General features: G+C 44.0%; 4 protein-coding genes and 1 long non-coding RNA gene across 25 annotated transcripts; 2 read left to right on the top strand and 3 right to left on the bottom strand.

Annotated features, from left to right (window-relative positions):
- Window positions 1-53,422: 53,422 nt before the first annotated feature.
- On the bottom strand, window positions 53,423-83,438 carry GATA3 (GATA binding protein 3). Of its 6 annotated transcripts, none has more exons than XM_086334840.1 (7): window positions 83,189-83,437; window positions 74,235-74,540; window positions 72,792-73,418; window positions 69,922-70,458; window positions 64,737-64,882; window positions 60,320-60,445; window positions 53,423-55,580 (listed from the first exon to the last, which is right to left on the bottom strand). In XM_086334840.1, the coding sequence occupies exons 3-7, from the start codon at window positions 73,030-73,032 to the stop codon at window positions 55,296-55,298; spliced, it is 1,335 nt and encodes a 444-aa protein (XP_086190966.1). In that variant the 5' UTR covers window positions 73,033-73,418; window positions 74,235-74,540; window positions 83,189-83,437; the 3' UTR covers window positions 53,423-55,295. The 6 variants fall into 6 exon arrangements, with proteins under 6 accessions (XP_086190966.1, XP_086190967.1, XP_086190970.1 ...); XM_086334841.1 differs by having other exon boundaries at window positions 74,409-74,540; XM_086334844.1 differs by lacking the exon at window positions 74,235-74,540 and having other exon boundaries at window positions 64,737-64,879; window positions 83,189-83,438.
- Window positions 83,439-112,180: 28,742 nt separating this feature from the next.
- TAF3 (TATA-box binding protein associated factor 3) lies at window positions 112,181-234,898 on the bottom strand. 12 transcript variants are annotated; one of them, XM_086334824.1, is made up of 8 exons: window positions 234,526-234,898; window positions 228,790-229,032; window positions 181,143-181,256; window positions 145,628-147,456; window positions 138,017-138,099; window positions 118,102-118,357; window positions 115,043-115,149; window positions 112,181-114,109 (listed from the first exon to the last, which is right to left on the bottom strand). In XM_086334824.1, the coding sequence occupies exons 4-8, from the start codon at window positions 147,404-147,406 to the stop codon at window positions 113,995-113,997; spliced, it is 2,340 nt and encodes a 779-aa protein (XP_086190950.1). In that variant the 5' UTR covers window positions 147,407-147,456; window positions 181,143-181,256; window positions 228,790-229,032; window positions 234,526-234,898; the 3' UTR covers window positions 112,181-113,994. The 12 variants fall into 12 exon arrangements, with proteins under 12 accessions (XP_086190950.1, XP_086190944.1, XP_086190945.1 ...); XM_086334818.1 differs by lacking the exon at window positions 181,143-181,256; XM_086334819.1 differs by lacking the exon at window positions 181,143-181,256 and having other exon boundaries at window positions 145,628-147,453.
- Window positions 234,899-234,972: 74 nt separating this feature from the next.
- Window positions 234,973-249,858, top strand: LOC147361179 (uncharacterized). The gene is made up of 2 exons (XR_015139862.1): window positions 234,973-235,039; window positions 248,214-249,858. It is a non-coding gene; the product is annotated as an uncharacterized LOC147361179 (long non-coding RNA).
- On the bottom strand, window positions 241,933-258,206 carry ATP5F1C (ATP synthase F1 subunit gamma). Of its 3 annotated transcripts, XM_086334835.1 has the most exons (10): window positions 258,122-258,206; window positions 251,460-251,494; window positions 250,830-250,961; window positions 247,595-247,799; window positions 246,873-247,016; window positions 246,688-246,752; window positions 245,531-245,686; window positions 245,039-245,135; window positions 242,700-242,736; window positions 241,933-242,072 (listed from the first exon to the last, which is right to left on the bottom strand). In XM_086334835.1, the coding sequence occupies exons 1-9, from the start codon at window positions 258,175-258,177 to the stop codon at window positions 242,730-242,732; spliced, it is 897 nt and encodes a 298-aa protein (XP_086190961.1). In that variant the 5' UTR covers window positions 258,178-258,206; the 3' UTR covers window positions 241,933-242,072; window positions 242,700-242,729. The 3 variants fall into 3 exon arrangements, with proteins under 3 accessions (XP_086190961.1, XP_086190962.1, XP_086190963.1); XM_086334836.1 differs by lacking the exon at window positions 242,700-242,736; XM_086334837.1 differs by lacking the exons at window positions 241,933-242,072; window positions 242,700-242,736 and having other exon boundaries at window positions 244,954-245,135.
- Window positions 258,207-258,393: 187 nt separating this feature from the next.
- KIN (Kin17 DNA and RNA binding protein) lies at window positions 258,394-285,426 on the top strand. 3 transcript variants are annotated; one of them, XM_086334831.1, is made up of 13 exons: window positions 258,394-258,562; window positions 262,641-262,735; window positions 264,504-264,547; window positions 264,632-264,754; window positions 265,642-265,823; window positions 267,192-267,240; window positions 268,170-268,227; window positions 271,285-271,414; window positions 273,289-273,339; window positions 274,162-274,230; window positions 277,418-277,517; window positions 278,991-279,091; window positions 284,148-285,426. In XM_086334831.1, exons 1-13 carry the CDS (start codon window positions 258,449-258,451, stop codon window positions 284,460-284,462), a joined length of 1,431 nt encoding a protein of 476 aa, XP_086190957.1. In that variant the 5' UTR covers window positions 258,394-258,448; the 3' UTR covers window positions 284,463-285,426. The 3 variants fall into 3 exon arrangements, with proteins under 3 accessions (XP_086190957.1, XP_086190960.1, XP_086190958.1); XM_086334834.1 differs by having other exon boundaries at window positions 283,242-285,426; XM_086334832.1 differs by having other exon boundaries at window positions 281,861-285,426.
- Window positions 285,427-288,358: the final 2,932 nt, after the last annotated feature.

Raw genomic sequence — 288,358 nt, 5'->3', positions numbered from 1 at the left:
CCCCTATGAATAACTCATGTGAGATCACCTTGCCTGATCCTACCTGGACCATGAAGCCTCTTTGATGCTGACTCCAGCCTTCGTAAGCTAGCCATATATTGACAAGCAGCAAGCCATCTATCACACCTCCCATTTGTTGTTGACCTGAGGCCTCAGCAAGAGAAGGGTGGAGTCCCCAGTCCCTCGCTCCGGTGAGACAAGCCCCCAGTGTGTGAAGAGCACCACGTGCTGAACCCCGGGGCTGCCGTCATCTCTGTTAGGACAAGAGCAGTAAGACATGAGCCGGTTCGTTCAGGATGGGAGGGCTATTTCATTGTCATGTTTTTGTGGGACAGTTCATTTGGTTCATTTTGATTAAACCAAAGAGCAGTTGGTGCGTCAAATCAGTGAATTCAAAGAGGTCATTCTTACAGACTCAGCCCAGGAGAAACTGCTTTGCAACAAGGCATCAGGATGAAAGAGAGTAATGGGAATGGAGTGTAGTGATCTCTGCTACTCAGAACTCCAAGCTGGCATCATCTATCCTCCTGGAAAGGAGGAGACCTTGCCTGAAGATGCTATGTGATGAAAATGGAAAGAAGTGGCAGAGACCCAAATATGCCCAAAAGGAAAAACAGGTTTAGAGGTTTAGAGTGTAGTTTTGCCCGGTGGACAAATATTTGAAAATACATGAAAAGAGACCTAATTCATTCGTGGCACCCTGGTAGAGTACATATAGCTCTCTATTTTGTAAATAGATCTTCTGTGGCACAAAGTTCTGAGCCTCTGTGGCTGACATAGAAGGCAACCAGCCCGAATACCCCCAGTTAGAAACACAGTCAGCCCTCAACAGCCACAGCTTCCACATCTGAGAATTCAACCAAAAACGTCACAAATGCTTGGGGTAAAATAAAAATTCCAGAAATTTCCAAATATCAAACCTTGAATTTGCCAAGCCAGCAATAATTTTCACAGAATTTACACAGTATTAGGTATTATAGATCATCTGGAGAGGATTCAACGTATACAAGAGGACACGCCTAGATTCTATGCAAATACGATGCCGTGTTAGATGGGGATTTAAACATCGGAGGATGTTCTGGCCGGTCCTAGAACCAGGTTCCCGTGGATACCAAGGAACGACTGTGCTTGATTACTTCTGAAATCATTTTAAAAGGCTGAATTGTGGGGAGACTTGGTTTAAGAGAGGCAGGAGAGGTACTTGATGAAAGATATTTTATGTGTGTGTGTTTGTGTGTGTCTTTAAAAGGTAGGTGCTATTTCAGACTCTCTCACATAGAAATATAACAAAAGAGCATGAAGCTTGGAGCCACAGCATGCCCATCTGTCGACAGGCTGTTCAATTAACTTATTGTTACCAGTGAAACACCAGCTCGGTGTGTCTGCAGAAAGAGGAAGTCCCAGGTGCTAGATTGACAGCCATTAAGCTGTTGTCAGAGCTGAGTAAGCGAGTTGTCCCTTCAGAGGCAGGCTGCGCTCTCTCCCTCCTCTAGCTCCTTCCTTTCCTCTCTTTCTCACTTCCTCATCATGCCTCCTCCAGGCTCTCGCCTCTTTCCTTTTCTTCCCTGTGTTCCTTCTCTCATCTGGGAAGAGAAAAGGTCACCTCCTCCCCTTCAGTCTAGCACGTCTTCTTCAGTGAGAAGCCCTGATGGGAGAGAAATGGGCTGGATTCTGAGAATTTGCTGGAGCTTCTATATAATTAAGCAGAGCCAAAGAAGGGCGAGGGTGGGGGAGACCCTGTTTGCCACCTCAAATGAACATCAAACCATTCCCCACCCTTCTCTCCCATTGTGAGGTCTGATTTTCCACCCTCCACCCTCTCGCTGACTCTGCCACTCTCGAAGTTATTTCTTGATTTCACTCTCAAGGGGCAGAGAAACCAGCAAGGTGGGGCCACTGAGCCCTGGTTCAAACCCTGGAGTGTACATACCACAGGGGCTCTCTCACCTGTTCCAATCTTGGGGGGATGTCCATTTTCTGCAAGCATGTCTTGACTCGTGGCCATGGGGGTTGCAAATTTAGGGTTGACCTTATCATCATATTTTCATGATGGAAGTTCACTGGCAACTGCTCAGAGGGGAAAATAATAGCCCTCAAAGGAGAAATGTGAATGCAATAGACATGGATATATTCTAAGCATTATATCTAATTATAGAGAATGAATCACAAATTTAAACATCTTAGATATAGGCATAAAAAAAAAATTAATTAACCCTCAAACAGGAAGCTGCTGAACTGTCAGATTGCATCGTTTGAGAATCAAGAAAAGCAAGTCAGCACCCTGAAAGCATGAGAAAAGCAGAGGCTAATCCTCTGCTGGGGTTTCAATATTCTGTTCGTTCCATAAATGTGCTAAGGAAGGTCCTTATAGGGGAGGGCAGGTCTGTTCATGGGACTGTGAAACCGTCAGGGCAGAAACAACTTCTGCTCTTTAGAAAGTGACTGTCTTCAGAAGATACACGCAGGCTGAATCTCCCAATGGGAGTGATTCAGCATTCACCATCATAAGGATGTTGCAGCCAAAAGCAGACAAATTCCACATTTCCATCAGGCAATTTCATTCCTGTTTCTGTTGCCCTCTGCTCAGTTCGAAAAGCTAAGAATTTGTCACGGGTCCTTCTCTGCATAATCACAACATCTATTTGTCTGGGATTAGAAGCTCCTGGAAATAAGAACTTGTGGTCTCAAGCAACTGTGCCCTGTTGTTCCCCACTAGGGGTCAAACCTAATCATCCAGACCCATGTGACAGTCCAAGAGGAGGATGAAAATGGGTCTAATGGGGCCAGATGAAGGAAGCGACTCCAGGAAACGTTCTAGGTTCAGCTGGCAGCATGCCAACGGTCAAGCACAGGGCATTAGGAGGAGCAGCCAAAGCACCTCTACTCGCTGCATCTAGGTGTCAGAGCCGTGGAGGAAACACACTGGCCATCTAGCACAGGTTGGAGCCAGCTTCCCTCGTGGCAAGAGAGACAGAGTCAAGGTCAGGAGTGCAGTCAGCAGTCCATGACCACACGTCCCCCGTTTCTCGTGCTGCTGCCAAAGGACCTCATCCCCTCCTCCCAGGGGAACGACGTAGCAGCAGGGTTGTGATGCCCTTGCAGTAGCATAACAAGGAGCCCACATGGAATCGGAAACAGGAAAAATGTTCCCACACAAGGTGGCAAGTCCAGCGCCAGCGGTGAGGACCCTACATCTCTCGGTGAGTAAGTGTGCAGACCCAAGACCCCTTCTCACATGGCCTAGCTGGGAGTGGGAGGGGTGTGCGGAGGAGGATACTCCATACTCCAGATCACCTTCTCAACAACTGGGACCTTGGTCCTAGAACCCCTTCATCTCACCAATCTCAGTCTCCTGGTCTACACAGTACAGAGGACAATAACAACCCGATGAGAACCCTGCTCCTTACAGGGGTCTCATGAGAAGAGACCATTTACGGAAAGGAGCTTTGGAAAATCATATCCCCCCATGAGGCATGGACATGGAATAAATATAGTAAATAAAGTTCTCAAAAAACCCGCACAACTTTTAACCCCATTTGAAGCAAATTGTTAATATCCCAGAGTCCATTTTGGGTCCAGCCTGAATGAAAATCAATTTCTTGGCACTTCTTGACACTTCCAGGTTCTTCTACCCCAAATTTTGATGATAAGAGTTCTTTCTTTCACACCAATGACCATCCCAAATGTTCATTTTCCCAATACATCTCCACTTCATTGTACTTTCTTCCTCTTTAGACCTCTCTTATGTTTTTCCAAAATCCCTGGCTCTACGATGATTGCTGCTGTCTTTCACAGTCAAAGCTTCATTTCTCCACTTATCAAATTGCTTTTCCAAAGTGCTTAAACTCAGACTTCCCTGGTGTAAGTAAATAGATAAATAAATTAAAGTCCTTAAGTTGAATGCAGTTCTGCCATTTTAATAGTATTTTACGAAACTAGTTAATAAACCCATATCTGGCTATGTTTATTTGAAAAGGCCCAGTTACAAAGTTATACATGGTAACAATCCCATTTAACACATACTCACACATCCTATACACTTTACACACTTATCCTAAAAATTGTAAATATATATACATCAAAATATTGAGTAGTTATCTCTAGGTGACGAGGGCAAATTTCAACTTATTGTACTTTGTGCTTATCTGTATTCTCTATGGTTTATAAAATAAGCATGCATTTTATATTTGCAGGGCAGCAATAGAGATGCAGACATAGAGAACAGACTTATGGACATGGTGGGGGTGGGGGAGGTAAGGAGGAAAGGGTGGAACAAATGGAGAGAGTAGCATGGAAGCATATACATGGGAGCATTTACAACCATATGTAAAACCGATAGCCAATGGGAATTTGCTGTATGACTCTGTGACAGCCTAGAGGGGTGGGATGGGCTGTGAGGTGGGAGGGAGGCTCCAGAGGGAGGGGATATATGTATACCTCCAAATCCTGAAAGATGATGCTGGGAAAGTGCTGCACTCAATATGCCAGCAAGTTTGGAAAACTCAGCAGTGGCCACAGGACTGGAAAAGATCAGTTTTCATTCCAATCCCAAAGAAAGGCAATGCCAAAGAATGCTCAAACTACCGCACAATTGCACTCATCTCACACACTAGTAAAGTAATGCTCAAAATTCTCCAAGCCAGGCTTCAGCAATATGTGAACCGTGAACTTCCTGATGTGCAAGCTGGTTTTAGAAAAGGCAGAGGAACCAGAGATCAAATTGCCAACATCCGCTGGATCATGGAAAAAGCAAGAGCGGCCTGTGGGCGGGTTGGGAGAGTCGCGGCTTCCGCCTTCCTGCTTCCGGCCTGGAGTATATAGAAAAAAAAAAAAAAAAGCAAGAGAGTTCCAGAAAAACATCTATTTCTGCTTTATTGATTATGCCAAAGCCTTTGACTGTGTGGATCACAATCAACTGTGGAAAATTCTGAAAGAGATGGGAATACCAGACCACCTGATCTGCCTCTTGAGAAATTTTTATGCAGGTCAGGAAGCAACAGTTAGAACTGGACATGGAACAACAGACTGGTTCCAAATAGGAAAAGGAGTTCATCAAGGCTGCATATTGTCACCTTGTTTATTTAACTTATATGTAGAGTACATCATGAGAAATGCTGGACTGGAAGAAACATAATCTGGAATCAAGATTGCCGGGAGAAATATCAATAACCTCAGATATGCAGATGACACCACCCTTATGGCAGAAAGTGAAGAGGAACTCAAAAGCCTCTTGATGAAAGTGAAAGAGGAGAGTGAAAAAGTTGGCTTAAAGCTCAACATTCAGAAAATGAAGATCATGGCATCTGGTCCCATCACTTCATGGGAAATAGATGGCGAAACAGTGGAAACAGTGTCAGACTTTATTTTGGGGGGCTCCAAAATCCCTGCAGATGGTGATTGCAGCCATGAAATTAAAAGATGCTTACTCCTTGGAAGGAAAGTTATGACCAACCTAGATAGCATATTCAAAAGCAGAGACATTACTTTGCCAACAAAGGTCCATCTAGTCAAGGCTATGGTTTTTCCAGTGGTCATGTATGGATGTGAGAGTTGGACTGTGAAGAAGGCTGAGAGCCCAAGAATTGATGCTTTTGAACTGTGGTGTTGGAGAAGACTCTTGAGGGTCCCTTGGACTGCAAGGAGATCCAACCAATCCATTCTGAAGGAGATCAGCCCTGGGATTTCTTTGGAAGGAATGATGCTAAAGCTGAAACTCCAGTACTTTGGCCACCTCATGCGAAGAGTTGATTCATTGGAAAAGACCCTGATGCTGGGAGGGATTGGGGGCAGGAGAAGAAGGGGACGACAGAGGATGAGATGGCTGGATGGCATCACTGACTCGATGGACGTGAGTCTGGGTGAACTCCAGGAGTTGGTGATGGACAGGGAGGCCTGTCGTGCTGCGATTCATGGGGTCGCAAAGAGTCGGACACGACTGAGCGACTGATCTGATCTGATCTGATGGCTGATCCATGCTGATGTATGGCAGAAACCAACACAATGTTGTAACTATTCTTTGATTAAAAATAAATGAATTTTTTAAAAACAATTTCCATGGATCAAAAGAGGTGAAATGGACCTGAATTCAGTCACGATCTAGTATATTACACAGATGGCATTTCACACCTTCCTACCTTTCTCATCTTCTAGTGATAGAATTGAATGCAGTATTAACCATCTTCTTCAAGCTTATAGGATCTAAGGTACCATTCAAGTTATGAGGAGTGGGTAGCCATTTCCTCCTCCAGGGGATCTTCCCGACCCAGACATTGAACCCGCGCCTCTGTAGCTCCTGTATTGCAGGCGGACTCTTTACCTGCTGAGCCATTGGGAAAAGTGAAAGTGAAGTCGCTCAGTCGTGTCTGACTCTTTGCGATCCCATGGACTGTAGTTTAGTAGGCTTCTCTGTCCATGGGATTTTCCAGGCAAGAGTACTGGAGTGGGTTGCCATTTCCTTCTCCAGGGGATCTTCCTGACCCAGGGATTGAACCCAGGTCTCCTGCATTGCAGGCAGACGCTTTATCCTCTGAGCCACCAGGGAAGCCCCAATTGGGGAAGCCCCAATTGGGGAAGCCCATGTATAACCACTATGTATAAAATACATAGCTTCCCAGGTGGCTCAGCAGGTAAAGAATCCACCTGCCAATGCAAGGAGACACAGGAGATGCAGGTTTGATCCCTGGGTGGGAAAAGTGCCTTGGAGGAGGATAGGGCAATAGCAATCACTGCAGTGGTCTTGCCATCATACAAGAATATCTTTTTGTATAAGACCAATACACGTTCCAGCAGATCGCCACCCCCTGGAATACATCACACAAGCAATGGGACAAACTGCATGGAGGGACAGGCATGAAGGTCAGTGGCAAGAATTCAACCTTTGTGGAGATTCTGGCCTCTGAGGACGGTCCCTATCAAATGAGAGTGATCCCCAAAAATGAGCAGATTCTCTCTGTGACTTGTTTTTTTTTTAATCTGATCACATTGGTACCACTTTATTTTTTTTTAAATAGTCCATAGGGTCACAAAGAGTTGGACATGACTGGAGCAACTTAACACACACACATAGTTGCTGTATAGTGTTGTGTTAGTTTCTGCTGTACGCAAAGTGAATCAGCCATACATACGTGTGTGAAAGTGAAAGTGAAAGTCACTCAGTAGTGTCCAGTACTTTGCGACCCCATGGACTATACAGTCCACGGAATTCTCTAGGCCAGAATACCGGAGAGGGTAGCCTTTCCCTTCTCCAGGGGATCTCCCCAACCTAAGGACTGAGCCCAGGTCTCTTACATTGCAGGCGGATGTTTCACCGGCTGAGCCACGAGGGAAGCCCAAGAGTACTGGAGTGGGTAGCCTATCTCTTCTCCAGCGGATCTTCCCAAGCCAGGAACCAAAACTGCATTGCAGGCAGATTCTTTACCAACTGAGCTATCATGGGAGCCCATATACATATATTCCCTCTTTTGGGGATTTCCTTCCCATTTAGGTCACCACAGAGCTTTAAGTAGTGCTCCTGTGCTACACGGTAGGTTCTGATTAGTCATCTATTTTAGATGTGTGTGTGCCCTTAGTTTCTCAGTCATGTCCAATCCTTTGCTACCCCATGGACCATAGCCCAGCAGGCTCCTCTGTCCATGGGATTTCCCAGGCAAGACCACTGCAGTGATTGCCATTGCCCTATCCTCCTCCAAGGGACCTTTCCCACCCAGGGATCAAACCTGCGTCTCCTGTGTCTCCTTGCATTGGCAGGCGGATTCTTTACCTGCTGAGCCACCTGGAAAGCTGTGTATTTTATACATAGTGGTTATACATGGGCTCCCCAGTGGCTCAGCAGGTAAAGAGTCTGCCTGCAATACAGGAGCTACAGAGGTGCAGGTTCAATGTCTGGGTCGGGAAGATCCCCTGGAGGAGGAAATGGCTACCCACTCCAGTGTTCTTGTCTGGGAAATTCCAAGGACCGAGGAGCCTGGCGGGCTACAGTCCATGGGGTCGCAAAGAGTCAGACATGACTGAGCATGCCAGCACAGTGTATACACGCCAGTCCCAGTAGGGACACTAGTCATAAGTAACAAACAAGTGGACATCAGTGGGGTAGAAGGAGCAGGGTGGACTTGCAGTGACTTCTCCATCACCGTGTAGATGAACTTCTAACCAGTGTGACTGACGTGCATGGTCAGAACGCTTTCTAGAATGATTCTGTCACTGAGAGTGTGGTTGTGGCCTCATGTCCCTAGGCTGAGGTTTCTGGAGTTTCCATTCGTGGTCGGGGCCGCGATGATCTGATTAAGCTGCACATCTGTGAAGGGTTTGAGGTGGAAGAAAAAGGGAACTGGAATGGTTCTCAGCTCATCAACTCTGACCACATCCTCCCTCTCCAATTACCCCAAGAGAAGGGAAGAGGAAAGAGAGCAGGAGTGGAATAAATGAAGGGAAGAAACACAATGGAAGAAAAAAGGAAGAGAGTGGGGAAAGAAGGCTGGGGGGAACCCCAAAGTGACTTATTCTCAGAAACAGAAGCTCAGAGCCTTAAGTTTCCAAAGACCCAGAGCTTTGCTTTATCTTAACTTCTATTTCTCTTGCCCAATACATCTCCTAAGGGTGATGCATGTCACTTTTAAGTGACAGTCATCTGTGAACATTGATTCATCAAGTAAATATCTGAACATTCAAAATGGGCCCTTTGTCAGCAATAAGATTATGTGAAACTGTGTTTTATGCTCAGTTATCCTGATGTCCTTGTTATAATGGTGGCACATTTGAAATTAAAAGCTTTCAAATACAATATGGAAGATCCTCAAAAAATTAAAAATAGGACTACCATATAATCCAGCAATTCCTCTTCTGGAAATACAGTCAAAGGAAATTAAAACAGTGACTCGAAAAGGTACCGGCACTCCTATAATCATAGCTATTTATAGTAGTCAGGACATGGGAACAGCCTAAGTGTCCTTTGGCAGATTAAAGGACAAAACACTTGTGAGATAGATAAATAGATAGATAGATGGGATAGGGCTTCTCAGGTGGCTCAGTGGTAAAGAATCTGCCTACAATGCAGGAGACCCAAGGAATGAGGGTTTGATCCCTGGTTCAGGAAGATCCCCTAGAGGAGGAAATGGCAACCCACTTGAGTATTCTTACCTAGGAAATCCCATAGACAGAGCAGCCCAGGGGGCTACAGTCCATATAGGGTCACAAAGAGCCAGACACTACTGAGCACACACTAACACAGACTGATAGATAGGTAATGGATTATTTTTTTTAATTTATTTACTTTAATTGGAGGCTAATTACTTTACAATGTTGTATTGGTTTTGCCATACGTCAACATGAATCCGCCACAGGTGTACACGTGTTCCCCATCCTGAACCCCCCTCCCACCTCCCTCCCCTTACCATCCCTCTGGGTCATCCCAGTGCACCAGCCCCGAGCATCCTGTATCCTGCATCGAACCTGGACTGGCGATTCATTTCATATATGATATTATACATGTTTCAATGCCATTCTCCCAAATCATCCCACCCTCTCCCTCTCCCACAGAGTCCAAAAGACTGTTCTATACATCTGTGTCTCTTTTGCTGTCTCACATACAGGGTTATCGTTACCATCTTTCTAAATTCCATGTATATGCATTAGTATACTGTATTGGTGTTTTCTTTCTGGCTTACTTCACTCTGTATAATAGGCTCCAGTTTCATCCACCTCATTAGAACTGATTCACGTGTATTCTTTTTAATGGCTGAGTAATACTCCATTGTGTATATGTACCACAGCTTTCTTATCCATTCATCTGCTGATGGACATCTAGGTTGCTTCCATGTCCTGGCTATTATAAACAGTGCTGTGATGAACATTGGGGTACATGTGTCTCTTTCACTTCTGGTTTCCTCGGTGTGTATGCCCAGCAGTGGGATTGCTGGGTCATAAGTTCTATTTCCAGTTTTTTAAGGAATCTCCACACTGTTCTCCATAGTGGCTGTACTAGTTTGCATTCCCACCAACAGTGTAAGAGGGTTCCCTTTTCTCCACACCCTCTCCAGCATTTATTTCTTGTAGACTTTTGGATTGCAGCCATTCTGACTGGCATGAAATGGTACCTCATTGTGGTTTTGATTTGCATTTCTCTGATAATGAGTGACGTTGAGCATCTTTTCATGTGTTTGTTAGCCATCTGTATGTCTTCTTTGGAGAAATGTCTAGTTCTTTGGCCCATTTTTTGATTGGGTCATTTATTTTTCTGGAATTGAGCTGCAGGAGTTGCTTGTATATTTTTGAGATTAGTTGTTTGTCAGTTGCTTCATTTGCTATTATTTTCTCCCATTCTGAAGACTGTCTTTCACCTTGCTTATAGTTTCCTTTGTTGTGCAGAAGCTTTTAATTTTAATTAGGTCCCATTTGTTTATTTTTGCTGCTGCAGCTAAGTCACTTCAGTCATGTCTGACTCTGTGCAACCCCATAGACGACAGCCCACCAGGGTACCCCGTCCCTGGGATTCTCCAGGCAAGAATACTGGAGTGGGTTGCCATTTCCTTCTCCAATGCATGGAAGTGAAAAGTCAAAGTGAAGTTGCTCAGTTGTGTCTGACTCTTAGCGACCTCATGGACTGCAGCCCACCAGGCTCCTCCATCCATGGGATTTTCCAGGCAAGAGTACTAGGTAATGGATTATTATTGAGCCGTTAAAAAAACAAAAACAAACAAACATGAAACTCCTACCATTTTTAGATCTTGAAGGCACTATGCTAAGTGAAATGTCAGACAAATACTGTGTGATCTCACTTACACGAAGAATCTTAAAAAGAACAAACACATTCATAGAAAAAGAAATCAGAATTGTGGTTACCACAGGCGATGGTGGAAGAAGAGGGAATTGATCCAAAGGTGTCAACTTCCAGTTAAAAGATCAATAAATACTAGGGCTGTTATGTACAGGATGACTGCCGGTGTTCATAAACACCAAAGTTAACGGAGTAAATCCTCAGGGTTTTCATGACAAGAAGAAAACCTTTTCCTTTTTTCTTTTCTTCTTTCTTTAGTTTTTCTTATATCTCTGCGAGAAGATAGATGTTAGCTGAACCAACTGAGGTCATAGTTTCACAATACATGTAAATCAAACTATCGTGCTGTTGTACCTTAAACACTGATGTGTGTCAATTATTTCTCAATAAAACAGGAGGTAGCTTTCAAATAATGATTTTCTTCAGTTCATTTCAATAAAAGTATAACAGCACTCCGTTGCATCTATTATCTTTCTCATATAGGATATAGCTAAGTACATAACAATTTCAGAAACCCAGTGGAAATGACAGGTGAGAAGAAAGAGGCGAACGCATGTCCGGGAGAAAAGATGTAATAAAGAGAAAAGGGACTCTTCTTTCCCACGGCACTCGAGCCTTTCAAAGTATTTTACCATCTCCCTGAGCGACAGGTACACGTTATACCCACAATGGGGCACAGATTCTCAGAAATACCACTGCCATCTCATCCACTGTTTCCCTTTTTCATTTCAGGAAATAGCTGACAGGGAAATTTGCGTAGCTTGCCCAAGGCCACACGGGGACTGAGCTGGATGTAAAATTCACTTGTTCTCACAGCTTCTTGCTAATCCAGCCTCTTGACCACCAGCCAGGGTTAGGCTTTCCAACACCACTTGGAGTCACATGGTGACTTCACAGAACCTCTGCAGAGACAGAAAACAAACCAGCACCAAGGTGGAAAACGCCATCAAGCAATTTGCTTCATCTTCCTGCATGCAAACAACTAGCTTGACTCACCTGAATCGGTCAAATGAACTCGTTTTTGGGTTTTTTTCTACTCATGAAACAACATAGACTCACTGTTTTTGGCCCCACAGCAATAGTCAGAATGAGTCATGGGAACAGAAGTTACACGACGATGTTCAAAACGGCAGGTGACCAGAATATTACTATTCCAAGAGCCCCTTGTCACTGGACCCCCCTTGCTTTAGCTGTTGATCCATTTACTGAAAAACATAAATCAAATCCACAACTGGTTTTAGCAGAACGTCCTGGAAAGTGTGGCATCTATCTGCAGAGAAGCAGTAGGTACGTTTTAGTTTCAGTCACTCGTGTGTTTACCTGTTTGTTTTTACTGCATGCCAGAGATGGATGCTCTATGGTATTCAAAAATAAACAAATATGGCCCCTGCCACCCTGAATTTTGCAGTATAAAAGGAGACTTAAATATAAATTAGGGGACTTTCCTGGCAGTTCAGTGGTTAACACTTAGCCTTCTAATGCAGGGTTTGCAGGTTCAATCACTGGTCAGGGAGCCAAGATCCTGTATGCTTCCTGGCCAAAAAAAAAAACAGAATGTAAACCACCCTGAATATTCATTGGAAGGACTGATGCTGAAGCTGAAGCTCCAATATTTTGGCCACCTGATGACTCATTGGAAAAAACTGATGCTGGGAAAGATTGAGGGCAGGAGGAGAAGGGGGCGACAGAGGAACAGATGGTTGAACAGCATCATTGACTCAACGGACATGAGTTTGAGCAAACTCCGGGAGTTGATGATGGACAGGGAAGCCTGGCGCGCTGTAGTCCTTGGGGTCCTAAAGAGTCGGCCATGACTGAGCGACTGAACAACAACAACAACAAAACAACAGAAGCAATATTGTAACGAATTCAACATAAACTTTTTAAAAAATGGTCCACATAAAAAAAGTCCTTAAAAAAATATATATATATATTTATATATGCATATATTTGGGCAGGGATCTTAAAAGCGTAAATAGACAGTTTTAAAACCTCTGTATGCCATTATGGGCTCACAGGAGTCTGATCCCAACAGTGAGTTCCAGGTAAAGACCACAAAGAGAGTCGGCATCCGACCAGGGAACTCCAGGTAAGGAGAGCTGGCAACAGGGGACCGAAGGCATGAGAATCCACAAAAGAGAGCCAAGGCCTACTTCAACATGGGCACCCAAAGAAATGGACCTGAGTAGGGAACAACCCAAAACAGGGTTCTACAAATTCTAACTGCGCTCGTGGGTCAGATGGTGGTGGGAGGGGGGTGCGTGAGAAGAAGAGTGGCATCCCAGTCTTGGATGGAAAAAAGTTGGGGTGTTGGGCTGGAAAACGGCCTTTCGTTTATTTCCACATGGAAAGTGCTGTGCTGGGACCATATATAAGTTATGTCTCTTAGTCTTTGCAACAACCCTACAAATTAGGTATTCTTATCCCTATTTTCGGAGAAGGCAATGGCACCCCACTCCAGTACTCTTGCCTGGAAAATCCCATGGATGGAGGAGCCTGGTGGGCTACAGTCCATGGGGTCGCTAAGAGTCAGACATTACTGAGCGACTTCACTTTGACTTTTCACTTCCATGCATTGGAGAAGGAAATGGCAACCCACTCCAGTATTCTTGCCTGGAGAATCCCAGGGACGGGGTACCCTGGTGGGCTGCCGTCTATGGGGTTGCACAGAGTCCGACACGACTGAAGCGACTTAGCAGCAGTAGCAATATCCCTATCTTAGGGGCTTCCCTGGCTGCAATGCAGGAGACCCAGGTTCAACCCCTGGGTCAGGAAGATCCCCTGGAAAAGGGAATGGCAACTCACTCCAGTATTCTTACCTGGAGAATTCCGAGGTTGGAGAAGCCTGGTGGGCTGCAGTCCATGGGGTCACAAAGAGTCAGACACAACTGAGCCAGTAACATACAACACAATACCACCCCTATGTTATAGATACCTTCCAGGATTTCCAGAGAGCTTTACCAGTTTACAAAGAACTTTCACATCCACTCTCTCGTCTTCATCCTCATAGTTCTGCTCAGTAAATAGGACAGAGATCCTCATGGTATGAAAGAAGAAACTCTGACCTTGGATCTCAAGCGTCTCACCAAGGACAGGGGCCGAGCCACTGTGATTCTTCCATGTTTTAAATTTATCTTTTTAAGCTTATGTTGTTGAAATGTAGCTGACTGACAGTGTTGTGTTTGTTTCCAGTGTACAGCAAAGTGGCTCAGCTATACATATCTATACATTCTTTTTCATAAGCTTTTTCATGATGGTTTGTCACAGGATATTAATACAGTTCCCCGTGCGATATAGTAGGATCTTGTTGTTCATCCATTCTCTATCTTTTTCCATAGCCTTATACCTAGTACCAACTTAATACTCTCACTCTCTCCTCAACTTGAGTTTATTTGTTATTTATGTTATTTGACCATCAACCCAGTTATCTGAAATCCACTTGCTAGACTCAGATTTGTAACAGCAAACTCCACACAGCTGATGAAAAGTTTGGAAAATTCAGCTTCGTAGTAGGAATGGCAAGTGATCAGTACCATCCCCATAGACATCTAGTGGGCACACCATCACTCCCTGTTAATGTGAGAAGAAGATTCAGTCTGAAGGTTTTGTGGGATCCACGCAGCCCAAGTGAAGCCACACAGCCTCAAGAGCCTGAGAAATTATCTCAGGAGTACATTGTAGATGAGCCTGGAAAAACACCAAATTGCGATTGCCCAAGTCTCAACAAAACTTTAAAAAAAAAAAAAAAGGCAAATCTTGCTGGGCAACTGTCTGGAGACCACACCTCGTGCTGCGCACACATACCTGGGCTTCGTCATTCTTGCACAAGGGAGCTTCATATCGGCCGGTAAAGCATTTCAAGATAAAGCACCTTCAACTTTGAGCACTGTTTTAAAAATCCCCAGGCAAAACAGGCTCTGAATTTCTCCAAAACTATAATTTAGCAGCTGTGGCAAACAAGCTAGTGGTTTGATAAGCTACAGCCTACCGCCAACCAAAACCCCAGCAACAGTTTCCATTAACATCTCAGCCATGTGGGTATTTACCCAGTAAAATCCACCCCTAACCCAAAACACTACTATCAATCCAAGATGCATAAAGTTTCAAGAAATCGTAAGACACAATCCCGTTCATCTCTGCCTCTGAACTGAATCACTTTCTAGTTAAGGGTTGCTATGAGAAAATTCAGAGATCACCCAAATCTAGAAGAAGCCTGCTTCGCTGGGTCTCTTCCGACATACGACTTACTCAAGTCTCAACAGCAGTCAAGCCCAAACCCAGACTATAAACAGCTCTGCTGAAAAATAAACACCACCTAAGGCAACAGGCCAAATACTACAAAAAATGTAATATAAATCTAATGGGAGGGAGAAAGGCAAAACAAACTCTGTTCCTGTCTCTCTCCATAGCTTCCCCCACCCCAAACAAAAGACTATCCATATAGAAAGAGCCTAGCAATTGAACCAAGTATGCTGGAGGCTCCATGGCTAGCTGCTGCCAGCCCTTGAAAGGAAGCCGATCATTTCCCTTCATTAAGCTTCCCTTTCCCCGTGTGTAAAACAGGGATCATGAGAGCTGTGTCCTATTTACCCTAAAATGATGCAGGAAAGAGTAGCAAGATGCTGTCTATGAAGTACTTGATCTCCTCTAAGGTGGGGTACTATGTAAATTTCAAATGGTGCTATTACCAGGTTTTAGCACATGTGAGATCTGCCAAATAATAAAGGGCTGGGCATCAGAGTGAAGACACAACAGGATGGGGAAAATGGAAATCCAAGCTCCACGATTCAAGTGAAAAAGAGAACTTACATCTGACCCACAGAAGAGCCCAGGGAGAGGAGAGAAACGTGTGTATCCAAGGAGAAAAGTCGATGTCAGGACATCCTGACCCAGTTCTTGGAAATCAGTCACTAGATCAGAAGTGAAAATAAAGTGAACTGGATGTTTATTCAAGAAGCTCCTGGGACTTCCCTGGCAGTCCAGTGGTTAAGACTTCACCTTCCGATGAAGGGGGTGCGGGTTTGATCCCTGATCAGGGAGCTAAGACCCCACATGACTCGTGGCCAAAAAAAACAAAAATGTAAAAACAGAAGCAGTATTATAACAAATTCAATAAAAACTTCAAAACTGGCCCACCTCCAAAAGAAGAAGAAGCAGCAGCTCCTAAAATCCCATCACCTTTAGGAATAATTTGGAGAAATTCTAGCAAATTGCTCCCACATCCACCCTGTCTGTTCTGGGGCATCTTCCAGAACTCACAATTATAAAATTTGCACTTTCTTCTAGACTTGCACTTTAATGGAAATGCTTTTATTGTTTTTAAATTCAGTTTATTTGATATGTATCTTACATACATTTCTGCCATTTTCTGCTTTTCCTTTATATAGCTCCATTCCAATGTTGTAGTTCTCTGATATTTTCAGGCAAATACCATGTTCAAGGATGAGATGGTTGGATGGCATCAATGACTCAATGAGCATGAGTTTGAGCAAACTCTAGGAGACAATGAAGGACAGAGGAGCCTGGCAGGCTACAGTCCATGGGGTCAACAAAGGGTCGGACATGACTGAGGGATTAAACAACACCATGTTCAAACAAAATCATTTTTATCAACACGGACCAGTCATTAATTTATTTGACCAGCATGTGTTGAGCACCCAATAGATATCCAAAAGAAGTTACTTAAGAAATCAACGCAATTAGCTGAAATTTTAAAGATAAAATGTTTGTCTGAAATAGTAAACTATTCAGAAAATGGAAGTTGAGAGGTAGAGCAGATTTCCTTGAGTTTGAGGTGGTTGTTTTTTTCCTTTTATATCTGTCATGCCAGACTTATTATAAGAAAGCATAATAAATAGGAAGTTTTAGCACGACTGTTAGACCAAAATCCCAAATCATGTAGAATAAATTCTAATGTTTTCAATGTCATTACAAACTCAAACACTTCTGCATGTGTCTTCTTGGTTTTCATGGTTCCTTAGAAAAACTCATAGCCCCTCTCTTGTTTAATATAGAAGAGAGTTTGCATTTTAGGCAAATAAATATTTACGTTTGGTTCTGTGTCCGCTTTAAAGCCGTTTTTAAAATTAGTATGAAACATCGTGTTGTGATACCCTAACTCCTTATTTGAAATATCTCATTGATTTGATTTTTCTCTTAGCACAGCTCCTGTAAATATCTGTATGTCTCCTTAATGCACTGCAAAATTGAGAATTTCCAGACTGACCAGCAATCAAACAATCCTATCACAAGGGCTGGATTTAATTCAGTCACTGAAACAGCTTAAATAATAAACACACAGACTGAAACACAATAGAGCCACTTCTTGGTAATTAATCTGAATTAACTTCCAGTATTCCCTGAATTGGCCTGTGCAGATGGGGCAGAGTAAACTTCACCTTTGTCTGCTTACACGTATGTTAGGCAGCACCTACAGAGAAACAAAATTGACATGAGATGTTGTCTTCATTTCTTGAAGCATAGCACTTTATTGTGTATCTGGATTTTGCAGTAGAAAAGAACCTAGGCACAAAACGGAATTTTCCTGAAGATTTTCCTTGGAAATTTTAGCTCTCCTTTCATCCGAGTAGTCTCTTGCTGGCAGGAACTTTGAAAGCAAACCTGTTAGCCTCCCTGCAGTTTTGTTTTAAAACCTTGAGTAGAAAGATATGCCATAGAAAATGCATATTTTCTGTCCATGTGACCCAGCTGATTTCATGCCTATGGAAACATGAGCAAGTGATGGTTGAACTACCCTCTTAGTAAACGTTCTTACTGCAAAGCACTGCAGAGAAAAGCAATCTGCTTGCAAACAGTGGGCAAACCAGTAGCTGGGGCCAGTCGGAAGGCAGGGAGGGAGAGGGCAATCTGGAACGGGGAGCCTTCCACTACATCCTAAGACAGCATGCAAATACCATCAAAACACACTGTTTCCATTAAAAAAGCATGTATTTCATGCAAGGATTTAATAACTTTCACTGCCTCCCTAATAGCATTTGTCTCTGGAGACCTTTTCACTATTTCAAAATCTCAGTAAGTAACCACAGAAATACTACCAAGAGCAAGGACTAATGGTGGGACATGGGCTAACGGGGGTGTTTTGGTCTGTGGTTCAGTCCCTAGGGAGGCAGATGAACCATGTCTCTGCCGATGAACCAGAGGAGGAAGAGGCCGGTGGAAGTGGATTCAGATGAGTTCTCTCTGAGATGCTGGCGCTATAAACCAGGCACTCCGAGAAACGTTCAGAGAGAATCATTTCAACCAAGGTGGAGGAGTCCATTCAAATCATGCTGATCCCAAATGCAAGGCAGGATTTGTTGTTGGGTTTTGTTTTGGTTTTTTTTTTTTTCCTTTTCAGAGTTTCCAAGGACATTCTGCTGCTGCTAAGTTGCTTCAGTCGTGTCCGACTCTGTGCGACCCCATAGACGGCAGCCCACCAGGCTCCCCCGTCCCTGGGATTCTCCAGGCAAGAACACTGGAGTGGGTTGCCATTTCCTTCTCCAGTGCATGAAAGTGAAAAGTGAAAGTGATGTCGCTCAGTCGTATCCGACTCTTAGAAACCCCATGGACTGCAGCCCACCAGGCTCCTCCGTCCATAAAGGATCCTTTTTAAATTGTTCTCTTCTACAAATTCTGTGGATACTAATTCAAAGTAGAAATAAAACTTTGCTCTTTAGGGGTCCTGAAGTCTGTGCAACACAGCCAAACAACGGATAGAAATGTGTTTAGGAATGCTATGCTGTACACCAAATAGATTGTGAATATATTATCCAACATAATATGACACTAGAATAATTTCTGAAATAGACTCACAGAATTAGAGAACAAATATATAGTTACCAGGGGGAGGCGTGCAGGGGAGGGACAGACTAGGAGTTTGGGACTGACAGGTACCGACTGCTATATTTAAGATAGATAACCAACATAGACCTATTGGATAGCACAGAGAACTCTGCTCAATGTTCTGTGATAAGCAAAGTGGGAAAAGAATTCGAAAAAAATATACAATACTTTTGTATGTATAATTGAATCACTTTGCTGTACAACTGAAACTAACACAACACTGTTAATCAACTATACTCCAGTTTAAAATTTTTTATTTAAAAAGGATTTAAAGAAGCAAAAAAATAAACAAATTCAAAAAAGTGCAAGAAAATAATAATTTCTGAAAGTTCTTGCTACAAGCTATGAAATAGAGCTATAAACCCTTCATTCATTTGGCAAGGTTTTATTCAGCACTCTTCTATCCCTCACTCTCTGTGGGGCTTTAAGGGTAAAAGATATTCTTTACTCTCAAAGAGCTCACAATCTAATGGAGAAGACAAAGTTAAGTCATCACTGTGTCTGATATGTGCTTTTGACACAGGTAAATATAGGCGCTGCTGGAGCCGGTGAAAGGAGTCTTCATTCAGATCTGAGTGGAGCAGGGACTGTAGGGAGGGTTTTCTGGGCAAGAGGACACCTGAGTCAAAGCAAAAGGGTAGCCACAGCCATCAAAGATGATGACGGGCAACTTGAAGCATTGAAACGTGCCCACAGGCTGAGTGGTGAGCCCTGGGGCTGAGGATATTAGCCCAGACCAGGTGGCATCCTTTACTCCAGCATCCTGTCAAGTTGGGACGCTTCTGTGAAGACAGTGGGGAGCTGGTGACAGTTTAACAGGGGAGAACCATAGTCATATTTGCTGTGCCGAAAGCTCACTCTGGCAGCCGTTTGGAGATAATTGAAGTGGACGGAGATGAGAGGCAAGGAGACTTGTCAAGATGCTGTTGGAAAAATCCAGGTTAAAAAAAAAAGGAGGATGTTTGAACAAATGCCACAAGGATCATTCTTCAGGTAATAGCAGCAGGATTTTATGACCAATTAGAGGTGAATGAGGAGGAATTGTGGACAGCTGCCAGGCTGCTGGTTTGGGTGGCAGGGTGGCTCACGCTACCATTCACCAAAGTAAGGAAAGCCAGCTCCTTCCTTCTGCCTGTGGCTCTTTCTGACCTCGAGATGATCCCACTTCTCAACGCTTTAGCCAGTCACGGGGAAATTCTGCCCTCCTTGGCTGATGCCAGTCCCCTCTGTTCAGACAGCTTGAATTGACACCCTCTTTCCTCCCGAAGGTGAGAACCAGGAAGAAATTCTAATTGGGAGAGGCAGAAACCTGGGGCGTAAATCAACCAACTCACCAAACTGTTGTCAAGGCACGTTAGCAGAAGCCGTATGAAACACTCTTGACTCGAGGAAGACTTTACTTACGGAGACCTTTGCCCTCATTGTGAAGATGCAAATGTTTCTAGAGGTTGGACTCCAAGCCCTATAATGTCTTGGCTGAAATAAAGCCAAATGTGTGTCTTTCCATTGGGTATCTGCGCACAGTGTACATAGCGAAGCAAAAACAGGCCATGAAATGAATTCATTCAATGGCAAACTGTACGTGCCTTAGAAAATCCAGCATGTCTCGCTGAGAAAGGGTGGTACTATTTGAGAGTGCAAACTCTTTGAAGGTTCCCACTCATCAGTTTGGTTTGGTTTGTTTTGTTAAATCTCCACTGTGTATGGGCTTCCCTGGTGGCAAAGAATCTGCCTGGAATGCAGGAGACCTGGGTTTGATTCCTGGGTCGGGAAGATCCCCTGGAGAAGGGGATGGCAATCCACTCTAGTATTCTTGCCCGGAAAATCCCATGGACAGAGGAGCCTGGAGGGCTACTGTCCAAGTGGTCCACTGTGCATAGAATTTTATTTTACTTTTTGGATCCCCACCGCCTGGCATTCTGGATCTCAGTTCCCCAACCAGGGATCAAACCCGTACACCCCGCAGGGGAAGCTCCGAGTCTCAACTACTGGGCCGCCAGGGAGGTCCCTCCTCAGTTTTTATGATACTAAGGAATTCCGGCTCAATATGAGTTCATTTTGTGAAAATGTCTAGATCCACCTCGGATCTTCTGGTTTGGGAACTGTGCATTTGAAAGGATGACCGTAGCACACCCAAAACTGAAAGATTTGGGGGAAAGAACTATTTCCCCTGAAACCAGCACATTCTTCTCAGTGGGAAGGAAGATACTTGGGCTGGCTGGCAGCAGCATTTGGAAGGATTAATGAGTATTTGTAGAGCGCTCCCAGGTCTGAAGATGAAAGACATACTGGGAACAGAGCCTCTAATTGCTGTTTGTTATTTTGAATGTTTCACTAAAGAACTTTTCTCCATATAAATGAACTCTCATCCCAAAGCTTTTGAGAAGGACCTAGGACTGAAGAGTCTCCTACCAACATTTTTTTTTCATCAGTAATTTCAAACGTGACAATTTCACACTCAGTAATAATAATCTCTGCCAAGGAAGAATATTGACTTCAGGTGCTGTGATTTTTTTTTTTTTTTTTTACTGAGTCTATTTACAGCCAAAACAACCATTTAATTCCATTTCTTTGGAAGAAAATCAAATACATAGATAAATAAATAAATAAACCCAAGCTTTCAAAGGGCTAAATGATTTACTTTTCAGTCTATTTCTAAGCAGTGCTGAGATCGTTTTGTTTTTCTTATACATTGGAAATAAACAGGTGATCAAGCATCTGGATGTAAAAGTGTATATTTGGTTTGGCTTCATCCTCCAGTAAGTTGTTTTCATAATCCAAAGGCTCAAGAAGAATCAGGTCAATTTATTCAAGTCCCAAGATAGGCACTATTTCACTTTTAACATAACAATACATTATCCAGCAGCTAACTCATTGCCCCATTTGGTCGAATGTCTATGCATCCCAGCTTAGAAAGAGAATTCAGTGTTATGGCAGACCTGGCCACTAAGGCTCCCTGACCCAGATCTAATTGGAGAACTGACTCCTCTGATGTTCACTTTTCCCAGTCCCGAGCAACCTAAGAATCTTCCTTTTCCATCCGTCCTTTTTTCCATAATAGTTCATATTAGTATTGAGGACCCAAGAGGATGATGAACTCAAATCTACCACATCCTCAGGTTGAGCACAGGGGTTAAGTTCCCACATCAGCAGATAAAAATTAAAGGCCAGTAGTAGTTATAGATGAAACATAATTGTTTCATCTATAATGTCAATGACTAAAAAAAGCAGACACTCAGCGAAGAATGGAAGTTGGCCACAATCACACAGATCTTTCCAAATCTAATGTCACCAACCACGCCTTCGGCCACCTCTCCTAGAACTGATCATTTCAGAAGAGATAAAACTTCAGGAAATGACTCTGGGAAATTCATGACTTTATCTGTCATGTCTCTCTCTGTCTCAGAAGAAAACAGCTTAACTGCCCTGGTGGTCCAGTGGTTAAGAATCCACCTTCCAAGGCAGGGGACGTGGGTTTGATCCCTGGTCCAGAAAGATCTCACATGCTGCAGGACAACTAAAGCTGCACACCGCAGCGACTGAAGCCTGCACGCCCTGGAACCCGTGCTCCACAACAAGAAAAGCCCCCGCGATGAGAAGCCTGCGCACCGCAGCTAGAGAGGAGCCCGGCTCACTGCAACTAGAGAAAACCCATGCGCAACAACAGAGACCCAGAGCAGCCCATTCATAATAAGAGCAAATAATATATACAAATAAAGCAGCTGAGGTTGAGTTTGGGTTCACGACAGATACATCTCTAAGCTAAAGCAAGAGTACTAGTCACCTTATTTCCAATCAGGGCTTTTATGAAGCCCGTGGTGTTTTCTTGCTGATAAAGATCCAAGAAGTGGGAAATACAGGCAAAGATTCACCTGATGTGCTAAAAACCATCTGGGGTCCTTTCATACACACAGCCTCCACCTCCACAGACCTGCCTCCAACAACCCAGAAAGCACAACATCCTTTGGGTCTTGCCTCCCTTAAGCTTATCTCCTTTAAAACTCCCTCTGGGGTCCTTTTAACATGATTTTACCTTTAAAAAAAAGATTTGCAGATATGTTGATTTGTATTATATTGTAGATTTCACATGTGATATCGTATAATGTTTGTCTTTCTGACTTACCTTTGCCTGTGTAATTATCTCGAGGTGCATCCATGTGACTAACAATGGCATTATTCATTCTTTTGAAAGGCTGTACTGAAGAAATTAGCATGAATCAAATATATTTCAATAATTTTTTTTCTTTAATGCAGGGATCTTGACCACCAAAGCTCCCCCCACTCTCCAAAAAAAAGACTTGGTAGAGGGGAGGTCAGTGCCCATCATTCCTTTCCCTGAGCCCTGCACTCCCTCTAGAGATGATCTGAATCTTGAGCCACAATTTGGCTGAAGATAAAGTTTTATCCCAAACTGGAGATGAGCTAGGAGGATAGCACCAACACAGAGCACTGTTTGCCCTGGCTGGGCAGGCACACACGACACCACAGAGACAGCATGGGGTGAAAGCTCCATCATGAAATCAGATTTCTTAAAATAAAATTAAATGAAGGCAAAGCAATGACCATCTGTTCTAAAAGCTGCCAATGACAGTAAAAGCTTTGTTATCAGACTGGTGTGGGGAGTGGCTGCGGGTCACCCAGAACTTCTGGTTAGCAAAGACTGGATCCACATTGCCCCAGGAGTTTTGCCTCTTATCTCTTCTCCTACTCTCCCTTTTAGAAATGAAAGAAAGTGCATCTGGTTTGTGTGCAAGTCACCCTTTACAGGCTAGTGAGATAGAGAATTCATTTTGTTTTTCCAAAAGCAGCAGAAATCATAGGGGCCACCTCCTAGCTTCCCTACCTTGTGGATTCTCATTGTTGTAGTCAGTTTTAGCTGGGTACCAGGGAAAAGGTGTTGCTTGGGTTTTGTTGTTGTTGTTGTTTAATTTTAATATTTGGGGGTTGATTTTACTACCAAAAGTGGGGTTGACTTTTTATTTAATATTAAATAATCTTCCAGTGATAGACCGTCAAAGGCACAAAAAGGGAAAAAGCAGAGACTGATAGAAAGCTCAGCCTCCTTGGCGCCCATATAGCTCCCCTGTCTTCACCAAATATAACACTTATGGACTTGAACTAGTCATGTCACTTCCTTGGCTCTTAATTCTCTAATCTGTGAAATGAGCATATTAAAGCAAAGCCCCTTCCAAGCTGGGATTCTCTATACTCCTTCAAGAGAAAATATGTCTTACTCAAGCTCATCCTCCATGAACCTCCACATGGACACTGCCCTAACCACCCAGACCATCAGAAGATCTTAAATAAGTCACCATGGCTAAATCCCCTGGAAAAGAAAGTTGGTTTTTAGGTCAATCTAGTGTGAATGCCTTGAAACCCCTGACATTCAAACTGGGACACCCAAGCTCATATGCATCTTAATTCTCTCCATTTCGAGCAGAATCAAAACTTGGCTCTTTGAAACCAAGACTGGAGTCAGAACAAATGGAACAGGCTAGAGCTTGAGACCACCCCCAAGAGATCCAGAGGTGAGGCCCCCTGCTCTCCAAAATAAGGGCCTCCCCACAAATCCAGATCAGGTAAGGGTCCCCCATCAGCCTCAGCACACATTGTCACGGCGACATGGTGTGATGGGAGACACCTTGGCTCTCAAGCCAGCCGTCTTGGTTTTGAAGTCTCGTGTTTCACTTATGGTGTGACTTTGGGTCAATGTCTTAATCTCTACCTCTGAGCTTCCTTTTGTAGTTCCTGATGGCTACCTTTCAGAACGATGATGAAGTTTGAATGAAATAGTAAAGTGTCACACACTGTGCCTTATAGGTGCTCAACAGATTCTAACTATTAATATTTCAGAGAGTGGCCTGGGGGGTCTCAGGAGTGGTTTATGCAAATCTTTAGGAAAGGTTGGCAGGGAACCGGTTTGTGTCGGAGAGATAGATCTAGCTTATCTCACCGGCCTCCTTTTTATGAGGGTAGGAAGGAATTTCTCCTCCTCCGGGGAGATTAAGAAACAGAAAAGAGCAAGGTTCTCTTTGTCAAGGGTCGAAACTGACTTGTTCCTTCTGGCTGGAGGGAAGGGATGGCCCCAGAAGAACTTTGGGAATGAAGGGAATCAACTCATGGAGTGACACTGCAGTTTCCATGTGGTAATAACGAAAGGGAGGTGGGGAGAAGTGCTTGCAGATAAGGTTCAAGAAATCCCAGGCATCACTGTCTGATCAGCTGGAACAGGGGTCCCAGTCTCTGGCACCAAAAGGTTGAGGACCACTGAGAGAACACAAGGGCCCCTGCTTCTCTTCATAGGCACTGATTTGCCTTCCAGTTTAAAAAGAAGCAGCATGAGGGGGTGGAAACCACACTGAAAACTGACTCCAGGACTGTCAGCACCACACGGACTGATGCTGAAACTGCCACCTTCCAACCCGCAAACCAGACAGGTGATGCCTGGAAGGGCCTTTCATTAACAGCATCAACCTCCATAAACAGAAACAACAGATTCCATCTTGGGTCAAGCAGCACCCTTAGGAGGGGAGAAAAATCCAAAAAGGAAGATCTATGTCCACTGTCCTCCTGTTGAGTCTCCAGGACGTCAAGATGGGGTCCCACTGAAGACTCATCCCTCTGGGCTTCCAGGGGGTTCACCTTTTGGTGGGGAACCCAAAAGAAAGAGCAATTAGAAGAGCAAACGTTCCCTATACTTTGGTGCTGCCTTGTCTCCATGTGACTGTCTATCATTAAAGATAATGGATTAAAGGATCGTATCATTAAGTTGAAAAAACAGGTCATTATTTGTTACACCATCTCACTTTAAAGAGAATCCTTGGAACAAAGCACAATGACTAAAGTAATTAGACAGGGGACTCAGCTGTTGCGGACATGGTATAGGTGACGCTGTGCTATGCTGTGGGCTTTCCAGGCGGTGCTAGTGGTAAAGAACCCACCTGCCAATGCAGGAGACATAAGAGATGCTGGTTCAGTCCCTCAGTTGGGAAGATCCCCTGGAGGAGGGCATGGCAACCTGCTCCAGTATTCTTGCCTGGGGAATTCCTTGGACAGGGGAGCCATAGTGTTGCCAAGAGTCAGACACGATCGAAGTGACTGAGCATGCACATACATACTATGTTGTAGGGTGTCAGACAGATCCATGGCTGGCGAACAAGATGGAATATTTTGTCATCAGATGCACCAGAGCAGGAGTCGAGAGGCCTGTACTCTAGCTAGAATGAACATTTGCCATGAAACTTGAAAAGCTACTCATTTCTCAAGGCTCTCTCTGGCTCATCTGACAATGTCAAGGCTATACTAAAGTGACTCCTTAGATCCCAAAGTTAGTGGTGGCCCAAGATCATGGGCTAAAGAGTCCTAGACCTGAATCTAGTCAAGTCCTGGGTTTGTCCCTTAACAGCTGTATGACCTTGGCAATTATCTGCAAAATGAGATAACAAAAATATCTATCTCATAGGATTTGGGAAAATCTCATAAGTTAATGCACCAAGCATTGTGTGAGTACCAAGCTGGGAGAAAAGAGGGGGTTCCTGTCTTCAGTGGGTTTTCAATCAGTAAGTGGAACTAACATGAGTCCATCAGGTAGAAATAAATCTGCATTAAAGGAATAAGATAGGCTTGTGCACCAATGTGACTTGAGTCAATCCATTTCTTTACATGAATCAATCCTAACTAATAATAATGCAATGACCTAAAAAAAAAAAAGAAAGAAATCACCACTACTAGTTTTAGGAAAGCTCATCCCCGAGCATCTGACACATGATGGGCCCCTTGAATAAGTAGGTCAGAATCTGTACAGAGATGAGTGCATCAGAGCTAGGTGTTTAAGAAAGGCAAAGATTATAAGGCTTGGGGACAGATGGTGCCAGCTCAAAGGGACAAGAAGGAAAAGAAATAGAAAAGAGGAGAAAGAATTCTGAGCTGGGGAAGGGAATTGAAGCAGCAAAACACAGTAGCAGGCGATGGGAGAAGGCAAGTGTGTCTGCCTGGCTGGGGTGGAAAACACACGCCAGTCAACAGGAGGATGGACAGATTTCATTTCCAGGACCAGCTCCAGAGGATGGGCAGTGGCTCCCCAGGCTCCCATCCAAAAAGCATCCCGAGTCTTTCTTTGGGCCTCAGGAAGGGAGCCCAGATGGACTAGTATCTCCAGCCAGGAGCATCACAGGCTGGCCCGGGCCCCTCCTAGGCCAGGGTACAGCTGTTGATGGATGGTCTTGGGGCCCATGAGGAGGGAGAGAAGGGCACCCAGAGATGAGCCATCCAGGAGCAAAGGGGCTCAGAGTAAAAGGGGGAGCAGGAGGAGAGTTATTATTTCATGGGTGTAGAGTTTCATTTGCAGAAGAGGAAAAGAGTTCTGGAGATGGATGATGGTGATGGTTGTACATTAGGAATGAATTCAGTATTGCTTCAAAATGGTTAGATGGTTATGTTAGGTGTGTTTTAGCACAAAACACAGCCTCTCCTTAGGGCTGGAGGTTAAAGCAGTCCCAGAGGGGCAGACAGATGATCTTGAAACCACTCATCCCCCTCCAGGGCCCCTGTGGTCTCAATGCACCATGGAGAAAGTTTTCTGCTGGAAGAAGACATCCACTGAAGCCAAGAAGGTTGAGACAGTAAGTTCCCACAGCTGTGGAAGGGAGACAAAATCTATCTACACTTGACAGTCAGGATCTAATGGGAAAAGCAAACTGAAAGGCAATAAATCTTAACATTGGTAATATCCAATTATGGCTGATTTTCATATATTCTCCATACTTTTAAATGGGTAAAGATATACCTATATTACTCTTATAATAGGACTTCCCAGGTGGCTCAGTGGTAAAGAATCTACCTGCCAATACTGGAGACACAAGTTTGATCCCTGGGTGGGGAAGATCCCCTGAAGGAGGAAATGACAACTTATTCCTGTATTCTTACCTGGAAAATTCCATGGACAGAGGAGCCTGGCAGGCTACAGTCCATGAGGTTGCAAAGAGTCGGACACAACTTAGCGACTAAACAACTCATAATAAGAAACAAACATTTTTCTTTAGAGGTTAAGCCTCTGGCTACCAAACCAAATTTGATTCTTCAAAGTCAACCACCGTATCCATAGCAAGGATAAGTCCTGGACCAGGACTGCCCATCAGATGAAAGATAGTCTCTATGGCTTTATTACAGTCAGCTTGTCCCCCACCTCTGACTACTTGAAAGCCCTCCAGAGCTTGGGTCATTTGCAGAACAGTCCCAGGGTTTTGTTTTTGTTTTTTGTTTTTTTTTTTCTTTTCCCAAGGCACCCTCAGGAATTGCCTCTAAAACTTTTTCTCTTTTTTTTTTTTTTTTTTTGGCGGTGGGGGAGGACAGATATCTGTGCTTGTGACATCAAACCAGAATGTGAATTCCTTGAGAATAGAAACTGTGTCTTCTTCCTGTCTTAAGCACCCTTGGTATTTAGCAAGTAGAAAGGGGTTTCATCGGGGCTTCCCAGGTAGCTCAGTTGGTAAAGAATCCACCTGCACTGCAGGAGACCCCAGTTCGGTTCCTGGGTCGGGAAGATCCACTGAAGACGGGATAGGCTACCCACTCCAGTATTCTTGAGCTTCCCTTGTGGCTCAGCTGGTAAAGAATCAGCCTGCAATGCAGGAGACCTAGGTTGGATCCCTGGGTTGCGAAGATCCCCTGGAGAAGGACAAGGCTACCCGCTCTACTATTCTGGCCTGGAGAATTCCATGGACTGTATAGACCATGAGGTCGCAAAGCGTCAGACACGACTGAGCAAATAAATAAATAAGAACAGATTTCATCAGTGTTCGTTAAATGATGAGCATTCCCTGTATGTCCCCTGCCACTCCCCTGGCCCCCTTCTCACCTCGTTGGTGTCCTTTGCACCTGCCAGTATGCAGCACGATTTCTTGTTGTTCTAGAAAAAGAGAAATGCATGCTGTCAATCTCTGTCTAAGCAAGGGCCATGCCCTGTCACTTCCCCGGGCCTCTGGTGTTCGGGAGCACAACCTCTACAAATGCCAAGAACTGACTCCAAACCCATGGTTAGTCACCCCAGGGCTGGCTATTGGATGATGTGGTCCTCTTAATAATAATACTTAGCACTTAAACTGCCGCTTCTACGAGCCTCTTCAAAGCCTTTTACAATCATTAACTAATTAAGGCACAGCCCTGCCCTAGTGACTACAGTTATAATTCCCACTTTACAGATGGGGAAACTGAGGCAGATTTTAGATGAGTTGCCACAGGCTAGAGTCAGTTTGCAGATACCAACTTCTGGGTTGAAGCCGCTGTACCGCACACCTCTCTTATTCTAAATAAGTAGTTTCTGAGTAAGTGAGTGGACAGGCCTCTGCACAGCTTTTGAGGGATGAGTGTAATTCTTCCTTCAATACTTCTGTCAGTCTCCAGGCTGAAGTTGAGTTCAGCTTCCAAAGGGAATAACTAACAAACAAACAAAAAAGAAAAAAACGGGTTTGCCATGAGGTTTCATTTTCTACTGTACATGATTTCTGAGCATATGTGAAAAGTCTATGGCAGTTTAGAGCAAATTAAATATTGTTCCCCACTTCTGGCCACTCACCAGCTTCCTCTCAAGAGAAAAAGATGCAAGAGAGAGAAAGAGAAAGGAGACGTAATGAAACTTTAAGCTCTGAGAATCCTCAGTCGGTGACAGAAATAACAATAAGTAGCCACAGCCGAGTGACATTAACGTAACATAGCAAATGATCAAAATAATACTTCTGCTCTTAGGTGTTAAGATGCTAAGTATAAAATTCTGACAGAGTAGTTTGGCAGGAAACTAAATGACTCAAACCATCCAAAAGAAAATCCGAGACTCTTGATGTCTGAGTGCAGATTCCAACTATTAACAGAAAATATAACCATGCACCTTATCCAGCTTGTCAAGTTTGGAGGGGGGGCGGTTATTATTAATACCAAAACTAGAAACAAATATTTGAGATTCTTATAAAAGCAAAGTACCTGTCTCTGGGCCCTCTGGCCTATGAAAAGAGATGAAATACCAAAGCCAAGGGCATCCTGAGCACAGGAAAGATTTGGTGGATTCTGGGGGACCCCTTCGGGAGGGCCCAGCCAGCTCAACATCTGTAGGAACTAGAGGTTTGGGGTCATTGGCAGATATTCAGAGGACATACCACACTTCGCACACATGATGTCACAGAGATAAAGAGGAGCCAGTCAGGGGACCTGACCCAAAAAAAGGACAGAGTTGGAGACTTCTTATTGGTCCAGTGGCTAAGACTCCACACTCCCAATGCAGGGGGCCCATGTTCGATCCCTGGTCAGAGAACTAGATCCCACAAGCCGCAGCTGAGGGTTCATGTGCCACAACTAAAGACCCTGCCTGCCGCAATGAAGATCAAAGATCACACACGCTGCCTGTCACAGCCAGATAAATAAATAAATGTTTAAAGAAAAGAAAGCACAGAGCTGAAGAAAAGGATGTTTATTAACCTTTAAATGAGACAATTTTCTGTTGTTGTAAATCACAATAACCTCCATAGGCGATTTCTTGGAGGGAGGGGTAGTAGGCCGCCCCCCACTCAAAGCCTGGGAAGTACATATTTCTTGTCCTTCCAAAAGAGAAAATGCTTTCTGTGCTGCAGGGAACTTGCGAAAGTGGGCCTGTGCCCACCGCCCTGACATCCTTAGGATCTGCAGCTTATAAATGCTTCCGCTTCTAACTCCCTGAGGTGTGCAGCTAAGTTCATCCCATGCTCACTAGCAACGTGGCTGAAAACTTGCAACAGAGATCATATTTTAGGACAAAATTAAGATCTTCCTATTAAGGGTCAGTTAGTTCAATGTGGTTCCCAAAGCAAAGGCCAGGGAAATGAAATCCTTCTCGTTTAAGTCGCAGATTCACTCCTTATGTGTAAGTAAGAGGTGAGTTCATGCCGAATAAGGAATCGAAGAGGGGTTTTTGGTTTGTTTTGTTTTTATGGAATTAACTATTGGAATTAAAGTAATTAAATGCTATTAGCGTAACAGTTCTTGATTATTATAATAGTCCAGGCTTGAACCGGGTAGACTCAAGGTAGATTTCAGATCCCACGGATATTTGGCATTGAACTTGGTTTCATTTCTTGCATAGGTGAAAGGAGCTAAGAAATAAAGCCTGGGTAACTTCATAAGTCAGAGGGAGAAGGAGGAATATCGTATAACATCCCTTATATACTAAATCTAAAAAGAAATGATACAAATGAACTTGTTTACGAAACAGAAACAGGCTCACAGACTTAAAGAATGATCTTACGGTTGCCAGAGGGATAGATAAACGCTAGGGATAGTCAGGGAGTTTGGGATGGACATGCACACATTGCCGTATTTAAAATGGATCACCAACAAGGACCTACTGTACAGCAGAGGGAACTCTGCTCAGTGTTATATGACAGCCTGGATAGCAGGTAAATTTTGGAGAGAATGGACACACGGATGTGTGTCTGAGTCCCTTTGCTGTCCACCCGAAACTAGCACAGCATTGTTAATCAGCCATACTCCAGTATAAAATAAAATGTTTTTTTAAAAAATGCTGGGTGACTTGGAATAGAGAAAGATTCAGCCTTTCCCAAGCCCAGAGAGCCCCAAACCCAACCCTAACCCTTTCTCATCCCAAAGCCCCTGAATAGAGACAATAGAGTTTGAGTTCAGAAGTTTGAGAGGATGTCACAGAAGAGAAATATACCAGAAGCACAAGTTCCTGGGATCCTCTGCTATAGAAAGTTGCTGTGAAGCATATCATGAGAGGTACGTTGGCTGTGTAAGAGTTTGAATTCTATCCCTCATGCCTAGGGTTGCCAGATAAAATACAGAACACCTAGCTAAGCTTGAATTTCAGATAAACAACCATTTTGGATCAGTATATCCCAACTAGTGGATGGGACATGCTTATACTAATGTAGAGCTCTTTGTCTCATAGTCATTTGATGACCTCAGGACTTCCAAGGCGGCTAGGTGGTAAAGAATCTGCCTGCCAATGCAGGAAACACAGGAGATTTGGGTTCAATCCCTGGGTTGGGAAGATCTCCTGGAGGAGGAAATGGCAACCCACTCCAGTATTCTTGCTTGGGAAATCCCATTGACAGAGGAGGCTTGTGGGCTATAGTCCACGGGGTTGCAAGGAGTTGGATGGGACTGAGTGCCTGAGCGCTCATTTCAGTGACCTCACCCAGGAAGAGAAGCTCACTGGTGTAGCTTTTCCACAAGGCTTTCCTCCCAGCTGGAGTGTGCATGCTGAGTGCCTCCTGGAATGGGTAAAGGAGGAATCTAAGTGTCCCCCAGAGAGATACTTCATCGCGTGCCTCTAGAAAGCCTGGAATTCGAGGGTAGGGGGGTCGGGAATTGCCCTAAAAGATACAACATCCCATGTGCCTGCTTGTTTCCCACCGGAGAGTAGTAGGGGCTGGGAGAGAAGTTACAACCATCACCGGTGAGTGAGGAAGGGTCTGCCCTCCCAGACCGGTCCATCGCCTCCGAGGCCAGCATGCAGTTCAGAGCCAGGAGACAAGGCCAGGAGAAGGCTTGTTTTCTGAGCCTGTGTGTTTTCAAGCTTAAGCTTCTAGAGCAAACAAGCCTAGGGCAGCCCAAGGCAAGGCGGGCATCTAAAAGCTGCCACTCAAATTAACACCTTTCTTCTCAGCTTTGATTCCCTTCAAGCCACACCTGAACACAATGAACAGATGTGGTTATCTCACCAGCTCTGAGTCTGGGGGAATCGTCAAAGTTCTTCCTCCACGTTGGTCCAGATTCAGGGCTGGCGAGAGAAAGAAGTGCTGTGAGGGGGCAATGGTGGCTGCGTGGCTCATCATTGTGATTACTGTTTTCAGAAAGCCCAACTGTGCACTCAGCAGGATTGTAACTGCCCCGAACAGGTGGAGAATGCCCCCCGGTCCTTCTCAGGGAAGCCAGCGAAGGCTCCCCTCTGCCAGCATCAGATAATGACCAAGATGATAAGTTTCAGCTCCCTGTGCTGGAGCCTCCTCCAGGATTTGATCCCAGTAGGAATCTGATCCCTCGTAATGCCAGGTCTCTTTGATGTCTGAGATTCTCCTGAGGATAAGCGAGGTGACTGCAGTCTCCTGGCCTGACTCAGTTTTGCTTTCCTGCAGCCCTTGAGAATGACTTCCATCCTGGAGGCCTCCCCATCCTGGGGAGGAGGCCTCCCCATCCTGGACCTGTTTCCCAGGACCTATCTGCATAGAAGTTGCTAGTACCATTTTTTAAAAACGAACATCAGGGACTTCCTTGAGAGTCCAGTGGTCAAGACTCTGCACTCCCACTGCAGGGGGTGTTGGTTCGATCCCTGGTCAAGGAACTAAGACCTCACATGCCACACAGAGTGTCCATAAATAAATACACAAAATAAAAAACAAACATCAAGCGAAACTTTCTTTTTTTTTTACACTAAGGACGTAAGTCTCCAGCCACCCAATAGAAGCCCATTGTTTCAAGAAACCAAAGGGGTAGATGTTAAGATTTTGGCTTGCATACATTCTGCGGGTCCCCACCGAACAGAATTTCTGTGTGGGTCTCACTAACTAGTTGGGTAACATGTAGCCTGGGGGTTAAACTCAATACTCTATTTCACTTCATGCCTGTTCAGTTGCTAAGTCTTGTCTTACTCTTTTGGGACCCCATAGACTCTAACCCACCAGGCTTCTCTGTCCATGGGATTCTCCAGGCAAGAATACTGGAGTGGGTTGCCTTTTCCTTCTCCAGGGGATCTTCCTGACCCAGGATAAAGCTCGCATTTCTTGTACCTCCTGCATTTGGCAGGCAGATTCTTTATCACTGAGCCACCAGGTAAGTCTCACCCTGTTTCATGTTTGACCACAAATATTTATAGGCCGCCAGCCTGGAGGTCTTCACATCTCTGTCTCTGGCAGGTAACTGAAGGTCGGCTTAACTCTCCGGGGAAGAAGACTGATGGCTCGTGGGGCTGAACCGCAGCTCAGGGAGCTGCACCTACTGGCCCGTCATCCTGCTTGTTGAGTCACTGAAAATCCCCAAACTGCCAGGCTGAGTTGGAAACTGTAAGAAGGAAACAGACTTCTGGAAGCTCTCCCTGAGTGCTGCCTGAGGGTCAGTGGTCCTTGTGTTGCTCTAGGGTGAAAAGAGGTTTATTCCAAGGGCTCAATGTCTGGACCAGAAAAACATTCTCTCATTAGTCAAATTTTCTCATGCACACACATACGCACGCACCCACACATACATCTCAGGACGAATTGCATAGGAAAACAAGATCAGGTCCCAGGGTCTGCTGAGCCTGGGGCTGTGGGTTACAGGGTGAGTTGAACACCAGCTTGGAGGCCAACCTGCAGTTCCAGGCTGGGCTCCAACCGAACCAGGGACTCTCATCCCTCTGGTGACCCGGTGTCTCCCAGGAGGCAGGAATGGGAATGGTCAGGAGGGTGAGATGGGCTGAGAAGACGGTGGGGGTGGGGAGAGAGCAGAGTTAGATCACAGGTGCAAATTCTGGCAGGTCTGAATCCCAAAAGAGTCTTCCAGAACCGCATTCTTCCAGACTCTGAACCTTCTGAAGTAGGGACCATGCCCATAGCCTGGACCATTCTGGAGGAGGGGACCCCCACAACCCTGAGATCTCTGGTTTTAAACCCTGCAAACCCCAGCCCGGCGCCCAGCTCCCCACTGCCTCGGGCGGGTGAGTAGAAGCTGCACCCCTTCCTCTGCTGGGGAGGGGATGGGGAGGCGCTGGGGCCACGTCCCAGCAGGTGCCTGGGCCCGCCTTTCGTCCTGGGGCAAGAGGCAAGCGCAGGTGCCTCCTGCCACTCCCGCTTTCCTCCCAGTGGGAGTGGGCGGCAAGGGAGGTGCCCCAGCCGCGCCCTCGAGCCCCCCAGGGCTGGTGGCCTAGGGAGGGCCCTTTCCTCCCAACTCTTCTCCCAGAGAGAAGGCTGGGCCCCTAAACCCCAACCTTGGCTGCCCACCCTCCTTCCCCACCAGCCCCACCAGCTCCAAGGAGCTTCAGGGCTCCTGGTAACTTCTGCTTCCTCCACAACCCCAGTCCTCTTCCTCAAATCTGGTGCTAGTCAGTACCCTTCAGAAGGTAGCTGTGGCCTCAAGGAAGCCATGTTCTAAGGAAACAGAGGGAACCCAGAATCTCTGAAACTCCCATACGGGCCTTCCCAAATGAATGAGCCCTAAGAGCTCACGATTTGGTTCCTTAGGTTTACAACCCACCCTGAAGCTCTGGCTCCATCAAATCTCTGAGTCCCTGCTCCTGAATCTTATCCAACCCTGGACCACACAGGACTCTGGAGAGCATCCCTTTTCTCCCCTACCTGGGGAGTGGTCCCCTCACTGGGGAGGAAGAGGAAAGGGGATTCTTCAAGGTAGAGGGTAGGGGAGAACCATCAGATCTGTTCTAAAAGTTCTTCAAGGAGAACCTCAGGTCCAGATTCGACATGTACAGCTGATCTGGAAGGGATAGCATCAGGAGAATGAATGACACACAGAGGGCCCTTCCTGGAAACGGCGACCGTGTGTGTTCATGGACCCCTCCTCCTGGCCCCACGAGTCCAGGGCTATGGAGCAGAATCCCAGGGAGACTGTGATCATCCCCCACAGGACGACCTGCCACCTCCCAGTCCATCCCAGCAACTCCAGAAAAGGGCTGCTTCTTTGTGACCCGGGAAGGGTCATGTTTCCCTGGGAGAAAGCAATTGATTCATGGAAGCCCTGTTCTAAGGAAACAGAGGGAACCCAGAAGCTCTAAACCTTCCAGAATGAATCTCCCAGATAAAAGGCAAGCATGGAGGAGAAAATGGCCCGAGGAAGGCCCCTCGGAGGCTGGCAGAGATATATGGGTGGAGGAAGGGGGAAAGGGAGGTGACATGTGGTCGGTAGTGATGACAAAAGTGTGCTCGCCTAGAAAATCCACCCAAAGACTTAAAAATAATTGTAATTTTTGAAAGACCAAAAATGGTTCTAATTTTAGGGAGAAAGAAAGTGGGAGAAGCAGCAAAGGAAACAAGAAGCAGCGGCAGGATAGGACTGGGCAGAAAATGTGACAGAGAAGAGAAGGGGAAACAGGCAATGAGGGAGAGACATGGACAAAATAATGTCCTTTGTGCCTCGGGCCCCTCTTAGGGCTCATGACCCTTCTATCCTGGACACGAACGAGCTCAGACCCTGCTCTGCTAGTCTAAACTTGAGCTGAAATGCCAGACGGCCCCCCAGTTATTTCCGCTGAAATATAACTAGATGTTTGGGTAAAGGGAACATCTCCCCAGAAGCAGTCAACCAGGGTCTAGGGGGTCCCTTCCAATGACGATCCCTCATTACTAAGCCCCAGGCTGCATCCCTTCTTCCACAACTTGCCTGTGAAGCAGTGAGACATCTTACATTATGGAGGTGGAACATCCTTGGTCTTCCTCTCCATCTGACCCACCTTTCTCAGCCCAGCAGCCTTAACCAGTCTTCTCGTCAAGGTTCCATAAGTCAAGCTGAGAACATACGTCCCTGTCCTTCCTGCCAAGAGAAGGGGAATGTCTAATGTTGGGTCAATCTAGGCTAACCTTCTAAAGTCCTTCCTTAAAGGATGTAACAATAAAACACTACCATCTTCTAGAAAGGTTGTTTCTATTCTCCTGTGAAATTTCTTAAAAAAAAAAAAAAAAAAAAGAACTAAAATGAGATGAAAGAGAACTCCAAGATCGCTGAGTAATTCCCAAAAGAGCCTTTGTTGCCCATCCACACAGCTGAATGTGATCAAAGACTAAAGAAAGCAGATCTAGAAGGACTTTCAGGGACTATCCAGGCCATACTCCGATTAGATGAACAATGAGGTGTCGAGGACTATGTGACTTGTTCAAGAACACACACTAGCTGTGTCTGTATGCACAAGCATGTCTCTAAAATGAATTACTGGTAACAGATTCACTGGGTGAAATTATAAATTTTGAAACATGTTATCAAATTACATTTGACAAGTGTATATCAATTTGTACTCACGTGATCAGGGTATTTAACTTATATGCAGAGTACATCATGAGAAACGTTGGACTGGATGAAGCACAAGCTGGAATCAAGATTGCCCAGAGAAACAACAATAACCTCAGATATGCAGATGACACCACCCTTATGGCAGAAAGTGAAGAGGAACTCAAAAGCCTCTTGATGAAAGTGAAAGAGGAGAGTGAAAAAGTTGGCTTAAAACTCAACATTCAGAAAACTAAGATCATGGCATCTGGTCCCATCAATTCATGGCAAATAGATGGGGAAACAGTGGAAGCAGTGGCTGACTTTATTTTCTTGGGCTCCAAAATCACTGCAGATGGTGACTGCCACCATGAAATTAAAAGACGCTTGCTCCTTGGAAGAAAAGTTATGACTGATCTAGATAGTATATTCAAAAGCAGAGTCATTACTTTGCACACCACCACACCAGACTGTTAACTGCTGTTCATTTGGGGGCGTATATCTGGAGTTCTTTAAAGGAAGACACCATCTTGCTTTCTGAAACAGGGCACAGGAGGGCAACTCAAAGGGCAGGACACTGTAATCCCACACCAAGGAACCCGTGGTGCTCAGCTCTGGCTCCTGCCCCGTAGGACTGCATTCCATGGAGCAAGATGCCGAACGCCAAGGGGCCTGGACGATGGCAGCCTCACGTTCCTAGGGCCCCTTCCCCACCCCGCCCCCGCCCCCACCCCAGGGCAAGGGAGCTTGAGCCTGGGGAGCCACCAGCAGGTCCAGCCCCCACCTGGCCCATCTGCAGACACCCATCCCGTGAGGGTGGAGCGCTCTGAGTCCTGACGAATGGGAAAGGATCACCCTGGGGCGCTGACGGCTCCTAAATCGAGTTCTCAGTTCAGGGGGAAAAAAAATAAGCCAAGAGAGGAATTTTCCACTGCCCCATTCATCACACAGCCTGGGAGCGAGCAGCTTTCCAAGGCCCCGGGCTCACCTGGCCCCACTACAGTGCTCCCTTCCCCCACCCCCAGGGGGGTCGCCTGCCACCCTCACGGATGGGGTTCCTAGGGCCCATCGTTCATAAACATTTTTTGAACTAATACACTGCAGGCCGAGGGGCCCCCTCTCTTTCCGTGGTTCTCCGGGAGATACAGTTTGAAGACTATGAGAAGGACACGCCCCATGCGGTATCTTCCCATCTGGGGTTCACAGTGGCTGATCCTGCCCTGAGATCCACCTCCTCGGTGGAAGCCTCACCCCACCCCTGAGTCTGTCTCCCGAGACAGCTCAGAACAGGGGCTAAGAGGTCATTCCACCACCAGCCAGCTGCTGGTCATGGACCCTTCCTTGGCCAAAGCATCTGTAAAATAATAGTTGTATGTCCCCAGTCAAGCTGCTGTGAAGATTCGTAGGATAGCGTGTGCACCAAACTCGCTGTGTGAGCCCTTCGCAAGTGCTCATTGCTTCTGTCCAGGGACACATTCATTCAACAACTATTTATTGATAAGGTGTCCTGTGAGGACACAGAGGCTTCTGCCTTCAAGCAAGTCATCACCCAGCGAGGGGGGAGACAAATGTTCAAAACAAACAACTATGACATCGCATGATGTTTGTAAGGTGTGTGTTATGCCATCCTTCTACAGACTATCTCTTCTATCTCCCCAGTAAAGCTTTAAGCTAGATGTGACCATATTACCCATGATGAGGCTGAGGGCCTGAGGCTATGGAGTTGTTTGGCAGACCCTCGTGGGTTTGAATCCAGGTCTTCAGAGTCCAGTCTCCACGCTCTCAATCCACAGTCACGACTCCCTTTTTTCTCTCTCTTACAGGGTCCTTCAAAGCTTCAGCTGAACTTCCTGAGATTAACTCCAAAGACCCCCCAATGCTGAACATGGCTTTAAATCTGAACCTGAGGGTCTTCCTCCATCAAGTGTTCAACTCTGCCAGACTGATGCAAGATTATCCACAGGCTTCCATTATCTGGGTTCATGTTCTCACCAGCCCAGCTCCGTGTCCTTACAGAATTGCAGCTCCGAATGTCACTCTGGGACACGTGGCCCAGGGGCTATACATGGCCACTAGGCCATGGCTGCTGAAGGCTGCCCTTCCATGCCTGACTGCATGGATTACACATCGCCTGTAACAGAAGCGTAAAGAAGCCAGGTGTCCCACACAGATGAGTAGAGCAGAGAACAAGCACCTGTGTAGACACTCACTCTACCTCACCCATCTCATCTCACCAGTTTCCAGATTCGACTGATTTTTCCTTCAGAAGATCTCTCCTGTCCATCCCCAACTCCTCAAGCCGTTGTCCTGAGTTAGCTGCCACTTGTTACCTTCTACTCCTTCAGAAGATCTCTCCTGTCCATCCCCAACTCCTCAAGCCGTTGTCCTGAGTTAGCTGCCACTTGTTACCTTCTACTCCTTCAGAAGATCTCTCCTGTCCATCCCCAACTCCTCAAGCCGTTGTCCTGAGTTAGCTGCCACTTGTTACCTTCTACTCCTTCAGAAGATCTCTCCTGTCCATCCCCAACTCCTCAAGCCGTTGTCCTGAGTTAGCTGCCACTTGTTACCTTCTACTCCTTCAGAAGATCTCTCCTGTCCATCCCCAACTCCTCAAGCCGTTGTCCTGAGTTAGCTGCCACTTGTTACCTTCTACTTGGGTACCTCTCGTGGCCCCCAGCTGGTGTCTCTTCTTCCATCTTTCTGCCACCAACCCATCCACTTTCTGTCATCAAACATACAGCTGTGATCAGACCACACCTCTGTCCAAAGACCTTTCATCTCTCCATGTTGAGGAGTAAAGAAAGCCCCTGCTCTCTGACCTGCCACTCATAGTCTGGCCCTGACATCTCTTCTTAGCTTCCACGTGTCCTCCACAGAGTTAGAAACCAGGGCGACTCCAGGTAAGACCCTCCTCCGTACCTACCTCCGCCCATAGCTCTCCTCTGCACACAGTGCTCTGACCTTCACCTCACTCTGCCCAGGAAAATCCTGCTCTCCCTCAAACTCAGTCCAAATGACACTTACTCTCCACAAGCTTCCTTCGTCCACTCCTTGTCATCTTCCTTGGTTCCCTTGCACCTTCCTTATCAGAGTTTAAAAAAAAAAAAAAGCATGGTTATTCATGACATGACTCATCTTCCCTCCTGGATTCTAAGCCCCCTGAAGGTTCAAGACCACGTCTTAGTTCTTGAGCATTGAGTCTTGCCTGGTGCCATCTCTCAGGAAGCATCTTTCAGTTCTACAGCTGGAAAAAATGTTCTGATCATTCCTTAAATCTACAGAGTTCTAGACCCAAACATCTTGGTCATAGACATCTCTGTTTTGACAGACATCTACATAGCAGCATCAGCATCATTTTCTTTTTCTTTTTTTAATTGACTTCTCTGTCCTCACTGATTTTTTTATCTTGTTGTCATAAGAAAACATGACATCTACCCTCTTACACATTTTTAACCTTACAGCATATGATTATGGACTCTAGTACATGTTGTACAATCTAGGTGCAATCTCTAGAGCTTATTCATCTCAAATAACTGAAACTCTATTCCCATAGATGAGTAACTCCCCAACTCCCCTCCCCTGCCCATGGCAACCATGATTCTACTTTTCAATTCTGTGAATTTGACTAGATTCTTTATATATAAGTAGAACCATGCAGTATTTGTCCTTCTATGATGGTTTAGCTCACTTAGCATAACATCCTCCAGATTCATCCCTGTTCGCACAGATTGCAGAATTTTCCTCTTTTTCAGGGCTGAACAGTATTCTACTATAAGCATGGAGCACATCTTCTTTATCCATTCATCTGTTAATAGACATGTAGGTTGTTCCCATATCTCAGCTACTGTAAATAGTGATGTTCTGAATACAGGAGAGGCAATATCTCTCCAAGACCTTGATTTTCTTTCTTTTGGATAAATATCCAGAAGTGACTCAGATGGTCATTCTATTTTTAATTTTTCGATATATGAAGTTTCTATCTTCTCCACATCCTCACCAACACATGTTATTTCTCACATCATTTTGAAACGTATTAAACATACAGATGGTTGAGCCTTTCTAATGACGCTAAGAACAGTCACCATCTGTTGAATAGCCAGACTGAGTGACTGAAATGAACTGAACTGAACTGAAGCAAAATGTTCTGCCTGTGTTATCTCATCTAATCTTCATAGAAATCCCCAGGCTACAGTCCATGGGGTCGCAAAGAGTTGGACATGACTGAGTGACTCTTTCACTTTCACTTTTTCAAGCTAAATGTTCTACCTGTGTTACCTCATCTAATCTTCATAGAAATCCCCATTTTACAAATGAGAAAATAAATTTTCTATGATCCAAAAAATGTATGAGTCAGCAATTCTGCTCCTGTGAGCTCTACTTAAGCTCTGGGAGTGACCCGAGACTTAGCCTCGGTGCCTATTTTTCAGAATATCTGAGTTTGTGCAGCCACTAATTCTCTTTATGAAGAGCCACTCATATGGAACTTGCCACTGCTATTAATCAGCTCCAGCCACGAGTCAATCCGATACCAGAGGCAGGAGAAGCAGTCAAACCTGTTTGTCTTAATGTGTCTGAATCATTTCATTTTCAGTTTTGAAGTGTTATGCACCTTTCAAACCATCAGATCACCACTAAAGGCATAGCCCAATGTCTACGACACAGTGAGTACTCCATGCCTTCATTGAGTTTTTTTTTTTCCTTTAGGATGTAATTGAATGATACGCATGCCCAGCTGTGCTGTGTCATCAGACAAGTTTGCCTGGCTCAAATGGAAACACATCTTCCCATCATGCAACGGAGAAAGAATGTGACTCTTCATCCACTCTAGGGCTCTGAGTCTTTCAGATTTGGGAGAGTCAGAGACCTGGGTCTATGTGATGGCTGACCACAGTTCTTACCTCTTTAGATAAGAGGTCAGATCATGGGTTAACCCTTAAAGGATCCATAAGAGGCCACATCAGAGGCCACAGGAAGCATCACGGGAGCCCGAGGCCAGCAGCTACACCCAGAACAAAGCCTGTCTGCCCAAGAAAGAGTCGGCTCTTAGAGCTCTTGACATGTCAGCCCCCGTCCAAACATCAAGGAATCAGAGCCAGCTTTTTGCTCCAGAAAACTTAGCCCTATCTAAGGAGAAGACAACCCTGAATTTCATTCTCTTTCCTACCTAAATATTGGGCTTCTGATACCTTCTCTGATGCAAGACATGGCCAGTTCAAGATCATGAATAAACCTAAACTAATTTATATTTTAGGCTTCCCTGGTGGCTCATATGGTAAAGAATCCACCTGCAATTCAGGAGACCTGGGTTCAATCCCTGGATCAGGAAGATCCCCTGGAGAAGGGGCTACCCACTCCAGTCTTCTTGCCTGGAGAATTCCATAAATTTATATTTACGTATTTGGAACTGTAAAGATAAGCACACAAACATGCAAACACCTGCCCATCCATGGACAAACATGTCGGCACACACACTCTGAGGCACAAGCACAAACACCTACTTTTGTGACTATCTACTTTTGCACGACTTGAACCTGATCCTATAATTGGAGGCCAACATCTTGATCATGTTGACTTTAATTCACTTATTTTTCTGAGGCTCCTCCTGAATACATTCAGGGCTGACGTCCAGGCCAGTATCCACACTGCCAGTATCATACTCCTGATGCCAAGAGTATTTTATACGTTGGGTTAAAGCATAGCGTCACACAGCACTCTAGTACTTTTCAGTATTATCCAACAGCTTGACCTCATCCTTGGCCAAACTAACAACCTTGGGAAAAACAAAATAGGCCAAGACAGAGCTGCCAATGCTTTCCCACTGATACACCCTTCACCTAAGGACTCATAAGCTGTAATTACCATGATATTCCATGGTCTTAAAATGAAGAAACTAGCACAAGGAAAGTAAGCCCCTTGTCTGGGCTTACGTAACAAGTGAAAGTTACAACCAAGGCTGAGACGCTAACAAAAATTCTGGACATTTTTCATCCCTTTCCGTCATAAACCAAATGGTTCCAAGAGGTAGAAAAGAGAAGTTGAAGGATCCAAACCAGTCCTTGGGCAGATATTCATTTCTTTTCATCCTGATGATGTTAGTTCTTACCCTTTTACAACACTGACAGAGAAATGTACAAACAAAAACCTGAATTGTACTTACTATGGCTCCACCAATCCTCAACATTCTAGGGATTTTTTCAAGGTGTTTCAGACAAGCCAAATTCCAATAAAATGTTTTGTTTTTTTTAATTTTTAAATAATAAATAAATAAAAAATGTTAAAGGATGTGTCAGACAGACAGGCATTTAGAAATTCGACTTTTTTGGCCAGTTTCTGGCCACTGGCAGCCTCCATATGCCTATCATTGCCTTGGGACAGCAGGTTCTTTCATTGTTCAATCACTGCTTTTGGAAAAGGACACCTCTGAAAGGCCAGTCATTTGGGCTTTATCTAGTTTGGGTCTGTCATGAATGCTTCTGTTTGTTCTGCCATTCCCTGATAGGTATCATTCAAATAATTCTGTTAAAACCCCAAAGGGAGCCGGAACCATGTTAAATCCATCCTCTTCCAATCCCCCTCAGGACCCAAATGTCACAGGAATACAGTGACAAAAGACGACGATTTCAGGGAGTATGGGATCCCAGTCCTAGAAGCTTCAATACAAGACTTTAAAAGGTTCTCAGGTCCTCAGACAGAGGTTCCTATGTTGCATTTCCATCTTCATTTTAGCCAAGCCAAAGTGTGCCACTTATAAACGCAAACAAACAAACAAGAAGTCCTGCTTTATTTCTTAGACCCACACATGGTCCTGACTGGGCAAGTCGTATTAATTAACATTAGCCAGTCACCCTCAGATCTGGGATGAAAGGCAGGAGGTTATGTTCCGTGTACCACTCTTCATATTATTACTATCATAATTATATTTTATGGCAGTTTCCTTAAGCCCTGCTGCTCAACACTGGTTAATTTCTCCATTATAAAAAGTGGATTATTTTATTGGACTGAGTGTTTTGTGATTAGTTGGGTTACATTTTACCTCCAAGACATAATTAAGAGCGGCAGGTCTCCAAGTAGGACTGAAACCCCGCTATTCAGTCTGTGGGCAAGCCAGCAATTTTGAAGGCAGTGACCATGCTTTGCAGGTCGTCCAATGGGAAATCACATCCTTTTTCGGTCACTGAAGGGGAGTTTTTTTAAATAGAAGTATAGTTGATTGACAATATTGTGTTAGTTTCAGGTGTATAGCAATGTGATTCAGATATAGATATAGGTATGTTCTTTTTCCGTGAAGAGTTGACTCATTGGAAAAGACTCTGATGCTGGGAGGGATTGGGGGCAGGAGGAGAAGGGGACAACAGAGGATGAGATGGCTGGATGGCATCACTGACTCAATGGACGTGAATCTGAGTGAACTCCAGGAGTTGGTGATGGACAGGGAGGGCTGGCGTGCTGCGATTCATGGGGTCGCCAAGAGTCGGACACGACTGAGCGACTGAACTGAACTGAACTGAACTGATGTTCTTTTTCAGATTCTTTTCCATTTTATGTTAGGACAAGGTATTGAATATAGGTCCCTGCGCATGTGTGCACACATGCTCAGTTGCTTCAGTCTTGTCGGACTCTTTGTGACCCCAGAGACTGCAGCCTGCCAGGCTCCTCTGTCTATGGGATTCTCCAGGCAAGAATACTGGAATGGATGCCATGCCTTCCTCCAGGGGATCTTCCCCACCCAGGGTCGAACCCAGGTCTCCTGCATTGCAGACAGGTTCTTTACCTCTGAGCCACTGGGGAAGCCCCATAGCTCCCTACACTATAGAGTGAAAGTCTTTTTGCTTATCTGTTTTATATATAGCAGTATTCATCTGTTCATCCCATACTCCTAACTTATCCCCCATCTCCTGTTTCCCCTTTGGTAATCATAAGTTTGTTTTCTATGTAAGTCCATTTCTATTTTGTAAATAAGCTCACTGTCTTAGATTCTACATATAAATGACACCATATAATATTTGTCTTTGTCTGACTTAACTTGGTGTGATCATCTCTAGATCCATCCCATTGCTGCAAATGGCTTTATTTCATTTTTTATGGCTGAGCAGTTTTCTGTTGTATATTTATATATCCCTCATCTTCTTCATCCATTCATCTGTCAATGGACACTTGGGTTGTTTCCATATCTTGACTATTGGTAGTATGCTGCTACAAACACTGGGGTACATGTATCTTTTCCCATTTGAGTTTTCCTCTTCTGAAACCAATTTCAAAACCAGACCTTCCATGCTGAGATTATGCTGGGCTCCTGCCAAAACCCCCAGTGACCACAAGCAACCGGATTTAAACAGAACCTACCTCTGTTCAGAACATTCCCCGGGGGACACCGGCCCTGTGCACACCTGTGAGTTTTCACCTGGATTTTGACCTTTGTCCACTGTGAGATGTTGGGCAAGTAACTCAACCTCTAGGCAGAGAGGGTAAATGGTTAGACTGCCTTTTAAGGGAAAAACTGTAAGAGGAATCACTCAGCCTAAAGAACCAATGGAAAATGAAGTGAAAGTCACTCAGTCATGTCCAACTCTTTGTGACCCCATGGACTGTACCCACCAGGCTCATCTGTCCATAGGATTTTCCAGGCAAGAATACTCGAGAGGGTTGCCATTCCCTTCTCCAGGGGAAGCTTCCTGGCCCAGGGGTCTAGTCTTCTGCATTGCAGGCAGATTCTTTACCGGCTGAGCCACCAGAGAAACAAAAAAGTGGAAAATGCTTCCCCCACAGTCCCGAAGCCTGAGGACATGGGAGCACAGCACCCTTTCTTCAGCTCCTGGTTTCGGTTGAGGAGGAGAGGCTCTCAGAGAAGCAGGGACTCTAGAGCAGCAATAGCTCTAGAGTCTGGCAAGCTGAGTGTTCCTGACCTATTTAGCATCTCTGAGCTCTGTCCTCCTTTGTAAACTGGGGATGATAAAGAGTAAGCCTGCAGCCTAGGGTCATTGGGATAATTAAGCGAGAGGCATATGTCAAGCAGTCTTCCCAGGTGGCACTGGGGGTAAAGATCACGCCTGCCAGTGCAGGTAAATGTAAGAGTCGAAGGTTCAATCCCTGGGTCAGGAAGATCCCCTGGAGGAGGGCACAACAACCCACTCCAGTATTCTTGCCTGGAGAATCTCAAGGACAGAGGAGCCTGGCGGGCTGTAGTCCACGGGGTCACAAAGAGTTGCACGGGACTGAAGCAACTTAACACACAAATGCACATATATCAAGCATACAGTAAGTGCTCAACACTTAGGGCGGCCCCCAAATATAGAAGTACGGAAGAATATACCATTGGTTTATTGATGGCGATTTCCTTATGCGCTAAAATGATTGCTACCTTTCCAGATGAGGTGGCAACTTCATGCCTTAGCTGATAGGATTATTCGACAGATAGCCCTGAGGTGGTGAAAGACATCAAAAAGCCCCTTTGCCCCCAAATATTCTGTGATCCCTGGAACCTAGAATTCCCATGGGGACCTTGTGCTTGGTTTAAGTTTTAAGCAGATCTCTCTCTTAGCTCGCAGGTCCATCTGACGGTGCCATTCTCAGACCCTCCTGGGTGGGACTCCTGGTCTCTGGGAACTGATCTCAGATGTGGAAAAAGAGGCCCTCCCCTGCCTGTAGCCCAAAGGAAGCTGTAGACGGTGGAGTTTGCCATGCTGCTGTAGGAACTGAGCCTTCTTTAAACCTCCTCTGGAGGCACCAGCCCATGAGTTCCGCAAGGCCATACCTACGCAGAGCTGTAGGCAGGCCGGTACCCACCAGGAAGCTGAAGCCATGTTAATTACAGGGCCAAAAGGTTGGGCTGAAGGCGTGCACGAGGCTTCTGTATTAGACATTCCATATTTCATGTGGACGAGTTTGATCCTTTAAGCTCTGAAAACACCCAGAGGGCAAACTGTCAGCACCATGCACAAGAATTTTGCCCTGAACAAAATGACCTTTGAGTTCTTAACTGGTTTCATATTCTCCGGGTCTCCACGCACATATTCCTCAACGGTCACTCTCAACATCTTAAATGCATTTATTTGCTGGTGGGGTTGGCCCTCTCTGGCCAACAGCCACTGATTAACATCTAGTCTGCAAACCATGTAGAAACGTAATCCTTAACAAAATGGGGAAGTTCCGAGCAAGCCAACACATTGTATTGATTTGCAAACTTGGGCCCACAGTGAGCATCTTTTCTCACTGAACTCCAGCTGTCTGTCTCCTGTGAGACTCCATGGAGATTCCAAGGATCAAACCGGGACTCCCTCTTGTCACATGTTACCGACATTAAATTCAGTGGCTGATGGGAGCAGAGCATGAGGCTAAGACGTTCCTGGACAGGAATGGGACTTTTTGTTTAAGATGTGAAGTGAAGGGACTTCCTTGGTGGCCCAGTGGATAAGACTCCATGCTCCCAGTGCAGGGGCCCCGGGTTTGATCCCTGGTCAGAGAACTAGATCCCCCTGGGAGCAACTAAGAGACCCTACATGGCATAGCAAATATTCCCAGTGCTGCAACTAAGATCCAGGGCAGCCAAATACGTAAGTAGATTTTTTTTTTTAAAGGATGTGAAATCAAAGTGACATCTTTCAACAGGGGTATTTTTGTCTAGATATCAAACATTGTTTTCTCAGCAGTAAGCAAATCAAAGCAGCATTTCCCTGACGTGTTGAGAGTTAAGAGTGTGGACTTTTCTGTCATTTACTGTCAAGGCTGACAGCAGACACACCAGCACCCCGCAGCCCAGGACTGGCCCTTGTGGACAGGTTTCTCTGCGTCTTTGGGTAACTCAGATATGTCCATCTTCAGTTTCCCAGATCATGACGGCGAGGAAACAGGGCCAACCGTGTACCTCCGAAGACCTCAGAGATGGAAAAAGTGGATTGATACATGCCTCTTTCTTTCCTCCTCTCCTTTCACCTCAGTCCAGCCAGCTGGCTCTGAGGGTGAACATCCTGCCAGCTCTTCTATCTGTGGTAACAGAAAGCAGATACCTAATCCCCAGCCCTCACCTGGGGCTGAAAACTGGTACCTTCATCAGAGCTACTGGTGACGAGTCAGGCAGACTGGCAGAGGTGTTTTCATTTCTCCTCCCCATTTTCCAGTGGGCGGGCTGAGAAATAAGCTGGCTCTTCAATCTCTAAATAAATGTTGCAGAAAGGGCCTGATTGATCCTCAGACTGGATAATCCATCTGGATTCATAATCAGAATAATCAGCATCATCAGTCCTCGGATGGAATCAGGGATGCAGGGAATTAAGCTTCCAGTTCCAGGCCTTCAGGCCACCACCCATCACAGGGCAGGAGCCCGAGAGGCAGCTGCAGGCTCCCTGATCCAATTAAGATGCGAAGTCCTCTCTTCTCCTGGTTACAGGCAGAGAATTGAGCCTTTGAACCTGTTCTGCCAGTGAACCAGTGTAATGGTTCTCAGGCACATCTCAGCTCCCCAAAGAGGCTGCAAAGCTCTTAAGAGGAGGGTTGACTTCACTCACAGTTGGTCTATCTTCCCTCTGCAGTTTGGTGGTAAAAAGTTATGACCAAACTAGATAGCATATTGAAAAGCAGAGACATTACTTTGCCAACAAAGGTCCGTCTAGTCAAGGCTGTGGTTTTTCCAGTGGTCATGTATGGATGTGAGAGTTGGACTGTGAAGAAGGCTGAGCACCGAAGAATTGATGCTTTTGAACTGTGGTGTTGGAGAAGACTCTTGAGGGTCCCTTGGACCGCAAGGAGATCCAACCAGTCCATTCTGAAGGAGATCAGCCCTGGGATTTCTTTGGAAGGAATGATGCTAAAGCTGAAACTCCAGTACTTTGGCCACCTCATGCAAAGAGTTGACTCATTGGAAAAGACTGTGATGCTGGGAGGGATTGGGGGCAGGAGGAGAAGGGGACGACAGAGGATGAGATGGCTGGATGACATCACTGACTGGATGGATGTGAGTCTGAGTCAACTCTGGGAGTTGGTGATGGACAGGGAGGCCTGGCGTGCTGCAATTCATGGGATCGCCAAGAGTCGGACACGACTGAGCGACTGAACTGAACTGAACTGAAGCGTTGCTGGAGAGCCCACGTGTACAGTACAGCAGCCTCCAGGCCACGCTCTCACTCTCAGTCCTCTTATCATCCAGTCTACATGAGCCACAAGGGCCAGATGGGACCAGTGACCTGTCCCCTGTCCTTCTAGAAGGCCCCCGTGTTTCCAGGCCACTGTCAGCGATCCTGGGGTCTTTAGAAGTGTGAACGTCATGGGTTGACAGCTGGGATATGAGGAATTCTCTGGAAGAGACTGAGCTTGAGGCCACCAGGCCACCAGGAAGCCCTGAAATGTTCCAGGAGAAGGGCAGAGGGCTTCGTGCACTCAGCTCTCAAGTTCATAGAAGACAGGTCTGCTCTGGGCCCTCCAGGGAGGAGGGAGTGGCTGCATTAACCAGGTGGATTTTACTCAACAACCCCTCCCAATTTATGAGATAGAGTTGTAATGACCCTCAGAAAGCATAGGTTCTACCCAAGCCGCCTCCCCATCCAGCCCCATCTCCCAGTCCATTGGATTCCAACATCGGTTCCTGACCAACTATTCAAATGACCAGATCACAGACTTCCCGAACAATCCAGGGGTTAAGACTTAGCCTTCCAATGCAGGAGGCTCATGTTCTATTCCTGGTCTGGGAGCTAAGATCCTACATGCCTCAAGGTCAAAAAACCAAAACATAAAACACAAGCAATATTCTAACAAATTCAAAACAGACTTTAAAATTCAGTTCATTTCAGTTCAGTTCAGTCGCTCAGTTGTGTCCGACTCTTGGCGATCCCATGAATTGCAGCACTCCAGGCCTCCCTGTCCATCACCAACTCCCAGAGTTGACTCAGACTCACATCCATCCAGTCAGTGATGCCATCCAGCCATCTCATCCTCTGTCGTCCCCTTCTCCTCCTGCCCCCAATCCCTCCCAGCATCACAGTCTTTTCCAATGAGTCAACTCTTTGCATGAGGTGGCCAAAGTACTGGAGTTTCAGCTTTAGCATCATTCCTTCCAAAGAAATCCCAGGGCTGATCTCCTTCAGAATGGACTGGTTGGATCTCCCTGCAGTCCAAGGGACTCTCAAGAGTCTTCTCCAACACCACAGTTGAAAAGCATCAATTCTTCGGTGCTCAGCTTTCTTCACAGTCCAACTCTCATATCCATATATGACCACTGGGAAAACCATAGCCTTGACTAGATGGACCTTTGTTGGCAAAGTAATGTCTCTGCTTTTCAATATGCTATCTCAAATTGGTCTATGCCAAAAAAAAAAAAACTTAAAAAGACCAGACCACACATGGCCCATTCACACAGCAGCATCCCAAATCCTGTGTCTTCTGCTTTAAAAAAAAAAAAAAAATGGGGGAAAATTTTTTTTAATTAATTCAAAAAATTTGAGGGGTATTTTACAAGTTTGGTCAATTCTGCAGTCAGGGGAAAAAAAAAAACACTTCAATTTTCTGGAATTTCCTTATGCACACTGGCCTCTCCCCTCCAAAAAAAAAAAGTTAAGCCGAATTGGCTGATTTCTTAAAGGGGATGGTAGTTTGGGATTCCCTGTTGACTCAGAGGGAAAGAACCCACCTGTCAATGCAGGACATGCAGTTTCAATCCCTGGGTCAGGAAGATTGCCAGGAGAAGGAAATGGCCACCCATTCTAGTATTCTGGCCTGGAGAATCTCATGGACAGAGGAGCCTGGCGGTCTGCACTCTATGGGGTCACAAAGAGTCAGACACGACTGAGTGACTGAACACACCCTGGTAGTTTGGCATGGAGTTGACACCATCTTTCTGCAGTGGGGGCCCCTTCGGGACAACGCCGTATTGGAACCTGGGGCCAGGAGCCAGCGGCCCTGTGTGTCTTCACGCCACGTGCCTAAACTGCACAAGGCTGGGCACAGGGCCGCTTCGTTCAGAACCTGCGGCTCCCTCCAGGTGGGTGCAGGCCTCCAGGCTGTTGCTGGGCCCCAGCGGCTCAGCCCAGTGTCATTCAGAACCTGCGGCTCCCTCCAGGTGGGTGCAGGCCTCCGGGCTGTTGCTGGGCCCCAGCAGCTCAGCCCGATGCTTCATACTGCATGTCTTTTGTTTAGCCTGAGACCGAGGGGGTGGGGTGGGGTGGGGGAGGCCGGGGGAGGGGGCCGCTCTCCAAATCCCCACGCCAAACTGTGCGCACAGACATGACAGGGGACTGTAAAAACACACCCCAAACAATGTGGCTAATGTACCAGGATCCCCTGCAAAGAAGGCCAAGGGTGAGGGGGGAACCGCTCAGAGAAAGCAGAAGCTGGACAGAGCACCCCCAAAGGAGCAGCTTTGGGGGAATATTGACCTATCTCCTTTGCTGATCCTCGTCTCCAAAGAGAAAGAGAGAGATGGAGAGAGAGAGAGAGCACAAGGAAAAAGAAAGGCTAGGCGCTGGCTATCTCCCTAGAATAGGCTGTAAGCTATCCAGGCAGAATTTCTTTACACAATGGATTGGCTGAAATCTGAACCATGCTGCCAACATCAGCTGGACAAGCAAGTCCTGTGTATTCCGCTCAAGAGGGGCCAGGACACATTTCAGAAAGAGCCGGGAATCTGCAAGCTGGGACACTAACTCCTGTCCCAAGGTGACAGTCACAAAATACAAGTTAATTTGTGTTTTGCAAGATAGTAGTAAGGACAGATGGGAGTGGAATGACTCCCAACCCAATTGGACTTCTATGAACCAGTACCACTGCAGGCTCTTAGGATAGTCTGCTCAAGATTTTAACTGGGGGGTGTGAGGATGTCTTTCCTAGTAAAGGATGTTCTCCAAAATATTTTAAAAATCCAATGGAATCGTGGCATTTTTCTTCTCATATGAGTCTTAGCATCTCTTCTAATGATGTAGACAAACAGCCCAGCTTCAAAGAAATCAAACAAATAGCCTTAGGTCACCTTGATAGTTAGCGGCACAGCCAGAAATGAAACCCAAGTTCCCAGACTCCTAAGACTGTGGTGGTCACACGTCTCAAACGATCAATGAATTTCTATGAATTCTGAGGTTTTCCTTTTACTGGGTTTTTGCAAAGAAGAGCAGACGAGTCCCAATCTGAGGGTGTGTTCACACCGGTTGAGTAAGCTGGAATAAGCGAAAATGAAAATGTTTTTCAGAAGCTCATTTCATCTGAAAGTGCAGGAAGGGGTTGGTGTATTATTACTCAGCTATTCTGGATCCTGGTTAACATTTCTGCTCTCCAGATAAAACTCTAATATAAAATGCTCTCGCGCAGGCGTTTTCTTTGCACCTTTCTGTGATTTTAAAAATTTTAATTAAAAAAAAAAAGACTTTAATCTCTGCGCAGCTTGGAAATGGAAGGGGTATTAGTAATGCCTGCTTGTCTGTGAAGGATCACAAAAAGGTTCGAGGACTTCGGGATGGATTCGGGGTCGAGGACAGAGGATGGAATGCAGGAGAATGTGGAGTTGTGATGCTTCTAAATCTTTGGAAGGTAAACGGGACAGTTTCACCACTGTGAGGAAGATGTCACAGCCGGGAATGGATGGCACTGGTGTTTCTGAGTTTCAGTTTAAGGAACAGGTGTTTTCCTGAAATTGGGTCTGATGTCCTTTTCTACCTGGGGAAAACTGGCTGCTTTCAAACAGTTTTTAGACTTAAGAAATCCTAAAATGACGTCCCCTGATGAGGAGTTAGCTTTAAAAATATTTTTAAACTAAAAATAATTCTAATTTCAAAGGTTTAGAAAACAGACACTGCTCTCAGCAAGCAGACTCTGGGTGTTCCCACTGCGTCATGCCTTCTACCTGCCTGGCGACCAACACCGAGGCCCAGCCAGGAACCTCAACACAGCTCGTCATTCGTTTCAAAGGGGAATAACCTGTAAATGTCATAAGGCTGAGACACTGGAACCTTGGTTTCTCTATTTCCTACACTGCTTTTTTTTTAACTATCTCTTAAATGGACTTCAACCTAGATCTTCAATAGGTATCTGCTGAATCAATGAAAGAAGTACTTCCATTCAAAATGTTTATTACATCATGAACGTCCAGTGTTTGAAGAGTTCATACATAGCAAAATCTTTCAATAACTACGCAGTTTGTCTTTTTTGTCTTGTGTTGGCTCTGAAAATGTTTTCAAGAAATAATCCAAACGTGCCCATATATTCCCATGGATGAGCTAAGCGCAACCATTTCAAAAGAGAGGGAGAAACAGATGGAAAATTAATCAGGGGCACAGTTTATTCAAGAATATTGGAGCAGGATTTTAGATCTACAATCTTGTTCTGTTTTTCTAGAAGAAACCCCCTCTCAGGGTCACTGTTCTAGTGTGTCTTTTTTAAGTGAAGAAAAGAAAGAACAAAATAATTAAAAACTATGAAAACAGATGATAACATTCTGATCAAGAAACTGGAGAATATAGTTTTTTTAAATCTTCTGCATCATCTTCCAGAACTATCTTAGAATGTTAAATCCAGGTATTGAATGATAAAATGATGTTTCTCTGAAAAAGGAAGAGGAACCAATGTGCCTTTATGGCTGCAGCACCTAAAACAAAATGTAACTGGATTGTTGAGTTTGGGAATTTTCTATGTGTGCCCCCCACTCTCGCCTGCCCTTCTCCCACCCCCAAGAATGTCAAGAATTTGAACTCCCTGTTCTTAAGGTGAAAGGGCATCAGCTCAAATCTGTACGGAGGGAAAAAGTGGCAAACCCTGAGACACTGGAACTCTCCAGCCACAACTGCTCCCAAGTTTACGATGGCAACAAACGGCCACGGCCCACGGCCTTGGGTGCTTCAGGAGTCACGGGAAACCACGTCCGAATTAGGAGCCAGGCAGATCCTCACGTGCGTGTCAGTAATTCTCTACTTCTTTATTTCAACATTGAGCTTTAGCTTTGAAATATTTGCTAAGAAAGCAGAGAGGCAATTAACAGAGATTCTTCAAATGTGTGCCAGGGTTACACATTCTGTCAACAGAGTCAAAGGAAACTGTACAGCGTAAGTTACAAAACGGTTATTTCATGTTTCGCAAACATTCCAATCCACCCTTCACTGTGGTGTGATTCAACAGTAGAAAAGCAAAACAGACATAATTTCAACACCCAGCCCAGCTCCTCTCCATCTTGCAGAGAACCATGAGGAATCTCAGCTGCAACCTGCCCGCCTGAGAATCTCAACAAGGAAATCCTCCCATTTCTCTGGCGAGAAAATCTCCTCAAGGCCAGACCAGGAGGAGAGAAGAGCAACTCAAGAGCGGACCACAGAACTTCCTCCAGCCCCGGGGATGCCTTCCTCTGGGCTGCATCGCGAGCTCCCAAGATGCCCAGTTTCCCAAACACATCGATGTTCCTGTCTGGGGTTTGCATTCTCTCCCAGCGTGTAGCTGAACACAAGTGGGCTCTGTTATCTTTTTTAAACTCCTTTTGCTTCAATTAGCTAGAGCTACCAGATTCTAGAAGAGCTTGGCCACCACTCTTAATATGATGTTATTTGGTTGTTTCTTAAATATTTTCACTTTATTATTTCTTTATATTATTATTCCAACAGACTGCATGAAAGGCAGTGATCACTAACACAGAACACAGTAGGCGCTAACATTCAGCCAGGCTGCTCTCAGGACCCAGGGCTGGCGGGCCTGAGCCGCCGACATGCACGCGGGTAGCTCATACACTGCTACCCTCATAGCACAGGCTGCGGGAGAAGTGACAAAGGACATATGCTCTTGTACCCTTAGAAGCTATTTAATAAATATCATCGAGAAACAAAATGGAAAAAAAAAAAAATCAACCCCGTGGAGCACAACCACCTTAGGTCAACTGAATGTCACCCAGTTTTTTCAACCAAAAATGGAGAGAAGAAGAAAATATTAAAATAGAAACAAAAAAACCAAAAAAAAAAAAAAAGCAGTACTTAACACTAGCAGGAAATAAATTTATACAACAATTCAGTCTGTATAATATGATGAAATAAATCTACAACTTTTCTTATTTTGGTGCTTTGAATTATACATACAAACAACAATTACAGGGACATGTTCACAAAGCATGAAGGCCCAGGAAAGTCTAGTTGAACCCTCCAGGGCAACCTGAGAGTGGAACACGTTGCCCAGAGTAGTAGAATTTCCTATGCAGAGGCCCACAGCTTTGAACAAATGATTTGCCTACAAATTTTTTCTTTTTTTTTTTCCTTTTTTTTTTTTTTCTTTTAATGCATCAAACGACTGTAACCAGGAAAAGGAAACAAAACTGGCAGTTTGTCCATTTGGATATCAGACCTAGTTTATTCTTAATCGCCACTCTTTATTTTCCCCACATCGTCCTTCAAAGGTATGGCGTCCTCCATGCCTTCCTGACAGCGACCGAGAGGCAATCAAGTCTTCTTCTTTCAATGCACAGTATTTCTTACAATATAAGTTATATGCAATGTTTGGTGACTTTTTTTTTTTTTTTTCACAGCACTAGAGAGACCCTGTTCAATAGGGAATGTGAGTCTGAATGGCTTATTCACAAATGGGATCCAGATTCGGGGAGTGAGAACACAGACACCACGGTAGGCTGCGTCGTCCGAGTGGCCACAACATCAGGTTGCTTGATGCCTGCAAAAACACACAGATCCATCGGGTTTCGGTTTCATGATACTGCTCCTGCGAAAATGCATGTAGAAGGGGGGCCGGAGGGACTCTCGCCTGGAGCCCTGTGAGCGGTGCTCGAGCAGGGACCCTAGCCCATGGCGGTGACCATACTGGAAGGGTGGTGAGGTCCGAAGGAGAGGCTGGACGGCGGGTGCATCGGTGTGGGCGTGGTCAGCATGTGGCTGGAGTGGCTGAAGGGCGAGATGTGACTAAGCGAAGACATGTGTCTGGAGAGGGCGGCGGGGTTGAACGAGCTGCTCTTGGGGAAGTCCTCCAGCGCGTCGTGCACCTTTTTGCACTTTTTGGATTTGCTAGACATTTTTCGGTTTCTGGTCTGGATCCCTTCCTTCTTCATAGTCAGGGGTCTGTTAATCTAAACAGAGATCAATTTTTTTTTTTACTTATTTTTGGCTGGCTCTGAGAGGGGGCAGACTTCCACACCCAGGCACAGGTTCCTCTGACCGCCCCAGATCAGGGATCTGCTTTCAGGGAGCCCCTTCCTCCCCACAACCCCTGACTCCTTCCCAGAGAGCCCAGAGTTCTGCAAGTGAGGGTTCTGTGATGGGGGGCGGGGAGGGGGGTCTCAGCTGCTATCAATTTCAAAAGCCAAGAGGCCCCAGGTAAGATGTTCCAAGCAGGGCTTATTCGTTTTATTCATTTGCACCAATCACTGGGGGGAAAGTTGGTCTCAGGGAACTTTCTGTCCCCAAGGACCATACTCTTGAGCCACCCAAGATGGCTGTATTTCTCTGCTTCACTAAAATCTAATAACTTGTCTTCTTCCTAGAATTACCTTACACGATTTCAGGAGAAGAGAGGCAAGGGAGGGATTTTCAAGAGGGAAATATATCTGGTCTACTGGTCTAAAATCTGACTTAGAACTTTGGCACCACTAGGCAATCGATCTTAAGGGTTTTGTCTCTCTGTCTTGAGAAGCCCAGACTGCTTCAAAGTAATTTTTGCTTGCCTCTCTTCTAACGGCCTTTTGAAACAAGAGGTGATGTAAAATCTCCCCCTAAATAGACAGCAAGTGGGAAGCTGCTGCATAGCACAAGGAGCTCAAGCCAGTGCTCTGTGGCCACCCCGGGCTGGGACAGAAGGTGGGAGGGCGGTTCAAGAGCGAGCGGACATGCGCATATATTTATGCCTGATTCATGGCGTTATATGGCAGAAACCAACACAACACTGTAAAGCAATTATCCTCCCATTAGACATAAAATTTTTTTTTAAGTCATTTTAAACACAGGGGAAAAAAAGATCTTCCCCTGAAATTTGTACATTCTGGGGCCGGAATTTAACATAACGCATCTTTGCAAAAATGTAACTTCTTGTCCCCGCCATAGCAACTGTGATGATGAAGTTGCAATTTCTGCCTGGTCCTGACGACTCACTTCTAACTAGATGAGCAGTGAAACAACCAGTCCACAAGAATTTAATATTCACTTAGCGGGTACAAAGCCCTGTGCTAGCCTGAAAGCACTCTCCTCCTAAAAAGCAAAGCCTAGGCATGAAGGATTTCCCTGGCAGTCCAGTGGTTAGGATTCTGAGCTTCCAATTCAGGGGGTAAGAGTTAGATCCCTGGGCAGGGAGCTAACATTCCATACTCCAAGTGGCTAAAAACAAAAAACAAATACAATTTCAGGGTAAACAAAAGATTTAGAAAAAAAAAAAAAAAAAAGACCAAGCATGAAGTTGAGGAAAAAGACCAAGGCAAGCACCTACTCTCATGATCGTTGCTCTTGTCTTCAGGGCAGCATAGCATCACTCTCTTCCTGATAAGCCCCATGTGTTTTGTTTTGAATACACATTTGCTTAAGGTGGGGGTGGGGGAACTTGACAAAGCAAACTAAGATCATTCCCCTCGAGGAGTCAGAATCAGATTGACCTCAACAGCAGCTACCTGCCCCACACACCAAACCAACCACACATTCAGTCCCATTTCCAGGGAAATGGGCAAAGGGACTCAAGAGGGTAAGGTCTTAGTCATTGCTGACTCCTTGGAGCAGAAACCACTTCCTCCTCCAGGGTCCTCAAGGGTGGAGGAAGAGAAGATTTCACGACTCAAAGATCTGCCCGTTTGCTCCAAAAGCTAGAAAGAGATAGTGAAGGAAGTGAGAACCCAGAAGACAAGAGGGCCAGGCTGCTGATAACACTTCTGGGAGCAGCAAACTCACAGCTTCTAGGGGCTGAGCTGGTCACCTGGACAGGAGTGCAGACCTGCTCCGGGTGGGGCTGACCCCAGCTCTGCCCCTTGCACAGGAAGGCCAAGTGAGTGACGGCAGAGGACCTGAAAGGTTGTTGCTCAGAGAACATCTCAGGGTTTCTTCCTCAAAGTTATAATCAAGATAAAGATGCAGCCTACAGAGGTGATAGGAATCTACTGTCACATCAAATCTCCCCCGAGATATCACCTAGACACATGCTCTTCATGATGATATCTAGATATACAGGGCCAGGTATCTAAATATAATATCTAGTTACACAGATAGCCACACAAAGCCAGATAACTAGTCCCAGCACTGATACTGAGATAGGTAGTTATCTACACACCTAGATAAGGAGACAGGAGCTAACTTAGGGCATGCCTGGTATCTCGATGGGCAGAACAAAACACAACAAGATGAGAATGTTCATAGATTAGTATCTCTTATTGTTAAATACACAACAAATCCGCCTCCTTCCGTGAATTCTTACTAAACCAGAGAAGGCAGAAAAACCACTCTGGAGGATGAGCACGCGTCTATCTCCCAGACACTGGGGCCCAGGACAGGGTGAGGGCATTTCCACGGTAGTCCAGTGGTTAAGAATCCACCTTGAAATTCAGGGGACACAGGTTTGAGCCCTGTTTGGAGAACTAACCGACTAAACCTGTGAGCCGCAATGAGAGATCTCCCACGATGCAACTAAGACCCAACACAGCCACACAAATGAATAAATACTTTAAAAAGAAAAAGAATAGAGTGGGAGTAAGCAGTGAAGAAGGGCCCTTGACTTCTCTTGGATTTAATGAGAAAAGCATATCTTTCAGAAATAAATGGCTTTTCAATCGGATACAACTGAGATCACATCTCACTGTGGCTGAGCAGTCAAAGAAATTTATAGCTGGTTCATTTCTCATAATTCCTATACTTCTATGGAAATCAGAAAGAAGTACATACACACACACAATCCATTACTCCCAACAGATCTCTGGTATATTCTACAATAAGAAGTGGCTCACTCTTCCCTTGTCCCCAATGGTCCTGAGCTCCTGATCTCCCTGGAAGGTCTGTTGCTAATCAGAAATCCATATGGGCCCTTCTGATTCATCAGCCTCATCCTTGTTTCTCTGAGTCGTCATTTTTTCAAGTAAAACAAAATCAGAATAATTTCTTCCCTGTCTACATCACGGGACTCTTTGAGGCTCAGATGTTGTCAAACAACAGGAAAGTTCTTTGCAAACCATACATCACACCCCCAAAATCATTTTGTTGACTACCATCGGGTGAGCACAAGAACTCTATGGCCCCAAACCTTCCAGATTCTAATCACAAATCTGCTTCTCTCCATGGCAATGAGCAAGGAAATTCCGCAAAGCAAAAACAGGCCTGGGGTTTCATCACTGATAAATGTACACAGACCACAATCTAAGGATGCAAGAGAGAGAAATGATGGATTGTAAAAAGACCCTCATTCCATCAGCTCCAAGCCCTGAGTATCAAGCAGAGATGACACGCTGGCAGGTGGGTGTATTACAGGGTCCCCAGGAATCAACTCATTCCCAAGAGGTACCAAAGGACTAGATTGCTAAGGTTACCCTGGAAAGTTCTCCTGAGATTCAAAAACTCTAACCAGCAAATCTTCCTCCTAAATTCACAAGTGTCTCTGGGTAAGACTCGCTGACTGCCAGGATGGCTCTGAGAAAACCCCTCTGCCTGTCCCCAGTTCACTCCCAGACTCTGCCAGTCAGACTGGCCCAGAGACTTCAGGAAAACCAGACGGAACCATAGAGATGATATGAGAGAGACAGGGAAAGACAGACAAAGACAGAGGGAGAAAACAAATTCTTTCTCTGGGATTAACATAAACATCAGGCGTCATTAGGGTCAGCCAGAGTTGTACGAGGGAGAAAAAAAAATAGCTGAATTTTTTTTAAAGGTAGAGATATTACAAAATGGGAGGATCCCCAAATTGAAAGATCAAAACTGACACGGCCAAATCCACGTAACTGACTGGCAATTATCATCCTGCTCATATGATCTATAAGGAAAAGGGCATTCTTTTCCCTGGAAAGGATAACTTCCGCAGGCTGCCTTGCAGGAGTTCTCCCGGGGAGGACAAACTCAGCAGATGAAATATCTCAGCCATTTCATCTCGTATCTTTTATACAGAGAATCCGTTTAAAATTCACAGCACAGGTTATGCCAAGCTCTCTACCCCTCAGTAACTGAATCGTCCTGAACTCCTGCATCATGCATCACAATCCTATTTACCTTTCTCTTCCACTCTCTGGCACACTCTTTCTTTTTTTTTTTTTTTTTGCAAAAAGTTTAAAATGCAAGAAAACATCAAAATATGTCTGGCAACTTTTTTTGGTTTGCTAAGGGGAAGATTTTTTTTTCCCCCTTAAAAACCCAGACGAGGTCCACCACGCATTCTGTTTCCAATACAAACTAAGAGGTTGGATCGACCTATTTTAAACCCTTCAGTCTTGACAAGGCTTCGCTGTGCCCAGTCCTTTCCCACACTGGATCCTCCTGCAATGATTTTTCTGAGGCTCCTCATTGTGTGATTCAAATGGATCATCAACAAGGACCTACTGTAGAGCACAGGGAACTCTACTCAGTTCAGTTCAGTTCAGTCGCTCAGTCGTGTCCGACTCTTTGCGACTCCATGAATCAACTCTGTAATAACCCATATAGGTAAAGAAACTGAAAGAGAACAGATACATGTATCCGTATAACTGAATCACTTTTTTGAATATGTGAAACTAACACAACATTGCACATCAACTACATGCCAATAAAATTTTTTTTTTTTTTAAATCAAGAAGGGGACCAGGGAAGGGGAATGCCATGCACTGTGCGTTAACCAAAGGAGACTGTCTGGGGGGTGGGACCCCCGGACACTTACATTGTGCAGCTTATAGTAGAGCCCACAGGCATTGCAGACAGGGTCTCCATTGGCATTTCTTCTCCACAGAGTCGTAGTTGTGGTTTGACAGTTTGCACAGGACGTACCTGCCCTTCTTGCTGCCGACTGGGGAGGGGTTAGACAGGGGAGGATAAAAATCAAAACAAATGTTAAATGGGTTTGCAGAACCACGGAGACCAACTTAAAAAAAGAAAAAAATTATCACTGAAATCAAAACTAGCAAGTGGCCCACATGAAAGTAATAAAGATCCCCAAAAGCTGTGTCAAGAGGAAAATTACAGCTGACCCACTGGCCTAGGAGTAGATCAGACCATGGGCCGGTGGTCAGTAGGTAGCCTGCTGTCCCTGGGGTGAAGAATTTGGGAGGATCAGAAAGCTGACCCTACCTCTCTAAATCACAAGCTATCCCCACCTCCTACAAAGTCTACCAGATGTTTCATTTTTATGGGTTGCAATAATTTTTGGAATTAACTAGACATGTTTGGGTACCAAGCTCTCTGTGGCTTTCTTCACCAGGCCTCCAGGAGGTCCTTTCGAAGAGTGACTCCCCAGAAAAACAGCTCTCAACAAGAATACTGGTCATCACAAGAGACTAACAGCCAAGGAAGAGGAAACCCAAGCATCAGAAGTGCCTTCTAGATCCCAAATAAAGAACTGCTAGATGATAAGGAGAGCAGGGTGCTGACAGTGTGAGAGAATGTCTGTGCATATGTGACTGACACACGTGGGGCGGGCCACAGAGAGAGCACCAAACCAGAACACCATAAGTGAGCCAGACCCAGCCCATCTGCAGCTATCCTAAATGTGCACGGCTCAGGCTTTCAGATTCGGCCAACTCGTGGTAACAGCCATCTTCATCCTCTTTAAGCGGTTTTCAGTTAATGAGACAAACTAAGAAGAACAAGGACTTCTGCAGTCCACCAGGAACATGGGCCCCACTTCTGCCTTCAATTCATCTGACTCCCTGGAAAGTTTCCTATACGCTCTTCACAGAGCCAAATGGTCACAGGTCAGATGTCAGTCCCAAGCTGAATTTTCATTATTTGATTGTGTCACAGCCTTCATTTCCTTTAAAAGGGAGATTTTTCTTTCACTTTTTGACGTACTTAAATGCATCAGGGGACTATTCCCTGCACCCATACTCAGAAAAAAAATAAACTTAAGCCCAAAAACTTGTGAAAGAAAATGAAGGTGGGTCCCTGGTAACCCCTCTCATCTCCTCACTACTCCCTGTAACACAAAAATAAATTTTCAACTGCAAAATTATTTCTGTCCCTGGACTCAAAAACATTATCAAAGGCAAGAGAAAGAGAAAGAATTTAGCTGCTCTTTATCTGTGATCAAGAAAATTCTGGCATGGTTATGAGAGCATGGAACAAAATGACAGGGATCAGGGTGAGATTTTCCATCAATATTTTATCCAGCAAGAACTTGAGCCAAACACTCAAAGTGGCCAGATATGGAAAACCCGGAGGCAATTCTGAATGAACCAGGGTGATTCCTTTCCTTTCAAAGCTACTAAATTGTCCCAAAGATGCTCCCCTTTGCTACAGGTTTAAATACCAGAGCTATGGCACTTTTTTTTTTGCCTTTTTTTTCCCCCCAGTAATTCTTAGTTTCTGTGTTCTGTGGAACTAAAAAGGAAACACAGCCCTTCTCCCTCGTAACTGAGAAGGTTCTACTTTTGAGTAGTCCATTTGGAAAATAATTCACCCCAGTCCAAAAGTGCTGTCTCTCATTCCACAAGCCTCTGTCCACCCGCCTTTATGAAACATGATCGTTTAAGACTTAACTGGTGTTCTTGTACACTTTTGGGAAGAAAATGAAGTTATGAAATTGATGCTTAAGGATTTTGACAATTACATTACCATCCGATGATTATCATCCTGGACTGGTTTTCTACACTTTAAAAGAAATACTTGGATATAACAGACTAATACCTACTCAAGCACTGGATTTCTCAGCCCAACAACTGGAAAGGGATGGTTCAAGCACAAAACATCAGCCAACAAAATTAAGAGTTCCGAGTAACGAGCCTCGTGGTATAGCCCTTTATAGTATCTTGACGGTATCATGAACCTAAGCAAGCTCAGACTTTCAGTGAATTTATACGGAAGCTCTGAAAGTCACACTGTTTGGTTCACTAGCAGAAGACAAAGTGTATTGATAAAGCAAGCTAGAGATTTATGAAAATCCTCCACCACTAGGAATAAAAATTTCTATGGGTCTTCCCTTCTCCTATTTCCGGCATAGCCTGAGTTTATTTGGTGTTAGATATGCATCTACCAAGGGGTGGAGTGGTCTTCAGTGCAAAGCAGAAACTGCAAACTGGAGAGACAGAGCCGGGAAGGAGAGACAGGGAAATACAGGAAAGAAAAAAAGAAGTTCTAGATACTCAGAAGTCAAATACATCTAAGCGCTAAAAATATATGCATATATATCCTGAATGGGCCCCCAGTGTCTCTCTGGAGCATATGAATTCTATGGAACTAAAAACATAAAACCACCCAGAAGAGATGAGTAAGAAAGAAAAGACAGCTTCACATGTGACAGCAAAGGAACTCTACAATTAAAAGCGATTATTACTCAGAGTTCTAGAGATTTCTTACGAAAGATGAATGAGGACAAAACTATATAAAATGCAAGTCTAGCCCTCCTAGGCAATCCACCTCAGACAGAAGAAACCTCGAGAAAATGTCAAATGCATTCTTGTCATCAACCAAACAACCACGGGGTCTGAGACTTTACTGCTCTCTATTTCTTCTTTACCTTTTAAAAAGAGCCCGATTATCATGATATCATGATTTATTTTAAAAAGAAAGTTTTTGTTGTTAGTTTTCTTTCCTTTTTTTCTTTTCTTTTTTCCCCCCCTTCTCTCTTTTTTTCCTAAGGCCAGGTTTGGAGTGATTCAGAACATTCTTTTGTGGTGTGATCATATTCATTCTGCACTAACACCTCCAGTCATTTTTTTTTTTTTTTTTCAAACAACGTCTTGTTCTGATACGTTCAAACATCTTGATGTTTAGGTTGGGGAAGCTGAGTTGTTGTTTATGAGTTATCTCCAGAGCTCAGATATCCGGCAGCTTTTTCCTAGGAAGTTAGCTTTGCACATGAGAGAAAGGAAAAAAAAAAAAGTACCAAAGAGCATGGGGACAAGTCGGGAGAAGGTTGAGAAAGCTGGAGACGGGGGCAAAGATCAGAAAAAATAAAGCCTGGAGACCTAGGATGGCCAAAAATTAAAGTCACGTGGGCATGGCCATCCCTAGAAAGATTTTCATTCTTCTGAAGAGGATGTGAAAGGTGTTGATTTGCACTAAAATCTAATGAGGAAAACAAATAATTCTTTTAAAAGAATGCAGAGGATTTGGAGGGGTCCACCTTACAATCTGAGGGATGCTACTTCATCCATTCATCGGCAAGGGGAAATTCCCCTCCTCCCCTCTCCACCTGGTGAATGTCATCACCACAAAAAGCATTTTGATCTCTTGACTGTGGTTAGAGTTATCATTTGCCAAGCTTGCTTTTATTTGTCTGTTACATACACTTGCTATTCAATCTGGCCTGAGGTTCCAAAGACAAGTTTGCAAACGAACCTCTCCTGCTAGTTTTCCTTATATGTGCTTGCTTGTGCCAGGTTTTCTCAAGTATTCTTAGGGGTCAAGAGGTTTAAGAAAGGGAAAAAAGAGGGGGAGAGAGGAAACAGCCACCGGGCTGGCGAGAGTTCAAAGGGAAAATCAGACTAGATGCTAGGAGAGACCAGGGAGCAGGACAGAAATCCATTTTCCCCTGTGTTTACCTGTGGCAATTCCTCAATTCTACAGACCACGGAAGAAGAAAAACTCCACAAAGGCCACCGGCTGCTGCTTGCGCAATGCAGTTAATGAGCCCCATTCATCTTACAGCCCTGGCCACGTGAGATCTCATCCGGGGCACTAAGGCAGCACTGAGACCATCATCACTTCCTGGGAGACCCCTTCTGCGACTCCAGAAACAAGTTCTGGGTGGCACCTGGGAGCCTCCACCCACCTACTAACCTTCTCTGTGAAACTGTGGCTATCAACACACTTTCAATCCATCACCCTGGTCCCGTTAAAGCAATCATTCTATCAGCGAAGATATTTAAGATTGGATAAATCAGAAGTCGGCATCCTTAAAAATGTAGTAAGTGACTTAAGAACCATAAAGGGGGCGATAGAGAGAGAGACAGAACACTTTCCTGTATATTTAATTTGAAAAAAAGAAAAAACAAAGACAAGGGGAAAGCTACCCCAAGCCAGCTGACACGATTTTGAGCCGTCCTGCCAATTTCCTGCAGAAAGCTCTCATTCCTGAAGAGGGGAAATTAAAGACACAAAATGGAGAGTGTCAGGTCAGGGCTGCCCCAGGGACAACTCACCAGCCTTCGCTTGGGCTTGATGAGGGGCCGGTTCTGTCCGTTCATCTTGTGGTAGAGCCCGCAGGCGTTACACAGGTAATGCCCGGTTCCGTCTCGTCGCCAGAGAGGGGTGGATGTCGCCCCACAGTTCACACACTCCCGGCCTTCTGAAAACAACATCACACATAAGTCACTTACGGAAGACACACGAAAAAGCTACCAGCAGAATTAGGGAAAGAAAGCTAAATAGACAACTTTCTTTTTCCTCTTTTTCTTCTTTTACGGAACTTTCTCACCTCCAGCTCCCTTGAAAAAGAATGACTGTTCAGCCCTCTCATGGCCTGACCATTCCCATGTACGCATACATGCATGTATGTACTCACAGGCACACACATGTACACACACACACACACAGCTCCCTGGCCCAAGAAGTGACACAGGAATCAGAAGCAACAGACACCTGTCCGGGGCCGGCCCCACTCGATGGGAAAGATGAAGCAGAGCCTAGGAGGAAGGCGGATTTCAACTTGAAACAGTTCCCTGGGAAAATCCTGAGCCCCAGACAATGGCAAAAGCTAAACACCCCTTTCATTTCCCTCAGAGGAAAACAAAGATGATCCATTCTCATCACCAGGTCTGTCTATACAGATTGATTAAATAATGACGATCAGGATGAGGCCAAAGGAAAGATTCATCAATGGCTAGATCGAGAAAACAGATAATAAACAGATGAACACATGGATCAATTGGCTGACTGATTTTTAGCAGCGCAGGGCTTTAGGTTTTACTTCCAATGAAACTGTAAACGTCCCTGGCTAGCAATGAAAAGATGAAGACCCCGTAGGGCCCACTCCTTCCCCACCATCTCTCTTTTTAGAAAAGGCCCAGATTTTCTGTGGATTCCCAGCCCCGGAAACTCCAGTCTGAAGGGTTGGAGAGGCACACAGAGGCGTCTTGAAGTCGAGGGAGCTGGAGATGGGGGGAGGGAGAGAGAACCAAGGGAAGTGTTAAGAGGTGACGAGTGGATCAGGAGGATGGGCCAGTTTGGGGAAGGGGAAGGGAGGCCCTCAGTCGGCTCATTAACCAAGGCCTGCCTGCAGTTGCTCTTTTTCCAAAAAAACAAACAAACAAAATCAACAAAAAAACCGGCCAGGCCAGGTTGGAACAACGCTCACTCTAGGGGCTGGAGAGTGACCAGGCCCACCTTTGGAGGGGAAGCCCCCAGAGGGGAAGCCCCCACGGGGAAGCCCTCCAGAAGCTATTGTAGGAGCTGCCTGCCAGCTCTTCTGAACTTCTGCAGGGGGAGGAAGTGGAGGAAGGTTTCTGGGAGAACCTGCCCCACTCCTGGGGGGCTCATTCCCCTGAGGAAGACACACCAGCTTCACAGCCCTCCCAGACGGAGCCAACCAGAGCTGGTCCCTTCAAGAACAGGAGATCTCCCAGGTGCTGGGGGAAGGCTTGGGGATGGTGGGAAAGATGAGCCCCTAACAGTTGTTTTTAAAGATTAATCAGCTGACCCCAAACTACCAGGAAGACGGGATGGGGGTGGGGGAGGGAGCCAACTGCCCCTGGAGGGCAAGGCCAGCCCAGGGCCCAGGGCCCTGCTCAGGTTTAGGAAAGCCCCAGACCCAGCATGAGGGGTGGCAGGGAATGGACACCCCCAGAGCCTGGGCTCTTCTCCAGAAACGGGCTCTGGGGAAGGAAACGGACTTTTGGAAATGAAAGTGGCTGTGGCCTCCTTTTACAAGCTGGAGGTACTCAGGAGTTTCATCCACTTTGCTTTTCTCAAAAAAAAAAAAAAAAAAAAGTGAAGGAGTAACGAGATTTCACTTTTTGTTCCCCCTACCAAAAAGGTTCTTAAGAAACCCGGGGTCTACAGAGAGCCTTCCAAGCAGCCCCATGATGATCCACACGAGCATGGCCCTAAGCGGCCAGGAGGGCTTGCAAGGCACCCAGCAGGCTCTGGGCTGAGTCACAAGCGGACGCCTCTGCTCTGGGGTCAAAACTGGAGGGATGCGGCCGCTGAAGGTGCGGAGGCGCAGAGGAAGGAGGGAAGGGCGAGTGGGCGAGGAGTGGCCACAGGCAGCCAGGGGCCCCCAGCCCTTCTGCCTGCGCGGGGCGGGCCCAGCCTCTCCTGGGGGCAGCCATGCCCACCGGCCCAACCCAGCCTCTCCTGGCATCTGTGCCCACTGTCCAGCCCATACCAACTCCCCCACCTGCAGAGACAGGGGCCTCAGGCTCCCCACTGTCTCACACCCCAGACCTTTGGGGGTGTCTCCGGGACCCCAAGCCTCCTCCATCACCAGCAGCTTGGGCTGGACGGCCCCACTCCCGGGCACCTGGGCCGGGGATGTCCCCGCCTGACACCATCAGTCTGATTTCCTTTCCTTTGTCAGGTGGCAGGGAGGATGACAGCTTCCTTTTCTGAGGGACTTTGAAAGCCAGCAACGGTTGCCTCTCCAGCGAGGCTCTGCACACTAGAGCAATTTTCTGTCTTGATTCACTCGGCAAGTTCGCGATTGCCTCGTGTTGGTTTTCTCTTATTATTTTTTTTTTTCCTTCTCTCCTTGTTGCCTCTAATCTGTGACTTCAGCAAACAACCAGTTTTCCTTAGGGAGGCCCTGACTGTCTCCTGCTCTCTTTCTCTGCGCTCAGTGCCTGGTGTGAGCAGCTCAGACAGACACCTCGCGCTAAGGTGACAACCGCAGGCCTCTTAGCATTCAACAGCCATTTTCAGACACCCCTCTGCCTCTGACTGTAAGCCTGAGCCTGGAGTTAGATGGAAAGGGGTACGGAAATTGCAGAGGAAAAAGGGGGGAGTGGCACGCCCCACGATGGAGGGGAGCCGGGGAGAGCTAAGAATTGGTCCCCTCCTCCCCTGCTGAAGAAAAACGGCTTATAGTCTCGTGTTTGCAAAGACACATCCCAGCCCGACAGCCCGGGTGTTAGAAGCAATAGGTGCTCTAAACCACAGCTCAACCGTTTCTCCAAAATGCGACAACCCTCTCTTCTCTGGGCTCCTCCTTCAGGCGATTGTGAAGAAGAGGTTAAATTTAAAAAAAAAAAAAAGCAACCACTAAAAACCAAGAGAGTCCCCTTCTCATTAATTCCCACCCCTTCTACCCTTCTTAGGAGTCTGGAAACTTCCCCTGCATGCGCCACACTCCCGAAAGTCCCAACTCCCTCACTGCCCATGTGTGCGGGCCCAGGATTTTTTTTTTTTCTCAAACTGTGAGAAAGCAATAGGGAGGAGGAAGTCAAAAGCCAAATTTAAATCGGCTCCTCTACTCTCTCCCCAACCCAAAAAGAGAAAATAGGTATATAGGTGCCCCTGGTTCTGGTTTAGGGAAACCGCAACCCTCTCCCCCACCACTCCCCAATGTCCCGAGTCTCCAGGAAAGTGACAAAGACAGGCTCAAGGTGCGCACGACAGAGTGGGGCAGGGGGGAATCAAACTCCGAAATGAGGGCAGAGGACCAAAGGCATTTGGAAAAGTCAGTGTCCCCTCCCCCCCACACAAACCACCACTCCAGCCTCAGAGACCACGATCTTCCCCCCAACTTTTCAGCCCTACCAGAAAAGAGAACTTTAAAAAAAAAAATCCCACCCTGACCTCAAAACTGCACAGGTTTGGCTCTTATTGCCAGCAGCTGTCCAGCCTTGATCAACAACCTCCCCCTCCGCGCTTCGGGGGACCCTCCGCTCCCCGCTTTCCTGCCTGTCCTCCCTTCCTCCCGCCGCCTCCCTCTCCCTCGGCCGACTTTCATGTACTGAACATGCAGGTCTGAGTTTTTCTGTCAGCCTAACCGCATCCGGGCTCTAGTGAAGTTCCTGGCTCGGGATAAACAATGCAACTGTCGCGTGCAGCAGTCTGAAAATAATTGGATTAGCTGAAACATATCAACTAAATAGAGACAGTCCTGCCCAGGCAGTCGGAGTGAATGTCACCCTAGAAAAAAAACCCTGGAAACTGATCTCATGGTCACTGGGGCGCCCATAGCCCTCGCTCGGAAGTTTTCTAAACCCGGGTTTTGCAAGCTCTGTTTCAAGACTGGTTGTCTCATCCAGAAAAGACAAGCGATTTCCACCACTTCAGTGCCTACAGAGTCTGTAGAGAGACTGGCTGGGGAGGTAGCCAGTTAGGACAGACCAGGACAGACACCTACCCTGAAATGGATATTTCCCAAAGAGACACGCCAATCTTCCCAAAACCATCTTGGAAAAAAAGGAATACATCGAAAAGGCATCTCAAAGAACCCCCGACTGATTCAGCCACTTCGACATGGGTAGTGGATTATTTTATTTTTAAAGCAAAAAAAAATATTTTGTGTGGGCTTTGCATTTCCTTTCATGCCAGCCTCTACACCACACATGCAGCTCAATTTTAGGGAGGCGGCGGGAACGGTGCTCTTCTGTAAGCAGATGAGCAGAGGAAGCAGAGACAGGCACCTGGGGAATCTTTTTCCGTCCTTCCTAACCCCTCTGGCTTCAGATCAATCGGGGAGTAGGTCGTCAGACGCCTTCCTGCCCCTGCCTAGCAATGGGCTCCCAGTAGCCAAAGACACTGCAGGTAACAAGCGCTTCTGATTGTCACTGAACTGCTTCCCCAGGGCGGAGCTCCCCTCTCTACCCAGAAGTCAGGATTCGAGCCCCCTTTGCCACGGAGAGAATGTGTGTCCTGCTTTTGCCAGGGTCCCGCCCCCGGCGAAAAATATACACATACTTTATTTATACATGTCTGTGTCAAGGGCTGTCCTCCGGTGACGGCCTGACCCCCTCCGAGCTGAGCAGAGGGAGAGAGCCAGGACACAGAGGCCAGGGGGGTCAGAGGAGGGACCTGTTTTGTTTGGGTTTCAGGAGGTTTCGTTTTAGCATTAAACACTAAAGATTTATTCCCTCGCCTTCCATTTGGGCTTGCAAACTGACTAAAGGTTACCGCCAGCACCCACCAATACCCCCGCAGGACAAGCAGGAGATGGGGGTTTGTTTTTGTTTATCTTTTTCCTTCTCCAGCTCTAAGGGGGCCTTTTCAACCAGATCCCACTTGCCCTCTGCTCTGAAGACAGGACCGAGACAAGACACACCTCCTTCTCTCCCCATGGAAGAACTGGGAAGGCGGGCTCTCTCGTCCCTGCCTGGGATTTCAGATTGTGGAGGGGGCTGGGGGGCAAGGGGGAAGGGTCTCTGGGGGAGAGAAGGTTCCTACCTGTGCTGGATCTCGCCTTGGGCCTCGACTTGCACCCGAAGCCGGTGGGGGAGCCCCCAAGGAGGCTGCTGGGCGGGAAGAGTCCAGAGCTGTACTCGGGGACGTATGGTGGGTAGGTGGTGATGGGGTGGTGGGCCGAGGCCGCCGCCCCTCCCAGGGTGGCCATGCTGCCGCGGGGGTGTGCCGACTCCAGCTTCATGCTGTCGGGCAGCGGCACCTGGTACTTGATGCACTCCTTCTCGTCCTGGCGGCCGGAGCCGGCGGAGCCCGGGGTGGACAGGGATGGGTCCGGGGAGACGTCCTTCGGCGGGGTGGGCGGGAAGGTGAAGAGGTGTGGGCTGGAGTGCCCCGCCGACAGGGAGGAGGACGAGGCCGGCGGGTAGACCGACAGGGGCCCCGGGGAGCCGTGGTGGATGGACGTCTTGGAGAAGGGGCTGAGGTTCCAGGGCGAAGCGGTGTGATGGCTGCCCAGGGCTTTGCCACCATCCAGCCAGGGCAGGGATCCGTGCAGCAGAGGTGGCCGGCACACCTGGCTCCCTGTAGGGGAGGGAAGGGGCCAGAGAGAGACACAGGCAGGTGAGAGCAGCCCCCAAAGGCACTGGGGGGCGTTCGCGCCCTCCACCCCTGCCCCCGCCCCGGCAGCAGGACAACCTCAACACAGACTGGCCCCAGCAGTACCTGGGCCAGCACACCCCTTTCACCCGTCTCCCACACCAAGGTCCCACCAGATCCAGGGAATCAAGGGCCTGCATCTGACCCTTGAGACCTGCTGCGATGGAGCAAGAAGGAGACCTGGCTTTCTTGGCCTCTCCAAATACACTTTCTAAATCACAGCCCCGAGGTCCCTCTCTGGAACCTGACTTGATTTATTGGTTTCCTTCAATGACCCAGCGGCCCCTAGCCTAGACCTAATCCCAGGCAGCTTGATAAGAGGGTGGGCTGTGAGGGATGAGGCCTAAAGGGGTGAACCCGGCTGCAGGACCACTCAAAACCAGAAGGACACACGGACCCAGCGGCCCAGGCCCAGAGCAGGAAGGATAAGGCTTGGAAGAGAGGGGAAGGACCGTTTTAGGGTGACTTCCATGTACCCCTACTTCACTGCTGGCCTATAAATGACCAGGCCTGAAATGAGATTTGCAGGAAAATTAATTGCTCAGGCTTTTGGAGAAAGTTTCCAAGGCTAGACCCTGAGATGGCACTTTTGTCTGCCTTTGTCACCCTCCCAAATCCTACTGGAAAAAAAAAAAAAACAACAGGCCCATCTCAACCCTAAGGTTGTGATTCCACCAGGGTAATATAAGAATTTTCACCTGAGCCCCAGAGACACAAAATTCCAGTTTCTGTGTCTATTTCGCTCACACGCAGTAAACTGAGCCCTCCTTTAAAATACAGAGCCATAAGGCAGCCCTAACTCAGACCAAAAGTCACTCTGAGAGGGGTAACTCTACACGGCAAGTGCAAATCCACACACTTATTGATCTTTTAATCCAGTACCTGTCTCAGCGTTTGACATTCTATTTAACCATTAAGAACAATACTGAAACTAAAATCTTCAGAGAGAGGAAGGGGAGGGGAGACGAGGGGGAAGGAGAGTTCTCTGAACACTGAGGGTCATGCTTCACATTATGCAGGAAGTCGTATAGTAAATAATATTAAGGCTGCATTTACCTCATTTCCACTTAACTGCTGATGTGCACAGAACGAGGGCAAAGAGCACCCCCCTGCAGAAACAATTGTTTAAAGCCTGGTGACAGCAGAGTGAGAACGCCGGCTCCCACAGGGGCTCTGTCATCAGCCCCAGCCCTGCGACCTAAGCAGGGGAGCCAGGGCGGATCTCCAGGAGAGCATCGCACAGTTCCTCCACCTAAAATGTTGCTCCTACTTTTTCTTTGGGAACCCACTTACAGGTGGAAAGTGTGAGAGCTTTCCCCCTCAGCTACATAGGGCTGGGTTTCTCTTTACCATTTCAGAATTCCCCCGAACTTCTCAAGATGAAAAGAGAAAGAAAAAAGAAAATACTGGAATTGCATTCATAGAAGGAAACCCTGATGGATCCTAAATCTTCTTTGGGACCCTATGGGTCAGTTGCAGGCAGGAGGAGAGAGAAAGGCAAGAGTTGCCGGGAGCAGGCAAGGAGGCAACCAAAAAGCATAGACGCAGGAAAATTCTGTGCAGGCGGGAATCTAGGAAATCCCAAACATCTCAAACTTAAAATGGTAGTCTTTCCACCAAAACCTGGTCAAGCACCAGAATCCCCTTCCTCGGAGCCTAGGAGTTAGGAGATATGCCTAAAAACCAAATGCACTAGTTTTAGGGAAAGGCCGAAACACAGCGAGGGGAATAAATACATTCCTTGGGCCCTTCTGGAAATGTGCTGGAGAAGCACACCGAGGCACGCCGGCAGAAGCCCCCGAGAGAGAACCACGGGATAAATGGGGGAGCGAAGCCCCTAGAAAGAACTAAGCCCCAGCCAAGTTTGGCCCGCGCCGGATGCCCGGCCTGGGGAGCGGTGGCCGGCGGAGGCGGAGGTTCGGCTCTCCCGGCGCCCCAGACCTCCCAGGCCCCAAAAGCCGCGGCCGCGCCGGGAGAGAGGGCTGCCGCGCGGCGCCCGCCAGGTGAGCGCCAGGCCCCCGGGCCGCAGCCGCGCAAAGGCGCCTGCTGCGACTGTTTTGAAAAACAGACTCTAGCGACGATCGAGACGCCTTCCTCGCCCATTTCCGGGCCCCAGTTTTTTAAATGGAGCAGCAGCGGCACTTGGGGGGGCTTTGGCCGGCTCTCCCCACCCCCTGGTCCCTCCCTGCCTCCCCGACCCGGGGAGCCGGGACAGCCGGTCGGGGGAGGGGTGGTCCTCGCACTCGGGGCGCACTCACCATGGTGGGTCGGAGGATACCTCTGCACAGTGGCCCTCACCGAGTTTCCGTAGTAGGACGGGACGTGGTTGCCTTGACCGTCGATGTTAAAAAGTACATCCACCTCCTCGGGCAGAGGGTACTGCGCCGGGTCCATGTAGGAGTGGCCGAGGCCCGGGTGGTGAGTGTCCGGGTGCTGCCCGTTGAGGACCGCGGGGTGGTGATGGCTCACCCAGCGAGGCTGGTCCGCCGTCACCTCCATGGCCCCGGCTGCGCTCGCGCCCTCTCGCCGGGCCCGGAACCCGCGCGCGGAGAGAGAGGGCGGTTGGGGGCTCCGAGGCTCCGCAGGTGCTCCTGCCGTCGGAGGGGCGGGGGTCGTTTAAGGATTTGTTTTCAGTGGGGGAATGGGAAAGCAGGGAAGGAAAGGTGAGTAAGTGAGATTTTTTTTTAAAAATAAATCTTTGCGGGGTAGTTTAGCAAAGAGAAGAAGAGGAAGAAAAAAAAAAGAAAGAAATTCCCAAAATTAGGTACGGGAGGACAAAAACGGGCCAAATTGTAAAAGAGAAGCGAGGACTGGCTAGAATTCTGCAAGTGAGGCTCCTGTTCACCGGGGGCTCCTCGGCGGCTCCAAGACTCTTTCTGGGCCACCTGCAAAGGAGAGAAGGGGAGACCTGGATGAGATCCTAAGCACTTAGCACCTGAGTTTATGAAGTGGCATCTCCTCCCCTCGAGCCGTCCTGCCCCGCGCCCGCGCCCCCGGGACACGCTAACACGCGCGCACTCGCGCACGCCCCCTCCGGAGCTCGGAAAACCGGGAGGCAGCGAAGGACCCGACGTCTCCCAAGCGCATCCCCAGCTGCCTGGCTCTCCCGGGATCCCGGGACTGACTGAGCGGTTCCCACTTGAACGACAGCTCCCTCCCTCCGGGGACCCAGGTCCCAGGACCGACTTTCCAGCCTCCAGAAACTCCCCGAAAGAGGAGGGTTGAGTTTTCCGTGTTTTAAAGTCCTCCCAAATGGAGAGAGAAAACAAATCAAAGCTTAAAAAAAAAAAAAAAAAAAGTCGCCAGTACCAACCTGGGTAGCGAGGAGCAGAGAGGAAGAGAAGGAGGCGTGCGACCGGGAGAGCAGAAACTGCCCGGTCAGATTGCGTGGCTCGCTCTGCCTCGCGCGCTCGCCGTCCCTCTCTCTCTCTTTTCCTCTCTCTCTCCCTATTTTTTTTTTTTTTTTTTTACAGGGAATGCATTCTTTCTGAAAGTATCAAGACGGCGCCAGGCAGCTCAGTGTTCGCAGACAGCTGTGGCGCGACGGAACTTAAGGAGGTTCTAGTGTCATCCGCGCCGCCGGGGGAGGAGCCTGGCGCTGGCGAGGAGGGGACAGGATCCCAGCACAAGGAAACTGCAACCCAAACCCGCTCAGGACTTCACCCCCCCACCCCCACCTCTCCTCCCGCCCCTCCACTGACCGGAAAGGGGCGCCGCGGAGGGCAGCCCGGGCGGAGGGGCAGCGGGGAGGGTGGGCTAGGCGCGCCACGGGCTTCGGGGCGGAGGGGGCGGGCAGGAGGGAATACGCGCTCTGGCCCTTTAAATGTGGCTCCGGCTCCTGCCAATTCATTCCGGCTCGATGGATTATTCCGTACCGGGGACACCGGTCTGCCCCATTCATGAAGTTTATTCTACAGACGGCCCTTCTTTTTCAGACTTTTTAAATGAGCAAACATTTTTTTTTGCATTCATTCCAAGGTATTGGGTCGTTTATTGCTGTGAGGTCTCTGCAAGTAAAAGTGGTCAGGAAAAAAAAAAATGTAATGTCAGAATACATGGAGATATGCGTCTCTTGAGAACTGCCTAAGAAATTGAGGAACTGGGGGAGAGTTGGGGGGGCAAGGGAGGGTCGGGGGCGGGGCGGAATGTGACTTTGATTGAAATGTCGGTGGCAACTTTTTGGTGGTCGTGGTCTACATTCTCCCAGCCTCTGGCGTTCACAAGCCCCTGGCAAGAATGTCTCAGCTGTTGCAGCTGTCCCTTCCAGACCTAATATTCGTAATCAATGCGTGCTTTTGACCAGAGTGACAGTAGTGATGGATGAAAAGGGGGGGAGGTGAGAATCTGGTTCCCCAAGCACTCAGGTCTTTGCTCCGGTTACCCAACTTGTTCCCTCTTCCCCGCCCAGAGCCCTATTTACTCCCGCTCCCGGCGTTTTTCCCCAGCCCCCTCCTGCGGCCCCCACCCGGGCCGCCGGGCAGGACTGCGGCGACCTCCCCGGGGCCCCGCAGCTCGCGGGACTAGCTGGGTCCGGCCTCGCAGCCTCGGGCGGAGGCAGCAGAGATCAGAGACAGCCCGGCGAAGGGGCGGGGCGCCCGGGGCGGGGCCGAGAAGGGGCCAATCAGCGCGCGAGGCTGCGGCGCGGCCGCGATTGGACGGCCCCGCGGGCTGCAACCTCCCTGGCGGGTCTCGGTGCTTTGAGCCACTGCATCCCCTAGCGGCGCTCAGGCTGCTGCAGCCGTCTGGCCCCAGAAAGCGGCCCGGGTGTGCTAGAGTCGAGCGGGAAGCGAAGTCTCAAGGTTCCACCCGCGGCTCCCCTCAGGGCAATGTGTGCAAGGAGAGAGCGTGGGTTCTCCCTCAGGCTTTGCCACGGACGGTACTGACAGTTTGATTTGGGGTTCAATTGGAAGGCATTATTCCCTCTTCGCTTCTCTACCCCACCCCGTGACAATTCCCTACAAATACGCCTTAAAAAAGTCAACATAGAAGAGACCATCCCTTAAAGTGCTAGAGGATTCCTTCCTTGAGGTGAAAGAAAACCACCCATATTCAACCTTAACTCGGTGTGTGTATGGAGCGGGGGGGGGGGGGGGGGGGGGGGGGGCTGTCCTGCTTTAATATACAATCCTCGTAGAAAGACTAACAAATTTCATTTGGAAGAAATAGTGGAAACGTGGCTCTTCCTGACGTGGAAGTTTTCTTGAGTCTCCATTTTCTTAAAGCTGACGTTTGTTAGATGTTTGTTAGAAACATCAGCTTGAGTTTCTAGACACGAAACGGTAAGAAAGTCCCTAAATTAACCCCCCTCCCCATGTTTCTCCTGAGCCCACTTAGTCCCTGCTTATTAGGGTGGCCCAGTAAAGGAGCATCGATTTTCCTTCATTCTGACCACGTCTCTCTAGGGCCAGTCAAGCTGCCAGCCTCTCCTGCTCACCGCGCTCTCCAAACCTTTTAATTATTTAGCTTCTGTCTAACATCCACCGGAAACCGCTCCATAAACAAGGACAACGGACTCATACACATTGTTGCTAAAAGTCCCGAGATTCAGCTTAAGGATGGCTGCAGAGGCGGAAAAAAAGAAAAGAAAAGGGCATCTTTGCGCGTTGATCTAGGACCCGCCGACACTAGCCGGACCCCAGTTCAAAGCTACGCGGAAAATACCAAACGGAGCTCTTTGGTCCTCTGCGCCAAGACCTGAAAGTCCAGGAAATAAAAGGGACCCATCCTCGGAAAGAGACGCTGCTGACGCCAGGACTTGAAAACGTTAACTTCAGAGGCTAAAGCCGATTTTAAAAGACAAAGAGAAAATATCCCTGAGAAGGAGGCCTTCCGGTGTAGTGGCGCCTCTGATAATGCTCAAACTTTGGGGGGAGGTATTATTCATTTTAATTAAATCACGAGCACCAAGTCTGGCTGCACTGACCTGAAGAGCCACCCCCAACCCTTGGAAAAATAAAAGATCTCGAAGGCCCCTTCTTGGTCTGGGTGGTTTGGGGCTGGCAGAGAGGAGTGGGGGCCTGCGGCTGGGTGCCCAGTGTAATGGAGCCAGCCTGTAGGGGGTATTTAACATTTAATTCCCAGCCGGTCCGCCCCTGTTCCCGGACTGACAGTGGGTAATTGGGAAAGAGGACGTTGCTCTTTTGATGGCCCGCGCCGGCCAGTCTCGCCGACGCCACACTGGGTTTGACGTCACGGGCCCAACCCCAGAGCCCTGAGTACAGAGCTGGGGGGAGGGAAAAGGAGAGGAGGGGTCTACCGAGCGGGGAGGGCCGAGGTCGGCCCCGGGACCCACGCGGAAGGAAGGGGGAAGGGAGCAAGGCGGGACAGAGGCTGCGGCGCGTGGCCTGAGGCGGAGAGCCGGGCTGCGGGAGTCTAGGCCAGGCCCGGCGCCTGCCTGACCTGCCTCGCGGGCAAATGCAGGCCGGGCTTCCTCCTCTGAGGGCGGACGGGGGGAGCGTGGGGGCTCGAGGCCCGGTGAAGGGAAGAAAAGGTGGTACTGAGCCCCCCTCTGCCCTAGCCCGCAAAGCTAATCCCAGCCTCCTGCGGAAACGCCTCAGCGCCCTCCTGCAGATCTGAAGCCCCCCCTGCCCCCCCTCCCGGGCTCCTATCCAGGACCCCGGCCCGGGCCGGTCTAGAGAGCCCCCGTCCCTCCTCTCCTCCCCGGGAGCGGCCGGCGGAGCTCGGGTCAGGGAAGCGAGGTGGAGACCTAGAAGGATGCTGCCGCCGCCGCCGCCGCAGCAGCAGGGCCCTGGGCTCCTGCAGAGCGGTAGGCCTCCCTCTCCAGAGCAAGGGGCTGGCCGAGGTCTGGATGCCTGGGACCCCTAGGGCGAGCATCCCGAAGCAGAGACGGCGACCGCGCGTCTACCGTCCATCCCCGGTCGCCCGGAACCGGTACCCGGGCTGAGCGTGGGGCGGCGGGAGCCGGTTGGCCTATCTGAAACGCCAGGCCTCGAGGCGGCTGCTTCAGGCGTCAAGTTGAGCGGGGTGTGTGTGCCCTCTTGGGGAAAGGGTAAGAAATGGAGCCTTCCTTTCTCTCCTCGGTCGGGGTAAGCTGGGACCCCCCCCCCCACCACCACCACCACACACACACACACTCCCAAACACATGCCCTCCAGCTGAGGTCCCTCCCACCCGCCCTCCTGGGAGCTCAGACGCTCTCATCGGATCCAAGTGGGGAACCCAATCCCGCAAAGGAGCCAGAGCCCGCAGCGTAGAGAGGAGGAGCGTGCCCCCCGCCCCAGGCTCACCCCTGGGGTCGCAGGACCCAGAGAGCGGAGATCCACGTGGCCAGCGTCACCCACCCGAGCCTGGCGACAGGCGCGTCCAGGCGAGCTCCGCGGGGCCGAGGTGTCTGGAGAGCGGCCCCGGGCGCCCGCGCGCGGCCCACCGAGGGTAACCAGAAAAGCCAGCCTCGGGGTCGAAGTCATAAAGTTACTAATCCTGTGCAGGGGGAGTGAGCGTGCCTCGGGCCGCCTGGGGCGGTCATTTGAGCGTGTTTACTTAAGGACTTTGCAAGCGGAGCGCGCGCGATATAGTCGGATTTCCAGCGAGGCAGCAAATATTTGCAAGCGAGAGAAAGAAGCGGAGCCCGGCCGCGCCGCTGCGTCCCTCCCCCCGGAGCCGCGGCGCCGGCTTGGGCGGACCCGGCCGCGCCGCTGAAGACAGAAATGAAGCCGGGAACCTGCGGGGCTGGGGGGCAGGGAGGGCGCAGAGCCACAGCAAAGGCCAAAAACTGCTGTGCGGCCCCTAGGCCCTGGCGAGCTGGGGCTGGGGGAGGAGAAGTCCCTTCCAGCTCGATCAATCTTCCTGGGCTGCGATCGGTCAATAAAAATGGTGTGAACCGACCGCGATCGTTGTGCGTCTGGGGAGGAAGTGGAGGCCAGAGGTGCCGAGGCTGGCGCCAGCGCCCCTCACCAGCCCCGTTCGCGCCCAGGCGGTCTGCAAGCCCCAGGCCGGTGGCCAGTTCGTCGCCGGGAGCCCAGCGCGGCCCGGCAAGGCCTTTAATTGGGTGTCTCCATTTTTATAGTGGCCATTGTTGGAGCAATTAGCGAGAGACAATAAGCGCCAAGAGGCGTTTAATTCGATTCCGTGCGCCGGCTGCGGCGCTCTGGAAGAAGTGGCTGGCCCTGGAGGGAAGATCTGGTTAAGTGCCGGCTCCCTGCCTTGCCAGTCTAGTCTTAGATGTGGGAGTTCTCCAGGGGCAAGTTGAAAGCGGAGTGAGAGCTTTCACCCTAGTCCTGGACTGGGAGGATCCCGTCCCGGGTCTCGCTAGCCCCGCGGGGCGCCCACGGAACCGCCGCGCCTACAGGCAGCACGCGTCCGGCTTGGGTCCCCTATTACCTGTTAGAGGGAGAAAAGCAAACAGGACAGGGACGTGGAAAACGGCCTCCTTCCTTCTTAGCCCTCGGACCCCCATCTCGATCACCCGAACCATCCCAGTTTCCTTCCCAATCGGGGGAGGAGGGGCAAAGGAGAGAACCCCCTCCTCGCGCGTACACACCTCGCTCTTCACCGAGCACGCCTCGCCACCCCCTTCCCTGCCTCTGCCCTCGGATTAGGTTACCGTGGCCGAGCGAGGATTTCTACTGGATACGAGAATAGCACAGGTAAAGCTGTATAAACAGCTCGCCGGCTGCCGGGCGAGAGGGTTACGCGGGGGACACGGCTCAAGGCGCCACCGCCAGGCCCGGCTGCGCGAGCGAAACGGCGGGGGAGCCCGCTCGGGCGCCGCGTCCGAGACAGCGCAGGCTAAACACATATTACACGACATCTCTGCAGCTCTGCCGCCTCTCAAGCCCCCTTTCTCTTTCCCGCATGAACTGAAATGCAGAAAGTGGACAGTGGGGTCACAGGATGATGGAGAGAAGCAGGCGGTGGGCAGTGCTGACGGTGCTGTTCAAATGAAATACAGCTAGCCAGCAGGGACGCAGAATAAAGGGGATCCCAAAATAGACTGGCAAAGGAAAGATGCTAGAAGTAGAAGCAGCAAGGGGGAAACCCGCGAGAACGCAGGCGAAAAGCGCTCGCGGCTCGCGCATTGCTTCTCCCGGCTCCAACGCCCACCCGCCCAGGCCCAGGAAGCCCAGGAAAATTGAGCCAGCGCTTTGGGGATGGTATGTGGCTTAGATTTACTTTTTTTTTTTTCCTCGCTTATTCATCTATCACCGTTTAAAACTCGAAGGAAACCCGCCTGGGCCAGAACGGGCTACCAGAGAAGTCCGAGAGGAGATAAGCCAGAAGATTACCCGCCCCCCCAGAACCCGCCCCCAGCGCCAGGCCGGGCCCTCCAGCTTCGAGGGATCCTGGCCCTCCTTGTGAAGCTATGCTTTTCTCCCCGGTTGAGAAAAACCCTGATGGTAGCTAGATAAAAATTGGGTGGGTAGGGGTGTAGAGGAAAGGGGGGGAGGGGGAGGAGAGGGGATTTCTCTTTTCGAGTTTACCAGTGCACATGTCAGAGGGGTTGGCCGGGGGGGGGGGGGGGGGGAGCCCCCGGGCTGGATGGGTGAGAAAGATTTCCCCTTGATGGGGTGGATCGAAAGGCCTGCGAGTCACCCTGCAGGAAGGGGGCACCTCCGACCTCTCCCTCCCTCCTGGCTTTAGGGGCCTAGAAGACAGGTGGAACCAAGAGAGAAGGGAAAGGATGGGGGGTGCTCCAGCAGGTCCCCGCGGTGTGTCCGCAGGCACAGGCCGCGTGTCCCACCCAGCAACACCAGTGACTTCCTAAAGCGGCCCGCAGCGCCTAAACCCAAGCTCTCACGATGTGGTGTCCTCGGGTCATGGCTGAAGCCTTCGAGACACCCAGGGAAGGGAGCAGCCGCCCCGCAGGCGAGGAAGGAGTCAGCATGAGGGATCCACCCACGTCAACTCCAGGCCCTCGCATTTGGGGGGCGCCGGCTCCATCTCCCTTCGCCTCCCAGTGTCCCCGCTCTGTCGCAGCTGCCTCACCGCCCCGCACCTTTAGAAGCCCGGGGCCAGCCCCGAACCCGGCGCTAGCCGTGGCCAACTCTTCTCCGACCACTTCATTTTGACATTTCAGGAAGAGGAGGGCTTTCTCCTGGGGCTGCTGTGTTTTTTACTTTTCTAGAGTTGCCAGAAAACTGGGATGTTGATGGCTGAACAATGACAGTGCGCTTTGAGGGCTGGGGACGTCATGACCCGGACAGGGAAATGGAGAAAGGTAATCTGTGCCGACCAGGAGTCAGCAGAGGCGAGCTTCTAAACGCACCAAGTGTCCGCGTCTTCCTTGGACACGCTAGAGACCTCCGGGTAAAATCTGGGGGGCTCCCCGGCTCTCAGGGGTTCACACTTCGCCCAGCCCCCGCCTCTCCCCTCCGGGCCCGGCTTGCGCTGGGCTCTCGGCTGCCTGCCACCTCGCGGACCTCAAGCAATTTGTTATATAAAACAAAACTGCAACCGCACACGTGTACCAGCACACCCGCAGCGACGGACACCCAGGGAGAACTCCGCTCCAGCGCCTTGGGCCACGTTTCTTTCTGGTCCTTCCAACAGCCGCATCCCTGCCACCACCTCTAGTCCCAGCTGCCCGAAGCAAAAAGGGAGATTCGGACTTCAAATCTGGGGCTCCCTTGGCCCGCTCCCTGCAGTGGGTAAAGCAATCTCTAGTTACTCCCACCATTAAGAAAAAGAGTTGATCAGAAATATTTGGTCCGCACACAAAGACGTACCACAAAAGGAATGCACTTTTCTGCGCGAAAGCCTTCGGACTAGGAGTCCACACCTGAACGCAGCCCAGAAATGGTTAGAGTAGCCTGCTGCGGGACAGTGCTGGGCCTTCGGACTCAGCCCCACGGCCTTCTCAGGACCTCCCGCGGTTCCCGGCTTGTACTGCCTTAACCTCCGAGAAAGCGGCTCTCAGCCACCCGGCTCCCTGCCGCATTCCCGACCTCTCTGGGTGGCCCTGCGCTGCTGGGGTCGCCTTAGAGAGGCTCCGCTGATGCGCCCTAGAGGCGCCCACTCCCCTTTCTTTACTGCGCCCCCGGACTCACCCACACCTCATATATCGTTGGCAAAAGGCAGGATGGCCACATCAAATAAAGCAAAAGGCAGCTTCCCAGTCTCCGGCTTTTGGCAGGAAAAGACCAACCCCAATTCTGATTCCCCAGGACTGGTGGGGATTCTAGTGTAGATGGGAGGATGCGCATGGAGGGGCGGGGTGCGGTGCGGGGCTTGTGTCCAGAGAGCCGTTCAGCCAGATTCTCAGACCCCAGCTGACTTCTCCAGCTAGGAACCTGAGGCCTGGCGGGACAACGCTGAGGGCTGGGCCTCCTGCCTGGCCCCAGGAAATTGGTACGGGGGCCCCTAAGACCCTACACCCACCTGGGTCTTGATTTGTCTGCCCTGGGCGCTGAATCCCACCCCAGATTCAGATGGGCAGCAAACAATTCATTTCCTCAGGATCACACATTTTAAAGGTTTAATGGTGAGCCTACTCCCCATGACCAGCCATTTGGTCCTGCAAGCATCTCCTAACCAGGACCCTTCCTGGGTTGACTCTACCAGCCTGGCTGGTACCCCACTACCTCAAACCTGTCATGCAACCGACAGCCGCCCTCCCCGCACCTTTTCTGCCACAAGCACTAAGGGATGAAAGGGCTACAAATGTTACTTTATTATTATTTGTCCCTTTAAAGTTCCTCAACCCCCACCTAGAACCCCAGCACTCGAGTGAATGTGGGTGATGCAAGAAGACAAAAAGCACAGGGGAACTGGGAACCCAGCGGAGCGGAGATCCTGAAGGTTAGACTCCTTTCCATCCCTGCTCAGGACAGACTTATCCATGTCCACTTCCCAAGCACCCCACAGTGTCTGAGAGGAAAGAAAAGTGAATAAAAGCAACTCTTGTGCTTAGATACTCTCCTGTTCAGATACTTTCTGAGAATGCAACTTCCCTTGCATTGTAACGTTATCTGTCTTCACTGGGAACTGCTTCCCAATGAGTGACTTCTTGGAGGTCTGCTGGTCCAATGTCCCTGGAGAAAATAGAATCCTAGTTCCCTCTGCCCCTGCCATTCCCCAGTTCCCTAGCACCCTCTCCCAGGCTTCGGTTTTCTCACCCACCTTAGGGTGCTTCTGGAATCAAAGGTGCCTGCCAGCCACTAGCTCCCCAGGGGATGTCAGATGCTCACACATCTGGGTTCCAACTTTCAACCCACAGCCACAGCTGTTTCTTTAATTGTATTCAGAGACAATGAGCCTAATCAGGCACTTGTGGGCAGAGGGAAATAAACATGAAATTGACACTCCACAGCCACCTTGGGGAGAAGGCTGAGCTGCTCATTCAGACTGGTTCTTTCCTCAACCCTCTGCCCTCCCTGAAGAGGAAAATATATCCAGCCCTTCCGGAGCCTTACCATCCTCTCCTATTTTTCTGTTTAATTTTTTCTCCACATGCCTAGTTCTACTGGCTCTTTCCTCCAAACATGGACAGGCACACATGCACACACCACACTCTCCCAAGGTCATTGCAGAAAGTCAAAGATTTCCAGGGACCAGAAAGAACAAGGACTGGGGTCTAGTTCATTTTCTTCAAGGGGCAGCTGTTCTTCTGGAGCGGAGACCGCCTGTTAATTCTCTCCACGTGAAGCAGGGAAAGCCCATGCAGAGCAAAAGACAGAAGATAGTGATATTCACTAACCTGGGTAGCTTGCTCTCGGCCGCCAGCTGTTTATTTTTTATTTTTTTATTTTTCCTGACTTGCTGGAGATCTGAAGGCAGAAATGACAGGCAGACCTGACCACTGTTGTCGCTGCCGCGGTCCTCGCCGCCCCAGCTGCTTACGGCATCTCACGCAGGCTTCCAGCGAGAACTAAAACCAGGGTGATGTGCATCCTTCCTAGGAACCCTCCTCCCCCGCCTCCTGCTCACTGTAGAGAGCAGAGCTCTTCCGGGTTGCGAAGAGGGAAAGGGAGGGAGGGAGGGAGAGAGGCTGAGGGAGGAATGAATTTCACCCCCCTTCTGCAAACAGGCACACTGCACATCAGGAGTAAGTGACACCGGCAGAGCTGGGGGAATGAGGAAAGACTGTTTGAAATGTGACCAGCCCCCTGGTGCCTACGAAGTCCACTGTCTCTGGCGGGGCTGGAATTAACACTGTAAATGTCACTAGTAGTGTTGACTGGGTCACCAGCAACCATAGATAGAAAAACTTTTCAAGAGTTTCCCTCCCACTTTGGAAGTGGAGACCCAGAGAAAGCATCTGGAGATAAACCTCATGGCCACATTTAGGCCATGGTCTCAACCTCCCAGACCCTACCCGCCACCCCTGCATCTGACTGTTCCACCACGCTCTGTATAGGCTGACGCTTCAAAAATGAATACAATCCACTTTCCACTACTCTAGCCACAGCTGGCCAGTGAAAGTTAGGAAAAGCAGGAAGGTCAGTGACTTCACTCTGGGCTTGCTGGCTACAACTTAGCTCTTCATGGAGGCCATAAAAACACGTGAAGCAGCGACACTTGTGCACCCACTAAGTAAAAGTTTGGGGAGAGTCTCCCGAGGGGTCCCAACTCTTTCCAAAAAGACTTCTGGGAGAAATTAACCTTCTAGGAAAGTGAGACAAAGGAGCAAGAATCAGAGGTCACTCTGAAGATAAAATGTTAGAAGGAAAATGATCTTATTCGTCTACCCACCAGAGGGAACAAGCTCCCGCCCTCAGCCTCAGGAGCCCCCCTCCTGTACCATCCCTACTTCTGCAGGGGAGGGGGTGGAGATCAAAATAATCCACAGAGGGAGTCTGCCATGAATAAAATTTCTGCAAGAGTAAAACGAAACTCCATAAACATTGGGGTAGAAAGGTCAGCGTCCATTTGTTTTGACAGGTAGAGTTTTCCCTTCACAATATTTATACAACAGGAATATGGAGACTGACTTTAAAAATAAATCAATCTTTGGGGAGAAATAAAAAAGAAAATGTGTCCACCGCTGGGCCAGGAAGTCAAGAAGTTTCTTGGGCTGGAACCAGTTCGGTAGGAGGGAGTGGCATGATGTGACGGTTCCAAGTGTTCATGGGTGGCTGTTCCCCACGGCGAGGACGAGGCCATTGGTCAGCGGGGCCAGAATGAGTGGGCAGAGGTGGGGCGGCGCCGAGGCGGGCAGGTGCCCAGCGCTGCCCCGGCGGCCGACGGCCGGATCCGGGAAGGGCAACTGCCTGCGCCTCGGATCCTAGCCTGCCTGCAGCCGCTCAAGGCCCCCGGACCTGGACACAGCACGCCCCGCTTTGCGCCTCGCTCAGCATCCTCCGGGGTCTAGGTTTAAGCCACATGCGGGATGGGCGCGGGGTGTCTTATCGTTTGCACAGATGGCCAGGAGACAAGCCGGGAGCCCCCCTGCCCCCGAGGAAGCTCTGAGGTCCACCTCGCGTCACGGCTCAGCCCCTCCCCCGCCGGCGGCCCTGGCCCTCCTGCCTGCCGCCACCCAGCGGCAGAGCCACGTTCTCTGGCGCCGAGGCGCGGAGTCGGCACGGGTGCGCCTTTCGAGGGCGTCAGGGAGAGGTCACTCCTTCCCCCAACCTGTTGCCCCGGCGCGAGTCAGGGAACCGCGGGCTGTTCCCGGAGGGCGGCCGAGGGTGGAGCCCTTCAGGGTTCCCCGGCCACTCGCTCCTCTTCACTCCTGCCTTGTAGGCAACAAGACCCCCCGCCCCCGGACCCAGGAGGGTCATTGGCCACCCAGATGGCGACATCTGTCTCCTTGACTTGGATGTCAGCTGTGCCCGCCATCTCGCCTGTTTCTGCATCTCCCCTATAACTTCTGCGCCCTTTCGAGGGTCTCCTCCCTTCATCTCCTCCCTTCCCCATCACAGAGTCACCTCCAACCTGCCAGCCTTTTACCTTTAGCATCTGGATCCCCGCCCTGCAACACTACCCCCGCCCCTCCCGCCCGCCGACCCCAGGCTCGCGCCCTCTCCGTCACCCTAGCACCCACACGCTCGTCACCCTGTCCCTGGGGCGCGCCTGCCACCCTCCGCCCGGTTCCGGCCGGGTCTGACGGCCCCTGCCCGCGTTCCTTTTCTGCTGACGCGGGCATTTGCTCGTCTCCGGTTTAAAGTGACTCTCTGGTTAAGGGAAGGAGAAACCTGACCGCTTGCACACAGCACCCCCGTCGCCCCAATTCTACCTTTAGCAAAAGAAGGTTTATTTTAAGGACACTCGACTGCCAAAGATACTGGGGCTTAAAAAAAAAAAATCCAAAGGACTTAATTAAAATATAACCGATTTTGAATTCAATGTCCAGTAAGGGGCAAGATTCTGAGAAGAAATACCAGCTGGGCATTTCTTGTCATCTTGATGGACTTAGCAGTGGAAAGTGCTGCTAATTAGGAATCCAGGAGAGAATTATTCCAGGATGGCTGGGGGAAATTTGATGTTGGGGGGGAGTGGGCAGCAGGGTGAAGAAAGGATACAATTTATCCTGAGAAGTAAACAAAGTGAAGGAAAGATGCTGGTCACTTATCCAGAGGGGCTAAAGATTAATTTGGGATTCGAGGACACTGGCCCCTGCACATGGTAAAGATGTGACTTTAATGAAGCTACAAGTCACTTTCTGAATTTTAAAAGCTGCCACCCTGGCTTGCTGATTTGTGGTTCAGGTCTCTGTGCTTGTGTGTGTGTGTGTGTGTGTGTGTGTACTTGTGCTCACGAGAGACAGAAAAAAAGACCCTCCTTTATTCAGGGAGCAACTGCCAGTGTTAAAAGCTGAGGGGCCTCGGATCCCCAGGTGCTTGGGAGAGGCTCCATCTTAACAAGTCCGAGGAGAGAGGGTGACTTCCCTCCCAAGGTTTCAGAACTCAAAAATGAGCCTTTTTATTGACATGTCCTTGGAAGACAAGAATCCAGCTCCCTGGCACATACAGAGGGCCCTCAGGGGCAGCTCACCTGTGCCTGCACCCCTGTCTCTTCACCACCCCAACCCACCCCCAGCACATACCACCGGCCTTTTAGCCCCTTAACCCAGGGCAGGTGATCCTCCTTCCTGGAATTGGATTCAGAGGCTGAACTAGGAGAAGTGTTCTATGTGGCTCCAGGGCCTGGGGACTGCGCTGGGTCTGGGGTTCTTCCTGGAGGCAACCATGCCATTCTAATTGGCACCAGCATCGACTGCTTTCAATTCTGTGGTGGGTTGGACCACAACCCCACAAACTAAGGCATTTGATTGGATTTTAAACATAAAGGAAAGTCGCTGGGCATGTGGCGGTGGAAGATAGATCAGTAAATGACTAACAGATAATGGAAACACTGTGTCCCCGGATCTCAGCGATGGCCACACAGATAGGAACTTCACCTGTTGGATGAAGAAAAAGGAGACCCCGTAGGAAGAAATAATCGCTGGCAGAATCTCCAGTCTTTCTAAGAACGTGCCGCCACTTAGAGTTGTTCCGAGCAGGGCTGGAGGAACCATATATTTATTCTTCCAGGTTTCCCACATCCCATTTCTTTTCCCTTTTAAAACACAGGAAATCTTTTCTCCTCCTGCCTATCAGCCTACAGCATCATTCCCCTTCTCCATTAGTCTACCTTCCTGTGTATACCCTTAGACTGGCTTAGTTCACCTAAGTTCACTCTCTGCCAGATGAAAACACACACTCAATATTAGCCTTGGTTTAAAAGTTCCACTCTTTCAAGCCCATTCATTGACATTTATTTTATTATAAATATGTACGGTGGGGTGTTGGGAGGGAGTAAACAGATGTCTAGCGTGGGGACAGTCAGTTCTTTCATTTTTCTTTTGCAAGAGAACATTTTTATTAAACTCAACTTTTTGGTCTGGTACTTTGCCTATGTTCTTTGACCAAAACTCAGCCTGGTTGGGGAGTGAGTAGGTGGTGGGGGCCTGGATGGTATAGAACATGGATGTCTCAAATGAAAGTTTCACAAAGCAATGACTGGAAATCTTTAAAAAAAAAAAAAAAAAAAACAGAACTATTCCACCCAGGCGCCCTAAATAAATAGCCCCGTTTGCAAATTCCTATCAATTATTACGTGATGGGAAAAAATCCTATCTGAAAATAAAGCACGTGAACGTGGAGAATTTTAATTAAATCTTACTGTGGATATAATAACATGGAAGTGATTTTTCATTCGGCGCTTGCCTGCTCACCAGTGTTTTATGGCGTTTTCTTGCCTCTGACTTTATTTTAAAATATTAGACGAGGTGGAGAATTATAAACGACTCTTTCCTTATCTGTACTGCTCACATATCCAGGATCAGAGGAGCTGATTAAGAAAGAAGTCAGAGGCAACGTTGGATTCATAATGATTTGGAATAATGAATCCTTATCTCTGCTTTCCAGATTATCTGCCTTTCAGCTCCCAATGTTTTGTTACATGGGATAATTTATTGCATCTAATACATCACAATGAATCTGATGGTAGAAAGTGATGGCCGACGTTGTGAAAGGGGGCCCTTATTTTTTATCCCGGGGCAATGAAACTGCTTTTTGCAGTTTTTAATTGGGAAAATATAAGGTAGATCTGATAAAAAAAAAAAAAAAAAAGAGCTGGGTATAATCTTGCCTGCTCGGCTTTACCACGGTGCTCTTTAATTAGTGTGTCAATTTCAGGCTGAAATTAACAAGATCGACCTGAAACCCGGGCTTAGTTTCTCCCCAGCACCTAGATCCTAATTTTTAACATGATTTATTTTTATGAAAAAGGAGATAATTAATCATAAACACTGAGGAGAGCACAGAGCGGAGTTGAGATAAAATGCCATTTGCATCTTTATATAGAGAGATACCAATAATGTTAATTTTTCAGAGATTTCTTCACTCCTTGCCATCTCCTGCCCTCACTCAGCTCCCACCCCGACCTCTGGCCACTCCAGTCCCATTCTTAGTAAACAAGAAAGAAAAAAAATCAACTCCAGATTCCTCTTTGGTATTCACTGATCTTTCTTTTAAGGGTATATATTTTTATATATTGTCAGCTCCTCCGGCTTTGTCTGTTAACACATGCGGAATTTTACAGGCTTCCTTCCCTCCTCAGAGCAGTGAGCTGGGTGGATCGCCTGCTCTCTCTTCCACCTACCCTCACCATCTTCCTTCCATTTTTGAGTTAGAGAGAGGAGGACACACATCTCATTTAATGGTTAATTAGTTACAATAATTGGCATTTTTGTTTCTTTTGTCTTTTGCCCTAGCCCAAGGAACAAAAGCCATCCCAATGCAACAGGCTTTCCTCTGTGCTGCTTTCAGGACCGATTTCAGAATCCAAGGCTACACCAGCATCCCCTCCCTACCCCAGACAGCACTAGCCACCTCCTGGCTTCAGGAAGTAAGAAGGGGCAGGAGTCACTAGTAATTTGCTCTTTAAGCTTTTTGTGCCTGTTGATTACTTTCTGGTTGCTTGGATTAAACAATCGTTGCAAATATGCAAACCAGTGAAAGGCAATTCATACATATTCGCTCTCCAATTGTTCCTCCTGACGTCAGATCATAATTTCTTGGTAATTGGATGGCTTGCACCCGAATAATGCGCATCTGACATTCTCCACGTTTGCTCTGGGTTGTACTAGATTTTGTGCTGGGAGTGGGGGGGCAGGGAGGAGAAATTGATTTTTTTTTTTTTTTTAAGAATTCTTTTCTGTGCACTGAAGTTCCTGCTGTCTCCCTTCCTCCCCTACACTTAAGAATAGTTGCTTATGAAGTGTGAGGATATGGGAGTTTGTTTCTTGGGAATATCATTTCCTAGGCAGTTCTTGAGTAGATTGAAGAAAGTTGAAGACAGGCTGGTAAAGATGGAGGAAATGGGGATACAGTTGGGGCAGAAGCAGGGGTGAGTGTCTGTGGAGCCAGAACCACTTCTCTTTCTCTGCTCGGATCTGCAAAGTGTCCTGCTGTGTGACTTCGTCATGTCAGGCTAGGTTCTCAGCTCTGAAGTCAAGTCTCCATTCCTGAACGTGACCCCACACACTCAAATCATTAAAAGCTTGAAGCTTGATTATAAAGATATTTCAGGTTTTAGGCAGGTGGTCCCAGAGAGAGACCTGACTTTCTGATATTTTCTCTTTCCCTTCACCTCTGCCGGCCTTAGTTCAGTGGACCTAGACTGCTAGGTCCGCTAGGTCCGGATTCTGTATCCAATACTTTGGGATTGCCTCTCCTTCCCGACCCCCTCTTCATCCCTTCCCCCTCTTCCTTTTGCTCTCTTTTCCCTCTCTTTAGGACACATCACTCCAAGAATTTCAAGTATCAAGTAATATTAATTTCTCGACCCTAACCAGTGAAGAGCAGATGATCTGATAGGAGTATAAAAATGGTGCTTCCCTAGATGAAACAGACCAGTGGAGCCTGCTGGGCCGATTCCCATGGCCAGATGAACATTCAATTTTCCGGCATTATCTCCGCACTTAAACTCGCTTTCTCCGTTTCTGTGCCAAGATAAATTTGCATAATATTTGCAGCTGTAATTAGCTGATGAGCATCTCCTAGTCTCCTCCTTTTGTTTCTCTCTGCATTTGGTCTTCCATTGATGCTACGTTTGATCTTTAATATTATAGGATTCCCGATAGAGGACTGCATATCTTATCTCCTGGGCTCCAAAATCTTTTAAGAAGGATGGTGGGGGTGGTGCAGAGGGAGGGTGTAGGGAGAAGGCTGAGTGGGGCAAATGAAGCCTCACTAATCACAGTTGGAAAAGGTTATGATGGTAGAAGGTATAGGTACTGACAGAACAAATGAGAGAAATGGAGAACCATGGGGGTGGGTGGGAGGGTTAGGATGAGCCTCTGGAAATGAGGGAGTCTGGAATGAATAGGTTTATTTAGAGAACGCTAGAGTGCGGTTTGGGGGCTGGGCTGAGATTTGGAACATAGATAGGTAGGGGAGTGCGGTTGGCATCCAGCCTCAAAGGGTATGGCCCTTCCTCCCTTTCTGGGAAACCAGTCACTGCCCATCCAGGGTCCGAGTAGGACACTCTGGTGGGTTGCTCCCTTCGGGCAGAAACTGGAGCTTTTGAAACCAGGCGACACCTTTATCTGCTCATCTGTTTGTCTCTGTTAATAGAGACCAGGGCACTCCTGAATTTGTAATACACCACTAACACTTCATTCCCTCCAGCGCTGTTTAAAAGAAATGAAAGCCCAGCAAAAAAAAAAAATTAAGAAAAGGGGGAAAATGAAAATAAAAAAGACACAAGGGATTAAGTATAAGGAGAGGGGGAGTCGGTCGCACTGAATAGCGTCGACTCCAGAAGTGGAGCGAAACCAGAAAAGTGGCCCCTTGCCTGGGCTGTCATTGTGTTCTTTTCCCCCAAACCAAGAGTCTTCTGACTTGGGTGGCAGCAGGGTGGGAGGGCGGGAGGATTAGAGGAGCCACTGGTTGAATTAGTATTTGTCGGAATCCGGAGGGGAGAGGGAGAAAGGAAAGGAAAGAGGCAGAAGGAGGGGGAAAAAAAGAAGACAAGAAAGAGTCGATTTCCATGCCAATCATCGGAACAAATAGCTAACATTTAACGTTTACACCCGCACTGGCGGCGCCCTGGCGCTCCGAGGACCTGGAGCCGAGCTAAAATGTCCCGAAAGCCTTTGGAGAAACGAGTTTCCAGCTCTCAGGTTCTCTCCGTCCCCCCTTCCGTGAGGCTTCGGTTTCAGGCTGGACTTGTCCAATGTCTGCGTCGCTGCTCCGAGCCCCCAAATGAGTGTCAAGGAGACGAATATCAAATAGCGCCGGGGTCAAGGCGATTTAGTTAACCGCGCGGGGCGCTCGGGACTTGAAACTTGTGTGGGACTCCAGAGGGAGTAAGACAGGCGGAGGGAGGGCTGGTGAATGAATGAATGACGATGAACTGATGAGTGAATGAAGACTTAGTGGAAAGGACACGCAGGCACTCGTGGGGCTGAGAGCGCCTCCACGCACTTCCTCTCCGCCGCAGGGCAAAAAGCAACGCTCTCGGTTGGAGAAAAGTTCCTTAAAAAAACTTTAATTTTTTTGTGTAATGAGGCCAATTTTCTAAAGCGAAGCCAAGCCACTGGGCTCTTGTCCGGCCCTTCAACGTGTACCGTCTATCATTGTATTGCCTCAAGGCTTCAGGGTCGCCGTCTGCCAAATTGATGGGGCAAGATCAGAGGATGGTCAAGTTCCCTTCTTCCTGCTTTGAAAAAGCAGGCTGCGGGCCCTGGGAGGTTAATGGCGGTGGGGGAGGAGGGTGCGGGGAAAGGGGATCAGCTCCGCAACCCCAATGCGCCCTGGAGACCCCAGCACTGCCCCCCACCCCAGTCTGGGCCACAGGCGCTGACCAGACAGACTTCCAGCAGCGACTCGCCCAGTGCAACTGCAGGGTGCCCCCCTCCACCCTACTCCCACCCCGAGCTTGGCCGCCTGGAGCAACAGCACTTGTTCTCGATTATTCGATTATTCTCGGGCTCGCCGTCTAGGGAAGTCCGTCTCGTCCTTCCTCTGTCCACCAAGACTCCTTCGGCGCGCCCTGCGCAGTCTTGCGCCTCTTGAGTGTTTGCAAGAGAGCATCCTCTTTTGGGGGAGGAAAGGCGGAGTGGAGGGGTGGTGGTGATTGCGAATTGAGGTTTCTTTCAAAGTTCCCAACTCCAGAGCCAGAGCGGAAGTCCAAGCGGACGCAGTCTTCAGCTGCACCGCGCGCCGGGTTAGTAATCGATTAACCCAAGCCCGCTCCTTAGGATTTCACGGTGTCTTTTTTTTTTTTCCCCCTTTAGTTTTGAAACCCAGGTTTCCGTGCGCAAGCGGGGGAGGGGGGGGGACGTTTGCACGTGCGCCGATCTTTGTGCGCGGGCGTCGCAGCCTGTGCTCCGAAGCTGCGAAGGGGGGACGGAGAGGAGACCGCGGCTGCGGTGGGGTGGGGTGGGGTGGGGTGGGGAGTATGGGCACCAGACTTGATGATTTGATGATTTACTTCCCCGAACCCTGAGTGGAATATCGGGTGGAGACAGTAGGCAGGCGGCAAGACATTGCTTTGGAGGCTGCTCAGGCTTCAGGACTGGCACCCAGGTCTCCATTATCCTTTCGGCCTCGCCCCCGGCCCCCATCAACTCCCCCAGACCCCCACCTCCCACCCCTCGGGCGCAGTTCGGGGTCTGTCCGAGGCCGAGCGCCTGGACCCTGGCTGTCCAGTACGGTGCCTGAGGGTTGGGGGTCTGTGCGCGGGGTGGGGGGGAGTGGCTAACCACAAGCGAGGTGCCGGGACGTGCGGGGTGGGCTGGCGGGGGAGGGGTGGCGCTGTCTACTTAAATAACCCTTCTCTTGGTGAGTCCCTCTCCTCGGTGTAATTCTCAGCGATAGTCATGAAGACTAATCGCGATGCTACTTTCCCCCTTCTTTCTCAAATTAAAAAGAGAGAGAGAGAGAGAGAGAAATGCGCACCCAACTCCACTAGCGTTCGGGTTGTGGAGAGAAATTCTCCAATAGAGCAGTGTAATTTCTCAGTTGATTTTGATTGACACACTGTCCCTGGGATCATGTGTTAATCCCTTCTTCACTCAAGCCTTTTCATAACTCATTTCTCTCTTGCTAGATGGGGACTCTGATGGTTACCGAGGCAACCACGATAGCGCTAAGCTATTTCCCTCTCTGCAAGGAGACCATTATTCCGCATGCATAGGCCATTTGCAACAGAGGTCGTCGCAAAGTCATTCACAACACAGCACACACGTTTATTAAACTTTTATTCTCTTTTTTCCCCCCAACACAGAAACTAGTTTGCCCTTGTACGGGGGAGTGAGGCATCATTGTCCGGCCCCGCGTTGGCAGCCACTGCTCTTCAGGGCGCGGGCCCCTCGTGGACACTCAGCACCCGCCACCACCGCGCGGGGGTCAAAGGTCCCCCTACTTCCCCATCTGCCCTTTGAGTCTTCTCTGACGCCACTTCTGGGACCTCGGGGATAAGAAGAGGCGGGGGCAGCGTCTCAGTGCAGCCGGGAACCGGCCTCTCCGGCCGCACGACCTCCACCGGGGAGGCCGGGACTTCACCTGCCTTCCTATGCAGGCTCCCCCCTTTCTCGGAGTCCCCCCTTGCCGACATCCCTTTTCTCCTCCCCGCCTGGGGACCTGGGCTTGCCGGGCGCCAAAGCTAGCTGCCCGGAGCGCTCGGTTCGTGGGTTTCTGTCCCCATTCTGGCCACGAAAAGGGCAGGCGAGGCGCCCAGGCTCCGGCCTGGCCCCGCACGTTGGGGGCGCCGGGAACCGGAGTGGTTGGGTCCCCAGACTTCTGGCCGGGAGTTGGGGCTGGTGGGAGGGGAGTGGAAGACCCAGACTGTCTGGGGCGGTCAGTCAAGAGCATTATTACCCCAGCCCCGTCTGGGTTAAGGCAAACACAGCAAACACCTGTCTAACTTGTTCGGGAGCTCCCCAGAGCCACAGGGCAGCTGAGAGGGCCCTGGATCCGTGGCCACTGCTTGCATCTTCTCCCACTTCCTCCCTCCCTTTCTTTTGCTTCCCTTTGGCCCCTCCCAGTCTTTATTTTTTCGGAGAAGGCAATGGCACCCCACTCCAGCACTCTTGCCTGGAGAATCCCATGGACGGAGGAGCCTGTTAGGCTGCAGTCCATGGGGTCACTAGGAGTCGGACACGACTGAGCGACTTCCCTTTAACTTTTCACTTTCATGCATTGGAGAAGGAAATGGCAACCCACTCCAGTGTTCTTGCCTGGAGAATCCCAGGGACGGGGAACCCTGGTGGGCTGCCGTCTATGGGGTCACACAGAGAAGGACACGACTGAAGCGACTTAGCAGCAGCAGCAGCAGCAGTCTTTATTTTTTATGGGAGTAGACCCACAGGGGCCCTATGGAGTGCATCTCTACCTGATGGGAGGAAACAGGCCTCCACCAGCCCCAGGCCCTTCACTGCCTTCCCCACCTGAACCCCAGCTCCCTGAGGTCCCCCGAGAGGATGCACCTGCCTCACCCACAGCCAGGGTTGTCCCCTGGAGCCTGTCCCTACCCTTCTCCCCTGCCAGGACCGGCTGGCTGGGGGATGGCTCCCTGCACTGAAGGCGCCAGCAGGGAGCACAGACCTGGAGGCAGGCAAAGGTCTGGGGGCCGGCTCCCAGCTTAGCATGCAGCAGGGCCTCCAGAGGGCTGCGAGGGTCAACGTCCCTCCCCAAGCCCGGCATTGCTCACCTTCTGTCGAGATCCCACAGGCGATGCTGAAGGCTGGAGGGGATGCCATCTGCACTGGTGCCCCCAACTCCGTTCTGTCCCCAGAGAGAGGGATTGCTTTGTTCAGCCTCGGAGGTAACATCACCTGTTCCGTGGGGAATGCACCTGGCTGGGGTGGGGGCGCCAGAGCCAGGCTTGTGATCTGGCAGGACTGGGTGCTGGGGAAAGGGTGAGGAGGGACCCTTCCCCGGGGGTCAGCCAGCTCATCCTGGATCAGACCTCCCCAGTAAAGGCATCTGGAGAGGGGAAACTCCAGCCACAGCTTTCCCGGGGGTGTGGGGTTCCCGGAATCTAGAGCCCCGGGCAGAGGGCTCCAGGTTGGGGAACTGAGACGCGGCTGGGTGGGCGGCAGTGGCCCAGCGGAGCCTGCAGGAAGTGGGCTGTGTGTAGGCAGCTGGTCTCACTTTTTACAAGGAGATCCCAGCCACGGAAAGTGCATTTTGGGGGGCTGGGATCGGAGCCAAGAGGAAGCAGAAAGAGTTCCTGTCCTGGCTGCTCCGCACGGGGCTCCGAGGGTCACAGCCAGGTCACATGTCCCTCCTCTGAACTGTGCCTGGTGTTGGCGGGAGGGTGGCAGAGGCCTGAGTCTGGGTGAGGGTTGGCTCGGGCTCGAGGCACCTGAGGAAGGGGAGGAGAAGGACTGCAAGTCCACCGGCCTCGGGGGCTAGACCCCAGCGCACTCAGGCTGGTCATGGAGGTGACGATTGTGCTAGCATGCTTGGTGGCCCTGGGGGTCTTGGCTGAGGGGTTGGCTTTAGGTCTGGCCACCTGATCTCTGCAGGTTGGAAGGCACCGCACGCCACACAAACTCATTACCCACCTGAGTTATCTCGGGGGAAACCAAACTGACAAAACTCTGTTCTAAGGAAAGGGCCCTCCAGGTTATAGGAAGCCGGGCCACTTACACCAAAGGCCGCAGCAATCCGGAGATGTTACAACAGCATCTGCATCCATCGTAAAATACATTGGTTATGAAATAATGCTTATAAACTCCAATCCCCCTGTAAGATAGGTTTATCCCCATTTCACAGGTGACCCAGCCTGTCTGGTCACGATGCCAGCCCTCATCACTGGGGCTTCATTTCTTCCAGGAGACCTCAGTGTATGCTGGGGAATGTCTGTGGGGTTACTGGACTATTTCTGTGTCTTCATCCTTCCTTCCTGTAACCTTGTGTTTGCCTGGTGGGCACCTTGCTAAGCTCTGAGACAGAGGAAACTGTCCCTGTGCCCAGGTAGAGGGAGGGGGAAGGACAAGCAAATGGATCACTTGAGGTGTAATAAGCAGTCTGTAAAAAGCCTGCTGTGTGAGAACAGAAGACAGAAGGCTTGGGCGTGTCCCTAAATGTTCACCCAATTGGGAAGCTGGATCTGGCTCTTGGGATGCTCACAGTGCAGGGCGGGCAAGGAAGAGATTTTCCAGAAGTAAACAGGCAAGTTCAATAGCACTGGGATGGGGGTGGGGGATGGGGGTGGTGGGGAAAGGGCCTGGAGGGTTGGAGAAAGGATGAGAAAGGTGTTGGGTGGGGGGCGTTCCCAGGTGATGCTTGCAGTAAAGAACCTGCCTGTCCAATGCAGGAGACGTAAGAGATCAGGTTTGATTCTGGGATCGGGAATATCCCCTGGAGGAGGGCATGGCAACCCACTCCAGTATTCTTGCCTGGTGAATCCCTTGGACAGAGAGGCCTGGCAGACTACAGTCCATAGGGTGGCAAAGAGCCAGACACAACTGAATCAGCTTAACACACGTGAGCAGGGGAGGAGTGGGAGGGGTCAAAACTCAAGCCAGTGAACTGTGGAGTCCAGCTAAGTGGCTTTATCTGGTGGGCACTGGGGAACCAGTGATGGTTCACGCAGAGGAGTAGTGGCATCAGAATGAATGAAGTTAGAGATTCCCCGTGCCATTCTGATGACAGGTCTCCCCCTGCCCGCCCCCCACACAGCCACATGCCCGGAACTAAAGTGTTTGCCTCAATAATTTCAAATTGTATACAGCAACTGAGTAATACTTCCCCCCACCCCCAAATGCTTAGGCAAAAGCAACACTTACACCAAGGCTCCTGTGTCTCTGTGCATTTTCTCACGATGGCTGCTAGGGACCCTGGTCCCCTGGGCTCTTGTGAGTGTGTTGAGAGCAGCAGCTCTGGTCGCTGGCTATGATGCAGGCACATCCCTGCCTGGACCAAAGGCACTCTGACAGTTTCACGGCCGTGACAGAAATCAACCAGAGCCCGGAAGGCAAGCGGTGACACTGCCTAGAACACCACGCTGCGCCGTGACTGTGATGGCAAGAGACGGGGAAGCCGCTGCCCTCATGAATATATGGCAGGTATCTACAAACCCTCACGCTAATTGATGGGCTCCCTATATATCATCCTAGATAAAGGGCCCCTGTGCAGTAAATGCTGATGTTGAGAACACCCTGATAGGGCTTTGTTAACAAGAAGATAACAGGAGAGCAAGATATGTTTGTTTAGCTGCCTATAGATAAACCCAATAGGTCTTCGTTAACTTTTCATGACTGATGGCAACCGCTAACCATGATAAATAATCCTGCAACGGGGAACTTTATTTAAAGTGCCAGAAATGGGACCTACATTTTTAGCTCTTTTGAATGAAGAGGAAGTATTTTCTGAGTGTGAGGCCACCTATGTGATAGTACACCCATGCCCAGTTTTCACTAAATAATTTAAATCATCGGCTGAACCCCTGAACCAAGTTGACCTTTGATACTTTTTCAGGGTTTGCTGTATTTCAACCTCATGCAAGTGGAACAGGTCTGAGGGAGGAACTGGATTTTACAGAATGAAATCTAGTACCAAAAAGTGGCAGAACCTTGGGAAATCAACACAAATGTTTTTGGAGCAGCTACAAACAGGTGTAAATGCTTCAATATTTTCAAAAATATTCCTCAGTATCTGTTAGGAATATGGTGGCCAGAGATGGCCCATCTGTCAACATATTGGAAGTTGCAAAGTCTTATCCAAAACTGATGGCTGCATAAAGGTTTATTTTTCAAAGCTAAAGAGGTAGGTTTCTCACTGTCTTAAACGATGTCTTGATACGTCATGTTTTACCTAGCGTCCGACTCTTTGCGACCCTATGAACTGTAGCCCACCAGGCTCCTCTGTCCAAGGGATTCTCCAGGAAAGAGTACTGGAGTGGGTTGCCATTTCTTCCTCCAGGGACTCTTCCTGACCCAGAGATCGATGGGTCCCCAAGTCAGGCTGTGTCCAGAACTCACCCCAAATGAAATCCTGCAAGTGCGTGGAAGGCAGCTATTTCATAAACCTGCTTCCAAAGAGACCAAACTTGTGTGCTATTGGAAAAAATGATCATCCCACTGTTACCTTTCTTGAAATCTTTTTTTTTTTCTTTTAACTAAAAAGCATCATTTGAATTTTATCTTTGCTAAAATGCTAGGAGGAGTGAGGCGTCTGACCTGATTGAATAATCTTCCGCAACCTGCAAACTAAACAAATTTGATGGAAGAAACGACTCTGGGTCTCTAAAGTGACCCAAATTTGCCATCAGTAAATGGAGATCTCAGATGAAATGATGTTTCTTTTAATAAAAAGAATATGAAGTGGAATTTGTTCTAATGTAGAAAAATGACTGCAAAAGCCACAGGTTAAATATGTCCTAAGGTACTAGGGAAAGCTTTCTGTCTGTCTTTTTTCCCCCCTGATGTGTCACAAATAAGAAAGAGCTATTATAATTCAGGCCCGTTTTTGGTTCTAAGAGAAAGCTCCGGTTGGGCTCACTCTCTGGGGCAGCTCGGTCCTGAAAGCATCAGATTTGATGCCCTAGACTCCCTGGAACCGCGAGTTCACATCCCCAAGGGCTTGGGCTCAACCCTTCCTCCTTCCTGGGCAATAAATAGCATGGAAACCAGGTTATCTGTGTGGCCAACTTTCAGGAAAGACCTTGAAAACAGAGACGGGGTGGACCTGAGGGTCACGTGGTGCTTTCCATTACCATGGGGTTCACTGAAGGGTGGCTGCAAGCAGCCGTCCCAAAGCAACTAAGCACCCCAGCGATCCCAGGAGATACTTTCCGTGGGTTTCTAATAGAAGGCCGTTTCAAAGCCTGCCCAGACTCCGAGGCAGCCGGCTCCCTTTACCCTGGTGTAAAGCCATTGGGTGGCTCCATCAGATTAGGTGTGAGACAGGGGGAGGGAATTCTGAATGTTTACCGTCCATCCAGCTTTCAGTGGCAGGTCTATAGAGCCTTCATATCTTAGCACTCTATTTTGTATTCGTGATTAGTGGGTTGGCTTAGGTACAACATGATTAATCTTTCTTCTTTCTTTCTGGCTCAAAGTGATGGTACCCTCACCCGAGTTTCAACAGTCAAGTTTCTGAAGCCATGGCACACTTTTTTACACTTCTGCCACTTCTTTACCTATGGGGCACCGTCTCCACTTGAACTTTGAATAGATTGTTTGCCCAGTTTCTGACATGACTCTACTTAATATGAAAGACCAGCTTTTCTTGTGGGGAAAAAAAAATTCAGACAGTGCCAGCCAAGACCATCAAATGGTTGGGCTGAGGTTTGTTTTAGTGACCCGAGCTGTCATTGCACCCGAGCAGTGACTGGACCAGACAGCTCTCCTGGGCCTTTGCTTACTATTTCCCCAAATTATTGCTTTTCTTTCTGACCTTTGAGCACCAGCAAAACATGAGTAACAGCTTAATGAAGCCAGATTCTTATTTCCAACTGCATGATGCATATTCAAATTGATGGCCATGTGATGTGACTTTTGTGCCTGTAAACGCCACAGTTTTGAAAATTACACATGAAAGTTGATGTAGGAAGAGTTGTGAGCTGTAGGTTGTAATCACACCATATATCTTTATATAAACATCCTTCAGATGAGTCTGTATCCATAGACCTCTGAGAGACAACGTGGGGTGTTCTCAGCATTAGCCAGTTCTTTGGGAAAGGAGGTGAATAAACTTCTTATGGCAGAAATACTGTCTTTTGAATTCGGTCAGGATTTCTGCTGCATTAAATTGCTGTATTGTCTGTGACCACGAACTGAAACATGGGCTAGCTTGGTTTGGGCAGTCTGGGTAATTTGAAGCCCTCCAAGAGGGCTGAGTATTTTGTAATTGATAAGCAAAACTTCTCTGTTGTTTTTAGTGATTTGAAAGAAAATTCAGTGACAGTGGTTTGTCTATAAAAACATTCCAACAAATAACTAACCATCCAACAAATGAAGTAACTGTTGAAAGGTTCTGTATTATCCTCAAGATGCTAGAGGCAACATGGAAGCAGTTCACACGTCCATGGATTCAGTGTATACGTATGAGCAGCTATGTTCCTGTTAATGGTTGAATCAGTGTAGTAGAAAAAGTTCCCTACAATCTTGTACAAACCACTGAGAACTGGTATTTTGAACATAGGAGAAGACTCCTGGATACATAAAGTATGGACTCAATGAGAAATTGTTACTAAGTTGAAAACATTAAACTCTTTATGTTTTCTTGCCTTTTCCCGTCTATTGACAGTAAAGCTACATAAATGCCTCTATACCTTGAAGAATATCCTCCCGTGCAGGAAATGTTAGGGAATATACCCACCCGGGCAGTAGCTCTCTGCCACCCCATCGCTGTACAGCCATTATGCCTGCTAAAGACATGCTCTCTGCTGTTCTTCCTAAAAATGTGCTCGTGTGAGAGGTAAACAGCCTGAAAACGATGTGCTTATTTTTTAAAATTTATTTTTAATTGGAGGATCATTGCTTTACTTTTTTAAAATTTATTTTTAATTGGAAGACAGTGCTTATTTTTTGTATCCTGGTTTTACTTCAATTTTTAACTGTAAGCCCATGTTTTTTTTAATGTTTTTTAAAATAAATCCACACTTTAAAATGCTGAGGGTACTGGATCCCATATGCCGCAACTAACAGCCAGTGCAGTCAAATAAATAAATAAATACTTTTTTTTTTTTTAATGCTGAGGGCAAGTCAGCGTTTCTGATGGGGTTCCTTGCATACAACACATATGGACCTGACATTGTAACAGACAGTGGATAGATTTGATGTATCACTACCTCTGAAACGGAACTAATTTATTTATAATATTTCAAGTCTCGAGCCCAATGTGAGAGCTACAAGGAGCCCGTAGATCTCATGGGACCTCTTTGTTTCAAATTGATGGGGCTGAGGCCCTGGGGAGAGTTAGGCACACGCTCAGAAAACGAGGCAATGATGTCAGAGCTTCCTGGCTGTGTAGACGGTCAGAGCCCTGTTGAAGGAGCAAACAGCGCCCACAGTCATGCGTGTCCCAAAGCTGCAGTGATGCACTAGCGACTGGCCGCCTGTGCTCATCTACATTTCAACTGGCTAAAATTACTTTAAAATTTAAATGTTACTTGAAAAATTACTGTAACATTTTTTGTTAAAATTAATATATCTATTTTATTTCAATTAGTTAGAATTAAAACTAGGGATTCCCTGATGGTCCAGTCAGTGGCTAAGACTTTGTGTTCTCAGAGCAGGGGGCCTGGGTTCAATCCCTGGTTGGGGAACTAGATCCCAAGTGCGTGCCTCAACTAAAAATCCCACACACCACAACTAAGACTCGGCTCAGACAAATAAACAAAATTTTTACTAAATAAATGTTATTTTAAAATTAAGCAAAATTAAACAGTTTATTAGCTGCAGTAGCTGTGTCTCAAATGCTCCACAACTCATGTGCGGTGGCCCCTATATTGGACAGAGCAGAAGTGAAAAGAAAGACATATCCAACTTCACGGTCTGAGCAGAGAGGTGAATGCAGTGACCCTAGAACAGAAACGCTGTGTGTGGGAGATTCCTAACCACATGGGGAAAGGGTGCAATGGCAGATCTTCCACTAGGGGGTGCTCTAGACACCAGCACACTCTTCCGTCTGGATCACATTCAGAGGGTGCTGAGAAATTCCTCTTGGTTAAGAGACAGTTGTATTTCCTTAATTTCAGTTCAGTTCAGTTGCTCAGTCCTGTCCAATTCTTTGCGACCCCATGTACTGCAGCACGCCAGACTTCCCTGTCCATCACCAACTCCCCGAGCCTACTCAAACTCATGTCCATTGAGTCAGTGATGCCATCCAGCCATCTCATCCTCTGTCATCCCTTTCTCCTCCCACCTTCAATCTTACCCAGCTTCAGGGTCTTTTCCAGTGAGTCCGTTCTAATCAGGTGGCCAAAGTGTTGGAGCTTCAGCTTTAGCATCAGTCCTTCCAGTGAATATTCAGGGTTGATTTCTGTTAGGATTAACTGGTTGGATCTCCTTGCAGTCCAAAGGACTCTCAAGAGTGTTCTCCAACACCACAGTTCAAAAGCATCAATTCTTCAGTGCACAGCTTTATGGTTCAACTCTCACATCCATACATGACCACTGGAAAAACCATGGCTTTGACTAGATGGACCTTCATTGGTAAAGTAATGTCTCTGCTTTTTAATATGCTATCTAGGTTGGTCATAACTTTTCTTCCAAGGAACAAGTGTCTTTTAATTTCATGGCTACTGTCACCATCTGCATTGATTTTGGAGCCCCAAAATGTAAAGTCTTACACTGTTTTCATTGTTTTGCCATGAAGTGATGGGACCAGATGCCATGATCTTCATTTTTTGAATGTTGAGTTTTTAAGCCAGCTTTTTCACTCTGCTCTTTCACTTTCATCAAGAAGCTCTTTAGTTCTTCTTCACTTTCTGCCATAAGGGTTGTGTCATCTGCGTATCTGAAGTTATTGATATTTCTCCCAGCAATCTTGATTCCAGCTTGTGCTTCTTCCAGCCCAGCGTTTCTTGTGATATACTCTGCATATAAGTTAAATAAGCAGGGTGACAACATACAGCCTTGACGTATTCCTTTTCCTATTTGGAACCAGTCTGTTGTTCCATGTCCAGTTCTAACTGTTGCTTCCTGACCTACATACAGATTTCTCAGGAGTCAGGTCAGTTGAAGAATTTTCTACAGTTTATTGTGATCTACGTAGTCAAAGCTTTGGCATAGTCAATAAAGCAAAAGTTGATGTTTTTCTGGAAGTCTCTTGCTTTTTAGATGACCCAGCAGATGTTGGCCAATTGATCTTTGGTTCCTCTGCCTTTTCTAAATCCAGCTTGAACATCTGGAAGTTCACGGTTCACGTACTGTTGAAGCCTGGCTTGGAGCATTCCATGCATTACTTCGCTAGCGTGAGAGATGAGTGCGACTGTGTGGTAGTTCCGATCCACTTCCTGCACTGAGGCCTGAAGCTGTTCAGGAACGGCAGGTAAAGCCATGGCGTGCTGAGTGAGGGTGAAGTTAGCAAGTGCCTGTCCTCTATGATTTACTATTGCATTTTGTTTTCAAACTTTAAACTTTTTATTTTGTTTGGGGTGTAGCCGTTAACAATGGTAGTTTCAGGTAAACAGTGAAGGAACTCAACCATACATATACCTGTATCCATTCTCCCCCAAATCACCCTCCCATCCAGGCTGACACATAACATTGAGCAGAGCTCCCTGTGCTGTACAGTAGGTCTTCGTTGGTTATCCATTTTGAATACAGCAGTGTGTACATGACCTTCCTAAACTCCCTAACTATCCCTCCCCCCAGGCAACCATAAGTTCATTCTCTAAGTCTGTGAGTCTCTGCTTTGTAAGTTCACTTGCATCCTTTCTTTTTAGATTCCGCATATACGGGATGTCATGTGATGCTTCTCCTTCTCTGACTTACTTCACTCCATGTGGTTCTCTCTAGGTCCATCCATGTTGCTGTAAATAGCATCATTTCCTTTTTAATGTCTGAGTAATATTCCACTGAACATGTGTATCACATCTTCTTTATCCATTTATCTGTTGATGGACATTTAGGTTGCTTCCAGGTCTTGGCTATTTATTGCTGTAATGAACCTTGCAGTGCATGAATCTTTTCAGATCATGTTTTTTTTCCAGATATATGCCCAGGAGTGGGATTGCAGGGTCATATAGTTTCAGTTCTCTGAGATTGTTCAAAGTTAGAATTAGTGCCAATGCCAAATCCGTTGCACTTTGACTTGCTGTGTATTAATATCAGTTGTCTAGGCCTGCTGATGGCAGCACACCTCTCCCTCCACTGCCCACCTCTGGGTTCTGTACAGATGGGTATAAAGTTGAGCTGGAGAAAACAGGCCCTGGGATGAAGTTTCTCTCCTAGTGACCTTCTGTATCCAGAAATCAAATCATTGGATAATAAAATCAAATAATGCCGTATCCAACTTTCAAACCTTGATTGTAAACCAAGATTGCCTTTTTAAAATTAAAAAAAAATTAATTGAAATATAATTGACTTACAACACTGTGTTAGTTTCAGTTATACAGTAAAGAGATTCAGTTATACATACATATATATTTTTGATTCTTGCCAACAAAGGTCTGTCTAGTCAAGGCTATGATTTTTCCTGTGGTCATGTATGGATGTGGGAGTTGGACTGTGAAGAAGGCTGAGTGCCGAAGAATTGATGCTTTTGAACTGTGGTGTTGGAGAAGACTCTTGAGAGTCCCTTGGACTGCAAGGAGATCCAACCAGTCCATTCTGAAGGAGATCAGCCCTGGGATTTCTTTGGAAGGAATGATGCTAAAGCTGAAACTCCAGTACTTTGGCCACCTCATGAGAAGAGTTGACTCATTGGAAAAGACCCTGATGCTGGGAGGGATTGGGGGCAGGAGGAGAAGGGGACGACAGAGGATGAGATGGCTGGATGGCATCACTGACTCGATGGACGTGAGTCTGAGTGAACTCCGGGAGTTGGTGATGGACAGGGAGGCCTGGCGTGCTGCAATTCATGGGGTCGCAAAGGGTCGGACATGACTGAGCGACTGAACTGAACTGAATATAGTTTATCAGAAGATATTGAGTAGAATTCCCTGTGCTATACAGTAGGTTCTTGCTGTTTATCTATTTTTATATAGTACTGTGTGTACATGTTAATCCCAAATTCTTATTTTAGTCTTCCCTTTCTTTCCCCTTTGGTAGCCATAAGTTTGTTTTCTATCTGTGAATCTGATTCCATTTTGTAAACAAGTTCATTTGTACTATTTTTAGATTCCACATATAAGTGATATCACACAATACTTGTCTTTCTCTAACTTACTTCACTTAGTATGATCATCTCGGGGTCCAACCATGTTTCTGGAAATGGCATTATTCATTCTTTCTTTTATGGCTGAGTAATATTGCATTGTATATGCAGGTGATACCACCCTTATGGCAGAAAGTGAAGAAGAACTAAAGAGCCTTGTGCTGAAAGTGAAAGAAGAGAGTGAAAAAGTTGGCTGAAAACTAAACATTCCAAAAATGAAGATCAAGGCATCCGGTCCATCACTTCATGGCAAATAGATGGGGAAACAATGGAAAGAGTGAGAGACTATATTTTTGGGCTCCAAAGTCACTGCAGATGGTGACAGCAGCCATGAAATTAAAAGACTCTTGCTCTTTGGAAGAAAAACTATGACCAACCTAGACAGCATATTAAAAAGCAGAGACATTACTTTGTCAACAAAGGTCCATCTAGTCAAAGCTATGGTTTTTCCAGTGGTCATGTATGGATGTGAGAGTTGAACCATAAAGAAAGCTGAGTGCCGAAGAATTGACACTTTTGAACTGTGGTGTTGGAGAAGACTCTTGAGAGTCCTTTGGACTGGAAGGAGATCCAACCAGTCCATCCTAAAGGATATCAGTCCTGAATATTCATTGGAAGGACTGATGCTGAAACTGAAGCTCCAACACTTTGGCCACCTGATTCGAAGAACGGACTCACTGGAAAAGACCCTGAAGCTGGGAAAGAGTGAAGGCAGGAGGAGAAGGGGATGAGAGAGGATGAGATGGGTGGATGGCATCACCAACTCAATGGACATGAGTTTGAGCAAGCTCCAGGAGATGGTGAAGGACAGGGAGGCCTGGTGTGCTGCAGTCTGTGGGGTCCCAAAGAGTTGGACACGACTGAGCGGCTGAACTGAACTGAACTGACATATGTGTACCACGTCTCTATCCATTCCTCTTTTGATGGGCGTCTAGGTTGCTTCTGTGCCTGGGCTGTTGTGAATAGCACTCCTGTGAACACAGAGGTGCATGTATCTTTTTGAATTAAAGCCTTCATGTTTTCAGGGTACATGCCCAGGAGTGGAGTTGCTGGCCAAGACCACGCTTTAGTGGGATATCAATATCCAGAATATGAGTATCATAGTAAATCCAGAATTTATAGAGCACTGAAAAATTATTGGAAGAGCAAGATAATACCTACTAACAGATTAAAAGAGAATTCCTACAATAGATACTATGGCTCCCATTTGTTGAGCTCTTTCCATGTGTTAAATGCTTTGCATCAGATCTCGTTCAATTTTTGAAATTATCAAAAGAAGACATTCTCATTCTCCTTTGACAGAGAAGGAAGCTGAGATTTAGAGAAATTAAATGTTTTATTCTAGTTCATTTAGCAGTTGAGCAACACAGCAGGATTCAAATCCAGGTTCTGACAAAAAAAAATGTGTGCTCTTGGCTACCATCATTCTGCCTAGATTCCTTAAAATCCAGTTAAAGATCTAAACACAATTTGAAAAAAGACACATAAAGCAGAAAATATGAATTTAATGCATGCAGCTCATCAGCCATCCTATAAGCACTCCAATGGGGGGTCATAGGTCTGGCCAATTCTATTCAATTTCTAAATTCAATCTCGTTTCTAAACATTGGTAAAAATATGGTAAGTCAAAAATATTGTTATCATACTTCCAACAATATTTGACTTGGATTGTTCTTCCTGGAAGTGAGCTTGATTCCTGGGAGTCAGGGAGGTATCACAAGGCAATTCACCGTGTGGAAGGAGTTCAAATCCTCCAAAAATTTCATCAGGTTATATTTTGATTATTTCTTTTCATATACTGTTGGAATGTTGACTAAATTTTTTTTTCTAGCTTTTAGAAAGTGAATTCTCTAGAAGGAGGTTTCTGAATGACCAATTCCTCTTCTCTCCTTCATTCTGTTACTTCTGACATGGCTATTTACAGCATCCAGGCTTCCCTGGTGGCTCAGTGGTAGAGAACCTGCCTGCCAATGCAGGCAATCCCTGGGTCAGGAAGATCCCCTGGAGAAGGGAATGGCAACCCACTCCAGTATTCTTGCCTGGGAAATACCATGGATGGAGGACCCTGATGGGCTATACTGTCCTTGGGGTTGCAAAGAGTCAAACACAACTTAGTAACTGAACAACAACAAATGTCAACATTCACAAAAACAAAGAAGGGGCCCAGAATGTCCTGCATGTAGCCACATCCACACACATCCCCCAAAACACTATTAGGCATCTCCCTGTGTAGTGGGAATACAGAGATGCCCTGAGACGTGCCCTGAGACATGTCCCCAGCATTGCAGAGAGAGACGACAGAGAAATACATTAGAGACGTGCTCCACAGCTCAGAAATGGATCCAAGCCACAGCGCACAGAAAGATGGCCAGTCCTGACTCGTGTTTGACCAAGTTCCAATTTCAGGTCCATGAGACCAAGGAACATTGTACCATAAGATGCTGTAAACCAACACAGATGTCAGACTATGTATCTCATGAGTCCTTGTCTATAAAGTCCTCAAAAAGGAAAAATGGCATCAAGTAAATGGGATGAACACAAAGTGGGACAGTCAGGAGAGACCCCGATAAACCCAAGGATGGTGGCTCCTTTGTCAGGAGAGAGGGGTGTGGATGTGGGAGTGGCAGCATAGACTCAGGCTGCTTCCAAGCACTGCAGCTGTTATTTAGCTCAGTCACGGCCAACTCTTTGTGACCCCACGGACTGTAGCCCACCAGGCTCCTCTGTCCATGGGATTCTCCAGGCTAGAACACTGGAGTGGGTTGCCATTTCCTCCTCCAGGGAATCCTCCCAACCCAGGGATCGAACCCTCATCTCCTGAATCTCTGTAAAAGCTTTATTCCTGATCTGGGAGGTAGTCATCCTGACACCACTTTATTGTCATTTGTTAAAACTCTACATAAGTTTTAAGTATTATTGTGCTTGTTCCTCTCTAGAATAAAAAAAAAAAATCTGAATTGGAAAAAAAAAAGCAGTAAGTTGACAAAATTACAACCTTCCCAGGAACTTTGATGCATTGGAGAAGGAAATGGAAACCCACTCCATGGCAACCCACTCCAATGTTCTTGCCTGGAGAGTCCCAGGAATGGGGGAGCCTGGTGGGCTGCTGTCTATGGGGTCTCAGAGACACAACTTAGCAGGAGCAGCAGGACCAAAGATTAAATCTAAAATTGAATAAACTCAAATGATGGAACCTTTCAAGAAAAATCAATCTAATGAATATATTAGAATGAATATAAATATATTCCTAGTATAATATGTGCAGATCAATTTTTTGTTCATCCTGTCATGCTAAATGCCCAGAGAAGAGTTTTGCTTAAAGGAGCACTAACGTGGTCTCCCACTCCAGTACTCTTACTTGGAAAAATCCCATGGACGGAGGAGCCTGGTAGGCTGCAGTCTGTGGGGTCATGAAGAGTCAGACACGACTGAGTGACTTCACTTTCACTTTTCACTTTCCTGCATTGGAGAAGGAAATGGCAACCCACTCCAGTGTTCTTGCCTGGAGAGTCCCAGGGACAGAGGAGCCTGGTGGGCTGCGGTCTATGGGGTCACACAGAGTCGGACACGACTGAAGTGACTTAGCAGCAGCAGCAGCAATGTGGTCTCACCAAGGAAGTATGATAAGAGAGGAAAAAACATTTATAAACACCTGTATAGTTTTTTAAAAAGTATGAGGAAAAACTTTTTCTCCTGAACTTTGAACACTCAGGGAGGCAATCAGAGCTTCCCAAGGAAGCTGCCACAGAACGTGTGGAACACGATTTTCCCGAAGCTCAGCTAACAACCTCTCCAATGTCATTCTCCACAAACACCTCACGTGGAAACAGGCCATGGGTGAGGTTATTAGTATTTTGTTTTCACTTTGGGCAGAGCATAGCACAGAGCTGTAAAAATCTGAATCTGAAAACAGGTGGACCACATGGTGATCTTCCTTATGATAAGGGCAGGTTACCTCCCTGACTCCTAGGAATCAAGCTCACTTCCAGGAAGAACAACTCAAGTCAAATTTTGTTGGAAGTATGATAACAATATATTTGACTTACCATATTCTTACCAATGTTTAGAAATGGAATTGAATTTAGAAACTGAATAGAACTGGCCATATCCACGGCCCCCCATTGGAGTGCTTACAGGCTGGTTGATGAGCTGCATGCATTAAATTTATATCTTCTTTATGTGTCTTTTTTCAAACTGTGTTTGGATCTGTAACTGAATGACTACTGATGACTACTTTTATCATAGATTTAAATGAGGCCCTAGAATCAGCACAAACATTTTCTTCAAACCATTGAATTTGGCAGTAGTTAACTAATTAAGGCCAATGAGTCTTCAGTTTTGTGTCGTTTTGCTTAAGATAGTTCCATTCTAAAACGTTTCACCAATCAAAAATAAGACCAAGCTAAAAAAAACCCCAAAACTCCCTCAAAACTTCAAAAGGTTAACAAAATCTTGACTAGGTTCCAAGGATAGAGTAGGAGATAATTGCTAAGGGGAAAATATGTAAAATGATTCAGTTCTGAAACCCCCACACCTTTATGTCTTGCGGCATCCATTTCTTCACAAAGAAATGAATTTTTTCATATCTTGTCAACTCTGCTAGTTCCCAGAATAGTTAACTGTTTGCTAAGCTTTTCAATATTTTGTTCTAAATATAAACATTTCAAAGTATAAATTCTAAATGTAAACATTTCAAAGCATATCCATATGAAAAGCCACTGTGGTCTAAGATGATAGCAAGGTGATGTGGAGAGAAGTGGAGAAAGAGTACAGAAGGGGCTTCGGGAGTCTGTGAAGTGCAAGTTAATACATGGAATATTGTGGGAACAAGCGCAAAACGGTGGAGGCCTGATGGTGGAGGAAAACTGAACTTGGATCGAACATACATTTGCCCCTTTCTGCACGTTTGCCGTTTCCATGAAGTGTGTCCAGCTAACGTTGAACAAACAAATCAAAGTGTTCCCAACTGTCCTAGAAACCAACCTACAAGCTGAGTGGTCTGGAATGAAACAAGGTAACCAGTAGTTGTTTGACTACCTCACATGTAAACTAAATGTTGTGTTTCCCTGATAGGAAGAAGAAAAGGTTCAGAATATCTGATTCCCAGTGTCACCTCCTGGCCGGCACTTGGGGATTAATAGTTTCTTTAGATATTTTGGGCCACGACAAATGCAGGATTCACAAAGACAGAGTTTCCTAAGAGAATGACAGATACTATTGTGGAGAGACGTTATTCAGAGCATTATCTGTTTCATTCTTCAGCTGGGATGACTATCTACTTCGAGACTTGGACTTCTAAAGAAGACTGCTATAATCTGGAGAGATTGGCCATAAAACTATTTGTATTGAAAACTTAGCCCGCGTGTCTTTAGTGGACTTCATTCATTAGCATTCTCACCAGCCAGGTTTCCATATCTCAGTGTTCATTTTACACTTTAATTTGGTCACCAGGGTCTTTGTTGAATCGTCCTATTCAGGGGAGAACAAAGGCGGTTGAGGTGATACCGCGGAGCGAGGCACTACGTTTTATCTTTGCGAAAAGCCCGACGGGGCCAGAGTGCTCCGATGCCCTCTGATTTTCTGCAGGACATTTGGAGCCGCAAGTCATCTGGAGGGTAGGGCTCCTCGCTGCGCTTTGGTGGCGACACCTTCAGAAGACAAGCAGCTTGCCAGTCAGAGAAATGAGCTCCTTGACCCCCCTGGGGGAGGGGAACGTGTCCCACTCCCACAGGAAGCACCCTCTGTGCTTTTGCATCACATTTGCTCAGTCCTGGCAGTTTTTACAATGCTTGCTGCTCTGTGACCTTCTTATCCCTCAAAAGTCAAAACCCACTCTCTTTCAACCCTCCTCCACTGTGGGTGGAAATGCAAATTGGCACAGCCACTGTGGAGAACAGTAGGGAGGTTCCTTAAAACACTAAAAATAGAGCCACCATATGACACTGCAATCCCACTCCTGGGCACACATCCAGAGAAAAACATGATCCGAAAGGATACCTGCACCCCAGTGTTCAATGCAGCACTGTTTACAACAGCCAAGACACGGAAAGCAACCTAAATGTCCATCAATAGATGAATGGATAAAGAAGACGTGGTGTGTATGTATATATATATATGTCATGTATATATGGAAATGGAATACTATTCAGCCATTAAAAAGTATGAAATAATGGCATTTGCAGCAACATGCATGGACCTGGAGAGTGTCATACTGAGTCAAGTAAGTCAGAGAGGGAGAAATATCCTATGACATCCCTTATATGTGGACTCTAAAAAGAAATGATACAAATGGACTTACAAAACAGAGACTCACAGAGAATGAACTTGTGGTTGTAGAGGGTGGGGGAAAAGGCTGGTTAGGGAGTTTGGGATGGACATGCACACACGGCTGTACTGAAAGTGAGTAGCCAGCGAGGACTCACTGTAAAGCCCGGGGGACTCTGCTCAGTGCTACGTGGCAGCCCAGATGGGAGGAAGCCCAGGGAGAATGGATACATGTATATGTATGGCTGAGTCCCTTTGCTGTACACCTGAAACTTCCACAACATTGTTAATCAGCTATGCCCCAATACAAAACAAAAAGTTTTTTTTAAAAAAAGACCCCAAAAATGCCTTGAATTTTCCAGTCCAACCCCCCCCGCCGCCCGCCGCCTCAAAACCCACTCTCTTTCTACTGCATGGGTCCCCTCAAGGTTTTCTGATTAAAACCATCATCTTTCCCAACATAACCCTTCTCCTCTCATCCAATACAGGCTTTTCATTTCCCTATTTAGTTCGACTGCATTAGGGTGAGTGAATTCATCTCCATCCTCTTCGTGACGTCCGTAAAACTCTTTTTCTTCAGTGCAACTTTATGCGGGGTGATTCAGCCCAGCTTTCTAACTCTGCTTCGGAACACCGGGGTTTTATTCTCTAATCCACATTTCCTTTTGCAGTTTCTTGGACCCCTTTTGGTTGGTGTATGGCTAGCATCCAGTAGAGACGGAGACCACCAGCCCATTTCACACAGGCCGCTGAACAGTCAGAAGACGGTAACAACTCCGAGTCTCCGGTGGCCTGGACTGGATTCAGCTCACTGACCCAGAGGTGAAAGGCTCTGTATTCCATTACTAATCCCCCGAGCTCTTCGGCCCCCTGAAAGTGATTCTTTGGTTTTATTATTGCAAAGGCCATTTATAAAATCATGAACTGGATTTAGGAAAGCAACCATGAAATAGCAAAAGACAACGAACTGATTGAAATTCCTTCAGTGTCCTGTGGGCTGAGGTCTCTCAGACAGCGGGACTGGGGGAAAGTTCTATATCGGCACTGCATTCTGATTTCAGTGGCATGACCAGCTCACTTAGATGTGGCAAGGTCAGATCCACTGACCATGCCTTGAGGAACTAAATCCTAAGTAAAGAAAATGGAAAAGCAAACTATGAAATAGCCAATAATCCTTTATTTTGCACTTCCCCACCTTCATCCCTCTCCAAAAAGCACTAATGGGGTAGATTCTGTGCATGTGAAAATATTGTATAAAGTATTTAGGATGATCTCAAATCAATAGAACAAAATCATGTATCTCAACATAGATGCTTTCTTTGTAGGCATAGAAAAATGTTGGCTTCTAGAACAAGGAGGGCAATGAGATACTGCACTCAAGAGGGTGACACTGATCTGCAATTTAACATTCACAGCAGAAAACCTCATTTCTCTAACCACATAATATGTTTTAAAATATGATTAATTCATACACTAATATCAATTTACTTGGCATTTGAAAAAAAATCACAATTTCTATTAATATATTTGTATTAGGTTCAAAGCCCATATTCTAGCATTCAAGATATCCATTAACACTGGCCCAAGTTGGGATTATTTCAAAATCAAGTAAAAGTCCATATTTATTCCAAAGTTGCTAAAATATGCTAATAAAATTAAATTTGATGTTTTACATTAAAAATAAAATATTTGGTTTATCTCTCAGACATCTATTAACATATAATAAATAGTGGGCAGTATAGTAATATAATAAAGTTTTGTGATACCCTGAAATTTGATGAGTTTTCTTTTAAAAAAAAATTGCATAATATACTTCATTTCAGCCTTAAACCACAATATCAATGAACAGATTTGCAGAAATAAAACAATATAAACACAAAATGCTACAGTATTTTTTTTTTTTTTTTTTTTTACTTTCGGGGAATCTACATGTCCTTTGAAACAAAAGGAAGTCAAAGAAATTTACAGAAATAGAAGAAATAACAAAACAATTTCAAATCATAAGCCATAGATTTAAATTGCCTTGTTTTCCTTCCAACTGCTCAGGTCCTCCCCCCAGTGTTCTGCGAGGGTTCAGCTCAAGGTAGGTAACTTTGAACTTACGTACGGCTCTTTTTTTTCCAGCCTTCTTTGCTTATGTACAGCAGTAATTACAGATGGGGCTGAAACCGCAGCGCGTTTCACAGAAAGCCAGAATTAAACACGATAAAAAATTTTTAAAAATAACTACTTCATAAATATTTATTATTTACATTAGGGGAGATCTCCTGGTGTGCAGAGTTTTCCTACAAGCTGATGAGATGGGTAATCCATGAGAAGACCACAAGCAGTTTGGAGGAAAGGGCAGAGTTGGGGGATGACAGAGAGAGAGGACAGGTGGGAGAGTCAACAAAAACAAACCACAGAAGAGCCAACAGGACATGATAGAAACCTTTTTCTTAAAAAATATAAGGTATTTCACAAAAAGCCTGAACATTTTACATGTTAGTACTAAAAACAGGGGGTGCAGGGTGGGGAAGCTTCATATATTTTTCATCACAAAAATATTTACTGACACTCCCCCTGGAGTTTTCTTTCATGTGATTACGATTATCTGACTACAGAGGGGAGGAGGCTGGAGACACACACAGCCGACCCACGTCACCCTCGGGCACGGTCAGGGCGGGCCACACGCCATCTTCTCAGCTAACACCTTAAGGAAAAGGCCCTGGAGAGAATTGAGGAAAATCGAAAGGAAAGATTATAGTCTTTTTATTAATAATACTTGTCACTGGTAATAGGAAACGGAGGCGAGGCCCCCCCCGCCCCGTGCATGAGAGTCTTTCTCCGGGGGCGACCACGTGGCCCTCGGCCGGGGGCCCTCGCAGAGCCCCCGGGGGTGGGGGGGCGCGTGTTCTGTCCTCAGTCTGGCCGGGCTCAGCGTCCGGGGCGATGCGGTGGGGGGTGGGCGGGGGCACCCCCGCTCCAGGCATCAGTGTGCCCGGTGCTTCCGCTTCTTGTGCTTTTTATCCTTCTTCCTGTTGCAGCACTTGGGGCAGAACCACTGCATCTCTTCTGGGGGTGCGGCCATGATCCCCACGCAGGGCCTACACGGGAACCAAGCAAAAGGCACTTCAGACAAACAGGCTTCAGTGACACACATCTTCCTGTCCTACATTCTTCAGGAATTTCACATCATTCAGTAATCTGTTAGGTTTATGGCTTTGATCCCTGGGTTGGGAAGCTCCCCTGAAAGAGGGAAAGGCTACCCACTCTAGTATTCTGGCCTGGAGAATTCCACGGATTGTATAGTCCATGGGGTCACAAAGAGTCGGACACGACTAAGCGACTTTCACTTTCAAGGTGCATTTACTGGACACCCAAGTCACCAGGTCTGGCGGACAGACGCTGCTGCACTCCTGCTGGGCGTGTGGGTGATCACCTTACACGAGCCCCTTCCCCAGGCCCTGCTGGAGACATTAATTAGCTCATTCATCCTTTCAGCCAGAAATAGTCTAATTGTTCTGAGCCACGGCTTTGTCTTTATCTCAGAGACATTGTATAGCGTGTGACTAAGTGGATGCCTATCTTTCATATCTGATATTTTCAAGATAACACAGCGAGACGGTCTGCATGCGTCCTGATGCTGCACCTTCAGTTTGGGGAGGGCGCTGAGGAGCCGGGGAAGCCACCCGAGCCGCCCCTGTACTCCTGCACTTTATGGCAGTGTTTACGGGGTCCCTCAGTGTTTCTGCAGCTGCTACAGAAAATGAATGACAAGAAAGGGAAGGGAACCAACCCCCTGTATCTCCTTTTCCCTTTCTAAAGAATACGTGCACTAAGAGACACATTGAATTTAGGCTGAAGAGCCACAGTCTAAAGACTAATTTTTGGAAACAATACAAACGCCATTCTCTTGGCACAGGGATTCTGCTCCAGACGCTCTTCCCGGGAGACGAGCTGCCCTAGGACAAGAGCCTGCACGGGCCGGGGCCACGCGTGTGCTGAGCCTCTCCCCCCGTGTCCCGCAGGGGACTCACCAGTGGTACCAGTCGTCACAGTCGTCACAGCCGATCATGGGGCTCCCATCATCGGGCTTGTTGCAGCCGGGACAGATCCAGATCTGATTTCCCCACTCGTCTCGGATCTGGGGTGGGGGTGGGGGGGGAAGGAAACCAGAGAGGCATTGAGAAAAAAGAAATCCCAAAAAGGGCATTATAAGGATTACTACATCCTGTGGAGCTAATAAACTGACAGACTAAACGAACAGACCAAAAAACCCAGGAGCTAACAATTTATTAAAGCTGTGATCATGGCCCTCACTATCCTGGCATCATATGGAAAAAAAATGCTACTAAGAGTTCAATGATAAGACCTTTCTTCTACTTTTTGTTTTTTGCCATGTTGCATGGTTTGCAAGATCTTAGTTCCCTGACCAGGGACTGAACCTGGGCCCTGGCAACGGAAGTGCCGAGTCCTAATCACTAGGCCGTCAGGGAACTCCCAAGACATTTTTAATGGCTATTTTAAACTGTCTTTTGAAAGTCATAAAAACAAAACATTTGATAATCATTTCTGTGAGCCATGTGACCTACAGTCACCTTTATCTAAAAAAATACTGGAACACATAGGTTCTGAATGACTACTAATGCCTGATACTTCTGAAAGCTCCCTAGCTCAGCTCTGTGTTGTTCCCTCCACTGCATTCACAGGTCTGGGATTAATAAATACGGCCTATGTGCATATATCGCCTTATTACTTATTAGCCAAACCCTCCTCCTGAACTGGCTGATAAGATCAAGGATATAAAAGAGTTGTTACTAAGTAACTTTCCATTCCCTTTATGACATTTTCAGCAAAGTACAATCAACTAAAGGGCAAATGAAATAAGGGACGCAGGAGGCCAGAGAGCCACACGTTTTCATGTTATTTGGCAACAATTATGCTGTGCTCTGGACTGGACTTAGCAGTTCCAAATAAGAAGCATTCCCAACCGAACCACCTCCTCAAATTCCACATGAACAAGACCAATCTGGAAGAGACAATTCTATGACAGGCTTTCAAAGCCACCAATAACTAAGAGTTAATTTTTTAAAGTTTTGCTGATCACACAGCATATAATTTCATTCAGTTGATTTTGCAAGCTGTAGTCTCTCCTGGTACATTCATATACAACACTGACTGGATATGCAGAAGAAAAACGGTTTTTTGTGTTTGTGTGATGGGTGTATGCGGGGCAGAGACGGTTCATTCTAACTCACGGAATTCTAACTATTTCAAGGTCTGCCATTCTGGAAAGTCTCTGCAAGAGCAGACAAGGCTGTAAAGGTTTCCTGAACAAATCTGTGGGCAGCCACATCCCCGACTTGGGCCTCGTCTCCAGTTTCAAGCAGAGAGACCACCAGTCGGCCTGTGCCAGCTGTCTGGGGTGAAGGCCAGCCCAGCACCCTGCGCCCTGAAGCTGCCATGCATGCCCTGTCCTGCTGCTGACTCTTGAAGTTAGGAGGCCATGACCCTGTGACATGAGAAATCTGCTACAGTGCCCAGCCCCTCGCAGTTCACTAGGCTCTTTCGAAAACACCTGACTTGGTTTCATCCTCCTAAAACAATGCTTGGGTAGGTTAGAAATGGGGAGACTGGAGCTGAAGGAATGTCAGTGCCAGTTCCAGTGTCATAGATTGGGCAGCAACAAAATCAGCCTGTGTCCTTCCTTCAAATCACAGTTTGTCTTCTGTCTACAGAGTGTCTCTGAGGGGACAGAGGCTTTTCGTCTACGCTGTTTATGCAAGTCTGATCTATCTCCAGGGAGTTGACTCAAAAACCCACTGGAGAATCAGATTTTAGAGCTAGAACACACCACAGGGATCACCTAGTCTAACAATCCCTGGTTACAGCTGAAGAAATGGAGGTCAAGGAGATCAAGCATAAAGTCCTCCTCGATTTACCCATCTTGGGGTGACGTTGGCTTCAATTAAACACCTGTGGCAGCTGGACCTTGATGCACTGATTTAATGACCACAGATATTTGTATCATGTCTTCCATTGTCGTCTTGAATTGCCAATTTAATATTTTCTCCTTAATATTTCATGTCTTTATATCCTCTCTGAAGACTTCTGAGACTTTCTTCTTATCCTCTGTATCATGATAGTGCCTCAAACACAATGATTCACTGAAATTTCCTTTCAAAATGCCCGTATAGAAATGTAATACTTGCACAATTTTTAACGACAACGGAAGGAGTCCGAGCCTGTCGCCTCCCACGCACATCTATTCTGAAAGATCCGCGCCACCACCAGGCGGACACATCTCAGGCTACATACTCGGTGGTCTCGCGGTGTCAGCTCACTGGGGACCGCCACGTGCCTGAAATCCTTTTGTCATGTGCTCGTGTGTCACACTACGGAGCCCAAAGAGCCTCTTTATTACTCAACTGAATTCAGGGCTTGAGTTAGACCTGATAGTACTGAGTAGGGATGAAACAGGGGAGAACGCTCTCATGACAACCGTGTGAACACATTTGTCAAGGGGAGTTTTTCCACCTGAAGACTTCCTGGGACTCAGGAAGTTCTGTGGTTGACAGGTTCATTTTCATTCATTCTGCAGGCCCTGATATGTCCTGGACCTCAGCCAGTGAGATACTATAATTAGTGCTCCTGCTCAGAAAGAGCGGCTGGCCCATGAGATGTGTGCATGTCATGCTAATTATTCTCTGAAGTGAATCACTGCTTGATCAAGAAAGTCAATGAGGAGTTTGACTGCCACTATTCACCTCTATATTTATACACTGATTGTGCTGTATATATGTTTGTGTGTGTGTATATATCTACATATATAGTTATATTCCAAAACAATGATGAGTAACAAAAACAATGCTCTGACATTATTTATGGAGACTGACTATGCAAACATCCTAACACAATACTTGTCAGCCAAAGGCTTGAAAATGCAATGAACATGCCTTTCCAGTCATGAAGAATTGCTTCTGAAATTCAATGTTGATACATCTGACACTGCTTTTTTAATTGGAAACATTTTCATGAGCAAAGAGCTCTTAAGTGACTTTCTCTTAAATACTCCCCAAAACAGAAAGCAGCTCACCACATAAGTGCTGACCGTCTCCGTGACCACACTGCGGACAGGGGCTTTGGAGCTGGCGGCTCCCGAAGCAGCAGGGGCTGGGGCGGGCATCCCGGCGAGGGGTGCGCTGGCCGGGGCCAGGAGGGGCAAAGGCACCGGGGCAGGGGTGACGTGCATGGCGGCCGGGGTGGGGGCTGGGGCAGGTGGCGGCGTCTTGGGTCTGTTCAGAGAAGGTGCCGGCTTAGCCTCGGGGGCTGGGACCACTTTGCTGATGACACTGTCAACAAGAGAGAAACGGAAAAATCAAAACACACAGTTGAGTCAAGCCAGGTAGCTACAAACACGATGGCACAATCACTTGATTCTTCTAGCAGCGAAAGACGTCTCAGAGAGTTCAGAGAGAGGCAGAGCTCAGGCTGCAAGGCTCTTGCCCAAGCGGCTTCTCCATGATCAGGGCAGGGAGACAGGCTGGGCAGCAGGAAACAGGCAGGGGCTCCAGCTCCTTTCCATGGTCAGAGCTGCCCGCTGCTCTGTTTCTGCATCAACACTGCCTTCTTCATAGAACCCAAGCCAGGGAAGAACTAGACTCAGAACCAGGAGGTCTGAGGTCAAACCCTACGTCTTCCACAGGCTGAGGTGTGACCTTACGCAAGTCATTTAAAAGCACTAGCTGCTGAGCACCTCTAAGCAGTTAGGTGTTACACTAGGTACTTCCCACACATTACCCCATTCAGTCCTCAGGGCAACTTCAAAGCTGCAGTGACCCTTGTTTTATAAACAAGGAAACAGGAGTAGAGAGAGAAAGGAGTTTGGGTAAATGAGTGGCAGGCTTTGAACTGAGGCCTGCCCATTTGGTCCTCAAACTATTTCTTCTTCTTTTGTTTATACAAAGTTCCTTTATTTGGCAGGGGGCAGTATATATCAGTAGAAGGCAATGGCACCCCACTCCAGTACTCTTGCCTGGAAAATCCCGTAGATGGCGGGGCCTGGTAGGCTGCAGTCCATGGGGTCGCTAGAGTCGGACACAACTAAGCAACTTCACTTTCACTTTTCACTCTCATGCACTGGAGAAGGCAATGGCACCCCACTCCAGTGTTCTTGCCTGGAGAATCCCAGGGACGGGGGAGCCCGGTGGGCTGCCGTCTATGGAGTCGCACAGAGTCGGACACGACTGAAGCGACTTAGCAGCAGCAGCAGCAGCACACATCAACCATAGAGAAAGTGTGTTTATTTCCGGCCTCCCCCCTTCGCTCCTCCAGAAGGGTCCACTGTCCCCCGGCTAGCAGGCGTGTTTCCATGTTTTTGTTCTTTGAGCTTTTTCTGCAGATGCCCATAAACAGTGCACCCCACTGCTGTTTTAGGCATTTCGAGTATATAAACAATTCATATTATATTTATCATTGGTAACAAGCTTTCCTCACTTAGTTTTTTATAACTGAGATCTAACCAACAGGTAACCTCGTGTAAGTCTGACTGCACAATGCGTCAGTTTGACACACTCGTACATTCCAATCTGATTACTGCCGTGGCTTCAGCTAATACCTTTAACACGTCATGTCATGTAATTATCATTTCTTTTTTTCTGAAAAGTGTCTCCCTTACCTTCAAGGCTTGTGAATGGTACCCATGGTTTTGCATTAGCAGTGAAGCCAATGGATGTAAACAGACTACTGATCAGTTTATGGGGCAATACCTGAGGTCTAAGAAATACCTACCAGAATAAATCTGCTTATTTTCCAATTTAGAGAAATGGCCCTTTCATGAAAATAATTAATAAAGATAATCCTTCCAAATGTCTATTCCTCCAATTCAATTGAATTATTCTAGTTCAATTAATTACTCCTTTAAATATGGTACATATTGAGATATATATATATTTCTTATTCAAATTTTCTGAATAGCAAAAGAAAAAACACTAAAGTGGGTACTCAGTGTTGACGAGACAAAATATGTACTAATTTTTTGCTTCCAGGAGAGTAGACTGGAGTTCAGTTCAGGTGCTCAGTCGTGTCCAACTCTTTGTGACCCCATGGACTGCAGCACACTAGGCCTCCCTATCCATCACCAACTCCCAGAGTCTACTCAAACTCATGTCCATTGAGTCAGTGATGCCATCCAACCATCTCATCCTCTGTCGTCCCCTTCTCGGCCCACCTTCAATCTTTCCCAGCATCAGGGTCTTTTCAAATCAGTCAGTCCTTCACATCAGGTGGCCAAAGTATTGGAATTTCAGCTTCAGCATCAGTCCTTCCAATGAATATTCAGGACTGATTTCCTTTAGGATGGATTGGTTGGATCACCTTGCAGTCCAAAGGACTCTCAAGAGTCTTCTCCAACACTACAGTTTAAAAGCATCAATTATTTGCCACTCAGCTTTCTTTATAATCCAACTCTCACATCCATGCATGACTACTGGAAAAACTATAGCTTTGAGTAGACAGACCTTTGTCGGCAAAGTAATGTCTCTGCTTTTTAATATGCTGTCTAGGTTGGTCATAACCTTTCTTCCAAGGAGCAAGCATCTTTTAATTTCATGGCTGCAGTCACCATCTGCAGTGATTTTACAGCCCAAGAAAATAAAGTCTCTCATTTTTTCCACTGTTTCCCTATCTATTTGCCATGAAGTGATGGGACCAGATGCTATGATCTTAGTTTTCTGAATGCTGAGTTTTAAGCCAACTTTTTCACTCTCCTCTTTTACTTTCATCAAGAGGCTCTTTAGTTCTTCACTTTCTGCCATGGGTGGTGTCATCTGCGTATGTGAGGTTATTGATATTTCTCCCGGCAACCTTCAGTCCAGCTTGTGCTTCACCCAGCCCAGTGTTTCTCATGATGTACTCTGCATATAAGTTAAATAAGCAGGGTGACAATATACAGCCTTGATGTATTCCTTTCCCTATTTGAAATCAGTCTGTTGTTCCATGTCCAGTTCTAACTGTTGCTTCCTGACCTGCATACAGACTGGTGTTATGCAGGCTCTAAAGGGACCTGCCTTTCCCAACTCTTTTGAAATCCACAAGAAAACTGACGAGAATTTGAAAGCTATTGTTGATTCCAGCTGCTCCATTACTTTTGAGGTAACTGGAGGCAGAGTTTTAAGAACAACTCTTTTATTATGGCTTTAGTTTTGAACATTATCGAAAAAATAGGTTAACGGTATCACATGATATAACTTCTCCTCAGTTGTAACACAAATTGTCATCCCTCAACCTAATCTGATCATCGTAAAAATAATTTTGGGTTCCCACTGGTCTTTACCGTCAACCTTTGTAGTTTCCTACTTTCAGACATCGCCTTCTCTGTTCTTCCAACCCCGGAACTCTACCAGGGGGAATTTAAAGATCCTCACCAGTCAGCAATTGTGTGCAAACACTGTGAGGCCGGCCATCAGAGTCATCAAAGTCCAAATGAGAGGCTACTCACTGCTCGAAGTTCACAAGTTCCCTCACAATGGCTCACTTACTCACCCTTAGAAGCCAAGAGCCATTTTTAAATGGCAACAAAATGATGCCATAGGTAAAATCTACTGTAAGTGCCTCCGTGAATTTTACATCAGTTTTTCAACAGGGAAGTTGTTTGATGTTTTGGAGAAAACTCACTTTGATAAAGCTGCTGCTGCTGCTAAGTCACTTCAGTCGTGTCCGACTCTGTGGGACCCCATAGACGGCAGTCCACCAGGCTCCCCCATCCCTGGGATTCTAACTTGCTTTTCTTCTTCATATTGAAACCTCTGATCAATCTCAGCAATTCTGTGCATCTTTTGAGAAACACGTGAAACAGATTCCCATGGTGTACTGTAAACTAACCCTCCTTACCAAAAAGAGACCACTGGGCTTTCACCGAGTATTAGTGTGGTTGCCGTACCAGCACTGCTGCGTCACTGGTTATAAGACTTCACCGTTTTGCATTCTTACTTTTCTTTTAAAAGTCCCAGAAATACTAGGCCCAAGAGCGGTAGGCTGCCTGCAGCAGCCCCTCCTGCCCTGGGGTAGTCTCCTCACAGCCTGGGTGGGTTCTGACTTGGACGGCTGCTAACGGGCTATTGTGAAACAGCTACATGTGACGTCCACCTAGGTCATGAGAGACACTGCAGCGCCTGTCCTGCTCTCTTTTGGATCAAGAGCTCTGGGGAAGCCAGAGGCTAAGTCATGACGATGCTGAATCTGCCTTAGGAAGAGGCCCATGTGACCGGCCAGTGGGGCCTCCTACCCACAGCACCGTTTGAGCCCACAGGCCATTCTCCAGCCCTGGGGAGGCCTTCCAGTGACCGAGGCCCAGGGCAGTGGCTTGATGGAGACTGGAGTCAAAACCACCCCAAATTCCTGACCCACGGGAAACTGGGAAGTAATATATGTTTATGGCTTTAGCTGTTAAGTTTTGGGGTCATTAGTTATGTGGAAATAGAAAATTAATATACCAAGTATTTAATTAGTATTTAATTCATCTCAATTAGGAACAAAAATAAATACCTAGAATTTAGGAGAAATTATATTTGAGAGCATCAGGACTTAAAACAACGAACTGTAACACAGTCATTTCCATATTTCACATGTGATCAAAAGGAACAAATACCCAAAGATAATTATGAGAATTGGTGTTATGTTGATTCTTCAAATCAGTCATTATCCTTCTTCTTCTTGATCCTTACAGCTCAACTCTGAGTGCTCATATAATTAGCACATAACTGCAAATGCAGTTAATTCCTCAAGCTCATGGCTTGCCTCTTGAATATTTACATCATCTTATCTTGTCATAGCCCAAGTACATACCAAGTGGCAAACATTTTATCTTTTAATTCAGGCATGACCTATTTGAAAAATGAAACAGATTGCATGAAGTAATTAGAGGAAAATATAGCCACTGTAGAGTGTTCCTTTCCAAAGGAGATCCCCAAGTGATTAGACTTCTACTGTCAGATGTTCAAAATCTGTAAAATGGTCTAGAAGGACAAGAGTGCTTAGATAAATAAAAATGTGTCTTTCTTCACAGTATTTTCAGAAAGATAGACAAAAAGATAATTTAAAAAAGAAACAAAAATGGTAAGGTGTAGTGCCATGAGGATAAAAGCAGAGGGATAGGATGGAAAGCAAGACTTCTCTGAACACATCTTATTATACAGTCTCAACTTTGGAGGCAAGGAAATGTCTTACACATCCAGAAATTTTAAGTTATAAAACTGCCTACAAGTAAAAAATAAACAGAAAAGAATGAACCTCCATGTCTATCTTGTTGGTGACACAGCCAGCACCCCCCACCCCCCACCCCCCCCCACACACAGTGACTTCAGGAGGACAGCACTTGAGACTCTCCTCAAATTCAGCTCCACCCAAGTCTTTTCTGATCCTTTTGGGCTGGAAGTAATCAACTTGAACATCTGGATCAGTTGAGATGTATCTCTTACAGACTTTCACACTTTCTACCTTCTGTTATGATTGTTTATATCTATGTTCCTGAGAGAAGACACAACATCTGATCCAAATTTGCCACTTGCACAAGTGTATTTCTGACATTTTTACTATGTATATAATCAAAATTAGTATTTTTCAAATGCAAAATAATTTTTAAAACATGTAAGACCATGAAGGTGTTTTCCAGGACAAGGCCAGGGTTCTTTTGGAAAAAAAACAAATTCCCCGGAGTCAGAACTTGCAAAAGATTTTGTGATGTTAGAAAAGCTTCTGCTTCTCTCCAGCAAAGAAAGGGTGCCTTCAATAAGAAAAAGCCAAACCAAATGAAACTGAACAGTAGGGACTGATGAAACCTCACTTTTAATACTTTCTGGGCCAGGAGTCTACAGAGAAGGATGAGGTGCTTACACATGAAAGTATGCAAGTTAACTATAAAAGATGAGCAAGCACTCATTCATTCGTTTATTCATTCATTGTAGGGTTAAATAACATCCCAGTTATATGAAAACATTAAAAGCAGGAAGATGATATTCAGTGAACTAGAAAAATGAATAAGATTGTGATTAAGATCTGTGTCTCACTATAGTGTTGTAATATTCAGTTACGACTGAGGTTGTGCTTGGAAAACCCAACGATATTACTTTAAAATATATTAAACTTTGATAATAGCTGTTGTGTCTTTATCCAAAATGATCATGCTTTACATGAACTTTTACCTTCCTCTGTAAATAGCATGAAAAAAATATACATTTATAGCCTGTGCTACATATGTAGATGCTGTTGTTGCTGTTGTTGTTTTAGTCACTAAGTCATGTCTCTTTTGTGACTCCATGGACTGTAGCCACCAGGGTCCTCTGTCCATGGGACTATCCCAGTAAGAATACTGGAGTGGGTTGCCATTTCCTCCTCCAGGGATCATCCTAACCAAGGGATCAAACCTGCATCTCTTGCTTGGCAGGCAGATTCTTTAGCCTGAGCCAGCAAGGAAGCCCAGAGAAATAAATACACACACACACACACACACACACACACACACATATATATATATATATATACTTTCCACCTTTGTGGGCTAAAGAAGCAGAAATAATTGATTAAGATTCTAAGCACATGTTTGAAATGCCTCTCTTGTCCTCCCACTTGGGCTTTTTAGCAGGTAACTGGGCAGACTAGGCCGCATCTTAGGGAGAAATCTGAGCTGGAAGGAAAGATTTGGGAATCATTATTGCCTAACTTTGAAAAGAAAAAAAAGAAAATTTAGGGAGAAATAACAGAGTGGTGGATCAAGGGCAAGAAGAGAAAGTGATCAAAGAAAAACAGAAGCAGTGATGGAGAAAGAGAGCATCGTGTCATGGAAAACAAGGACTAGAGGTTTTCAAAAAGGGTGTGGGGGGAAGAAGGTATTGGAAGAACAGGAAGGATGAAGTCTCAGGGCTGCAGCATTTGTCTCAGGATGCATTTAATCATCTTAATGAGAAGCTTCAGGAAAGTTTCCAGAGCAGAAACCAGGATGTGGTGAGTTGAGGAATAAAACTGGGGGGGCGGGGGGGGGAGGGGAGGAATTGGAAGAAAGTCCATATAAGGAATACGTTTTGAAAAGTGAAAATGAGAAGAGGCATCTACGTGACTTTTCCCTCACCTGGAGGGGAGGCTAGTGGGCGTGTGTGTGTGAGGGTCAGGATGGCAGAACCCAAGGGAAGACTGGAGAAGGGAAGAGAAGATACAGACGGGAGGAGGTAACAAAGCGGGGGGGGGGGGGGGGGGGGGGCGGGGCGGGGCCAGGAAAGGTGGGGATGGAGAAGGAATGGGTCCTGAAGGTCAGGAGGGATGCTGGGCTCCTTCCTGGACCAGGCTGAAGGACAAGCCGCGAGGACAGGTGCAGCTCTGGAACCTGGAAGAGTGAATCCAAACAGGGGCGATGCAGCCAGTCAGTCCCCGCAGGGACAAGTCCCCGAACCCAACCCGTGTGGGTTCTCCGTCACAGAGGTCGGGCTGGGACGCGAGTGTTCATCTCACAAGGAGGCCAGGGCGGGGACAGAGAGGAAGAAACATTGCACTGTGCCCCTAAAGTCCCTACGGAAATATTTTAATATTGAAGTGAAAGTCTCAGTTGCTCAGTCGTGTCTGACTCTTTGCAACTCCACAACTGTAGCCGGCCAGGATCCTCTATCCATGGGATTCTCCAGGCAAGAATTGTGGAGCGGGTTGCCATTCCCTTCTCCAAGGGGATTTTCCCAACCCAGGGATCAAACCCAGATCAAAACTCTTCTGCACAGCAGGCAGATTTTTCACCATCTGAGCCAGCCCTATAAAATGACAGGAAGGATAGGATGCGAAGGATTTAAATTTTCTGTGTTGTCGTCAGTAATAATAAGAATGTTCTCATTAGGAGGGATACATTCTCTTTAAACACTAGAAGTGCAAGTAGTTTGATCTTTAGGGGAAATTATAGGTAAGACAGTATCCAAAAGGTTACCATGATATAGCTAAATCACCTCTGCCTGTCACAGGTTAAAGAACATTTAAATTCTGGAAGTTCACATCAGCTTTTTCTAGATAACAAATCTTAAGTACCTTCCTATATTCACTCAATTAGTGATCCTGGGCCTTGATAACACGGCAGGGAGGAACTTTCCAACTATCATTCAAATCATATCTAAAAAGGTGGTCATAAATATTTTAAAACCTAAGTGAACTAAATAAGACCTAGACCCATTAAGGATAAGATCTTTTACAACAAATTAAATAAAACAATTTATTGAAGTCTGGACGCAAGATAAGCTAGATTTACTAGCTGACCTTTTATTCATTTAAAGAACAAAATTAGCTCTAATTGCATTAGAATGGAATCCAGTAAATTTTCCCCAGTCTTCTAATGTGGCATCCGTGTAAGGACTGCTGTAATTGTTTACAAGTAAGATGGAAATGCTTTGATTATAATCTTTCCACTTGTTTTACTGGGTAGTAAAAACATTTCCCAAAACCTGAAGCCAGTTTTTCTGACAGCATACTATTTTTTTTTCCTCTTGGATACACTGAATCTTTGGCAATAGTCGACAAACTACCATGTGTCAGGGGAAGAAATCAAACTTGCGGATTTCATCTAAACTTTAGCTGGGTAAAAAAGAGAGAGTGCTCTAAGAAGGTCAAGATCCTCCCAGTCTGGAAAATATCAGAAAAGGGCTGAAGACCCGAGAAAGAAAAATGTTAACGACCTGCTTCCTCTTGGAATTATAACTGAGATATATGGGTTTGGGTCTGTTGAATTTATCAATATAAGTACAAAAAGTAGCAAGAATAATGGCTACCACCCACAATTTGTGTTCTCATTGTTCAGCGGCTAGGAAATTTCATTTGTCATAGTACCATATTTCACTAGCATTAAAAATAAGTTATTTGCCATAGATTTTAAATACAGTCATTCTTAAGTTTTTTGTTCTTATTTATTAATTTTTTGGGGGGTCACTGTTCTTGTTAGATAGCTTCTCATACAGGCAAAATACCTATGAAATGTTTCTGTGTCAGCGGCAAGTTAACCAGGGCAAAACAAAGAAAACTATCAACACTTTTCAATCTTTTTTTTTTTTTTTTAAATCAAAGCAGACAGTTTTACTGCAAGGGAAACAAATTAAAAATAGAAGAACAAAAGGCCTTCCAAGTCCGACGGGACGATGGTCTGAAATGTTCTTGAACTTTATTTCTAAAGGATCATCTTTTTTTTTTTTTAAACAACAAGCTCCCTTGCTCTGCCTCTTCAGCATGCTTTTATTAAAACATGAACTTGACTGCCTTTCTCTACATAAGAGAAAAGCATATCAATCGTTTCTGCCTGCCCCTCCCCCTTATCCCAGTGGGAGCGCCCTTCTCTGCTTCTGGAACCTACCAGCCCTCTCCAACAGGGCTCCATCCCCCCTACTGGGGCTGGCTGGCTCCAGGATGGGACCCAACAAGGGGTGCTGTCAAGTAGGGGGCTTCAGCCTATGAGTACAGAAAGAACCACGCCGGCCAAGAGCAACTGGGACCATCTCTGCCTCCACACAGAAGCCAGACAGAGAAAAAGAAAGTAAGCAGAGTTTTAATGACACGTTTTGAACCTTGGTTAAAGTCACCTTGCCTAAAGTCAAATAAACCGCTTTAACCATGGTTTGAGCTAGTTTGATTAGGGTTTCTGTTACTGCGCCCAGAGTCCTGACAAATAGAAAGCACGAGAAGTGTTTCGCTGGAGAAGGGAGGACTCTTTATGAAGCACCTGCACTGCGTGTGCTTGGAGGCTACATCCTTGGACTAGGGGTTGGTCTAAGAAACAGTCAAAGAAAAAAACACCTTTTATCTGCTGTAAAAGCTGCTATGGAAGACGGCTATTTTGCCGTTAGGTTCCTATGGAAATAAAACGTCAAATTTAGCATCTTGAAAAACGTTGTCTCTCCTGAGAAACTAAGGGGTACCTTCTTTTTTAAAAAATGTATCTCACTCTGCCCTTATTGCTAGGAAGTCGTGATCATATCTGATGTACAAATTTTCTTTTTTCCTTACCTTGTTCTTGGTTTCCTTGTATTTTCCAGTATCTTTATTTTATGTTCTCTAAGTCACTCTTAAATTTATTTAAACTAGAAAAAAGCTACATACGAATAAACAACATTTTAAGTGTAGGAAAATATGCAGAAAGTGAAATAAAAATAATTTGCTATTATTTTTCTAAAGAACTTGCCACTAAAATACCACTATACACATTTTACCTATTAAATGTCTTTCAGTTAAATCTGGTTACATAAGAACATAAAATGCTTACCTTCTTTAAAAATATTTTAAATGGTTACTTTTGTAATTGTGCATAGTTATCCTCTATTTCTGGTTGTACTGTCAAAAAGAGTTAATCAGAAAAGTTTGGATCACAGAAAAGACAGCAAATACCTATACTTGCTTTACATTTTTAAAGGTTAACCATTTATTTTTCAGGATTAATGAGCAAAAAGTTTTAGCTTCCATTTTTATGGTATATATAGATAATTTAGAAATTACATCTATTAAGCAGCCTCGGTTCAAGAGAAAGGGGACATATGTATCTTTGGCTGATTCATGTTGATGTACAGCAGAAACCAACACAATATTGTAAAGCAATTATCCTTTAATTAAAAATAAATAAATTTTTTAAAAAGAAGCCTCCTCCCAGGCATAAACTAAACTCTATAAACTGCAACAAAAAACTAAATTACTTACAGGAAAAGGAAAGCATCCAATGTTCAGCACCTCTGCTAAGAGAGGTCTGATTAATCAAAGAATTTCCTGAATTGTAAGAAATCTGATAATACTCATGGCTATGGTGACAAAGTGTTAGCAGAAGGAAAACTCTAGTTGCCAGCAGTAAAGTGGTCAATGAAAAATACTTTGGCAAATTGTGTGCATTTTGGGAAAAGGATTAAACTTGTAACAGAGAGTATCTATTGTGCCCTCTCAGACAAAAGAAAACTTAGAATTATTAATGGTAATGATATTATTTTCATGAAAGTGACACAAAACGATTCTGGGTCACTTGACCAAATACAGTATCGGGTATTACCTGGAACAATGACTGAGCATGACCAGATGTGTGTATGCTAAGTCACTCAGTCGTGTCTGAAGCCTTGCGACCCTTTGGACTGTAGCCCACCAGGCTCCTCTGTCCTTGGGATTCTCTAGGCAAGAGTACTAGAGTGGGTTGCCATTTCCTCCTGCAAGGGATCTTCCTGACCCAGGGATTGAACCTGTGTCCCTTATGTCTTCTGCATTGGTTCTTTACCACTAGTGCCACTTGGGAAGCCGGCTGGATGTGTGGAGGGGCCCAACTCATTACCCGTCCCTGGTGAGCTCTCTGAGCCAGGGCAGCAGTGCCCTGAGAGCAAGACCAGCTCCAAACTTCTCCAGTATAGCAGCCCCACCAACCAGACCAAATGATACTGTGGCAGGTCAGCCACTCGGCCCCGCGCCCCCAAAAGAGCCACAGGACAGACGGAGAAAAGGACAAACCCACCTCCCCAGCGCCAGCGAGAGGAGAGCCTGAAGAGACATGGAGAAACGTGAGGAGGGGAAGACCGTAACCCCCAACCACCACTGTTATCCTCAAATCTACATACAAGGGCCTTTCCTCTTAATACTCTACCAATACTTCAAGTTGCCTTTTTAAATGAGATGCTCCTTTAATAGAATTTTGAGCTTTATAAATATAACCACACAGTTAATGCTCCACATGTCTCTTCTGACAATCCTGTCTAAGCAGTCCCGCCCCTCAGGTGCTCCCTGGCTTACACCACTGTCTTCTGTTTATATCCTTCACAGAAATGACAAAATGCACAGACACCAAAAGTTAGCCCAATTTTCCTAGGCTTACTCAAAATAAACTGACTCAGTAAATGACAAGACTGGGACAACAAATAACATGGCAACTGTGCTGCCACTTGGCCAGCCCATAGTGCCTCTGGTCACAAGGGACACTCACCGTCCCTTCCAGCACATAAGTCCAGGGGGACCTCAACAGCATCCGTATTGACCTGACCAATATGACATTAGGCGCTGGTTCCAGGCCAGCTAAACCTACCTGCTCTCTTGGCATCACGGCAAAGCTTGGCCGTCAGGCCAGACCCAGTTATTCACTGATTTACTTGAATGCATTCTTTCTTCCCATTCACACCACCCCTGCAAGCTACAGATGCTGAGTCTGTAACTTCAGGATCAGTATTTTAGTTTCCTCTTCAATATAGACTAAGGGTAACTCTGGGTCCTCATTCCTGGGATACCTGTTAAAGGAATCTGAGGTGCTTGGAGTCACCTTGAACTTTAACACAATCAGGAGGTGGCACTAGATCCCCACAGACCCTTCAAACCACACTCAGCAGGAGCGTTCAATCAAGGGGGACAAGGGCCCTCTGTCTGGCTTCCAGGAACAATAACAGAGAAGAGAGGAAACAGTCTAACCTCAAAGCACTTTCCTGGATCATGGGTCAGAGGCATCATTTCTTTATATAAGACTTAGAAACTAAATATTGTCCTAGAGATCTTCCAACAAGAGGGTATAATTTGAACCCTGTAAAGTGTTTTCTTTTTCCTATGGTTTCAAAAGACTCTATTCTCTGCCTGTTCTTCAGAAATAAACTCCTCCCCCTAGACTATTCAAACCCCCCCTTTGAGTCCTAGTCTACTCATTAATTCCACTTCAAAAGAGCATCATTACAGCCCCAGGTGAATACAAACTACATAAAGGCATGTTTATATGAATCTACCGTCTCTTTTCCATCATTACTGCCAAGGAATAAGCCATGATCCCTATACTACAATAATAAAAGATTACTTTTAATTTCATATAATTTTCAAGTGTCATAAAGTGTTATCCTTCTTTTAATTTCTTTCAGCCGAGCCATAAAAAACACACAGTGGGATGGACTGGCCCATGGCCGTAGGTTGTTGACCATGGATTTAGATTTAAAAAAACAAAAAAAACACAAAAAGACCCCGCTTTACTGACTATGTTGTATTTTATATAAAATCCTATTGCTCACAGCAATGGGGCTTGCATAACTCAATGAAGCATGAGCCATGCCGTGTAGGGCCACACAAAACAGGGCACAGTGCAGAGTTCTGACGAAACGTGGTCCTCTGGGGGAGGGAATGGCAAACCGCTCCAGGATTCTTGCCTCGAGGGTCCCAGGGACAGCATACAAAGGCAAAAAATATGACACCGGAAGATGAGCCCCCAGGTGGGAAGGCGTTCCATATGCTATGGGGAAGAGTGGAGGGCAATTACTAACAGTTCCAGAAAGAATGAAGAGGCTGGGCCAAAGCAGAAGCGACGCCCAGTTGTGGATGTGCCTGGTGGTGAAAGTAAAGTCTGATGCCTTAAAGAATAATATTGCAGAGGAACCTGGAATGTTAGGTCCATGAATCAAGGTAAGCTGGATATGGTCAAGCAAGAGATGGCAAGAGTGAACATCCATATCTTAGGAATCTGTGAACTAAAATGGATGAGAATGGGCGAATTTAATTCAGATGACCATTATATCTACTACTGTGGGCAAGAATCTCTTAAAAGAAATGGAGTAACCCTCATAGTCCATCAAAGAGTCCAAAATACAGTATCTGGGTGCAATTTCAAAAGTGACAGAATGATCTTGGTTTGTTTCCAGGGCAAACCATTCAACATAGTAATCCAAGTCTGTGCCCCAGTCTCTGATGCTGAAGAACCTCAAGTAGACCGGTTCTCTGAAGACCTACAAGATCTTCTAAGATGTCCTTTTCATCATACGGGACTGGAATGCAAAAGTAGGAAGTTAAGAGATAACTGGAATAACAGGCAAGTTTGGCATTGGAATACAAAATGAAGAAGGCTTGCTCGAAAGCTAACAATTTTGCCAAGAGAACACCCTGGTCATAGCAAACAACTTCCAACAACACAAGAGACTACTTTACACATGGACATCATCAGATGGTCAATAGTTAAAGCAGATTGATCATTTTGCATCAGAAGTCAGTTCAGTTCAGTCACTCAGTTGTGTCCGACTCTTTGTAACCCCACGGACTGCAGCACACCAGGCTTCCCTGTCCATCACCAACTCCTGGGGATTATTTTGCATCTTTGCAGCCAAAGATGGGGAAGCTCTATACAGTTAGCAAAAATAAGACCTGGGGCTGACTGTGGCTCAGATCATGAGCTCCTTATTGCAAAATTCAGGCTTAAATTGAAGAATGCAGGGAAAACCACTAGGCCATTCAGGTATGACCTAAATCAAATCCCTCATGATTATACAGTGGGGGTGACAAATAGATTCAAGAGATTAGATCTGGTAAAGAGAGTGGCTGAAGAACTATGGACGGAGGTTTCTAACACTGTACAGGAGGTAGTGATCAAAACCACCCCAAGGAAAAAGAAATGCAAGAAGGCAAAGTGATTGACTGAGGAAGCCTCACAAATAGCTGAGGAAAGAAGAGAAGTGAAAAGCAAGGGAGAAAGGGAAAGAGCTAACCAACTGGATACACAGTTCCAGAGAATATCAAGGAGAGGTAAGAGGCCTTCTTCAATGAACAATGCAAAGAAATAGAGGAAATCAATAAAATGTGAAAAACTAGATATCTCTTCAAGAAGCAGAAGAGATTAAGAAGAGGTGGCAAGAATACACAGAAGAACTATACAAAAAATATATCTTAATGACCAGGATAACTATGATTGTGCGGTCACTCACCTAGAGCCAGACATCCTGCAGTGTGAAGTCAAGTGGGCCTTAGGAAGCATTACTACAAACAAAGTTAATGGAGGTGATGGAATTCCAGATGAGCTATTTCAAATCCTAAAAGCTGAAGTTGTTAAGGTATTGCCCTCAATATGTGAGCAAATTTGGAAAACTCAGCAGTGCTCACAAGCCTGCAAAAGGTCAGTTTTCATTCCAATCCCAAAGAAGGGCAATGCCAAAGAATGTACAAACTACCATACGACTGCACTCATTTCACATGCTAATTTCACATTTCACAAGGTAATGCTCAAAATCCTTCAAGCTATGCCTATGCTTCAGCAGTATGTGAACTGAGACCCTCCAAATGTACAAGCTGGGTTTAGAAAAGGCAGAAGAAGCAAGTGAAGCAACTGACAAAGAATTAATCTCAAAAATATATAAGCAGCTCAAGCAGCTCAATACCAGAAAAATAAACTACCTGTTAAAAAATAGGCCAAAGAACTAAACAGACATTTCTCCAAAGAAGACATATAGATGGCTATCAAACACATGAAAAGATGCTCAACATCACTCATTATCAGAGAAATGCAAATCAAAACCGTAATGAGGTACCATCTCACGCCGGTGAGAATGGCTGCTATCAAAGAGTCTACAAACAATAAATGCTAGAGAGGGTGCGGAGAAAAGGGAACCCTCTTACACTGTTGGTGGGAATGCAAACTAGTACAGCCACTATGGAGAACAGTGTGGAGATTCCTTAAAATTCCTGGAAATAGAACTGCCATACGACCCAGCAATCCCACTGCTGGGCATACACACCGAGGAAACCAGAAGTGAAAGAGACACGTGTACCCCAATGTTCATCGAAGCACTGTTTACAATAGCCAGGACATGGAAGCAACCTGGATGTCCATTGGCAGACAAATGGATAAGAAAGCTGTGGTACATATACACAATGGAATATTAACTCAGCTATTACAAAGAATGCATTTGAATCAGTTCTAATGAGGTGGATGAAACTGGAGCCTATTATACAGAGTGAAGTAAGCCAGAAAGAAAAACACCAATACAGCATATTAAAGCATATATATGGAATTTAGAAAGATGGTAATGATGACGCTATATGCCAGACAGCAAAAGAGACACAGAGATAAAGAACAGATTTTTGGACTCTGTGGGAGAGGGAGACGGTGGGATGGTTTGGGAGAACAGCACTGAAACATGTATATTACCATATGTGAAACAGATCGTCAGTCCAGGTTCAATGCATGAGACAGGGTGCTCAGGGCCGGTGCACTGGGATGACCCTGAGGGATGGGTTGGGGAGGGAGGTGGGTTCAGGATGGGGGACACATGTACACCCATGGCTGATTCATGTCAATGTATGGCAAAAACCACTACAATATTTTAAAGTAATTAGCCTCCAATAAAAATAAATTAATAAATTAAAAAAGATAAAAATCCACCCCCCAAAATTTTTTTATTAGGGTATAGTTTATTTACAATGTTGTGTTATCAATATCAATTTCTATTTCTAATATTGATGAATGGAAACACTGAGAAATCTTGTTCACATAAATAAGCAAACAGAAATGAAAAGTGATTTGTTATAGTAGGGACACTCAATTCTTTGAATTTCTTCTGAACTAAATGCCAAAAATGAAAAAAACAAAAAACAAAAAAGGAAAGGCAGAGGAACCAGAGATCAAATTGTTAACATTCTTTGGATCATGGAGAAAGCAAGGGGATTCCAGGAAAACATCTACTTTAGCTTAACTGACTACACTTCACTGACTCTGCTAAAGTCTTTGTGTGGATCACAAAAAAACTGTAGAAATTCTTAAAGAAAAGAAAATACCAGAAAACTTCACCAGTCTCATGAGAAACTTGTATGTGGGTCAGGAAACAATAGTTAGAACCTTACATGGAATAAGGGACTAGTTCAAAATTGGGAAAGGAGTACATCAAGGCTGTATACTGTCACCCTGCTTATTTAACTTCTATGCAGAGTACATCATACGAAATGCCAGGCTTGATGAATCACAAGCTGGAATTGAGACTACCAGCAGAAATATCAATAACCTCAGCTATGCAGATAATACCACTCTAATGGCAGAAAGTGAAGAGGAACTAAAGAGCCTCTTGATGAGGGTGAAAGAGCAAAGTGAAAAAGATGGCTTGAAACTCAACATTCAAAAAACTAAGATCATGGCATCCAATCCCATCACTTCAGGGCAAATAGAAGGGGGGGAAATAGAAGCAGTGACAGCTTTTCTTTTCTTGGGCTCCAAAATCACCACGGATGGTCACTGCAGCCATAAAATTAAAAGACTCTTGCTCCTTGAAAGGAAAGCTGTGACAAACCTAGACAGCATATTTAAAAGCAGAAACCTCACTTTGCTGACAAAGGTCCATAGAAGTCAAAGGTATGGTTTTTCCTGTAGTCATGTATGGATGTGAGAGCTGGACCATAAAAAAGAAGGCTGAGTGCTGAAGAACTGATGCTTTCGAATTTCAGTGTTGGAGAAGACTTAAGAGTCCCTTGGACTGCAAGGAGATCAACCCTGAATATTCACTGGAAGGACTGATGCCGAAGCTGAAGCTCCAGTACTTTGGCCACCTGATGCAGAGAATCGGCTCTGGAAGACCCTGATGCTGAGAAAGATTGAAGGCAAAAGGAGAAGAGGTAAGCAAAGGGTGAGATGGTTGGATTGTATCATTGACTCAATGAACAAGAACTTGAGCAAACTCCAGGAGACAGTGGAGGACAGAGGAACCTGGTGTGCTGCAGTCCATGAGGTCACAAAGAGTCAGGCAGGACATACCGACTGAACAATATGTGACTTGGGCCTCTTTTTCTTTCAAGTTTAAAATGTAATATATTTCACTTAATTTATTCCTTTGTTCATTGCTGCTAAGTCGCTTCAGTCGTGTCCGACTCTGTGCGACCCCATAGACAGCAGCCCACCAGGCTCCTCTGTCCCTGGGATTCTCCAGGCAAGAACACTGGAGTGGGTTGCCATTTCCTCCTCCAATGCATGAAAGTGAAAAGTCAAAGTGAAGTCGCTCAGTCGTGTCCTTTGTTCATTATAAGTATATATTTCCTTGGCTCTGACTTTGGTCAAATGATTGATTATTCATATGATACGGGAGTTATTTCCTAAATATCAGAAAGGTCACGTTACATGTTATACTTTCAAGGACAATTTGTCTAGACTGTCTGGGTACTATAATTTCCCTGATACTGGACATTCTGTTCCAGAGTCATAGGATCTATTTCTCACAACTTCCAATACCTTAGGTATATGAGTGATTTATTGATAGGGAAAGGAATTAGTCAACCGAACAACAGAAAGATGCTTAAAGGCAGATGTGAAGATTACTACTATCAAGGCCTTTCTAAAAATCTTATTCCTCTAAAGGAATAAGCAAGCTGAACTTGTATGTGTAAGGAAAGGTGAAGTAATGGTGATTTAGGACAAAACTGGAATAAAATATGAATGGGGAGGAGAAGAGTATTTGTCCAGAGATAGGTAAGAGTATCTTTCCTTCAGAGAAATGAACCCAAAGACAGGATTTCTAAGGAGATGGCAGGTACAGGTGCTTTGGTTGGGTCCCTGTGCTAACTAGCTAATGGCTGAGGGATAAGGACATGATTACAATTTTTGTAGGGAAGATAGAAGGGCACCTGCACAGTATTTGGTTTAAAAAGAGCTCAATCTATGGTACTTTTGGTCCATTTTCTAAGCTTGTCAGTAATACTACAGCCTACTGTCTGGGTCTCTGCTGGCACAACCAGAACAAGCAATGTGGAAATTACGTAGATAATTTAGGCAAGAAAAGCACTAACCAGATTTTCTTCTTTCAATCTTCAGAAGAATACACACTCTCCTAGAAGGCCATGTTTGCCCTACACCATCATTAATAGGAATGACACTGGACTTTTTCTCAGTATTACATTTGGAATTAACAGAAGCAGTGGCTGCATAAAATACACGCTACACACAAGCTCTGCTGCTGCTGCTAAGTCGCTTCAGTCGTGTCCGACTCTGTGCGACCCCATAGACGGCAGCCCACCAGGCTCCCCCGTCCCTGGGATTCTCTAGGCAAGAACACCGGAATGGGTTGCCATTTCCTTCTCCAATGCATGAAAGTGAAAAGTGAAAGTGAAGTTGCTCAGTCGTGTCCGACTCTTAGCGACCCCATGGACTGCAGCAGCCTACCAGGCTCCTCTGTCCATGGGATTTTCCAGGCAAGAGTACTGGAGTGGGGTGCCATTGCCTTGTCCAACACACAAACTCTAAGATGGAACGAATGATGAGAATGCAAAGCAAACTTGCTGTTGTCTACTCTACCTACTAAACAAATAAGTTCATGGCTCCTACTTTGATCTTTATGGTTAAAAATTGAATGAAAGTTAAATACTTTGTAAACCTATTTTCTATATAACATTTGATTGCTTGTGATGTAAACTAATCCATCTTTAGGCTTTACGGGTAAACAGTACAGTTATAAATTTGTACTCTGAGCTTGTAAAATTCACTGAAATGATGCATAGTATGGTTTTTAGATGAATGATTTTCAACATGATTTGCAAAAAAAAAAGATCAATGTTCATCACCTTATGAGGATCACACAAGAGCATTTTAAGTCTTAATTCATATCACAAAAATGAATAAAAGAAACACAGCCAACAAATTAACTTTGAAGAAGGCTAGGCCGATGTGATGATTCCATGAAATTAAGAAAAAAACAGTAAACACCAGGTCTACATTTCCAGTTCTCTCTTAAAAAAAAAGGGTGGATAATTCAGACTTCAGTTGTCACTGATACAGTGCTTGACCAAGCTTTTGGCATTATCCTTGTTTTATATGCACACACAGAATAAAACCATGTGCCATCTGAGCAGGAAGAGAATCTTCATTCTTTGTCCTGGTGACAGAGAACACACGTTTGAGAAGGTTTAATACTACATCCACCTGGATGTAATGTGGGCAGTCAGTCCATTCAATACAGTTTCTTATTTTTCAGATAATCGGGGCCTCACAAACTAAGCAGAAACAATGTCCTGTATTAGTCTTTAAAAGAAGAGAAGAACTGGGGTGAGGGGCTTGGGGGTGGGGTGGGCAGAAAGGCTCCTATATGTTGAATAAAGCAGTAAGCATTTACTCTGAGAAGGAAACCAATAAACATTTGAGAATGAAGACTTCTCAGAATAAAGCCTGATTGTACATGTTCACATTGGAAAGATCCGTAGAGTTCTAACCCGTTAGGGAAGAGGAATGAAAGTTAAGTTCCATCTCATGCCCTCTACACCGCAACGTCAGTACTTACATCTTGTCCTGGCCGGCTCCAACTTTGAGAGTCAGTCTGGGGATGACGGGGCTTGGGGCTGGGACCACGGGCTCCACTTTGATCTGTCGAAGACAGTACATTACAGTCAATTACACATTTCTCAACAGAAGTACCACCTCCCTTTTCCCTTACTTCCTCATCCCCACAAACTTGATAGGCTTTTGAGTTTCAAATGTGGCTGAGGTGCTAGAGGTAAAGCTAACCTGGGGCTCTTTAGTTTTCATTTCTCAAACACTCAGGCATCATGAGAAATTCCCCCAATTTTAAACACTTTAAATATGGGAGCTATTTCTGTATTTGCTTAGTTTTGATTAATTTCTTGGATTTTATTGTCAGAATTTTTAAACAAGAATTGTTGCCTCAGTCATTCAGTGGAATATTTATGTGACTGCCAGACTTAATATATAATAGCAAAAAACTGCAGAAAGAGCTTCATTATAAGATAAAATTTATGGGTCTTGAAAAACATTAAACTCATCTTACGTTTATCATGCCATATAAGAGAACTGACCCACCCAGTGTAATGATAGCACTGAACTGCTTCATTTTTTGGCTGCTAGTAGAAAAGTGATCTAAAATACTGTAAGAGACAAAACATATTTACTTAGAAAGGATTCATGGTGAAGGCAGTGACTGCTGAGTAAGTTGAAGATACCAGCTCAAATAGTTGAGCTAATAATCAGAAAAGGAACATACAAATCAACTATGGTATTGAAAGGGCTTCTTTCCAATTTCTGACTTGAAGATCCTCTATAGTAAAATCAGTATTTTAAATGAACAAAATGAGAAAAAGCCCTGCCGTTCAAATTATCACCTGCACCACAGTTTTTCAACAGGGTTTTCACTGGCATTCTCGGTGGGGTGGTTTGTTGTTGAGCAGATGTCCCGGGCACTGCCAGGCATCAACATCCCTGGCTCGGCAGGAGAACGCCGCTAGTCACTGCGACAACTGGTCCAACCTCTGATTTATGTATTTCAAGCTCAAGAGAAATTAAGAAAAGAAATTGTGCAATGGTTCTAAAGGGGAAGGAGTTTATAACACAGTGCTCAATATATTGCCTTTGGCCAAAAAGTTCATCATGGTTTTTATCCTACGATATTAAGGAAAAACCCAAAGGAACTTCTGGGTCAACCCAATAGTATCTCACAGAACCAATATATTGCACATTGATCAAATCTACCATTTTTTGTATGTTTTAACCTGTCCCTTTCTTGAGTTTTGTTTGTTTTTTGTAAATCCACGGTCCCATCAAGACCTATGACTTCATTCATTCTCTTGAGCAGTGCATGACACACAGGAGGTACTCAACCAACCTCTGCTGAATGACCCACTTATCCTGCAAGCACCCTCAACTCCTTGCCTCTCAGTCATTTCACCATTTGTCCAGGACCAATCTGAAATCATTCCCCAGAGCACTAATTCCAAAGAAAAAATGTAAAACTGCTCCAGCTTCTGCCACCAAAACTCCAATTTCATCTGTGCCTTTAAGACTGTCTGCCTATTTGGATTCTCTGCTAAACTAGATAAGAGTGGAGACCATGCCTGCTCTGTGCATTGCTATTTCCCAGTGCCTGTTGTAGGGTCTGACACATAAGTGCCTAAGATATATTTTAAGAATCGATCGGAAGCAATGATTTCAAACATTTACAGCTTTTAAGACCCATCCCATATACTTCCTTCCCCTTCTGCTCATCAAACCCCACAGGAAACAATGCTAAAACCACTGGGCACAACTCCTTCCATTCCCTACAAATGTCTGCACCCACATTTACACTAGAGTCCGTCTCCTCCAGTCTGTGAAAGAAACTTCCTCCTTATTTGTGGCATCTCCACTGTCTTGGTTCCATTATTTTCTTCCAGCTTTCTAATGCGCTCAACTCTCATTTAAAACACTTACCTCCCCTTTACCCTCCAGCTGATGACCTCTCACATGTTCTAGTCTTGGCTTCACCATCTCCATAAATCCACTCCTCACCCAACTTCACTCTCCTTTCTGGCCCAACTAAAGCCACTCTTTGTAGACACCCACTTTTCCCTAGTGTTCCTGTCTATTGCTCCACTGAGATCTTCACCCTGCTCCTTCCCTGACCTGAACAAAGTCCTTCTTTGCTCGCTGGGTCCTCTCCTCTTGTCACCCGACACCAACTTCACTCACATTCATGGATTTGGTCGTAAAAGTTTTCAATATGTCATGTCTTCAAAATCACCCTCTCTGGACCAGCACTGACTGGAAGTAACACCAGAATATAATGCTGTCTGCTGGACATTTTCAACTACTCTATAAAGATTTCACCACATCTAAATCTTATCAGTTTCCCCACAAAAACCTGCTCCTCTAAATGGTCTCACTTTTGCCCGATTCTTAATCCAGTAGTTTCCTCGAGGCTTCGGGGACCAAGGGTCACTGGGGCGGGGGCAGAGAGAGACCCACGGAAAAACCTCTGAATTCACTTTCTCTGATTCTTTGAACACAGACATCTATATCTAACCCAAACCTGAGAACCAATGGTCTGGCCTATTTTGTAAACTACTAAGGTTTCTATATTTTTCTCACCATTCTGTTACCTCTGGGAAAATAAGTATGTCCCAAGCAAACAGTTTTAAAACACTTAATGCTTGCCAGGCATTACGTCTGGTTCTTTTTCAGATGTTCTCATTCAGGTTCTTTAACAAACAGGTGGGGCAGGTGTTATGGTTTCCATTTTACAGACAGAATGATCATATGTGAAGCAACCATTTTCCCTTTCTTTCTGTTTCCTTTTCTATTTTAAGGTCACAAAAATGGCAAAACTAGGACTGAATACAGTTTTTCTTTTTTTTAATTCAGAGAATGAAAAATTATATAAAGTTCCTAAATTTCTTCAATTCTAAAATATTTTAGGGTCTCACACATACACTCATAAGTGATGCTAGTATTAGAAGTAATATTCCATATTCCTTCAACCCACAAAACTATTATTAAAACCCCTTAAGCTTTATTAAAAAAAATAAAGCTGTTTGCCCTTTTAAAAAATCTTCTTTAGTATCATTATGCTTCTCACTTTACTCGGGTCCATTCCTATTACCACACTGCACAATAATTCCAACTTACTTGCACAGCACTCCACCAAGTGTGTCCCATACACACAATCCCACGTGATCTCCATAACTCTCTAAGGTGTGTGGAAAGAATTATTACTCACATGTAACTGAGGGCTCAGAAAGATTGAGTGGTTTGGCCAGAGTTACAAAGTTAGTAAGTAAATGACCGAAATTTAGTTCTCTGCCCCCAATTCATCCTCTGTTTCACCACAGTATTTGTGACTCTCTGCCACATAGTTTGGGTCTTTTCCTTCTGGTGATGCTGATATCCTACAGGGAACTATTCAGTCTCTTTGTCAATGTCTTTTATGGTGAGTGACACGTACTTGTGAGATGGCTAGGGTAGACCGTAAAATACAGTTTTTTCTCCTATGGAAAACAAACTAGCTTACATGGAAACTGAGATGAATGTTGGCCTCACCTCCATTCAACTGAACTTGCTGGCTTTTTGAGGCTGACTGCAATGACTTGGCAGGACAAAAAGAATCAAGGCATGGTCTTTTTACAACCAGTATTTTAAAAAGTTAAATGATACAATATGTAAAAGCAAAAGGAAACAAAAATGCAGGCTATTTTAAGAGTCAGATTAAAAACGGTATAAATGTGCCCTGAGGACAAGAGATATTTAGTAAAATTGCTGAATTAATGAACGACTCAGAACCTGTTACCTCGGCTCAAAGTTTTCCCTGTAATTAGGGTGACTACCCCATCCAGAAAGAGCTTTGACAGCGAAAGCAGGAGCTGTTATTCACACCATGTAACAGGTGTAAACTGGACTGTCCCAGGCAAGCCAGGACGTATGGCAACCCTACTGAAAAGCAGTTAAATACTTTCATTTCATTCTTAAAGCAGATTTAACTGAAAGATAAAATTCAAGCAAGCATAGAAAAAGACTAGTAAGGATGCTAACAATGTTGATAGAGAAAGCACACTTTCTAAATAAAAATTTCTCTCCAGACCTTTGTTCACGCTGACTTTATCTGAGTAGCCACCCAGATAAAAACACAGGGAAGTTTCCTACAATCATGCAATGACTTCTCATGTGCCCATCCGGTGGCAATCAACACTGGATGACAATGGCTTCGATTTCCTGAACAGTTACACTGACACCATCTTTTAATGGCACGAAGCCAAAATCCAGGGGAAAGAGGAGCTTGTAAGGGTTAAAATAAAAGAAGAGTACTTTAGAATGATGCTGAGAATTGGGGCGCGTGGAAGAGCATTTACAGTGGATTACTAAGCTTCCCAATTCACTAAAGAAGCAAAGTCCAGTAATATAAGACTCCTTTGTAGCTAACTAAAAATACATTGTCAGTGGATTTGTCCAGTTTTATGTATAAGCAATACTTCTTTCACCTGAACTAATACTAGTCGTCATATAAGCCCCTTATTGCCATGTGCTGCATTTTTTTTGCTAATCTTCAAGGATTTAGCTTCTTTGCCACATACCTCAGGGCACCAACTGATAAAGCTCTAACTCTCCATTTTTCCAGGACACCAGCAGTGCGGCCTTGCAAAAAATGAAAATCGCTCAAGAGATTTAAAGGGGAAATTTATTTTTAAAATCCTGACTTGAAGCAAAGAGGTGGATTTTTAAAAAGCTTATCTATAAAGAATCAGTTTAAATTTAAATTCTATCTTGGAACTCTTTCATGCATTCCAGCTTTAAAGTTTATCTTCTGACAGGGACTTTCTGCAAAGGTAATGGGCAGCTTTGTCAATATAATCTGGCCAAGTTTTTACTTTCTATTTTTTTAATGTTAAACTTCTTTCATTACACACACACACACACACACACACACACACACACACACACCTATATATGTGTGCCACTGGCAGCAAGTTCAGCCAGCACTGGTTCAGATATCTGTCTATGCTAATATATCAGAAAAACACCCCGAAATAGTACTGGTGGAAAGCTGAATTTAATAACCTAAAATTTTAGATGCTCAAGTATTCCAACTGGCAACTACTCTGCTGTCTTTCTTAACAATGAAGGTCTTTACATTATTTCCATTCAGAAACATAGTCTAGCTAACACTGATAAACTGTTTAAACTATTAAACAGATGGTCAGAAGATTTACGGTTGTGGTCAGGTATATAAGGAGTGGGATCCAGTGGGGAGAGTCAAACAGGATTCGGGCTCTCAGTAAGAGTTCAGTTCGTGCCTCCACAGCCTTGGGCATGGGCTTGAGGAAGCGTCTATAAACTCAAACAGATTCATTTAACATGAAGTTACTAGTTTCTTCATGGAACAGACAGTTGTAAGAAACAGGAAGGGAATATTCCCCCCTTCTTACTGAGGTTAGATTTTGTTTACTGAAAGCCCCTCATTTCACTAGTTCATCGTGAAAGCTGATGAGAACATGATGGAAATGAGTCAACAGTATACTTACAACAGAAAGGAAAGACGCCGGGGACCTTTTGTCAAGAGGCGCGAACCGGGGAGACCGCTCTCCCCCAACTTAGTCTTATATGTGCGCAGAAGACAGACAACTAAAGTGAGGCGCAGCAGGCTGCCCCAAGGGGACGTGGTGAGGAGAGCTACTCTCACCCAGGTGCCCAGGTGCCCAAGCTCACAGGCTGGAAAGGTCAGGGTGGGAACTCGGGCTGACCTCCAGAGACAGCAACATTTATTCATTTTAAAGCCCTGATGGCTGATTTTGATAAGTTTTTATCGTTAAAAACTGCTCCATAACCATCAAAACTGATACAAGGGCCTGATTACCTCTGTTAGGTGAAATCTGTGTGGCTTGTAACTGAGCCTCCAACCATGATGGTCTGAGGGACTGGTCCTTCCCAAAGGCAGGGGTCGTTTTACCAGCTAACCTGATGCGCTTTACTCAAGTCACAGTGGCCACTGAAACCCCCACCATGGACTTTCCAGGCTTGAGATAGTGAAAGCAACCGTACTCTTGATTTGCTAAGGGCTCCTCTGCCAAGTTACTACGTACCTAATGGACAAGCGGCTAACTGCTGTAAACATTTCAAAATGGGAAGTCAAGTTTGTGTGTAAAGGACCTGGTTCTTGCTGGCTGTGACCTCAATCCTGGACAAGTCGCTCAGGCTGTTTCTCATCCATAAACATAAACATCCATAAACATGAGACATGTTTATGTCTCATCCATACGTGTTATAACAATACCCACCGGACCCATGTCACATGGGTGTCAGGGGAGAAACTAAGGCACGTGGAAGTGCTTTAAAATCTTCCAGGTACCACGGGAAAATAATGCAATAATAAAGCGATTTCAAAAATGGACAAAAAAAGAGTTGGATTTCTGTGTCTTGTTAACCTGCTGATGTTCAGTTATTAATTTCAGAATTTCCACTCTACTTCTTTATATTTTAGAATAATAGCCAAGGGGAACAGAGAAAGAATAAAGTTAGGCAGGAAAATTTGAGATTATCCTGGTTAGCTCATCAGCTAAACTAATTTTCCCAGTTAAGTCTGAAATGAAAATCAGTGCAAAAGTATGGATTATAGAGCTGCTGTAGGTCAAATACAGCATACTTTACCATGTGGGAAATATTACTGGGTATGATTTTGTAGCCAGCCTCAAAGAGAGATGCTCCCAGAGGGCAGGGAGAGGATCTTTGAGGGTCTGCATGTATAGCAGCAGGAATACTTGGACACTTTTTAAGAAAGTTTAAAAGAAATTGTCTAATCAACCAGTCAACCGCTGTAATCCAAAGAATGGTGGGGCGAGAGCAAAGCTATCAAGGCAGAGGTCACACCCTGTGCCACAGGGCTCGAGGTCCTTCCCGCTACAAACTGCAGGATGTATGGATACATCGGTTTCTTAGACTGTGTTCTATGGAAGCCTGAGCTACTTACATGGACAATATTCAGCATTAGTTTCTCCCCACTAACCAGGCTGTCAGATGAGCTAGATACTCAAGAGACGTGTCCTCATCTTATTAAAGCAGAAAACAGAAGGATAAGACATGTTACAGAAAGTAGAAGACAGGCATGACCTTAAATACTTGCAAAACGGCTCACCAACCAGAGAGCCATGTCAGGAAGCGAGGACCCGTGGGCCTTGCTGTCCTCTTAGGAGGGCAGGGCCATGGTTTCGCCCGCTCTGAGAAAACTAGGTCCTGCTTTTTCCAGGTACCTACCATTTGGGTACAGATCGGTATGCAGCAGACTTGATAATTACCAAAAAAAAAAATACTATTTACAATTGAAGAGTACGGATCTTTTTAAACTGGCCAGAGATTAGTGTGGCTAACAGAGATATGATGGCCTATGGATTGGATTCCTCTCAGGCTTATGAATTTTGAACGTTTTCTGGTGTATGGGGGGGCAGGGCAGGGGAGGGGGGAGGCTGATGACAGGTTTATGGGTTTGAGACTTAAAATTAAATTCTGTAAACACATTACAGACCAGCTTCCAGTTAAGCCGTGGGTGATTTACATCCGGAACAGACAGACAGCTGCTGGCTCTACCTGCGCTTTCCACCAGGACAGGGTTCAAACGGGGCCCCAAAGGTAGAGTGCTTACTTTCTCATGCTTGTGTCTCTCCTTCTCCTTCTCCCTCTTCTCTCTCTCGCGCTTCTCTTTCTCCCTCTCCTTTTCCTTCTTCTCTTTCTCCTTTTCTTTCTCTTTCTTTTTCTTCTTCTCCTTTTTGTCCTTCTTCCTCTCCTTCTCCTTGGGCTTCTCCTTCTCCTCAAAGAGCTTCTCGGGGAGCACGGGTGTCAGGGAGGGCAGCACGGCCGTGATGCGCATGGCGGCCGCGGGGCTGAACAGGGGCAGCGCCACGTCCTTGGGGGGCAGGACCAGCGGGGCCGGGGGGGCCTTCAGCTTCTCCTCGCGGCCTTTCTCTTTCACTTTCTCTTTGTCCCGCTTCTCTTTGTCCTTTTTGCCCTTTTCTCGGTCTTTTTTCTTGTCTTTGTGCTTCTCCTTTTCCTTCCTCACAATCCCATCTTTCAACCTGGCTTTTGGATCCACATCTTCGAACTCTTTTATCTTAAACTTGTAGGGATCGGCCTCTTCGTCTTTGAGAAAGTCCTTCCAGGGATACTTGGCTTCCTTGGTGGCCTCCCTGTCTTTCTCCTTCTCCTTCCCTTTCTCCTTCTCTTTGCTTTTCTCCTTGCTTTTGTCCCGGTCCCTCTCCTTATCTCGCTGCTTCTCTTTCTTCTTCATCTTCGTCTTCAGTTCCTTTTTCAACTTCTTTTTGACATCCAAGGAGGCCGGCGGTTTGGGTTTCTCCTCATACACCTTGTGCGCGGGCTCAGGGGTGGGAGGAGAGACCGAAGGGGAGGAAATGTAAGGGAAGCTGGGGGGCATGCTGGGAGGGGTCCCCATCTTGGCCTTCCGAACCACCTCGTCGATGGATGCGTCCATTGTCCACGAATTGTCCGAACTTGAAGTTCCGCCTGAAAGAGGCAGAGGGGTGGACCCGGACTTGGGGAAATTATTGGAGGAGGTGGAGGCTTTGGGGGTAGCAGAGTCTGAACCTGAAATTCTCTTAGGGCTGGTAAAAATGTCTCCTTCTGATTCAGACCCAGAAGAGAACTCGAAAGGATCGGGCTCGCGTTCCGCACAAGCCCGTGCGATCACAGCATCAATGGAGTCATCGATGGTCTTGTCGGTGACGACAGCCTTTCTGAGCTGACTCTCACTGTTCAGTCTCCCAGCATCAGGCAGTGTCTGTATCTGTTTCACCTGAACAGTCTCTTTACTGATTTTCTCACTTATTGTGGCTGAAGGAGTCCTGTTGGGTGTGTCAGGTCTGACAGGTACTTGGGGAATGTGAGTCATGACCTTGGGGCTCTTGGGGCTCTTCGGGCTCTTGGAACGTCCAGGAGATTTCTTTTCTTTGGATATGGTTTTTGGAGACCGAATAGGACTTCCGACCATGGCTGGTGACGGAATCATTTTGGGTGATTTCGTCTTCTGTCCTGGAGAACTGGTTTTAGTCTTTGTTTTGGGTGTAAACGACTTTGCTTCCAATGGTTTTGTGGTTGGCATCTGTGATTTTGCCACCGGAGCTAACATTGGTGGTTCTGGTGATGGAGGAGCTGGGTCCGTGCTGTCCTGGGTGTGGACGGGGGACAGCATGGGAGGGATCTTCTGGGGGTTTAGCGAGCTGAGCGGCTCTCGAGCCTCCAGTAACACCACGTCCAGGGCGTCCCCCTTGGTGCTTAGCAGGCGTGGCCGCTTCATCGCGGGCATTTCTTCAGCTTCCGGACTGTCCAGAGGCCTCTTACCCAAGAAATTCTCATCATTAATAATCTCCTCTTCCTCCAGCTCGTCATCTTCCTCCAGGGGAACCTGCATGGCTTCTGCTGACGTGCCTCCATCTGTGGGTACCTGCTCTTCTTCTTCTTCTGGGGAAGGAAGAAAAAAGAAGTGTTATTAGGATATATATATTTAAAAAATACCCTAAGGGGGGAAAAAAAAACAATGCTTCAAACATGATTTCTAGGAAAGAAAGGAAATTATTGACAGTTGTTAGAGAGTAGACCGGTTAAGTTTTCTAGGACCTTCCAAACACGCATGCCGTCTTTGAGGAGTGGCAACCAGTGACAGGAGACACACGAACTGTTTTCCTTTTGAGCAACGTGGCCTTAAATGCAGGATCTGAAGACTGCTAAAGATTTCTTGTTTGCCCTTTGCTTCCTTAATTCTTTTCCCAGCTTGACTAAATACTGCCTTTCTCTTTTTCTCTTCCTCTTGTGTACATGCCCCCCCCACACCCTTCTAAAAACCAAGAGACAGGTTAGCATGTAAACTACTAACCTCAGAAATGACAGAAAAGAATACTTTTTAATAGTTCATATGCTACTTCTTCCTCCCGTCTGCTGACTTAGGGATAGCCACTTTGAGAAGTAGTGTGGCGATATGGAAGACACTTGGCTTGGCCTTAGAGATGCGGTGTTTCCACAGGCGTTCAGGCATCGCAGAGCAATGGGCCCGAGGCAGTCTCTCAATCTCTTGGAGGCTGTTTTCTGACCTTTCAAAAGGGGCTAATGTTACCTGCCCCGCCAACCTGACCAAGTTGTTGTGGGGTCAGATTCTTTCCTTCTGCACATATTAACCAAGCATCTACCATGCACAATGATAAAGGCTGAAAGGGCTGCTGGAGGAAGTCAGGAATAAACCACGACCTAAAAGCCCTTACAGTTCAGCAGGAGACACCATGCAGGTGGACCGCCTGTAGAAAGTGATCAGGACTATAAGACAAAGCCTCATAGCAGCTCAAAGGAGAAACAGACTACCTCCGTGTCAAAGACCTGGAAAAGACCTGACGAATGAGGGAGCGTTTTGGGTATTTGGAGACTGGGAATGGAGAAGTACAGGATGAAGGAACAGATGACACAGAGATGGAGGGGGCCACAAGGAAACTGTATAAGAACCTCAGAAAGTATTAGAAAAATTTATGATGGCTGCTTACATTTAAGTGAAAAAAAATTTTTAACATAATGCTTGATTCAAAGTAGGTCTCCACAAACTAGAGAGGATCATTCCAGTTCTGTTATTTTATTTTTAATGTTTAATTTTCATTTTTTTATTTCAAGTCCCTAATAACTTGTATGCATCTAGAAGTTTTATGTGCTTTAGAGGAATATAAATGAATTATAAAAATACTTAAAAACACAAATGCTTCTTTTTATTAATTTACAAATATTTTATGCTTAAAGATTTTATAAGAAAGCATCAATGGTGGCATCAAAATTAATCAAAATGGAAGAGGGGATTTTGCTGGAAGAGAAAGACTTAAGCTTTAATAAGAACAGGAAAAGTGTGAAAATATAACAGTTTTCTGAATTAGAAACAGATACATAACAGAGAGTGTGACTGCATGCAAGGCATAAAGCATAACGATGAATGAGTACCTGTAAAACCACCACCCAACTTCAAGAAGACAGCCCTAGCAGCGCCATCGAGACGCCCCTTGGTTACTTTCTGATGGATGCTCTCCCCCCTCCTCTCCACCCCATTCCAGGTAACTCCTCTTCTTTTTACTATCCTTCCCTTGTTTCCTGTACAGTTTTACCACATTTGTATGCAGCGACTTATTTTTGAACTTTATGTAAGCGGTATCATACTATAATATCTTTCAGCTTTTCCCCCCCTAACATTATGTTTCTGGGCATCTCTTATGTCCATGCAGGTAGCTGTAGTCAGTTCATTTTCACTGTTGTAGAAATGCACCATGCTTATTTATCCATTCTTCTGGTACTGAAAGTTTTCCACTTGAGCAAATATATTTTATTTTTAAAATATTACAAAGTGCAAACAAATGAATACAACTGATCTAGCTTATGCTTGTTCAAACAGACTTAATTGATGATTCTGCATAATTAGTGTCTGGTTTTCTATTACATGAGTTATTTTAATTCTGTGGTCTAAGAGTTTGGAATAAGATAAATATGTAATAGCTACTGAATGGTTTATTCTCTACTGTCACCCAAACCCCCTCTTGCAGGTTAATTTCAGCTTGATTACAGGTGAATGGCAATGAAGTACTCATTGTGTGTATGTGTGTAATGAGCACAATTCACAAAAAATCTGGAAAATACCCTAAAAGTGGTTTTTAGCATTTTCCTATACTTATCCATGGAAACAGCTTTATTATAAAATAGCATATAATTCGGTTAACAGAAGTTTAATATTACAAGATACCTGATCTTTTGACATGTTACTACACAAAGGTATAAAAAATAGTATAAAAAATTAAAAAAAAAAATTTGAGTCACAACTCTTTCTAATATAACACAAATATAGATACAAGAACAGAAGCTGTGCTCTAAAGTCAAACAGGTGATGTTACTTGATATGAGAAGTATTTTAAAGATTATTTCCAGAGAACTAAGAACTCACTTTCTACTGTTTAAAAATGTTTAAAATAGAGGGAAAGACTCTTCCGAATCCATGTAACAAACAAATATTGGGGGGAAAAAAACAGCTCAAGGAAAATTACTGTGACATTTAAAATAAGTTCTTTTTGACTTCTCAGTGCTTCAGGTCCTTGATCCAGAAGATGGGGACACCCTAGTATTGCTTATCTTGTGAGGACAGTGAAAAATAATTGCTAATTAGAGTTGAGTAAGTATTCAAACTACTAAATAATAACAATGAACAATAAAAGAGATAAACCTTTTAAAACTGACTTTACAATCCTTTTTGAGAAGATTAAAAAAAAAAAAAAAAAAGCTCTCCTCACTATAATCTCTCTAAGACCACATAACAGGGCAAGTCTGGAGTTAGCATCTACAGGTCAAGTGGACAATCACTGCAGTCATCTGCCCTAATAACTCTATCCTGCAGTGAGAGCAGTCTGGAGCTGTTGGGGAGACTCTGGAAGGATAACAGAAATTTTACTCAAGGAGGCTAGTTCTGCAGAAGTGTTACGGTCATGCTGCCAAAGGTAGGGTTAAGAATTATTTACAAAACTGGTGTTTCCCTTCCTGCTTATGCTAAGATTTGGCTAAAGGTAACAGTGATGACTTTTGATCTGATTATTCTTTGTGAGAGGGTTTACTCAAAATGCTGATATGTATTATAATTGACTAGTAGCACCGTCATTCATCAAAGACTACCATAAATTATGATTTAAGTCCTACACTTCTAAGAGGAAAAAAAGGCCATTAAAAAAGATGACATATGAAGAACAACGTAGAAACCAGGGTAGGAACCCGTATTTTTTTCTTTAATGTTAAATTACTGGGAGAGATTCATGTCTACTACCAAGAACCTTACTCTTCATATAAATTCACTAAAATGTGTGAACACTATAATCCAATCTAAGTAAAAACCTGACATATTAAGAAGTAACTTCTCATTCTGTCAAACGTTGTCCATATATAACAATACTTTTTCATTTGTCAAAATGGGAACAATAGGCAACATATGGAGAAGGCAATGGCACCCCATTCCAGTACTCTTGCCTGGAAAATCCCATGGATGGAGGAGCCTGGTAGGCTGCAGTCCATGGGGTCACTAGAGTCGGACACGACTGAGCGACTTCACTTTCACTTTTCACTTTCATGCATTGGAGAAGGAAATGGCAACCCACTCCAGTGTTCTTGCCTGGAGAATCCCAGGGACGGGGGAGCCTGGTGGGCTGCCATCTATGGGGTCGCACAGAGTCAGACACGACTGAAGCGACTTAGCAGTAGCAGCAGCAAGCAACATATGAATGATTCAGCACAAATTTATCTGCACATTTAGAAATATCACTTAAAATATTTTTAATTGGTAGCAGAAAATTACAACAATGCAGAAAAAGACGGAGTTAGAGATAATCTCTCTTTAAACAATCAATGATCTCAAGTCAACATTTGATTGTGAAAATTTTTCAACTTGAAATAATTTCAAACTGATAGAAAAGTTCTAAGTGCTACAAATTACTCACAAATAGCTTTTACCCATATTTACCAAATCAATATTTTGCTAATGCAGAACAACTGTCAGATTCTTTTAATGATATGTAAGAAAATAAATGGATCTATATTGATGTCCATTGTTTAAAAAATTCCACAGATATTAAGAGGAGTCGGGGAGACGCTACAAACACCACTCCAACTTCCTTCACTGATGACACAGATAAATAATCCACACTTCCTACATTTCCCACGGGAGTGATGAGCAAAACATGCTTCTCCACCAAACTTCTCTGCAGCCTCCTCTTTGGTCTAACATGTGCAAGGGTACCTGTTCCCCAGGTGACTCAGTGGTAAAGAACCCGCCTGCCAATGCAGGAGACCAGGGTTCAATCCCTGGTTTGGGAAGATGCCCTGGAGTAGGGCATGGTTACCCACTTCAGTATTCTTGCCTGGGAAATTCCATGGGCAGAGGAGGCTGGCAGGCTACAGTCCAGAGAGTCACAAGAGCCTAACATGACTGAATGACTAACACACTACTAAGTTATTAAAAATATTGATTCAGAATATCTTTTTTTTTTTAAGAAAAATCTTTTAAACCAGAATAATAAATGCCTTTAAAGAAATACTATAATCTTAAAAGATGATGGATGTTAGGAAATTGTTTGCATGGGCATGAAAGGTTTTTATCTCGTTAACTATACAGATGCATGATTTCAAGCAGAAAATATACTTGTGCTTCTGAACTTTATAAGGACAATAAAATGCTACCTGTCCATCTCACCAAAAACTAAATGTACTTAAAACTAGATTTCATGTAGTTTTTTAGAAATGTACATGCAGAAATTAATTTCCAGCAACAATGACAGAAACCTTCCCACTGTCTAATTAGATTATGCATACTAATGTTTTCATAATAGATATGAAAAGATTTAAAATGGACGCTTTTCAGAAAACATCTTTCTATATATTATGTTTATTACAACCAGTTGGAGTGACTCAAAACTATTTACATTCATTCATTCACTCCTTACTCATCACTCATTTATCCGTTCACCTTCCAAGTGCCTTGTAAACACCAGTAGAGCAAGCACTATGTTAGGCCCTAGGAACACACAGTCAAATGAGACATGACTTCCTATCCTGAAGAAGCCACCACATTGTGTGGCCACTGATTCAAGTGCCGTGGCAGGCACTGGCATACGGTACACAAGCTGTCACATCCAGGGACATGGGAACAGAAACCCCAAGGCCCACCAGAGAGGAAGCTTGATGGAAACTGCCTCTGGGGCCTGTTTCCAGAGCCACAACTTGACCTAGCACAGCCCACTGACTTTCTCAGACCTGAGTCTCCCCATCTGCAAACTATAAGATTGACATCTGACTCCTGCTTCGAAGAACTTAAGATTTCTAATATTAGGGCCATCTCCACATGCAGGGGGATGCTCTATAGGGCAGGACAGAGCCCTTTCTGCCCCTAATATCTCTCTGATCACATGCCTCAGAGCTTGGCATTCTGACCACTTGATTCATGTCTTGGATAAGGGCTGTATTTTTAAAAATGCTGCTGCCAGAATATTTTTAAGACTGTAAACCTGACAAATGATTGAGTCTACCCTACTTTTTGAGGTAAGGAGACTCTGAGTAAGTGAAACTTCAGTGAAGCAATTTGATAGAATGCTGAGGATTGAGAGGGTCTGGTACCCAGGGTGCTCTGAGGAGGGACAGGCTCTAGCAGGATGCTATGGGGCGAGGACAAAGACCTTGGGCAGCTGGAGAATGACAGGCAGACACGGGACACCTTGGAAATGCAGGAAGAGCAGCAGCAGCATTAAAACCACCCAGTCCAGCCAACATTTTCTCTCTTAGTTCCAAATGAGGCCAAAAAATTTTTTTACATCCCATCTGTCTCTTCACAAGATACTTTAAAAATTGTCCTATCTATAACATGACTGAAATTAGACCCTTTAAAACACAGCTCAACATGTATGAGTGGGTAGGTATTTTCAAAACCAAGCTATTTACCTGAAAAAGAAATGAAATTACTAGCAAAGACAAGACAATTAGGCCATGACAATTCATACAGTACAACCAATCAATAACATAATAAATTAATAGCAGAGTGAAGCTGATGCATTACAAATACCTATATATACACTGACCTGCAGAAAAGCACTTTTTTCACTAACATTTGGCACAATAAAAAACTAAAATGCTATATAAGCAGGCCAACCTGAAATGACACCTGGTATTATAAATGGCCTAATCTATATGTTAATAGTGTTGTATCACATAACTGCAGCGAGGCCAAGATAACAGTATGACTTTGGGGTTTCTATGGCTACACCCTGGGCGAGCGTGCCTGAGAGGGCTGGCTGCTGACACCACACGGGCGCTCTGAGTGCTTCTTCTGGGTTATTTATGATATGATTTATGATAACGACAACATCTCCTATTTTCTCTCCTCCTCAGATACAATAAATTGCTATCGTTAATCACCCTTCTTGGTGCAACTATGATTACAACAGCATAATAGGGCCTAGCTATGGCAATATTGTGGATTTTTTTTTTGAAAGAAATAAATACAAGGAGATCTCTTCAGACAACGTCAATATCTCTAATATTTTAATCATCTGCCTTTAAGTCTTTCAGAATAAATTCTATTACAACTAAGATTCCATATCCCAGGATGTAAGCCTTTCGTGCAGATCAAATCCAAGATCGAGCCCCACACATTCACAAGTCACTCCCACCAGGACATTCTTATACTCACGACAGTAAGACTACGCACAGGGTATGGAATCCTTTCCGAGACAGATGACGGCAGTTGTTGCTCTCCTGTAGCAATGAGGCTAATCTTACTGCTGATTCTCCATCCCCAGAGCTAGTCAAACAAGGCAAATCAGCCAGTGGTCTATCAGAAGGGAAGAGAGAGAGAATAGAAACTCTGCCATCATGCAGACGTGTGTGACTTGCCTTTGCCCACCACTGGTGGTGTGGTTGCTTAGTCTTTGTGAATTTCTGTTTCCTTTCTTGCCCATTCCAGGCAACAGCCAGCACTGCCTCTTTGGCTTCTGAGTATCAGAGGGACCCCTTCCTCCCTGCCCCAATGCCCTTTCTATGGGTGACTCTAGGTCTTGGCAGGATGTGGAGCCTACTTGATCTGGGAGGCTGTGTGACTTGCTCTGGCTGATGAATCAGAGTTGGCAACAGTGACACGAGCGGAGGACTGAAAACCATTTGCAGACTGGGGCTTGCCCTCCTGCTGCTCCTGGGAGACCTGCAAACCCCTAGAGCGAATGAGCCTTGGTTAGACTCTGGGAGGTGAGAAACGCATTGCTCAGAGCCCCGGTCACACCCGTCAGACATATAAGGGAGGCCACTGATCACCAGCTGATGGCAAAAGTATATCCATACCCAGCAGAAGAACCGCACTGCTGTGCCAACCCCAAGTGCCAACTCGCAGGATTGTGAGTGAGTAAACAGTTGTAATTTTAAGCCACTGATTCCTGAGGTAGCTTGCCACATAGCAACATGTTAACTATGTGTTCACACGAACAGTAGATTTGTGTGATCTATGGTGGTTATGTTCTACAAAGGGGCTGCAAATACTAAATTAGTGAAAACTGAACCACTCTTCCCAGAGGAAATACAAGGCTAGGTTCCTCAGAGGTTCTGGTCACATTTCTGACAGCAGATCAATATGTAATCTTGTTTCATGTGTGTTTCTGTCTAAAGGCATCTCATTTAATATATATGTGGACTCACTCACAGTGAGCTCACTGCCAATGGCTCTGTAACCACGACTGCATGGAGCTGCTCTGTTCTCACCATATAGCACAGCACAGTCTTCTTGCATTCGGGATCACCAGCCAGCATCCTGCCTGGGGGCCACTTTGGAGAGCAGAATCACCAACAAGCCAAAAATGCGAGAAGCATGGCAAGAAATAGACTGAGAAAGCACACCTGTCGACAGTCTGAGTTGAAATAAGAAGGCAGGGTGTCGCCATGTTTGGACTCAGAAACATGCACAACCCAAATGTCCTTGCACCTGCCCATGAATGGCCAAAAAAACAGTGGTGGCGGAGGTGAAAGCGGAAGGGCACTAGGGTAAGGAGAGTGTCACAAGATAAAGGCCATTTCATTCATTCATTCATTCCTTCCTTTACCCAGCAAATGTTTATTATGATCAATATACAGCAGGCCACACGGACCTAAGTAAACAAAAGACGAGGTTTCCCTTCCCAGAGACTTTACATGTCGGTACACTGGATAGGCAACTAGTAAGTATAAACAATATTTCATAGTGATTAGGTGCTCAGAAGTTCATAAAACAGGATCACAGGTCTGGGGAGGGAAAGGGCTATTTTAGGCAGAACATTCACTGAGGAAGTGACATATGGGCTGAGACCAGATTCCTGAGAAAATAACAGTTCTCTAGCCACTCGGGGGAAAAATGCTAAAGGACTAGTCAGATTTAACACAACCACACTCAATAGAAAATCAATTATTATATGAAATCACACACATGTAAAAAGTCACTGAACTTGCATATCAGCACTGCTTTCCCAGTTTACACGGTGAAGCAAACAGACACGTGCCAGAGGCCAATGTACTTAAAGTACATCAAGAAAGGACGTTTATCCTTGGGATGATACCTCATTCTATTTTGCACAGTTTGCCACCATAAAAATAAAGTAAAAAATAACAACTACATTTAAGTAGTTGATGATTGACGCTATGCTTTTATACCGCACAGGCTTCTAGGTAGGGAGTACACATGATTTTAACCAAACCTTTATTCTAATGCAGGGTTGTCCCTGTGCTCTAAATGACCTTGACAAAATTCTGGAAGAAATATCCCAAGACCTGGGGCTCTGAAGCTATTTTAGAATTAGCTCTGAATAATTGTCCCACAATATGAGTTTCTTGATTAATTGCTTCAGATAAGGTCTCCTTTTCCTTGCCGGCCTCCAGTGGCTCCCTCTAGTTCCCATAATCACTTTTGTCTCATTCTTCTGAACCCTGGAAGGCCAAGAGAAAAATCAGAGATACACCAATTCCATTACTCGAGGATTAGCTAAGAGATAACCCTTTGTATTCCATTACTGACCATTATTTGAGTAATTATTCAGTAACTACCATACGTCTGAAAGATGCACTAATTGTTTTCTGAGGCTCACTGCTGCTCTGCACCAGACAAATTGTGAATGTCATGTTCTTTAACCCCACAAATCTACATTTGGGTCACAGGAGAGAAATGGCAAGTAACTTGGACTGGATTTCCTTTTTCTTGGATTTCTTTCGCTACCTGAAAAAGAAAAGCTTAAACAAGAACAATTAGTCTGCTGAAGGTCTTACCGACTAAATAGAAAATTAGGACTCTATTTTTGACCAGATTTCTGTCTTGCAAGAGTCAGATTTCTGCATAATTTAGACAGAAAATTGGCAGAGGATGGCTGTTCCATCTAATTTCAGCAAAATTAGTATTCATCCACCTGAATTTTTGGCAGAATTCCAGTATATTTATCCAAAGCAATAAGTAGACAGAAAATAAAAAGAAAATTAACAATCATGCCTAAATAAGTTAGTTTCTCTCTTTACCTCTGTTTTCTCTCACATACAGCAACATAAAAAAAAAAGTGAATAACTTTAAAAGCATATTTCATGAATAGATTCACAGTCTTGTGTTCTCCCCTTAGTATCAACTGCAGACAGAACAAGAAAATCCACCCAATTTTCAAAGTACAAAGAACCTGAGGATGGTCAACAGACTCAAACAAAGTCTACAAAGGGGGAATGTGTCTTTTTTCATTGCTTATCCTCCAAATAAAGCACATCAGTTATATCAGCTCTTGATTACCCTTACTAACAGATGGGAATGATAGAGACAGTGATTCCAAATTCACTAGAAATTGCTTTGGAATACATACATCCTGAAGAAAGCTGAAAATCCAAAGAGCTCATGTTTGCTTACCTTAAGGCAATGGCACCCCACTCTGGTACTCTTGCCTGGAAAATCCCATGGATAGAGGAGCCTGGTAGGCTGTAGTCCATGGGGTCGCTAAGAGTCGGACACGACTGAGTGACTTCACTTTCACTTTTCACTTTCATACACTGGAGAAGGAAATGGCAACCCACTCCAATATTCTTGCCTGGAGAATCCCAGGGACGGGGCAGCCTGGTGGGCTGCCATCTATGGGGTCACACAGAGTCGGACATGACTGAAGCGACTTAGCAGCAGCTTAGCAGCAGTTTCTTCTAGAACTCTAGTAGGCACCAGGAAAAACAAACAAACAAAAAACCCAAGAGGCACAAATCATGCGTTTAATTTACCAAGCACCTACCATTTGCAAGCTTTGAGCTCAGAGAAAACTGGAAAGTGTCTGAGTTTGGCAGCTCAGAGATGTCCCCGGAAGCTAGCAGGGTGTTGGATGACATGAAGACTGGTGTAAGGTTTAGAAGCCATGTGGAAAAGGTCAGCAAAAGGGGAGCGTCCATTCACCAGTCTGCTGTGTACCTACTATACACTGGGTACCAAGTGCTAAGGACTGAAGTAAAAGACCTTCCAAATGCTCACCTATGGGAAAGTTACAAGTAGGGAAACACATGTATCATTTAAAATAAGACAGTTTGCAATAATAAAAACTAAGCAGAGTGCCAAGGCTCTCAGAAACAAACAGTAAGAGCAGCACTGTCCAACAGAAAGTAAATGTGAGCGAATCAGAGGGAGGAGGTCTGCTTCGGGCAGTGGCCACCGAGGCTGCAGCCAGTGAGCCCGTGCAGAGAAGACCTGCCTGCCAGCCCCGGCTCTCCCACCTCCCACTCTCTCCATCTCTCTGAAGCGATCAGAGAGTTACTTGGAAGCCTGTATTTGTCAGACTGTGATCCAGAAGAACCAGAAGGTGAGCCTGACATTTGGTTTTTGGCTCCAGGAGCCTAGAAAAGCCACAGTCCAGAGCCTGGGCACAGTATTCAGCAGGCTTGTGGGACAAAAAGAGCAAAACCTAACTGACACGTGGTCTCAGCAGAACCCCAAGAGCCACTGTGTTGAGAACAGACTTGGTGGGGACGGGGGGAAACAGGGGCACAGAGAAAAGCTGGGTGACAATCGTGGTGGCCCGGGGGTGGGGGAATGACTGGGGCCTGAGTCAGGTGATGGAGACCATGACAGGTGGTCACAGTCCTGTTGAGAGAAGAAGATTCTAGAAGTGTCTTTTGAGTGGGGGGCAGCAAACGGAAGGGGGTGCATAATGTTTCTAAATATTTCCAGTTAGCTGCCAGGATTTGAGAATCCAGAAATGCCAAGAAAATAAAAACCTAAAGATCTAAATGTTCTGCCTTTCCAAAAACATCAGATTTAGAGCCCTACAGCCTCATCCCCATGAGGCTATAACCCACTATAACCTCATCCCCATGGGGCCACTTCATGGTCACCATATCCCCAGCTCCTCTCGGGATCTCCACCTGCAGCCCCCACTGGGAAGTCTGGAACAGACTGGCCCCCAAGACAGTCTCTGGTGGTATAACCTAGGACTTGGTTAGAATCCTTGAAGTTTTCTCTAGAACCTGGTTTAACTAAAGAAAGACAAAGCTTCGGGTTTATAGGCACATCAAAATGAATATTCTGTTCACATCAACACGGTCCTGTTATCTATGTGAAGCAACATCAAACAAACATGTAAATACACTAAAAAATGTTTCTGGCTGAAAAATAAGTGCTATAATTTTAGGCTGAAAAAAAAATCCCTGAACTCCCAGAGAAGAGTCTTATATATATGCCAATGAAATCCAATTAAAGCAAATGGATTAAAAATATATTTGATAATAAAATGTTTACCTTAAAGTATCTCTTCAGATAAGTAATATTTGTTGACTCCCTGTATATGGGAAACCCTACAGAGAACTATAAAAGGCAATGTATGTATCACCATGGATGTCTAAGGCTGACTTCTTTTCTCTGACTCTCGAAGGGATTTCTTCCAAAACAGAATTATGAATTATAAGAACGTAACTAATAGAACACTATAGAACTTAATAAAAATGTCAACCTGCCACCTTTTGAAATATAACTGAAGAGGAGTCATACGACACAACCCCATTTGTGAGGAAACTGACCTCACTACAAATGTTTCCGACTCCTTGAAGCTATACTCAATGTGACACTTTTGGGGGAAGTGACAAGATGTAACTGAAATGGACCTATTAAAAACAAAAAAATGTTCTAAAGTTAAATGTTATTTAAGAAAGCAGGAACACAGAGCCACGTTCCTCATATACTGTTGTCTTTCTTCTTCACTGCTTACAAACACGTTCACAATCCTTCTCAATCACGAAACACCCAAGATCTCAAAAACTCAGACAATAGGCATTTCCCAGCCCCAAGAAATTCAGTCGAGCAGGGAAGACACACAAGAAAATGAGAGCTCAGCTAGGGAACCATCAGAGTACAGAAGAGGGTGCCCAGTCCTTCATCAAATCGCTCCAAAAAAGGAGTTTTTCCCTGATTATTCCAGTTCACCACTTATTTACTCTTCAACTCTTTCCTAAGTGCCCCAACCATTTGCCTGAAATGCCCTTCGCTGGTTCCTTGTAACTTCCTCACCTCTCACTACAAAGACTCCTCTCCCTGCCCGCTCTAGATGAGTAAAGGCTGATCACGCTTCCTTTTTTCTGAAATTCTCTTTTGTTATATTCAGTTCAACTTCAGTTTAACAAATACTAATTTATATCTGGCAGCCTCTTTGAGAAGGTGGGGACTATCTAGTAATCTCTCTGTATCTTGTACCTCGAACTGCCCGTGAAGGTTTGTTAACAAAGGAAATAAGTATCCAGTGTTAGACATGTTGCCTGAAGGTCTAGGATCAGTTGGCAAAATTAAACTGCAGGATGTACAATGTTGTCATCATCTAAGATTTGAAAACATGAGCTCTTAATCTTCCATTTTGAAGACTTCAAGTTATAATTACCATCTTATGTTTTAGAACCACTATGATAATTCATGTTCTGTTTATTTATAAAGTCTTCTTCTAATTAGAAATGTGGAATAACTGAGGGTGTGCTCTGATGGTCTATGAGAACTTAGCTTGGGAGCTGAAATTCCCTGGACCCAAGTCCACAGTGAATCACAGTTTCAAGTATCCACGGAAGGTCTCTCCCAGGGTGAGAAAGGGGACTCTGTCGTAAATGAACTTTACAGTCAACAGAAACATAAACAGCATAGTGATTAAGAACAGAATTCTTAGGGAACGAGGCCCAAGTCTGCCACGGATTAGCAGCAGCACCTGACTTCTTCATGCTCTGGTTCATCATCAGTAAAATGGGAATGATAATAAAACCAACTATGAGTTGCTGTGAGAAGCCAAATAAATGAGACAATGCATGATACATAATAAATGCTTGATACATTTTAACTTACATGAGTTACTAGGTGAATTAATCAAGCATAACACCTAAATTTAAAAAAAAAAAGAAAAAGAAGAAAACCAAAAACCACCAGAAGAGCCAGGCGATGCTACTGTTAATATGAGCTGGTGATGGACACATCAGGTTCTCCATGTTATTAATGTATCTGTAGTGCTACCACGGGTTTGGTGGAGACAGTTCTGGAAACAGAAATTTGTGGGATTTCTAAAGATAAAGATCTCATTCCCCGGTAGAGATATTAACATATTACACGTGCTACAAAAATACAACCCCCCTATTTTCCTATGCTAATTGTACAGTATTAAGAAAACGGATATCAGCATTATGCACACTTATAGTATTACTAACTATAAAATTAACTGTTCAAACTTACTTTTCTAGATGAACTTTGTTTCTTAGGGGATACGTGACCTTCACAACCCATTCACTGATAGTCAAGAATCAGTTACACATAATCCAAGTAGGTACATATTTGCCCATTTTTTCCTTGTCTACCTACTGACTCCTACCTAAAAATCTTGCCTATGTAACTGTTAGCCTTTTAGGATTTCTCTTCAGCTGTATCCTTTACATTTACACAGAAATTTAATTTCTTACTTGGGTTTATCATGCTGGGTGATATTTTTACATTGGGTTTATTTTTCCCTTTTCTTGTCATTTTTTTAATTGCATCTTATTATTTTAGACCACTATGAAATTAAGCCCAACTCTTAAATGAATATAAACAGGATTCTATACTCTTATGTATTGGTAATGTATTGTTTAAATAATATAGGCTTACTATTTCAGAAAAGTAGAAAACACAGATAAGCAAGGTGGAACATCAAAACAAAACAAAGCAAAACAAAATGCCACACATAATCCTGAATCCCAGAGGAACCACTTCCTCGTGCTCGTCTGAATTCACAGGCATCCTGAACTGGAAAGGACTGAACTGATAACAGTAATAGAGACTGTGGAAGAATGTGATCAAAAATAGAGAAGAAATTTACATTTCTCAATTAATGAAAATGAAGAGATTCTTGTAGTTCTAGTTATAGAAAGACCTGTCTCAATATAAAACATTTTCCAATCAATAAGAGATTGTGGAAGAACGTGGTCAAAAACAGAGAAAAAAATTTACATCTCTCAATTAATGAAAATGAAGACATTTTTGTAGTTCTAGTTACAGGAAGACCTATCTTGGTATAAAACATCTTCTAATGTTTAGAAATTAATTCCTTCTGAGTGGAATAAAGTGCAGAAAGAGAAAAATCTGAAAGGCAACCCCCCGCCTCCAAAAGCCTCCCTTAACTATGCACTGCAGAACAAATGTAGTTTTATTACATTAAATTCAAGTTTATGAGAATTTTGCTTATGGTTACTAAAGGCTGCTTATGATAACACTGCAAACAGTGCAAACAAATGGGAAACTCTAAAAAAAACAATTCTCCTTTGGAGATGAAAATTTTATCATAAGCACACGCCTTCAATTACATGGTGTAACCTATTTTATAATATGCCTACTTCTCTAGAGGTCAAGCGTCCAAAAAAAAAAGAAAGAAAGAAAAATCCTGATTTTCTAGATTTTCCAGACAGTTCTCTGAACCTGAAAACAAAAGCTACTAAATGATGACTACCTGCCCAAAAGATCATTTGCATTTCCTGATAAGAGAAAGGGAGCCAGTCTTGAGCTATTACTCAGATAACTGTGGGTAGGCAGATCTACAAAAGCCATTAGAATATTAGTTTTTATCTGTTCTAAGTCGCAGTTATTAACACAAAGGCAGTCCCACAAGCTTTGCTTGCCCACATAAGAATTACACCAATTATTATTCATAATGACATCCTTGAGTCAGCAGGTGAAGTATGTTTGGATGGAGTACTCCAGTATTAATTAATACAATGCATAATACAATTTGGAAATATCCATGATGCATTCAAATGGCATTTCTGACACAAAAGTAAAATTTCATGGAAAATCCATTTATGGACGCCCCCCCATACCTAAGATTCAGGTCAAGGGTAATTCTGTTGTGTATAACTGTTTTAATTAGCTCATTTGATAGCTACTGAGTGCTTCCAGTACCCTGGGTGGGCACTGTCCTAGGCGCTGGGGACCTGTGAAGAAGTCAAGGACCACGTGGAGTCTTGACTGGCCAGGGACCCAAGGGGTCACACACATGAGGAAATGTGAACTTCTCTGTTCAACTGTGAGAGCAGAACACAATTCCTCCAAAGATCAATAAAGAACTACAATTCTCGGCAATTAATTATACATTTAAGAAGTTAAAATGAATCAACATAAGAGGTGCTTTACCCCAAGGTTCACAGGAAGCTTGCTAGGTTGCCAATATTAGTTCACACCTCAGTGGTCTCCTCGGGGGTACAACTGGGTGCCCTATGCATTCAAACAAATTAATTTTGAAAAAACTATTTATCTAGTTTGAGTGAAACAGTAGTAAGATAAGCAGCAGGGAACTAAATCGACATGATTACTCAAAAAGCAGACTCTTTAGCAAGCTATGATTTCTCAACAGCCTACCTTTTCGGTGAGATTTGGACATACTCGTGTCCTTTGATAGGATGAAACTAACGAGACAACTAGAAAACTAGGATTTCTCCTCAAAGTTTTAATTCTGATTTCCTTCCTCTTCACCCTTTGCCCCTCCAAAAGCATAGACAGTTTCACTGGGGTACAAGGTTATGGGTGTTTTTCTTTTATACCTTCCAATCTTTCTTTAATGCTGTGCGTATTTAAAAATAAAAAAATAACCTGAATAGATTTTTAAAGAATACTTCATCGCTTACAGGGTCACCACCAAGAGAGCACACTCTTCACTTCTACCAAAACAAATGACTTTGGTGTTGAAAAAGGTTAAAGAGAAAGGAAGTGGACATAGTCCCATGAAGCTGCGTGAATGACCCACAAGCTTGACTTCTATGTTTGTTATGGTTTGACAGGCAGGTCACTGGGCTTAACGACCGAGGCTGGAAGGGAACTTCAAATTCCTGAATGATAAACGAAGCACAGACACGAAGGCAGACCAGTTTCCTGACAGGACAAAGTGCTTAAGACTGCTTGGATGTACTTTAAAATCAGAACATGCTAGCACAAAAGTGTCACTTTCTTCAGTGTTTTTATACCAAATATTTTCTCATCAAGTCAGCACAAAATGAAACAAACTTCATGTACAAGAAAACCAGCTTTGGCTTCTCCATCCCTCCTCACCTCTCAAACACCCTGGCACGAAGTACAAAATAGTAATTAATAAACACTAAGCATGAGCTACTCAAACTTCCTCACACTGACAGAGAAAGGAATTTTTAAAATAAAATTATAGCTAAATATTGTGAACTGCATAGTTCAACTGTCCTAGTTTTAATGCTTCTATCAAACTTCATAAACTTCCAGTATGGCATATACTTTATACCTTGGAGTGGTCCTTTATTTTTAAAATGAAAATAAACAGTTTGTTATTACATCACATCAAATGTCAACTTTATATAGATTTCTCGTTTGAGATATCTAACCTTGGCTTTTGTATAAAGAACCAATCACATGTGCAAAAATTTAATTCTCCTCCCAGTTATTCAAATACAATGAACTATCAACTATAGTAGTATTTGTAGAGTGAATCCAAAAAACTGGGTAAGAGGGTCCACATTTTATTTATATTTAAAGTAGGAAGGTACTCCTTAAAAATATGTACTATCATGCATCAACTACTGCATTTAATTCAGGATGAACATTAAGTCAACAGGGACTAAAGTGACAACTAGAGGTGGAAAAGACAAGATTTGTTTTTACTACAGAAAACACAGTAATACTAACTCCAAAAATAAGAAGTCAGAAGAAAATAATGAATGAAGCTCATTCAGACCGCTTTAAACATAAAGATGTGGTAAACACGAGAAAAATTAAAATTAGTTTTCATGCAAGTAATATTACAGATTACAGTAATAAACAAAGCCCTCCTCCAAAGTACACAGGAGTCCGTTTTCATGACATACACACTCAGAACCCATGACAAAGAGGTTAATAAACAGACACATAAACCATATATTATTACTTAAGATGTGACACAAAGCAATTTTCAATTACATCTGATACTCTGCTCTTACAGACTCTTTATTTTGGTTCATACAGTGTGAATCAAGGATATAAAATGTCAGCCTTCAACCTGAACTGTTTTGCTGTTGGAGATTTCTGTCATAATCATAATAGGATTTAGACAAAGATGCTCATTTTAATGATTTGGGTTTACTCACATAGAAAGAAAAAACTTTTAATAAAGGTAGTATGAGGAAATAACTGTTGGATAGGCTGACGAGAAATCTTATATGGAAGATTTACACATATTAAAAGAACCTAATGTTACTAAGTGGTTTAAATGTATATGCTAGGAGATACAAGTTTCCTAATAAACCTATTATTTATGACAGAACAAGACACTGTTCCAATTAGGAATTTTAATCTGCTTTTGTTTTCTCTAAAGTGATATATGGCTGAGATAAAATGAACTGGTTTCTTAATGTTTCAAGGAGTAGTAGTATTATTCTAGAATACTGATTTAAAATAGAACTTTTCTTATGTACCAGTATACAAAACTGGCAGTTGTTCGGTCACTAGGTCGTGTCCGACTCTGCGACCCCATGGACTGAAGCACACCAGCCTTCCCTATCCTTCACTATGGACAGTAAGTAATCAAAATATACACTCAAACAGGAATAACTAAGTAATAAACCATGATCAGGGGATTGCTAGTCATCTGCTTTAAAAAGCGATTATTTAAGGGAGGATGGAGAACAAGCGCTTTGAATCAACAAGTCTTACTTGCCTGGCACAGTCATTACCTCAGTTATGTTGTACTTTTATCCAAAAAGTACTTGACATAAAAACACCAAGCCGGCTATGACTAATCACTACACTGTCATTTATAATGTCTTGGCAATTTGCATATTATATTATTTTAAATTGGACACTGAGGCATCTGTTTGCTATCTGGAGTACTACTTGATTATCATCTGCTGCTGCTGCTGCTAAGTCACTTCAGTCGTGTCCAACTCTTCGCGACCCCATGGACTGCAGCCCACCAGGCTCCTCCATCCATGGGATTTTCCAGGCAAGAGTACTGGAGTGGGGTGCCACTGCCTTCTCCGTGATTATCATCTATGGTCTCCTAAAGAGGAGAGACGTCTGGAGAAATTAAGGGATGAGATTAAATAGGACAATTACCACACTTGAAAAATTGTACAAGTTTAAAACTCACAAATTGTCCTCACCTGATTCCAGAAAAAGCAGCAAATACATCCACCATATTGGGACCCCAATTCAAATCTAGTCCAAAACCATTCAACAATTAACATTAATTCAATGACAGTATATTTAATAAGCAGAACAAAAATTCAAGCAGGAATAAGTATCAATACTCAATTATAGCCTGGAGAAATCTGACAAGGTTCCAGGGACAAATATTCCTTGTAAAAATTTCTTTAAGTTTGAGTGAGGAGTTGAACTTACTAAAACAGATCACCATTTTTAAAGAGAAAAAAATAAAACACGTATGAACACAAATATATTTCAACATAGGCTTGACGAAAATTTGACTGTGATTTCCTGGGAGATGGAAAACTATACCTTATACAGTTCAGTACATCTATCACCTGGTATGAGATCTTTAAATGTTTCTTGAATTAAGAGAAGCATGGTCTTTGCTTAGCTCTGGCATTTCAGTTCTTGATCCATAGGATAATGTCCAAATTAGAAAATAAAAATCACTTGCAAAATAACAGAAAATGTCTCTGTCTTTTAAACTTCTAAAATATTCAACTAACAACTAACAATTCAACTAACAATTGTATTGGCCGTAGAGCTGAAAACTCAAGATGTTTTCATCTTGAAATGTAAACTTACAAAAAAAAAAAAAAAAGAACTAAGAAACTTTTACCTGAAATCTTCTTGGTAGTAAGTTTCCAAGCTTTGACGGCAAGCCACAGTAAAAAAAATTCTACATCTTCACACTTATACACACACATCTATGTATAAGTACAGCAAAAGTGTCATGAGACAATACTTGCCCTCACTCTGGGTGCAGAATTCCATAAAAAATTTTAATGCGTTTTCAACCCACTAAACTGACTTAACAATCATAAATGAGTCATGACCTGAAGCTGGAAAAACTGCTCAGTTCGTCTCAGAAAGGTTTTTTAAAAGGGGGTTGGTGTCTAAGGGAATTGATGTAGGTTTTAACTTTGAACAGAATATTTTGGATAAGTAACAGAATACTAAGTGGGAATTTTTAAAGCCAGTAGGGCAGTAACCTCAAGCGCAGTAGTCTGAATACTCTTAATTTTTAGCAACTAAGTACTGTGGAAAGGACAGAAAAACTACCTTATAAATAAAACTACACTTACTGTCCTGCTTCAATAAGGTATGTCTTTTATTAGTTTAGATTTCCAAGAGGAACAGTGTGCATTATTAACAAGACCAAGAAAGAATGAAGAAATGCAGAATGTCCAAGATAGCTTCTGACCTAAAAAAGAGCTCCTGAGAATTATCTGGGGATTCCAACTTGCCTCAAACAGAATACCACTAATATCCTCCAGATTGTCTGGCCCAAGCCCTTGCCATCTCAAGAAAATGTTTACATTACAGCTGGGTTCAAATGCAAGGTCAGTTAGCTTTAAGATTTGGGAAACCACCAAGAGCTTTTTAGCTACAGTATAAATCACTGCTAACAAAATTATTAAGTTTCCAATTGACAAAAACAGTTGTACTATGATTCAGTGCCACGATGTTTCCTTAAAATATATGGCAAAAAGATAAGCTTTATTTCAAAAATGTTTTACCTGCAAATCAAAAGGCTTTTCAGGTTGAGCCATATTATGTTAAAGAAGGACAACAATTAACTGTGATTTTTATCTCCCTTCTGCCTTCAAAAACACCAGTTTATGTCAAGTAAACAAGATAAGGCATTTATATTGTACAAATGCAGACTTGTTCTTTAGAAATTGTTTCTGTGAATAATACAGAGTAGACACCAGGAGATTATTTTCTATTTCATTATACGCTACACAAAAATCAATATGACTTTATTGGGGATAAGATGGCTAGGAATGCATTTTATCATTTATATCTCGGAACAAAACGGACAGCATGAAAACCTCAACATTGTAAACAGAGATTGGGATCATGCGATTCCCACAGCATGCATCTGGTGGGGGGCAAACCCAACAAATGACCCAAGTATTACATAGATACATGTGTGTGTGTGTGTGTGTGTGTATGAATATAAGCATATACATGATTTAAATATGTGTATATATTTAGGATAACGTTAATAAATGAACCAACCATCATCAAGTACAAGCAAGGACTAGCAATGCTTACAACGCCTTTCTCTGCACATGTAGGGGAAACGTCACGCAGCACTGCTCTAACTCCAAACCTCGCTGGGTTCTATGTGTGCATCCTCTCTAAATCTTAAGTACAGGCAAGCCTGGATGTATCCCCATTTTACAGGTGAAAACCCTGAGGCTGGGGAAGGCCCTATGACTTGCTCACGTGTACAATTAATCCAAGAAACAGCAGGTCGACGTACTCTGTGGGACAGAAGCAGGACCACTGAGTTCCTGGTGGGGCCGCCCCCCGGCCGCCACACTCAATACCGTCCACCTCGCTGGGGCCGGGCGCATAAGAGACAAACCCCATAAGGAGCCCGTCATCATAAAGCAAGACAATCGGCTCCCCAGCTCCGGATGGAAGCACGGCTTACACCTCACAGGACACCCCTGTTATCTCAGCCTCCTTTCACCTCTGAAGCCGAGCCTCCCCGGATGTCCATCCATCGTCACCTGGCTGCTCGCTCCCGTGCGGCTCTCCGGCCCCATCTGCCCCGATTCTGCTCCGGACTCACACCCGGTCACAAGTAGAGTCCCCTGTGGGACCAGGGTCTTCTGCCAAGGCTTCCCCGAGCTTTCTGTGGAATCTCAGGGGACACCGCGCCCATGATGGCCATTTCAACTGGTGCCGTCTTCTCTCCCTGGACCGCATGCCAGATGTCCCCGGTGAGCTGGGTCCCTTCTCCTCATCTTGCTTCCCCACCATCCTCCCCCTCTGCCACGCTCCCCGCAGAGCAACATCACCAGGCAGCATCATGACCGCTTTCTAGAGTGCTCATCTCCAGCCCAAGGAGTTAGGCCTCCTCATTTTGGGGAGATTCTCATCCCCGCTTTATTATCTCCACCTCTATTCAAGTGACCCAAGCAACACCCATGTAATGGTTTCAACGGCTGAACGACAAGAGCGGCACCCCGTGCGCCCCATCCTGGTGGGCTGTTACCTGACTGTGTGGAGCCTCGTCTGTACCCCGACTGTAACCCGAGGATGATGGCGGAGTCTGACCCGCTAGTGATTCACTAGTAACCCCCACCAACACTCTCCATCCCTGCTTCCCAGGCCAGCCTCCTCAGACCACACCTGAGGCTCTTGACTCCCCCGCTCCCGCTGCCATCATCACACTCACCTGACCAAACCCCGTCCCTGCTTACTTCCCAGGTCCTCACTCACCCCCAGCCTCTAACCAGCCGGCTCCATCTGGACTATCTCTGGACATGGACCCGTTTGTGGCAAATGGGCCCCAGCACTGCCTGGCCTTGCTACACTCCTCCAGCTCTCCCTCTCTCCCATCCGCCTTGGAGAGCGCACCGTGCCTTCACCTGCGTCTTCACACTGCCCTATCTCCCTTCTCCCTCCCTGGTTCTCACTGCCTCTCACTCTGCTGTGTCGCCAGGGGAGCAACCAGCACCTCCTCTTCCCCAGCCAGCTGGTTTGCTCCAAGACTCTGCTCCTCCACTTACGCTCCCTTGCCACCACCAACTGACTTCTCTCCAGCAGATCTTTCCTAGGAGCAAACACTATGCCATCTCCAATCGGAAACACAAAATAAAACTAACATTAGGACCTTCCTTGGGCCTGCCCCCTCCCATGTGTCTGCTGTCCTGTCTACACCCTTTGAAACCCCACTGCTGGCCTTCTCTACTACTCACCTCCCATCTGCTCTTCAAGCTCCTCCAATCAGACTTTCATCCCCACCCCTCCCCACAAACCACTCTAGTCAAGGCCAACAATGGCCTCTGTTCTGCCAAATCCAGTGATCCACTTTCAGTTTTCATCTTAGGTAATTTCTCAGAAGTATTTCCTTTCCAAATGCCTTTTTCCTTATTGGCGTCCGAGTCTTCTCCTCACACCCGCACCCAGTCCATGAGCCGGCCACTTCACCACCTCAACTGCTTCTCCCGCTGCCTGCTAACAGCCTCCTAATCTGACCCCACCTGCTAGTCTCCTAACAGCAGCCAGAGTGATCTCACCAAAGCACAAATGAGATGATGCCCCTCCCTTGATCAAAACTGCCTTTAGATTAGAAGAGATCCAGACACCTCCATGGGGCTTCCCCAGTGGCTCAGCGGTAGAGAATTCACCTGCAGTGCAGGAGTTGCAGGAGACTCGGGTTTGATCCTGGGTCAGGAAGACGCTCTGCAGGAAGGCATGGCAACCCACTCCTGTATTCTTGTCTGGAGAATCCCATGGACAGAGGAGCCTGGCGGGCTACAGTCCATGAGGTCACAAAGAGTCAGACAGGACTGAGCAACTGAGCACACACACAAAGCATACGAAGGAACTAGACTTCAAGGCTCCTATTCTCAATATTTCTGTATAATAATATATGTCAATGTATTTGGAATATATGCAGTTACATTTTGAGTTTTACCAGAAAACTGTCTCATGTAGGGAAAATTGTATTAGAAGACAACAAATGTAAATCATATAACTATGCTACTCAGTGAGCTTCCCAGGTGGCTCAGTGGTGAAGAATCCACCTGTCCCTGCAACTAGACTCCGGAGATGAGGTTTTGATCCCCGCGTCAGGTAGTTCCCTGGGAGGAGGAAATGGCGACTCACTCCAGTATTCTTGCTTGGAAAACCCCATGGACAGGAGTCTGGTGGGCAGTCCACGGGGCTGCAAAGAGTCAGATGCAACTCAGCACGTGGGTAAACCCTTCTAGATGGCGGCTTACCAGCCTCTCCACGCTCAGCTCCTACCACCCGCTCCAGGCCCTGCGCTGCCACAGGCTACCGCATTATTCTAGAAGGCATGAAGCCCGTCTCTTGTGAGGCCACAACAAGCACCCATGCTGCACCCTCTGCTTGAAATGTTATACCTAAATGCACACGCGGTGGGAGGGGGGACATCCACCGGGACTGTCTGCTCTGATGCCACCCTGACGGCTCCATTCAAAATGCCGCCTCTTCGGATTCCCCGTCCTCACCCTCTTTCCTTCCTTGCTTCATTCTTTTCACAGTACTTACTACTATCTGGTGGTGTTGAGTCCCTCAGTCGTGTCTGATGGACTGTAGCCTGCCAGGCTACAGTCGTAAAGCACTGTAATACCTAATGTTATACCTAAATGCACACGCAGTGGGAGGGGGGACATCCACCGGGACTGTCTGCTCTGATGCCACCCTGACGGCTCCATTCAAAATGCCACCTCTTTGGATTCCCCGTCCTCACCCTCTTTCCTTCCTTGCTTCATTCTCTGCTGGTGTTGAGTCCCTCAGTCGTGTCCCATGAACTGTAGCCTGCCAGGCTCCTCTGTCCATGAGATTTCCCAGGCAAGAATACTGGCGCAGGTTGCCATTTTCTTTCTCCATACTACTATCTGAAATTCTGTCAAATATCTCTTTAGTTACTTTAGTATAGTCCATCTCACCAACTAAAATGCCGGCAGAACTAGTGCATGAACCTGGTATGCTTTGTTCGCTGATGCACTTCTCTGTGAGTGGAGCACACAGTGGGGACGCAGTGAGTATCTGCTGAGTCAGTGCACTTGGTCAGCAGTCAGGGGGCTGAGAGCCCAGGCTCCTATCATTCGGAAGCCTAAGAGTTTCCTAGGATACAATATACTGCCTGTATTTCTCAAGAAAATTAGACAAACAAGTATAAACCCAATTCACTTACTTTTTGTCATTCAACTTACTTCAGAACTATGTATTATGTTTTAAGATACAGGATATGTCTCAAATAGTAAAGAAAATAGAAAGCAGGAGTTTTGAAAAACAGAAAACTATACACACTCGTGAGCTGGTTTAAAACTACAAAATACATGACAGTTTGAATGTATAAACACAAGAGTAAAACTGAATTTTTAAAAGATTCCTTTAACTGCAGTTAAACTTAGATTCACAAATTAAATTAGCATACTGTAAAATCTCACCTGATATGAAAGACATGCCTTTCACCAGCTCAGCTGGCTTACAGGTTACTTTAAATAGAAAATTATGTAACAGACATAGTGTTCATTATTAAAACAAACTACCTAAACTGAGATACATGTAGATATATCAACAGATATACTTAGATTTTCAGAATTAATCCAGTTCTCATATTCTTTAATTAATGTCTTCTTTTTATTGCATTTTATAGCTACAGTCCACGTATGAAACTGATGGGCTGAAGCTGAGTGATGGTTCCGTGAAGTTAATTAATTACACTATTCTACTTGAAACTTCCCATAACGAAAACCTTTTTAAAGTTTTTGAGTATTCCACACTTAGTTTCTGTGTGTATGCAACTGAAAAACATGGTCAAGATTGGAATATCTACTTTAATTATCTGAAGAAAAAGACATCATGGAATAATCCATCAACAGAGGAAACTTTAATAGCTGGGTGACCGAGAGCCAGGTTTCTATTCTGTGTGGTGCTTTAACAAGTACCTACTGGGGAGTGTCCAGACCAAACACTTCGGGGTTAAGTGAAAGGACTCCACTGGGACGATTTACGAACTAGTCACTCACTCTGACACAGCAGTACTCAGACACTCAACGAGACCGGGGCTTCAAAAGCTACGCCGCATTCCTAACTCAGGGTGACACAGAACTTTGGAAACCTAAAAAGTCGTCATCCTAAACCCTAACAGGAACTCACGGGAGGACAGTTCGAGCAACTGTGGCCTTTCCTGGCACGGGAGCTCAATGTGCTCTGATCTTCAGTCTTCAAGGAAAGAGCCAAAAAAAAGTTATGTGGTATGGAAAAAATTATCCAATTTAAACATGTTGGCAACAAAAGAAAAGAACATTTTTTAAACATACGTGTAAGTCCACCTAAACACATCTGTGGGATGAATGAAAATTATGCCCCACTTAAGAAAGTACGCATTATTCCTGGTTTGAACTTACAGATGGTATATTTTTAAAATTCTGACCTGGCTCATGATTCCACATAAAAACATATTTAAATTTGGGTCAGAATCCACCAAATTATTCCTAGCTCTTGGTTAGTAGTTAGGTTAATGTTCCTGAAAAGTCATTTTAACTTAATACTCAGAGTTATTATACTCAGAGACATGCTTAAAATTCACAAAGTATGGCAGTAATTTCAAAATTCCTGATATTTAGGAATTTTTATGCTGCAGTAGTTACTACTACCTATTTGTAGCACGTCATACTATGCAATATATATTTTGTATTAGATACATTCTGCCAAGTAAAGCAGAAAAAATTCAGTGGGTACAAACTAAATGCTCAGCATCAGGAGGAGATGAGGGCCCTGGGGGCTCAATGGAATGATTACCATCACAGAGTGCAATGGGCACAGGCTCTAGTGTCCTAAAGGTACTGTGACTTAGTCACTCAGTCGTGTCCGACTCTCGTGACCCCATGGACTGTAGCCCGCCAGGCTCCTTCGTCCATGGGACTGCCCAGGCAAGAACACTGGAGTGAGTTGCCATTTCCTTCTTCAGGGGATCTTTCTGATTCAAGGATCAAACCCGGTCTCCTGCGTTGGCAGGTGGATTCTTTACCACTGAGCCACCAGGGAAGCCCAGTGTCATAAAGACCTGGCTTCAAATCCTGCCTCTGCCGATTCCCAGTTGATTCCTCTTCTCAAATGAGGACATCCTCGCCTGCTTTGCAGTGGTAATTCTCTTTACTGTTAAGAGAATTAAATGTGACCCAATAAAGCACCTGGCATATGCTAGAGTATTAAATCACACTAGTTTCCTTTTGCCCTAAATTTGCAGTCATCAACCACAAATATTTCTAAAATTTAATTCATCACCCTTTCTATATAACTGGACTGTCATCCCATCTCATTTCCCATAATTTTAATCATTTTTAAATTTCATTTGTTAGCCAATGCAGCAGTTTATCCAATGACACAGAACACTGAAGGCCAGGGAAGCTCCTGGTGGAACCAGAGCTTTTCACTTACCATCTGCAGCTGTTCATTTGTGGCTCCAAGGGGTGGGAAGTAATGGGGGGACCAAGTCCTGAAAGTGGGACACAGTTCAACCCACAGGCTTTTTGTAAGCTACCTTCAACTCCTGAGTAGGACCAGAAGTTCTCAAACCTCAGCATGTAATCAGAACACTTTTAAAAAGCACAGATCCTGGGCTCCCAAGAGATTCTGGTTCAGTAGGTCTGGAAGGAGGCCCTTGAACTTGAACTTCTAAAAAGCTCCAGGTGATGCTGCTACTGCTGGCAGGTGGACCAGGCTTTGTCTAGACCACCTGACATTCCAGACAACAGGCATCTGAGGAAGAGGGGAGGCCACAGCCATGGCTAAGCACTGACACATCTGCTCAGATTCAAGGCAAGTGACGTAAAAATGTAACCTCAAAGCACAGGCCTCAGCTGTGGTTCCCCAACCCCAGCACCAGTAGCACTGTGAACTTGTTAGAAACAAAAATTCTTGGGCCCGTCCCAGAGCCACTCACTCATAAACTCTGGGGTTAGCCCCCAGAAATCTGAGCTTTAATAGGTCTTCTAAGTGATTCTGACCTAAAGTGGAAGAACCCCGCTCTACTCAGTTCCCCATAACCACTTCCAACAGAATACCTCCAAGTTCATCCTGCTTACACTTCAGGTTTCCATGTCAGCGTTCGCAGAAGAAAGGGTCCTGTGATTTGAACAATGTTTGATATTCGCTTCTGTCTCATTCTGTGCTCCGTGACTCTGGAAGCACAGGGAGGCCTGGATGCTTCATGGCTATTTTCCTTTGGTAGCTCTTGGCAATGCAGAAGTAGAAAAGAAGGTCGACGTGAATTTGGGGATGAAGACAATGGTGGTGTACAGATGACATTTATCAAGTACTACTCTAAAAGACCTTTTCATTTATGAACCCATTTAATTTTCATGGCCACCCCGTGAAATAGCTATTGTGAGAATTTAGAGTATTGAAAGCTACCAACACTTAAAAACCAGGACATTTCTGGTTTCTGTTTTTAAAACTGAAAAATTTGGTGATGCAGGGCTTGCATTCCTGCCTGAGGATAATCAGCAAGGCTGAGCAGTGGCCGCCCGCTGTCTTTAACAGGAAAGGCACCCTGGGGTTCAAAGGTCCTGCCCCCCACCCACAGGCTCCTTCCCCAAGTTCTCAACTCCTGGTCCGGAAAGGCAGGAGTCTGTGGCACCTGCTTTGGGGAAAAAAGGTATATTGCTATGTAGAGGTGATTGGGATGGCGAAGCAAAGAGTGGAATTAAGGCTGGAAACAGGGAAAGGCTTTGACAGGGACTCACCTACACGTGCGGGCACAGGGCAAATTCCAGATGATGCTGGCTCACTGGCATTGCTAAGCCCCAACTATCTGCTGAGCCCTCGCCTTCTAGCAGCTCCTCCTCCAACTTTTGATTACAACAAAGCTCACTTCACCAGCTCCCTCCCTGCAATCTTTTCCAGCTTCAATCCAACCTCTGCTCTGCCTTCAGAGCGCTCTTTCTAAAACACAAATCTCATCATTTTGCCTTCTTGCCCAAAACCCTTCACGGCTCCACACTGTTACAACATCTGCTTTCACACTAAGACACGGAACCGTCTCTGTGATGAGACAGTGTACCGGGGAGATAAATGTATTAAAAGGATGCATGTGGAACAGCTCTAATTGTCCCTTACAACTTCATTCTCACCTTCCTCCCGGGCACCTGCAGTGGTCCAGCTGGAGATGCCACCTCGCAACCTCTGGGGAAGCCGGGTGGAGGGGAGGGCTGAGTGGTGTGAATGGCTGGGTGGTACCGTCAGGGTCACTGCCGAGTTAAAGCAGCCCCGCTGGACTCGGGGACACCCAGAGGGCAGTGACCCAGCTTCCCCTGCCTTGTGGACTGGGGCACTTCTTCTAGGAGATGACCCAGTGACACGGTGGCAAGAACCCAAGTTCTCCAAGGATTTCGGGGAAGACAGCTGTCCTGTGGGCCTAGATGAGCCACGCTGGGAGTGGGGGAGACTGAACTCCTGTCTTATTTAAGCCACTGTTTACTTGGCCTTTTTATGACTGCAGCTTTTAATGAATACAATTTGATATGTGTTTTTTTTCTAATGTAGACTTTCAACCCTTTTAGAAAACAAGTCAATGATAAACTCAAGGTCCTAGGTTCTAAAAAAAATATTCTATGATCCCCAAAGTTAGAAAACACTAATACAACCCACCCGTATACCCAAACTCACATAAATAATTAACCTGCTGAATATTCTGGAAAAGGAAACGGAGTTGGTAGAAGAAAGATACTCACAGGGTTTCCTTCCCAGCTAGGAGTTAGGCTGACTGCTATTTATTTTCTGATTTTAAAACATAAAGCAAAGCAAAATCCAACCACATGGAGCAAGTGTGGGGAGCAGAAAAGCAGAATTCCCTCCCTGCAGAGAGGCAGAGGGAGACCTGGCAGCTGCCTCAAACAGGAGCTCTGGAAGACAGTAGGCAGCTCCAGGAGCTCACTGCATTCCCCCCTGAGGCACAATCAGTTCATAAAAGCCAACACACAGGATAAGACACTACAGAGTTATACTACAAACTGTCCACCTGACTTGGGGAAAACCATTTCATTTTTTCTTTTTACCTGTGGTTCAGCTGAGTCAGTATTTCCCAAACTTCTGGTACTTGTACATTACCTTTTTAATTCTTCTGTAGTATTGGTATGACACGTGAATTACTATCCCTTTATTTCTCTCAAAATTTGGCTAATGTTTGACTTGTGTGTGTGCTCAGCTGTGTCCGACTCTTTGTGACCCCACGGACTGTAACCTACCAGGCTCTTCTATCCACGGGACTCTCCAGGCAAGAATACTGGAGTGAGTGGGTTGTCATTCCCTTCTTCAGCAGATCTTCTGACCCAGGGGTGGAACCTGCATCTCTCACGTCTCCTGCATTGGCAGGAGGATTCTTTACCAGTAGTGCCCGAACTTATGTACCCATTTTATCCTTGTTATAAACAATAACACCTGTGAAATCACCCAATCCTGTGTTAATTATATTCTTGTGAAGTGAAGCGAAGTCGCTCAGTCGTGTCTGACTCTTTGCGACCCTGTGGACTGTAGCCTACCAGGCTCCTCCGTCCATGAGATTCTCCAGGCAATAACACTGGAGTGGGTTGCCATTTCCTTCTCCAGGGAAGAATGGCAATACTACTATTTTTGTAGTATACGTTAAAATACAAAAAATAAACCTAAACATTCATTTGTCACCTGACATCACCTCACTTGCCAGCAGAGATGTACACACACACTCTGAAGCGCTGGATTCAGGCAATCTCAGGAACATGGTAACTGTCCTCTAAATGGGGTCCCAGCAACAGACCTCGGAAGGACCCTGGGCCTCCTGGTGTCCCGAGCACTAAGGCGACAGCACAACAGCCAGAGATGTGGACACGCCTCCCACTGCTTTATCCCCAGAGCTTTCACATGCACTGGTACCCCCGTGTGCCAGAGCCTGGGTTCGGAGCACAAAGACTCCGAACAGCTACTCAAGCTATTCGAGTCTACAGAAGGCTAAGACGGTTGGCCCAAGGAGCACTTTTCTGCCCAGAGACAGTCACCTAAATTCTAGCCCAAGATGCATGGGAGAAAAGCCCAGAGGCGCAGAAAGGCTGGATGGCACATGAGCAGTGTCAGATCTGAAACACGCTGTCAGGCTGGAGGTGCAAACAGCTACAAGAGATCAACAGAAGAATACGATGTCCTCATCGGTGCCACCCTGGTTCCACACGGCAAATCAACAGCAACGCAGCAGAAATCTTTAGGTTTTCCCAAAACAGCCACCTTCCTAAATCCTTCAACATTTTACTGGTTTTTTCAAAGTTTACCTCTGAAAGGAGAAGGGAGCTTCAGAGTGGTAATTTTAATGGGCAAACATCAAGTTCTCCCATTGACCAGGAATCATGTAGCTGTGGTTAAACTTGTCTCTGACAGCTCTGTCAGAAAGGATATCGACTGAACCAGGTCTGCTCTCTTTAAACATGGGCATTATTAGATGTTGTGTGTGTTCTACCTCTGGGTTATGTGCCTGTGATAGAGAGGAATGTTACCACCCAATATGCAAATTAAAGACAAGACACTGAAACAGTAACTTCGGAAGGAAAAGGTGAAGGAGAGTTGAGTGGAAAGAGGAATTAGACAAAAGAAGAAAGGCAATGCAAGTACTTACTTTCCAAAAAAAAAAAATTAATGTAACTGTTACCAGCCTTAGTTGATCAGGTGGAAAATTTTTTCATGCTATGACATGTTTGGAATGTTCTAATATGAAATACTAATTTAGGAATTTTTCTGATTATTCCCAATAGATCTGACAGGTTAACTCTGTTAGACACTAAACACTCAAAATAACTGGGCTCCAGGCACACGGCACAGTGAAGCTAACATATAACCGTAGCCCCTGAATGCACAGATTATGGGAAAGAAGCTGACGAGCCAGTGATACCCGCCATCTGAACAGCTACTCGCAACACTGTTTTCCACTCAAGCCCGATTTCAAAGGAAAGTCGTTCTCAATGGTTGGCTGGTCAAAAACAACATTAAGTAGCAAGCACTAAAAAGTTAATTGAATGTTTGCCAGAAAGAGTATGGCTCGTTTTTTATGCTGGATAATTAATTTCTTTGTTTTTATAAGAATTTTAAAGAGTGACCAACATGCACCCCGTGGGTAATTAACTTCACTCAAACAGACTTCTCACTTTTGTGGCATGGACTATGCATCAGTGTGGCAACACTCCAAGGATGGTTTCGTTTCAAAATTTTGCGTCTTCTAGTATTTTTTCTCCTTTACCTTAAGGCTATACATTTGGTGTAGTATTCAGACTCCACTACAAATAGCTTTAATAATATCACTGACAGTACACGCCTAAGTAAATCCCCATAAAGAAAACAAGTTTTAGAATATGAGGCATTCTTAAGTAAATTATAATCAAATGTAACAATCTTAGTAACTTTAAATGTGCAAGCCAAAAATTCATTTGGGGATGATTGGTCTGGGTCTTAAAAAAAAAAAAAAAAAGTGAACATCTGGAAAGTTTCCATAAGCCTGCTGAAAGAAATTATAAATATTTATATACACTACTACTTTATGAAGCATGACTTTAAGAAATCATTTTAAAGATTAACAGGGCATCCTAAATGTGAATTATTTTGTGATGAATTTGCTGTGATTTAAAAAATTATGATTTCTTCCTAACTGAAGATAAAATTCACATGCTCCCAATCAAAATCTTTTTTTTTGTTAATATTAATTCTGAAGAAAAAAAGAACTTCTGTAAAAACAGAATAAGTTAAAAACAAACAAGACCCTACGACAAGTAGATGTACTTTTCCTATGAAATCTCCCTAAAAATTGGGGTCACTGCTTCTTAAATACATCCTATGCGTGACCATTTCTACAAAAATCTTTTTCTGTTGTAGTAACTCCAAGGACCTGAACCATTTCATAAGCGTCTATTTTCTGAGACGGAATCTCAGCGGACACAGCACACGTTTTCAGGTGCCAGTGCTGTAATATTTGTGCCTGTTTCCTGGTTCCTCTTGAGAGTCACACAAGAGCAGTTGGCTGACCACCTTGCTGTTCAGCCATCCGGGTGGTTGCATATAAAACAGTCATCCATCTTATCTGTAACACCCTAGCTCCCCAAATCAATCAAAACCCCTAGAAATGATGCAGTATTCTAGGTATTTCGTCACTCACATGACTGTGAGACAAAAACCTCTATTAAAAGTGTAATCCATCAACACCTGTATATGAAGCTATTGGACTCTTCATGTTTTCTGGGCTTTTTTTTTTTTTTTTCCTTTTAAAGCTTAGAAGGCTTACTTTAGCCATTAGAAATAATGGGGGGAACAGGAAGAAGTGGCTAAAAAGAGTGCAGAGATGATTAGCCAAGTTACCCTATCAGTGGATTTTTTACTCTGGCATCCCCCATGGCTCAGGAGTAAAGAATCTGTCTGCCCACGCAGGAGATATGGGTCAGATTCCTGGGTCGGGAAGATCCCCTGAGAAGGAAATGGCAACCCACTCCAGTATTCTTGCCTGGAGAATCCCCATGGACAGAGGAGCCTGGTGGGCTACAGTACATAGGGTCAAAAAGAGTAGGAACAACTTAGTGATGAAACAAGGATAAACTTAACACCATTATGCAAATACTATCTACTCCTCTCCAAAATATTCCAACAGACAATTAATGGGGAGGCAAACAAAGAAGCAGTGATGTAAGTAGATGCTAGTTTTTATGTCAATTGAAGAAAATGAATGGAAAAGGCAACCCTAATTATAGGTACTTTTCTTTTAAGGTTACCAAAACTCCATCTAAAAAGACATGATACAAATGACCTTACCTACAAACAGAAACAGAATCACAGACTTACTAGAATGAGCTTATGGCTGCTGGGGAGTGGGAAGGGATGGAGGGAAAGGATAGTTAGGGAGTTTGGGATGGACATGTACACACTCCTATCTTTAAAATGTATAACCAACAAGGACCTCTTGTGCAGCACGTGGAACTCTGCTCAGTGTTATGTGGCAGCCTGGATGGGAGGGGAGCTTAGGGGAGAATGGATCTACGAATATGTATGGCTCGGTGCCTTAGCTGTCCTCGTGAAACTATCACAACATTGTTAAACAGCTACACTCCTATACAAAATAAAAAGTTTAAAATAGAATAACTAAAATTCCACAATCTGCCGGCAGGGGGACGATCACTGTTAATACAATTAGGGTTTTCATTTTCTTTTACTATTTTCTACACGTATTTAACTGAAATCATACTAAAGAGTTTGCACACTATTTTTACTTAACATTACAGCCCAGAGCATGTTCCTACCATGGATGTCTAGTTCTCCCTCCATTTTTTCTCTCTGTTTCTTAGTGTTCAACATCAGCAGAACTGGGGAGCATCCTGAGGCCACAGACTGCCCCTCCGGTCTGGCTCCCCAGCATTAGCACACTACTGCACATGGAACAGACATTTACCTTTGTTGGCTTAGAAAGGAACCACGCTGTAACCTGGTCCTCTGTGATGAAAAACTGAGCTTGATAGTCGAAGCAAGATCAACACTCATGACTGAACAGTCAAAGGCAGAATCTCTGAATCAAGATGGAAAAATTAAAGAGGGATTCATTTTTGTCCATATCCAATTCTCCTGCCCCCACCAAAGGTATTAAAATCATAGATTAATTTGACATATTTATACTGAGCGACTGAACTGAACTGATACTAATTGTTGCTGTTGTTCAGCCGCTGAGTTGTGTCTGACTCTTTCGGACCCCACGGACTGCAGTACACCAGGCTCCTCTGTCCTCCGCTATCTCCCAGAGTTTGCTCAAACTCCTGTCCATTGAATCGGTGATGCCATCCAACCATCTCATCGTCTGTCCCCTCCTCCTCCTGCCCTCAATCTTTCCCAGCTTCAGGGTCTTTTCCAGAGAGTCGAATCTTTGCATCAGATGGCCAAAGTATTAGAGCTTCAGCACCAGTCCTTCCAGTGAATATTCAGGGTTGATTTCCTTTAGGATTGATTGGTTTGATCTCCTTACTGTCCAAGGGACGCTCATTAGGCTCAATAAACATTAACTGACTGAATAAATGAATAGAAAACAGGTTTCCAAGAAATGAACTCCACTGTAAAACACTGACCAACAGCAAACCGTGTCTCCACGGCCACGAGTTCAGTGTTCACGGCCCATCCAGGGACCAGCACACCGCTCCTGCCAGGGAGACAGGACACCTCTTCTCCCACATCCAACACCAGGCAGCACTGAGATGCAACACACAGGCAACAACGACCTGGTTGTTTTTGTTTTTCTGTCTTGTCATTTTCTACTTTTCTACCATTTTCTACCTCTGTGGCTGTTTTCTTCTTCTTTGCTCTTATGATCAAATACATTCCTTGAGGGCTAAGGCCTCTAAGGACAGTAGGGACACTATTTATAACACTGAACAGTGTATATTGGTTAGGTGAAGAAGAAGTTTGTGAGATATGCAACATTCCCAAGTCAAATATCGAGAGTAATCACAGCTGTGGATTGCATTTCACTGCCTTCATTAGAACAGCTAATCATCAATTGAGAGTTTACAAGACAACATAAAAATGGAAAAGGGAAAGGATGATTTTAGGCCTAGTAAAATTAACTGTGCAATTCCTTTGGTAATACAGGCGAGGAGATTATGGCTGGAGAGAAGATATGTATTTTGAGCTTAGTACCTACTCTGCTGGCAATAGCATTCAGTTACAGATAGAGGAAGACTAACCCTTGCTTTCTTCTGTTTTTCTTCAAGGGTTCCTTTGAGAAGGATGATTAAAGAGATATGGCGTATACAGAAATATTAAAAGAGGTGATATTTTAATTATGAGAATGAATTTATATAAGAAAACTCCTATTAAGGAGTAACACTATCTGATAAAAAGTTGACCTGGGCAAAAGAGAGGTAGGAAGCCGAAGCTGGACGAGGAGGAGGTGGAGATAACCTTGTATACACACATCAGATAGGCTGGATCTGATGCTGGAAGTCAGGGCATCGATGAGAAGGAAATGGCAGCAACTGGAGCAGAAGATGACCAGGAAAGAAGTGGCCACGGGAGTGAGAAAGAAGTGACAAATGCAATCAATGATATGAAGGGAAACAAGCAGCTGAGGCACAAAAGCCAGATGAGATACCAAAGCACAGAGGAAGGTACCTGAGAAGGTGAAAGTTCGGTCTAGTAAAGCCAGGTCCTGGCTCTGCAGGGGTTCTGATGGGTCACCTCACAGGACAGCCTGCAGCAGCCCACACACCACGTGGCTCCTCCCTGCTTCTCAGGTTTATCAGGTCTTAAAGAGCACAGACCCTTCAAGTGACAAATTCAAAGCTATAGATAAAACACTTCTCCCCATGGAAGTGAAGGATTAATCACTCAGTCGTGTCTGACTCTTTGTGACCCTATGGCCTGTAGTCCACCAGGTTCCTCTGTCCATGGGATTCTCCAGGCAAGAACACTGGAGTGGGTTGTCATTTCCTTCTCCAGGGGAATCTTCCTGGCCCAGGGGTCGAGTCTCCTGCATTGCAGGCAGATTCTTTACCATCTGAGCCACCTTCAGTGTTAAGCAACAAAACTTTCTTTCTGTAATTTAGGCCTTGATGGTTTTCTCTGAAAGTAATTAGTAACTTTCTCAATATACATCTCAAGTGCTCCAAGACCGTATTTTAAAGCCTATTCATAAAATAAAATTTAATATATTAAAATAATATAATGAAGTTATATTTCCATTTTAGCTTCTTAGACGTTTCAAAGAAAAGATGGGTAACTGACCAACCAAAGGATCACCCAACAGACACACAGGCTGTTGGGATTCTTCTCAAAAGAACCTAAATTTTATAGCAGAACTGATAATTACAGGTGAAAAGTTTTTTGTTTTAATAATCTGACAATATATTCTATTTTACCATGTTAAGATTTAATACGGAGAAGGCAGTGGCACCCCACTCCAGTACTCTTGCCTGGAAAATCCCATGGACGGAGGAGCCTGGTAGGCTGCAGTCCACGGGGTTGCTAAGTCGGACAGGACTGAGCGACTTCACTTTGACTTTTCACTTTCATGCATTGGAGGAAGAAATGGCAACCCACTCCAGTGTTCTTGCCTGGAGAATCCCATGGACAGAGGAGCCTGGTGGTCTGCCGTCTATGGGGTCGCACAGAGTCAGACACGACTGAAGCGACTTAGCAGCAGCAGCAGCAAGATTTAATATTTTAACATAGTTTTAAAAATTATGAAATATTTTGTGCTGCTTTTAAAAAAACATCACTTTTTATTGTAGCTAAAGAAAAACTAAAGCAATTAAGTTTTCTTCTGCCTTTTTCATCTTATATTTGTAAATTTTTTGCAATCAAAATAGAATAAAGAAAAGAGTCCCATGGATGGAGGAGCCTGGTAGGCTGCAGTCCATGGGGTCGCTGGGAGTCAGACACGGCTGGGTGACTTCACTTTCACTTTTCACTTCTGTGCACTGGAGAAGGAAATGGCAACCCACTCCAGTGTTCTTGCCTGGAGAATCCCAGGGACAGGGGAGCCTGGTGGGCTGCCGCCTATGGGGTCGCACAGAGTCGGACACGACTGAAGCAACTTAGCAGCAGCAGCAGAATAAAGAAAAGAAAATTAACGGTGTTTTCTTATAAAAGTGGTATCTGAAAAATGAGTGAAAAGTCCAAGTTGAAAACTCAGGAGCTGATACACACTGTCTGTACTACAGATGCTTACAGACAGAATACGCTGAATTTGATTATTGATATATTTAGTTCAGCTCAATTAATTAGTTCTTAGCCAAGCAAGCCCTTACAAAATACATTAAGGTCCACAGAAAACCCAAAACTCTTCCAGAGAAAAGGGACAAAATAAGCATTTACAATGTATATCTGAATTTTGTTAATAAATAAAGTTGTATACATGGAAATTGCTTAATAAATATTTAATGACTGAATGATTAAACATCCAGGTTTTGAAATTAAGTTGTTAAAAGATGAAAATCTCTTTGTTAATATGAAAATTGGTTATAAATTAACTATCAGCAAAAGTCATTCACTGTTACAATTTATACGCATACTGTAAGACCACATAACACCATTGTGCTTGAGTTAACAAGCAAAGTAGCTATTCCATTTATATTGGCAATGTTCCACAAACAACAGAGCTAAGTCCAGCAGATACAACATTTTCAAAATGCATGTAAACTATTTAGATGAATTCTTTCTGCTGACAGTCCCCAGGGAGAAAAGAGAAAATGATGTGTTTTACCCTAAGAGCTCAAAGCCCTCTTGGGAGGTAATTCAATTGAAATTTTACATTCAGTCTAGCCAGGCAGTGATAAACAGATGCTTGAATTAGCTGCCATATACCATAATCAAATATCTTAAGGAGAAAACTTTCTAACAAAAATACAGAGAAGAGGGTGAAGAGGAAAAAAAGAGGGGAAGAAAATATTTTTTTAAGCTTACTGCTATTTTTAGGGGAAAAAAATTGTTTTTCTAACTACTTCTGTAAGTAGTATACCATAAGAATCAACAATGCCTTTCAATACATTTACTGGTTAGTTCACAGCACGGGGCAGTTAGCTCACAGATAATCAGAAATAACTAAACTTATACTAAGTTTTTTGAAATTGATATAATTTGCTGATTTTTTAATCGTTACGTATACAAAATGTAATCTGTATCTGTGTCTTTTACAATAAGCATCTTCCGATCTTGGCTGAAAATAACTTGGGGTACAAATAATAAATAAATAAATAATGAAAGCTTAAAATTCATTCAAAAAATTACTCCCATGTATCAAAATAGGCAAAACCATAAAAGCGGCTAAAAAAGCACAAATTATGACCAGCAACCAACCAAAGAAAGATCACTCCATCCATATCAAAAGTCTTCAACCTTCATTTAAGTGACTCACTAGATTAACTAATGCTCTTCATTTTTTTCTCTAAACTGTATCCGATGACACTCCCACTCTGCAGAGAGCACGCAGCGAGTAAAGCCTGGAGCTACTCTCCACCAGTCACTTACAATATTTACAAATATTAGCCCCCACTAGCTGACCTATGTGTTTATCAAAATCAGTTGTGCTGTTCTCAAACTAGTGCCTGCCAGTTATACTTGTTATTGCAGCTAGGTTACTTAATTAAATATTAACCAAGGAGATATGAATGCAAAAAAGTGACTTGTTTCTAATGAAAATTAAATCAAAATGGTTCAGAAAGACTCAATATAGACTCACCACTGGAGGGGAAATGTCTGTTGATTTAAGTGCGGGCAGAGATTTAAAAAATAAACTGGAAGGATTAGAAGTTAAAAATCTAGATGGATTCTACACAGATTACTTTGTAAGTTTTAAAAGTTCTAACTTCAGTTTAAAGAAAGTGACAGTGGAGATCACAGATGATGTACCAGAGGGGGTCTGATGCACAAAAAGACATGTTAAATTCCAACCAGAAAACCAACAGTCGATGAGCCTTGACCCCCACTGAGAGAGACAGGTGGAGGGACATTTATATGTCTCAGCTGAATATCGAGTGCTAAGGTTCTCACGTGTCAATCTTGTCTTTTAAACAATTCTCCGCTTTGACTTCTTTTCTGTGATGAACTGACCAACTGAGGTCTGATAAGAGCTTCTCTAGGCTCAGCTGGGACCAGGAGCACAGACACAGAAGCTCGCTTGCAAGCGATAAGGGACCAGCACAGACACGGGGACGGGATGCTCCCCGCTCCCAGCCAAGGCCTGGCCAGCAAGGAGAGGTCAAAGAGAACTTGAAAGGGGTTAAATCCTAAAAAGGATATAGAAGTTCAGCAGGCAGATAGGCAGAGGAGGAGGTCTCTGAAGCAGAAGAAACCAAGGCGGGCAAGGTGAGAGACCCCCGAGCATTGCAGGCTGGCAAGTAAAGGGCAGAGGAGGGGTGCAGAGAGCGAGGCTGGTCCTACCTGCCGTGGACAAGCCTGTGATTTTTATCAGGAAGGCAAAATAATCTGAAGAACTGTAAGTAGAGCAGCAACTAGATCTCTGTTACAGAAATACTGCTCAGGCCCAGTATGGTGGACAGAGGAAGCAGGAAGGGTAACTGCGAAATCAGAACTGGGCCCTTGGGGTCAGAGAGGAATGTGGACTTAATGTTGAGGAGGCGGAACTGATAAGAATTCAAGAGAGAGAGGTGATGAGAACAGTGAAAAAAAAAGTCAGAGGACCCCACAGGCATCTACCAGGGGAATGAGATAGAAGATGGTGGCCCTTGAAGCATGGACATGTGGGGAGACCCAGAAAGAAAGGGTGTGCTCCTTGGCCTGGAGGAAGTTAAAGAAGGGCTTTAAATGTCTGTCTTAAAATGGAAGAGATCTGAGCGTGTCTGCAGGCAGGGGAAGCAGGGTGAGAAGGAGCTGGAAACACGAGGTGATGAGATGCAGAGCAATGGACCCAACGCTGGCCAGGTGGGCCAGTTCACCGCGACAGCAGGGGCATTCTACAATAGGGACTCGGGGGCCTAGAAACCTCTAGTTTAAAAAGCTCCCCAAGTTATTCTATTGTTGCTCTGTGGAATGGAGCTGGAACCACTGGCCGAGAGCTTGCATGAAAGACTTCAACGCTCTGTTTTCAACTCAATCATTTCCTCTGGCATTCTGTTTTAAATGGCCAATTAAAATTATAAAGAATCTTAATAACCTAAAGGTACAATCAGGTATCTTCCTCTCTAATCCTTAACTCTGCGTTTATCACCCCCAATTCTAGGGTGGACTGAAAAGCCTTTCTTGAGGTTTCTTCTCAGGCTTCAGATGATTCAGCATCAAAACACTCCCAGGGTTCTTATCTGTTTCAGTCCCAGGCAGTCAATTCATCTTCCTAAACAGTTCACAGTCATCGCCAGGAAAAGTCTTAGGTTGCATTTTCATCTGCTCTGCTCTTTGATCCTCCTGCTTCCTTTCCGTATGAGCAGCAGAAGTGGGGAAAGAAAAAAGAAAAGAGAGAGACGGGAAGAGGAAGAAGAGCTATACACGCAGTCTTTTCACCATGAAGAGAAAGCCTTTCTTGACTCTGTGCGATCACAAAAAGTTCTCTCCACACCCGCCACAATTTGTAAGTGCAGTTCCACGCCGGCCTCGGAGCTGCACTGCCTGACACAGGACAGCACGTCCCAGGGGACCTTCATTTTTCCAGCACCCCCTTCACAGCGGGAGCTGTCCAGAAACGGCTTTAGACCCTGTTCCCCTTACCATTTCCTCCACCAGCTTGTCTTCCTGACACGAAAGAGAACGTTTCAGGCAAAATTTAAAGATACTCCTAAAGAAGGTATTTAAAATAATTTCAATGTGAGATGACTCCGGTCTGTATATTATCTTCCTATTCATGTCAGGAATGCAAGTTTCGCTTCCTGTTTAAGACTGACAGAAGTTACCTGAGAGCAGAGAGCAGGCTGTTAAGTGTTGGAAGTACAGAGAATACTGGGAGTAAAATGGGGATGAACACTTACTGGCTGTCTGCTGTGTGCTACAGTGGAGATGTGAGGCCTCGTTTCGCTTTTATGGCCACCCCGTGAGACCCGATGACCCTCATCTTGCTGATAAGGAAACAAGTTCACAGGGGTTGAGAGAGTCATCCAGCTACTGAGGGGCCAGGTCAGGATTCTCGTAGACCTCTCCAAGTGCCAAGCCCACACTTTTCTTTGGTTATGACATATGGTGAGGAAATATTTATTTTCAGGATAAAACAAAAATTAACAGGATTCTATGGAAGGTTGTGATAAAGGAAAGAGGCAAGAGAAAGAAAAGAATCCACTTGAGAAACAGAAGAGAGACCAGAGCTCCAGGTGACGCCAAGACCCCAGGATCTGGGGAGGGAAGCGGACAGCGTCGGGTGGGAAGGACGGTTGGTCGCATGGAAAGTGGCTGACTTGTCCCAAAGCGCCAACACGCAGAAGATCTGGCCTAGAAAGGATTCTTCAAAGCTAAAAGCCCGATGACAGGTCATCAAATACAACCACTAGGGGCAGCGCCCATGAAGCTCAAAGAGCCTCCCCGTGGCTGCTAAGCAATAACCCTCCAGCCCCTCCAAAGAACTTCTGAACACAAACTCTTGACTATATACCTTCAAACGAAATATTAAACAAGTGAAGTAATTGTGAATAAAAATTGAAATCTAGTTAGGAGGACTGTTTTTCATATAGCTGTGCTAAGTCACTCAGTTGCATCTGACTCTTTGCCACCCCATGGACTGTAGCCCACCAGGCTCCTCTGTCCATGGAATTTTCCAGGCAAGAATACTGGAGAGGGTTGCCATTTCCTCCTCCAGGGGATCTTCCCGACCCAAGAATTGAACCCAGGTCTCCTGCATTGCAGGCAGATTCTTTACCAACTGAGCTATGAGGGAAGTCCTCCGAGAATGATGGGAACATATTAAAGAACACCAAGGCAGCTTGAGGGGCTTGCATGGGCCAAACCAAGGAAGATTTAAGCACCAAAACAAATAACCACTGACTAAAATAGAAATTCACAAGTGTACACTGATATAAATACATGAATAAATAAGTGGGAAAGAAGGAAAAATCTCCCTTAGCATAGAATGCCAACTAATAAATGTAGAAGGATGGATTAGAAATTTACCACCCAGCAACTCTGATGGTAATAACTGGTCCGGGTGAAAATCATCAGTGGGCACTAGAAGTGGTGGATAGAATATCTGCATCATCTCAAAGCATCTCCCCACAAGAGTGTTAGCAACAACAGAGAAAAAATTAATAACTTGACAGTGGAGAGACCTGGAAAATCAAAATGGAATCAATACTGCTGGGCTCTTCACACGGCCCACAAGAAGAACACAGCACTACTTCCATGGGATTCTGGACAAAAACACATCACTGGAACCTCATAAGGAAACCGTGATTCCTAACTGGATGCTGGACCACACATTCTCCTTTTGTTTTGCTACAGGGGATAGTGCTGGGACAAGTGATATAATTTGAACATATGGCCTATAAATCAGATGATATCATTATATCAATGTTAATTTCCGGATTCTGATGACTGAATTGTGGTTACGTATCAGAAACCCCCTCTTTTTTTAGGAAATACACACCAAAATATTTACTGGTAAAAGGGCATCTTGTTGGCACCCTACTTTCAAATGGTTTAGGAAAAGACAAAAGAAAACGTGTATGTGTGTGTTTGTATATATACACACAAATAGAATGATGGAGTAAATGAGCTAAGATGTTAATGTTTTAGGAATATAAGTGAAGAATACAAGGGATTCTTTGTGTTGTTCTTACAAGTTTCTGTAAGTCTGAAATGATCTCCAAGTAGAAAGTAAAACAAAATCATCTCACATATTGAACCAGCTGCTGCTTAATATTTTTGCAAGAACCTCAAGTGCTCTCTTGGGCAGTTCCTGGACCCAACAGTGGCCCCCTGCTCCTCCTACCAGCCTGGGATATGAACCACTGCCTCTTCAGACAACTGTACCTGTTAGACAATTCCTCCTTACACTGAGGCACAGTCTATGCCCCGGGTATTTTTCACCCCTCAAACCTACGTGCCTTTCCCTGTGGTTACAATCTTTTTCCCCTAAATCATTTCAAAGGCTTTCTACCATCTTTAGGTACCATCTTTAATGGTACCATGCAAAGACCAAACTTCTTACTCTCATTTTCTTGCTTCTGAAGATTTTTTTCTGTCTCTTAATAATATTATTTCTTCTATTACAAAATGAAGTAGATGGATTAGATGTGTCAGATCCTATCACAAGACTGTGAATTTCTTAGAGCAAGGGCTATGCAGTGTGCCTGGCACTGACATGTGGTTAAGTGTGATGCACGTGTTGGACCAGAAAAACCATCAAACGCAACACGCTGAGACAAATGGTTGGTTGACAAGCTCCAGTAAGTAGATCTCTGCACAACGCCAACTGTATCTAATTTTTCAAAAGCTGAATACAAAAACACCTTTAAATGTTTAATTGCTTCCCTGAAACCCAGTAAAATATATAATGCACCCACGACTTTAGGATCTGCTGGGAGAAATTGAGGGCAAGAGAAGGGGGCAACAGAGGATGAGATGGTAGGATAGCATCGCTGACTCAATGGATCGACTCAATGAGTTTGAGCAAACTCCAGGAGACGGTGAAGGATAGGGAAGCCTGGCGTGCTGCAGTCCATGGGGTCACAACAGTTGGACATGACTTAGTGACTGAAAAACAACCGCTTTAGGAAACAGCTGTGTCTGTGAAAACTTGGGGATTAATCGACCTGCTTGATTTCCAGTTTTGAGCACACTGTAATTACCCAATCGATGGCTGTTCAACTGACCTCACTATTTCTTTCCATTATTCAACCTATGGCACACCTGTTAAGTTACAGGAACAGCCCATAGGAAAGACTATCAACATCTAATATATACAGTCCCTAGTGATGGTATTTCTGCTTAAGAATCACAAAATGCTGTTCTGTAGTTAAAAACAAACAAAAAAAGTAGTCAACTAGGGCAGAGGAGTTACACAGTGAATTAGATTTAAAGCCCGAACTAGAACTCAAGCCTAAGGCGCCCATGTCAGAGTTCCTTCTGCCGTATCTCATCCGTATCTCATCTCTCTGCCAACTTGACCCTGAAATGCTTCCTTGAGGATAAGTTTTTCATTTACATTTAAACACCCAGTTGTTAGTCTGTAATGCTTTGAAAGACCTCTCTAGAAACTGGGCGTTGTCTTGTTCTTTTTATTTATGAAATGTATAAACAAATATCTGATATAAAAGATGTAAAGTTCAAGCTTTATCGCCAAATAAGTATTTTCTAATCAATCTGTATATAAAAATATTTGGGGTTCCACTAAGGCTTCTAAGGGCTTCTCTGGTGGCTCAGATGGTAAAGAATCTTCCCTCAATGTGGAAGACCTGGGTTCGATCCCTGGGGTCGGGAAGGTCCCCTGGAGAAGGAAATGGCAGCCCACTCCAGTATTCTTGCCTGGAAAATCCCATGGACAGAAGACCCCGGTAGGCTACAGTTCATGGGGTCACAAAGAGTCGGACTTCACTTTCACTTTAAGGCTTCTGTATCTAATTTTTTAAAACTTTTTATTAAAATATAATAAGCATACACAAAATACATATATTACAGCATATGGCTTGATGGATTTTCACAACACTCAGATCAAGAGAAGGGCATGACCAGCGTCCTACGCTTCAGTTCCCCCCAGCCTCCACGAGGCACCACCACACACTCTCCTAAGAGCAGAAGCAGTGCTGGGTTTGGTCTGGCTTCTTTCACTGACTCTCTGCTTGAGAGAGCTTTCTACACTGTGTGTAGTTAGAGATCCTTTTCATTGCTATATAATATTCCACACTATATTTATCCATTCCCTGCCAGGAGGACTTCGAATCTGCTTTTTTGTATTTGTTATTTTATATTACTTTCTTATAGAAGACTCCTAGAGTTGTAGAAGCCCTGTGCTTCACAAAACCAAGATCTGCTCCTGGGTACATCCACAAGATGAAATGTCTTACGTTCTTTTTAAAAGGAATGTTTTAGAATAACAGATAGCCTGGGAAAGTCAGAAGCATGATACCTGGGACCTACCATCCTGCAGTCCAGTGGCACATAGTATGCATGCATGTCTACTGAATAAATGCCACAGTGGAAAGTACAGTAAAAGTCACTGAAGGGAAACTGTGACATGACAGAAACATTAGCTCAGATATATTTCATATTTGAATTGTCAGCACACTGTGGGAACTACCTCTCTAGCTAGTCCCTTCTCAAACAACATACCCGGTGTACAAGAGGCACCTGAAGGGGAGAGAGGGACACTGAATTTATCATGTAGTTTTAAAAAGTGAAATAAGAACCAAGAAACCTCATTCTATTATCTCTATTTGTCACTAGCTTTCAAGACTTCATTACTATGGGCCTGAACCACCTTATTTTCTTACATTGAAGGACTATAATCTCAGAGTCTCTTCAGCTCTACGATTCTTAGACACTTTCACTGTAAGATAATAAGAATAAATGAAATATATTTCTATTTTTTAATTAAAAGAGTATTTGAAAATTCTAATAAAGATTGAGGAGAAGGGGACAACAGAGGATGAGATGGTTGGATGGCATCACCAACTCAATGGACACGGGTTTGGGTGGACTCCGAGAGTTGCTGATGGACAGGGAGGCCTGGCATGCTGCGATTCATGGGGTTGCAAAGAGTCGGACACGACTGAGGGACTGAACTGAACTGAATAACACATTATGGTATAGTATTGTATTCTCACTCATATTCTGAATATTTAGGAATTAAGTAAACAAGTAGTTTAATTTTTTTCTATGTGTCTAAAGAACGGAGCAAGACATTCCAACTTAAAAACTTTTGCTGACAATTCTGGGCTAGTAAGTGTGTCTACCAACTGTACTGAAAGTTTTTTAAACCAAGAAATTAATCATGTAAAAAACATTCCAAGGTGGAAAAAAAAGAAAAAGACCTCCTAGATATCTATACCCTTACTACCCACTCAATCCCTACTGATGAATTCTAAAGTTACAAATTCAGGTGTCTTTAACAAGTTTATAAATTCAGTATTAATTATTCCTAAAGACTCTTAAAGACTGACAATTTTCTCATTTTTCTACAAGATTCTCAGCAAAGTTTGCAGTTACAAAAAGGGAATAACAAGCAGTAAACTGTAAAAAAAAAAAAATAGCAAAAAAGGAGAAAATAAACATCAGATGTGGAGTCTCCATAAAAAAAAACAAAACAAAACACAGTGAGCAGATAGGAAAGTGAGCAATTTGGGTAAAGGAGGTTCAAAGAGAGATTTGAAAATCAGGGTGACAGTTTTATTTAGATTTGCTAAAGATAAAGGAAGCAAGCCAAAGCAGAAGTGATAGGTGAGCTACACTGTCCTATTTCTAGCACTAGAAAAAGTCTGGAGGAAGAACTAGGTACACTCTGAAGTTTAAACATCTAAGAAGGAGGTGAGAAAAATAGTTTTAATAGGTGGCTGCTGCTGCTGCTGAGTCACTTCAGTCGTGTCCGACTCTGTGCGACCCCACAGACGGCAGCCCACCAGGCTCCCCATCCCTGGGATTCTCCAGGCAAGAACACTAGAGTGGGTTGCCATTTCTCTCTCCAATGCATGAGAGTGAAAAGTGAAAGTCCGACTCCTATCGACCCCATGGACTGCAGCCTAACAGGCTCCTCCGTCCATGGGATTCTCCAGGCAAGAGTGCTGGAGTGGGGTGCCATTGCCTTCTCCGAATAGGTGGCAGAAAAGTTAAAATGTGGATAAGATTTCAGTAAAATAACCGATTTTGGCTCTATATTTCCAAAGTAAAGAAAGTAACCAACAGGCTCTATGACTTTTAAGACAATACATTGATATTTACAAATGAGCTAATTAAAACTGCACAGAACGTGACGTAACAGTTAATAATGCCCATGACCTCGTGCCCAGCCCCCCCACACAGGGACGTGTGAGACCTCGCTGGCTTCTCTCTCCCATGGGCACAATTAACGCACTTCTGGCAACAGCACTTCAGAGGCGACCGTGACCATAAACAAGCTGTTCCTTCAAACACAATCCTTACGAAACCAACAGGAAAACTTTCCCAGAGTGATCTGCACTTTAAAATACCCCTTTCATTCAAAAGTAAAATAACTCTAGATGACAGTTTATGATTAAATTTAGAGACGACGAAGTCCACAGTCAGGAACATGCAGACCCCTGAACATTGCAGGTAAGGCACATTTTTTTGGTAACAATCTTTACATTATTTTGGAAAATTAACCCTGAGCAACAGTATCCTCTTTCTCTTATTGATATTTTCTATGTTTTGACTATAAGGGAACAAAGAAAAGAAAACTATCAATCATTTCCCCAACTAACTTATACACGTGTAACATTTACCTTTTAGTCATTAGGGGTTTCCCTTGTGATACAGAAGACACAAACCATAAATAAGAAGGAAGGGAAAGAAAGAATGCTTTCTATTTGTAAATACAGATTTGAAAGTTTAAGAGGAACAGGAGATTACTATTGCTTGTTTGGAGTTTGACTATATTCTGTCCCTAAAACAGTCCTATGGGGGAGGGGAATTTATTTGCTTTTAAAACCAAGTTTGCTTTTACTGCCTCCTGATTAAAGCAGAATTCACACAGGTTCTCCACGAAGAGAAGTAAAAACCTGTGCTTTTTGCAGTGTACTTTTCTGCCAGTAGATAAGGATTTCTTCTTTTCTCTGTTCTGTTTGGAGTAATTAGACACCAGAGGTGGGGGGAGAGTGGGCAAATTCACTAAATTAGATATATTTAAAAAGGACCATTGTTCTATTTCTTAAGGCTCTGACTTTGTTAATAATGCATTCGGACCACCCTACAAAGGTAACTGTTGAAGAGACCGTCAACTTCTATTTCACATGGCCGCCCCTGCCCCCACCCCCAGCTGGAACACCAGCAGTGTCCTGGTTCCACTGAGCCTCCAACCGAGCCCTCGGTGGAGATGGCCAAAGCTCCCTCCGCTCGGCTGGGTCTTCTCTCTGTTATAACACAATCTGCATCAGCCAGCAATAATATAAATCGACCTACCGTTGATGGAAACGTGTCATTCTTCAGCCAGAAAGAGAAATGGCTAAGTAGGTGGAAATGTAGACCTATATTAGAGAGATTAATACACATGAAGCTCCAAGACCATCATTTATAGGAACTTTCAAAGAAAACGGTTACAGTTTCCAGAAACGGTGCCAGATGTTTATATTACCTTCAATTTAAATGGTTAAATAAATAAACAGTGTGTGAAGTACGGAGAAGGGGGAAAAGGGAAGAGGGGCCGATTATGACAGCAGCAGCGTTTTTTATTTACTACCGTGTAAATACCGATGGATAAATAATACCTAAAACCAGCAGGAAGACTGTTTTCAGTCTCCTTATTTCAATTAACGGCTCAGATAAGCAAGCGTCATTTAAAACAAGGAATACTTACAAATCTGTACCTTTAATTGAGGGCTAAAGGAAAAACAGTGCATTTTGGAGAACTAAGAAATATAAACACGAGCAGGGACGGCGTAATTCCAGCCTATGAAACCCAGGCAGTTACTGACGAGGAAGAGGAACCAGAGCCCGGTCTATACAGCTTCTTTGGCAGGTGTGGCCTCAGCAGTTATCGGGCATTTGTAGGCAAGCAATCTGGGGGGAATTTTTGAGAAATCTGCACCTTGGAAGAAAACTACCTCAACCAGCATTTCTCCTAACACTGTGGTGCTGTTTCCACAGAAAAGTAATTGAAAAAAGCATCAAGACAAAACATATCCTTTTTAGAGCCTACATTTTCTAATATATTCATGAACACATGACATAAAACTATTCCTCCGAGTAACACAGAAAACATAATACTTTTTGTCTTTCAACATGTGAGCTCATATCTAGGTGTGAAAAGAAGTGTCAAAATCATGAAATACCATCACCTCTTGATAAGGTAAGGTTTTTTTTCCCTATCACCAAGCAACCAGACTTCTGATGTATATAGGAAAGCCCAGAGGTAAGGTACATATAACTTCATAAAAACGATTATCTTAACAGGTAAACCCAATTAATACTCATAGTTTATAAATGGATTGTAATATTTATTCTTTTGCATTTCTTAAAAAAAAAAACAACTAGCCTCTAAAACATCATCAGTACAGGTTTAAATGTAGGGCAATTAAGGATTTCTAAAAACATTAATCTGTTCTCAGTTTCTTTTCTTTAAAATGCCTATAAAATTAATTGTACTCCTGAGCTCCATACAAATAAATAAAAATAGTAAGAGGTATATTTTATATGACAAGCTCACAAGCTTTAAAAATTCATTAAGAGCTTGGCAATAATATTTTCAGAGCATTTTACTATTACATATCGATCCTAATGCTCTTGACTTATCTGGAGAGATAAAACTTATCTTGACCTTGCTGAATACAAATAGCCTCGACTAAAACCTGTGATGGCCTCTCTGGGGGAAAACACAGCGATAATCGTTACCGAGAGGATACCGGAGCTGCGAGCGCGCCATACAAACGCTTCCACAAAATGCAAACTTGCTTTACTCTCACTGTGGTCCTAAGAAATGAGAAAACAATAGCTCTGTATCTACGAATAATTAAGCACTGAGTTACTTTCTTTAACTGACTTGACATATTTTCGTTTCCTAGCAAGAATCTAGTACAGTCTCTATACATTCTTCCGTCATGTGACTGCTCTTTCAAAATACCTGGTCCAGTCTGCCTTATGACGCACCTAAAGCACAGAGCTTGGGCCTGATGGCAGGACGGGAGAAAACTACAAAGTCCTCCTCCGCCGACTTCTATGATGTCACAGAAATTTAGGGGAAATGACAGAGAGCCTGGTCAAGGTGCATTTCAATTTTCAGCTCACACTTGATTCCAAGTCCACCAAAATATTCTAAAATTCTAATGCAGTGACCAATGAATAAAATGTATTTCTAATTTTTTTTTAATTACAGTGGTAGCTCCCCTCAACCATCTTCCTCCTCTCTCAAATTTTACTCCTGCAATTTTACTGTCAGGGTGAATGCCTAAGTCAACATTAAATCACCTATTCAGTTTTTCAAAGTCTGTGATACACAAAGTAAGCCAATGCAAGTCCTTTTTCACCTTTTAAAATAGAAGCCTGTTTTGAGATTAAACACAATTTCAACAGTCGATTACCCTTAACTAGAGTATTACATAAAGCTTAAAAAAATACAAAAAAACTTCTTGAAAAAAATGCTAGTTAATTCCAGAATATCACATGGCTGCCAATTAGAGACTTAAACTAAACCGTTAAGATTTCTAATCCTCAAATACTTTCCTTTTACAAACATTAAAGTATAGAATGAAATTAATTTCAAGCACATGAAATTTGTACTACTTTTTTAAGTTCCTGAAAAATATACCACTAGTAATCTATAATTTGATTTCAAATAAGGTCCCTTTTTAAGCAACTTTAGGATTTATGGATAAATTATGATTTTATGAATCACAGCCCTGACACAACTTCAAATTTAGTCTTGGGTTTCCTCTAACCTCTCTGCCCCCATAGGCTGCCAGGCAGCAAATGCATACTTACTGTCATTTTATGTAACATTTATGTTCCTTTAAGAAAGAGAGGAGTAACTTTAATTGTGCTTTAATATTCACTATTTTACCAGCTAAATATCTACATCAATAGTGTTTAATTTTAAGGAGGAACGAAAAAGAAATTACATAGAGAATTGGCTAAGTAGATCAGTGGTTTCCTAAAGCAGTACAGTAATGCTGATACATTTTTTAAAACCCTGCAAGAATTCCTTGTCCTCTATTATTATTCAGAGCACCTGAACCTAAGACATTATTACTATGGCACATTAACTCTGCTATTTCTCAAGACAGAACCAGGAATTTTAAACGTTCCCTATCGAACAATTTGCTCCGAGCACCTAAATACAACACTGTGATTTTATATATTTCCATCTACAATATTGCTTGGTGCTGATAAACCACAATACAACTTTCTGTGTTTTAATAGGCGACAGTTTTTGGCACTGGCTTATAGAACAGTACAGACTTTAAAAAAAAAAAAAACCACCATCCACAAACTCTGCCACAAAGAATAAGGCTCCATTGCTAATTATACAGGGAACTGATTTTAATTACACAGAGAACATTGCTTTTAAAAACACTTTCCAAACTGCAAAAGCAGATGGGGGAGTTAGTGAATCAATAAAACACTTCTACTGCAGTACAACAGTGCCCTCTACTGGTATGTGCTGAACTTTGCAAAGAAAAAAACATTTTATTCAAAAACTAAAGCCATACGAGAACAGACTGATTCCTGAAAATTTTGCTGCTTTAACATAAATAAGTTCTATTTGTGACACATCAATATTTAACTTTATATTTTAAAAGCTTCTTAATGAGATTTAGAGTTTTAAAATAACTAAATTTAAGAAGTATGGTTTACAACGATACCATCTGAGTAAAAGACAATTTTTTTTTAAATGATGAATAAATATTAAAAATATGTGGGGACTTCTCTGTTGATCCAGTGGTTAAGACTGCTCTCCCAGTGTAGGGGGCCTGGGTTCAACCCCTGGTCAGGGAACTAGATTCCACATGCCGGGGGAAGTAAGACCCAGCATAGCCAAATAAAAGTAAAAAACAAAACAAAATATTTGGATCATTCATAAATAATATTTCTTAATGTAAAACTTGTATATTTAGTAAAAGAAACTAAATTTTCACTCATTAACTGTATAAATTTTACCTAACTCTGTCCATCAAGGATAAAATGTCATAATATCAAGATAGCAGTAGTTATTTGTAATACTTATTTGTCATAAACTTATAAGTTATTTGTAATAAACTTATAGTCAGAAAATATTTATTTCTTATAGTTATTTCTTTTAACCAGCTACTGTTTCTGTAAGAATACCCTTGGTTTCAGCAACAATTAACAATCTATGTTTACTTAGCACACGGCTCTCAATAACAAAATATCGTTACTATTACAGTTCTTGTGTTTGAAGTAAAAACTCAACCATGTATGAAATCTGATTTCCAAGAAACCAGATTATGAGACTTAAAGTTACACGGTTCTTTAAAATTTTTGAATCTTAGATTTTACAAGATGTGAGATTTTCCAAATCTTACATTTGGAAGATAGAAAACCTTAAAAAATAAAGTTTAAGGACAAGCACATTCAACTTGCCTAAGTATATTAATATTACAACTTTAATCTCTAGCAGAAATAAACTATCCCTTGTGTCTAGAACTGAAGAAGCTTTCCTATTGTCTTTCCTTTTAAACAGCTTATTTCCATCACAGACACATACAATCTAAGTTGTGGAAACTAATGGTGGATTAAAAAAAAAAAAAAAAGGCAGTTAAAGCAAGAACTTCTAACCGTATAGGAAACTGACTTGTTTTATATAACACGAAACTCTGAGCTTCAAGAAAGGTGATGCCCAGGATACAGTCTTTCAGCAACTTAAATTGGGCCAGCAGTGGGACGGGACACAGGCAGGGTCAGAACGAGGCAGCTACACTCAGGAAACTGGCAGGTGGTGGTAAAGCTTTTGGTGGGGGCAGCAGGGAGGGTTGTTGAGAGGTCCAAGAAACAGACTTGGAGGAAAGGAGGAAAAGGCAGAAATGTGTCAAGTTCTGCTGCTGGACAGGGATTAAAACTCCAAGTGAAAAGGGTTTGGTTGGTGGTTTAACCAGTTACCATCCTGACTCTTCTTCAACAAAAGACCCGCATGTCTCAGCAGCAGTTAATTTTGAATTTTATAATGGTCATCAACAGAAAAACTACAATTTACTTTACAAGCATCGCTTTTATAATCAACTACCAGGAAGTATGTTCAATTAGGAAAGAAACTGTATTCAAACTGACCATTGGAAAAGAAGAAACAGAAATAATTATGAAAGCAGCAGAGACTTACATTAGATGTGAAAATGGAGTATATCCTGAAGGATCTGAGGATTTTTTTTTAAGGATATACTTCCTGAAAGAGTCAGAACTGTCTGTCCTTAAAGCACAGCAGTACAGTGAAAGAGTTATGGATTACAAAAAGGAAAGGACCCAGTCGATCATTTCTGGGATCAGAGTTTTACAGTTCCTACTCCTGAGTTCAAAGTTATGCCTCATTTAACATGCAGGAGAAAAGAGCAAGTTGCCCTTTTCTGATACCTGTATTACTATGTGTATAATACTACAGACCATCTGCCATTTTTCCCCATGATCTTTAAAAAAGAAAAAAGGATGTGCATATGAAATCCCTAAATTTAAACATTTGTAAAGTGGAGTCAAACACTGTCTACCCAAGAATTTAAATTCCTGAAAATTATTTCTTTGAGCTGACTAAAACTCAGAAGTCAGGCACGGATAAAAAGAGGCAATTTACGATGAAAAGAAGACAAACACGTCATAAACACAGCCACTGTTAATCAAAGGCATGTAAGATACAGCCATTTTTCACCACTCTGGCAAAGAGCAAAAGTAACTCCCACGATGGAGGCCACATGACAGGGAAGAAGCAGACCCGTGCTAAGAGGAGACACTGGGGTTACCTCGCTGGAGGGCAATTTGGAACATGTATCCTTAAAAGTGTGGCAATCCTTTAATTGATCCAGGGATGCTGCTCTAGAAATTTGTCTTCAGGAAATTATTAGAAAGTGCAGATAAGATATGTGACCAAAGATGTTCCTGAAAGCACTGTTAAGATGGTGAAAAATCCTAAACAACAGAAGGGTTACCACAAGGACTGATGGCACACCTATACAGGGCAATACTGCAAAAATGTCAGCTGCCACCAGAATACAGCCACAGACACGGAAAGACGTGCTTAATAAAGTAAGAGAGTGGGAGGGAAACCAAACAGAACTCAGGACACATGGTGCGATCCTACCCTGGGAAAAAAGGAGCCAGGAAGGACTACACACATATACACACGCCCGGGGGGAAAGCCAGGCAGCTCCCACCACGAAATGTGACTGTAAGTGATGCCTCTTTTTCTTATGTGGATTTTAAATTTTTTCTAAAATTAGTGTCTTTCTTATATAATAAAGTTTTTATTTTTAAAATACAAGTAGGACATTAGAGTAGTGTGTGAAATCTTCAGATTAACCAACAAAATAGGGGAGTCATTCTATGATGTGCTGGTTTATACTCTAAAACCAGTGCTCTGAATTCTAATCTTGGAAGGATCTTTACAGAAGATGATACGGGGTTAAGATTGAAACGCATGAATACTGAACTCAGATCTTCTTCGATTTAAATCCTACCTCTGCATTTCCTAACTGTGTGATCTTAGGACAATTTCTTAAAGTTCTCAAAGTTTATTTTTCATCTGCAAAATAAGAATATTAATACTTTCTTTATGGATTTTATTATTATGGCTTCCATGGTAGTTCAAAAGGTAAAGAATCTGCCTGAGATGCAGGAGACCTGGGTTTGACCCCTGAGTTGGGAATATCCTCAGGAGAAGGGAATGGCTACCCGCTCCAGTATTCTCGCCTAGAGAATTCCACGGACAGAGGAGCCTGGCGGACTAGAGTCCATGGGATCACATAGAGTTGGACACGACTGAGCGACTAACACTATGGATTATGAGTAAACAGATAACAAAATTATAGTGATTATTAACTACATTACTGTTGATTACTCAGTACTGTCTAGGGCCCAGAAGACGGGGCACTAAGACCTTTACACAGACTACATCATTTCCTCTTCTCCACTTCCCGTGAGGTAGGAACTATTTGTGATGTGTATTTCACATATGAGGAAATGAGACTTGGAACACTAAAGCAACTCATCCAGTGAAATGGCTATGAAGATCTGCTCTAGAATTTGAACCCAAGACTGGGTGCCTACAAAGCTTATGGTTTTAACTACCATGTTGCACGCCTCCACTCCTCCATCACGCTAGCTGTGCTACTGCTGTTTTTACTCCTTCTGCTGAACTGACATTTCCTATTATTTTATTTCAGAATATTTCACTTGTCAAACAATATAATAAAAATCCAACTCTTTGCTGTGACTAACACACCAAACCTCCCCCCCGTTCAGAGCTGTGCAAGACCGTACCCCTGACCTTTAAACTTCCAGTAGCCACCCTTCCTCCTCCAAGTGGAATGAGCATGTTCTTCAAATTCTCTATATATTCTCGAACACCATGGATCTGGTAATGGTAAATCCATTTCCCGGCTGATTCAGAACAAGGGTGTGATTTTTAAATGAGTCAGGAAATACTTGTTTTTAAGGTCAAATTTAAACACTGGATTTCAGCCTTAGCATCAGCAGAATAATTCTCGAAGAAGGGACTAAGAACTAGTTCCTTACTCTAAAATATAAAATAGCTTTTAAATGCACACTTGAAATCATATCTCTAAACTGCATTCCTCTCTTTGGGATTTAGACTGTATATTGATCTAAATCTGAATTTGTCTCTGAGATCTGGAGTTCCCATCTTGGGCAGATTACATCTTACAGCGCACAATTAATAACTCTTTTTGGCCCTCCTCCTCGGCATCAGCCTGCTGCCTTGAACGCTGCGGGGTTTTCTTCAAAATCGCTTCCAAATGGGCTTTCCAGGTTCTCCTCCAACTCATCTGTCAACTCCAGCCTTCTCTATAGCTCTGCTTTCTTTCTAATAACTTGGAAGTCTTCGATGGGTTCCCACTGCAGTTAAAGTCCTGTTTCTTCTCCACGCATACCACATTGGGACTGACCCTGGCCGCATGTTCTAGCCTGCTCCCTCTCAGAGGCACTGGCCTCATTCCTGGGTCTGGAAAACAACCCGTCTTACTTCCGCCCTCTGGCAGCAGCTCGCTCCTGCCTGCACCTTCTTCCCTGACCATCACCAGGGAGCCATCAGCAGAGACGCGCCCGACGTGAAGGAAGCCGCCCGACACCCCAGGGCATCTCAGTCACACCTCTTCCTTTAAATCTCTGCACAGAGAACATGTGCGTTGCACCTCTTTTTTCCTGTGCTGTCAGCACACATGAGATGGAACCCCAGCACCAGGACGTGGGACCTCCGCCTGTTCTATTTGCTGCCACATGCCCAGTGTTCAGCATGGTGATGGTGTGGAGGAGATGTCTGGTAAAAAACTATGTTTAGTTTTCCAAGCTCACTAATCATAAACATGACATATACACAGTGTGGGCTTCCCTGGTGGCTCAGTGATAAAGAATCTGCCTGCAATGCAGGAGACCGGGGCTCGATCCCTGGGTCGGGAAGATCCCCTGGAAGCTCGCTTGCCTGGAGGATTCCATGGACAGAGGAGCCTGGCAGGCTGCAGTCCACAGGGTGGCACAGAGTCGGACTGACTGAGTGACTAAGCAGCAGCAGCAGCAGCATGCACACTGCAGGAACTTAGACAATACAGAGGGACATTCCAAAAATGATTTTACATTCCAAACAAAACTGCTATTGCTATTTTGGCATGTCCATCACAAGGACTCAGGAGTTCTGAGCTAGAAACTGCGAAGGAACGAGAGGCTGTGCTGTGAGGGAAAGTCGAGGCAGGGCGCGGGGTGGTGGGCGCTGAATACAGCACCTGCGCAGGAAATGGGGGGGGATGGTAAAACAGTGTCACAGTTGCTTTTATCTACATAAACAAGCGCTGTGAAGAGAGACATAAAAGTGAGGCCCTACGGTGAGCAGAAGGGAATGAAATGGAGAGAGGAAGCCAGCCGAGAGCCCTACTCAGGGTGTGCTGTCTTGCGTTGTTCTGATTTTCGAGCTAACTGAAAGGCTCGCCTGGTCAAGACAAATACCTCTGCTAACCTTTCTATTAGTTTTTCACTCTTGCCTGTGAAAAGCCCTCAGTCTAGGTGAACCGCGTCGCCACTATCCACGGACTTGCAACAGAACTGTGAGGCACAGCGAAAGCGAGACAGCGCAGGCAGGCCTATCCTACCGCCAGTCTCCAACCAGGCCCGGCGCCAGCTCAGCCGCCGAGCTGTGTCTTCTGGCTGGCCCGCTCTCCTTCTCTCTGAACCACTGGTCACACCTCCTCCACCCTGCTCTGCCTTCTGACCCTCCAGTCTCTGCTCATCACTCAGAAGCTCATGACTGGGGACTCCCCCCCAACCCCTCTCCAGACCTAGGAATCTCCCTGCATTTCTACCAGACCCTCCAGTAACAGGGGAGGAAGTCTTATCAAAGGTCTTATCTCCACACATCCATGGTCAGCTGATTTTCAACAAAGCACTTGAGGCAATTCAATAAAGAATGGGTTACTTTTCAACAAATGATGCAATAAAATAGGATATCCATATGCCCCAGGGGAAAAAACCCCACAAAACAAAACAAAACTATCTCAACCTATTTTCACTCTACACACAAAAATTAACTCAAAATGGATCATAAACCTAAAAGTAAAACCTAAATCTATAAAACCTGTAGAAGGAAACATGAAAAAAAACCTTTGAGATCTTGAGATAGGCAAGGACGTCACAAAACAGAAAAAGTACAAATCATTTTTCAAAAAAAGATAAAATGGACTTCATCAAAATTTGAAATGCCTGCCCCCTGACAGACATGGTTAATAAAATGAAAAGACAAAACAGGCTGAGAGAAAATATTTGCCCTCCAAAATGTTCAGTCCCTACACAAAAACCTACACATGGATGTTTGTAACGGCTCTATTCATACTTACCAAAACCTTTTCTAAAGGGTCCGTCAATTGGTGAATGGATAAATAAATGGCGGCATATTCATTATAAGGAATACAACTCAGCAATAAAAATATGGCTACTGGTAAATATAAAAGGGATGAATCACAACAGCATTATGCCAAGTAAAAGCAGACAGACCCAAAAGGCTACACAGTGTACTATTCCATGTATGATGTTCTAGAAAAGGAAAAATCACAGGACTAGAATACAGGGCAGTGACGGTAGGGAGGGATGCTCGGGTGGGGTTTGGAAGGAAAGGAGGAAATTACAAAGAGATATGAGAAACTGACTGGGATGATTTGCATTTTTTAAAAAATTATCTTGAAAACTCTGGGGAAATGGTCGTATGCAGTGGCAGCATAATTTTGGGATCTCTCTGAACCTCCACATGAGAACAGCAGAACCATGAGATAGCAAAATCAGAAACCCGTGAATAATATTTACAAGAAAACTAAGGGGTATCCCCAACAATTCCAAAATACAAGCAGATGTGGACAAGAATACAAGAAACACAAGACCTATTTATCATCAGCATGTTATGGAAAAAGTAGAAGCAAGCATCAGAGCCTTGGACTTAACCTGAGAAATAACCAACACACATTCACGGGAAAGCACAGGGGCCGAGCTGAGAACAGTGGCTAAAACTGCAGGGGTGCTGGTCACTCCAGACCAGACCAGGCCCTGAGCCCTGCGGTGAAGTCCGCGGGGGATGGCGAAGGTCAGGGCACCCTCCCGGCACAGGGCCCTGAAATCAGGAGAACCTCCTGGGGCTGATACCAGAACTGGAACAGAACAGGGACAACAGAGATGAAAGAAAGACGAAGTCAGACAAAGTGGACAAGGAGAAGCAGCAAGGGGAGCTTAAGTCAAGCTGCAGTATTTCTGAACACTATATGCACAGACCAAAAGAGGGCGCCCTGGGAAGATAGAAAAGCCATCTGAACCAAGCCCTCTCCTAAGAAAACGAACCTCAACAAAAATGAGCACCCAAGAAGTACCAAGGTCAAAACCCATGCAAAGCCATTATGGCAGAAAAGGGAGAAAGAGATTAACACTCAATTGAAAATGAAAGAAAAACTGGAAACACATACGGAAAAAAAAAAACAGTTCAGTAGTGCTGCTGCTGCTGCTGCTGCTAAGTCGCTTCAGTCATGTCCGACTCTGTGCGACTCCAGAGACGGCAGCCCAACAGGCTCCCCTGTCCCTGGGATTCTGCAGGCAAGAACACTGGAGTGGGTTGCCATTTCCTTCTCCAATGCATGAAAGTGAAAAGTGAAAGTGAAGTCTCTCAGTCGTGTCCGACTCTTAGCGACCCCATGGACTGCAGCCCACCAGGCTCCTCCGTCCATGGGATTTCCAGTCAAGAGTACTGGAGTGGGGTGCCATTGCCTTCTCCAGTTCAGCACTGAAACATACTATTTAAAAACAAGCTAAGGATTGTTTGGAAAATCATATAAGCTATGAAAATAAAAACATAAAGGAGAATTAGAAAAAATTCAGAAACGAGATGATAGATACTTCAAAATTTTTTTAAAATTTTAGAAATAAAGACCAAAAAAAAAAAGAAGAGCAAATAAACTCTGATGTCTGAAGAGAAATAGAAAGTGAAAAGGAAAATTCTAAAATCAAGTAGTTAAAAGGTTAGAAAGAATTAAGAAGAAAAAAAAAATAATGGTGAAAGGCAAAAAAGCCCCAACATACAGCTAACAGTAAGTCCTGAAAAAGAAAACCAACTAAAGGAATAGAAACAACAGAAAGGCAATACTTCAAGAAAAATTTCCTGAAGATTTTAACTACATATTTAAAGAGGACAAGATGTACCTGAGAACATCAACCAGAACAACCAATGCCAAGATAGTCTGATAAAATCGGGAGACTTCCTAGAAAAACCAAAAAAAAAAAAAAAAAGAAATCCTTTGAGTGTCTAATTAAAAAGAACAAAATATTTTTAAAAAGGAAAATACAAGACCAGAATTGTCAGGCTAACGCAAGAGTAAGGAGCACTCCAGCGCACAGACTGTGGTTCTGAAATATCATTTCCAAAAAGAAAAACTGCTGATTGGAGTTCAACTTCCAGGAATGGCAGAACAGCATGAGCCAGACAAGACTTCCCCAGGTAACAACTGGGGACTCTATTTTCTGCTCAATTTCACTGTGAACCTGAAACTGTTTTAAAAACAAAGCCTTTTTTTTTTCTTAATGCCGTGTAAAACAGCATCAAATATGTGAAATACTTATTCACTTTTATAAACACAAGTTTACAAAATATGTATAAGAGCTGTACACTGAAAACTACAAAACACCACTGAGAAAAACTAAAGAAGGTCTAAATCAAAGGACCCATGTCCATTGATCAGAAAGCTCAACAGGGTTAAGGTTTTGATTCTCTCCAAACTGGTCTATAGACCTGATGCAGTCCCAACACAAATCCCAGCAGTGTTTCATGTAGAAGTTTACAGGCTGGTCCTGAATTGCACACGGGAAAGCAAAAAAGTCTACTGTCAAGTACTATAAAGCATCTGAAATGCTACTCTACTTTCAACCAAGAAAAATTTTAAAAATGGAATGAAACACAAGTGGCAAATGAATTTCCTTCTGTCTCCTTACCTCATTCTCAACTGAGGATGGCCTTAACAAGTTCCTGTCTCTCTCAAGGGCAAAGGCACGGCAGGAGGAATGAATGAGTGAATGAATTAGGTGAACAGCAGGCAGTCTCACCACGGACGTGGGATCAGGAAGTGGGGAAGTCGGAATATGGGTCCTGTTATTCTCACAGCCCAATCTGGGAGGGCCTGCAGGAAAAGCCCGTAATCGCAGCTGCCCTCTCGGAACTCAGAAACCACACGGCAGGACCTGAAGACAGGACGTGTGTGGATGGAAAAGGGCTGTGACTTTCAACGTGGTGTTCCAGAAAGTCTTGCGGAGGTGACATGTGAATGAAGACTGAAGAAAGTGAGGATGCGAGTGGGACACACACACACAGTCGCGTATATACACACGGTCACACACACTCACACATACACACGTAGCAAGGCTCTGGTGTCATCCCCACCGACAAGCCTCAGATCACTGACTTTTTTTTTTTTTTTTTTTTTTTTTGTGCTTGGTATCCTGAGGTCCCATGAGAGGAAAGAAGTCTTGCCTATGTCATACCTGTACACAAAAAGAACCTGGTCAAGTCTAAACTACGGGGTCAGAAGGTCAAAGCCCAAGCCTTAGGCAACCAGGACCCCAACACCAGGAAGTCATGAGAAGGGAGAGGCAGAGTTTCTTGTGAGTCTGGGCCTTCAAGCTGGCTCTCCTTCCTACCAGAGCTTGAGGCACTGGGTCGGGGGAGGCATCAGATCACTGACTTTAAACAGGAATGAAAGCACGGCAAATTTCAGACTTTCAGAATCCCTCTGCATCCCTGACTAATCATGTACACTTGTTTGATATGAGATTAAGAAACGGTTAAAAACAGACACATCCTGAGTCCCATAAGCCCAGCTTTCAAACTTGGCTCTGCCACTTGAGAAAGGATCTAACTTCTCTGGGCCTCAGTTTTCCATCTAAAATGAGGACTGAAGACCTACCTTAGAGTGAGGCTCTGAGGATTAAATAGATGTTGTATTTGAGGGGATGAGCGCCGTGAACACACAGCGGATGCTCAGAACAAGCTGGCTGGTTCCTAACTGTCCAACAGAAACTCGACTTCCGGCTCCGCTCACAAAGCAGACACACAAAAAGTAGTGCATTAACAAGGTGACGCTGCCTCGGTCGGAAACCGAGAGACCACGCCTCATGATCAAGCGCCTGAAGGCCCAGCAGGTCAGAGTCTTACTACAACAGACCACAAGCGACTGTGTGAGGTCCACGAGACGGCTGGTGCTCTGCTGTCACCTTTCGTGAAACAAGTGGGCTGGAAGGCTTCGGCCACTGTCGGTCAGACAGTATTTTCAGTAGAAGACACAAGGAAGGCAGGGGGTAAATCTGCTTCTCTGTGAAGTCAGTAACTGCAGCCTGTTTTCGTTGTTCGGGGAGGCGGAGAAGAGGCTGCTCAGGGCTCACCTCTTTCTATCTGAAGACACCCAGCTTTCCACCTCTCTCCATCCTGAAGAGAACTGCTTCCAGACAAGCAGCAGAGCCAGGGCCATAACTCCGCATACGCTTTCCCACTTTCTGTCCTACAAGCAAAGCTGTATCTTGGATGATCTAATCAAGCCAACAGACAAACAAAAATGAAGAAATGCTGTAATGTATCAGCGCATCTGAGGAGGAGGAGGATGATGATGTTGATATTAAAACAACGAAAGAGCTGGGTGCTTGACTAGGTTCTAGGCCCTATTCTCATTATGTTACCTGCATTAAACTCACAATAACCCTACAGTAACTTCTATTAACAAAAGATGTATCTGAGGGTCAAAAGAAACAAAAAGACCGAACTCAGTTAATAAGCTAAGACTTTTCAACTTAACACAGTGAGGGATTAAGGAGCCCATGCGAGAACCTTCGGACTCCTAGTTCCATGTTCCAGTCTGCAAGACACTGGAAAAAGAAAGTCTGGAGTGATCCTAAATAGTCAGGAACGACCAGAGCTTGTGAAAAACTAGTTAAGTATATATCCAAGAATAAATCAATGTTGTTAATGATATTAACTGTAGCCCAGCTGATGTGGGAGAAAAAATGTCACCTGCCACATCAGCAAAACAAGGACGCTGCAGCTGCCAAGCCATCAGCCACTGTGGTGGCCTGATCATGCACCTCGAGGTGATCCTTCAGGATGGAGAAAGCAGGATGCTGGCCCTAGACAGTCAAGGCACACCTTCAAACGAATGATTTCAAAGAGCCCAGACTCTCGCATCTTCCCATACACAGAAAAGCACTAAACTTATTAACTCGAGATGTCTGCTGCTGCTAAGTCACTTCAGTCGTGTCCGACTCTGTGCGACCCCAGAGACGGCAGCCCACCAGGCTCCCCTGTCCCTGGGATTCTCCAGGCAAGAACACTAGAGTGGGTTGCCATTTCCTTCTCCAATGCATGAAAGTGAAAAGTGAAAGTGAAGTCATTCAGTCGTGTCCGACTCCTAGTGAGCCCATGGACTATAGCCTACCAGGCTCCTCCGGCCATGGGATTTTCCAGGCCAAGAGTACTGGAGTGGGGTGCCGTTGCCTTCTCTGAACTCGAGATGTCTGGTTTTCTTTAATTGACATCTTTTGATGTCTGCATTACCTACATATCTTGGGTCCTCCCTTACCTCTTAGGAAAGGTTGCTCAGAGCAACCAGAGAAGCTGTTTTCCAGGTTTAAGTCCTCAGAAAATCTGACATAAATGATTAGGTTATGTGAGAGGGTCTAAGGTACCAAGTGCCAGGAAGAAAAACTGAATGTAAATTCAGTGAAAGAACTAGAATCCAAGTCCAAATTATACAGAATTACTGGAAATCTCTAGTACTATCACTCATTTCTTTGATGATTTGTAAACCAGCACCTTTAGGATAAAGATAAGAGTTCACGATTCTACCATTAAAATTCTCTGGGGAAAGACTGTTTCTAACAGCCAGGTCAGTTACTATTGAAAGAGGAGTTCTTCTATGAGGCGACAGGATATAAGGCAGTTATATTATCTCACATCCCCATTTGTAATAAAATAGAGCTCAACAGTTAATATGCTACTGAGGCCATTTAAACCTATTTGTAACGTGTCAACCCCATAAATCCTCAAATTCCACTCTTTCCTACTCCCACCTTCCCCCTCAAATAAGTCAACTGACAAGTAGATAAAGTTTCTGAAAAATCCCTAAGGTTGGTAGGAAAAAAAAAAAAAAAATTTCAGAAATGCTGAAAAGGCCGCGGGGGTGCGGTATGGCTGAAAATCAGAGTATTCCCCTAATGAATTTAGAAAACTAATAGTAGTTTCATAATTTCTCTCATTTTCACCTAGGTTTTCTTTCTTAACCTTAACAAAACATGGCTTAAAGTGCTGAAGTAAATAGTCGTGTAAAAAAGCTATGAGAAAGCTCAGAGCTTTCCTTGGATGATATTTATACCCGTGTGAAAGAAAAACAAGTCATTATTCCCCTCAAATCAAAATACAATTCCCCTTTCATGAAATAACTCACAAATAGGATGAAGAATTCAAGCAACATAAAATCAAAATGCCTTTTAAAACTCTAGAACTAGTCTGAGTGGAGTCCTGTGACGGTCCCCCAAATGATACCCTATCCAGTGTCCACTTGGACGTCCCGAAGACTCGCCGGCACCAAGGCACTGACTCTCTGGGAGTACTCGGCGCTGCCCCGCAGGCACCCTGCCAGCTTCTCCTCCGATTCCACAGAACTTGCTCCCTGATACACTGCCTGTGAGAGCAGTGGTGAGAAGCAGCTCAAGTCTGCTAATGGGATAAAACAACGTACCCATGATAGGAGAGACACCTTTTCAGAAGGGAGTTTAGGAGGCTTGCTGAAGAGCCTACATTTTCATTAATCCTTGTTTTTTTGGTTTTTTTTTCCTTTATCTTCCTTCCTTTCTTCCACATTTACTTATTTTAGGCACCAGCATGACCACCCAAACAACACGACCTTAGAAACAAAGTGTCTACTTGCTCTGATTGTTACTCAAAGAGAAAGAGGAGTGGATCTGATTCCATTAAGAAGTAAATTCAAAAGAAATTTTAGAACACTAACAGGGGAATTTCTAGTTCTCATAGTCCTTTTGGGATGGAACTGTAATATCGTTATCATAATATGCTAAATACAAAGCAGGATCTATCTTCCTTCCAGGGAGATAAAAGTTCAAAAGAGTTCTTTTGGGTTTTAGAGCCTTAATTTTATATACACACACACACACACACACACACACACACACACACATATAGATCAATGTCCCTCAGTCTGAAAGTGAGATGGCCACTTGGTTTTCAGAAGGATTTATCACTTTACAAAGGATTAGGGACAAGTATCCTTTAAGTAGGGAACATTCTGGCTTTATTTTAAATTTATTTTTAAAAATTTGAGTGACATTTTTTCCCCAGATATACACCTCTTGGGAAAAGGGAGAAAATTAAATTAATTAAATTAAAATCAGATCATATAAACTTGTGACTGATTAAATTATATAAAAACAAAAGTAATGAATGACTTAAAATTCATCACTCCGAATCACATTGTTCTTTGAGTTATTTACATCTACTGCACCTGCATGATGAAAACATTATTAATAACATTAGTCACCAGCTCTCTTTCCCAACATCACATCGCTTTAGTGCTTGAAACCAGCCATGGTGGGAGTATTTACATCAGGTGTGAAAGTGAAAGTTGCTCAGTCGTGTCTGACTCTTTGCAACCCCATGGACTGTAGCCTGCCAGGCTCCTCTGTCCATGGAACTCTCCCAGCAAGAATACTGGAGTGGGTAGCCGTTCCCTTCTCCAAAGGATCTTTCTAAACCAGGGATCAAACCCAGGTCTCCATCATGGAAATGAGTAAACATCATAAAACACAGAAGGATTTTTGTTAATTGTCTAGACTAAGGAAGATGATGGAGAAAGTGCTGAAAATGCAGATTAGCACAAACAAATGGGAAAATACTCTTCCAGCATTTAAAAACCAGCATTAAAAACAGCAAAGGAGTCTTTCCTGTTACTAACAAATGAGCCAAGTTTCAACACATATTATTTGCTTCACTTTTGTCTTCCTTGTTAATATAAGGGAAAACATCAACCATGCATGTTGGAACTATACCCACTGGGCAGCTGCACCCGTAGCTTGGTTATGGATATGAAAGTTTAGCAAAAATCAAAAGCATTCTGTAAAACCAGATGATTATATAGAACTTACAACTAAGAGTCTTATTTTTTATTATTATTTGCAAATGGTGTACTACACATTTTTATGTTAGGAAAATGTATGATAAATCTGTGAACGCATATATATGCATTCTTTTCTTTTCCTCTTCCTTCCTTCCTTTCTTTTTTTGGAAGAGGTTTGAAACATCTACCAGAACACCAGTTAGTGGGGTCGTCTCTACTCTGGCCTCTGAGTCCTTCTAATTCTAGCCATCTTTGAGAACTTGTTGCCAACTATATAATGTTCCAGGCTGCTCTGTAGACTTACTGCCCCAGACTCAGAAATACCCATTTATCCGAAGCACCCTGGCTTTCAGAGACTCCACCGGAAGCCTCCCAGGATGCTCCTTTCCAAGGTTCCCTACCCAACCTCCTCCCCTCCATCACCACTCCGTACCAGTCATACTCACCATCAGGGCAAACCCACCAGACACGCACTCCTTGGAGGGCTTTGCACTATTTCTCTGCTGAAGGCTCTTTCCCCAGATGTCCTGCACAGCTACCTCCCTCGCTTCTTTAACATATTTGCTCCAATGTCCCTTTCTCAGTGATGTCTACCTGGCTACCATAGTTTCACTTCCAACTGTCTTCCCAGCCCTGGCATATTCATTACTCCTCATAATGCCCTATTTTTTTCTCATAGTACTTATCCCCTTTCAAGAATACTATATAATTTGTTTTTCTTATTTCCTCTCTATTCTATCCACTAAAGTATAAAATCAAATTCCTTACAGTGGAAGTGAGAAATAGATTCAAGGGATTAGCTCTGATAGACAGAGTGCCTGATGAACTATGGACAGAGGTTCGTGACATTGTACAGGAGACAGGGATCAAGACCATCCCCAAGAAAAAGAAATGCAAAAAAGCAAAATAGCTGTCTGAGGAGGCCTTAGAAATAGCTGTGAATAGAAGAGAAGCAAAAAGCAAAGGAGAAAAGGAAACATATACCCATTTGAATGCAGAGTTCCAAAGAACAGCAAGAAAAGAAAGCCTTCCTAAGTGATCAGTGCAAAGAAATAGATGAAAACAATAGAATGGGAAAGACTAGAGATCTCTTCAAGAAAATTAGGTACCAAGGGAACATTTCATGCAAAGATGGGCTCAATAAAGGACAGAAATGGTATGGACCTAATAGAAGCAGAAGATATTAAGAAGAGGTGGCAAGAATACAAAACAGATCTTCATGATCCAGATAATCATGATGGTATGATCACTCACCTAGAGCCAGACATCCTAGAATGCGAAGTCAAGTGGGCCTTAGAAAGCATCACTACGAACAAAGCTAGTGGAAGTGATGGAATTCCAGTTGAGCTATTTCAAATCCTAAAAGATGATGCTGTGAAAGTGCTGTACTCAATATGCCAACAAATTTGGAAAACTCAGCAGTGGCCACAAGACTGGAAAAGGTCAGTTTTCATTCCAGTCCCAAAAAAGGCAATGCCAAAGAATGCTCCAACTACCACACAGTTGCACTCATTTCAAATGCTAGTAAAGTAAAACTCAAAATTCCCCAAGCCAGGCTTCAACAGTACATGAACCATGAACTTCCAGATGTTCAAGCTGGATTTAGAAAAGGCTAAGGAACCAGGGATCAAATTGCCAACATCTGCTGGATCATTGAAAATCCAAGAGAGTTCCCGAAAAACATCTATTTCTGCTTTATTGACTATGCCAAAAACTCTGACTGTGTGGATCACAACAAACTGTGGAAAATTCTTCAAGAGATGGGAATACCAGACCACCTGACCTGCATCCTGAGAAACCTGTATGCAGGTCAGGAAGCAACAGTTAGAACTAGACATGGAACAACAGACTGGTTCCAAATTGGGAAAGGAGTTCTTCAAGGCTGTATATGGTCACCATGCTTATTTAACATATGCAGAGTACATCATGAGAAATGCTGGGCTGGAGGAAGCACAAGCTGGAATCCAGATTGCTGGAAGAAATATCAATAATCTCAGATGTGCAGATGACACCATCCTCATGGCAGAAAGCAAAGAACTAAAGAGCCTGTTGATGAAAGTAAAAGACGAAGAGTGAAAAAGTTGGCTTAAAGCTCAACACTGAGAAAACTAAGATCATGGCATGCGGTCCCAACACTTCATGGCAAATAGATGGGGAAACAATGGAAACAGTGACAGACTTTATTTTGGGAGGCTCCAAAATCACTGTAGATGGTGACTGCAGCCATGAAATTAAAAGACGTTTGCTCCTTAGGAGAAAAGTTATGAACAACCTAGGCAGCATATTAAAAAGCAGAGACATTACTTTGCCAACTAAGGTCCATCTAGTTAAGGCTCTGGTTTTTCCAGTAGTCATGTATGGATATGAGAGTTGGACTATAAAGAAAGCTGAGCACGGAATAATTGATGCTTTTGAACAGTGGTGTTGGAGAAGACTCTTGAGAGGTCCCTTGGACTGCAAGAAGATCAAAGCAGTCAATCCTAAAGGAAATCAGTCCTGGTGTTCACTGGAAGGACTGATGTTGAAGCTGAAACCTGATGCGAAGAACCGACTCATTTGAAAATACCCTGATGCTGGGAAAGATTGAAGGAGGGAGGATAAGGGGATGACAGAGGATGAGATGGTTGGATGGCATCACCGACTCAATGGACATGAGTCTGAGTAAACTCTGGGAGTTGGTGATGGACAGGGAGGCCTGGCGTGCTGGAGTCCATGGGGTAGCAAACAGTCGGACACGACTGAGCGACTGAACTGAACCGAAAGTATAAAATCTACAAGGACGAAAACTGCTGTCTGTTCTGCTCATATGTATTTTCTTTGTTCACTGGCACACACAATCACTAAGTACATGCTGAATGTACTACAAGGTCATGTTTTATGTATTACATAATATGTATTACAAGGTCAATATTTTAAATAGTATCCATTTTTAACTTTAAATTAATGTCTGGTATGGATATTGCCTCCAACGTGACTTCCCTAAATTAATAGCATGAGTTGCCCTACAATTCCCAAATATAATGAATGCTCTCATTCATGAGAGCAAATCAATGAAAGGAGTAGTAACCATCAGGTGTACTTCTCAACTAAAACACTGTAAAGATGTAATCTACATGTACATCCCTGCAAACACCCGGTTTCACTGTCAGCTGAGCAATTCACCCTGGCCCAGGCAGGACTCATCAGGAGATGTGGATTCTGAAGGCAGTTGCTTGATGGTTCCCAATCATGTCTAAATAATGCCCTCCTTTTTAATAACAAAGGTATCATGAATGCCCACAACATAGCTGTAATGTTAGCATACACTAATTAGGGAAATGCGTGCGTATGTGCTCAGTCGTGTCTGCCTCTCTTCAATCCCGTGGACTGTAGCCCACCAGGCTCCTATCCATGGGATTCTCCAGGCAGGAATACTGGAGCAGGTTGCTATTCCTACTGCAGGGCATCTTCCCAATCCAGGGATTGGACTTACATTTCCTACATCTCCTGCACTGCAGGTAGATTCTAAACCACTGAGCCACCTGGAGAGCCCACTTAGGGAAATACATAATAACAAAAGACTATGAACTAAATGAAATTGTATGCTATTAACCACAACAACTGTTCTACACACTAAAAATAGAGTTACATTATATGTTCATATAAGTTCTTTTACTTAGCCTACATAGGATGCTTCAGGCAACTCAGACAATAACCTCAAGTCTTCCCAGAAGTCCACAATCAACAGGGTTAAGTCAGTGGCATAAAGTAACCAAAAGCTTCATTATGGATATTTGAACCTTATAAATGGGAACATCACAGTAATACAATTTAAGCATTAAAAAATGAGCTCAAGTAACTTAAAGAAACAAACAAAAAAACTAGCCCTTTGGAGTCAGACTTTGGATCTCCCAGTTGCTAGTGTGTGATCTTAAAAGTTCCCTACCACCCTCACACCTCGGTTTGCTCGTCTGCAGAAGAAGGACCAACACCAGCTCTTAATCCTCAGGCAGGGCTATGATGAGGATGAAATAAGGCAGTATGTGGAAGACCCTGAGAAGAATGTGTGGCACCTCACTCAGGGCATCTAAGTGCTGCTGTTTCTCGCCAAGTTCCATCAAATCCAGCCTTCAGGCCCTTGTCCCTCAAAGTCTGATATAAACTCACCATGTTTCACCTTTTTGCTACTAAAATTTAGAAAGACAAGGTTGAAAAAAAAGGTCTCAAGAAAGAACAAACCCTGCCATGAATATCTGTGGAAACCTTGAACATTTGTTAAACTATGCTGCTAAGTCACTTCAGTCGTGTCTGACTCTGTGCAACCCCAGAGACGGCAGCCCACCAGCTTCCCCCGTCCCTGGGATTCTCCAGGCAATAACACTAGAGTGGGTTGCCATTTCCTTCTCCAACGCATGAAAGTGAAAAGTGAAAGTGAAGTCGCTCAGTCGTGTCAGACCCTCAGTGACCCCATGGACTGCAGCCTTCCAGGCTCCTCCATCCATGGGATTTTCCAGGCAAGAGTACTGGAGTGGGGTGCCATTGCCTTCTCCATTGTTAAACTATAAACACGTGTATACTGATAGGTTCCTCGGCCATGGCGGGTTAAACACCACTTTGGCGGGTGCAACAATTGCACAGTATTTGTAAGAAGACAAACGATGTGTACCATATAGACATGTAAAGATACAGAATTCTTTGCCATTAAAAAAAAAAAAAATTTCCCAGAGCATTTTTGGTAACACCAAAGAGGACAGTTCTAAACGATCCTTTTCTTCCCAACAAAGCAGCTTTAATAATAATGAATTCACTGCCAGCCTTCACTGGAGGTTGAACTTTCAGAAATCCTTTAAATGCAAAACTAAGTGTATCCCTGTTTCATACTGAATGCAATAGGATATGAAGCAGTTCTCAGGGGACCTGGCAAGGTCTGTGCACTGACGACTCGATGCCTGCTGAGAGGGGCCCCAACACACAGGTAACACTCGACTGCAGACAGAATCTTCCCACCTACAGCCCAGGCCCCTTTAAAGTTAATCTGAACACGCTGTACAGGAGAGGAAATGAAAAGTGAGTTTTCTCCTCTACTGTGGCCCTGGGACTTCCTGAGATTTCCTTTCCATTGCTGATTGGCCCAGAACTACTGGTTCCTTCTAACTATTCCCAATTGTGTCTGTCAAGACATAATTAGGGCCGTACACTAAAGAGAAGTGTTCAAATGTAATAGCACCATTAAATCCGACAAATGTTTCTTACTTTCACCCTCAGGATAGCAGGAAAAATAACAATTACCATTTGACATCTTGGCTCAGTGGAACCTTCATATTTTTAAGCCATTTTACACATAATTTGCAGAAATATAAGTATAAGGAGAATGAAAACAAGGCAAAAAATGTTGCTAGCTCTGCATTTATTTCTGATTTGTCTAATAATTATGAAATGTTAGTTTCTTCTTTTCCAAATGGAAAATGAAAAATTTTGCACTTTCAACTGTGTTCAATTAAACCTGAAAGTCGGCTAGAACGACGCTTCCAGTCTTCTTAATTACATTCTTGAAACAGAATACAGAATTAGAAAATGGCCCCAAAATTAGAAAAATGAAAAGTGACAACTTATTTCACTATTGGATCATCCTGATCTAGGTGATTTCATCATTCTTCCATTTTACTCGCATATTTGCATTTCATATTCCTCCATTTTTAAGCATATTTTGGAATAACTGATGAGTAATGATGAGTCATAATAAAATAACACCTATGATGACTAAATAGCAAGATGTTTCAAGATACAGAAAACATGATCCATAAGATCCCATATTGTAACTTAAATTTATGTAAGGGTGCAATGGACCCCTATGGTAATGGCAAGGCAGAAGGAGGTTTATTCAACTAAAAAACTAAATAAATTTTCTCTTTGTGCTTTTGACAACCTCTAAGAAAGAATAAAAACCATGAAGTGCCAATCCTTCCAAATAAAAAGAACTGCTCAAAACTCAAAACCAAAAATTGGAGCTAATCAATTCTAAAAATACCCCAAAGGTTAAGAATACTTTTTCTCAAATTGTGTTAAATGTTAATACCAGAATAATTTAAAATTTTAAGTGTACATAATATCACCTATTAAGTTAGAAACACTGTTTTAAATGAAAGATGGAATAAAATGGATATTTCATATTACTAGTAGTACTGTAAATTAATAAAATATTTTTAGAGGAATTTCATCAAAATTTTTTAACTTCATAGTCTTAACTCAGTAATCAAATTTTCAAAAGTCAATCAGAAATAATCTGAAATACTGCGAAAACTGTATGAATAAACGCATGTATTACAGTGATATTCATGTAAGTTAAAACTTAGAAGAGGCCTAAATCTTCAAGACTAAGGGGTGTCACATCACACAGTCACTTAAAATGACAGTTAAAGGGAACTCCCGGGTGGTCCCGTGGTTAGGGCTCCACGCCCTTACTGAGTAGGGCCTGGGTTCGATCTCTGGTTGGGGAACTAAAAATCCCACAAACCTGTGGTGCAGCCAAAAAAATTTATAAATAAAATAAAATGATGGTTATAAAGACTATCCAGCAACATGGAATAAGTAATACTCTTCATCTTTCATCTCAGACGAGACCTCTCAACCATCACTCTACAGCTGAACAGCTAACTGCTATGGGGCAGATACTCAAAGATATTCACCAAGTAAGCACCACAAATCAAAATCTCTAACAAACCCGCAGCATCTCCACACTTCTAACACAACGACAGAATGACAAACCCACACCAAGTCCTCTGAATCTACCGTATACATTTCCTGTTCACGCCCACATCTGCCACTGTCTCCAAATAAAAACTATTTGATGGCTAGCACATAGTAGGTCAATTATTAAATGAGAAAGCACAGTATATAAAATTTCATGCTGTAATTAAGCTATGTTAAATGGCACAGGTAAACACACACACAGTTTGAGGGCCACATCACAGGAACAGTTGTTAACATGTTACATAACCACGCTCCAGTCGAGACTATTTTTTTTAGTTCCCAATTTTTACCTAAAAACAGAAGTGTCCCCTGCCATTTTAAATACATTAATACAAATGTATTTTAATCTAGATTTTTAAAAATAGACTTTGAAATTCAATTCCAGTGAGACGTCTAGCATACTGGTATGGTCAAACCACAAAAATCATCATAAAATGATGATCATAAAAGTATCATAAAATGGTAACTTCTTTTGGAAAGCAGTGTGCAATACCAAAAGCCATACATGTGTGTATACCTTCGATTTAAGAACTCCTCCCTTGTGAATTTATCATAAAAAATAATATAAAAGAAAAATATGTACAAAGACACTTGAGACAAAATTATAATACTTAAAAACAGTAAAAGTCTCTAAAATTAAAGAGATTGGTTGAGTAAATTATGGTACATTCTTTAAAAAAAAAAAGTAAATATAAAAATAGGAACTAGGAAAAAAGATGACAGAATGTTAAGTTTAAAAGCAGAATATAAATAATGTTGAATTAAGAAGTTTTTTTCAGGCCTCTATTAGAGAGCTTTAATTTTTATTTTTTTAAATTATGAAAGTATGATAACACATTTACAGGAGACTTGGAAAATACAGAACAAGGTTACATATAGTTCCACTCTAAATTAACAATTATTTTTAAATAGATAAATTAAGATTTTTAGTTGGAGTTTTAATATCAAACTTTCAAAAATTAACAGAATGAATATATAGAGAAGTAGAAGGATACAGTAAACCTGAAAAGCACTGTGAACCAATTCAACATAATTAAGATTTATACAATTTTCAAACCACAGGATACAAATTGTATTAACTATGTCAATTAACCAAAACTTCTCTTCATAAATGGAAAATGGGTGGACACATAAGGGGAAAGTGAAAATGGGGAAAATATGCCCACACTAAAAGTATCTACTAATGGGACTTTGAAGATGTTTAAAAATCAAAACAGAGGGAAAGGTAGATACAGATAATTTAAACTTTTTGAAAAGAAAAGCTGGAGTTTCAGGAAGGATAATGATATTGCTAAATGATAAAAAGGAATCTTGGCCAAATACAAAAGTTTCCTTAAAGAAAACAAATAGTAAATATATTCATGTATAACTGCTCTAACAAAGTTCCAGAGACAATAAATTATTAACAATGCTATTTTCTTTCTTTCTAAAACAAGCCACCTACGGTTTAAGTTATATGCTTTTTCTTAAGACTTTAAAAACTTTGGGGGGCATTTAATTGGATATCAAACACTTACAGAAAAGGAAAGAGTGCCACCTACTGAACTGTAAGCCCTTTCACAAGAAAAAAGAAATCAATATTCTTATTTAGACTGCAGAATTTAAAGTCTCCACCAGAAATAAAATGGTCCTTCCTCTGATGGAGTCACGAGTCAGAATCCAGGCCCCATCACTTCCCCCTTGGATGACCAAGTTCCACCCAGACTCTTCTCTCTCAAAGCCACCCTCTACCCTCACCATCACCGTATCCTGGCCACTTAAAACACAGTCATCAAGTCCTTCATTCCTTAACAGCATAATTTGAAATCATAATTTAAATCATACATAAATATTACTCTAGTCTTTCTCCCACACCCTCTTAGATTAGAAACTCTAGGAAGGCAAAGCTGGCCCTTTCTGGAGACACACCCCTGTATCTCCTGAAATAACCAGTGTGCCTGGCAGACAGTAGGCTCTTCATAGCTATTTGATAAATAAATGAAAATACGATTCTGAATTTTCTTTAGCACCAATGGTACAAGATCGATATACCACCATTGTATGTGAAGCAAATAACTTGGTATTATTCTATCCGAAACAGAAAAGCTCCATGCAGCCATAGCAGCTAATTAGTTAAATAAAATGCAATTACTGCACTGTTCCAGATAAGATTCAAATTCAACAAAGCAAGAGAGAATAAATCCTAATTTACAACAAAAGCACTCACACTGGGGTCTTAGTCCAAGTCAGCCATGTAACGTCTATTGCCCTATTCACCTCTCAAGCTTTCCCTCTGCTACGTATGGGAAATTTTCCAAGAAATCTAACTGTGGATATTAGAAACTTCTGAAATTTCTAAAATTTTATTAAAATCAACAAAATATTTTTCTATCATGGAAGGGAGAAACAGACAAATGTGGTAGTTAAGGTATGTAAAATACCAAATGCTTAATTAGATTCTTAATTAGATACTTTCTAATTAAGAATCTAATTAATACTTAGATACTTTCCTAAGGCATTAGATACTTTGCTTATTGAGAAGCACAGAAACTACTTTAATATTGCAAGCGTGCTCTTATTTTCATAAATCCCGAAAGCTTAAAGGAAAAACATTTCAACCAGGAAGAGAATCCTGGCCTGCTGCTGCTGCTAAGTCGCTTCAGTCGTGTCCGACTCTGTGCGACCCCATAGATGGCAGCCCACCAGGCTCCCCCGTCCCTGGGATTCTCCAGGCAAGAACACTGGAGTGGGTTGCATTTCCTTCTCCATTGCGTGAAAGTGAAAAGTGAAAGTGAAGTCGCTCAGTCGTGTCCGACTCCTAGCGACCCCATGGACTGCAGCCCACCAGGCTCCTCCATCCATGGCATTTTCCAGGCAAGAGTACTGGAGTGGGGTGCCATTGCCTTCTCCGTTAGAATCCTGGCCTGGTCGTGTAAAGTGGAGTCCATCACAGCTGTGTGTGCTGGAACCTCTACTCTCCACTCTGAAATATATGCACCTCTACTTAAGGGCTGAATGCAAAGCTGGAGACACCCATATATTTTAAAACTCTAACTCAAAAACTTACACTATAGGTACAAAACCACACCTGTCTTGCCAGAGGCAGGGAAACAAAGTTTTATCAGTCCTTATAGATCCTTGCTGCCAATTTCAAAGAACACAGTGAACTGCACCACTGATAGTACACAGTACATAGCAAATCCAGACCGTGGGAAATCCTAAAGTCCAACACTCCAGGCTTCTCAACAAATACAATGCATTGTAAGGGGGAAAAGGGAGTAGGTGGGGGCAGGGAATTAGAAGTGGGCCTGGAGATTAAAAGAAACTTAAAAGATACGAGAAGTAAAAAAAAAAAACCGTGGTAGATGTGAAAGGAAATTAAAGCATCTAGGGATACACGTTTGACTGATAAAACTATTAAGAAAAACAAAGCAGTATTCAATGGCACCCCACTCCAGTACTCTTGCCTGGAAAATCCCATGGACGGAGGAGCCTGGTGGGCTGCAGTCCATGGGGTCGCTAGAGTCGGACATGACTGAGCGACTTCACTTTCACTTTTCACTTTCATGCATTGGAGAAGGAAATGGCAAGCCACTCCAGTGTTCTTGCCTGGAGAACCCCAGGGACGGGGAAGCCTGGTGGGCTGTCGTCTCTGGGGTCGCACAGAGTCGGACACAACTGAAGCGACTTAGCAGCAGCAGCAGCAGCAGCATTCCCTATAATAAATCGAGAAGAGTGGAAAAGATAGGGGTGGGCACACAGCGGGGCTCTGGAGTGGTTGGTAAAGTTCTGGGTACTGAAATGGGAGGTGGTTAAAAGGTATTTGCTTGTTGTTTAGTTGCTAAGCCGACTAAGCCGACTCTTTGCGACCCCATGGACTATAGCCCGCCAGGCTCCTCTGTCCATGGGATTCTCCAGGCAAGAATACTAAAGTGAGTAGCCACTCCCTTCTCCAGGGGATCTTCCCAACCCAGCAATCGAACCTGCATCTCCTGAATTGGCAGGCAGATTCTTTACCACTGAGCCACTAAGGAAGCCCTTTATAAAGGTATTTGCTTTGTAATAATTCACTAAGCTATACCCACTCCTCAAAAAAAATACATCAGTAAATAAGGATAAACACTGCCTTTAAGTCAACCAGTCAGGTGGTACTTTGTGATCTCAATGAGAGCGACTTCAAGAGAAGGATGGAGGAAGACAGATAGCAGCAGCTTGAGAGACAAATGGTAGGAACTGAACTGGACACACACCCTTGAGTCAAAACATTTCCTATTAAGAGACATAGGATTCACACCTTAAACACATTACTCTTGGCGAATGAGAGTATGAGGAAGACGAGGAAGACCTTTCGTTTTATACTGAATATACTTGGACAGTATTTTTTTTTCCCAACATGCTTGTGTTACTTTTAAAAATTATTTTGAACCTATAAATGTTTATTTTTGAAAGTGCTTCATAAAATAAGCCCTGGGAGAGAAGAGACAAATGCAGAAGAATTTCAAATGATTTCTGCAGAAGAGTTTAATTTGTGGAAATACTCCACCTTTAAAGGGGGAAAGTATAACTCCCTACTCCTTAACAGCTGTCTACGCACAGGGGATTCCTTCCAAAGGTGACAGTGTGGGAAGAGGGAAAAGAGGGTACCTTCAGAATGGATAAACCGAGAAACACTACCTCTGCCACACGACCAAGGTCAGCATCAACAGTGATCAATCGTGTTGATAGGATGCACCTTTAATACGATGAAAATGGCACTTCCCAACTGTGGTCTTCCTCACCCAAAACCTGTCACTCCAATGCAATCATGAGAAAAGCCTGACAAATTCCAACAGAGGGGCACCTATATACCTCTGACCAATACTCCTCAAAACTGTCATGGTCATCAGAAATGGAAAGTTTGATATCTGTCAGAGTCAACAAGAGCCTAAGAAGACACGGCACACGATACGGATGGAACAGAAAAAGGGTATTAGGTAAAAAGTAAAGATAATGGACATTAATAATGCATAATAATAATGTATCAACATTGGTTCATTAACCATAACAAACATCCCACAGTAATATATTAATATTACATGAAACTGAGTACAGGATTTTCCTATAAATCTAAATCTATTCAAAGAAAGTTAACTTAAAAAATTTTAAAGCCCTAAAAGTAGCAACATCATAGTATCTTGACCAAGTTTCCTAGTTTGAGGTTGTTAAGTTTCCTGCAATAAGTAAAGCAAAATAAATGGTTTCTATTTCTTTTTTCCTTCTCAAATATTATGGACCAATCAACAGATCACCTAGAAGACCAGTGATTTACTGACCATACTTTTGAGAACCGAACAATGACTCTGAAAGGGAATGCTATTTTTCACGCATTCCTTGGCAAATAAAACAGGAAAGAAAAATATGTTACTGTTGTGAATCTGAAAATACATACGGTGGGCTGGCATGTGGGCAGTGTTCTTGGGTAAAACACACTGGGTACTGGCCATCAGAACTGTAACAGTGTGTGCAGGATGTGCATTTATAATATCCTTTCAAAGAGGTTTCACTTGTAAACACATAATCAGTTATAACAGGTAGGAATTCGTCTCTCATCTTCTCCCACCCCATCTTCACACGGCTGACAGTCAGAGAGCTCCTCCATCAAGCACACACCCCAACCCAGCTATTAAGTCTGTGTCTCCTTAGCCTCTAAGCATGTGATTAACACTGTTTTAGATTTATTCTTATTGTTGAGTCACTTCCTCGAATGTATATTGTCCTTCAAGGGAAAAGGAAATTCCTCAAGAGTGAAGCAGCAAGATGGGAAGGGGACCAACATGCGTTATTATGTGTTATGCACTGTCCTATTTTATATAAATGTCTTACAGAATCTCTCCCTCAGTCCTCACCACCACTCTGGTGGCAGATATTATACACCTGTCTTACAGATGATGGAAATGACATTGGGAAAGGTAAAGTGCCTTTGTGAGACTACAAACTCAAACTGAATAACAAACTGCATCATAGCTAAATGGCTCCATGAAGCCCAGGCTTCTTCTACAGCTCCCCAACCAGGGACCAAACCCACACCCTCTGCATTGGAAGGCAAAGTCTTAACCACTGGATCACCAGAGGGAGTCCCCACTCTCTTTTTTTGACATGAAGCAGGTTGAAAGATTGATAAGAGGGTAGCCCCATGACAGAACTTTGCTAGTAAGACTCTATGACCAAAGTCTGACCATGCCTGTGGCTCTTAGGAAAATAAAACAAAAAACCTGGTGAACAGATGTTATTATCAAAGTTGTTCACATCTGTACCACACTGTGCACCACTAACCAGAATACTAGATACCTTCTAATGTGCTGTGCAGTGGAAAAAAAGGACTTCAGGTTGTAAATGACTTACTAATTGACTTGTGTGGCTGTATTAAAAACTGGGTAACCAAGACTGTATTTTATGTTCTTTTCCCTGAATAAAAGGTTTTAAATAAGCACCTTATTGTACTGCCTATCATTACTATATCCTTATGAACAATATGCACATTATATGAATCAGCAATATTTCTGCTCCTTAGAAAATCCACAAGTGTTAGCTGGAAAAAGAAGTGGTCAAGGCTTACATTATTTTCCTTCTAGAATGTTTATAATTTCTATTGCAGAAACTTCAAATAACATAGGATTCTTCTTTTGCTTCAAATAATCCAGAAGACAAACTCAAAAATTTACTATTGTAATTTCAGAGAGCAGTCAGTAGCTAAAACCACTGAATCATTTTTCACTCTCCTTCACTACCCAGTACGAATCTGCTATCTTAACTACGTTTCCTTGGCAGTATTTAAACATGATAACCATATCACTTTGAGAGAATTTCATTGTATATAATTTGAGTGCCGTAAAAACGAAACAAGAAGGTAAGCACAGACTATAATCAAAGTCCTAGCTTTGGTTCTGAGTAGTGAGCTCATTAGGGTTTATTACAATATTAAAAATAATTAACTCTCCAAATTAATAAATGCAGGCCATGCAATGACCAGAGAGGAATCTGTGTGTGAACCAGGAAGTGAGATTAATTGAACCTGAATTCAAATTTAAAAAAAAAAAAAAGAAAACAATTTAAACAATCTAACTACTAAACAGGAGGTTGAACGGGAGGCAAAATGATATGAAAACTACAAAACAGATTTAGAAAGCTCCAAAGTACACAGAGAAAATGGACTATATAACTCTTTATATGGAGAAGACAGTAGTTCCAGCTCAAACACATACCAAATGATAACATACACAGTCTTGCTGTTACACTTGACCAGTGTCTAACTCGCTGATGATACACGAATCACTCTGAGAATCACTAACATGCCACTGACTCACAACAGTGTCTTCCCTTCAGTTTCCTCCTATGTAATGCCTTCCGTTTTCTCCCAGCATTTGATGACCATTCACGTTTTCTTAGCACAATTTCAAATTTTGTGTATTCTAAGTAGCATTTTAAGCATACTGGTATACTTCTAAATGGCATTTCATCTAAAAAAAATTTCAGAGCCATACAAAGGCTATTCTTAAAGTACAAGAGGACACATCACAGACTAACTTAATGCTACTTTCATGAAGAGGGGTTCTTTTCAAAACAGTTAGTACCAGGCCTCAGCCCAAGAAACCCTCCTTTGATGATGTTAACACTGAAATTCATTTGTTATTAAAGTAAATATGTGCTTAGAGAAGCTGTAACAAATATAAGTTTCTAAGATCAAGGACACAGACATTACGGAATGAGGGGTTTAAACAGAACGCCTTTACACAGGGGGTTACAAAGAGTAAGACAGCCTCCAAGGTAATAAAGGTTACAAATACAAATAAATTCAAAGGTGGGGAGGAGACAGATTCTTAGCAGCTACTGAGGAACACTGGGAATGACTGATTTCCAAGTATGAAGATTTCCAAGCCGTGCTGTTACTGTACCATTAGTCAGGAAAGGAGGACAAACAAGGAACTTCTATAGGCAAGACCCTACAAACAACGCTTAATTGAACTTGGTTCAAGAACACCTACTGAAGGCATGCTTTGTATCACATTTACTGGTGAAACTGACTGCTGCCTTCAGTCAGGACTGAATCTCTAAGAACTTTAAGTAGAAAAGTACTAAGCTGTCAAGTAGAGTTTTTTTCCAAGGGACTCAAACCAGAAAGCTATGATAGTTTTCCATGTCTAAACTGTTCCTCAAACAATATAGAATTACCATATGATCCAGCAATTTCTCTTCTGAGTATAGACCCCAAAGAACTGAAAAGCAGGGCATCAAGTATTTGCAATGTTCATAGCAGTATTATTCACAACAGCCAAAAGGTAGAAACAACCTAAGCAGCCATCAAAAAATGGATGGAAAACAAATGTGGCTTCATATGCACAATGAAGTATAGTTCAGCCTTTAAAAGGAGGGAAATTTTGACACTTGCTACAATATGGATGAATCTTGAAGACATTATGCCAAGTGAAGCAAGCCAGATAAACAGATATGTAAAATTCCACTTACATGAAATACCTAGAGCAGTCAAATTTGTAGACAGAAAATAGAACGACGGCTGCCAGGGGCTGAGGCGAGGGGGCAATGAGGAGTTATTGTCCAATGGTTACAGAGTTAGAGACCAAAGTGTCCTGGAGATGAACAGCGGTGCTGGTGGCCTAACGGTGCCGATGCACTTAAAGCCACCGAACTGCACATTAATAAAAAAGTTATAAAGCTATTTCTGCCATCATTTACATTATCCTGAAGCACAACTATGGTCTTAGAATTTTAAAAAAGAAAGAAATTGCAACTTTTCTGCTTTTTAACAAGAAAAAATGTTCTGTACCTGCATTACAGACCACAAATTACATATGTATCACTTTAGAATCTTAGTGAACCTAGAAGATCAACATGTAAAATCATGCAGGAAAAAAGGAACTCTTCAAGGATTGACTATGCCTGAGTAGGTATTATTTTGCAATAAAAATTCTGTATGACCAAACATAAATATTTCTACTCATCATAAAGATACAGATAAATCTACATAATATTAGTGAATGTTCACCCACTGTTTCCAGTATCATCCAACTCACGTCTACAGTAAGTGGGGAGAACCACCCCAATTTTATGCTTCAAAGCTTTTCTCATTTACCGAATATCCCATTCTCATTTACTATGTCTCCTGACAGGCTTCTCTCTGAGGTCACGTTTGGTTCTCCCCTACTTAAAGTTTACAAAGGAAACTGATGCCTTGATGATTCCAGGCCTCTGCCTGCTGAGGCCGACTACAAGTTTGTTGCCTTAAAGGTTAGAACAATCTGTAAGTAATATTAAAATATTTTTATTGCATTTCCAGAATTTATATGTTAGCATAACATTTTATATAATTCAGTTAGAAAACCTAAGCAGATTAAAAACCCATTAAAATAGTTACAAATACATGAGCAAGAAACAAAACCCCCCACAAACCTTCTTGAGAAGACACAATGGGTGGCATGTAATCGGGGATGTACTCTTTTCTCTCCTCTGCATCTTTACTTCCGGGTTGAGGAAACTGAAGGACGTTGTTCTTGCTAACAGGAAATGAAGGGATCTGGTGTGGGAAAGTGACGGGTTCAATATTGTGGATGTAGTCTTCTAGTTCATGAAGACTAACCCCCATGAGTTGGAAAGCTTCACCAACATCATCCAAAATTGGGTCTGTCCGGCCATCTGAAACAAAGTCAAAAGCAGAGCAAATTATTTTAAGAAAATTCCATGAATATCTTTTAAGGCATTAAGATAAAAAGTATTAGGTAAATATGCAGCTCAGAAACAAATATACTATATACTTAGGACTCAGTTATTGGAAAGAATTGAATAGAGTTTCAACAGAACATCATATTGTTTAAATATTAGAAAGTTAATTTAAATACAGTCTGATGACCAGCCAGAACACCACAGACAATTCACACTAACAACCAGCCAGTACAGAACTAACGTCAAAAGTAACGCAAGATGGTCAAGGGCACCTGGAACACTGGCTGACACAAAGTAAATGTTTGTTATAATTTTTTATCAAATATGTAGAATGCTGAGCTGGGTAAACGTCCATTCCATTTTCTCTCTGTTAGTGATACAATGCTGGAAACTACAACAGTGGTTGGCATACAGCTGGCATTCCATAAACATCTGCTGAATGATTATACCACTAAATCAAATTTTTTTTAAATCTAAGAAAATGTGTTGACACGACTTAGACCATACAGGCAATTTAAATATACATTTTAAATGTATTTAGAAGATACTATATAAAATGGGTAGAGATAAACCGATAAAGCATTAGATATAGTGAGATTCTCTTTAGAAAAGGAGGTTCCTTCTCTGCCTGCTCTTAGCAGAACTTAAGGTCTCTACATCTTTTAAAACTTCTATGAAAATTCCAGTTCCAGATTTCTGATAGTCTTCTTTTTTTTTTTTTACTGTAATCTCCTATAATCATATCAAATTCAGTTTACCTGAAATTAAATCATGATGTAAAATGGAAAAGAATAATACACAGTTTGCAAAAACTAGACATGTTTGCTAACACCCACTCAGAAAACTTCTGGAAAGATACACATTCAACTTTAACAGGTTACAGGGCTGAAAGCAGCAGACGGGGAAGGGAAGAACTGAAGCATGAGACTCGTATCTAACTTCAAGAATGTGGTAGTCTGAATTTCTGTACAAGTACAGGTTACTTTTATGATGTATAAAAAAGAGAGAATACATAAAATGAATACTTGTTCTTCCCCTTAATGACAGGCAGGCATTTTCAACTCTTTGATCCTTATTAAAAGCACTATTCTTTTCTCACTCTAAAAAAATGTGATCCTCTTGAATTCCTCCACATTTGTGCAGTTTCAGCCCAAGACCTTCCAGTCCTTCCCCCTGCACCATCCTTGTGGGCCCTGGCTTTCGGCACTTCTCCTTTCACTCCGTCCCACTTTCCCGTCTCATCACAGCTTCAAGCCCTCCCCAGAGCATCTCTAGTGCATTTCACCGACAGCGCAACTGTCTTCAAGTATCACTTTCAGCACCCTCCCCACTGCACAGAGGTATGCAGTGTTTCCTGCCTCTATCTGTGAAGTCCCTCCCTCACCTGATTTTTCTCCATTTAACACTTCTCTCTGCTGCTGCTGCTGCTAAGCCGTTTCAGTCGCATCCGACTCTGTGCGACCCCAGAGACGGCAGCCCACCAGGTTCCCCCGTCCCTGGGATTCTCCAGGCAAGAACACTGGAGTGGGTTGCCATTTCCTTCTCCAATGCATGAAAGTGAAAAGTCAAAGTGAAGGCGCTCAGTCATGTCCAACTCCTAGAGACCCCATGGACTGCAGCCTACCAGGCTCCTCCGTCCATGGGATTTTCCAGGCAAGAGTACTGGAGTGGGTTGCCATTGCCTTCTCCGAACACTTCTCTCTAGCACCTTCCAAATGAACTGGTTACATATTCCAAGCTGGCCGCCTCACTGAACCCCACTTTGTTATCTCAGGTTATGCTTTTCTTCTACTTGGCATGCTCCCCACCTGGCACCACTGTGTGTCACGCTTCAACTTAAATCTCGTCTTCCCTGTGAAGCCGGCCCTGGAACCCAGAGTGCACACGTGTCTCTCCGTCTCTGTATTTCTTCTGCAGTTACTGCTGATACCGTGCACTACTTTCAGTGGAAACAGTGTCAGACTTTATTTTTGTGGGCTCCAAAATCACTGCAGATGGTGATTGCAGAAATGAAATTAAAAGACGCTTAGTCCTTGGAAGGAAAGTTATGACCAACCTAGACAGCATATTCAAAAGCAGAGACATTACTTTGCCAACAAAGGTTCGTCTAGTCAAGGCTATGGTTTTTCCTGTGGTCATGTATGGATGTGAGAGTTGGACTGTGAAGAAGGCTGAGCGCCGAAGAATTGATGCTTTTGAACTGTGGTGTTGGAGAAGACTCTTGAGAGTCCCTTGGACTGCAAGGAGATCCAACCAGTCCATTCTGAAGGAGATCAGCCCTGGGATTTCTTTGGAAGGAATGATGCTAAAGCTGAAACTCCAGTACTTTGGCCACCTCATGAGAAGAGTTGACTCATTGGAAAAGACTCTGATGCTGGGAGGGATTGGGGGCAGGAGGAGAAGGGGACGACAGAGGATGAGACGGCTGGATGGCATCACGGACTTGATGGACTTGAGTGTGAGTGAACTCTGGGAGTTGGTGATGGACAGGGAGGCCTGGTGTGCTGCGATTCATGGGGTGGGAAAGAGTCAGACACGACTGAGCAACTGAACTGAACTGAACTGACACACTGTTTATATATAATAGAGTGCATAGGGAAACTTCTGCTCCTGAGTGCTTTGGTAAATCATTACCTTTGGGAAATTTTTAAATGCACTATTTGTTGAATTAATAGTAACTTCCGATACTTGCTTTACTGAAAGAGCATCTTTTGTAAAAGGAACAAATACCATCTTTTTGTTTTTACTGACATTTCGACACCCTTGTACACATCTTATGGGCAGGGATTATGCCTAAGTAATCCTACGTCTCCATCAGGTAACACATATGTAAGTGGTGCTCAATAAACATTGTGTCAGAAAGACAAAAGAAATACAGAAACAAAAGACAAGATTGCATAGTAGGGACCTAATTCCAGTCTGAAATAAGAATAGTGAAGGAAAAAAAACCTAGAAAAGTCTGTAACCAGTTAAGTATACCAGGAAGTAGCATTTTTGAAAAGTCACCAGATCACAATGGGGAGTAATGAACCGGATCATCCTATTCTTACTAATAGTAAGACAATCATTACAGAGACTGGGCAATTATCCACGAGGTTCACATGCAGGCAAAACAAGGCTCAGCCCATGACTCCAGGACACCTGGCTGCGTGCAGTGCCAGCACCCATCTGTTTCTGTGTGTCAGGAAAGGTAACTATGTATTCTGGGGATATTTTGACCTAAAGGTACAGAAGAGCCATCCTCATTTAGGGAATTTGGGAGCAAAAAATATAACCGGGAGCACTCATACTGTAACAGTAAACTCACTCAAGGGCCAGGAAGGGAGGAGGGAGGAAAATGAAGCAAAAGCAGAGAGCAATGCACTGGCGGTGCGCGTGCAAGACAACCATGAACGAGCCACTCAGTAACTTCAGGTGCAGATCTGACACGGCTGTGAATCAAGCGGTCCAAAGATACACATTTTTAAAATACAAAAAGTTAAACGACTAAATAGTTATCATGGTGGTGGCTTATCAGTTCAGTTATTTATTCAACAAGTATCTCCTGGCTGCCTGGCACTATACTAGGTTACTGAATACAAATATAATAAATTTGTCTCCTGGTGAGGGAAGAGGAGAGGGTGAGAGTCATACACAGATGATTACAAAATAAGGTATTCAGGGACTTCCCTGGTGGTTCAGTGACTAAGACTCCGAGGTCCTAATGCAGGGGGCCCAGGTTCCATCCTTGATTAGGGAACTAGGTCCCAAAAGTCTCAATGAGGATCCAAGACCCCGCGTGTCACCACTAAGACTCAGCACAGCCAAATAAATATATTTAAAAAACAAACAAGATGTTCAGTTAACATGGCAGAAAATATGCACAGAATTATGAGAAGAGATATGATTTCCTAAGTGAATCTCAAAACAGAAGTCATACTATCCATGGGCAGGGGGTGAAGGACATGCCATCAAACAGCACGCGGGCAGGAAGGGTGGGCTTAAAGTGTTTCAGGAAAAGCAAGCAGCATGGCTGCAGACTGAGGATGACAGGACAGCAGAAGGTAAGAAAATGTGAGCTCACAAAAGCGCGTGCTGCTGGAGAGCTCGGATTCCCAGCTTGTAACTAAGTGGAATATTTTTAAGAATGACACAGTCAGATTTGTGTTATGGCGTGACTGACAGGTTATTCTGATAGCACCATGGGACGGGGGAGCCTGGTGGGCTGCCGTCTCTGGGGTGGCACAGAGTCCGACACGACTGAAGCGACTTAGCAACAGCAGCAGCAGCATGGAAGTTGGAATGGAAATTGGGACCTAAGAAGTAAAGTGTATCCATGGGTGTCAATTTTTCAGTGGAGTAATCACCTTAACAAAACAAAATGTTCCATGAAACACTTCACCCAGTTCTCCAGCTTACCACTTGAAAAATAATGCCCTGAAACTTCAATGAGGGTCAGTTCCCTCTCCACACACAGACTTCCCATCAATGAGATGATGTGTTGCACCTATTAAATATTCCAACTTTGTAAATGCCACCAGCTATAGATACTCCTGGGGCTTCCCTGGTGGCCCCGTGGTAAAGAATCTGCCAGCTAAGGCAGGAGACTGCCAGACTGTAACTGGGCCGGGAAAGATCCCCTGGAGAAGGAAATGGCAAACCACTTCAGTCTTCTTGCCTGGGAAACCCCATGGACAGGGGAGTTTGGTGGGATGCAGCCCATGGAGTCGCAAAAGAGTCAGACACGACTTAGCCACTAAAGAACAGATACTACCAGATATTCACTTAAAAACCATCTGCTGTAGCCCAGACTACCTGGGTAACCTTGTAAACTGCCTATGATCTCTCTTGCACACTCTGATAACCACTGACATAAAAATACAGAGAAGGAGGAAATCAATTGAGATGTAAGTGAAAGTGAACATAAGTGAAACTGACCAAGTTCGCAGAGATGCTGCCCGTGAAACGAACAGAAACAGAAAGAAGAGGCAGTGTCCCTAACGCAGCAGAGCTGTCAACGAGTCTGTGTTGTCAGGAGCTGAAGAACGGCCAGGCTTGTAAGAAACGGCCGGTAGACGGAGCGCCTGTGACAACTAGTTGTAGTAGTTTGCGGGCAAGGGGAGGGAAAGGACCAAACTAACAGAGGCTGTAAGGCGTTCTGCAGGGGGTTCTGCACGCTGCCAAAGGAGACAATGATTAAGGCCGATGTTCAGATCAGAGAGGAGAGCAGAGGGTGTGGAGCTGGGAGCGGGGACCCGGCTCCTGCTGCACGCGGGATAAGTTAGCGGCTGGCGAAGAGGCAGCAGAGGGATGACTCGAGTTTCCAGGGGCAGTGGGAGCGGAGGAGCATCAGGGGCGGAGAAGACACCCGATCGCGGGGTGAGGGCGAAGGACCAACACCTCCCGGACGCCGGGAGAGCACAGGGGAGCGCGGAGGTGTCACTCGTGACCGGCCAGGCAGCCTCCCGTCCCCAGCCCGGTACTCACACAGCTCCGAGTACCGGTGGCAGCCCCGTCCCAGCTGCTGCAGGTAGCGCTGCAGCACGTCCGTGAGAAGGTGGCAGGCGCTCAGTTGCACCGAGTCCCAGCCCAGCGCCTGGCAGATCTGCGCCACCGAGACCCTCAACAACGACCTGGAGTAACTCTCGCACATCCCGCTCCGTGGACTCCAACGCAGTCCGTGCCGCCACTTCTCTCCACCTCCGCCGCCTAGTCTTAGCAGGGCCCCCGATTCATCCTCCAGGGCCTCCGTGGCGGGGAAATCGTCCCCCCCCGACCCCCGGCGACCACCTCAAAGCCTGAGCAGCACGGAGCGCGCCAGCCTGAGAGCCGCCATTTTGGGCTTGCTCCGCCTCCCGCTGGATGGTCGCCGGGGCGAGGCAGCACTAGCCGAGTGCGGAGCGGGCCGATGCGGAAGCTCCGCCCCGTTGTAGCAGAGCGATGGTCCCGGTGTTGACTCTCGGGCCTGGAAGGATGCAGGAAACGGCGGCGCGGGGCGCAGGTGAGGGATGCGCCAGAGGAGGCAGGTGCCTGGGGCCTCCTGGGGTACTCGATCGGAGGGGACCGGGGAGGGCACCGTCAGTGGTTCAGGGCCCGAAGAAGGAGCCAGGATGTGGGTGTTAGAGAGAAGTGAGAACCCGAGAGGCTGTGAGTGCAAGGGTGGGCTTTAGGGGCGTGGAAACTTCCAGTCGCGGATCTAATCAATCCTCTGCTAAAAAAAAAAAAAAAAAGATCTGTTTACCAGTGTATAGATTAAATCAGGTCCAAGCTGTTAATCGTGTCATTGGCAACTCTTCACAATAGGGCGGGATGTAAGGTGTGGCCTGTGTGGCGCTGACCACCGGATTCAATTTAAGGGGACAGCAAAAAGCGTAATGAAAATTACTAGTATTTTATCACAGTTATTTAAAAATCCGAGCTACTACCCTGCCCCTTTCCTGTCTCGGGTCACCTCTTTCAAATCGCAGCCCTGGTTCCAATAAAATGTTATTTACAAAAACGGGTGGCATGCTGCTGGGCGAGAGTTTGCCAGTGTTCCCTTCACCAGCGTCTGCTGCAGCTGCTAAGTCGCTTCGGTCGTGTCCGACTCTGTGCGACCCCATAGACGGCAGCCCACCAGCTTCCCCCGTCCCTGGGATTCTCCAGGCAAGAACACTGGAGTGAGTTGCCATTTCCTTCTCCAATGCATGAAAGTGAAAAGTGAAAGTGAAGTCGCTCAGTCGTGTCCGACTCTTAGCGACCCCATGGACTGCAGCCTACCAGGCTCCTCCGTCCATGGGATTTTCCAGGCAAGAGTACTGGAGTGGGGTGCCATTGTCTTCTCACCAGCGTCTAGGATCTGTCAAAAGAAGAGAGGACTCAGTTGCCTACAGAGGTGAAAGTCCTAAAATCCAGCTGGGTGTATGAAGAACTGTTGCCTGCCCTAGATTCCCTGCTCCAGGTAAGGGCTACCAGATCTTAAGGAGCTGCAGGAAATTGGGGTTTTGTGATCAGTAGCTCGATCAATATTTTTAACTATTGAGAATACATTTAAAAAATTGTGTTATTCTATTTATTTATTTGGCTGAGCTGGGTCTTGATTGTGGTGTGTGGGCTTCTCGTTGAGGTGGCTTTTCTTGTTGCAGACACAGGCTCTAGGTGCACTGGCTTCGGTAGTTGTGACTCTAGGGCTCCAGAGAGTGGGCTCAGTAGTTGTCCTCATGGGCTCAGTTGCTTTTTGGCATCTGGAATCTTCCTGAACCAGGGATCAAACCCCTGTCCCCTGCATTGGCAGGCAAATTCTTATTCACTGTACATGCCACCAGGGAAATCCTGGGAATACATTTGCAAGCCAAACTAACCCTACATTTAAGTTAGATTCAGCCTATAGGAAGCCAGGCTGTATTGACTCACCTACTCGGTCTTGACCCGTTTTTGCTGTTTTCTTCTAAAAGCTTCTGGAGTATTCCTTCCTCCCCTCCCCTCCTCTATGCTGTGTCCCTCGTTCTTGTACCCATCACAGTGCATTTAGTATTTGACTTAATGTGCCACTCCAATAAATTGTAAGTTGCTCCATGACTCTACCTTCTTATAGGGACCATTCCAGAACTTTGAACATAATATTCAATTTTTTTTAAGTTCCAGTAAACCAACAGAATGGAAAATATGATACTGCAGCTGAATGACAAGCTGCAGACAATGAACAATTTAGTAGGCGGCAGGCTGCCTTTGTTTTTCTCCACTGACAGTTCTATCCCCAAGATTATCAAGGACCTTCTGGGTGCTAAATCTCTGGGACACTTCAGTCCTATCCTTGCTTGACCATTTTGTAGCCATTTGATAATGTTGAACACTCATCTTCATTTTGAAACTCTTAGATCTCATGACACCCTACTCTCTTCTGTTCTGTTAATACTTCTGGAAATTCCTTTTACATCTCTTATATCGCCTCTCTGTGTGTTTTCAAACGTACAGAAACATTGAAACAGAAGTACAAACACAGGTACACACATCACCTAGATTCACCAATTGTAAATATTTTGCCACATTTACTATATACATCCATCCATATAGAACTTTTTTTTTTTTTTTTTTCAGAATAGTTTGAAAATCAATTGCAAACATCTTGACATTTAACCCAGAAATACTCCAGCATGTATCTCCCCAGAGAAGGACATTCCCCTCCGTAACCGTGTGTCATGGATTCAGTTCTCCAGTTCTGAGGTGGAGATTGACCTGCAGGTTTATCGAGTGCTCCTAGGGTCTACACCTATACAAGGAAAGGGGTTTCCAATGCACTTTTCAGAGGGACCTCCAGCAATCCCATAGGGAGCTCTAACTCGGGATTGACCCTTCACCTCTGTCCTGAGTTGGAACAAAGGGGCTGGACCTTTATATTCCCATTTTAGCAAATCATTACCTGAGGAGAGCATACGATATGAGACAATTCCAGGGAACACGGAAGCCTTCAGTCCTTCAGGGGAGTGGGCAGTGCATTAAGATAGCCTATACTGTATTAGTCCCTTCTGGCTGCTGTAACTCAGACTGGGTTATTTATCAACATTTATTTCTCACAGTTCTGGAGGCTGGAAATCTGAGATCAGTATTGTCTGGTGAGGGAGGGCCCTCTCCTGGGGCACAGAATTTTCAGGTTGTATCCTCACAAGGTGGGAGGAGCCGGGGAGCTCTGTTGAATCTCTTTTATTACAGCATTAATCTCATTAATGAGGGCTACCCTCTCCTGACCTTCCCAAAGTCCCCACCTTATAACACCATCACATTGGGCATCAGTTATTGTAAAATATTGGCTGCATTCTCTGTGCTTTGTATTACATCTTTGTGTTTTATTTCATACTGGCAGTTTGTCCCCCTGAATCCCTTTCCCCTATTTTGCCCCAACCCCTGAGCTTCCCGGGTGGCTCAGTGATAAAGAACCCACCTGCCGATAAAGGAGACACAGATTCAATCCCTGGGTTGGGATTGAATTTCCTTCCTGGAGAAGGAAATGGCAACCCACTTCTGTATTCTTGCCTAGGAAATGCCATGGACAGAGGAGCCTGGCAGGCTACTGTCCGAGCGATGGCAGAGTTGGACACAACTGAGCAACTGAGTGTGCACATACACCAACTTCTTTAAGTCTTTAAGTGTACCACTGACTTCTGCCTCCCCCGACCCCCAGTGGAAGTGAAAGTTCAGTCATGTCCGACTCTTAGCAACCCCATGGACTGTATAGTCCATGGAATTCTCCAGGCCAGAATACTGGAGTGGGTAGCCTTTCCCTTCTCCAGGGGATCTTCCCAACCCAGGGATCAAACCCAGGTCTCCCACATTCCAGCTTGATTCTTTTACCAGCTGAACCACAAGGGAAGCCCGAGAATACTGGAGTGAGTAGCCTACCCCTTCTCCAGCAGATTTTCTCAACCCAGGAATCAAACTGAAGTCTCCTGCATTGCAGGCAGATTCTTTACCAACTGAGCTATCAGGGAAGCCGTTAAGTCAGTTTAACCAGTCTGAAAAATTTGTCCTCTGCCTTCCCACTGCCATAGTTCTTACCCAGAAGCCAGGGAACCAGCGTGGGGGTTGTACGAACCCGCACGTTCGGGATCCACCTCGTGCCTGGGGCTGTGTGTTCCATCTACCACTCCCAAAGCAGTCTTTGTGGTGGCCGAGGGGCTGAGCCAGCTCCCAAGTCCTGTCCTAGCATCCGCTCCCTCAAACCCTTCCCGTGAGCAGGGTCCCAAGTCAGACCCGCCCCCAAGGTGTGTTCTGAGACAGATCTCAGAAGCAGGGTCTGAGATGGAGACTAGCGAAGAGGTGCTCTTGAGATCACTCCCTGGATGAAGGGAAGGAGTCCAGCTGGGGAGGGAGATGCTGAGCTGCAGCCCATCCTCAGGAAAGACCTCAGCAAACCCCACAGAGAGCTTTAGAACTGTCCTGAGCTCAGGCAAGGGGGCACGGCTTTACTCCCACGGTGATCAGGCCATGGGTGTGGGCTGCCCAGGAGTGGAGCCATGACCGTGGGCAAGGTGGTCTCCAGCTGAGGCAGTTCCAAGGAACTTTGTCAGCTGAGGGTTGTGTGCTGCCAGAATCCTCGGAAGCTAAGAGAATACTTCCTTCAGTCCAGCTGAAGGGGGGATCCTTGAAGTGTATCTCAACTTCCATTACCCCACCATCCAAACTATCACATACAGCAAACACAAGATTGATACAGTCACCTGACCCAATGTGAAGTAGCATTCTTAAATTTTACCATTGTTCCCAAATGTCTTTTATAGCTTTTTTTTTTTTTTTTAAATCTCTGACCTATTCAAGACTCATTCATTGCACTTAGTTTTTTTTTTTTTTTTTTGGTCGTGCCAAGCGCCTTACAGGTTAGTCAGTCCCAAGCAGGGATCAAACCCAGTTCCAAGGCAGTGAAAGCCACTGGAGTCCTAACCACTGGCCCACCAGCAAATTCATTTTCCTTTCTTGGTAAGGCCAATCCCACCAGTTGTTTGTCTTTTGCTTGTTGGTTTTTTGTTTGGTCTTTCATGACGTTTACTTTTTTGCAAAGTCCAGGACAGTTATCTTAATAGGATGTCCAGTCTTTTGTCTAACACAAGGATCTTCCTCACTGCCCTTTGATACCCATCCCAGCCTTCCTGTTGCTCCGCTGTCTCTAATCTCTGACAACCACTAGTCTATTCTCCACTTCTAAAGTTTTGTCATATAAAAAAATGCTACATACATGGAATCAGAGAGTGTATAACCTTTCAGAATTCCCACCATAATTCCCTGGACATTCATCTAAGTTACTGTAAACTGAGCTTTTTCAACTCATTTTTTTAAAAGTGGGTTTTGTCTGATTTGTGGATGTTTAAAAAAATACAACTATATTCAAATTTTATTTGTATTGCAAATGTCTTCCCTCAGTATTTCGATAATTTTAATAAATTCTGATTGTCAAGACTTTTTAAAATTATATATATATATATTTTTTTTTTTTGCCATGGGACATATGGGATCTTATTTCTCCAACCAGGTATGGAACCCTGGTCCCCTGCAGTGAAACCATGTAGGTCTTAACCTCTGGATTGCCAGACAAGTCCTCCTCATTGGGGGATTTTTTTACCTGGTGCCTCAGATGGTAAAGAATCTGCCTGCAATGAAGGAGACCTGGGTTCAATTCCTAGGTTGGGAAGATCCCCTGGAAAAGGGAATGGCAACCCACTCCAGTATTCTTGCCTGGAGAATTCCATGGACAGAGGAGCCTGGCAGGCTATAGTCCATGGGGTTGCAGAGAGTTGGACACGACTGAGTGACAAACACTTTCACTATACCCAAAAGGCTTACATTTTTATTATGTCTTTGCACCAGACTGTAAGCTCCTATAGAGGAGCATAATTATCGTATCTTCAGAATTTAAGAGTGCTAACACACAGAAGTGGAGAAGGCAATGGCACCCCACTCCAGTACTTTTGCCTAGAAAATCCCATGGACAGAGGAGCCTGGTAGGCTGCAGTCCATGGGGTCACTAGAGTCGGACACGACTGAGCGACTTCACTTTCACGCATTGGAGAAGGAAATGGCAACTCACTTCGTGTTCTTGCCTGGAGAATCCCAGGGACGGGATGCCTGGTTGGCTGCCGTCTATGGGGTCACACAGAGTCGGACACAACTGAAGCGATGCAGCAGCAGCAACACATAGAAGATCAGTAAACATGATGATAACTTAAGTGTATTGGGTAACATTTAAACAGCTACAGCACTCATCCCACGTCAGATTCTAAGTATTTTGCAAATACTGATTCATGTAGTCCTCATAACAACCCTATAAAGTAAGTCCTATTTTAATCATTTTATAGATGATAAAACTGAAAGATTAACTCACCCAAGGTCACACAGCTGGTAAGGGCTGAACTAGGATTCTAACCCAATTTGCCCCAAAGTTTATGCTCCATGTTAAGAGCTTATGGAAAAACCCAAATGAACTTTTTTGGCCAACCCAATACACAGTCTGAGTCACTGATCAATTAAGTACACAGAAGTATTCATCCACATGTGCAGAGACTTGCCCAAAGATGCTTATTAACAATCATCGTGGCAACATTTCAGAGCAACGCAGGTAGAGACCTAAGTTTTCAGAGGAAAACAAGTGTCACAAAAACTCAGAAATCAAAATGGCTCTTAAATCATTTCAGGGAAGCCAGAAAATGACACTGAGATTCTGTTCAGTTTACCTTCCTCTGGCAACCTTCTTCTTAATGGTTTTAAAAGAGTAATATAAAGTGTTGATGATAGGCTTTATATATATTTTTTATAGTTATGTAGTCTTTTGTAATTCCTGTATTACTTTTGCAATAAAAAAACCCCTAAAAAAGTTAAATGTTAGTCACTCAGTCATGTCTGACTCTTTGCAACCCCATGGACTATAGCCCTAAATCCTCTTAAATAGGAAAAAAAAATCCCAACATTTTGGCAGGGCCAGCTCGTTCTGTAGAATAGCTCAGGTGCCCAAAGTTAATGGCTATCTAAATGTGAATGTGAAGTGAATATCCTACTGAAATGGTTCTCAGTCCTTGGAAAAGATTTAAACGTTTATTTAGAGTCAGTATGTCCCTGGAATTCTCCACCCTCTATACAGTAGTGAATGACTCGGACATGGCACTGTTGCCTTGCGCTGGTGGTCTTCTGAGGGTGACAGGCAGGGAGGCCTGGGTTGGGGTTGTGGCTGGCACCTCTTCCTTCCACTCTGTGACCCCTCAGAAGCCAGGCTTTCCATGGCTGTTAAGAAACCAAAAAATCGCAAGAGCCTCTTCAATTAGCTTCTTACTAAGAAATTTTAATACAAGTATGTTAATATTTTGAAGTGTTGTAAGATCTCAGTTTGAAAATGGTTGTTCTTATATAATAATAGTAAAACAAAAAAAGCAGTGATTTTATGTTGAGTCATTTATTGTAAGATAATTTACAAATATCTTGCTGTCTTTAGTAATCTGAACAATGGACCAATAAATTCTTCTGACAAGGACAGCAGTAAGCTAAAAACAAAATCAGCTTGCTGAATTCTTCTTTACCTGAAAAATAAAAGTATACAACAAATAAAAAACAATTTTTTTTCTTGGAAATTAAATATATCAAGAGATAATATGTATCTAAAGTGGGACTTGAACTGACTCTACATAATAAGCTGTTACTCTATACACTAATGGTTCTCAAGTTTTGGTCTAGGGACTTTTTCATGGGGTCTGTGAGGGCAAAACTAATTTCTATAACAATGCTGCTTGCCTGTTTTATTCTCATTCTCAAGAGTACATGGTGGAGTTTTCCAGAACCTACATGACCTGCAATGTCAGAACAGAATGAATAGAGAAGTGGAGAGGACTGGGCTATCTTTTGCGAAGTCAGACTTCAAGGGGTTCTGAGACCAGGAAGTCTGAGAACCACTGTTCTTCACCAGCCTGTTTTTAGTACTGCAAAGGAATGCTGATTCTTTATCCTTGTAGTTTAATATATTTAAGAAGGAAAAAAAAAGACCCCTAGCATCAGCCCTGTGCTCCCACAATCTGACTGCTGCCCTAATGGCCGGCCAGTCTCATCTCCCAAGAAATCAGTTTCCCTGTTGCTGAATTAGTTTGAATTCTCTCTGACTGGGTTTGTTTTCTGATGGGATGGGGGGAAGGTGTGAAATATTACCACTTTACCTCTTGTCTGAGGATGAAACTTGATTTTCATTAGTCCCTGGGTTATTATATTAGAAGGAAAACACAAACAGAAAACAAGCAGGTCAGGAAGCAATCCATGCTGGTTAATCATGTACAATTTCCAACTAGAAAAGCCCATTTCCTCATTCACTACCTTGAGTATATCACATAAATACTTACCAAAAGAGTTCCTTGAAACAGAGTCACTAATTGTTAGGAAACATTACAGACCTGAATCTGGTTAAAGTAATAAAACCATGTTCATGCAAGTAGGCAGGGCTATGAAAGCATACTTTAAACCACAACTTTGTTATAAGTAGTATATAATTTTTTTTTTTTTTTAAGCTAGCAACTAACATTTGGCACCTCAAGTATGGTTTACTCATGCCTTTTATTACCAAATAGCGAAATGTGTTTGTATTAAATACTAGCCTTTAAGCAGAAGAGCTGATAGGTTACAGAGCATGCAAGTTCATTTCATATAAATAATCCATCATGAGGATTATTAAGGTTTGCATAGCTAACCTTTAATAAAGGATTTAGCCTGCCTTTCTAGAAACTGAAAACTGAATAGTCAATTTCCAGTTATTTGAACTGTTATTAAAAGTCTCATTCTTCATGTCCCAATCTCCTTCTCATTTCTCTGCATTTGCTACTTTCAGTCAGGTCCCCATATTCCTAATCAAGAGCTGGGTCCTCCACTCTGCAGAGGCTGTAGCCTCCATTTATTCTGAGCATCCATTCCTCTTTCCCCTGGCTCTCTGCATCTCACAGCTCCCAGACCTTCAGAGTGCAGTTCTTTCCCCCAGGCCTCGGCACACTCGCCACCAGAGAAGCAGTAGAATGTACAGCAAGAAGGACACGAATAATACACCTGCTTAACCCCATCCTAGCTCGCATGTCATAGAAAACAACTGTGTTGCAGGGAGAGCATCTTAACTGTCTCTGTCAAGCTGGCAAGTGGCAGGACCACTCATCACTGCCTGGATGCTGATGCTAACAGAGCAGGAGTGACCAGGAGGACAGATGGTTCAAACGCAGGCTTGAAAGCAAAATAAGAGAAGGAAGGCTGTTTAGGACAGCAGAGCTGATGGAGCCAACCAACACTGACAGAATGGTCTCAACCAATTTGTGTGTGTCTCTGGAATCCTGCCCATTTCCATCCTCCAGAGACAAAAAGGACCAACTTCTGTGTCACCTTAGCGATGAACCTTTCCCCGAGTCTTAAACCTGGACCCACGTACTCATATATTCAGCAAAGTGTTATTTCTGTCTCTTCTAAAATTCCAGTTCTTAATACACTCATGGCTCACCATTCATTCACTCCACAAATATTTACTAAGGAAGTGCATGCCAGGTGATGAAGCTACAAAAGTGAATGAGACATGGCCCCTCTCAAGCCACGGGACACAGACAACCTAAGGGCAGTTCCTAATAAAATGGTGTAAGTGCTGTGATGGAGGGAAACACGGGAAATAGCCCCATTCACACCACAAAGGAGGGTTTTCTGGGGGAAAGGAGTCCCCCAGCTCCGTTATGAAGGACAAACAGAAGTCAGTCAGGTGGAGGATTAAGGGTGCAGGGGAAAAAAAGAATGACATTTCAGGAAAAAGCATGTGCCACTTAAAAAATATATTTCCTAATTTGGGAGAGAAATGACAAAGATGCGTTCAGAGGGCATAAAGGGGAGAAAGTCAAGGGATATTTAGAAGAAGGTAAGATTTAGAGAACGTGGTGACCAACTAGCAGGAGGTGAGAATGAGTCAAAGATTACTTAACACACATTTTATCTTTCGGCACAATTGTCTACATTTTCTTATCCTATTAGGATGTAAACGCCTTGGGACAAAGGATCCCACCCTTTAGCACTATATGAGGCATGCAATGGGTGTTCAACGTAATCATTTTTTATAGATTTCCCATTACTGCAACCCTGGTTACAAACATTAACATCTAGCTAAACAACCAAGACATTTTCTTGAGGAAAGCGGTATTTTAAGAACTATCGAAGGACAGTACTGATACAGAAAACTTACTTAAAAACTTCCTGACCCTACCACCATTCAATAATTTACAGATTAAAAAAAAAACAAACCGAAAACCAGTAACTCATAAACTAAGCCTGAATGTTTCAGCTGAAACAATCAAAAATACTCTAGAGATCTCATTTTCATCAAATCTTTATATTCTAAGAGTAAGTAAACAAGATTAAGCAATAGATCATTTTTTTGCTGTAACAGACCAAAAAATGCGAGGGGAGAAGGGGACATAAATGAGCCAAGGATAAACGAGCAGGCACTACGAGACAAGAATGCTGAAGGCAACGCTCAGTTACTTACAGAGCCGCAGCACCAGAGATGATTTCTATCAGCTCCTTGGTGATGACAGCTTGGCGGGTGCGATTGAATGTCAGAGTCAATTTGTCAATCATTTCAGCTACAAACAAAACAGAAGATCAGACAACAAGATCTAAAACCAGAAAAGAATACCTTGCTTACTAACTCATTCATGAAATGTAAGTTGTTTAATTCAAAAATAAGATTCTGTCTCTTTTCAGGTAGTAGAACTGGCCTCTTGAAAAATGTTATGGAGATATTTTTTTTTGTATCTTCCAAGAATTAAAGTACTTGCACACTTACTTCCTACCAAGTAAGACGTTACTTCCTTTAAGGAGAAGAATATAACTTTTCTATCCTCACAGGATCAGTGGCAGAGCCCAGGACCAGACCCCAGCTCTCCTGCTCCTCTTCCAGAATTGCTAACACCCTTTGATATGAGCGAGGGCCTCCATGCAGCCTCAGCAAAGGGAAGCCCTTGTGCCGAGCGCTTACAAGCATTCTTGCTGGCGTTGTCCATGGCCGTCATCCTGGCGCTCTGTTCACTCGTGGTAGATTCCTTCAGGGAGTAGTAGATGATGTTGGCCAGGCTGTATTCCTGGTAGTTCCGCAGCACATCAGCATCAATGTCATCGTAGATACTCATGCTCTCTGTTGAAATGCAAAGACTGATTTAATCAAGAAGCTTCCTGGTGCAAAAATCCTTTATAATCACAGAGAAGTCAATGTGAGACTGGTTAAAAGACACAGTTCTAAAAGCTTCATCATCTATTTTCATACTATAGATTATAGCAGATTTTCAGTAAAACATGATGTGTAAACAAAGCACTTGGTATTCTACTTGAAATGCTTAACTTCATAAAACTCAAAAGGCTGACATTTAAAGTAACAGCCCTACATTTCAGGGGTATAAAGCCTCTGGACAGCATCTAGCAGAGTGCCCTGGACTAAGCCAGCACAGTCCGGGACCGTGTTTTTCAATAGAGAAATTAAGGAGAGAAATGAGACTTGTATACTGTGATATAAAAATCCCAACTCAACCATGTGGTTATTGGAGAAATTTGACAGTGTCAAGACAATGAGGGAGGGAAAGTTTTTCTGAAAATATGAGTCAGAGAGTTAGAGGCTGCTCTGCATTTCAGCAATTAGGCAGCATAAATTTAGCAGCGCATTCAAAAAGTCTTCATTAGGGTAAAATGAGACAGGGCTGCATTTCATTGACTTAAGATGCAGAGGATCATGTAACTCCTATTTTATATACCATGAAGAAATAAAGTAACACAGCCAATTAAAAATGACGTGTTACTGACTGGTAGAAGCACCTCAATTTTAGAGACATTAAAAAGTGTACCTCTTAGAATAGAAGAAATATAATATATAGGAGAGGAAAATGAAATTGGTTCCTGAGTATTATTTCCAGAATGCTTCACTGAGCAATGATGACTTTCATATATAATGTTGGCCCCCAATGGATATTTATTTATACAATGAATGTTTTATGGTTTCATGGAAGCTCCTAATAGATGGTGATAGAAACAACTCAACATTTTTGTTACTGCTGAAAAAAAAGCCACCCTGACAAATACTGTTTTCCTCAATCTGCAAATCTCTCGTTTCATAGGAAAAATACTTGTCATACAAAATATACTTACCAGCACTTGAAATGGTATCAAGGGAAAAGATGGGCTTTTCTTCTGTCTTGTAAGAGATGACAGACCTAGAAATGGCAAAAACTAATGTAAATTCCAAGATTATAATTTCACACTATTAAGGAGACATTTACTCAACTGAAAAAAATCTGAACATAAAAAAGCTTGGATTCCAACATTTTTCTTGCCTGAATCGGTTAAAGATGATAGACCCTTCATCAAATTCGTATCCAGAATTTAACAGCTCAAGGGCAATGACTGACGCATCCCCAAAGGTAGGGGGCCTCCTCCCCACTTCTTTGAATGTCACCAGAAACTGGTCAGAATGAGTCCTATGAGAAAACGAAGAGATCATCTGTAACAGCTGAGTGGAATACTTCTGCGCAGGGAACAAGGCAAAAATACTCTATGAATCAAGTGTATTTTGAGTGGAGAACGTGGTGTTCACTGAATTATAAGGTACCCCCTACGTTATTATGATCACCCATCCTTCAGAGCCTGCCCAGAACTGAGGACTCACAATCAGCTTTTCTCGCCTTATCTCTCTCTCTGCCTTTACTCCTCTCCTGCCAATTCTAATTAACTGTTATTCATTTCTGGCATTTCCAGGCCATGACAACTCCTCAGAGTCCTCATTACAAAAAAAAAAAAAAAAAAAAAGCCCTTAGCTTCTGACACTCCTATTGTATTCCATTTATGGTTTGGAAGAAGGAGAAGCAAATGACAAGTAAAAAACAAGGGAAATCTACACAGTCTAAGATATCCTGGAACAAAACTTGAAACAAAACAAAGCTTCTCCGTGTGTATAAAATGGCAACCAAAAAGACACCTTGCTTAAATCAACTATCAAAGAAAATGCCCTTTACTCACGCCTGCAGCCTTCTACATAAACAATATGTATTTATATTACCTGTGAAGTATACTCCTGATTTTATCACCAACTCCAATAATCTTAACTTCTTTCCCAGCTGCTGCAAGGTTGGCTGCCTCGCTTTTCATCTGTTTAGCAACCGAGGAGTGAATAGCACCACAGAGCCCTCGGTCCGAGGACACACCGATGATGAGGTGCTTCTTTTTGTCTTCAGGAGTCTTAATATCAGCCTTTTCATACAGAGCTTCAAAAAAAAAAAAAAAAAAAAGGTGTAATTACACTAAATACAGCAATAACCCCTAATTCACAAAATGATGCCTTTACTTATCAAGTATTTTTGCACTTATTTCATTTACAAAGAGGTTGAAAACCATAAAGGTCTAAATCTCTGTTAAGAGGTCTCTAGACACAAAGTTATCTAAGTACTGACTAAAAGAAATCACTAGTACAATCACAGAGCTTGAAAAGAGGCCAGACTTAGAGAAGCGACAACTTGTCTAAACTTACCAAATTTTTAAATAATTAAAATCTTCAGAGTACAACCAAGAAAGCAGGGAGTATTTACTGAACTGTTCATATATCTGCACAGCGAGCTTTTATGAAAACTATTGACATTAAAATAATGGATGCCATTTTACTTTGGGTGTTACTTTTACAGCCTCACTTGGTTGGTCTGATCTTCGAAGAAGCAGAAGCCAAGAGGGATTCAAATAGGGTTCAATACACATGGATTTTACTGGGAAAATGCCTGAGAGAAGACACAGGAAGGAGGTCAGAAGAGCCATCACACTGCGATGCCTGTCTGACCAGTGGGAAGAAAGGTGAGGAGGCAGCTTCCTGGCCTGCAGAGCAGTCGAGGGAAAGCTCAGCAAGGCTGCCAGGGAGCCCCAGGTCTCCACAGAACATGCAGCCTGAGCACCCCATCTGTCAGGAGGGGCTCGTGGGAAGCATGTCTCAGGTGCAAACACAGGATGGTTTCAGCAGCTGTCTCTCTAGTTGGAAACTGCATCCTCATGGCTGCCACATGCCCCCACTTCAACGAAATTCCTATTACCCTTCTTCAGCTAGAGCAGGACTCTCAAATTTCAATACCTGAGAATCCTCCATAAAAGGTGGAGAAAGGTACATACTCAACTCTAAAGTTCAGGGAAGTGAAGAGAATATTCCTTTTGAGTTTCTTTTTATCTTTTATACTGTACAGCATAAAAAATAAAACTCCTATTTAAAATTCTTAAATATTTTAAAGATTAGCCATTTAATATCCAGCAGTTAATATTTTTTCATTTTGAAGGACTTAGAAGTTGACTAGCAGCCTTGACTTGAATTTTTAATGACTCAATCAAAAAATGGGCCAAAGAACTAAATAGACATTTCTCCAAAGAAGACATACAGATGGCTAACAAACACATGAAAAGACGCTCAACATCACTCATTATCAGAGAAATGCAAATCAAAACCACTATGAGGTACCATTTCACGCCAGTCAGAATGGCTGCGATCCCAAAGTCTACAAGCAATAAATGCTGGAGAGGGTGTGGAGAAAAAGGAACCCTCTTACACTGTTGGTGGGAATGCAAACTAGTACAGCCACTATGGAGAACAGTGTGGAGATTCCTTAAAAAACTGGAAATAGAACTGCCTTATGATCCAGCAATCCCACTGCTGGGCATACACACTGAGGAAACCAGAAGGGAAAGAGACACATGTACCCCAATGTTCATCACAGCACTGTTTATAATAGCCAGGACATGGAAGCAACCTAGATGTCCATCAGCAGATGAATGGATAAGAAAGCTGTGGTACATATACACAATGGAGTATTACTCAGCCATTAAAAAGAATACATTTGAATCAGTTCTAATGAGGTGGATGAAACTGGAGCCTATTATACAGAGTGAAGTAAGCCAGAAAGAAAAACACCAATACAGTATACTAACGCATATATATGGAATTTAGAAGGATGGTAACAATAACCCTGTATACGAGACAGCAAAAGAGACACTGATGTATAGAACAGTCTTATGGACTCTGTGGGAGAGGGAGAGCGTGGGAAGATTTGGGAGGATGGCATTGAAACATGTATAATATCATGTATGAAACGAGTCGCCAGTCCGGTTCAATGCACGATACTGGATGCTTGGGGCTGGTGCACTGAACGACCCAGAGGGATGGTATGGGGAGGGAGGAGGAAGGGGGGTTCAGGATGGGGAACACATGTATACCTGTGGCAGATTCATTTTGATATTTGGCAAAACCAATACAATATTGTAAAGTTTAAAAATAAAATAAAATTTAAAAAAAAAGATTTTTTAATATTATACCACAAATATTCTAATCAGATATGCAAGTCAATTTCTTCATTAAGCCCAGCAGAGAACAGGACTCATAAGAGCAAACAGCTGGTGTTGTTAAAGATGGCTAAAACCTAACGGAACAAGTCTCTCCTATACTGCTAAGTGAAACTAAATACAGTATTTTTATTTTTAAAAAAGTCTTTATTGATTTTGTTACAATATTGTTTCTGTCCAATGTTTTGGTTTCTTGGCCATGAGGCACGTGGGATCTAAGCTCCCTGACCAGGGACTGAACGTGCACCCCTTGCACAGAAGATGAAGTCTTAACCACCGGACTGCCAGGGAGGTCCCAGTATGGCATTTTCAAAGCAATGAGTCATTTCAACTGAAGCATGGAACGCTATCATTTTCTCATACAAAACTTTCGGTAGCAGTATGAATGCATGCTCAAGAAATATGAACACAAGAAAACTCCTGCAGAAAGTTAATTTCTAACAGATTAATACAGATAATACAGATATATCTTTTTTCCTCCTTTACAGCTGCTCTTTCAACACTCTGTCCATATACTCAGTCATAGCCATGACTGTTGAGTCAAATTCCACTGCAGGGTACCCCCATCCCAACCTGCAGTCCTAAAAGATCACATCACATTGTAACAGGATAAAATCAAGCATCTGAGTCCAATGCACTAAACCCCATGTTCTTTTGATGGCATATTTAATAATCTAGGAACAATCTTTCAGAATACTTTAAAAGGGAGGTGAACACATACAGTGATGAACAGAGACAGGCTCGGATGCCAAGTCACGCAGGTAAAGTCACGACTGTACTGGACTTGGGTTTTCTCCTCTGCAAAGCTGGGGCTCCAACAGTGCCCGCCTGCACAGGGCTGCCATGACCGCGAGTGCCTGTAAGTGCTCAGGACCTCGATCTCTAGCTTAAAAGGTCTTTGTAATCTGACTGCACGCCCCTCTTACCCAAGGACCCCACTCCATACACTCGGGCCGGTTTTAGCTCTCTCTCAGCTCGGGCGTATTTCGCTGCTGCTACCATTTTCATAGACTTGGTAATCTTCTGGATGTTTTTGATTGATTTTAGTCGCCTGGTAACTGAAAAACAGAAGTGCCGTGTTAAGATAAAGGAATTATGATTCCATTTGTGAATTTATGGGAATATTTTCCTAAACTGCAAGGTAGAATAACTAGCAGTTAGACCAAACTAGGCTTCATATTACAGTTAACAGTAGAGTACCAGTAAGTCAGACCTTGCGCTATCTGGACAAGCAAAAACGGCAATATAACAGTAAATTATGCATGTAAAACATTAAATGGCGTTGAAAGTGGCTTTCAACCAAAAACAAGCCCCATAACATCTCACACGCCACACAGAGTACAGTTTTCCTAATCATCATCGTTCCACAGACAACAGAAGCACAGCCACCATGTGTTACCTCACAGCGGCTTTTCCAATGCCACAGACACACGACACACATTCACTGTCCATTTTAACCAAGTGCGTAAATGCGCTAACGCAGCACACTTTCAGAAGTATTTGTATTGGGCAAAATTTAGTTTTTCTTAATCCGCATATTGAGATAAAGTACTTACTATCTTTCAAAGTTGCCATATTTCGAACTTGGATCCTGAAAATAAAGATGGCAAAAAATGTTTTTTAGTTTTTTGGGAAAAAGCTCCAGAAACTTCCAAAGTTAATATATGGACTTAAAGAGTGGCCCATAAAGAAACAATCTATCAAATAGTAAGACTCTGAATATATATGGATATATATAAACCCCTAATACGGATATCAAGCCCTGTTTGAAAGGTCTGTTTCTAGTTGCCCTAACATAAAGCTTCCACTGAGGTCACATGGCATTCACACAGGCTCTATTTCCGACTCCATGTCTTAGCCTATATTGTTTCCATGACAGACAAGTCCTTCCCCTTGTCAGGCTATCCAGTTATTCTTAAACTCAAGGTCAGCCACTTCTAAAAACGATTGCTCAGTTCCCAGGCAAGCTCCTAACTTCCTCATTTCACCAATAAATAACGTAACACTTTAGGATCAATCATACATTCTAACATAACCACATGTGTCAAAGTAGAATTTAAAAACCAATTCTTAACTGTTCCAACTCAATCCAGTGAGCTTTTATGGAGCAGATACTCTGCTCCAGGACTTGGTCTCTGACCACAATAAGCATACTGCTGCTGCTGCTAAGTCACTTCAGTCGTGTCCGACTCTGTGTGACCCCAGAGACGGCAGCCCACCAGGCTCCCCTGTCCCTGGGATTCTCCAGGCAAGAACACTGGAGTGGGCTGCCATTTCCTTCTCCAATGCATGAAAGTGAAAAGTGAAAGTGAAGTTGCTCACTTACCGACTCTTAGCGACCCCATGGACTGCAGCCTACCAGGCTCCTCCGTCCATGGGATTTTCCAGGCAAGAGTACTGGAGTGGGGTGCCATTGCCTTCTCCCAATAAGCATTCTATTATCTCATAAACAAGATTCATGCAAACTTAAGATTTACATAAATTTTACATTAAATATTTTTCTAGTCTTTAAAGTGCGAACACATAAAAGTCAAAAATAGTAACAGTTAAAGATAAATATGAGAGGTTCTTCCCCTTATTGGTGAAGACAACATGTTATCGAACATACATCATCTTTCAGCTCTTAAATCCATCAAGCACCTGTTGGCCTGGAAAGCGCCAAGGAAGAACTGAGGAATCTATACATCTTGCCTCACAGAGTCGGACACAACTGAAGCAACTTAGCAGCAGCATACATTGTACATAAAGGAGGGCCTTAGGGCATTCCAAGGAACTGTATGCAATTTTGAAGCTGGAGACACGGCCTGTGTTAGTAAGTTTAAATATTATTTTATAGGTAGCGGGGAAATGATGAAACTTTAGTTGTTCAGTAAAGTACCTCAGATGGCAAGGAAAAGCACAGAATGATACTGAATCTTGATGACACAGAGGCCACAGGGGCAGCTGCTTGCAGTTTCCAGACAAGAGAAGGCAAGCACCTGGACTGAGAGGCTGGCAAAGCAATGGGAGCCTAGATCTGTGACCAAGCGGACCCAAAGGTTTCTAACTTAATGACCTGAGTGGACAGTGTTGTCATTTAACCAAGACAGAAAAGCTAGGTAGGGGGGGATTCTCACTTGTGATAATGAGTTTTGAATGCAATATTGTACTATGGGACCAGGTGGAAATGTGATCCGGGTCTGTGGAAAATATGAGGTATTTTGAGATTAGAGACAGATTTGTAACTATCAACAGACATGATGGTTGATGCAAAAAAAAAAAATTAAAATAGAAAAACAAAATAAAAAGAGCTGATCTGAGCTCTCTTTAGGGAGAGGTTGCTCTACTGAATATAGTTTTTGCAAATGAGAAGATAAAGGAAGTTCTGAATCAGCTGTGTGTCCCAGAAAATTGTCTCATGTCCTGAGAAATCGTCGGGAGATTATCCAAGAAACCGGAAGCTTACCCAGTACAATGGAGGGCAAATTGCACAGATAGTGGACTGCCATGATCTCCTATGATCACATGGTAGTGTGAGAAAAACCGAAGGAGCCCGTAGGGGATGGGGTCTGCGAGATTCACTGCAGACAGCTTGGAAGAATTTTAAAGAGCGTATAATGCTGAGGAACATTTCATGCAAAGATGGGCTCGATAAAGGACAGAAATGGTATGGACCTAACAGAAGCAGAAGATATTAAGAAGAGGTGGCAAGAATACACAGAAGAACTGTACAAAAAAGATCTTCACGACCCAGATAATCACGATGGTGTGATCACTGACCTAGAGCCAGACATCCTAGAATGTGAAGTCAAGTGGGCCTTAGAAAGCATCACTACGAACAAAGCTAGTGGAGGTGATAGAATTCCAGTGGAGCTATTCCAAATCCTGAAAGATGATGCTGTGAAAGTGCTGCACTCAATATGCCAGCAAATTTGGAAAACTCAGCAGTGGCCACAGGACTGGAAAAGGTCAGTTTTCATTCCGACCCCAAAGAAAGGCAATGCCAAAGAATGCTCAAACTACCGCACAATTGCACTCATCTCACATGCTAGTAAAGTAATGCTCAAAATTCTCCAAGCCAGGCTTCAGCAATATGTGAACCATGAACTTCCTGATGTGCAAGCTGGTTTTAGAAAAGGCAGAGGAACCAGAGATCAAATTGCCAACATCCGCTGGATCATCGAAAAAGCAAGAGAGTTCCAGAAAAACATCTATTTCTGCTTTATTGACTATGCCAAAGCCTTTGACTGTGTGGATCACAATAAACTGTGGAAAATTCTGAAAGAGATGGGAATACCAGACCACCTGATCTGCCTCTTGAGAAATCTGTATGCAGGTCAGGAAGGAACAGTTAGAACTGGACATGGAACAACAGACTGGTTCCAAATAGGAAAAGGAGTTCGTCAAGGCTGCATATTGTCACCCTGTTTATTTAACTTATATGCAGAGTACATCATGAGAAACGCTGGACTGGAAGAAACACAAGCTGGAATCAAGATTGCCGGGAGAAATATCAATAACCTCAGATATGCAGATGACACCACCCTTACGGCAAAAAGTGAAGAGGAACTCAAAAGCCTCTTGATGAAAGTGAAAGTGGAGAGTGAAAAAGTTGGCTTAAAGCTCAACATTCAAAAAACGAAGATCATGGCATCTGGTCCCGTCACTTCATGGGAAATAGATGGGGAAACAGTGTCAGACTTTATTTTTCTGGGCTCCAAAATCACTGCAGATGGTGACTGAAGCCATGAAATTAGAAGACGCTTATTCCTTGGAAGCAAAGTTATGACCAACCTAGACAGCATATTCAAAAGCAGAGACATTACTTTGCCGACAAAGGTTCGTCTAGTCAAGGCTATGGTTTTTCCTGTGGTCATGTATGGATGTGAGAGTTGGACTGTGAAGAAGGCTGAGCGCCGAAGAACTGATGCTTTTGAACTGTGGTGTTGGAGAAGACTCTTGAGAGTCCCTTGGACTGCAAGGAGATCCAACCAGTCCATTCTGAAGATCAGCCCTGGGATTTCTTTGGAAGGAATGATGCTAAAGCTGAAACTCCAGTACTTTGGCCACCTCAGGCAAAGAGTTGACTCATTGGAAAAGATTCTGATGCTGGGAGGGATTGGGGGCAGGAGGAGAAGGGGACGACAGAGGATGAGATGGCTGGATGGCATCACTGACTCGATGTACGTGAGTCTCAGTGAACTCTGGGAGTTGGTGATAGACAGGGAGGCCTGGTGTGCTGCGATTCATGTTGTCGCAGAGAGTCAGACACGACTGAGCAACTGATCTGATCTGATCTGATGTGAACATAAAAATTAAGGAAGAAGCAGCATCCACTAATTCCTGAGGAAAAGAAAATTATGAAGTATCTGCAATCTGAATACTGAATGCCGGGGTGGAAGTCCAACCCTGGCTCTCCACCAAGTGACTTCCAGAACTTTACTACCATCCACGATCCATCCTCATTAGGCTTCTACCTTCTCACATTAGTTTATATAGATAAAACATGTATGTACAAATTCATTTTCATTTTTCAGTGGATACATCTGGGTCCCCACAAGCATTTCTCCCCCTACCCTCACTTCTTTACAAACACTCATTTAATCCTCACACCAATCCAATTAATGGGGCACTACATTACCCCCATCTAACAGATGAGGAAATGATAGAGACACTGAGTAAGCTGCACAAGGCCACACAGCGAGGCAGTCAGGATTCAAACCTGAGGGTAGTCAAGATTGCAACACGGGCAGTTTGGCACCACTCCATCTGGCATACTACACACTGCTGCCTCATGCTTTTTACATTTAAAAGTAAGTATCTGCTATCTCAGTTTCAGATGAAGGCCTGCCTTCTCTCCTCTGAAACGCCTTCTCCCTTCCTTTTCAACATCTACATTTCCACTTATGGCCATTGGTTTCCTAATATAAAATAGTTCCATCTTAGAGAAGGTGGAACACTGAGAAATAGAAATTTATTTTCCCTCTGACACAGAAAAATCAAAAACTCCCTCCCCAACCAAATTTCTTATTTCCATTCTCTTAAATGAGCTTTTAAAAAAAGGTTTAATTTTCAAAAATTTAGTTGTTATTTTACTGACACCCTAAACAATGAAAATAATTTTAACCTACCATTCAGTTAATATTAGTATGCTTACGTCTCTGGAACAATGACAAACTACACGTTAACCAAAACAGAACCAAGGACATGCCTCTTCCTGGTTCTATAAAGGCAAAGGTGTACTTCCTTTTCAGATTAATTCTGTGGAGTATGAAACATTAAGACGGCTTTAATTGCTGAATTCAAAAGGCGATTACAGTGACTAGGAAGTGGCAGGAGCAAAACAGACACCAGGCACGCAGAATGATGGAATATGTCCATCCAAAAAAAGGAAGAGGACAGCGTCTGTTCTCCAAGGTGGAACGCTGATGTCTGATGAATATTCACAACCTACCAATTTGATGAAGGTCAGGACTTCCACATGTATTTGCTCACTGGGGTTCCAGTTTAAGCTCCCTGCCCCCCACAGTAGTTATCTTAGACAGAAGTGAAGTCCATTCAGTTGCAACCGATTCTTTGCGACCCCACGGACCTACCACGCTCCTCCGTCCATGGGATTTTCCAGGCAAGGGTCCTGGAGTGGGTTGCCATTGCCTTCTCCATCGCAGACAGAGAGCACGCTCAAATGATCCTTTACTAAAGGATCCTCAAATGATCTTACAGGTTTTTAAAAAGTGATTTTGTACAGTTAAAGGTAAAATATTTTGTACTCATTTCAGAAACTGTCCATTTTTAAAAGATCAACTTGGCTGACTTAAAGTTCTAAAAATATTTACAGGTTACATTCATGCACAGCAAGATGGGAAAAAAGGAAGGAAGGAGAACTGACATTTGCAGACCACTGCTGCATGTCAGACACACTGTCCTACAAACTTCATCAGGACCATGTCTGTCTGTTCTTCACACCTCAGCACTTTGCCCAGTATCAACTTGGTGCTGGGCAAGCACCCAACAAATGTGTGCCGAGTGATGAAGAAATAGGGCAACCTATGAGTGAGACTCCAACTAAGCTGACTCCTTCATCCCCATGAATACTCTTTTCAACATTAGGGGAAAGAAAATTTGACTTCCACGGCAAACCCACTAACATCTGTGTGTAGGTTTTTCACATCAAATTTAGTTTCTTCATTACCCTGAAAATCTTTTATCAGTTATCTGCTTAATGAAAACATACCTATTTTAATTAATGCATTAGAGCCCCTTCTCATAAATTAGGATACACACATCTAGTGCTGTGGCTTCTTAGAATTCTCCTATACTGTAAAACCAAGTAATTGCTAAAACACCCAGTCGACAGCTAACAATCCCCTTAGCAGCCTATCTGCAATCCTTCGAGACTGCCTAGCTTCAAAACATTTCATCCTATTACAGAGCACCACCACAAACCAACATTTATCTGCCTACTGCCAGGCCTTCCAACATGCCTTTTTTTGGGGATGGAGGAGAAACCAATGTTTATTAAAATCCCTAAAACTTGCATAGCAATGAACAGATGACGCTCTACAAGTCTATCTCCTCCTCCTCGGGACCTTATGATGACGTCATGACCTTGCAGGGCTACTGTTTCTGCACAACGGTTTCGAGATAGTTAAGGTATCTTTCCCTTCCTCGCCTTAATATTTTTAAGGTCCCTTTTGCAGCCCACGAGGGCACTTATTTCATTCACCAGTGCCCAGCAAGGCGCCTGCTGCAGAAGCGGTGCTCAACACAGGCTGGGAGTCACTGCCCTCTGCACCGCAGGGTTTCAAACGGCGTCAAGGACAAAAGCACTCCTTAACCTTCCGTTGGACCTTCCCTGGGGCCCTCCAAAGGCCTCCCCGAGGCCCGTCGCCTGGCGAGCAGCAGAGGCTTCCGAGGCGTCTCATTAGTCGCTGAGGAGATCCAAGGCCGCTCTGCAATTGACGGGGCCCAAGGTCCACTACCGAAGTCCCTGAGGACCACTCCGCTCGGCCCTCACCCCACCCCCGCCCGTCTCAGGAGACGAGGCGCGATCTCGCCGTCTCCGCTGCCCTCGCTCGCCCTTCTGTTCCGAGCGCCTCTTGCAGCCGGCCTCCGCGAGACCGGGGCCTGGCCAGCCCTGAGACCCCGGTTCAATCCCAGTTGCCTCCCCACTTGCTTCCCCTACCCGAGCTCTCCCATCCCTCGCAACCCTCTCATCCTCGCTGCGACCTGCCATTACCATTGTGGCTGCACGGTCCACGCCGAGAGGCCAGCGACGCCCGCCCGAGAGAACATGGTGACGCCGGCCCTGCTGAAGGTCGGTCAGACAGGCCTCACCGCGCGTGCGCGGAAGCTGCGTTACGCGCCCCGCCCACCCCGCTGTCTCCCTGAGCCTCGCTTCTTCCTGCCGGACTGAAGGAAGCCTCGCGAGCGTCCCGCGCCCAGCTTCCCGAGGCCCCGCCTCCTTCCGACTGGCGGGCGGTATTTGTCCTGCCCACTCCCGCTTGCCCTGTTCCGCTTCCGGTCGTCTAGGCGCTGGCCCCGGAAGGGTGTTGTGGTGGTCGCGATGGGGAAGTCAGATTTCCTCACCCCGAAGGCTATCGCCAACAGGATCAAGTCCAAGGGGCTTCAGAAGCTGCGCTGGTATTGCCAGATGTGCCAGAAGCAGTGCCGGGACGAGGTAAGCGGGCGCGGGGTGGCCCCGCGCGCACCCCCGCGCCTCTCCGGCGGTACCCCGCTGGGTATGCAGGCTGAGGTGCCAGACGCCGCGGCGACCGCCTGGGTCTCCCGCCCCCAGGCGTGGGGGCTGCGCAGGGCGAGCCCGGGACTCCACTCAGTAGGGCTGTACTTCCTTCAACCCCCCGTCCTGGCGGAGAAGCCGGCTTTGGACACCTCCTTCTCCTCAGTCTGATCACCCCCAAAGGAATAAAGAATGAAAAGGTTATAACCCCAAAAGGAATAAAGAATGAAAAGGTTTTGCATCCCCTTTGAGAAGCGACGTCAGTCAGGCTGTCACGAAACTCGGGATGAGCCGTGCGGCGCTGGACGCCCTGGAATAACAACACCGTCTCAGACTTGGCTAGGCTCTTAGACATAATCAGGGTACAGACCAGAACTAAGCCCTTGCAAGCTAGTCACCTAACAAGCCTTTGTCGAGCGCCTGCGACGTGCCAGGTCTGGGATGTTTTCTGCGGGTGACATGTGGACTCTCGAGTCAGAACCAGGAGGCGGAGCTGTGTTCCCTTACAAGTTACTTGCTGTCTCTCCACCTGTTTAGTTATCTGAAAAGTGAGACTAGTAATTGTCCGTTCTCATGAGACTGAGTTTTAAATGAGTAAATTATGTGCAAAGTGGCTGAGGGGCAGATATTGAGAAGCTTTGTAGACTGTGCTGTGGAGCACTTTTTTCCCATTATTTAGGTGGATGATAAAAGCACCTGGAAAAATTGACCGCAGGCTAGTGAGGCGATCCTATTTTTCTCTGGATGTTGAATTGGGTAGGAAAGGAAGAACAGTGGACACTTGGAATAATGTAATCCAGTGTTTCTGCAAGTGAGGGATGAGATACTTTAGATGGAACTCAATGTTGAATGACACTGATAACAGTTTTTCTCTTTCATTTCTCTTTGGTTCTCTTTACTACTACTCACAGTAAAATTCTCACACAGAAAACTAGTACAGGGAAATCCGTATACCCTTTACCCAGATTTAACATTTGAAGTATTTTGCTGTGTCCTTTTCCCTGAAATATTTTAAGGTAAATTACAAACATCGGGATATTTCACTTCTAAATGTTTAAATCAGTTCAATTCAGTCACTTAGTCATGTCCAACTCTTTGCGGCCCCATGGACTGCAGCACGCCAGGCCTCCCTGTCCATCGCCAAGTCCCAGGGTTTACTCAAACTCTGTCCATTGAGTCTGTGATGCCATCCAACCATCTCATCCTCTGTCATCCCCTTCTCCTGCCTTCAGTCTTTCCCAGCTTCAGGGTCTTTTCCAATGAGTTAGATCTTCGCACCGGTGGCCAAAGTATTGGAGTTTCAGCTTCAGCATCAGTTCTTCCAATGAATATTCAGGACTGATTTCCTTTAGGATGGACTGGTTGGATCTCCTTGCAGTCCAAAGGACTCTCAAGAGTCTTCTCCAACTCCACAGTTCAAAAGCATCAATTCTTCGGCGCTCGGCTTTCTTTATAGTCCAACTCTCACATCTATACACGACCACTGGAAAAACCATAGCTTTGACTAGACAGACCTTTGTTGGCAAAGTAATGTCTCTGCTTTTTAATATGCTGTCTAGGTTGGTCATAACTTTTGTTCCAAGGAGAAAGCATCTTTTAATTTCATGGCTGCAGTCACCATCTGCAGTGATTTTGGAGCCCCCAAAAATAAAGTCAGCCACTGTTGCCACTGTTTACCCATCTATTTGCCATGCAGTGAAGGGACCAGATGCCATGATCTTCGTTTTTTGAATGTTGAGTTTTTAAGTCAGCTTTTTCACTCTTTCACTTTCATCAAGGGGCTCTTTAGTTCTTCACTTTGTGCGAAGGGTGATGTCATCTACATAAGGGTGGTGTCATCTGCATATCTGAGGTTATTGATATTTCTCCCGACAGTCTTGATTCCAGTTTGTGCTTCATCCATTTAAACTCCAGAAATGTTTAAATATGCTTCTTTAAAATATTAGGATATTTTTCTACATAGTCACAATATATGTCATGACACATAAACAAATTAATGAAAATTTCTTGGAGACTTCTTTGGTAGCCCAGTGGTAGGGAATCCTCCTTTCAATGCAGGGGACACAGGTTCAATCCCTGGTTGGGGGACTAACATCCCATGTGCCACGGAGCAGCTAAACCCATGCACCACAATCACTGAGCCCCCAAACCCTGGAGTCCACATGCCTGTGATTAGAGAGTCCATGAGCCACATGGAAAAATATATCCCATATGCTGCAACTCTAAGACCCAGTGCAGTCAAATAAATAATTTATTCATATCACCTTGTGTATACTGCATAGTCACATTTTCTCAATTATTCCCATGAATGCTGTATAAAACTTTTTTTGGCATAAGGAACTGTATTCAGTGTCCTGTGATAAAACCATAATGGAAAAGAATGTAAGTGTATGTATAACTGAATCACTTTGCTACACAGTGGCAATTAACACATTGTGAATCAACTATACCTCAATAAAATAAAAATAAAAACAAACAAACAAAAAACCCCAGTTATTTTTTAAACCAAGATCCAGTCAAAAGCAATACATTGGATTTAGTTATTAGAACTTTTTTAAAAAAAAACAGACTTATTTTTAGAGCAGTTTCAGGTTCATAGCAAAAATGAAGTCCATTTTTTGAAAGGTACAAAGATCTCTCTTACCCACCCTGCCCTCAATATGTACAGCCTTCCAGACCGTCAGCATGGTGCAGCAGAATAGTACTTTTGTGACAGTCAGTGAGGCGATTTGTGCATCATTAGCACCAAAGTGCCTAGTTTGCATTAGAGTTCACTCTTGGTGTTGAGCGTTATGTGGGTTTGGACAAATGTATAGTGACTAATATCCACCATTATAGTGTCATACAGAATAGTTTCACTGCCCTAAAAGTCTCAGTGGTGTGGTATATTAGGACTTTTAATTCTCTCTCAGTTTTCAATTTGAGATGGAGCACCTTTCCTTCCCCCATTTGTTTTTATTGACACTGACTTGAAGAGACCAGGCCGGCAGTGATCCTGGAGGACTCCCTTTTAACCATTATGTTTGCTTGTGGTTGTCTTTTGTCCTCTTTCTCTAACCCTTGTAGTTTCTGTAAACTGGGTCCTGGCAAAAATTGTGTAGGCGTCTGTGGATGACTAAAGATGAGAAGCTACTCTAAGCAAGATTGAGATTGGACTCAGGACAGTGGGAAGGGGGTTGAGCAGAGAGTCCGGGTGAGTCATTAGGAGGGCTGAGGAGACAGAGTGCTATGGAGATGGAGGCCTCTGGGGTGCAGCATCCTGCGTCCTGGACTGGGTGCAGGGTCCGGACGGCGCCGTTCCCGGGATGGGGAGACGCAGGAGAGGCACTTTCTCATGTCTCTTACTAGTGACAAGTTAGGTTCAGATGCTAAGCAGCGTAGATACAAAGCCAAAACTTGCATTTTTTTTTTAAATCATCTGAAGACTATACAGATTTAGTATGATAAAGATTATGTATAATATGAAGTAGTGTCTTTTGGGTAATGAGCTAAAGTATAGGAGTAAAGTATAGGAAAGTGAGTGAAAATATAATAGTTTCCCTAATGGAAATTCACTAATGACCCATTTTACTTCATTATATTCCTCGAAATGCTTGCTTAACACTTTGTATGAAGCAGGTGCCCAATAGCAATTTGTTAGAGTCAAAACATGAAATCACTCTTCGTTACTGTGCCATGTAATGTTTTTTGCTAATGTCTGTTTTCTAAAGTGCCATTTTTCTGTCTCTTTAACCTTCTGGGATTCTTCTTTGATTAGCAAGGTTGCAAAACTCAGTTTTATGAAGTTAAAAAAAAACAAACAATAGGGTGCTACAGCCAGTGACTTGATTATTTTTTATAATTTATCATCAAAGAGCAGTTATCTATGGTTTAATTGCTTATTGATTTATTAATAAGTGTATTAATGTTACTTATTAAATTGTTATTTTCTATTTATTAAATTATTATTATTTATTATTAATTAAATACTTTTAATGACCTAAATCAGAATTTAACTACTGCCTTTGCATTTTTATAGAATGGCTTTAAGTGTCATTGTATGTCTGAATCTCATCAGAGACAGCTGTTGCTGGCTTCAGAAAATCCTCAGCAGTTTATGGATTATTTTTCAGAGTAAGTAACTCAACACCATCTTTATCTCATAAGCTTTATTCAGTTGGACATTTAAGAGATGCTTAATATTTTATATATTAGAGGCTCTGTTTATTCCTTACAAATTAATGTGATAGCTGCATTAACTTTGTGCTCCATTTTTGTCTTCTTTTGACAACTTATCATTGTGTGGAATTGTTAAAAAAAAAAAGTATTTCTCATGATTCAGTCTTTCCTTCTTTCCACATCAAACATAATGAAAAACTGACTTTCATTCTAAAATAGCTGTGGCTGAGAGCACAGCTCTGGAATCAGACTGCCTGACTTTTAAGTCCTTCAAACCTGGGCTCTCCACTTAGGAGCTGAGTGACTTTGGCTGAGCTTCCAGAGTTTATCTATAGATATTGTATCTTCTCAAGTATTGTCTTTCCTTCATAGGGTTTATGTGAAGATTCAGTTCAGGTCAGTTGCTTAGTCGTGTCCAACTCTTTGCGACCCCATGGACTGCAGCATGCCAGGCTTCCCTGTCCTTCACCGACTCCCAGAGCCTGCTCAAACTCACATCCATCGAGTTGGTGATGCCATCCAACCATCTCATCCTCTGTCGTCCCCTTCTCCTGCCTTCAACCTTTCCAGCATCAGGGTCTTTTTCAAAAGCATTAATTTTTCGGTGCTCAGCTTTCTTTATGATCCAACTCTCACATAGGTGAAGATTAAATGAGTTAATATTTTTAAGTGTTTAGAAGAGTACCCAGTACTTGATTAATATTAGCCGTTAATTATTAATATTATTATTATTTCAGTAGAGAGGTATTCTGAAATTCTGAACGGTGATACGTTTTACTATGCATTGTCATAACATCTTCCTCATTAATGCCGGTCAGTGCTTTAGAAACACCTTTAAGTATTAGGAAGCGAGTCAAATCATGGTGGTGGATACTAGTTTACCAAATTTCTGTTTTCACTTGGAAGCTGAGATTTTATATTGGCAACAAATATTGTCAATTGTTTTCCTTGATATCAAAGGCTCATTTGTTTATTTTTGAGAAGAATAGGTACTGAATATTTAATTTGAAGTAACTGTTGTCTGCCTGTCTGTCATTTCTCAAATTCCAAGTGATGCTTTCATGTTTCTGTGCTGGTTGGGGTTGGGAGCAGCCTTCTTTTCCTTTTCATCTGTAAAAATTGTATTTGTACTTCACCACCCAGATTAAAGATTGCCTCTGCCTCTTGGTATCTCCCTCAAGGTTCACATGGTATCTTATTACATCTCTTTTTCAGGTTAGCTTAGCCAAGCAACAGTTTAGCTTCTGTTATGGCTATGATGGTTCTGCTAGGTTGTGACCTCGGTGAGGGTTTGTATCTTACTCACCTATGTTTGTCTGGCACTTAACATTGTGCGTAGCTCAGAGGGACGCATTAAGTGCCAACTTCACATGGAAAAGGCAGTTTTGTTATTGATAGAATGGGGTTATTACACCACATTTACTGAGAGTTCATGAAGCGTGAAACTTCATGAAGCACCCTCTCCAGAGACCCATGGTCACCTTGTGCCTGCTTCACCAAGACAAAGTTTCACCTCCAAACCAACTGTTAACTTTAATTGTTGAAAGCTATAATCTTTCAGGATTCTTCCCTCGTTCAATGTTTAAAGGTTCACAACAGATGTTCACGTAGATATTTCACATATCATTTGCTCATGCAAACTGTATGATGGCTTAAATTTCAGGAAGATGATGCTGTATATTTGTAGAAATTACCTTAATGCTTTCCCTTCTTGCATTATTAGGGAATTCCGAAATGACTTCCTAGAACTTCTCAGGAGACGCTTTGGTAAGCACCTTAAGTCTTGTGCACTCAGTGACTTTGTAATCTAATAATCTGCTCAGGGTCTGCCATGTTGTATTTTGTTCTCAGGCACCAAGAGGGTTCACAACAACATTGTTTACAATGAGTACATCAGCCACCGGGAGCACATCCACATGAACGCCACACAGTGGGAGACACTGACAGATTTTACCAAGTGGCTGGGCAGAGAAGGTGAGAACAAGACATGATGTGAACGGCTGTTCCATGGCTGCACGTGGGCAGGGAGAAGATGGTCCTGTATTCTGCTCAGTTGTGTCCAACTCTGTGACCCCGTGGATGGAAGCCTGCCAGACTCCTCTGTCCACTTTCTGTGTAAATTTACGGGAAAGAGGTTGAGTAGGTCAGTTAGAAACTGGTGGAGAGGAGTGCCTCCTGCAGGGTTGCTTTTGCACACTGCGGGCGTGTAAGGGCGTCTGGAGCCATTCTCTTGATGATGCCAAGGTTTATCACTGAAGCATCCAATCATTAGGTTGAATATCAACCAAGAGGTACCTGTCTTCTTCCAGTTTTTTTCCCCCACATTCATTTCACTTTCACAAACTCTTGTTAAGGCAATTTTTAAATTTGCTGCCTCTTTTCCCATTTCTAATAGGATAAAAAGTTCAGGAAAAGAAAAGATGAAGAAATTTCTTTTATTATTGTATTACTTATTCAGTGTGTTTCTTTATTCCATTTTGGGGGTAAGTTTTCTGCTAGTGAAGTCAGCAGGAATATCATGTACTCAGTGGATGTTAAATGCTTAGAGACAGTTGAATAATTACTAAGCAGGATAATCCATTTTTTAATGTTTCCCTTCTTTCAATGTGTTGGCGCAACCTAGTCAAAAACCAAAATAATATTTTTTTCTATTTAAAAATTCTAGAACGTATTCCAATTAAAATCTAAATGTCAGTAACTTTAAATATGGAAAATTCACATACTGTATGAATTTGTGTATTTGAACATGTTTGAATGAGTATACTTGAATGAATGAGTAATTACTGTAGACAGATCACATTTATATTTGCTTTCAGCTTTGATTGTGTACAAAACTAATAGTATTGGTTACTTTTTTAAAGGTTTGTGCAAAGTGGATGAGACACCAAAAGGCTGGTATATTCAGTATATAGATAGGGACCCTGAAACAATCCGCCGGCAGCTGGAACTAGAGAAAAAGAAGAAGCAGGACCTTGATGATGAAGAAAAAACTGCCAAGTTTATTCAAGAACAAGTGAGAAGAGGTCTGGAAGGAAAAGAGCAGGTGGGCATCATCCAGAGATGCAGCAGACAAAGGTCTGAAGAAGCACAATCACTTATTTGCCTTGAACCACATTTTGTAGGAGAAAGCGCGTGGCCTGGTATAAAAGCCCAGGTTGTGGAGTGGAGACAAAGCTGGGTCACTTCCTGACTTCACATGCTTATGTAACTGTGTAATCTTCTAAACCTGTTTCCTCATCCCTAAAATAGAGTCAGTACCTAAAGGTGAAGACGTGAACAAGTCAGTTCAACTAATTGTAGCTAATGCAGTGCTGGGGAAGACCACAGTGTGTGGGGACACAGAGGGCCGGTGCCTGCCCCAGCCTGGGGTGACGCAACATTATTTAAAGGCAGATACAGCCCCCCAGGCTGAGAAGTCTTGAGGAGTTCCTGGGCCAAACCCAGGTGAACGGGGAGGGAAGGCGTGATAAAATTGTTTCAGCCATTAGAATAACTAGATCAAAGCACTTATTTCAGCAGATAGTTATTGGTCACCTCTGTGTGCCAGGCGTTCTTACAGGCACTGGGGATCCAGTAGTGGAGAGAAGATGAAAATCCCTGGCTTCAAGGAGCTTGTATACTAGATGTGTGTGAGAGCAGGAAAACACAGCCTTGTGTGTATGTGGAACTACTAGCCATTGAGTATTGTTAAAAGCTTCTTATTGTGATGCAGCATGCATAAAATGTATGGCATGCATGAATCTTACGGTTACACTTCCATCAACTTTTACGTATGTATGTGTCTTGAGATGAATGGATGGGTTGATCGAACTATAGATAAGTAGATAGTCCATGTGGCTACCACCCACATGAACATATTAAACATTTCTAGTATCCTAGAAGGTTCCCTCATGCCCATTCCTAACCAGGACCCCTTGTCCCCAGAGAAGGAAGCACTGTTCCAACACACTATTATTAATTGTGGGTTAGTTTAACCTGTCTTTGAACTCTGTAAGAATTGAATCATCTAGTATGCTGTCTTTTTTATTTATGTATTCATGCATTCATTTATTTTTATTGATGGTATGTTCTCTTTGTGTCTGGCTTCCTTAGCTCAACATAACGTTCTGTGCGTGTCATTCACCATGTCCTTTCCCATTAGTGCTGCTCTTCTTTTTGATTGATGTATAACATTTCATTTTATGACTATAACAGTGTTTATCCGTTTTCCTATTGAGAAGCATGTGGCTTGTTTCCAGCTCCTCCCACACCCCCCATAGGATGTCTTTATTGGAAGATGTTTACAATACATGTAATCTCTTATATAATACCTTAACTGTTTTAGATAGTGAGTTATAATTTAGAGCTCTTGAATATTTATTGTTAGTAAATGCACTGTGAACCAAACCTTCGAACTCTTTTTTTTTTTAAGGAAGTCCCTGTTTTTACGGAATTAAGCAGAGAAAATGATGAAGAAAAAGGTACTTTTCTTCCTGTTTGAAAATGGATGCTTTTATATTGGCCCTGCCAAAAACTAGCAACATGTTTGGGAATAGGACATATTATCTACCTGGACTACTTTATTCTCATTAGTAAAATGAAAAGGTGATAACAATGAATTAGATGGAATGCCTTCAGCAATGAATAACCAGACTGAGTAAAATTAGCCTAAACGGTAAGGAAATACTTTGCCATACCAAGACTCCGACTCCCAGAGATAGGGTGGTTCTGGATGTCGCACTGTCAGCAGCTGGACACAAGGTGGCTGCCAGCACTCCAGCCATCATATGCAGACCCAGCCTGTCCAGAGGAAAACAGAGAGCCTGTTTCTCTTCTGGAGTCCCCTATGAGCAAGTAAGCTTTTCCTAGAAGACCTTCTTCCTAGCAGCAGGTTTCCTTTTGAATGTCATTGGTCAGACTGTATCTTGTGTCCCCCCTCAAAAACAGTCACTGGGAAAGGAAATGGAATGATTTTGATTGGTTTAGACCAAAGAACCATACTTATCCCCTCCCACAGGTCCCACCTCTTAGTCCCATCCCCTTGGGTGTTAGGTTTTCAACGTTTAGATTTGGGAGGGGACACACCCGTTCAGACCATAGCATCCTCCAAGCCATGTGTGAGGCCTTCAGACACCGAAACAAGATGGGATTCCTGTTACCAAAGGGAGAGGGGAGGCGGAGCAGGGAAGGGGTCAAGGCCACATGCTCTGTCCAGTGAAGATCTCTCCCTGCTCTGTAAGCACCACTTCAGTATATTTTACGGGAGTTTATAATCTCTGGGTAGGAGCATTCCAGCTCTCATTTATTCAAAATGTCCATGAATTTCTGTGTGGCTTCTTTGTGGTATTTACCTGATGTTTTGCTAGAATTTTCCCCAAATATATATCGAATACCAGTTCTTTTCTTCCAGTTACATTTAATCTGAATAAAGGAGCCTGTAGTTCAGGAGCAGCATCTTCCAAATCAAGGTGAGCCATGTGGACAGGTATCTTAGAACTTGAGAGTTTGGGTGGAATGTTGATGACTATCTTAAAAGGTGCAGGATTGTGAGTTATTTTTTCTAGTTGTCATTTTCATCTCTCTTTGTTTTGTTTAATGGTTGATTGATTTTTTTCTTAGAAATTGTTTTTTTCTTATTTGTCTGTGATGAACTGATTCTGTTTTTTGAGGAAAGCTCATGTTTTATTAAAATGCTTCACATGGTAAACATGTACTACTCCCTGACTCCACTCAGTGGTTCTTTGTATGCTATGGCAGTATTTATTTTTCTATCATAGCCCACTGTGTTAGCTGGGGTATACACTTTTTGTTTTACCTGCTCTGTTATGATTTTCTGAGAATAGAGACTTAACTTCTCCAGCTGTCTCCTTAGCACCTGGTAAAGTATAAATGCGTTAGTAGACACTCAGTAGCAATTGCCTACCCTTCTAAAGGGTGTGGTACTGAGCTGGAGCTGACCAGCCTTTTCTGTAAAGGGCCACATAGTGAGTATTTTAGACTTTGTTGGCCGTGTGTCTGTCACCACTTCACGTAACTGTGCTATCGGACTGAGGAAGCAGCCATAGACAATACGTAAGTGAATGAGCCCGGCTGTGTTCCAGTTCGATCTCATTTATGAAAGCAGGCTGGGTCTGGCCCTCAGGCTGCAGTGTGTCAAGCCCTGGGATGGCCTGTGGTTGGGTGTTTGTGTCTACCCTTCGTGTTCTCTTTTCTCGAGGGCCTCATGTGTTCTTCCGTCAGATGTGCACGTGCTGCTTGTCATGTGGGGTGCACTCAGTTTTAGTCATGGAGGTTTAAACATGGATAGGTGTTCAGGAGGACACCGGTATCTGGTGGAATTTATCTTTTGAGCTGGATCATATTTGCTATTTTTCTTCATATTCTACATGATGCTTATTTCTGTGCTGTGCTTAGTCACTCAGTCGTGTCTGACTCTTTGCGACCCCATCGATGTAGCCCCCAGGCTCCTCTGTCCATGGAGATTCTCCAGACAAGAATATTGCAGTGGGTTGCCGTTTGCTTCTCCAGGGGATCTTCCCAACCCAGGGATCAAACCCAGGTTTCCCTCATTGCAGGCAGATTCTTTCCCAGCTGAATCACCAGGGAAGCACAATGCTTATTTAACCTAACTCAATTTTTTGTTAGGTAGAGGGTTTTTTGTTGTTGATTGTTGTTTTGTTTTGGTGTTTTGTTTTGTTTTTTTTGGTTAATCACAATGGTATAAATTCAGCGGCATTAAGTAGATTCACACTGTGGTACAACCATCACCACCACCCATCTACATGACTTTCATCACCCCAAACTGAAACTCTGCACTCTAAAAAATAACTCCCCACTGCCCCTCCCCTCAGTCCCTGGTTACCTCTCTTCTGCTCATCTGTCTTTATGAATTTGAGCAGAATCATACAGTATTTGTCCGTTTGTGTCTGGCTTCTTTCACTTAGCACAACATCTTCAAGGTATATCCATGTCTTGGCTTGGATCAGCATTTCTTTCTTCTTTAGTCTCGATGGAAATGTCCCCTTGTACATGTAGACCACGCTTTGTTTATCCAGTCATCCATCGTGAGCGTTTGAGTTGTTTTCGCCTTTTGGTGCTTGTGGTTAATGCTCTTCTGAACATCAGTGTACAAATATCTGTTCACATTCCTGCTTTCAGTTCCTTTTGGTGTTTATCCAGATGTGGATTTGCTGGATTATACGGTCATTCTGTGTTTAATTTTTAAAAGGTTTTCCACAACAGCTGTACCATTTTACATTCCCACCAGCATTTGCACAGGGGGCTCCAGTTTCTCCACATCCTTGTGAACATTTGTTATTTTCTGTGTTTTTTTTTAATAGTAGCAGCCTAATGAGGGTGTTTCATTTTGGTTTTGATTTGCATTTCCCTAATGATTTGTGATGGTAAGGATCTTTTCATGTGCTTTTTGGCCATTTATAATCTTTGGAGAATCACTTATTGCCCATTTTTTAACTGGTTTGTTTATTATTCAGCTTAGTTTTAAGAAAAAGTAACAGCTTTAGTACAACTCAGTTTCATATTTTGTAAATACGACAAAATAATTAGACTGGGAGGGTTCAGTGAGTCAGCAAATATTAATGGAGCATGTATTTGAGTCACAAGATAGTTACTGCTACTTCACAGGGAGAAAAAAAAAAATATATATATATATGTATATATATATGGATATATGTAGTCTCTCCCCTCCTATGAGAGAGGAATCATATATACAAAGAGTTTTATATGAGGTGGAGCCAGGTGCCTGCCCCAAAGTGCTCTGGCAGTTCGAAAAAGGACACAATCCATGAAGTCTCATGAAGAATGGATCTTAAAGAATTTCGACAAATGGAAATAAATGGAGAGACTATTTTAGGTACAGAGAGGCATGTGCAGAATTACAGAGGCTTGGACAGGCATGGCTCAATCAATAGCAAATTGTTCAGAATGATAAGTATACCTAGTAAATCAGGGATGGTATTCTGGGGCCAGTGGTGACGGTTGTATAGTAGCACTCAAAAGTTGAGAATGTGCGCTGTGAAGACCTCAGGCAATCGGGAGTAATAAAAAAGTTCACACTGAATGTTGAAATCTTTGTTTTAAAGAAGTGGAACCAGCAGCACTGTGCTGGACTTCCGCTGGCTGTCTTACAAACCTCTCACCTGGTTGATCCTTGCGGTCCAACTAAAGTTGGGCCACATTACAATCCCTGTTCACAGCTGGGGAACTGGGACGTAGGGAAAATTGCTGAGGGTCCTAGCAGAAGTAGAAAGAAACCCTCGTGGCCCCAGCCCTGAGGCTGATGCTGTCGTCCCTGACGGTCACACAGGTAGAGTGGCGCTGACTTGGGGCAGGGACAGGAAGGGCTCCGTGCTCCCAGTCCTATGCGTGAGGGACATGCCCGTCATTGTTTGACTAATCTGTAGTTAACCGTGTTTAACAGGCTCCTTCTGTGTTGTTCCTTTCACCCATTATAAAGCCTGCACGTTTGCAGTTTTTGTTAACAGCGCATTCCTCTTCCCCTCAAGTTCTTTGGGACCAAGTGCCCTGAAAACGATTGGGACCGTGGCATCAGTGAAGCGGAAGGAGTCCTCCCAGAGCTCGGCTCCGTCAAAGGAGAAGAAGAAGAAGAAGTCTGCCCTCGATGAAATCATGGAGGTGAACTTTATGAACTGCTTGTCCACTCTAGCTATTTGGTGAACTATGTGATTCCAACCAAGGAGAGTTAAACAGTTTCACCAATTATGAGATTAATACAAAGGGAGGAAAATGTGCTCAGGCCAGATTAGGGGCGAAGAGCCCAGATGCAGTTCCATCTGAGTGGAGCCAGAACCTCCCTAGGTAGGTGCCTCAACTGCTGTCTGCAGAACTCTTCCTGAAATTGTGGTCAGTAGATTTCGTTTAGAAGGACCATTGTGGTGATTGACGCCAGAAATAAAAGCTCTGCTCACCTTTGGTGGCTCAGAAAATTGGCATCCTCCAGGGATCTCTTCTGTGGCCTCTTAACTTCCACTTAACACCTCCTAGCTGGGAAGAGAACATTTAGACATATTTTTAATTTGATTAAACCAGATAGCCAAATTTATGTGACATCATTGAAAACCTGTGATTATCTGACTTAGAGCTATACCTTTGCTTTAAATTTACCTGAAATTCTGGAGTCATTCTGCAGAAGGTTCTTAATATATCCTTAAATACACAGTTCTCCCTTTCACCCCACCACCTTCCCTCATCAATAAATTTATGAAATCTTCAAGTTATTTATGAAGAGAAAGAATAAATGGGTTCAAGAGACTGATTATTTTCCCTCTTAACATCATTTTCTCCGGGCTCCTCAACCTTTTCCCTTCATTTGCGAAGGGATAGGAGGAAACTGGTCTTCCCTATTATTGGAAAAACAGAAAACGCAGGGCAGTCAGAACAGCTTGAAGTATAACATATTGCGTGTACACTGTGAGATGTGTTCATTCTAGCATTCAAGCCATGCAGAGTTGCTGTTATGTGCTGGGCATCATGCAAGGTCCTGCATGTGTGCAGTAGGGAGAAAAACATGGACCCTGCATGTCATGGAGCTTTTGCTCTAGCAAAGGAGATATCCCAGACAAAGTGAACCAGTGGATGAGTATTCACAAAATGTGAAGCCCTAAGGAGATCTGAAGGCAGGGAGTGGGGAGATAGTTTGTTCCCTAGCTGAGGCGGGGAAGATCGCTACTTCAGTCTTCGAAAGGAAGATCCACGTGGCTGGAGCCCAGTGAGCACTGGAGTGGTGGCATCTGACGTTAGAGAAGGGGCAGCCCCACAGAAGTCTTAGAGCCCATTTTGAATATAATTAAGTGAAACAGAAAGCTGGATCTACCTGCTTAGAATATAACATGCCAAGTTTATAGGGTATTCTTTGTTCACATTGGGAAGTCGGCAGAATTAAAATGAAATTTCAGGTCAACCAAAGAATGGCATTGTTCATTCCCTTTGATAGGGTTAACTAAGCAGTTGAGAAAGAAAAAGGTGTGAGATGCAGTTCTGCTGGTGGTTAGCATGTTTCCTTTTGGTCACCCTTTTGTTTACATCTCTCTTGGATGTGTTTTCCTTCTCCTTCATTTGACAGCTTTATCATCCTTGTCAAACAGGGAAGCTCCTTTTTGTCATCAAACTGTATACCCAAGTACACTGTCCTAGATTGGTCCATAAGAGTTACATTTTTTACCCCTGAAAACATCACCTGTTTTCCGTCTCATGACAGTCTGGGGAAGGAAGGAGGGGCGGGACTGTGTGATATTGGCAGGCAGCCTTGCAGTTTGACTTGATAGAAGCTGTTTATCTTCTTGGTCAGTTGATTTGCCTGTTCCTTATTTTCTTAGAGTTGCTTTTTTTCAATCAAAGATAAATTGCAGAAAATTTTATCAGAGCTTGCACATTATATCAGTCTTCTGTGAAGTGTGTTTTATGGAGTTCTTTTGCTACATAGAATGTTATTAGAAATAAACTGAATATTTTAAAGAGGCAATTGTTGGAATGTCTCATGTGTCCTTCAGATTGAAGAGGAGAAGAAAAGAACTGCACGGACAGATTACTGGCTGCAGCCTGTACGTATCCCACTGGGCCTTCTTACATCTAAGTGTGTTCTTATGTGTGTGCTAAGTTGATACAGTTGTATGTCCAACTCTTTGAGACCCCATGGATGGTAACCTGCCAGGCTCCTCTGTCCATGGGATTCTCCAGGCAAGAATACTGGAGTGGGCTGCCATGCCCTCCTCCAAGGTATCTTCCTGACCCAGGGATCAAACCCACTTCTCCTGTGTCTCCTGAATTGCAGGTAGATTCTTTACCGCTGAGCCCCGTGCTATTAAGTGAATGATTTAAATGGTCTTTGATATAAATGGCTAAATTTCTTAAATATCTGTCATTTCTGGAGATACATTTATAACTTTAATGACTCATCTGTGCATCTGCTCTGTAAAGTCCTGATTGTACCTTTGTTGGAAGGTAGCTTCCTGTTCTTGAACCAGTAATGTGCCTTGAGTTTAGTGCCAAATTTTTCTAAGGACCCCTTGAATTTAAGTCTAGAATTATTTTCTGTTTTGGCCATCTGTGAAAGACCTAGACTAGTTGAGATTGGTAGGTAGAAGTGCTGGATTTCAGGGAACCTTCACTGTGGAAATCAGCCATGAGATACGCATTTTTTCTCTTGGTAACCAACTGTGTTGAGTTAAAAAGAGAAAGAAGAAATGAAAGATAACTAAGAAAATGTCTTGCCATTGTGCTGGGAAGGCTTCCAACTCCAAAGGGTCTTATTTAGACAACAGGTAACATTTTACTATGATTTTTTTGGAGAAAATGGTTTAAAATATAGTATCAAAAGAGGAAAGGTAATTGATATTGTTCCTTCCATCTTTTTTTTTTCCTAGGAAATCATAGTGAAAATTATAACCAAAAAACTTGGAGAGAAGTATCATAAGAAGAAGGGGATTGTAAAGGTAGGACTGTGAAGCTAGGGATGGAATTTGGGAACAGAGCTGGTGGGGGGCTGAGTAAAGCCATCTTGCTGCTGCTGCTGCTGCTAAGTCTCTTCAGTCGTGTCCGACTCTGTGCGACCCCATAGATGGCAGCCCACCAGGCTCCAGCCGTCCCTGGGATTCTCCAGGCAAGAACACTGAAGTGGGTTGCCATTTTCTTCTCCAATGCATGAAAGTGAACAATGCAAGTGAAGTCGCTCAGTTGTGTCCGACTCTTAGCGACCCCATGGACTGCAGCCTACGAGGCTCCTCTGTCCATGGGATTTTCCAGGCAAGAGTACTGGAGTGGGGTGCCATCACCGTCTCCGAAAGCCATCTTGATACTCCTCAAAAACCAAGTCCTAGCAGCAGAAGCAGTGTGTCTAAGGATTTTGATGGCTGACTGCACAATGGTTGGAGAAATATTCTGTTTCCAGCCATAGTATAAACTGTGGTTTGCTTTCTTACTGGAGCAAATAGTATAGGTGTCCATGGCCATGTCTTAAAAAACTTCAGCAAGTACACCTTATGCATTCCCATTGTTGTTGACAGGCAATGAAATGATGCCCCGGAGTTCTAAGGAAGACTTCCTTGTGTTTAACCTGAGAGGCTTATCTTGAGTGCCCTAGGATTTTAAAATTTAAAAATCAGCTCTCTAGTCTTTTTCTTTCTTCTGCTTTTCCTAGGTATAGTTTCATGCTAGCAGCCAGCCCTTGTGCCTGCATAAATTACCCTCCTAATGTATTTAAACAAGGCAGAATTGTTCCTCTCGCTGTATGTCTTAAAGACTTATTCTAAGATCGCCAGCCTTTTCCTTCCAAGTGAAAACCTCAACTAAACTTTGAATTGAACTCTTTAAGGACCATCAGATCAGATCAGATCAGTCGCTCAGTCGTGTCCGACTCTGCGACCCCATGAATCGCAGCACACCAGGCCTCCCTGTCCATCACCAACTCCCGGAGTTCACTCAGACTCACGTCCACCGAGTCAGTGATGCCATCCAGCCATCTCATCCTCTGTTGTTCCCTTCTCCTCCTGCCCCCAGTCCCTCCCAGCATCAGAGTCTTTTCCAATGAGTCAACTCTTCTCATGAGGTGGCCAAAGTACTGGAGTTTCAGCTTTAGCATCATTCCTTCCAAAGAAATCCCAGGGCTGATCTCCTTCAGAATGGACTGGTTGGATCTCCTTGCAGTCCAAGGGACTCTCAAGAGTCTTCTCCAACACCACAGTTCAAAAGCATCAGGTCTTCGGTGCTCAGCCTTCTTCACAGTCCAACTCTCACATCCATACATGACCACAGGAAAAACCATAGCCTTGACTAGATGAACCTTTGTTGGCAAAGTAATGTCTCTGCTTTTGAATATGCTATCTAGGTTGGTCATAACTTTCCTTCCAAGGAGTAAGCGTCTTTTAATTTCATTTCTGCAATCACCATCTACAGTGATTTTGGAGCCCAGAAAAGAAAGTCTGACACTGTTTCCACTGTTTCCCCATCTATTTCCCATGAAGTGATGGGACCGGATGCCATGATCTTCGTTTTCTAAATGTTGAGCTTGAAGCCAACTTTTTCACTCTCCACTTTCACTTTCATCAACAGGCTTTTGAGTTCCTCTTCATTTTCTGCCATAAGGGTGGTGTCATCTGCATATCTGAGGTTATTGATATTTCTCCTGGCAATCTTGATTCTAGCTTGTGCTTCTTCCAGTCCAGCGTTTCTCATGATGTACTCTGCATATAAATTAAATAAACAGGGTGACAATATGCAGCCTTGACGAACTCCTTTTCCTATTTGGAACCAGTCTGTTGTTGCATGTCCAGTTCTAACTGTTGCTTCCTGACCTGCATACAGATTTCTCAAGAGGCAGATCAGGTGGTCTGGTATTCCCATCTCTTTCAGAATTTTCCACAGTTGACTGTGATCCACACAGTCAAAGGCTTTGGCATAGTCAATAAAGCAGAAATAGATGTTTTTCTGGAACTCTCTTGCTTTTTCCATGATCCAGCGGATGTTGGCAATTTGATCTGTGGTTCCTCTGCCTTTTCTAAAACCAGCTTGAACATCAGGAAGTTCATGGTTCACATATTGCTGAAGCCTGGCTTGGAGAATTTTGAGCATTACTTTACTAGCATGTGAGATGAGTGCAATTGTGTGGTAATTTGAGCATTCTTTGGCATTGCCTTTCTTTGGGATTGGAATGAAAACTGACCTTTTCCAGTCCTGTGGCCACTGCTGAGTTGTCCAAATTTGCTGGCATATTGAGTGCAGCACTTTCACAGCATCATCTTTCAGGATTTGGAATAGCTCCACTGGAATTCTATCACCTCCACTAGCTTTGTTCTTAGTGATGCTTTCTAAGGCCCACTTGACTTCACATTCCAGGATGTCTGGCTCTAGGTGAGTGATCACACCATCATGATTATCTTGGTCATTAAGCTCTTTTTTGTACAGTTCTTCTGTGTATTCTGCTTCTGTTAGGTCCATACCATTTCTGTCCTTTATTGAGCCCATCTTTGTATGAAATGTTCCTTTGGTATCTCTGATTTTCTTGAAGAGATCCCTAGTCTTTCCCATTCTGTTGTTTTCCTCTACTTCTTTGCATTGATCACTGAAGAAGGCTTTCTTATCTCTTCTTGCTATTCTTTGGAACTCTGCATTCAGATGTTTATATCTTTCCTTTTCTCCTTTGCTTTTCGCTTCTCTTCTTTTCACAGTTATTTGTAAGGCCTCCCCAGACAGCCATTTTGCTTTTTTGCATTTGTTTTCCATGGGGATGGTCTTGATCCCTGTCTCCTGTACGATGTCACGAACCTCATTCCATAGTTCATCAGGCACTCTATCTATCAGATCTAGGCCCTTAAATCTATTTCTCACTTCCACTGTATAATCATAAGGGATTTGATTTAGGTCATACCTGAATGGTCTAGTGGTTTTCCCTACTTTCTTCAATTTAAGTCTGAATTTGGCAATAAGGAGTTCATGGTCATAGCCTGATCAAATATGGCTTCTAGAAAATAAACTCCATTGATATTAATAGAAGGAGTTACTCTTAAAACAAGTTGCTCTTACTCTTTGATTAGAATTTCATTTGTTTTCATTTATTTATTTCTGTCCTTGGACTTCATATTGGCATGTCTCTTCTGTTATTAAAGTGTTGGTTTTACATGACAGGAAGTAATTGACAAATACACAGCTGTCGTAAAGATGATTGACTCTGGAGACAAGCTGAAACTTGACCAGACTCATTTAGAGACAGTCATTCCAGCACCAGGTAAATCACTCTGCAGACCCTTTAACACATATACCATGGAAATAAGTGATTCCATTCCTACTGGACATTACCCTATAATTCCAGATATGAGTTTCCTCTTTAGAAAAATGTAATCGCCTATTATAACCAGCTCCTGTTTGACTTGGTGATGTGGATGTTTACCAGTCCTCTGAGGAAGCTATTTTGTGGCATGAATAAATTTTCCCTTCCTAGAATCTATTTTTTTCCCCCCAGAAGCAAATCATAGACATATCTGGATAAAATCAATCATGTTAGGATGATTATTAATGCCTTTGTTTAGCCATTTGAGATAGTAAAGTAAAAGTTAGTATTATCTTGCATTTTCTGTTCCTTAAGCATATTACACATTTCTAATGTAAATGCCACTGTGGTTAGGTTGTCTGCCTCTGACCCAAAACCCTTCATGGTATTATCATTGCTGGCATAGTGATAATGTTAGTCTCTCAAACTTGCATTTATCAGATCAGAGCCTGTTATTCTTTCTCCCTAAAACAAAATTCATTTTATGGATTAGGAATTGTGGACTTTTTTTTCAAAAGCTTTAGTGAGGTGTAACTGACATAAACTGCATCCGTGTATAAGGTATATAAATTGATAAGTTACAGCACGTACCCACTCCCATGAAAACCATTGCTACCATCAGGTTGATGAATGTGTCCATCACCCCCGCAGAGTTTCCTCATTTCCTTTACAAACCTTTGCTCCCTGCTCTGTCTCCGCTCTCCCCCAGGCAGCCACTAGTGTGCATTCCATCATACAGATTAGCTCCTGTTTTTCTAGAATTTTATATAAATAAAATCATATCGTGTGTCCTGTGTTTGTCTGGCTTCTCTCACTAAGCACATTCATCCATTATTCTGGATTCATCCACATTATTCCGGATGAATCCAGAATAATATTGGTGCATCTGTGCTGTATTCATTTTTACTGCTGAGTATTTCATTATGTGGACATGCCAGCCTCTAAGCAGTCACCCACCGATGGACACTGGGGTTGTTTAAAGTTCTTGGCCATTATAAATAAAACTGCTATATGAACATTCATGTACAGATCTTTATATAGATATAAGATTTCTTTTCTGAGAAAATTCTTAGAGATAGAATGGTTCAGTAGGCATATGTTTACATTTTTATGAAACTAACAACCATCTTGTGATTTTAAAAAGAGACAAAGTAAGCTGAATTTTTTTCTGGTTACTTACGGGCTCTGGGCATCCCCTCCAAGAATGTTATGCTTTTTGGTCTTAAATTAAAACATCCCTTAACAAATAAGTGCAAAAAATGAGGAGTCTTATAATGTGATGGTGATCAAAGTATCTACAAACTGTACTTTAGAATCATACAGATAATAAATGATTAAGAACTTGCATTGTGTTGATGCAGAGCAGTTATATTTGGCTGTAAGAAAGTGGCATTTTCTTTGTATTAAGTGTTAACTCTTTTTCTGTTGCAGGAAAAAGAATCCTTGTTTTAAATGGAGGCTACAGAGGAAATGAAGGCACCCTAGAATCCATCAATGAGAAGACTTTTTCTGCTACTATAGTCATTGAAACTGTAAGTATATTTACAGAAAGACAAATTTCAAAATGCTTTTAAAATGTGCTATGGTTTTTGTCATTGACTTTGTGTTTTATGAATTTGGGTGTTCTGTTTGTATTCGCTCCTGTTTGGAAATCTGTAAGGTTCCCCCATCCCCGCTGCCCCACCCCTTATTTATTTTTTTTTTTTAATTTTATTTTATTTTTAAACTTTACATAATTGTATTAGTTTTGCCAAATATCCCTTATTTTTAAGAGTTTTTTTGAAGTGGAACATTTTTAAAAGTCTTTACTTAATTTGTTGCACTATTGTTTCTGTTTTATATTTTGGTTTTTTGGCTTCAAGGCATGTGGGATCCGGGCTTCCCTGATAGCTCAGTTGGTAAAGAATCCACTTGCAATGCAGGAGTGAAAGTGAAGTCGCTCAGTCGTGTCCGACTCTGCGATCCCATGGACAGTAGCCTACCAGGCTCCTTCGTCCATAGGATTTTCCAGGCAAGAATATTGGGGTGGGTTGCCATTTCCTTCTGCAGAAGATCTTCCCGACCCAGGGAGTGAACCCAGGTCTCACATTGTAGGCAGACACTTTACCGTCTGAGCCACGAGGGAAGTCCTGGTGGCAATGCAGGAGACCCCAGTTCAATTCCTGGGTTGGGAAGATCCCCTAGAGAAGGGATAGGCTACCCACTCCAGCTCAAATGGTAAAGAATCTGCCTGCAATGCAGGAGACCTGGGTTCGATCCCTAGGTCGGGAAGATCCTCTTTAGAAGGGAGTGGCAGTCCACTGCAGTATTCTTGCCTGGAGAATCCCATGGACAGAGGAGCCTGTTGGGCTACAGTCCATGGGATTGCAAAGAGTCAGACATGACTGAGCAACCAACACTACCCACTCCAGTATTCTTGGGCTTCCCTTGTGGCTTAGGTAAAGAATCCTCCTGCAGTGTCAGAGACCTGAGTTCAATCACTGAGTTGAGAAGATACCCTGGAGAAGGGAATGGCTAGCCATTCCAGTATTCTGGCCTGGAGAATTCCATGGACTAGTCCATGGGGTCTCAAAGAGTCAGACGTGACTGAATGAATTTCACTTCATGTGGGGTCTTAGCTCCCCAGCGGGATCAAACCCACAGCCCCTGCCTTGGAAGAGGGCTTCTTGACCACTGGACCACCAGGGAAGTTCCTGTATAAGCCTGTTTTCTTTAATAACTGACATTGCTGAAGCAGTTTATCTTCTGATTACAAAAGAAATACCGTACATGCTTGTCTTTATCTGTTCACGCTCCTATAGCAAAATACCATAGACAGGGCAACTTTAGAAACAACAGAAATTGACTGCTCACATTCTGGAGGCCGGAAGTCTAACACCAAGGCGCAGGCAGAGCTGGGTGTCTGCTGAGGGTCTGTGTCCTGATCTGTGTTCTCTCATGTGCTGGAAGGGGCGGGGAGCTCTCTGGGGTCCCTTTTTAGGGGCACTAATCCCATCCTCAAGGGCGCTGCCCTTGTGACCTCATCACCTCCCAACACCATCACATTGTAATGTATTGAATCAGTTTGGGGCAGGACACAAACATTCAGTCTGCAGCAATACCCTTATATAAAAGCTGAAAATTACAATTTACTACAAATACTTTAAAAAATTACCCATAAGCCTCCAGGCAAATGGTAAGCTCCATTAATATTTTAGTCTGTTTTTCCCCCATCTTTGTATTTTATAAAATTATGTATAATATGTATAGTTTTGTATCTGTTTTTTCCCCCTCATATCTAATATAAACTTAATCTGCCAGAGTGTAATTAGTGAGGAATGTATAGTCATGATTAATGGAGGAAAGCCACAGAAATCAATAATTTTCCAGTGTTCTTCTTTCTTTCATAAAGGATTTAAGGTAGGTGACATCAATAAAGTAATTCATCTCAGGAATCTGATATTTAAGTAAAATTGCTGATTCATTTAGAGTTGGTCCACTGACAGTTCCGCTCACAAGAGTGAGACCTGACCTGTCTTCAAAGGAAGGATCTGAGACGGGCTTCAGATCCTCGCGCTGCTGCACCGTGTCACCGTTATCACGGGCAGCGAGACGGGCTGTGTGTGGAGGGTGCGTGGCCTGTGCGAGCCCCGCGCCACCCCTGTCCGTGGGCTGCGTGTGGAGGGTACATGTGGAGGGTGCGTGGCCTGGGCCTGGGCGAGCCCCGCGCCACCCTTGTCCATAAGCTGCGTGTGGAGGATGCGTGTGGAGGGTACATGTGGAGGGTGCATGGCCTGGGCGAGCCCTGCACCACCCCTGTCCATGGGCTGCGTGTAGAGGGTGCATGGCCTGGGCAAACCCCGCACCACCCCTGTCCATGGGCTGCGTGTAGAGGGTGCGTGGCCTGGGCAAACCCCGTGCCACCCCTGTCCATGGGCTGCCTGTGGAGGATGCGTGTGGAGGATGTGTGGCCTGGCGAGCCCCGCGCCACCCGTCCGTTCTGTGGGCCGGAGCACCGTCTCACACCACGGCTGACCAGGGGGAGCGGGTGGGGTACAGGAGGTACTCACCAGCCAGCAGGTCTCCGGCACAGCATCTAGTGGTAATGCATCCCACCCAGTATGAAGAAAACACGACCAGTTCCTGACAAGGACACCATAGGGTACTTTTTTAAAATTCAGAGTCACGAAGAACTGTTAGCCACCTTAATGGTGTCTTAGGGATGTGAAAAGGCACGTTGGCATCCAGAAGCATATGTCCTTTTCTTGTCCTGTAAGTGCATGTGTGTTTTTAACCACTTCTTCAATTATTTTAATTTGTAGGGCCCTTTAAAAGGACGCAGAGTTGAAGGAATTCAATACGAAGACATTTCTAAACTTGCCTGAGTTTGAAAATTTGTTAGCATCACATTAAAATCTTAAAGCATCAAATTGGTGTTCACCAAGACATTACAAGACTCTACTGTGTTAGGGTGTTTCTTTTGTATAAAACAAATGGATTTATTTAAATATTACTGTAGTTGTTTAGTCTAACTTATAGAAAAATCTAATTATGTCTTGTGAAGTATCAAAATTATGTAATTATGTCCTTGTTGTTTTTGTTGCCTTTGTAATACTTCCTTGATTTTTTAATCTACATTAAAAGAATATTATTGTAAAGTGTTGTATATAGGACAATGTATAACTATTGTAGAGCAAATCCTTCATATACTCTAAATTTATATTTTCATCAGTAAAGTAGTAAAGTTGGATGTAATATAATTACATTTTTAAGAGTCAAACTATAAATAGAATAGCTTTATTGAGATGTAATTCACACACCATACAATTTCACCCATTTAAAGTGGACGTTTTAGTGGTTTTTAGAATATTTACAAAGTTGTTTGAAAATCACCATTGTCTAATTTGAGAATTTTCATCTCCCCAAAAGTAACCCTGGATCTATAGTCACTCCAGACTGGTGGCAACTACTAATCTGCTTTCCATCTCTGTGAATTTGCCTGTTGTGGACATTTCATAGAAGTGGAATCATACGGTATATGGTCTTTTATGACCAGCTTCTTAAACAAAGCGTAGTGTTTTCAAGGGTTATCCATGTTGTAGCATAGGTTACTACCTCATTTTCATTCAATGGTAATCTTTTGTATGGATATATAACGCATTTTTTAAAAACTATTCATGAGTTGATGGAATTGGATTGCTTCACTTTGAGGCTATGATGAATAATGCTGCTGTGAGCATGCATGCACAAGATTTTTTGTGGTCATGCATTTTCAGATCCTGGGGCACAGTAACTCACTCGTGTTATACCGTGTCTAACATTTGAAGAGCCATTTCCATAAGGAATGGCTCTCCCTGATTGTGGTGCAGAAATAAAACATGATGCTTTCCACAGGCCTCCCCCAAATCTGTAACTTTGGAATCAACTCAGTAGTTTTCTTCACAGAAAAAAGTTTCATCCCTACTTCTCACATTCTTTTCTCCAACATCTTCCTGAAATTATCGCAAAATAAAGTAGCGTTATTGAGGTTAGGTTTAATTTTTAAAAAATCAAGCATAAAAATATGATTCTATACTATAGAATTGTTTTCCCTATAAGGTTTTAGAGGCCAATATGGTTATATTAAGCAGAGTAACTGCAGACACCTAAAATCAAGTCTTATATTGACCTTTTTTCTTTCTTTTTTTTTTTTGGCTGCACCAGACAGCTTGCAAAATCTTAGTTTCCTGACCAGAAATCGAACCCCAGCCCCCATGCAGTGGAAGCACAGAGTCCTGACCGCTGGACCACCAGGGAATTCCCTGACTTTTCTTTTTAAAACATTGTAAGCTATTATTCTTTTTAAAAAACAGACTTTATTTTTTAGAGCAGTTTCAGGTTCGCAGCAGAATTGATGAACCTCCACTGACCAGTCATCGTCACTGAAAGTCCATGGTTTCCATTAGGGTTCCCTCTTGGTGTTGAACATTCTGTCGGCTTGGACAAGTTTATGACGACATGTATCCATCATTATGGGATCGTACGAAATGGTTTCATTGTCTAAAAATCCACCTCCTCGTTTCCCTCCCTCCCCTCCCTCCGTCAGTCACTGATCTTTTTGACCTCTGCATGGTTTTGACCTCTCCAAAATGCCATGGTTGGGCTCATACAGTGTGTGAGCCTTTGCAGACTGGCTTCTTTTACTTAGTAACATGTGTTTAAGTTTCCTCTATGCATCTTCTCACGACACGACGGCTCATTTCTTTTTAGTGCTGAATAATATCACATTATCTGGATGCACCACAGTTTACTTAGCCATTCATTTACTTAGCCTGAAGGACATCTGGGTTGCTTCCAAGTTTTGTCAACTATGAATAAAGATGCTGTAAACTTCCACGTGTAGATTTTTGTGTAAACACAAGTTTTCAGTTCATTTGGGTAAATACCAAGGAGCGTGGTTACTGGATTGAATGGTAAGAGTGACTTCCAAAGTCTCTGTTGCTGTCTGCAGTCCTACAGGCAATGAATGAGAGAGTTCTGTTGCTCCACAGCCTCACCCGCATTTGGTATTGTCTTGATTTTGGCCATTCTAATAGGTGTGTAGTAGTATTTCATTGTTTTAATTTGCAGTCCCTAAGGAGATCCAACCAGTCCATTCTAAAGGAGATCAGCCCTGGGATTTCTTTGGAAGGAATCATGCTAAGGCTGAAACTCCAGTACTTTGGCCACTTCATGCAAAGAGTTGACTCATTGGAAAAGACTCTGATGCTGAGAGGGATTGGGGGCAGGAGGAGAAGGAGACGACAGAGGATGAGATGGCTGGATGGCATCACTGACTCGATGGACGTGAGTCTGAGTGAACTCCGGGAGTTGGTGATGCACAGGGAGGCCTGGCGTGCTGCGATTCATGGGGTCGAAAGGAGTCGGACACGACTGAGCGACTGAACTGAACTGAACTGAATGACATATGATGTTGAACATCTTTCTGTATGTTTATTTGCCATCTGTATGTCTCCTTTGGTGAGTTGTCTAGTCAAGTCTTCTGCCATTTTTAAATTGAGTCATTCACTTCCTTACTGTTGAGTTCCAAGAGTTCTTTGTATATTTTGGATGATAGTCTTATACCAGATATGTCTTTTGAAAGTATTTTCTCTTAGTTTTTGGCTTCTCAGTTTTTGGAAGGCTATTCTTTTTCAGTCTTACTTGAGGTCAGATAAAATTATTGGCATTGGTATCTTAGGAAACCTAATTCCTGGAGGTTTCTTCATTAGGAATGCCATTGGGTCCCATTGCTCTATTTGCTCATTTTCCCCTTATGTACTTCTTTTATTACTTATTTACTTTGCTTTTTTGTCTGTGCCCCGTGGCTTGTGGGATCTTAGTTCCCCAACCAGAGATGGAACTCGGGTCCCCTGCATTGGAAGAGCTGAGTCCTAACCACTGGGCCACTAAGGAAGTTTCCTCTCCTTATGCTTTTAACTGCCTATCAGTTTTTGCTGATATCTTTGAGTAAATTTATTCAACAAACATTTACTAAGTGCCTCTAGAAGTAAACCATTGCCATAAGTGCTGGAGATAAAAGGGTGAGAAGCAGGTATAGGCCCAAGGTGGGTGTAGCGTAGGAACTGACAGTGTTCAATGAATTGATACTCAAATGAAACGATTGGCTGACGGAAATGAGCTAATCTGGAATAGCTGCTTAAAAACCCACCCTGACTTTGCTGACCCTCAGTGAGAAACCTATAAGTGCTGCCAGCATACACCTCGGTTCCTACTCTGGTAAAATGGGGTCCCCGGATTCAAATATGGGGCAGCTTTCATTGTAAGGTCACCATTAGGTAGACTGAAGTGCCCCTGAAATGTTAACTGAGTAACTGAATCATTATGCCATTAAAGGAAGCATCCCTGATTTTCCTTCCTCTTAGAGTGGTTATTTCGGAAAAAGTCACCCATGTAGCGGAGAAGGCAATGGCACCCCACTCCAGTACTCTTGCCTGGAAAATCCCATGGACGGAGGAGCCTGGTAGGCTGCAGTCCATGGGGTCGCCAAGAGTTGGACAAGACTGAGCAACTTCACTTTCACTTTTCACTTTCACGCATTGGAGAAGGAAATGGCAACCCACTCCAGTGTTCTTGCCTGGAGAGTCCCAGGGACGAGGGAGCCTGGTGGGCTGCCGTCTGTGGGGTCGCACAGAGTCGGACACAACTACAGCACCCATGTAGACTTTGCTGCTGCTGCTAAGTCGCTTCAGTCGTGTCTGACTCTGTGCGACCCCTTAGATGGTAGCCCACCAGGCTCCCCCGTCCCTGGGATTTTCCAGGCAAGAACACTGGAGTGGGTTGCCATTTCCTTCTCCAATGCGTGAAAGTGAAAAGTCAAAGTGAAGTTGCTCAGTCGTGTCCGACTCTAGCGACCCCATGGACTGCAGCCTACCAGGCTCCTCCGTCCATGGGATTTTCCAGGCAAGAGTACTGGAGTGGGGTGCCATCGCCTTCTCCACTGTAGACTTTGCCAGTGGGAAAAAATGTTTGTTTGTTTGTTTGTTTTTGGTGTTTTTTTGTTTGCCTGACCAGGAATCAAACCCAGGCCCCAGGAGCCAAGTCTAAACCTCTGGACCACCATGGAATTCTCTGAAAAAGTGTTAAGGAAAGAATAAAAAATACTATTACAGCATATAGGCATTTTTTGTGTATCTAGGCAGCCAGGTAAACTTCTACTTCGCTCTTACAGGGGTCTTTGAGGTCATTTATATGTCTTTCAGTTGGGATAAGGCTGAAGAGAAGATGCCTCTTATGGTATTAAGTGATCCTTTAAAGGAAATAGAAGGATTTGCATAAGACCTCATACCCTTAGGTAGTAAAATAACTTACTGATTCATTGTTCATTTTTACTACACACTGAGACACTTTAATTCCCCTCCCCCCTTTTAAAAAGTTGTTTCTTTGGATTATCAATATTCCAACTCTAAGAAACCTTGTTTAATTTTCAGTAATTGAACAACCCAAACTTACAACAGGTATGATCTGAACCCAGTGTCTACTTTTTCTCAAAGGGTTTCAGTTCTGACAATAAGACATAGGTATCTAGTTGGCTTAATGGTAACTAGGTTGATACTTAGGAAAAGCATTGAAGACAGGCTACCTTTGTCTGAAAGATGAATAAATCTGACAAATACTAGCCCTGTATTGGGCTTCTCAGGTGGCACCAGTGGTAAAGAACCTGCCTGCCGATGCAGGAGACACAGGTTCAATCCCTGGGTTGGGAAGATCCCCTGGAGGAAAGCATGGCAACCCACTCCAGTATTCTTGCCTGGGAAATCTCATGGACAGACGAGCCTGGTGGGCTGCAGTTCGTGAGGTCACAAGGAGGTGGACATGACAAGCAACTTGGCGTGCACACACAGAGCCCTGTCATACCCTAGCTCTGTTGTGGTGGTGGTTTAGTCGCTAAGTTGTGTCCGACTCTTCTGTGACCCCATAGGCTGTAGCCCGTCAGGCTCCTCTGTCCATGGGATTTCCCAGGCAAGAATTCTGGAGCGGGCTGCCATGCTCTCCTCCAGGGGATCTTCCTGACCTAGGGATCAAACCTGCATCTTCTGGATCACCTGCATTGGCAGGAAGATTCTTTACCACCAAGCCACATACAAAATTAAATATTGACCAGTTGCCAATGGGTTCCAAGGTGCTTCAGCGAATAAACAAACAGATAATTACCAAGTTGTTTCTCTTCATCGCTGAGCACAGTATACTTTCAGAGACTAGTCAAGAGGCAGTGGCATAGTTCCTTTCTTTCCAACGATTCTCATTTATTTGGTTTCTTCATTTGAAATTCAAAACTGATGATTATAATTCAAAATTAATTATATAGAGAAGGCATTTTTCTAGTCTCAAGAGGGTCACATGAATAGTATTAATAAGACTATAGGCAATTAATTTTAAAATACCAGCTATTAATAGAAGTTTTGATAACTTTTAAGTTTTTAATAACATGGGTTCAATTTTAAATCTAGTTTCTTTTGCTAGGACTGTGTTGCTAAATACACTGCATGTAAATTTATACCCCAAGATTTTCATAATTATTTGTAAAACTACTGAGCACATGTAAAATACTAGGACTAGAAGTAACCTTATGTAGCTAAAGTAGTGGTTTTAGAGCAAAAATGTTTTACAAAGTAGCCATGATAACCCACTTTTGAAGTTTGTGTTGAATATTAGCATTTTAAGATTTATACTTTTGAAATGGAATGGAAAAGATGTAGTAGATTTTTTTTAAAAATCATAGGTGACCAGTTTTTATAGATGAATGGAACTAAAAGGCAATGCTGTTTTACCTCGTCAGCACTGAGGTTATCTTTAGGTTACAGAAATAATCACATACATTTCATATTTTGCAATTATGTCCAAAGATAATCACCTGCTTTCTCAAATACTGGTTGAGTATCTCCAAAAAGGTAGCTTTGTCTGCTTTCTAAAATGAAAACTGGTTTTTGTCAAATTATGCAGAGAAAGCTTCATAAAAATGCAGATTTAAATTTTTTTCTAAAGTGCAATTTTATCACTTTGGTCTTTGAACACATACCCATTTTCAGAATAGATTTAAAGGAAGATTATAAGCAAAGGAAAGTACAGAATAACTATAGATCAGACTTGGACCAGCCTCCATAATCACATGAGCCAATTCCTAATAACAGAGCTCTTTAAGTTGAGCCTTGAGCAACATGGGTATGAACGGCATGGATTTTTTAAAAACCAAATATAGTACTTATATTTTCAATTTACAGATCTTTAAATGAACTAAGTGTGGGAGAAGTTTGTGTCAGATTAGAGATCACACTACATGG

This window comes from Bos grunniens, chromosome 13 (assembly GCF_055505025.1).
Source record: "Bos grunniens cultivar Pamir isolate PY7600 chromosome 13, Bosgru_T2T1.0, whole genome shotgun sequence".
NCBI lineage: Eukaryota > Metazoa > Chordata > Mammalia > Artiodactyla > Bovidae > Bos > Bos grunniens.
Note: the sequence above shows the minus strand (reverse complement) of the source record. Positions and strands in the feature narration are given on the sequence as shown.

What these genes read in the sequence shown, in the direction of transcription:
- ATP5F1C (XM_086334835.1), bottom strand. Translation starts at nt 258,177, where the DNA reads ATGTTCTCTCGGGCGGGCGTCGCTGGCCTCTCGGCGTGGACCGTGCAG. An exon ending in TGGACCGTGCAGCCACAATG is followed by an intron (nt 251,495 to 258,121) that starts GTAATGGCAGGT and finishes CTTTATTTTCAG; the next exon opens with GATCCAAGTTCGAAATATGG. An exon ending in ATCATCTTTAACCGATTCAG is followed by an intron (nt 246,753 to 246,872) that starts GCAAGAAAAATG and finishes TGCCATTTCTAG; the next exon opens with GTCTGTCATCTCTTACAAGA.
- TAF3 (XM_086334818.1), bottom strand. Translation starts at nt 234,691, where the DNA reads ATGTGCGAGAGTTACTCCAGGTCGTTGTTGAGGGTCTCGGTGGCGCAG. An exon ending in AGAGACACAAGCATGAGAAA is followed by an intron (nt 138,100 to 145,627) that starts GTAAGCACTCTA and finishes TGTCTTCGACAG; the next exon opens with ATCAAAGTGGAGCCCGTGGT. An exon ending in GGAGCCGGCCAGGACAAGAT is followed by an intron (nt 118,358 to 138,016) that starts GTAAGTACTGAC and finishes TCTTGTTGACAG; the next exon opens with TGTCATCAGCAAAGTGGTCC.
- KIN (XM_086334831.1), top strand. Translation starts at nt 258,449, where the DNA reads ATGGGGAAGTCAGATTTCCTCACCCCGAAGGCTATCGCCAACAGGATC. An exon ending in AGAAAATGATGAAGAAAAAG is followed by an intron (nt 267,241 to 268,169) that starts GTACTTTTCTTC and finishes CTTTTCTTCCAG; the next exon opens with TTACATTTAATCTGAATAAA. An exon ending in CTACTATAGTCATTGAAACT is followed by an intron (nt 279,092 to 284,147) that starts GTAAGTATATTT and finishes TTTAATTTGCAG; the next exon opens with TCCCTAAGGAGATCCAACCA.
- GATA3 (XM_086334840.1), bottom strand. Translation starts at nt 73,032, where the DNA reads ATGGAGGTGACGGCGGACCAGCCTCGCTGGGTGAGCCATCACCACCCC. An exon ending in CAAGGCGAGATCCAGCACAG is followed by an intron (nt 64,883 to 69,921) that starts GTAGGAACCTTC and finishes TGTTGTTTTCAG; the next exon opens with AAGGCCGGGAGTGTGTGAAC. An exon ending in TCAAGCCCAAGCGAAGGCTG is followed by an intron (nt 60,446 to 64,736) that starts GTGAGTTGTCCC and finishes ACCCCTCCCCAG; the next exon opens with TCGGCAGCAAGAAGGGCAGG.